This window comes from Talpa europaea, assembly GCF_964194135.1.
Source record: "Talpa europaea genome assembly, chromosome: 11".
NCBI classification, from domain to species: Eukaryota; Metazoa; Chordata; class Mammalia; order Eulipotyphla; family Talpidae; genus Talpa; species Talpa europaea.
Window position 1 is genome coordinate 71327579 of NC_140078.1, and position 246383 is coordinate 71573961.

Sequence of the window (246383 nt, forward strand, 5' to 3'; positions counted from 1 at the left end):
AGAAGATTTTAAAGGGATCGGTGTGAGTGAAATAGGGCACAGCCATTACCAAGGTGCCAGGAATCTGACATCATTCAATTCTCTCTGCAGCATGGAGAATAAAGTTGGCAGACAAAGTTTAGCTCAGAGCTGAGTTATTCACATTGTACCAGGCAAGCCCTGAATTGATAGTTGAGCTTCAGAAGAGTATATGTTGGGAAGAGATCTTTTTTTTAAATTTATATATATATATAGTTTGCTTCTTTGGTTTAGAGCTTCATACCCGCTTTTCCAGCTTGTTATTGATTTTGGATAGTGGAGAATATCCTGAGAGCCTTGAGATCCAACCTGCAGTATTATCTTTCATTTTGGCCCCTGGTTTATTACACCCACTCTCTTTTATTGGTTGTATTCTTTGAAGGAAGGGTTCATGTGCTCTGTTCTGTTAGTTGATAGTCTCATATAATTGCTATAGATTCTCAGAAATCAGGGTGGAGCTTTTTTTGAGTTATTATTTAGTGAGCAAATTTGGCAGCATAGTAGAAAGAAATGGTTCTCCAGCCAGGAGAAGTTATGTTTATCATTTTATTGCCCAGATTCTTTGCTTATATAAAGTAGTCAGTGAGAGGAGCCACTGGTGTACAGCAGCACCCTGGGTACACACCATTTCCGTGTCGTGTCACGTTGTACAAACAATCCTCTCTAGTTTAAAATAACTGAAAGAGCATTTTTTGCACAGAGAAAGGAAAAAGACCCATGAATGTCATCTTTTATCTTTTGTTTTTAGTTGGCTGATGTTGGAATTTTTGTTCTTGACATGCACTTGTAAACCAATCTTGCCAAGATACAAGTTGTTTTGGTTTTTCACTAAAATTACCTCTTGTTCCTCTTGTCTTGACTGCTGACGTCCTTTAATGATTCTAATGTCTATTTTATGAGAAGCAGCCTTCCTGTGGGTTTCCTTTTACACAATGCAGGGCTATCTTTATACTTAAAAAAAAAAAGAAAAAAAAAGAACACTGTCACTAACCTCATGTGGGATTTGCAGAAAACCATTTAGCCCACCTTGAGCAAAAGATAGATTCTTCATTGTTTTCTTAAGATCATTGTAATAAAATAAATCTAATTCAGCATTATTGTGCTACCTCAAGGGTAAAGATCTTAAGGTTTTTGGTTTTGTTTTCTTTCTTTCTTTTTTTGGGCAGGGGGTTTTGGTCTTGAGTTCTATACATGGTGTTTGAAATATCTTTCAATTGAAATTATTTTTTAAATCATTGGGGAGAATATTATTTTAATCCATTTTACACTTGTATTTTAATCTCAGAAGTGATTGGAAAGTGATCAATTCTTGCTCTGTAGTATTGAATATGTAATTAAATTGTTTGCTATAAATAAGGTTGGGGTTTTTTAAAAAGGAAACTCTAGGGCTCGGCTTTGCTCTTGGTTAATAAAGGCTGACAAATTATGTCTGACTTTCCAGTGCAACCTTGTGTCGTGTCCTCTCATTTTAGAACTCCCGACCATCATAGCATTCATCTGGCAGATAAATTGTTGGAATTATGGTGTGAGCTCTTGAAAATAACTGAAACTCCCAGAGCAATGGTTGACCAAATATCTGGACTTCCTTTGGCCCAGTAAAGTTGATATAAAATTAGCCATCACAGCATGGTATTTGAATTGTTGGGGATTACCAATGAAGCCTAGCAGAAAACATCTTCAGTCTGGCAATATTATTTACATTATTTCCTTTTCTGTAACACATCTATAACCAAAACTATGACTGTGATAGCCTAATGTACATACAGTGTCTTTCCAAGTAACGAACAAAATCCCATTTTACAGCAAAACCATGTTCTAGTTTGATCTCGCCTTCATCTAGGCAGGGACACCTGGCAATATAAGAGAGCCAAGTAGTCAGTGAGTATAAAAAATATCCACATGGGACTCAAAAAACAGGTAAAAAAATCCTCTCAAAACCAAACTGACGATATTTTAAGGCTTTAAAAATTAAATATGGTTTGATCTTTTGGGTTTGGTGGTGGTTTTGCTATGAAGAGTTAAGAGGTGGCAGGACACGCACAGCCTCTTTGGTATACCAACTGTGTCCCACATGTGCCCAAGGACAAGACTATTGAGAAGTTTGTCATTCAAAACTGGGGGCCACAGTCATCAGGGATGTAACCAAAACAAGCATCCTCATCCCTATGTGCTTCCATCATGTATATGAAATTACACTGTTGCTTGAGTTGTGCCATTCATGGCAAGGTATTCTCCTGAAGCCTGGAGAGATTGAATACCCCCACCCCGATTTAGACCTGTGGGTGCTGCCTCATCACCTCTGCCAAAGGAGCTGAGTCCTTAAGGACTGAAGAAAAATGGTCCTCTGGGAGAAAATAAAATGTAAATTACATACTTGTCCTGCCACTTCGTGTGTTTTTGTTTTTGTTTCCAATTTCAAGATGATATTTTCCAGTCTCAGTCACATAAGGACTGCTTTTGTGGTAGTCATTTCCAACAAGAAACTAAAAATTTGTCCCATCAGTTGCCTATATACATACTCAGCAATTTCAGCTTAACAACTTTATTTTTTTTTTTAAGATTTATTTTTATTTATTTATACAAGCACTGGGTAGAGTCAGAAGCACAGGAGGGTGAGAGAATTCACCAGAGCCAGAGGGGAGAGCAGAGCAGGCAGACTGACAAAATACACTGCTGAGGGGAGCAGTGGGCGGCAGGAGAGGTCTGCACGCCATGTGGGACCCTCGCCCGGCAGCCGGGGATCGAACCGATGCTGTAGAGGCTGCATGCAGCTTCGCAACCCAGCGCTCAACCGCTGCACCACCGGGGAGGCCCTATTTTTTTTTTTTTTTAAGATTTATTTAAGCATGCTAAAACTGTGGTGTAAGCCAGAGGTGCAGGGGGGTGGTAAGAGTATTCACCAGAGACAGAGTGGGGAACAGAACAGGCAGGGTCACTGAAATATACTGCTGAGGGGAGCAGCGGGTGAGACAGGAGAAGTCTGCTGTGCCATGTGGGTTTGCTCCCTGGCGGGGAATCGAACTCATGCTGCAGTGGCTGTGGAAAGCTTCATAGTGCTGACACAATCCCTTGCGCCACCAGGGAGGCCCTTTTGTGAGGTTTCTACTCCTCCCTTGCTTATTTCTTCCCAACTGGAATCCTTGATCCTGTGGATACTTCTTTCTGTTCTATAAAACCAGTTATCTTGCTTGTCTTTGTACAAAATCAAACAATGGGGGGCCTCCCCGGTGGCGCAGCGGTTGAGCGCTGGGTTGCGAAGCTGCCCGCGGCCTCTGTGGCGCTGGTTCGATCCCCGGCTGCTCCCCGGCCACCGGCGGCGGATCCCACATGGTGCGCAGACCTCTCCTGCCGCCCGCTGCTCCCCTCAGCAGTGTACTTCAGTCCCTCTGCCTGCTCTGCTCCCCACTCTGGCTCTGGTGAATTCTCTCACCCTCCCGCGCTTCTGACTGTACCCAGTGCTTGTATAAACAAAACAAACAAATAAAATAAATAAATAAAACATGCCTCTAAAAAAAAAAAAAAATCAAACAATGGGGCTGCTCCCCTCAGCAGTATATTTCAGTCAGTCTGCCTGTTCTGCTCTCCACTCTGTCTCTGGTGAATCCTCTCACCCCCCACACCAGAGCCTGTACCCCAGTTCTTGTATGCATAAATAAATAAATCTTTAAAAAAAAAATTGAACAATGACCAGCATATTTGTAGACAGGCTTTGAGACTGGCCAGGCCAAAGTATGAAACTAAAGGGGGACTGTTAGCTACCCCAGACACTGGAAAAGCCAACAGAACCTTGACTGTTAGGGGAAAAGGATGTCCTGAGCTAATTCCATGCAGGCTTTGTGGACTCCACCCCCACTCCAGATCAAAGCCATCAAGACATTGGGAAAGACAAATCCCATCACCACCAAAGGGAAGGTGGCTGGGATCTGAGGGTGGAGTTAAGCAGCCAGGTTTGGTAAAAAAACCAAACGTGGGCCTTGGGGGCTCTCGCGCTCTCGCTCGCCTCCTGGCTTCACAGCTCCTGGCTTGCGGCCAGCTCTCAGAGTGCCATTTGGGATTCCAGATCGGCAGATCGGGTAGGACACATTTAAAACTTTATCTCCCACTTTTCTCCCTGAGTTGTACATTTCCTCATTTGCCCTTCCCTTGTAAATAAACCTTTTATTAACTTTTTGTGTGTGCCTGCAGTAGAGTATTGGTAAGTCCTTTTCAGCACGCGGGTGAGGACCCACAGTCAGGCAACCCTTTTTGTATTGGGGCTGCCCTGTAACATGTTCACTGTGAGTCCATCTTGACAAGCAGAAAAATGGGCATTTGTCAATTAGCTCCTGGGGAAGGTAGTCAAAATATGGTACCAGCCAGTTTTCCTTGGCCTTTTTAGCCAGGGGTTCACTCCTTCCTCCTGCAGAATTGCACTGAACCAAGACTCAAAAGTCACTATATATACTGCTGGAAGCCAGGATCCAACAATATCCTTTCTAGCAAAATCTTCCAACTCCCAAAATGAAGAAGCTGGGATGTGCTGTTTCTTTCCTAGTAAATCGATAAAAAGAGTTGAAGTCCAGATCCACCAGGTAAGCAAATGAGTACTTTCCAAAATAATATCCAAGCAGAGTTAAACTGGACATTTTCATTCTGAAAATGGAAGACATGGACATGAAGGGAATCCTCCAATATACACTCCCATGCCAACCATGAGCCCAGCCTGGGCTGGAGGAGCCAAAATCCTGAAACTTAGCCTTAGACCTGCAAGATAGCAGAGGAGAGATTTTGGGACATGTGTGTCAGGCCTGGGCATGTCAGCACTGCAGATCAGCCACCCTGGACCCCTGGCGTCCTGTCCCAGAGTTGTGCAGCTGGCCCCATACTCGGTAAGAAATGAGGCTGCATTTAAACTTGCATCCCCCCACCCCAGAATTGGCTCAGCTGCTTTCCCTTGGCAGCTCTGGAAGCCAAAGAACTTTTCCTACCAGGATGGAGCTGGGGAATGAAAAGCCCATACTTGGGGTACTGCCCCTACAGTAAAATTTAATATGGTTCCACTAGGCTGACCAATGGAGGATGAGTTGGAACTCTTGTCCAGAGCCTCAACTGGCTCCTCTGTAAAGAAGGAAGCAGACTTATAGCAGGGTATCCACCCCACACTGTCTTGGTTTTGCCCACAGCCATTAATCCAGCAGGATCCAGCGTAGGCCCCTCACCTGTGTGGGCTGGGTCAAAGTCCAACAAAAGGACATGGGTCCAGCACTGGTGTGATCTCACTTTAAACCATCATCTCAGGCTGACAGCAGTAGCAGCATCCACTCCTTGGCAGCTGGCTCATAATTGATAAATGAATAAAGTTAGTTTTATAGTTTTATAACCTGGGAGGGCTGGCCTTGCACCCAGGAACTGTTTAAAGGACCAGGTTTACAACATGCAGGCAAGGTACTTTGAGTGTGGGAGTGGCGCCTGCTGAGAGTGGGCTAACTTCCAGCACAATAGAAATTTCTTGGAGTGCCCCTCTGAGCTGTTTGCTATCTGGATGCCCCAGGGACAGAGTGTGCATGTCCAAGTGTGCTGGGAGCTAATTCTACCTAGACCCTGCAGGATCCTTTTCTTGGGAATTTTCCTGTCTTTTGTTCTGCAGGGAAAAAAATTCAGAATGATTTGTAACCAGCCCCTCCCTGCATGGCCCACATCCCAGGGCTCCAGGGACCAGGGCTCTGGGTGTGGTTTGTAGGGAACCTGAGTCTTGCCCCCGCCTGGGTAAGAACATCTTGTTCCCTATTCTGAGTTTTATGTCCAACCCTGGGGCTAGATGTGGGTGGGGTGGACTGTTTAAGGAAGATGGAGGAAGGGGGGGGTTCTGTAGGATGTCTGATCCCAGCACAGCTGGACCCACTACAGCCCCACCTCCGCCCTTCCCCTGTCCTAGGCCCTAGAAAAGAGGAATAATTCCTCAATGCTAGGCCAGGGCTGCATGGAGAGAGAGTGTAGCAGGGAAACACCAGCTCCCACACACAGACCCTGGAACTTCCCAACACCGTCTTGGTACACATCGGCTGCCTCAACCCCTGGGTCCAACTCTTATCCCAGTGCCTCCATCTTTGGAGGCTCTCTTTTGCAGTGGTCCATTACTTCCTGGGACCTGGTTAGTTACATCCCTTTTTTTTTTTTAAGATTTATTTATTTATTTATATAAGCACTGGGTACAGTCAGAAGTGTGGGAGGGTGAGAGAATTCACCGGAGCCATAGCGGGGAACAGGACAGGCAGACTAACGAAATACAATGCTGAGAGGAGCAGCAGACGCAGCAGGAGAGGTCTGCATGCCATGTGGGGCCTTCACCATGGCCGGGGATCGAACCGGTGCTGCAGAGGCTGCTGGCCAGTTTGCAGCCCAGTGCTCAACCGCTGCGCCACCAGGGGAGGCCCTAGTTACATCCTTTTTTTTTTTTTTTTTTTTTAATAGAGGCATGCTTTATTTATTTATTTTACTTGTTTGTTTGTTTGTTTTGTTTATACATGCACTGGGTACAGTCAGAAGCGCAGGAGGGTGAGAGAATTCACCAGAGCCAGAGCAGGGAGCAGAGCAGGCAGAAGGACCGAAGTACACTGCTGAGGGGAGCAGCGGGCGGCAGGAGAGGTCTGCGCGCCATGTGGGACCCTCCTCCGGTGGCCGGGGAGCAGCCGGGGATCGAACCAGCGCCGCAGAGGTCACGGGCAGCTTCGCAACCCAGCGCTCAACCGCTGCGCCACCGGGGAGGCCCCCTAGTTACATCCTTGAGGCATGTCTCTACCCAGCCAACCCTGTGCTATCTTTCATCTCCAGGTCTCATAAGCTTGCTGCCTGGCCCTCGGCCCCATCCTCTAGCCTCCTACATCCCTGCTCTTCTCAATAATAACTTCACCTTGTTTTTAGGGAGAAAACAAGCTCAGGGCTCTTCCTCTAGTGCCTACCCTGTTGTTCTCCTTTCATGACAAAGTCCTTAAGACTGGCCTACTGTTGCCTGCTCACCTCCCACTCTAGCCACAGCCCACCCCAGTAGTTCCCGGCCACTTCCCCAGGCAGAGCCCATGCACTTGTGACTGTCTGCAGTCTCAGTCTAATTCACCATGGTGGATTCCTCTATTTTGCTTCAAGGACTACCAGAAACATCCAATTCTCAGAAACATCCAATTCTCCTGGTTTTCTTCCCACCTCATTTGCCAACATTAACCTGGACTATGGTTAAATGTTCTCAGAAACATCCAATTCTCCTGGTTTTCTTCCCACCTCATTTGCCAACATTAACCTGGACTATGGTTAAATGTTGGAATGGTCCAGGGCTCCAGGTGGATTCGCCTTTCTTCCTTACTATGAGATTTTTGTCAGGAACAGCATGGCTTTGGGTTTTATCTCCATGCTACTCACTCCAGATTTACACCTCCTTCTGAGACACTCTAATAAGCTGTGATAGGAGCTGGGGGTCCTCTCCCACCCCTTCACTCTACCAACTGGGAACCTTCTGTAAAGTGTGCTTTGCATTTTTTATTTTACATTGTTTTAAGTGTGGAATATATCAAATACAGAAAAGTGCCTAAAGCAGACATTCTGTTCAATGATTTCTCACAGGTCAACCCAGATGAAGAACATTGTCAGTGCCCTGAAGCCCCTCTTGGCCCACCAGTAACTCCTCCCTTCTCTTTCCTGAGCTTTATGGTAAGGTGGTCATTACTTCCTTAATTTCTTGATCAAAGCATACCTTTCTCAAACTCACTCTCTTCAAAAAAAAAAAAAAAAAAACTCTCTTCATACAGTTAAATATATACCTCCAATTAAATGCATAAGGGAAAACCCATCTTAACTGCTGGTTTTAGCAGCTTTTCATCTTTTTCTCGTTTGTTTACTCCTGCCTCTCTCTTCTATCACCTTCACTCTCTGAAATCCTTGGTTATAAGATATATGGTCCCTGTATTTCTCTTTGCATATATCATAATAAATGTGTGTATAATATATTAATATAGCATATATAATAAATGATGTATGTAATATACATATGTGCATACATTTATACAGAGTGGTTTATCTTTGTTGTACACATTGAAATAACTTTATACACACTTTTCTGCATCTTTTTTTCTTTTTTTTTAACATTTATTTATTTATGCATACAAGAACTGGAGTGTAGGCCAGAGGTGTGGGGGCTGAGAGGATTCACCAGAGACAGAGTGGGGAACAGAACAGGTAGATTGACTGAGAGGAGCTGAGAGGAGCAGCGGGCGAGACAGGAGAGGTCTGCTGCAGCATGTGCATTGCTCCCTGGCCGGCCAGCGATGGAACTTGTGTTGCAGAGGCTGCGGATAGCTTCAAAGTTTGCGTCTTAAGCCCTTGCGCCACCAGGGAGGCCCCTTTTCTGCATCTTTTTTAACTCATCCCAACTTTGTGGCAGACCCTCCAAATCAAATGATATTATGCCAGGTCATTCTTTTTGATGGTGACATAAAACCTGTCCACACAAAAGATCAGTGTAATTATCACCCTCCTTGGATATAACCATGGCCTAGTGACTCTGCTTCTAATGAATAGAATAAGGCAGAAAAGGGCCTCCCCGCGGTGGTGCAGCTGTTGAGCGCTGGGTTGCGAAGCTGCCCGCGGCTTGGGCAGCGCCGGTTCGATTTCCAGCTTCTCCCCAGCCACCGGAGGAGGGTCCCAAATGGCGCGCAGACCTCTCCTGCCGCCCGCTGCTCCCCTCAGCAGTGTACTTCGGTCCTTCTGCCTGCTCTGCTCCCCGCTCTGGCTCTGGTGAATTCTCTCACCCTCCCGCGCTTCTGACTGTACCCAGTGCATGTATAAACAAAACAAACAAACAAACAAACAAATAAATAAATAAAACATGCCTCTAATAAAGAAAGAAAGAAAGAAAGAAAGAAAGAAAGAAAGAAAGAAAGAAAGAAAGAAAGAAAGAAAGAAAGAAAGAAAGAAAGAAAGAAAGAAAGAAAGAAAGAAAGAAAGAAAGAAAGAAAGAAAGAAAGAAAGAAAGAAAGAATAAGGCAGAAAGAACACTGTGACTTTGGAATCTAGGTTGGAAGAGGTCATCCAGTTTCCATCTAGCCATCTCTCTCTTGGAACAATCCCTTCTTGGAATCTAGCCACCATGTTGTGAAGAAGCCCGGGACATATGGAGAGACCACATGTGAATGTTCCAGCCCCAACAAATGTCTTAGCTGACAGCCTGCATCAAATATTAGACTTCAAGTGAGGAGCCTTCAGGTGATTCCAGTTGCGGCTTTCAAGCTGCCCAGACTGATGCTGCAGAGAAAAACATTCCACTGAATCCTGCACAAATCCCAGATTTGGGAGCAAAATAAGTGTTACAATTTTACTAAAGGTGGGTAACTTGTTATGAAGCATAGTAACCAGAACAATGAGGAGTTACAAAATGCATGCAACCATGCCCTTGTGAAAGACACGTCACTTTGCAGGTATTTTTCCACTACACATGATGTAGCAAAATAAATATCCCTGACCTTCCCAGAGCTTTTATTTCTATAAATGAGAGTCCCGAGATTTTCGGTTTGTCTGCCTGTTCTACTCCTGGCTCTGTCTCTGGTGAATTTTCTCACCCTCCTGCCTCTGGCCTGTACCCCAGCTCTTGTATAAATAAATAAATCTTTAAAAAAAAAGATTTATTAAAAAAAAAAATCAGGTCCTCCCCTGGTGGCGCAGGCGGTTGAGTGCCGTGCTGTGAAGCTGTCCACAGCCTCTGCAGCGGCGGTTCGATCCCGGCCGGCGGGTGAAGGTCCCACATGGCGTGGTGGATCTCTCCTGTTGCGCCCGCTACTCCCCTCAGCAGTGTATTTCATCAGTCTGCCTGTTCTGGTGAATCTTCTGGTGAATCCTCTCACCCTCCCACGCATCTGGCCTGTACTCTGGTTCTTGTATAAAAATAAATAAATCTTTAAAAAAATAGAATGGATCAATAATTTGTGGTATAATCATTTAATGGAATACTATACAGAAATGAAAAACTGAAACTTTCCCAGTTGTTGGCCATGTAGGGTGGAGTGGCTTGAGCCTTCAGTCCTGGCCAAGATACTTCAAGGCTTTATTTAAAATGTTTGGATCCCCATGAAATCCTACTATTCTCAAGCTTACCCAGAGATTTGAGTAGGAATGAGGTTGATGGGTTTCATCATTTATAAAATCAGGAGTGCTGATGAAAGAAGCTTTGAAAGGTTTGAGTCCTATATGTGCCCAGGGCTCCCACTAACCAGCTGAATTTGGAGCACAAGGCAGATGGAGTGCTGACCTGACTAAATTTCAGCATGCTATGCTAGATGGCGACATGGAATGTCACTGGACACTTAAGGGTCATTTCCTGCATGGCATGTATAAATGTTCCTGTAAGATACACACACACACACACACACACACTCACACACACACTTTGGGACACTGAACAGTGGGGCTGGAGGCCAAACAGAAGAGATACTGTCAGAGAGGCAATGGGGAATCATGGGGCCACTCTAGCTTTTCCTCAGGGAGGTGCTTTGCCAGGGTTCTGAGCAGAGTATGCGGGCATCTGACATATTCACAGGCTAACTTGTGGAGAACAGACTGAAGGTGGCAAGGGTGGCAGCAGGAGATTGGAGGTGCTATGACATTTCCCTGGAGAGGAGTGGTGGTGACCTGGACTAGGTGTGGACTTGGCAAGAAGTGGTCTCATTCTGGGTAGATGATGTGATGGAAGCAACAAGACTCTGTGGTGCGCTGAAAGTAAGTGCGAGATAAAGTAGTCAAGAGGTACTCTGAGTCATTTGGCCTGAGGTGCTATCCCTTGAGCTCTTGAGCTAGGGGAGATGGGATGACGTGGGTTTGGGGCATAAACCAGACCTCAGGTGACACAAGTTGAGTTTAAGAAGTGAAATGGACGTCAGAGTGAGATGCCTAGTGGACAGCTAAATGTTGTGTCTAGCATGCAGGGAGGGTCTGATGGCGAGTGGTTGACATGTCAGTGGAATTTGAAGTAGACAGGATTATGAGGGAGACAGTATGGATAGAGTGAGACGAGGCAAGAGGAGGAATCAGTGAGATCAGAGGAAACCAGGAGTGCATGGAGTCTGGAAGCTACACAGGGAAGGTGTTTCCAAGAGAAGAGAGATCACTTGGTCACGGGAAGTCTTTTCTGCCCAACCCTAAGGGCAGACTTTTTTTTTTAAAGCATCTTTTTTTTTTTTTTTTAGATTTATTTATTATTTATTTTATACAAGCACTGGGTACAGTCAGAAGTGCAGGAGGGTGAGAGAATTCTCCAGAGCCAGAGCGGGGAACAGAACAGGCAGACCGATGAAATACACTGCTGAGGAGAGTAGCGGGCGCGGCAGAAGAGGTCTGCGTGCCATGTGGGACCCTCGCTGGCAGCCGGGGATCGAACCGACCCTGCAGAGGCTGTGGGCAGCTTCACAACCCAGCGCTCAACTGCTGCTCCACTGGGCAGGCCCCAAGGGCAGACATTATTAAACACACACACCTGTTTTTGTTCACTGCAGTATTTCCAGCACATAACATAGGTGCTCAGTAAAATACTTGCTGAGTGAGTATTGCTTGAATCTACAGCTGTGCAAATGCCCGACACACAGGGTTGCAAGAATACCACACTTAGAGAAAGAGTTAATGTCAGGTAAGGACATTTGCTACTTTCAGTAGCAGTTGTCTCCTCCCTGCCTTTCCCAGCTACACTGGCATTCATTCAGGTGGGAGCCCTTCTTGCCGATACAGGGCCCAGGACAAATGAGCCTCAGATGAACACTGCAGTTGGAGGGCCCTGGGAACTGGGTTGAACACTGGGTCATTCACAGTTCGCAGACGACTCTACAGCCATTATTCTGTCCATTCCTCTCTGTCTAGTCATTGTCTACCCCTTTACATCCAGTCATCTGTCCAGCTGTGCATATAACCACTCCTTTATCCACCATCTGCAGTCGCTCTTGTCCATCTGTCCATGTGTTCACATCCTGTCTTTGGTCTACCTGTCTGCTAGGCTGACCAACTGCTTGGTCTATCTTGATGTTAGCATTGAAAGTCCCGCATCCAGGTAAACCCCTTGCACCCAGGAAAAATGTAACGGTTGGTTGATTCATCAGCTCCCAGGCACCCCCGCATTTCACCCATCCGGCCACCCAATTATCCACCTCACCGCCGGGGTCACCCCTCCCCAGCGGAGACCGACCAGGCCCCGCCCCGCCCTCCAGCCCCGCCCTCTAGCCCCGCCCCGTATCCCGCCTCACCCGGAAGCCGCCGCTGGGACTCGCCGCACCCTAGCAACAGCGCTTTTCGGGCTGCCCAGTCGGGCAGTGGGTTCCCGCTACGAGCCAATAGCAGGAAGCGCCGGGAGCGAGGCGCGGGGGGCGGGGCTCGGCGCGGCCGCAGCCATCTTGGTGTGAGAGAAACAATAGGACGGAAGCGCCGCGGAACCGGGCCGAGGCCGCAGGTAACGCCCGCTTTCCCGGGCTTCTATGTCTGCCGCCCCGGTAGCTTGGGAGGACGGCTTCTCCGCGCTGTTGGGGAGCGAGGCCGCTGTTCATAAGCGACATGCCCAGCGTTTCTTGGGGAGGGGCTCCTCCAGTGGGAGGGGGGAGGTCTGCTAGGGTCTTTGTGGGACCGGATTTCCTCTTGTCATTTGAGAGGCTTTATTTCTTCATGTCGTTGGAGAGGGACGATCTCTCCTGGTTTTGAGGGTCAGAATCTTCCCTAGTCATTAGGGGGAGGGGTCTCGGGTATTTTGGGGGTGTCGGATATCCTACGGTTATTGAGGTTTTCCCGGGTCTTGAGGGGGAAGGTCTGTCGGGTTATGGGCGGGGGGATCTCCCCAGGATATTGGCATCCACAGTCTCCGAGTTAGTGAGGGAGAGCTCCCTGGGTGTGTGGGTGGGGGAGTGCGCCCAACGCCGCAGGTGCTGTTACCTGGGGCCCGCAGTTGTGCAGCCATTTTGAGTGTTGAGTGCCAGTTGGGTTTGTCAGCTGATGTCTGGTGGGGCAATCTGCACACCTAACCTTATTATCCAACCAAAGTCTTAAAATGGTTCAGAGGATGCCTTTTCGGTAGTGATAGCCTAATCATAGGTGGAGCTTTTATTTTTTTCACATTTGATTACAGACTGCTTTTGTCTCTTGCATCCTAATGATTGGTTTCATTTTAGGATTTTCTTTGGTCTCATATTAAGAATGCTGCTTTAGCAGAGAAACTAGATCCAATGTTGTGAAAATAGAAAAATAAAATAGAAGTCGCTGCTCGGAATAAAACATTTCCATGGCAGAACATACATAGAACAGGAATAAAAGTCTTACGAAAAATAGTTACAAGAGAAAGTACTGAAACTTTTGAAAAGTGGGTTGCAAGTAGCCAGTTGTATATTTTTTATAAACCACCATGATTACAGTAATTTTGATGAATTTAATTGCTGTATTTGCACTTCTAGCGGAGTAACATTTTAAGTGGTCTAAGATGATTATTTTCATAGGTTGCGCCTATGGAATTTGCATAATTGCATCCTATAACCTGGTGTTAAGTTTTCAAAGAGAAGCTTCAGGGTGGTGTGTTGTTTTACCTTTAGCCAGGATCAGAATTAAAAAGAACAAAATGAATATTTTATCGTAGTTAACATAATAGGCTAGCTGATTGCTTCGTACCTTTTTTTGCAGAAAAACTGTTGTTAGGCCTTGTTTTACCTGCTTTGTGACTTTATATTAGAATTCACAGAAATTGTTAGAAATCAAGTTGATGAGAACAAGGACTAGAGTTGATATAATTGTAAAAACCCATTTAGCACATAGAACAGACTTCTTTTGTGCCTGGAGGCCTTGCAGATAAGTACATTGTATTTCATCAGCCCTGTATCTGTATGGGCAGTGGAATGTGTGAGAAAGGAGCTACCACTTACAGAAGAACCTTAGCCAGTGTCCCTTGCAGAGGGGTGCCAGAGCCTTCCATAAGCATAGGAGAAGTCTCTGGTATCTAGGCAACAGATGAGCCTGAGCCTTCCTCAGGCCAGCTTGCTGAGGTGAAAATTTTCCATTGTTTGTCTCATAGAGGATGCACTGGGGAAGAATTTTCCCTTTCAGTGAAGTCATGTTACTTAATGGGATAATCACCTTAGACAAACTGAACATATTTTTAGTAGATAGAAAATAAGGAGATGATTACTCTTATACTCTCTTGTGATTGCATTTTAAAGCATTTTTTTTTAAAGATTTATTTATTTATGCATACAAGAGCTGGGGTACAGGCTAGATGCGCGGGAGGGTGAGAGGATTCACCAGAGACAGAGCAGGGAACAGAACAGGCAAACTGACTAAAATACACTGCTGAGGGGAGCAGCGGGTGAGACAGGAGAGATCTGTTGCGCCATGTGGTTTCTCCCTATCGGGCCGGGGATCGAACTTGTGCTGCAGAGGCTGTGGATCGAACTTGTGCTGCAGAGGCTGCGGATCGCTTCATAGTATGGTTCTTAACCCCTTGCGCCACCAGTGAGGCCATGTTTTTGTTTTTAAAATAAACTATATATTTCCCCATTTGCATCCGAGTAATAAAAGTAATAAGTAATACTAGCATTTTACAATATAGTCTAGTGGCAAGAAAAGGTCCTTTTCCACTCAAATTGAATGTAGAGGCCGCCTCAGTGTTTGAAGGAACTGATAGCCTCCTTAAGGTGCAGCACCTTGGATCTGTTAACACATGACCAGCTTCTACAATTACAATTCCTAGCAATTATTGTTTGGTTTATACTCTTCTTCCACCTTAAAAAAAAGCTGAGGGCCTCACGGGTGGCGCAAGGGGTTAAGAGGCAACCTGTGAAGCTCTACACAGCCACTGCAGAATGAGTTCGATCCCTGGCCAGGGAGCTACCCACATGGCGCAGCAGACCTCTCCTGACTTGCCTGTTGCTCCCCTCAGCAGTGTATTCAGTCTTCCTGTTCTTTATTTCACTGAGATGCCCCAGTTTTTGTATACATAAATATATCTTTTTTAAAAAAGCTGAAATTTTAAAAATCTTATCCCAAAAATGTATTTTATCCTCACGTATTTGATTGTATATATCTAAGAGACAAGGAGCTACCCATGCTATCTACAATACTATTATTCTGCTTGGAAAACAATAATTCTTCAGTTGTTTTTCAGCATCCACTTGTGTTCCATGTCCCTAGTTGTGTCTCCCTGCCCCCCTTCTCTCTTTTTGTAATAGTTGTTTTGTTCAAATCGGGATAAATAATAAGGTCTGTGCACTGCATTATCTGTTGAAGCAACTGGCATTTGTCCTGTAGGGTTTCCCACATGCTTTTTCTGATCACTCCCTGTGCTTGAGATATTTTTTGAGTCTGGTGACTGGGTTTAAAGGGGTCACTCTATATATCTTTTCAGTGATGAATTGAGAAGGAACTACTAGGACTCATTTTAAAAATGAGCTCCAAATTGAATTTTAAGGACTGTCAGGGACCTTAAGGCTACAGTGCTTTCCTCCTGATGTGTCCTATGGCCCAGAAGGTTATGAACCCTAGATTTTCCATGTGGAAAGTGGGGAGGAAAGTTTTATTCTTGGCCCCCAGGAAGGTATAGATGTTCTGCCTCCTTGTCTCTATAGACCTCTTCCTCTCACATTGATGTATCTCTGCTCACAGGCAGTTCACAGTTTTGGGGGCCTTGACCCAGTACTCTTCTTTATATGTTAGTTTTGGGGTACGTCTTTCTTTTGTCGGTAATTCCCAAATCTGTTTTCAAGTTAAGCTCATTCATGCACCAGTCCCATTGCTTCCACCTATCTTGAGTGCTTGACCATCCCCTTTTGTTTAAATGTATGCAGCTCAGTTCACTATCTTCTCTGCTCTGCCTGACTTGAACAAAACGTGTGAAGGTTCAGTATCTGACTTAGCCTTCTGATTTGTTCTCTGTATTAGGGATTCTGAGGAATAGGATCTACCGTTTCCCACTGTCCAGATTGTGTGGAGAATTGATTAAGGGTGTGCATGTTTTAGGAGAGAGGACAACAGATATCCCCCACCTCAAGAGTTAAAAAGTGTGCTGTACCTAATCATCCTCCAAGTCCTGTTTCTTTACCCTCCTTTCCTTCCTTAATTCTCCTTTGTGGACTTTGGCAGAACATCCAGCTGCCCTGGATGGAGAATGCAGGAGACCGTGTGTGCTCCTGAGTATGCCACTGAGTTGGGGGGCGATGACTTTACAGAGGTCATTCTAGCTGTGAGAAGTGTCTGGAAACAGCAACCCTCATGTGGCCTAGAACCTGAGGACTGTCAGGGGCTCTTTCCCACCTCCCTTTGGTGTTCTCCATAGGGTGCTGCCCACCAGCAGTGCACAGGGGTTTCCTTTTCTCTGCATCCGTGCCAATACTTGCCATTTTGGCAGTAGCCATTCTAACAGGTATGAGGTAATAGCTCCTTGTGATTTTGAGTTGCATTTTGGCTATCGGTAAATTCCTGTGCGCATCCTCTGTCCTTTACTTAAAAAAAAAAAAAAATTAATGAAGTACATTGTTTTACATCCTTGTTAGTATTTTGACAGTATAGGATTCCCCCCCTCCCCTTGTGTAGTCATGTAGCTCTTCCACCACCAAGATACTCATGGCCCTCCACTATAGTCCATTGTGCTTTCCCCTCCCCCTCTGTCCTTTTTTAGTCAGATTTTTTTCTTCGATTGAGTTGTATGAGTTTTTTATATACATATCGGATATTGCCCTCTGTCAGATATATGATTTACAGATGTTTTCTCCCATTTAGTAGGTTGCTTTTTCATTGTATTAATGGTTGTCTTTGATGTGCGGAGGGTTTTTAATTTGATGTAGTGTCACTTATTTATTTTTGCTTTTGTCACATCTGTTTTTGGTGTCAAATCCAAAAAGTCATTGCCAAAAACAGTGTCAAGGAGTTTATCACTGATACTTTCTTCTAGATATTTTATGGTCTTATGTTCAAGTCTCTAGTCCAGGTTTTAAATCTGTGCTTTCCTACCAAGTCTACTGGAAATTTTTGTTACAGAACTACTTCCACAGTGTTGAAACATGGATTCAAAGCATTATTACTATAATTAAAAAATTGGAAATACCATCAATATGGAAGTTAATAAATATGATTGTGGATATTATGCAGCCTTTTTTTTTTTTTAATTAAAAAATCTTTGGGGGAGCCTCCCAGGACAGGTTGGGATGCAGCCAGTCACCATAGGCACCTCTCAGCAACGGTGTGGCCATTAGGCTGGGACTGTCCGCAGCCTCTGCAGTGCGGGTTCGATCCCCGGCCGGCTGGAGAGCGGCCCGCATGGCGCAACAGGCCTTTCCTGGCTCGTTTGCTGCTCTTCTCAGCAGTTCACTTGGTTTGGTCTGCCTATTCTGTTCCCCGCTCTGTCTCTGGAGGGTCCTCTCCCCCCCCCCCCCCGGCCTATGCCCCAGCTCTTGTATGTATAAATAAATAAATCTTAAAAAATTTTTTTGAACTTTTTGAAAAAGATATATATTTATGCATACAAGAGACTGGGGTGTAGGCCAGAGGTGCAGGGGATGAGAAGATTTACCAGAGACCGAGGGGAACAGAAGAAGCGAATATACTGAAATACACTGCTGAGGGGAGCAGCAGGGGAGACAGGAGAGGTCTGCTGTGCTATGTGGGTCACTTCCCTGGCCAGTGCTGCAGTGGCTGTGGATAGCTCCATAGTGCTGAGACTTAACCCCTGTGCCACCAGGGATGTCTACCCTGGTGTGTTTTACCATGGGGATGGAGGGAGGAAGCAGGTCAGCCCTGCCCAGCTTGCACTACTGTCAGATGAGTTGGTATTCCCTAAAGGCCTGGTGACCAGGAAGACTGTAGCACAATGCCATTTTGGCATTTTCCGCATGGGCAGTTGGAGGGAAGATTAGCACTTAATACTTACTCAGTCCCTTTGTTGACCCTGATCATGGCCCCACATCCTGCTCAGGTGCACCTTGAATTCATTTTTCTATTTATAGATATTTTCTCCAGTCTTTTTTAGAGTTTGTTCTTAGTGTAAATTATCATTAACAGGACTCTTTTCTAATTAAAGTTATGCTAACTCAGTCTTACAAGTAAGGATTAAACTATGACAAATAAATAGATAACACCTCTGCCATTGAGGCAACGGATTGTATGTACATAGTGGTCAAAAGTTAATATTCTAGTAACTAGAAAGATTTTTTGTTCTTTATGTCACTGAGATGCCACGTAGTTAAGACTTAAATGGTTGGCAAATGGTGGTCTCCAGGTCAAAACAGATAGCAGAACAAGCATATGCCTTGATTTGATTCTAAATGTGAAATGAAGCTGTTGCTGAAGTGATGTGGTTGGCACCTATACCACTCTGTCCACAAAGAAGAAAAGTGCCAGCTATAGCTACTTTTCCTGGGACCCTAACTGTGTTTGGTCTTTTACCTGTATTCTTTTTGTTCCTGGCCACTGTGAGGTGATCAAAAGTCTCATCCCAATCTGAATGGAGGAATTTAGTCTTTGAATTTTCTTACAACCCTGTGACTTAGAGATGGAACTCCAGTAGGTGCTGTCACAAGACCCTCTGCTTCCTTTTTGTTGACATTATACCTATATATTTAAACTCTTCTCATGAATGTATTTAACTGAACGTCGTAATTGGTCAGAGTAGAAGTTCAGTTAGTATTTTTTTCTCCTATGCATTCATCCATGTATCTTATTGGAGACACTGCAGTAATCTTAGAAATTGTATTACCAATTCTAAGGAAGATGTCCATTACCATTTCCTTTTTTGTTTTGTTTTTTAAGATTTTATTTATGCATACAAGAGCTGGGGTATGTGGGCGGGGGTGAGAGGATTCACCGACACAAAGTGGGGAGCAAAAAAGGTGGCTTGACTGAAATACACTGCTGACGGGAGCAGCGGGCGAGACCAGAGAGGTCTGCTGTGCCATGTGGGTCTCCTCCATGGCTGCTGATGGCTTCATAGTGTTGAGGCTTAGCCCCTTGCGCTACCAGGGAGTTCCCCCAGATTATTCTTTCTAAGTCAGTCAGTTCTGTTGAATCTTTTCGGTTTCTCTGCTATTATGAATAGAGGTTTTACATGTAAGGCAGTGAAATGTGTGTGTCCTTCAAGGTATGTGCTTCTGGAGGAGAAAGCTGAGTTGGCCGCGGACCCCATGCTGAGTGTGAATTTTTTCTTTCTTTGTGTCGTTATCTGAGTATGAGAACATAGGTCCTTTGAGCAGGCCCTTGCCTACGTAGAACCTATCCTGGACATTATGGGATAGGCACAGTAACACCTTCCCAGGGCTGCAAGCTTGAGAACCCAGAGGGTTGATTGCGATGCCACACCTACTTTGGGACGTGATGAGAGGACTGTAAGCCCAGAATCCGGGGTTCTGGAGCATTGGGAAGAATGGACCTTGTAGAAGTGCCAACTAGCAGCTGCCAGGCTCTGGGCCCTACAAAATGATGGGTGTGGCCAGCAGGTGTGGAACAGGTGAGGGATGAGAAGGAAGGGACAGGCTACCCCTCTCCCAGGAATGATTTATCTTGCTCTCAAAATGTGTATTTACTTTGAAAGTACCTTAGGCTCTTAGTATAGAGCCAAAGAAAGGAAACAGAGTGGTAAGGTGACAAAAGTAGTAGTGTCTGGCCTTCCCTTCCAGTCCTCAAAGCTACTCTTGATTGAATTCATTGCCCTTCACATGAGCCAGGTGGTCCAAAAGGTCAGTGTGTGATTTACTTAAGAAATATGGATGTAGGGTCTCCCTAGTGGAGCAGGAGTTAAAGTCAGTGCTATTAAGCTATCGCCAACCACTCCAGCATGAATTCAATCCCCAGCCAAGGAGCTAACCTACATGGCGCAGCAGACCCCTTCTGTCTTGCCCGCTGCTCCCCTCAGCAGTGTATTTCAGTCAATTTGCCTGTTCTGCTCCCCACTCTGTCTCTGGTGAATCCTCTCCCCCCCACCCCTTGGCCTACACCCCAGTTCTTGTATGTATAAATAAATAAAAAGAAAAATAAATATGGATGTGGTTGAAATTGATTTCCCCAAAGAAATGTTTTAATATTTTTCTGTGCCTGTGCCTTATTTTGAAAGGAAATCTCAGGACTTATGGAGGATGACTGGCAAATGGCTCTGTTCAGTGTCGGGAATTTTCTCCCATATCTCATTCTTTCCCTGGCTGTTGGTAGAGTGCTGACTGTACTCAGACAGAGTGGTTGGGTGATAAAAGTTGCCAAATTTGGTGCTGTGAACCTGGGACATTTTTGCAGACTCTTGAGGCAGGGTCGGGGGGATATTTACCTGAGTGAGGTATTTTGAGGACCTGAGAAAATTGTGTCCCTTTGTCACAGGCACACCTTGACCCTTCACCAACAGGTATAATCTCAGGCTGCTGGCCTGGCCAGATCCAGACTGCTTGGGTTCTGTGGCTGCACAGGAGGACTGAATTATTTTTAGCATATTTGTTTGAGAGGATGCGTTCATGCGTCATCTGGTTTGGGAGCAGGCTTGAGAGCTAGGCAGGGGTAAACATTGACCACAGGCAGGGAGCATATAATCTTAGCGATAGCCAATGATCATCACTCACCAGCACATTAGTGAACTGTAAATCAAGGTAGCAAAGTCCCCCGTAGATCAAGACTTCAGAGCAACTTTGGTCATAGTCTGAGGGGGTCATGTCTGACCATCTCCATTGAGTATGTTTTCTCCTGAGTTGTGGGTGTCATAGTCTGCATTGAGGAGGAGGAGGAGGCTGGACACGAATTGCCCTCAAAAGGGGTAATGGACTTTTAGAGGAGGATTGAAAATTCATGGTGTGAAAGATTTGTGGAATACATTTAGCTATTTTTAAGAAAATTTGATAAAGAGGACATGGGACCTTAGAATCATTAACATTTATTTCCTTGAGGGCATTTTGCCACAGTTTCAGTTAAAAAAAGCTGTAGTTCTAAAAAAATTCTTTCAAATTTTTTTCTTTCAAAAACTAATTCTAGGGCCTCCCCAGTGGTGCAGCGGTTGAGCGCTGGGTTGCGAAGCTGCCCGCAGCCTCTGCAGCGTTGGTTCGATCCCCAGCTGCTCCCTGGCCACCGGAGGAGGGTCCCACATGGCGCGCAGACCTCTCTTGCCGCCCGCTGCTCCCCTCAGCAGTGTACTTCGGTCCTTCTGCCTGCTCTGCTCCCTGCTCTGGCTCTGGTGAATTCTCTCACCCTCCCACGCTTCTGACTGTACCCAGTGCTTATATAAATAATTAAATAAATCTTAAAAAAAAAAAAAACAAAACCCTAATTCTAGCAGTGTAGCTCTGAATATATTTCTTTATTTTTTTTTAAGATTTATTTATTTATACATACAAGAACTGGGGAACAGGTCAGAGTTGTGGGGGTGAGAGGGCTCACCAGAGACAGAGTAGGGAACAGAACAGGCAGATCGACTGAAACATACTGCTGAAGGGAGCAGCGGGCCAGTCAGGAGAGGTCTGGTGTGCCATGTGGGTAGCTCCCTGGCTGGGGATCGAACTCGTGCTGCAGCAGCTGCGGTGAGCTTCATAGGTTGCATCTTAATCCCTTGTGCCACCAGGGAGACTCTCTGATGAATATATTTCTCAATAGGTTGACTGCTTCTTCTCCCTGTCCTCCTCCATCTTGGCACCATCCGGCCTGTCATTCCAGACATCTCTCTGGTCTGATAGGCAAAGAGATGGGGCAGTATGGTCATGCTGGCAGTTCCAGGGGAGAGAAGCATTTGGGAGGCTATTAATTTCCTCTTATGGAAAAGCTTGTCCAAATTTTTGGAACAGAATCTACTGTTTTATTTTTCCCTTAGCATAGGTGGTGATGAGTTGTATATTGTTGTGACTTTCTTGAAATAATTTCCCTTGCACCTTATAGTGTTCTCCTTTATTACAACTAGAATAAAATGCTAATAAGGAAGAAAATTAACACCTAGTGTTAGACTGAGGGCATCTGTTCAAGCTGTTGTAGGACACTAGTGTTTGGTCTCTTGGTCTGTTGCTTTGGTGGAAGTAGATCCTGATGTAACATGGAGGTGACTCTCCCAGCCAGTCAGCTGCGGTCCTTTGAGATTAGGATGACAACAATTCTAGTGTTCTCAGCAGTGACTATTTCATTTTAGGTATATGTTGTTTTCTGTGATGAGACCTTGGGGATGTGGTAACCTCGAGGTACCTTAGTTGTACCCATTTGTACACCAGAGGGCTGTTAGAAGAGTGAAGGAGTACAGAACAGAGTTCAATAAAGGCAGCTCTTATCTCCAGCGTGGTTGTCACCCATTTTCGTTGAAGGCTGAGGAGTTGGTCACTTCTTCCTCTGATCCTCTGTTGTACACACCTTAGGGCATGTACAACACAGAGTGTGTTGAGGTTGTTAATCCACACTGGTTCCCATGTGATCCATCTCCCAGGGTCTCCATCATGGAATGGAGCTCTGAGTGTGCAGTATAGCTTGGGTCAGTGTGTTTTTATGGATGAGTTAAAAACCTTCAAGTGCTGAGAGCCATCTGAGTTTTCCTATTTTGGTCTCAGTGAAATCTTTTTCTTTTTTTGGGCCTCCCCGGTGGCGCAGCGGTTGAGCGCTGGGTTGCGAAGCTGCCCGCGGCCTCTGCGGCGCCGGTTCGATCCCCGGCTGCTCCCCGGCCACCGGAGGAGGGTCCCAAATGGCGCGCAGACCTCTCCTGCCGCCCGCTGCTCCCCTCAGCAGTGTACTTCGGTCCTTCTGCCTGCTCTGCTCCCCGCTCTGGCTCTGGTGAATTCTCTCACCCTCCCGCGCTTCTGACTGTACCCAGTGCATGTATAAACAAAAAGAAAGAAAGAAAGAAGGAAAGAAGGAAAGAAGGAAAGAAAGAAAACATGCCTCTATATAAAAAAAAAAAAAGAAAAAAAAATCTTTTTCTTTTTTTTTTTTCCCCCTAATACTTTCCTTTCCAATTGTAAATGTAGCATAATGCTCTGAGTTTGAGAATATTTCAAGACGTTTGGAACGTTCAGAAGACCAAAGAGAAGTGAGTGGCAATCTTACCACTTAGTACAGAGCATATTCAAGTTTTGTGGTATCTAAAATTTATATAATGTAATATATATACAATTTATAAATATAATTTATAATTAAGAAGTAGTTATAAGTGCCATCTTCATACAAAATAATTTAGTTATTCATACAAAATAATTTATAGTTATGAAAGCAGTTGGATAAGAAAGTGAATATTTAGATTGAAAAGAAATCTCTAGAAGTTACAAGTTTCAAAAAGTAGGCAAAACAATTACAATTCTTTCCACATTTTGGGGCAACTTTTTTTTATACACTTTTTTTTATAATTTTTTTTAAAGATTTATTTATTTATTTATACAAGCACTGGGTACAGTCAGAAGTGCCGGAGGGTGAGAGAATTCACCAGAGCCAGAGCAGGGAGCAGAGCAGGCAGAAGGACTGGAGTACACTGCTGAGGGGAGCAGCAGGCGGCCGGAGAGGTCTGCACGCCATGTGGGACCCTCCTCCAGTGGCCGGGGAGCAGCGGGGGATTGAACCGGCGCTGCAGAGGCTGCGGGCAGCTTCGCAACCCAGCGCTCAACCGCTGCACCACCAGGGAGGTCCTGGGGTAACATTTTTGATTGCCTCTTTTTATGATAGCATTGTCATAATTTTATTATTATTTTTTTAATAGAAAAGTCACACAGTCACTCCTAGGGAAAGATCTCCATTTCCTGACAAATTGGAAGTTGTTTTTTTTTTTAAAGATTTATTTATACAAGCACTGGGTATAGTCAAGCACAGGAGAGTGAGAGAATTCACCAGAGCCAGAGAGGGAAACAGAACAGGCAGACTGACGATACACTGCTGAGGGGAGCAGTGGGTGGCAGGAGAGATCTGCGCACCATGTGGGACCTTTGCCCGGGAGCCGGGGATTGAACCGGCGCTGCAGAGGTGGGCACCTTTGCAACCGAGCACTCAACCGCTGCGCCACCACTGGGGAGGCCCCTGGAAGTTCCTTTCCACTACATAATTCATCATTTGTTATGTAGATTTTTAAGATTGTTGTTAGATTTGAGAAACTATCACATTTCTTTCATACATGAGCTGTGAGACTTAAAGGCATTCAAGGCACTGCATTTTTCTATACAATGACTATACTATAGGCTGTGGAAGGGAGTAGATAACCATGAAAAGTAGTTGCTACTTGGGTTTTTAATTTTGTGTATGTAGTAAAATGCACATAATATAAAATTCACCATTATAACCATTTTTTAATTGTACAAAGTTCAGTGGCATGACTGATATTTTTGCCAGTCTTTTCCTCTCTAAGCCTTTAGACATAGTCCAGAAAATAGAAATTATATAATTTTGTATCTTGCTGACTTCACTTGAAGAGTATATCATAAGCATTTTCTCATATTGTTAAAAAATGAAATATTGGGGAGCCTCCCCTGGTGGCACAGCAGTTGAGCGCTGGGCTGTAAGGCTGTTCGATCCCTGGCCACCGGCAGGGGTCCCACATGGTGTGACAGACCTCTCCTGCCGTGCCTGCTGCTCCCCTCAGCAGTGTATTTCATCAGTCTGTCTGTTCTGTTCCCCGCTCTGGCTCTGGTGGGTTTCTCACCCTCCTGCACTTCTGGCTGTGCCCAGTGCTTGCATAGATAAATAAATAAATGTTTTTTAAAAAAATGAAATATTGGGGGGCTTCCCTGGTGGTTCAGTGGTTAAAGTCTCAGTGCTATCAAGCTGTTGCCAGCCACTGCAACAAGAGTTCCATCCCCTGCCAGGGAGCTAACCCACATGGTGGAGCAGACCTCTCCTATCTTGCCTGCTGCTCCCTTCAGCAGTGTATTTCAGTAGATCCGCCTGTTCCGTTCCTCACTTTCTGGTGAATCCTCTCACCCCTTGCACCTCTGGCCAACACCCCAGTTGTTGTAGGCATAAATAAAATAAATCTCTTTTAAAAAATGAAATACCAGTAAGCAAACTTTTACTAGTATCCTACTAGTATGTCCCCTGTATTGTTGGATGTGGAGTGACTGCATACATGATGGGGGATTAAACGTGACCTGCAGGTACTTGATTTTTTTTGTTTTTCAATTGAGCAGTGGTGATAATTTTCCTGAGATTGGCAGTAGTTTGATATCAGGTACCTAGACATGTCAGTCTGGTCAGTCACTGTCCTTAGTGCCTCCCTCAAGGTAAACACTGACAACTTTTCTTTTCCTTTCTGCTTTTATTTTGCTAAAACTCCTTTTTGTATATTCATTTTGTCTCCAGTGACTGTGCCTTATTTGTTGTACAACTTCACTGGAAGTCCAGGTCACGGAGGAAATGATTTTCCTTCCATGTCATCTTGCCTGAGACACCAGCATTGTTGAAGAGGCCTTCTGCATGTGCTCAGCACCAACCCTTGGCCTTTATTTGCTCTGCCTGCAAAAAGATGGCGGTAATTATCTGTCAGTGATGATTTAGCAACCTGAAAACCTTGGGTTTTTGGGATATGAACTCAGTATCTCAGTATAAATACAGAATTTCTGAATATGAGTTGTATATTTCTTTTTAGTTATGATAGTATTTTAATCTTGTTGTAACCATATTTTTAACATTTATTTTTATTTTTTTAAAGATTTATTTATTTAATTTTATTTATACAAGCACTGGATATAGTCAGAAGCGTGGGAGGATGAGAGAATTCATCAGAGCCAGAGCGGGGAGCAGAGCAGGCAGAAGGACCGAAGCACACTGCTGAGGGGAGCACAGGTGGCAGGAGAGGTCTGCGCACCATGTGGGACCTTCCTCCAGTGGCTGGGGAGCAGCCGGGGATCGAACTGGCGCTGCAGAGGCTGCGGGCAGCTTCGCAACCCAGCGCTCAACCGCTGCGCCACCAGGAGGCCCTAGAGTTTTTTTTTTTTAAAGATTTATTTATTTATGCATGCAAGAGCTGGGGTACAGGCCAGAGATGGGGGGAGTCCTGTGAGAGGATTCACCAGAGACAGAGTGGGGACCAGAACAGGCGGATCTGCTGAAATACACTGCTGAAAGGAGCAGCGGGTGAGTCAGGCGAGGTCTGCTATGCCACATGGTTGCTCCCTGTGTGGCTGGGGATCGAACTCATGCTGCAGAGGTTGTGGATAGTTTCATAGTGTTGTGCTTAACCCGCTGCGTCACCAGGGAGGCCCCTTTAAAGTTTCTTCTTTAGTGACCGTCCTTTCCTTGCCTGATTTTCTACACCAGAGAATTTTCCAAGAGGTTGTTTGTCCTTACATTAAGAGTCCATGCTTTGTTTACATTAATGTTTCCATACCAGCAGGCCCTAGTTGAGTGTTCAGCTGGAGCGTCATTCATTTATACTTCCTAGTTAAAGCAGACTTAGTAAGGTAGGAGATTATAAAAGCAAAATAAACACCAGTCAGTGCTCAGAATGCATTTTATAAAGTGTTTTAATCATTGTACTCACTGTATGGTCGGTGTGGGTTTAGATAATTGCAGTGGGTGCCTTGGAATCTCTTGTTGATCTGTATGCAGCAGGTATTTGTGATGCAGTAGTGATTTACGGCAATCTGTGGAGTGTCTACTCTGTGCTGGTGCTTTTCTACACTAGAGATTCAGCAGTGAACAGAACTGTCAAAAAATCTCTTGACTTTTTAAAGATTTTTGGTTTTCGGTGGTGGCAGGGTAGGGAAGACAAAAAATAAGACATAGGCAAACTGTTAGATGGTTACAAGTACCAAGGAGAAAAGAAAGCAGGATTGTGTAAGAGTTGTGATACTTTTAGATGGGTGGCTAAGGAAGACCTCATTAAAGACCTGACATTTGCAGGAAGAGGTAAGAGAATAATAAGTCGGGCCTCCCTGGTGGCGCAGCGGTTGAGCGCTGGGTTGCGAAGCTGCCCGCGGCCTCTGCGGCGCTGGTTCGATCCCCGGCTGCTCCCCGGCCACCAGAGGAGGGTCCCACATGGCACGCAGACCTCTCCTGCCGCCCGCTGCTCCCCTCAGCAGTGTACTTCGGTCCTTCTGCCTGCTCTGCTCCCCGCTCTGGCTCTGATGAATTCTCTCACCCTCCCACGCTTCTGACTGTACCCAGTGCATGTATTAACAAAAACAAATAAACAAACAAATAAATAAATAAAACATGCCTCTATTAAAAAAAAGAGAGAATAATAAGTCAAGTGGATATCTAGGGAAGAATGTACTAGCAGAAGGAATGGCAGGTGCAAAAGTCCTGAGGTGGGTATATGCCAAGCATGTTTGAGAAATAACAAGAAAGCCGTTGTAATTGGAACAAATTTGATAGTGATTTTTCTTTCTCTATGGGTGTTTTACAGAAAGTATTATTGAACTTTTATGCTTCTATTATATAAAAGGATGTATAAAGGATGTTTTTTATTTTGTTTGTAAAGGATGCTTTTGCTTTAACTTGACAAGAACTGGAAAGAATAACCATGCAACTAATAGAAGTCTGCTAACATTATGACCCTGATAATAATTAGACTTTCAGAATGAGATGGCTTGGTGTCATGGATATATGAGGGGGAAATGTCTTAAAAGTCTACCATGGGGGTTAGGGGTTGGGTGTCTTCACAGTAAAAGAGGAATCCTTTAACCAAGATAGCAGCCTGGCTAACCTTGGTATAAAGATTCAGAATGCTTAGTGTGAGGTGAATGAACCCAGTTAAAGTAGACAAGAAGTAAACTTCAGCCAGTGCATTTGCATGTAGAAGCTATTTAGCAGCTAGTGTGACCTTTTTAAGGATAGTCTTCTGGTTATGAAAGAAATACGTATTTATTATGAAAATTATGTTAATTTAAAAGTGTGTAAGAAATTTAATCCTTTTGGGGCCTCCCTGGTGGCACAGGGGGTTAAGCTATCCGCAGCCACTGCAGCATGAGTTCCATCTCCCACCAGGGAGGTGACCCACATGGTGCAGTAGAACTCTCCCGTCTCACCCGCTGCTCCCCTCAGCAGTGTATTTCAGTAGATCTGCCTATTCTGTTCCCTGCTCTGTCTCTGGTGAATCCTCTCACCCTACCCCCTACACCCCTCTCCCCCACACCTCTGGCCTGCACTCCACCTCTTATGTGTATAAATAAATAAATCTTTTTTAAAAAGGAAATGTAATCCTTTTAATTTATGACAATAAAATTCATCAATTTTAAGTCTGTAATTTGATGAGTGTTGACAAGTTTATATAATCACTCTTCCAGTCACAGTATAGAACATTTTCATTACTCTTTTTAAAAAAGATTTATTTATTTATGCATACAAGAACTGGGGTACAGGCCAGAGGTGGGGGGGGTGAGAGGATTCACCAGAGACAGAGTGGGGAACAGAACAGGCAGATTGGACGAAGTACGCTGCTGAGGGGAGCAGCAGGTGAGGGCGAGTCAGAAGAAGAGGTCTGCTGCACCATGTGGGTAGTTCCCTGGGGGGCCGGGGGATTGAACTCGTGTTGCAGTGGCTGCGGATAGCTTCATAGGTTGCGTCTTAACCCCTTGCGCCACCAGGGAGGCCCCATTTTCATTACTCTTAAAAGTCCTCTGGGCCCCTTTGCATAAAGTCAGCTCCCCTACTTACCCTACTTATTCCCGCCCAGCGGGCCCCCCCCCCCCCCCCCCCGTGCTTACCTGCTTCCTGCTACTGTAATTATGCTTTTTCTGGAATTTCATATCATGAAATCATAAAATACATAGAGTGATAGGCTTTTTTCATTTAACATGTTTTTGTGATCTGCTTTTGTTGTTGTGTGTATCAATACATTCCTTTTATTGATGAATAAATACCCAAAATATGTATATACCAGATTGTTTATTTCCTCACCCATTTGGGTTGTTTCCATCTTTTGCTATTGTGCATAGTACTGTTTTTTATTTATTTATTTATTTATTTATTTATTTTTTAATTTTTTCTAGAGGCATGTCTTATTTATTTATTTTATTATTTTGTTTGTTTGTTTGGTTTATACATGCACTGGGTACAGTCAGAAGCTCGGAGGGTGAGAGAATTCACCAGAGCCAGAGCGGGGAGCAGAACAGGCAGAAGGACCGAAGTACACTGCTGAGGGGAGCAGCGGGCGGCAGGAGAGGTCTGCACACCATGTGGGACCCTCCTCCGGTGGCCGGGGAGCAGCCGGGGATCGAACCGGCGCCGCAGAGGCCGCAGGTAGCTTCGCAACCCAGCGCTCAACCGCTGCGCCACCGGGGAGGCCCCTGTGCATAGTACTATTATTAAATATTCATGTAGAAGTCTTTGTGTGGATTTTTGTTTTAATTTCTCTTAGGCAAATACTTATGACTGGGATTGCTGGGTCATATAACAAGTATATGTTTAACTTGATAAGAAACTGCCAGACTGCTTTTCCAAGTGGTTGTACCTTTTTGTATTCCTACCAGCAATGTTTGAGAGTACTCATGACCTACTGTGGTGGTGTAGTTGTGGGTTGTGTACAGATGTGTGCAGATGCCAGGTGGTGGGTGGCTTTGGGGCTCACAGAGGAGGTGCTGGTGGTAAGGGTTGTTTTCCACTACCAGACTAGTGTGCTTCCCACCATCCCATGTGACTACTTGGCTCTGGGGCTTTAAAGCAGAATAAGTGGGCCCAGAAGATCCTGTTTGTAACATCATTAAATTCTGGCTATATGAGCTCAGGGCCCAGGGGTTTTCATGAGTCATAGTTGTTTTATATTTTTTTAAAAGATTTATTTATTTATGCAAACAAGAGCTGGGGTACAGACCAGAGGTGCGGGGGTGAGAAGATTCACCAGAGACAGAGTGGGGAACAGGACAGGCAGATTGACCAAAGGGGAGCAGCGGGCGAGTCAGGAGAGGTCTGCTGCGCCATGTGGGTTGCTCCCTGGCTGGCCAGGAATCGAATTCGTGCTGCAGACGTTGTGGGTAGCTTCATAGGTTGTGTCTTAACCCCTTGCACCACCAGGGAGGCACATGAGTCATAGTTGTTTTATTTGCAATACTTTAAAAGTCAAGAATATTAAGGTATTGTTTCCAGCAGATCCCTAAATCAATTTGGTTGGTTTAGGTGGCTTTACCCTAGCCTAGGATGAGTCATGTCCTGTTCTTTATTCATTGTTTCATGAGCAAATGTGAAGCAATGTTAGAAGTTAAAATCTAAAGCCAATATTTTAGTTATTCCTTGTGTCTCTAGGTAGAGGGTCCACACATCTCATGGACTTCACAGTTACTACTCCAGGATTCCTGGGAAACTGGGCCTTAGACCTCAGTTGTTTAAGAGCCATTAAGAGATCCCACTGCTCAAACTACATGGGGAACAGAGAAAGCAGATGAAACAGAGCGAGATCTTTGGATACTTCTTTCTTGCCAGGTTGAGGCTGCTAGTGAGGAAGGTGATGTCCTTGGAAACAGTTGATCCTTTATTTTCCCACAGGCTAGAGTCTATGAGAAATGGTAGAATAGAACCTCTACTTCTATGTCTGCAACCTCAAATGTGAGAAACATATTGTGCATTGAAACCATATGTATGTTCATATTGAGAGAATGAACATCATTTAAATAAAAGACAAAACAGGATTGACGATGTGTAGTGCACTTATATTTACTGTTTTCCTATTTTATCCAGACAAACTAACAAAATACTGATTACCACTCACTAATTTGATTACAGTCTACAGAGTAGAGATCTAAGCCTCTCCTCTCCATATTATAAACCAGAAAACTGGAACCTAAAGGGAGTCAGGGATTTGGAATCTCCCTAAATAATTGAACAGCAGAACTGGGATTTGAATATGGCTCCAGCTAACTGGATAATCCGTTGTCTCCCTAATTCTGACTCACATTTGGGAGTTTTCTCTGTCATCAGACTTGGGTCAGGTGAAAATGGGCCTTATTTTTCTTGCCTCTCTACCCAAGATGAAGCTTCTCCTGGGAGCAGTGTGCTGTGGACTGCCAGAGGTATTGGCAGGGACCAGGGAGGGTATGTGGCAGGGTGCCATGTCATACCCAGCAGCTAATGAACCCACTGGGGACCTCAGAGGAGGTGAGGTGGAGACCTTTACCTGGCCTTTCCACCTTTAGCCACACCCATGAACCATACTCTAGAGAGTTGCTATGAAAGACTGGTTTTTGTTTTAGATTTTTTCATTGGAGGTGGGGATGAGTAAGAAAGAAGTCAGAGACTTTTCACTTAATTGACTACATTTAAGAATTCCTGAACAAAGTTGGAGAGGGATTGGCATTAATAGGTAGCATGACTCTGATAACAAAAGCTGTTTTACACTTTTATGAACGGTTTGGATTGTGTTTCTGAATTCTGGGCCATAGGAAGTGTCTTGCTTTACAGTTTAATAAATACGGTATCTGGTTCTATCTTTGATGCAGACCAGTAGCTTTCCTTTGGTATTCCATTTTTAGTAGACTCGTGAACTGGTCTGTATAGACGCTTACAGTGAGGCCAGGTGCCCCAGAGTGCCACCTTCTGAGAGAGTAAGGAGTGGCTGGGATGTAAACATCCTTAGTACTAGTTGCCTGTGTTGTGTGCTGGAACTATTTCCACATGTCCTCTGAGGCATTCTGTGAATGAGAGGGTAGTAAAGGTGAGAATCAGAACCTCTGGGTTTCTGCTTTTTACATATAGGAAAACTTATTGATTCCTAACCCTTGAGCCCAGTTGGGGCCCACTCTTTAAAAGGAAGAGATCAACACCAGCTTCAACACTTTAAAGGAGGCTACTTTATAACTAGAAAATTAAATATATGATGAAAGCATTCTCATGGTACAAACTAAATGTCCCATGTACATAGGAGTACTATCTTGGGGCAGAAGTTCTGGAGACCACGGGCCCTTGAGGCAGCTACATGGGGGCATTCAGCTGGTTGCTTCACTTGGGAGCTGTGGGTTATTGTTCCTGGCCCTGCATGAGTCTCTTCACTTCCCCAAAATCAGCTTCATTGTTTGCACCAGGGAGGATAGTGTCTCTGTCATTAAAGTACCTTGTCCAAATGAGGTAAGTTCCTGTAAAGAACTTAGCATATGGTCGGTGTTTTACTCATACCAGAGGACACTGGGCACATCTTCTGCAGACCCATTGTCAGCACCACAGTTGGAGTCATGGGAACTGAAGGAGTTCCCAGTAATGACCCTGTAGAGATACTGAAGTATAGCTCAAGCCCTGTAAGTAATGCTTGTGGAGACTGCGTAGTCTGTAAATTATAGACAGAAAACAGAACTAGCTTGGAATGTTGTGAAGTGATTAACAGAGCACACAGGAGGTGTGTTTTGCTGAGAAGTGATGTGTAGCCTGAGATTCCAAGTCAGGTCTAAGGTCTGAGACAGCCCTTGATTGCCACAGGAGCACAGCTTTGGTTTAAAGGTGTGCCCCAGCATTTGGAGATCAGGATAGAACCGATTAAAATAGTCAGTGACCTAGAACATTGTGTATCTTTGTAAATGGGTTTGTCAGCCATGAACAGTTGTTTTTAGACACAGACGTTAATCATTAAAGCTAGGCCCCGCTCCACTGTTAATAAGGTTAATGGGGCACATCTTTGGCTGTGGGCAGGGTAGGTGCTTATGGGACTCTTGGGGAAGTAAATCTTACTAGAGGATGTGTAAGCAGGTTGTCTCTTTAAATACATTTTATAAAATGCAAGAGTGAATTCTAATGTAAACTGTGATGATAATGTCGGTGTTGGTTCATCATCAGTTGTAACCAGTATCGTGGGAGGTACTGAAAAAGGAGAGGCTGTTGTGGGTTGGGGAGTAGGCCTATATGGGAAATCTCTTCGTCTTCCTCACAATTTTCCTGGGAACCTGAAACTGCTCTAAAAAATAATCTATTAAAAATACGTAGCTAACTGAGAGACTGGGGCATTAATGACTTTAACAGTTTTATGAGAAAGTAAGATTTAATCCAAATACCAAATTGAAATTGAGATTTTACCTCATGGTGGTAAAAGGAGGTGTTTGACTGTTTTGACTGTGTAGCTTTCTAACGCCCATGTCTGGGAGCGCCAGCTATTTAGGGGCACCTATAGCCAGTCCCTGTGGGCATCTGTCCCCGCCCAGTGCCCCGCCCCGCGAGATCTGGGCTGTTTGCTGTTTTGTGTCTCCGAGGGAGTGGGCGGGGCTGGAGTGGGCGGCGTGGGCGGGGCCGCGCGTGAGCTGCTGCTGTTTGTCTTTCAGCTGGAGGGCTGGTGACTGACTCTAGGGTGGTTCCCAGGCTCCTTCCAACTCCCACCTCACTGTTTGCTTCCCGCAGAGCGTCCTGCCCCGCACAGCTGAGGAACTGAGGCCTGATAGAGGGACACACGCACGGATAGACAACAGACGGAGGACGCACTGGCCTCTGGACCCTGCCGCCTCCCCCTTCTCCCGGCCGCCTGCGCCTGGAGGATGAGCCCAGCCTTCAGGGCCATGGACGTGGAGCCCCGCACCAAGGGCGTCCTCCTGGAGCCCTTTGGCCACCAGGTCGGGGGTCACTCCTGCGTGCTCCGCTTCAACGAGACGACCTTGTGCAAGCCCCTGGTCCCAAGGGAGCACCAGTTCTACGAAACCCTCCCGGCTGAGATGCGCAAATTCACTCCCCAGTACAAAGGTGAGCCCCCAGCTGCCATAGGGTTAGCTAGCACCTGGCGAGATTGGAGAAGGCCTGGCCACGGAATCGTGGCCCAGGCAGCCATCCAGGGAACCCTCATCCCCTCCTGGCTCCCTGTTTTCCCGCCTCCTCCTCTTGGCCCTCAGCCCAGCACCTCACACCCTCAGTTTTCAAGCCCTGGTAAGATTGCTCAATTCTGTTTTGTTTTGTGGATGTGTTTGTTTTGAGTTTATTTTTGGTGGAAGTGTAGTTGTGTTTTATGTTCAGGTCTCTCTTGATCACAGTTACCCATAGTCCCCCATGAGGGGACAGCGGGGGAAGACTTTGAGAGAATTTTACACAGAATACTTGCCGCCTGCTTTTTGTCCTCCAGGAAACCAGAAGTCCGGGTGATTAGGTAGGCTGGGAGCAGGGTTGAGTCAGATGGAATGCAGGAGTGGGAGGCCTGTGCTGATTAGCTGAAGCCCTTTGCTATTATGGAATGTCCCCGAAATTGCTATATTAAGGCAACCATTTGATTCATACATGGTGATTTTTTTCCCTTTTATAATGCATTTGGGGGGGGGACATTAGCAGCCACCAGCATGGTGTGGACTTTCCTGGGGAGGGGGGATCCTTTGTAAATCGAAGAAGAACCCATTAAAGTAATTTTAAATTTGCATTGCTTGGTTATACAAAAGACTCTTGAACAACTTAGGTTTTTCTGGTATTGTTGAAACATGCTCTTTAAAGACAGAATGTACTGGGCGTCTCTCTCTGTACTCTGAATATGCATGTGTGTTGTGGTGGGGGTGGGGGAGTTGGGGGCCCTCACTTGGTCCTTCTCTGTTGTTTTTTTCCAGGACAAAGCCAAAGGCCCCTTGTTAGCTGGCTGCCCCTGTCCCCTTATTTCCCCTGGGCCTTTCCCCTGTGGCCACAGGGAAGTGTGGTCCCCTGAATTCTCAGAGCCGGGGACCAAATGAGAAGTGTCGTCTCTCTCTGAGCACGCATTCCCCTGCAGCGAGCGAGCGAGCGAGCGGGCAGGCAGCAAGGACTGAGCAAATTGAGTGAACCCGGGGCCAGAGAGGCCTGGGAGGAAAGGTGTTCAGCCAGTCGGTTGTAAGGCGCTCGTCGGCACCTGCTGAAACGCTCACGCCTAACAGCCCCTCCTCAAAGACTGTGTAAATTACACATGGCAGGTTCTAGAGACTCCAAGGGAGAGCTCCTTTGAAGGCCACCATGCATCTGTGCTCCAGGCCCAGCCCTGTTTGCCTTGTGTTCATTTTGTTCTTTTGTGACTTGAGACTGCAAAGACCAATAAAGTAACATTTGAGGACAGAAGGCTTGGAGTGTCCACCCATGTGGGGGCGCTGCAAGAAGCCTCTGCTAGGTGTCTGTTGTGCTGTGTGGTTTGTTTTGTTTGCTCCTTTATTTTGTTTTGCTTGCCCAGTCCTCCCTCACCCTGAATGCTCCGCACCCCTCAGGCAAACCTGTGTTCCCCCTGTGTTCAGGCTCTGCTTTAAAGCCAGTCTTTGGGCTGTCAAGAGTTTCTGTTTAGGCCATTAAAAATTCCTACAAGATAAAAACAGCAAATGTTTTTACGTTTTAGGATTAGAAGAGTTACATACAAATTAATAAACGTTTTCAATGATGGAAAAATGTGTCTTGTAATTCTTTGGCTCTTGCCTTGTTGAGTACACCAGAGAGGAAGACTCTCAGCCATGTTTGCTCCCTAATTGCTTGTCTTGTATGGTGTCATCTTTTCTAGCTGTTTTGATATTTGTTAGGTTTGCAGATGAGTTTGGGGCCTCTGGCAACCTAGAGACTAAGGAACAGGGTAAGAAAAAAACAAATGTTACAATCATGTTACTTATAACACATATGCTTGTAGAATTAAAAGTCCTTTCTGCTCCTCATCCCCTCCCAGGTGTAGTATCTGTGTGCTTTGAAGAAGATGAAGACAGAAACTTGTGTTTAATAGCATATCCATTAAAAGGGGACCATGGAACTGTGGACAATGTAGATAATTCAGACTGTGAACCAAAAAGTAAACTCCTAAGGTGGACAAACAAAAAACATCATGTCCTAGAAACGGAAAAGACCCCCAAGGACTGGGTGCGACAGCATCGAAAAGAGGAGAAGATGAAGAGGTGGGTATAGACTGAGAGGAAAACCCTGGATTCTATGGAATGGGAGTTGTTAGTTATTACAACCCAGCCCCTTGGAGTTAAGAATTCATACAACGAAGTTAGCAGGTTCCACTCGGAGGCCAATTCCCATATGACACACCCACCTTTTCTTATACTCTGGACTAGATCCTGCTTTTGCTTTTTTTTTTTAAACATTTTAAAAGGACAGGTTTATTAGGAAAAAGAAAAAGTGAGACACCTGCAAAGTCATAGGCGGACAGGAGACTTGCCTAGATCTTGCTGTTTTAACACCTGCAGTGGCAGCTATAAAAATATTGGTCACTCACTTCTGCAACTGCCTGTGCCAGGCTCTGCGCTGCATCCTAGGGGTGTGGCGATGACCAAGACAGGAGCCTTCCTGTCACTTTAGATTGCCTACTGATAATGAGAGACAAAATGATCACTTGGGCATCCTTGAAACTTGGGGCATCAGAGAGGAGGACTCTCAGCAGGGCCTTCCAAGTGCTACACCTTGGTAGAGCTTGTGAAAACATAGATAATTTATATAAATTGAATATAATGTTGCTGAGTAGGCTGACTTATTCCTATGGAATTTCAATTCAGATTTCCCTACTCTTCAGTATCTGGAATCAGGGAGCCTGGATGTACCAGAAGCCAGGGGTGGGTGGTATTATCTAGACGAAGGGGACAGTGAAGGCTGCCTTTGGACGTGTGGCTGGAGCCAGAAACTATGCTTGCATCTTGGGTTCTCTTCGCTATAAGAAACAGCAGCCCCTTTGTTTTTTCAGTCACCTTTTTGATGTAATGTACTCATTTGAAGCATTTAATGTGTGCGCTGAAATCACCACCACATCAAGATATTAAACTTCCCATCGCTCCTGAAAGTTCCTTCATGGCTCTTTTGTCCTGAATTTTGATAAGTAATAGTGATTAATTGGTTCCTTGTCTCTTTATAGCCATAAGCTAGAAGAAGAATTTGAGTGGCTGAAGAAATCCGAAGTCTTGTACTACAGTGTAGAGAAAAAGGGGAATGTAAGTTCCCAACTTAAACACTATAACCCATGGAGCATGAAGTGTCACCAACAACAGTTACAGAGAATGAAGGAGAATGCAAAACATCGGAACCAGTACAGTATCCTTTTTCACAGGGCATCTCTGTCTTGGAGAGAGAGGGGAGGAAGTGAAGAGACACTTGGAGTTCAAAGAGAAGGGTTGGATTTTTTGGTCATGGTTGTGCCAGGATACCCTATGTGAAAATTGTAGGCAAATAGCGCTTCCATCTGGCCAAGGAATTGGCGAAGTACAGGTGATCTACAAGTACAGATGGTGGGGAGAGGATGTGCCCCTGGGGGTAAAGAGCACTGGTGAAGGGACCAACCTCATCAGGGGGTCTTCAGAGTGCAAGATGCTGGTTTGCTTTCAGACTTCTGCAGAAGTCCCCACACAGTTAGTGGCGGGCCGATTTTTCAATCCCGATTCACCAAACTGGCACATGATGGAAACAGTGGGGTCCTTTCCCTCCCCCCTTAAGCTACCAAGCTGTTTTTTTAACCTTATGGAAGAAAATTGCTCAGAATTGAGCATGTTTTTAACTTTTTAGTAGGAAAAGTTTTAAACATTAAAAATAGAATGACAGGGGCCTTCCCGGTGGCGCAGCAGTTGAGCGCTGGGCTGTAAAACTGCCCGTAGCCTCTGCAGCGCTGGTTTGATCCCCAGCTGCTCCCCGGCCACCGGAGGAGGATCCCGCATGGCGCGCAGACCTCTCCTGCTGCCAGCTGCTCCCCTCAGCAGTGTACTTCGGTCCTTCTCTCCGCTCTGGCTCTGGTGAATTCTCTCACCCTCCCGCGCTTCTGACTGTACCCAGTGCTTGTATAAATAAATAAATTTTAAAAAAAAAATAGAATGACACATTGAACCTCCGAATGCCAGTTAACCTAGGTTCTGCAGGTTAGCCACTCCTATCAATCTTGGGTGATGACTATCTGTATACCCAAGTTCCCACAGTGGGACTCTTTGAAACAAGTCTCAGCCATACATTCCATCTGTCTACACCTCTGCATGTATCTTTAAAAGATAGGGTTAGTTAGGGCTACTTTTCAGCATGAATACCAGTGTTCTAAAAAGTAGATAGTAATTTTATACTATCAGATGTCTAGTTTGTGTCCACATTTTCCTGATTGCCTCATAAACGTTTTTATTGATGGTTTATTTGCATTTGGCTGAAATGTTTAAATCTTTTGAATGTTTAAATCCCCCACCCCTACCCCTGGGAAATTTCTTGTCAAAGAAACTGGGTCTTGTAGAGTTTCCCACTGTCTGGATTTTATTGATTATATCCCAGTGGTTTGTTGTTACTCTGTCCCCTCGGTTTCCATTAAGTTGATAATTTGATCTACAGGCTTGGTCACATTCAAGTACAATTTGGGGTGGAAGGAGGGGAAACAGGGCAAGAATCCTTCAGAAGGGGCACTATGCATTTCCATCAGGAAGCTGTTCAGTTAAGTTGTTCTCTTTTTTATTGTCCTTGCCTTAGATCCTTTTTTCCTTTATGTAATTCTCTCATTCTCTCGTTAATTAACTGGAATTCTATAAAGAGAAACTTTTTCATCAACTACATGCTTATTCTAAGGTATAGTTTATATAGGAAAGGCAAGTTAAATGTTCATTTTTCTTTAATTACCAGATATTTGGAATTAGGAATGGGGTTCTGAACATCTTCCAAAGGTGATCAGTGAATTTTTAGCAATGAGTCCATGAGTTCAAATTATTTGACAGTTTAGTCTGTTTCATTTATCTTTATTGATGCTCAATTAAATTGTTATATGTTTGGCAATTGGAGCCTTTTAAAAAGGCTCCCAAATCATTTTGACACTATCACAGTAGTGTATGATGGTTTTCTTTCTGGGATGAAAAGATGATCCAGGGCCATGTACTCTAGATGTGACTGTTTCCTACCCCAAATGTGAATCCATTTGGCAGGGGTTGCTAATCTTTTCAGTATAAAGCCAAATTGTAAATGTTTTAGGCTTTATAAGCCATATATTCTGTCACAACTCCACCATTGTAGCATGAAAGCCGCCATAGACAACATTGTGAATGAATGCATGTGACTGTATTCCAGTAAAACTGTGATCACAGATTTGAATTTTATTTTCACAAGTTATGAAGTATTATGTATATTTTGACCTTTTAAAGATACAAGAGGGGCCTCCCTAGTGGCCTAGGGGTTAAGTCTCAGTGCTGCCACCTCTGCGTCCTGAGCTCAATCACCGGGCAGGGAGCTAACCTACATGGTGCAGCAGACCTCTCCTGTCTCGCCTGCTGCTCCCCTCAGCAGTGTCTTTCAGTAGATTTTCCTGTTCTGTTCCCCATTCTGTCTCTGGTGAATCCTCTCACCCTCTGCACCTCGCCTACACCCCAGTTCTTCTATGCAAAAATAAATAAAATCTTATATATATATATATATATATATACACACACACACACACACACACACGTGTGTGTGTATATTTGTATATGTGTGTGAGTGTATAAATATATATGAATGAACCATTCCTAGCTTTTAGGTTGTACAACAAATAGTGGGCCATAGTTCACTGATCCCAGCAAAAGAAACTTTTCATGAGTTCATACTGGTATTTCTAGTTCATATTTAAGGCCACATAGGAGCTACTGAATTTATTCAATGTTCTGTTTCTAATTCAGGGACATTATGCTCTTGGACCCTGGTCCCATATCTTGCTGAGTTCAGAAATTTGAGACTCCAGGTCTCTGTTGATTCTGGACCCAGGCCGTTCTCAGGCCAGTTCCATTAAAGCTGTGTTCTAGCCCTCTAGCCTAAAAGAGGGCTGAGGCTCTCTAAAGGGACATAGCAGGACCGACAGGGCCTCTGGGGCACTGTATGCACTAGGAGTGCTAAGGCCCGTGCAATAGCACTTCCTCTTTAGAAGAATTGTCCTTGGGCCTCCCTGGTGGCGCAGGGGATTAAGCCTCAGCACTATGAAGCAGTCTGCAGCCACTGCAGCATAAGTCCAATCCCCGGCCAGGGAGCTGGCCCACGTGGCACAGCAGACCTGTCTCACCCACTGCTGCCCTTAGGAGTGTGTTTCAGTGGATCCACCTGTTCTGTTCTGCTCCCCACTCTGACTCTGGTGAATCCTCTCACCACCACCCCTGCACCTCTGGCCTACACCCCAGCTCTTATATGCATAAATAAATAAATAAATAAATAAATAAATAAATAAATAAATAAATAAATAATAAATAAATAAAAATTGTCCTTAACTATTCAGAATTTATCTTACTGGAGAACCTGACTTCCCGCTATGAGGTCCCTTGTGTCCTGGACCTCAAGATGGGTACACGCCAGCATGGTGACGATGCTTCAGAGGAGAAGGCAGCCAACCAGATCCGCAAATGCCAGCAGAGCACATCTGCAGTCATCGGTGTGCGTGTGTGTGGCATGCAGGTGAGGGGAGTGCTCTCCATGGTGAGGGCTGGCTGGTGCATCCATTAGCTACCACTCCCCCACATGGTCTTATTTTCTCAGAAGAGTCCAAATTTGACTTGAGTGACTCACTTTCTGGTTAGAAAACAGGATGCCTGGATGACCCCCTCAGGGGCTGGCCTGCCTGCCTGCCTGAATCCAGAGTTGATGGACAGGAGGGAGAGGAAAACAAAAGGGTTAGGCCCTCTCTATTGAGCAGGTGCTGGGGACAGTACCCAGAACAGAGGGCTGTATCCTGAGTGGGTGTTGCTCTGAGAGGTTGGTATCTGGTGTACTTAACAAGTAAAGGATCTGGGGCTGCCCCGGTGGCGCAACAATTGAGCGCCACGCTGCACAACTGTCCACAGCCTCTGCAGCACCGGTTGAATTTCCCGCTGGCCAGGGAGAACCCCACATGGCGCAGCAGACCTTTCCTGCCTCGCCCGCTGCTCCCCTCAGCAGTGTCTTCAGTCTGTATGCCTGTTCTGCACCCTGCTCTGTCTCTGGTGAATTCTCTCTCACCCTCCGCGCTTCTCACTTGTACCCCAGTTCTTGTATAAAATAAATAAATCTTTAAAAAAAAAAAGAAAAGGATCTGATACAGGCTGTCATATAGCTGTCACACCCCAGGGTCTAGGGTCTGGAATGGCTGTCAGCATCTAACCTGCTGGTCTTGCTCCCACAGGTGTACCAGGTGGGCAGTGGTCAGCTTATGTTTATGAACAAATACCACGGACGGAAGTTGTCGGTGCAAGGCTTCAAGGAGGCACTTTTCCAGTTCTTCCACAATGGGCGGTACCTGCGCCGTGAGCTCCTGGGCCCTGTGCTTAAGAAGCTTACTGAGCTTAAAGCAGTGTTGGAACGACAAGAGTCCTACCGCTTCTACTCAAGCTCCCTATTAGTCATCTATGATGGCAAGGAGTGGCCTGAGGTGGCCCTGGACTCAGATGCTGAGGACTTAGAGGACCTGTCAGAGGAGTCAGCTGACGAGTCTGCTGGTGCCTATGCCTACAAGCCTATTGGCACCAGCTCAGTGGACGTGCGCATGATCGACTTTGCGCATACCACCTGCAGGCTGTATGGCGAGGACAGTGTGGTACATGAGGGCCAGGATGCTGGCTATATCTTTGGGCTCCAAAGCCTGATAGACATTGTCACAGAGATAAGTGAGGAAAGTGGGGAGTGAGCTTGCTGGCTGCACCAGCACCTGAGAGACTCTGTGTCCCAGGCACAGCTGTGCTGCGTCGGGAAGGAGGCCAGTATGGCCAGGTGGTGGCCCCTGCAGCCTGGAGCTGATGTGCAGAGGCCTCTGTGAGTCCCAGCCTGAGCCAGCCCCAACCACGCTCGGAGTATATTTATTTTAACTATTTCTTCAACATTCCACATTTGATGATGCAGATACCTCTTTCTTCCCTGAGTGAAATGTTCTAATACAAATCTTTTTGTTAATTGTACATAGTGCTGCTGTCATTCTTGCCAGGGCATGTCCAGCTCTAGCAATTCACCCTGCATCTGAACTACCCAGCACCTCTTCTCCAAGGCTCAGTATTTACTGTGGACACAGTGTTTACAGTGTCCAAAACCAGGTCACCTTAGAACCCTCACTATACGTGCTGTGACCTCTGTTGTGAATTAGCAGCATTCTCCTTGCTACTGCTGTCACCCTGTGGACCCAGCTTCTTAGCATTGTCCTCATCCCCTAACCAACATTCCAAGGTTATACAAAAAGGACAACACACATAACCATGCCAGGCTCCTCTGAGATATAGATGCTGGTGTAGTGTCCCAGCACCGTCCATGCAAAGAACTACGCTAAACTTTCCAGCCTGGGCAGAAGGTATGCCAAACTTTGGCACCACTGGCAGTAGCTGATTGGCCAAACCTTGTGATGTTAGATGTCCTGGAACCAATACTGGGACCTCAGGCAATCAGATTCTTGCCTGGTGGCAACCATGAGCTCTGCAATAAAGGGTCCCAGGAAGTGGGGGCTCAACGAGAAGGGGATGTTTTGGCCAGGGTGGCCCTCTTGGCCATACCTTCCGTCTCTTCTTTTCCAGCCCGGGTCACCACTACAACCATGCCAGTTTTGTCCTTCACGCAACTCTAGCCAAAGAAGCCCTAAGAGAACTGTGCTAAGAGGGCTTCTGGGAGGAGTGGGAGGTGTGGCAGGAGGTCTTGAACTGCACTCTGTGGGGAGAAGAGCACAGACACTGTTCCAAGAAGACAGGATCTGATGTCCAGCTCTAGCAAATCCACCCTGCATCTTAACCACCCAGCTCCTCCTCTCTAAGGCTCAGTATTTACTGTGGGACAGTGTTTACTGTTTACAAAACCAAGTCACCTCTATGCACTGGCCTGGTGTGCTCACTCCCCCTGTTCCTTGAGCTCAGACTGCCAGTGGGAAATGTGACTAGACTAGTCCCTGGAAAGGAATGGGAAACTCCCAGTTTCCTTTTCCTCAGACCCTTTGCCTCTCCCCTGGGCTAATCACCCCATTTCCCAGCCCCATCCTGCAACCCCAGGCACTGTGAACTTCAGAGACCTGAGGTCAGGGCTGACTGAAAAGATGAATGGGTCCAACAAGCTGTTAAGGTCAAAAGGCACCAACCCCCTCACCCATTAGCAGCTCACCTTTCTGCTCTCAGAAGGGGGAAGACCATCTGGGGTGGTTCTATAAAGACAGCAATGTATAGTGACTGATGGGTCATGAGGACCTTATACTCTGATGGAGGGAGTGTCCTAAGCAGAGGAAATATGCAAAGACACACCTTAGAGAGGCTGAAGAAGCAGGTGGTTGAAGAGAGAAGGTAGGGTGGGGAGTGAGGATGGGTGAGGTTTTGAACAGGGAATGTGCCAGTCTGGTTCCTGTTTTCAAGGGCCCTTGCCTCACTCTTACTTCCTATCGGCTACTCAAGCGCGGTGTGCGGCCTGAACAGGGACTTGGAGACCAGACCCCCTCAGGTGCCTGTCAGATCAGCGAGATGCAGTGGGAGTACCCTCATGGGGTCGATTTCAGAGCGGACACTGGCTGTGTTGTTGGGCTGCGGGGGTAACCCTCCTACGGAAGGTACGACGGGCCGCAGCACTCCCTACTGGAGCAGGGAAAGCGAACGAAGGGCCAGAGAAGACGAGACTGGGGCTCTGAGGAGGCCTGCAGACGGAGATACCGCGGGCTGAAACAGCAGCGGCCTCCCGAGCCGCGCCGCCTGGGGGACCGCCAGGGGGCGCTGCGCTCCCGTGCGTGGGAAGACCCACTCCAGGGGCGGGGCTGCGGCGGGCGCGCGCGCGCACGCGCACTATGTTACGGGGCGGGGCGAGCGCGGCGACGCGCTCCCGGCCTGGCGTTCTGGTTCAGCAGATCCGGTCGTCCACCCTGCCCGGCACGGCCCGTCCTGTCCCCATGTACCGCGCGTTGTACGCGTTCCGCTCGGCGGAGCCCAATGCTCTGGCGTTCGCCGCGGGGGAGACCTTCCTGGTGCTGGAACGCAGCAGCGCGCACTGGTGGCTGGCGGCGCGGGCGCGCAGTGGCGAGACGGGCTACGTGCCTCCCGCCTACCTGCACCGCCTGCAGGTGAGTGAGCCCCTCCCCGGCCCGACCTCCGTGGCCACTAGTTCTGGACCCCATTATAGTACGTCGGCCCGAACGCGGAACCCTAAGCCCGTCGGGGCCTCCAACAGATAAGGAGTTGAAACCCCAGACCCATGCGGACTGGTACCCCAAGAACCAACACCCCCACAGACCAGGCCCTTGACAGCCAACTCTGACGACTCCAACCTCTCCAAACTGAGACTGGGATCCCGGATCCATTGGAACCCAATATAGGTATAGAATTCAAGAGTCAGCTGTGAGATTCCAGCCCCACCGAATTCTAACCAGCTCCCCGGATCCCTGAGACCCTTTCCCTGGATCCAGTTTCTGTCTTGCTACCTCCAGGAACTCGGGGCTCATTCTGTCCATTCTGCATGGCATGGGGTTGGGAAGTAGGGGGTGGCAACTGTAGGATCAGCCACCTCCAACCGTCTCCTGTCACTGGCACACATGGTCCATCAGAGCTAAGGTGACGTCACTGCACAGCAAGTCTGGTCTGTTGGCAAACATGGACTCTGTGGTAGAGGGTCCTAGGAGGTGGGACTCAGATCCTTATCTAAAGCCATTGCCTCCACCACCCAGACCCAGCCACCTTAGACACCACCTGTTTTCCTAACCATCCTCCATGTCCTCACCCCTCTCCAGCTTGGACTCTGGCTAGACACCTCTGTTTCCTAGGTGATCCCCCAAGCCCTGAAATCTGTGTTTCTTTCACCCTCCTGTACTTAGCCACACCATAGGCTCTTCTAGACCCCATTACCACCTACAACTCTCTTTGAATGTAGGATCCCAGTCCCTCCTGACACTCTTCTCCCCTCCTTCTCTCAAGCCTCAGACCCTGACTTTCAGTCTTCCTTTCTCTGAAAGTACGGGAACTGCATCTCTCCTCATCCCTAGCCTGGAGTGGGGCCTGCTCCACTGTGAGGAAGTGAGGTCTTTCCATGACTCCTCTGGTCTGACTACGGTCCATTTCCTTCCAGTGGAGGCAGCTCCAGTTCCTGTTTCCCCAAGAATAGCCCTGGTGTGGGGGCTGGGGTGCAGTGCTCCAGTTGTTCCAGTCTGACCATAGTGGGAAGGAGGGGTTGGAGCCTCTTGCCAGACACCTCCTCCCCATCCTTTAGGAAGCCTTTAGGAAACATCCCAAGTTCGGAACAGAGATAGCAGGGTAAAAGGATGTCATCTGGTTTTGCTGGAAGGTGTGCGGCCTAAGCAGGGACGTGGAGACCAGACCCCCTCAGGTGCCTGTCAGATCTGCGAGATACAATGGGAGTACCCTCATGGGGTCGATTTCAGAGGTGCTGGGCCCCCCACCTTCTGTCTGATCCTCTCATAGGAGTGCCTGGACTGAGTGTGTCAATTCCAATCTTTCTGGGGCTGGGGGCTTGTTGGAGTCCTCTGAGAGAAGTCCTGTCTGCCTCTCCCCAGGGACCTGTGAGGCCCCCTTCTCAGCCAAGGAGAGTGGGGCTGCATGTTTGGGAGGACAGAGAGGCTGCCATCCTCTCTCCCTCTTGGTTTCTCTCTGTGTATCTCTCTGTTTTCCTAACTATCTCTGTGTCAGCCCAGCTCTCCATATGTGTGTGTCTCCTTTTTTTCTGATTCTCTCCCTTCTGTCTTTGGCTCTCAATTTCTTTCTGCGTTGTTTCCCTCAGCCTGTCTTCCCCTCCCCCCGTGCCTATCTTTCTTAATTTCTGTGCTTGTCTGAATCTCCCTTTATCTCCCTTTTCTGTCCCCTGGTACTCTGGCATTCTCCATACTACCTGGGGGTTTTGCTGACCTCTGTGTCCTCTGTCAGCTTCTCAAACCCGCTCTGGAGTGATGTCATATCAGTTCCGAGGCTTCTGTGTAGCCTGACAGACCATGTGTGCCAGTGATGGGGAGGGATGGAGGAGGCTGGTCCCACAGCTGCCACCCCTACTCCTAACACTTTGCCAAAGAAACAGGGTAGATTGGACCCTAGAGTTGCTGGGGATGGCAAACCAGACACTGGGGACACTGGGGCAGAGACCGGGACCCTCTTTCATGTCCATCCTTTGCCACAAACCCAAAACTGCTGTTTCATAGGGTAGGGCTGGAAGAGTCCTAAAACAGCTTGGAGAGGATGAGGGCTGGCAACAGAGGAAATCCTTTCAGCCCATCCTCAACTTCCAAGGCCTGCGAAAGCTCTATGAGAACAGGGCTATTCTGGTGCATGACCTTGGTTTTGTGAAGGACCCACAAGATCCAGAGAGATTTATTAAGGTACCAGACACTAGAGGCTCCCTGCTTTGCATCTCAGCCTGGGCTCTGAGCCGTGCCTGGGAACAGATGAGGTGTGTATTCCTGGTCTTGGGCTAGGGATCTCTGGGCTATTTTTTGCTCTAGACCCCTGGTTTTCAGAGATGTCTTAGCTGAGGACCTCACTGACATATAGCATAGACCAGTGGAGCCCCTATATGTAAAGTGGCAGCATGGGCAACACTCATGCCCTGGCTCTGAGGTGCAGTTTGAGAGCCCCATTTCATGTTCCAGTTCAGCTTTCTGTGCTCACATGTAGTATTTCAGGCTTCATCTGTAGTCTTCTGTCTGCTGCAGGTTCCATCCTGCACTGAGTCTGGGCTGAGTGCCCCCACTTGGTCCCTAGGTCTAACTGGCCCCTTGCCATCTCCCCACCCAGGGCCTGGAGCAGGATGTCCTCCAAGCCATTGACCGGGCCATTGAGGCTGTGCACAATGCAGCCATGCGGGATGGTGGCAAGTACAGCTTGGAACAGCGCGGAGTCCTCCAGTGAGTGGGGGCGGGGAGGGGACTTCCCAGTGAGCCTGGGGTTGGCTGGGTCCTTCAGTGAGTACTAGGGGTGTGTGAAGGACAGGGCTGGGGGTGGTACAGAGTCGAATGGAGTTGTGGGAGGTAGGAGAGGCTGGGCTGTGAGGGCCAGCATCCCGCAGGGAACACATGAGGATTTTGGGAGTCGTGAGGTAACCCCCCACTAATCTTCCCCTCCATCAGGAAGCTGATCCACCACCGGAAGGAGACCCTGTCTCGCAGAGGCCCCTCAGCCTCCAACCCTGCAGCTATGACACCATCCACCAGTGACCACCATCTGGATGCCGCTGCTGCCAGGCAGCCCAATGGGGTGTGTCGAACTGGGTTCGAGCGGCAACACAGCCTGCCCAGTTCTGAGTATCTTGGGGCAGATGGAGGCCTCTACCAGGTACATGGTGAGAACATCCTGGAGAAGAGAGCTGGGTGGTGCATAAGACTTTATCCAGAGGCTCTAAGGGTCCACTTGGATCAGTAAAGCAACCCAGAGCTATAGCCCTGCCCATGCCAGGAGCTCAGGGCCTAGCCAGGCTCACAACCCAGGTGGCAGCCTGTTTCCCCAGATCCCATTTCTGTCCTCCCAGATCCCACCACAGCCTCGCCGAGCAGCACCAACAACACCACCCCCACCTGTGAAGCGTCGAGACCGTGAGGCCCTGGTGGTCTCAGGGAGCGGTGAGAAAGCAGGGTGGGGGGACTTGGGGTCACCCTGTGCTTGGAGTGGTTGCTCTCCTGTCAGGAACGTAGGGCTCCAGGCTTGGGGGGAAGACAGGGCACATGTTGGGGCAGTTGGGGGTTTTGGGCTTGGTGGGGAGGGTCTGTCAGTGGAACTGGGCCCTGTACTGGGGGACAGAGGCTCTGGGCTTGGAGGGGTAAGGGCTCTGGGGGGCTACCCCAGCACAGCATCCACTCTCTGCCCACAGGCGGCCGTAACACCACGCCCTCCGGGGGCAGTTCTATGTCCAGCGGCTCCTCAGTCAGCAGCACCTCTCTTGACACGCTCTATACTGGCTCCAGCTCATCTGAGCAGGGCCCCAGCTGCTCACCCACGCCCCCACCCGTGCCCCGCCGAGGCACCCATACCACTGTATCCCAAACTCAGCCTCCTCCCTCCAAGGCGCCAGCCCCCAAACCCCCTACAGAGGAGGTGGCAGTTGATGCAACCTCAGCCCCCGATGAGCTGGAGTCCCTGGGTGCGCTGAGCCTGGGGACCACAGAGGAGAAGGCGGTGGCTGAGACGGCCGTGCCCAAGACCATCGGGGCAGAGCTGATGGAGCTCGTGCGGAGAAACACCGGCCTGAGCCATGAGCTGTGCCGTGTGGCCATTGGCGTCGTGGTGGGTCACATCCAGGCCTCCGTGCCGGCCAGCTCACCTGTCATGGAGCAGGTCCTCCTCTCGCTGGTAGAGGGCAAGGTGAGGGTGGGCAGCAGGGCCAGGGGCGTCCCCATTCTCAGGCCGCCCTGCCACCCCTGCCCCATTCCCACCCTCACACTTGTGTCCAGCCTTTACCTGCAGGTATTTGTTAAGCTTGTGCTGGTTCTAGGAACCTTTGAGCTGATTTTTGAGAGAGAAAGGAAGAACATTCCAGGCACAGGCTCAGCCCGAACAAGGGCCATGAGGCAGACCGAGATTCGCTCACAGGAAGAAGGGGAACAAGGCCAGCAAGGCTGGAAGGGAGGGAACATGTAGTTTGGGGGAAGGTGAGACAAGTTGTGGGTGGCTGGGCTCTCTCCTGCTGCAGGGAAGGATTGCACATAGGACGTGAGTGAGGACAGTGCCTTGCTGGCCTTGACAGTGGACAGAAATAGGTGCTTTGAAAGCTATGGTGGATGCTTAAATGCTGACTCAGATGTGAATGAGGTGTGTTGGCATCATGGGGTGGGTGGAATTCTTTGCTAGGGTTGGGACATTTGTCGGTCAGGGAGCAGAGTTGGAGGGCTGTGAGCCCAGTCTATACATGGGGGCCAGATGCACCAGAGGTTCCTCCTTCAGGCTCTGCATCTCCCTCAGCTCTGGTTCAGGGTGGGCCAGCAGTGGGTCAGTTGGCTTGCCTGTCCTGGGTATGATGGGCCCTGCCAAGCTGGTAAGGTTTAAGGGGAACATGGGAGGTGGGTAGATGTCAGGCCTGCTGCTACTTTGTGGAATGGGAGGTTGGGCACACTCAGTCAGTGACAGAATGCATGAGTATCTTCATGGAAGATGTTTATCCAGGTCTGGGTGGAGAGGCAAGATGTTAGAAAGCCCCCACAGATGTGTTTCATGGCTCAGGAGGTTATCAAGATTGGGTGTCAGTGGAGTTACTTGGAGAGGGGAGTGTAGAACCTGGCCAGTGTCCCTGAGAGCCTTGAAGTTGAGGGATGGGCCATAGGAACAGGTCTTTTGTGAGAGCCTGAGGGGGAAGGGTGTAGAGAACCAGAGTCTGTTCTTACAGGTCCCAGGAGGACCATTGCTTGCCACTGGCCTGGAGCTCATCATGCCCATGGCCTTAGGCTCTGGGTTGGGCTGCAGGTCTTGGGGACTGTGTAGAGGTGGTGATGGACAGGGAGTGTGCTGAGCCATGCCTTGCCCTCTCCCCACAGGACCTGAGCACTGCCCTGCCCTCAGGGCAAGTCTGCCATGACCAGCAGCGACTAGAAGTAATCTTCGCAGACCTGGCTCGGCGGAAGGACGACGCCCAGCAGCGCAGCTGGGCCCTGTACGAGGATGAGACTGTCATCCGCTGCTACCTGGAGGAGCTGCTGCATATTCTGGTACAGGGTGGGGGTCCGTGTGTGTCCTCCGGTGTGTGGAGCAGCATCGCTCCTCCATCCCTTTCCAGCGCTTAGGACTCTGCCCTGTAAAGTACACAGAGCTCCCTCAGTGACTGCCATACTTCCTTCTCCCTGCAGACTGATGCAGACCCTGAAGTTTGCAAGAAAATGTGCAAGAGAAATGAATTCGAGTCTGTCCTGGCCTTGGTGGCCTATTACCAAATGGTGTGTGAAAGACAGGGAAGGTATTGAGGAGGGACTGCAGAGGCTGGGATTCTGGGCACTGAGCTCACAGCTTTCTCTGTCAGGAGCACCGGGTGTCGCTGCGGCTGCTGCTCCTCAAGTGCTTCGGTGCCATGTGCAGCCTGGATGCTGCCATCATCTCCACACTGGTGTCATCTGTTCTTCCTGTGGAGCTGGCCCGGGACATGCAGACAGACACACAGGGTGAGGCAAGGGGGAAAGGGGAGCTCCCTGCCATTTGGTGGGGTGAGGGAGATCCTGCCATCTGTAGGAGCTCTCACTGCCTGCCTTGCCCTCCTAGATCACCAGAAACTCTGTTACTCCGCCCTCATCCTGGCCATGGTGTTCTCCATGGGGGAGGCAGTGCCCTATGCACACTATGGTAAGAAGGCAGGTCACGACCAGCTGGCTGCAGGGAACCCCTTGAGCTGGGACCCATGGTCCGAGGACCTGGGGACCCACTGGCCATGGGTAGGGTAGGGTGTCCTAGGGCTCACAGAAACCCAGGGAGGATAGGTGGTGTGGGTGAACAAGGGACAGGGCTGCAGAGTTCCATGTGCCCCTCTCCCAGAGCACCTGGGCACACCCTTCGCCCAGTTCCTGCTGAGTATTGTCGAGGATGGGCTGCCCTTGGACACCACAGAGCAGCTGCCGGATCTCTGCATGAACCTGCTTCTGGCTCTCAACTTACATCTGCCAGGTAGGGGTGGGGCCCTGGCAGCGGGTAGCTAACCAGCCTGGGGGGCCCTCCAGGCCCAGCCTCTGCTGTTTTTTACACCCATGTCCTTCCTTAGCTCCTGACCAAAACGTCATCATGGCTGCCCTGAGCAAACATGCCAATGTCAAGATCTTCTCTGAGAAGCTGCTGCTGCTCCTGAACAGAGGAGGTGAGGATCCAGGAATCTGTGCTGTGCCACTTCAGTGTCCTGTGACTCCATGATTCCCATAAAACCCCTTGGGGTGACTCTGGGATGTCCAAGACAGCTCATACCCTGACCCTCCTCCCCTGCCTTTTAGATGATCCTGTGCGCATCTTCAAACATGAGCCACAGCCACCGCACTCCATCCTCAAGTTCCTGCAGGATGTGTTCGCCAGCTCTGCCACGGCCGCCATCTTCTACCACACAGACATGATGGCGCTCATTGACATCACTGTGCGGCACATCGCGGACCTGTCACCTGGAGACAAGGTGCCTGGAGGTGGCTGCGGCAGGGATGGTTGCTGTATGGAAAGTGAAACAAAATTGGAGGGCAGGGGAGAGATAGGAGGGATGGGGTTGCTGCTGGAGCCTGGTGAGTATGGGGCACTTCTCCCTGATGACCCAAAGGAGCCAACCTTGAAGTGATCTGGAGGTGAACTCTATGGAGAGTCAGAGTGGAGGGAGGTGAGGAAAGGGGAAGCTGAGTTTACACAAAGCCTTGGAAGCAGCCGCAGGAGGTTGTGCACTCTTCTCCAAGGAAAGGAAATGACATCCCAAATGGAATGTCATCCATGAGGAAGCAGAGGAACCAGCCGCAGCTGTGCAGGTGGCCAGGGGGGTTGGGGGAGGGCGGGGGAGAGGCATGGTCATGGGAGATGGATTCAAGTTAGGGCCATGTTGGAAGTGGCTCCAACAGGAAGCTGGAGCAACTATGTAGATGCGGAACCGATTGCTGAAGTGGGAAGAACATTTTTGGGGAAAGTACCATTGTGTTTTGCTGTGTCAGTATTAAGAAGGGAGATACCAGGTAACAGAGGACGCCAGGGAGACAGTGGGCTGAAAGTTCGAACTGGAGAGAGCAGAGTTGTCTGGACACAGCTGTGATGGGAAGCCTGCGACAATGCAGTCACCTAGGGAGTGAGACGTACAGGGCATGAGGAAGTGCGGGCCTCGACGAGGGACACAGTAGGGACACAGCCAGCATGAGGAACCCAGGAGGAAAACCACCAGAGCAGAAGCCCAGAGCCACATGTTTGGAGGAGGGAGATGAGGGGTCTCCGAAGTTAGGACCCTCAGTAAGATGAAGGCTGACACTCGGCCATTGGATTTGCCACACAGAGGTCAGCAGTGACTGACGAGCTACGACAGTGGAGGAGAGAGAATCTGAGTGGGAAGAAAGAGTTTTGAGTTGGAGAAGGGCAGGAATGAGGAAGAAGCTGAAAGCGGTCATGGAGATAATGCTTGTGAGTTTTTCTGTGAAGGGGGCCAGAGAAAAGGAATTGCTGGAGGGAGATGTGGTTCAGGGAGAGTGTGTAAAGGCTGAAGATGCCAATTCATGTGTCTGAGCCGGAAGAATGATCCAGTAAGTATAGAGAAATGGTCCATGTTTGGGAAGAATGGGCCACTGCGGGAGTCAAGAAGATGAGGCAGCGGGGGAGGGTCTGGGCCCATATGGAGGGATGGCCCGATGAGCCAGAGCAGCAGGCGGGGAACGGATGCTGAGAGGGGAAGAAGAGGAGTTTCTGAAGGATTGCTTCTTTTCTCAACAAAGCACAAGGCCAGCTAACCAGGCAGTTCAGGTTTAGACAACCTAGAAATCTAGAGCAGGTGGCAGTGGTCCTTTAAGGGAGTGAACACAGCAGAAAAAAGCAGTGGGAGGCCCAGGCAGTGCCACATGTCCCTTTGAGGTTGTGCAGGTGAATTTCTGTAGGTATCTACCGCGGACACTAGGATTGGATTAGCAGGTGCTTTGGTCTGACTGGGCTTGGGAGCTCGCAGGGAGATGCTGGCGGATAGAATTGGTGTTGACCCCTCTAGTGAAAGACAAGGAGAGCAATAAGGGGTGGTGAGGCAGACACAGACTGTAGTGTTTGACAGAGAAAAATGTGCTGGGTTCAGGTCCATGGACTGGGGGTCTCAGTGAGCCCAAGAAACTGATTGGTTATCAAACTGGAGAGGCTGCGGGAGCTTGTTTAAACCAAGGTGCTGAGGGGCTGAGTTGGGGGCGGGGTTGCCGGAAGTGATAAGGGCCTGGTCTTAGAGATGGGTTGGTTTTGGGGTGCAGGGAGGAAGGATCAAAGAGTGTCCTTCTGTCTTTGCCCTGTGCAGTTGAATGGACAGCAGAGCTCTTTATTAAGATAAAGAACATGAAAATCCTTCACCTTTGGGAACATGGGGACAACCATGAACTTGATGATAGATATATGAATTGGAGGTCTCTGAGATATGCAGGCGATAAAAATGGGCAGTTGGCTATTCGCACCTTGAGCTCACTGGAGAGGTCTAGGCGAGAGCTTTAAATAGTTGTGGGTCACTATTTGAAGCCGTGGGTGTGGATAAGATCTTCCAGGAGAGAGGATAAAGTGAGCAGCAGAGGGCCTCTGGCTCCCTGACAGTAGCCCCGTGACGATCTAGCATTAAAGGGTGGGCGCCCTTGGCTGCTTCTTGCCAAGTCTAAGTCTTGTGACGCATCCTGATGGAGGAGGAAGAAGCCTCACCACAGTGTCAGATGGACTGCATGATTGTCCAAGAGATGGGCACCCTGGGTCAGCCACATTCTGGAACTATCTGTGACTGGAATGATTCATTCATTCACTTATTCAACAACTATCAAAGGCCAGTTCTGTGTCAGGTACATTTTGGGTTCTGGGGGTACAACCCTGATCGTCACTGATGTGAGCTGGTAGAAAGTGCTGGCCCCCTCTGGTGGCAGTTGCAGTGCCTTTCTGAGGTCCCTGAGCTTGCCTGCTCTCCCCACAGCTGCGCATGGAGTACCTCTCCCTGATGCATGCAGTGGTCCGCTCCACACCCTACCTGCAGCACCGCCACCGGCTACCCGACCTGCAGGCCACGCTGCGACGCATCCTAATGGAGGAGGAAGCCTCACCACAGTGCCAGATGGACCGCATGATTGTCCGAGAGATGTGCAAAGAATTCCCACTGCTGGGCGAGGCCCCCAGCTAGCACTTTCCTTTCCTCCCTTCCCTGCAGCCCTGGGCAGGGTGCAGGGAATTGGAGGCTGGGCCCTAAGAATGTTTTGCACTGACAGTGTGAGGGGAGGTGGTAGTGGAAGGCACCTGAGCTGAACCCTCCCATCTGAAATAGAGCTAATTCAAGGGGCCAAGTGCAGGATTGGGGACCACGCTCCGGGAGCTGTGTTGGGGCAGGGAGACTATGTGAGCTGAAGCCCCTCTACCTCCCTGCAGGCTGCCTCTTCAGCATGCCCCCTCTCCCCCCCCCCCGCCATACACACATGCACATAGAGTCCTGCTGCTGCTCCAGGCTGGGCCAGAGGCCCCATCCCCACCCTTGTCTGGTCTGTGTCCTGGGTTTCAGCAAGCCGTGTCCCTGGGGTGAGGGGGGCACCTCCCACCAGCTCTGTTCTTTGCCTTAGCTTTGCAATGAGTGCTGCTCATGTGCTCCCCACCTGCACCCATGGTGGGGGGATTCGCTGCCCCTTGTTCCTGCCCCCAGGGGCCTTGGCCAAGCTGCTGCTTTGAAAGCAGGCTCTTGGAGATAGGCCATCTACCCTGGAGCCTCACAGAATGGGGTGATGGCACTCAGAAAGCCAATGACAGAATCTATTTTCTCTGTAAAAATGTAGACTGAAAAGCCATGTGTATTTTCCTATGTGCTGCAACTCACCTTTGGAAATAAATCACAGGCATCTGGAAACAGGCTTCCCTTATGATTGTAGGTGGTGGTGGGAGAGGATAGACAGAGGTGCTGAAGCCTCAGCTCATCAGTGGCTTGTCCTGACCTCTCAAGCAGCCTCAGCAGAAATTTGGTAATTATAGTAGGGCAAAAAAAAAAAAAAAGCGAGGGTTAGATTTTTGTATTCTTTGAGGGCAGCTGGGGGCCGATGTTCCCAAGTTAACCAAGGTTGCCACCATGAGTAGGGGAGGAGAGTCAGTAACTCATAGGCAGACACTGGTCAGAGTAGTTTTCATCAATTCCTTTCATTTTTTTTACCCAAGACGCTTCTTATCCAACTAGATTCCACACATCTAGTCAGATACTGTGACTTCCGGTCATGATTTTCCTCAGTGGACTGCAGAAGGCAGAGAACCATTCTCCAAAATGGTGAAAAGCACAGTGAAAATCACAGGTTCTCAGGAAGCTGAGGCAGGAACATTTGCTTCTGTGCTTTGCTCTGTCCACTGTTATTATGAATCCACTGACCTGGGAAGAGCAGGGCTGTGCTGTGTCGTTTATCCCAGTGCTGGGACCTATGAAAAACAAATGTGGCCTAATGGCAGGAGGATCAAAAGCACCTGCCTCTTCTTCAGGATTCTCCGAGGCCCCTGCACGTGTTTGTAAGGGATGCAGGAGGTCCGGCTGACAAAGTTAAATACTGGCCAGCACACAGACACTCCGAGAGACTCTCGGACTCTAGAACCCCTTCAACAAACACCTTGATGATGGTCTCTCAACCACCAGAGAAAATCATTAGCCAGAGAACTCAGGTAAGGAACTGTATTTGACGAAACACCTGTGTTCTTAGTGGCTGCTTGGAAGGATGGTAGACACAGGATGTGGCAAGGTAGGAGAAGGGGGAGGGTGGGAGCTAGAACAGTTACTCAAAGAAGGGAAAGTATTTAAGAGGAGAAAAACTCATTTCGAAGGCAATGAAGGATGGGGATTTGGGTTAACCTCTTGGGTACTTAAAGGTGCTGACCCCATGTCTGAGACGTGCGCTAGAGATCACAGGCTGCAAATGCATATGCAAGTCTGGGCTAAGGGGTCGGATGAAGAGCACCTGCCTGCTCAGTTATCAAGAGATGCATATGAAGGCTCCAACTAGGTAAGGGCAATTTTATTTACCTCTTTTTTTTTTTTAATTTATGAAAGAATAGCACTATGAAAAGTATGGTGTGCAGAGTACAGCTAAATGAGTAAAGACAGAGAAAGCTAATATAACCACCACTCAGGTCAACAAATAGACTGTCACTAGTTCCTAAAGCTCACTATGTGCCTGCTCTTAATCAGTGGCTTCTCCCTCAGACTTCCCTGTAGGTCATTACAGATAAGTTTTGCCTGTTTTTGAACTTCATATAATAGAATTGTACAGTATAAATTCTTTTTTAAAAAAGATTTATTTATACAAGAACTGGGGTACAGTCAGGCACGGGAGGGTGAGAGAATTCACCAGAGACAGAGCGGAGAGCAGAACAGGCAGAAGGACCGAAGATACTGCTGAGAGGAGCAGCGGGCGAGGCAGGAGAGGTCTTCCACGCCATGTGGGTTTCTCCCTGGCTGGCTGGGAATTGAACCCACACTGCAGAGGCTGCGGACAGCTTCATAGCACTGTGCTCCACCCGTTGTGCCACTGGGGAGGCCCAACAGTATAAATTCTTATTTGGCCACTTTGTTCACCATTAAGGTTTGTTTTTTTAAAAAGATTTATTTATTTATGTATACAGGAACTGGGGTGTAAGCCAGAGGTGCAGGGGGCGAGACCATTCACCAGATTATAGGGAGCAGGACAGGCAGATCTACTGAAATACACTGCTGCGGGGAGCAGTGTGCGAGGCAGGAGAGGTCTGCTGCGCCATGTGGGTAGCTCCCTGGCTGGCCTGGGATCAAACTCATGCTGCAGTGGCTGGCAATAGCTGGATAACACTGTCTTTAACCCCTGCGCCACCAGGGAGGCCCATCATCATTAAGTTTTTGAGAGTCATCTGCCATAATGTGGTTGTACTTTGTCCTTCCCACTATTGTATGGAACATGCTCCCATTTGTTTACTTGCTGTTGAGGACTTCTCAGTTGTTTCCCATTTCTGTCCATTACAAATAATGCTGTCAGGAACACTGTTGTATACAGGCATTAAGTTGAGACACATATTCTCAAGAGTGAAACTTCCAGGTCACAGAAAAGTACTGCCAGATAGTTTTCTGGGGCAGTTGTGCCAATGTGTGCTCCTCCAGTAGTGTCTGAATTCCAGTCCCTCATCTTCCCTGAAATTTGGTATTGTCTATCATTTTTGTTGTAGTCATTCTGATAGAGCAAGTAATATTTTAAAATTTACATTTCCGTGGGCCTCCCTGGTGGCGCAAGGGGTTAAGCACGGCACTATGAAGCTATCTGCAGCCTCTGCAGCATGAGTTCGATCCCCTGCCAGCCAGGGAGCTACCCACATGGCTCAGCAGACCTCTCCTGTCACGCCTGCTGCTCCCCTCAGCAGTGTATTTTCGCCAATCTGCCTGTTCTGTTCCCCACTGTCTCTGGTGAATCCTCTCACCTCCCGCACCTCTGGCCTGTACCCCAGTTCTTATATGCATAAATAAATAAATCTTTAAAAAAATTTACATTTCCCTGATGGCTGAAGAGCATAGATAGCAAAAAAGCATAGATCGGCTAGATCTGGGAGTGGTGTCCTGGGAAACAGGTTCTCAGGAATCTGAGACATCTCATTACTTTGTTATTTGGAGCCTTTGTGACATGCCAGTTCAGGTCTCTTGCCTATTGAACTACGGGGTTGTTTTATCTTTTATTGATTTGTAGTATGTATTGGAGATATGAGTCCTTGGGTTGTCTCATACAATATCTTCTTTTTTTTTTTTTAATTTTTTTTTTTATAGAGGCATGTTTTTTTTATAGAGGCATGTTTTTTTTATTTATTTATTTGTTTGTTTGTTTGTTTGGTTTATACATGCACTGGGTACAGTCAGAAGCGCGGGAGGGTGAGAGAATTCACCAGAGCCAGAGCAGGAAGCAGAGCAGGCAGAAGGACCCAAGTACACTGCTGAGGGGAGCAGCGGGCGGCAGGAGAGGTCTGCACGCCATGTGGGACCCTCCTCCGGTGGCCGGGGAGCAGCCGGGGATCGAACCAGTGCTGCAGAGACCGCGGGCAGCTTCGCAACCCAGCGCTCAACCACTGCGCCACCGGGGGAGGCCCGTATACAATATCTTCTTTCACTCAATGTGTCTTTTTTTTTTTTTTTTGTGGGACCCTCGCCAGAGGCCGGGGAACTAACCAGCGCTGCAGAGGCTGCGAGCAGCCTTGCAGCCCAGCGCTTAACCGCTGCGCCACCAGGGGAGGCCCCACTCAATGTCTTTTGATGAAAGGAAGTTCTTAATTGTAATATAACCTGATTTTTCAGTATTTTCTTCTATGATTAGTGCATTCATTGTCCCATCCAAGAATCTTTAGTCATGAAGATCTATATTGTCTTCTAAAAATCATATTGTATTTCCTTTCATAGTCAGGCATCAAATCTATCTGGAACTAATTATGCAGGTAGTATAAAGTAGGGATCTCATTTAATTTTTTATACTTGGATATCCAGCTGTGACCCATCACTATTGAAAAATTCACCCTTTTCTCATGCTGACTTTCAAGACCCTCCCTTATCAAAATTCAAGTCTCCACACGTACAGGCCCATCTGTATATTTTGTTCCATTGGTCTGTCTGTCCTAGCACAAGCACCGTACAGAATTAGTTTGTATAGCTTTTCAAACCTTGATATCAGGTATAGGAAGTTGCCCTTCTACTCTTGCATTTTTTTTTTTTAAAGATTTACTTATTTATGCATACAAGAGCTAGGGTGTTGGCCAGAGGTGCAGGGGGTGAGAGAATCCACCAAAGACAGACTGGGGAGCAGCACAGGCAGATTGACTGAAATATACTGTTGAGAGGAGCAGCAGACAAGACAAGTGAGGTCTGCAGCGCCATGTGGGTTAGCTCCCTGGCTGGGCATTGAACTCATGCTGCAGTGGCTGCAGATAGCCTCATAGTGCTGCTCCCCTCCTCTGTCTCTGGTAAATCCTCTCACCCCCACTCTTCTGGCCTGCACTCCAGCTCTTGTATGAATAAATAAAATAAATCTTAAAAAAAAAAGAAGAGTTGTTGGACAACTGAGCTGGGTGGGTGGCTTCTGGCCCACTCTTTCCCAACAAGTTTCCCTTGACAGAGAGGAAGGAGGAGGCAAACACAGCACAGGGAAGAAAAGGAAGGAGAGAGGCCAAGATGTCCTAGACAGTAGTTTCTGCCAAGACTTTGTCCTCTAGTCTTTTGGCCTACTCACTCTCTGCTCCACAGCAGCCTCAAATCCAAGTCTCTGGACTCTAGGTGGATCCTCTAGCTTGAAGGTGAAGAGGAGAGAGTAAGGATAAATCTTGTAGGGATCTAGCAATGTTCCTAGCACAGAGGCAAGAGTGGACTTGGAGGAAATATCACCAATACTTAGTTTTTATAGGAGCATTAGAAGTTGCCACCGGGGGTGGAGATTGCAGATGAATGCAGATGGGTTTGGGGAGGTCTCCACGGAACAGCAGCCACGAAGGGAGGACAACAGTGAACACAGAACAGCAGGGAGAGAAACGGAGAGCCATCATGGCAGTCACAACGTAGGTCCGGAATGTCCAGATCTTTAGGTCTTGCTCTACATGAAACACCAGTGGAAGCCAATGTCAGCCCTAATGAAGACAGGAGGACCCCTGTAATTGTTTGCATATTTGCCCATACAGCCTTAAAGATCAGAACGACTACTTCCCTTCCAGCTGCAGCCCTCCTCTTGGTTATTCAAGACTGCACAGGCATCTACGTGAAGTCTCCCCAGATGGCTAAATTGGCTCAGGAGCCTCCTGAGGTAACCCAGCACTCCTCTCCCTAGCGTTCCGCCTGTCTCCCTCCTTCACTGGTGTAGTTTTGTACCCTCCGTTCTCTAGATTGTGCATCCAGAAGAGCGGGTATATGGGCAACCACGTCCCTGGTCCTCCTCCTCCAGCCCCAGCTACGACTGCGCGCCCATCCAACAGAATTCCCCTTTCGCGCTTCTGGAGATGCTTACACTCATAGGAACCCAGACTTTGTATCAGGAGTGGAGTTCGCACCTTAGGGGGGGCCTCACAATGGGAAATGAGCCCTGGCACCTCAGAAACCCACCGAGGTAGACACGTGGGTCGCGAGGAGAGCTCCGCCTCCCGGAAGCGAAGAAGTCCAGAGGCCAAAGAACGCGCTGTATGATTGGGTGGTGGTGATGTCATAGTTACATATGGGGCGGGCCAGAGACCTTAGTCGGGAGTTCTCCCGGGTTTCAAGCAGGAGCCGCGCCCATTGGAGCATTTCCAATCCCGATCCTAGACTCCTCCTGGATTCTGGGACTCCCGCGCCCTCTGCACGTGACGCGTCAGCCCGTAGTCTCTGTTGCCTTGGCAAGCTGGTCTACTGAGCGGCTCCTGGATTATCTCTCCTGCTGTGCTGGAACCCCCAGAGCTCCCTCCCCTCCAGACAATGGGTCCGCCGTAGGGGGCGGAGCATTCCATTGTGCCAATAGAAACAGTGACTTTCTGATTGGAACGCTCCGCCTTCACCCCCCCACGCCCCTGCTCGTCTTCGGTTACGCCTATTCCGCCACTTCTGTCCATTGGCCAGCCTGGACTGACTTCTCCTGGAGTTGCACCGTGCAGGGCCAGCCGGAGAACTGAGCTTCCGTTGATCCCTTCAAGGGGTTAAGGGACGAGGTCGTGGAGAGATAGGGGCGGGGCTCCGGGCCTGCAGCCGTAGGGCAGCGCCGGCTCCACATGGCACCTCAGGGCACGAAACCCGCGACCTGGACAGTGGAGGAACCCCCAGCTTGGGAGAGTGCTGGGGAGGGCAAGTTAGGGAAGGGTTTGCCTCTGCTCCCGTCTCGGGCAGGTCACCTCTCGTCCCTACTCCACAGGCGCGTTCTCAACAAGCTAATGTTCGCAACATGTTTCATGAATTAAAAGCCGCTGATCAAACAGTTAAAGCTATTGTTCTGGCTGCTGGCGCCCCGGGTCCCCGTCCAGCCCCCAGGATTCTACATGCTACTTCCGCCCACGAGTCGTGTGGGAAAGATCTCTCTGCATAGCACATGCACCGAATTTTCAGACCAAAATCCGAGACAGGGTTTAGAAATAGTGCTTAGGGAGGTGCACAGAAACAGAGACACGAAACAGAGAAACGGCTGGAAAGCGGAGCCAGGAGAGCGCTCTAGGAGGGAGAAGGGTGAGGGCGGTGGCCGCAACGAATAGGGTGGATCTAGGGGCGGAGAACTTCCGTGCCCTGTTCAGCACCGTGGGCAGTACTTGTGACGTGCCCTCAACAAAGATGGTGGCAATAGCTACGGTAGTCAGAATTGCCATGCGCGATGGGCTATACCACCGGATTTGGGACTTCGGGGCGGAGGTGGAACGAACCATAGCGGCGGCCGGAAGCCATGTTGGAGCGGCGGGAGGCGGCAGCAGCGTCGGGGATGCTGTGGTGGGGGCGGCAAAAGCCGAGGCCGCACGCCAAAGGGGCTCTGGCCGCAGAGTAGATGGTGCCCAGAGGGCGGTGGCGGTGCGGAGCGACAGGCCGAGAGGCGGGGGACAGGGGCGGTGGCAGGGGCCCGGGAGGGGGCCCGAGCGGCGGGGCGGGCCCAAGACCCGGACCGGGGCGGGGGGTGGTGGAGGCCGTGTGGGAAGGTGGGGGGTGATGGCGAGGCGGCCGCCGTGGAAGGGTCTCAGGGGGCCGACGACCCCGGTACTCCTGCTTCTTCTCTCTTTGTTCCCTCTCAGTCGGGAGGAGCTGGGGGGCGGCGGGGGCCAAGACTGGGATCCTGGGGTACCTGCCGCTACGGGGCCAGAAGCGCGGATCGGCGGCGGAGCCTTAGTTCTTTGTCCCGAGCCGCCTGGGGTCAGAAAGGATGGAGAGCCTGGTCTTGGAGTCAGGGACCCTGTTTTCGTGGGGCTCCGAGGGAGAAGGCAAAGCGCCCAGAGTGATCGAGGGCTCCCTGAGCAGCCGGACGCAAGGCTGGGGGCGGAATATGGGGTCCAGGCATTAGGCAGTCGCGGGCGAGATGTTACAGGACAAGGACCAGGGTCTCTGTTGTGCTGGCGCCCAGAGGTCTCCTCTTGCGGGCGGACAGGACCCTTGCAAAGAGATAGTCTATCGCCAGAGGCTATGTCTCCAGGGGTGTTGGGTCCAGAAAACAGCTCGCCCTTCCCGTCGGACCTTCTGGTTCGGCCTCATGGTTCCAAACTGATGTCCTCCCCGAGGAATGCTGGGAGAGGCATCCCCAAAAAAGTAGGAACCACGCGCTGTTGCGGGGAATTGTGGGCACCGGGGCGCAGGGGTCAGGTGGAGAGAATTGCAACATCCCGAGCGGAGAGGACAGTTCCCCGACCGGGCTGTTCTCCGGGGTCTGAGGGATCCGGCCCCAGGTTTGATTCAGCACCGCGCCCGGCACGGATAGCGCCCGCCTCTGGTTCAGCACCACGCGGGTCGCGGACAGCTCCTGGGCCGACGCCCGAGCGCATGCGCTCCCGCCGCGTCTTCCGCCGCCGCTTCCTCCCGCTGCGCCCCGGGCCGCGCCCCCCGGGGGTCTGGGTACAGCCTGGAGCCTGGAGAATGCCCCCAGCGAGCCGGGTTCGCCCCCGCCGCGCCGCGAACCGCCACCCGCAGTTTCCACAGTACAACTACCAGGCGTTAGTGCCAGAGAACGAGGCGGCGGGCACCTCGGTGCTACGCGTGGTGGCGCAGGACCCGGACGCGGGCGAGGCCGGGCGCCTGGTCTACTCGCTGGCTGCGCTCATGAACAGTCGCTCGCTGGAGCTGTTCAGCATCGATCCGCAGAGCGGCCTCATCCGCACGGAGGCCGCTCTGGACCGCGAGAGTATGGAGCGCCACTACCTGCGCGTGACGGCGCAGGACCACGGCGTGCCGCGCCTCTCGGCCACCACCATGGTGGCCGTCACGGTAGCCGACCGCAACGACCACGCGCCAGTGTTTGAGCAGGCGCAATACCGAGAGACTCTTCGCGAGAACGTGGAGGAAGGCTACCCCATCCTTCAGTTGCGAGCGACGGACGGCGACGCGCCCCCCAACGCCAACCTGCGTTACCGCTTTGTGGGGCCGCCAGCTGCCCGCGCCACTGCTGCCTTCGAGATTGATCCTCGCTCGGGCCTGATCAGCACCAGTGGTCGCGTCGACCGCGAGCACATGGAAAGTTACGAGTTGGTGGTGGAAGCCAGTGACCAGGGGCAAGAGCCTGGGCCGCGCTCTGCTACCGTGCGTGTGCACATAACTGTGCTGGATGAAAATGACAACGCCCCCCAGTTCAGTGAGAAGCGCTATGTGGCGCAGGTGCGGGAGGATGTGCGCCCCCACACGGTGGTACTGCGTGTCACGGCCACCGACCGGGACAAGGATGCTAATGGACTGGTGCACTACAACATCATCAGCGGCAACAGCCGTGGCCACTTCGCCATCGACAGCCTCACGGGTGAGATCCAGGTGGTGGCACCCCTGGATTTTGAGGCAGAGCGAGAGTATGCCTTGCGAATCCGGGCTCAGGATGCAGGCCGGCCACCACTCTCTAACAACACAGGCTTGGCTAGTATCCAGGTAGTGGACATCAATGACCATACTCCTATCTTCGTGAGCACACCCTTCCAGGTCTCTGTCCTGGAAAACGCCCCCCTTGGCCACTCAGTCATCCACATTCAGGCAGTGGATGCAGACCATGGGGAAAATGCCAGATTGGAGTACTCCCTAACTGGTGTGGCATCTGATACACCCTTTGTGATAAACAGTGCCACCGGTTGGGTATCTGTGAGTGGTCCCCTGGACCGTGAGTCTGTGGAACATTACTTCTTTGGTGTAGAGGCTAGAGACCATGGCTCACCCCCACGCTCAGCCTCAGCCAGTGTCACAGTGACAGTGCTGGATGTTAATGACAATCGGCCAGAATTCACAATGAAGGAGTACCACCTACGATTGAATGAGGACGCGGCTGTGGGCACCAGTGTGGTCAGTGTGACTGCTGTAGACCGCGATGCCAACAGTGCCATCAGCTACCAGATCACAGGTGGCAACACTCGGAATCGCTTTGCCATCAGCACCCAGGGGGGTGTGGGTCTGGTGACACTGGCTCTGCCTCTGGACTACAAACAGGAACGCTACTTCAAGCTGGTGCTAACTGCATCTGACCGGGCTCTTCATGATCACTGCTATGTGCACATCAACATCACAGATGCCAACACTCACCGGCCTGTTTTTCAAAGTGCCCACTACTCCGTGAGTGTGAACGAGGATCGGCCAGTGGGTAGCACTGTGGTGGTGATCAGTGCCTCTGATGATGATGTGGGTGAAAATGCTCGTATCACCTATCTCCTGGAGGACAACCTGCCCCAGTTCCGCATTGATGCAGACTCAGGGGCTATTACACTACAGGCCCCACTGGACTATGAAGACCAGGTGACCTACACACTGGCTATTACAGCTCGGGACAATGGCATCCCACAGAAGGCAGATACCACTTATGTGGAGGTAATGGTCAATGACGTAAATGATAATGCTCCACAGTTTGTTGCCTCCCACTACACAGGACTGGTCTCTGAGGATGCCCCACCTTTCACCAGTGTCCTGCAGATCTCAGCCACTGACCGGGATGCTCACGCTAATGGCAGAGTCCAGTATACTTTCCAAAATGGGGAAGATGGGGATGGAGATTTCACCATTGAGCCCACCTCTGGCATTGTCCGAACAGTGAGGCGACTGGATCGGGAGGCAGTACCAGTGTATGAACTGACTGCCTATGCCGTGGACCGAGGCGTGCCCCCACTGCGCACTCCAGTGAGCATCCAGGTGACAGTGCAGGATGTAAACGACAATGCACCCATCTTCCCAGCTGAGGAGTTTGAGGTGCGAGTGAAGGAGAATAGCATTGTGGGCTCAGTGGTGGCTCAGATCACTGCCGTGGACCCTGATGAAGGCCCCAATGCTCATATAATGTACCAGATTGTGGAGGGGAACATCCCTGAGCTGTTCCAAATGGACATCTTCTCTGGAGAGTTGACAGCTCTCATCGACCTGGACTATGAGGCTCGCCAGGAATATGTGATTGTGGTACAAGCCACCTCTGCCACTCTGGTTAGTCGGGCCACTGTGCATGTCCGCCTGGTTGACCAGAATGACAATAGCCCTGTGCTCAACAACTTCCAGATCCTCTTCAACAACTATGTGTCCAATCGCTCAGACACCTTCCCATCAGGCATCATTGGGCGCATCCCGGCTTATGACCCTGATGTCTCCGACCATCTCTTCTACTCCTTTGAGAGGGGCAATGAATTGCAGCTGCTTGTCGTTAACCAGACCAGTGGGGAGCTTCGACTCAGCCGCAAGCTAGACAACAACCGCCCACTGGTGGCTTCCATGTTGGTGACTGTCACAGGTGAGGAGCAAGGGGCAGGCAAGTGACCTAGTAACTGAAACCTGTCAGGGCCTCAAGGATTCATTTCACAGGGCACCTCAAACCAAGAGGGGTTTCCAAGGCTTCCATGAATTAATTCCTTAATTGCTGGGGTTTTGCACCCCACAAGAGCTGCTCTGTACCTCACAACTTTAGGTTCACATAGATGCTTAGGTTTTTGGGCAGTCTCCACAGTACCTCAGAGATTTCAGGGCATCTAGAAGACCCTGTAAAGAAGTAAAGAACTGTTTGCTACCTGAGGAATAGCCCTTTTTTTTCTCTGAAAGGCTGGAGGTCCTGGGTTAGTGCTCTGGAGACTCCAGGAAAAGCTAGCTCCTAACATACCCTGTGCAGATGGTTACGTTGGGTTCACCCTGGCCTTCACCCCATCTGTGCAGGAAAGGGAGACCAATGGGAACATCAGCTTATTCTGGCAGCTGCAGATAGAGAGTGGGCGCATGTTTCCTGGCTACTATCCAAGGGGCTGGTCAAGACTCTCCCTTTGGAAAACTTTTCAGCAGTCTGCCTGTTTCTTTCCTGCCTCCAAAGCCCCAGCCTTTCAAAAACCCTTCCCTAACAGGGCACAGGCAAGACAGGCTCTTGCAGTCCTACCTAGTGGAGGCTGCAGAGGTCAGGAGACAGGCTTTACTGGTGCTCATCCCCCAATTTTAGAGCATGGATTCCCAAAATTGCCAGAGAAGGCACAGCCTTAATTATCTCTCAGTTAACAGCTAGCCTTTGTGGACCATCCAATGTGTGCTGGAGTCTGGGCACGTATATAGCAACTCATCCTCATTTTTTGGAATGGCCACTGAGGTCCCAGGATGGCCCAGGTCTGGGGTGGTAGGCAGATTGGTGACCCAAAATGTAGAGGGGATGGGGGGAAGGGTCTGAAACCCTCTTGCAGAGAGGGAGTTTACTGACCCAGGGTTCTGAGGGATGGGGTTGAGTGGCCATAGGGCCAAGGTTCATTCTAGTGCCATGGAAAAGGAGTTTGCTGATCAGAAAAATAGGTGATGCATGATTCCTGACCTGAAATCCTCTTTGTTCATGGGAATGTTTTGCTGGTTGTGCAATGCTGGGGGATGGGAAGCAAATGGCTGGTCAGGGGCCCAGCCTGCTCTTTTTACTCTGAGTGGAGGTGGCATGCTGACCATGATAATGAAGGGGAGGGCGGGTTACTGACCACTCAGGGACCTCCCTCCTTATGTGTTGTTGGGGGAATGATTTGCTGACCCATGGGGGCCTTGGTGGGGAATTGGTTAATCCCTGACCCAGGCCCCTCCTTGTGTTGGAGGGAGGTGCAGCAACTTTTTGACACCTGATGCTGGGGATCTTGGGCAGTCACTGGCCCCAGGCCTCTTGTGTCCTGGGGAAGGCAGCCACTGACCCCAGACTGACCAATGCCTTATTCCTGGCCTGCAGATGGGCTGCACAGTGTGACTGCACAGTGTGTGCTACGCGTGGTCATCATCACGGAGGAGTTGCTTGCCAACAGCCTGACGGTGCGCCTGGAGAACATGTGGCAGGAGCGCTTCCTGTCACCGCTGCTGGGCCACTTTCTGGAAGGCGTGGCCGCGGTGCTTGCCACACCCACCGAGGACGTCTTCATCTTCAACATCCAGAACGACACTGACGTAGGGGGCACGGTGCTCAACGTGAGCTTCTCAGCGCTGGCCCCACGCGGGGCCGGGGCGGGCGCTGCTGGTCCCTGGTTCAGCTCTGAGGAGCTGCAGGAGCAGCTGTACGTGCGCCGTGCCGCCCTCGCCGCGCGCTCACTTCTGGACGTGTTGCCCTTTGACGACAATGTGTGCCTGCGCGAACCCTGCGAGAACTACATGAAGTGCGTGTCGGTGCTGCGCTTTGACTCCTCTGCACCCTTCCTGGCCTCAGCCTCCACGCTTTTCCGACCCATCCAGCCCATCGCAGGCTTGCGCTGCCGCTGCCCGCCTGGTTTCACTGGAGACTTCTGCGAGACCGAGCTCGACCTCTGCTACTCCAACCCGTGCCGCAATGGTGGTGCCTGCGCGAGGCGCGAGGGTGGCTACACTTGCGTCTGCCGCCCACGCTTCACAGGTGAGCAGGGCACCCTCAGTGGGCGGGCAGAACTACAGCGCCAGTCACTTTTGGGTGACCGGAGTTAGGGCGGGCACAGTTAGAGCCCAGAACCTGACCCAGAGACAACCTAGGCCCTGGGAGAATTACAGGCCTTCGGGAGGCTGGGTTTATGCCGGAGACGTGGGCACGGCCGGGCGGGGAGGGATCGAGAGAGGGGGGGCGTCACTGGGAAGGGGAGGCAGGCCACACCCAATGGGGGCGTGCTCACAGGGAGCTTTCGGCGCTCAGGAACCCAGCCATACGGCCTCGGACGTGGCAGGGCCTGCTGGAACTGGGGTGGGTGTGGCGGTGACCACCTCTGATAGCAGCTTGACCCTCAGGAGAAGACTGCGAGCTGGATACGGAGGCCGGACGCTGCGTGCCTGGAGTCTGCCGCAACGGGGGCACCTGTGCCAATGGGCCGGATGGTGGCTTCCGCTGCCAGTGCCCGGCGGGTGGGGCCTTCGAGGGCCCACGCTGCGAGGTGGCCGCACGCTCCTTCCCGCCCAGTTCTTTCGTCATGTTCCGCGGCCTGCGGCAGCGCTTCCACCTCACCCTGTCCCTCTCGTAGGTGCCCACCCCATATCTCTACCTGCCTCCACTCACTCTGGCCCTACTTATTTGACCCTGACTCAGATTCCTGCTTGCCCCATCCTGTCTTCCCGTAGGACATGGCCCCCTTCCCTTGACACCATGCCTGGGGTCTCGGAGTGTCATTGCTCCTGAAGTCACTGCACCGGCCACACCTGTCCAGCCCACCCCCTCTCATCTCTTCCTCTCTCCAGCCTGGGTGGGCTTCTCTAGAACCTTCTTGTCGGTAGGGTGGGTGTGAGGAGGTATACAGCTGGGGACACACCTGCCCCCCCCAACCTGTCCCCAGGTTCGCAACAGTGCAAGCAAGTGGGCTCCTCTTCTACAACGGGCGCCTGAATGAGAAGCATGACTTCCTGGCCCTGGAGCTGGTTGCTGGGCAAGTGCGGCTCACATATTCCACAGGTGGGTGTGTGGAAGAGGTGATGCATGTGCACATGAGATGGTGAGGGGGCCGGGGTGCAAGCTCCCCGTTTGCTCAGGTTTGCCTCACGGCACATGCCTTATGCCAAAGAGACAACAGTAAGGCCCTGCCCCGTGTGGCCATTCCCTGGGGGAAAGTCTGTCTCTCCAAGAAATGTGTGTTCTTCTCTGTCTGTCCAAAGGCACTATGGTTCAGCCAATGTGGTCACCAGTGTGGGAGTGACCTGATGTACCCAGGGTTAGCCTGGGAGTAGCTATGCCTGCATGCTGGGGTTGAGAGAGGGATGGGGGAGCAATTTAGCAATTCCAGACAACCCTCCACGAACATCCTCCCCCACAGGTGAGTCTAACACAGTGGTCAGCCCCACAGTTCCAGGGGGCCTGAGTGACGGGCAGTGGCACACGGTGCATCTGAGATACTACAATAAGGTGGGCACCACCCTTACATGGGAATATGGGGGGAGCTGGGATGCCAGGTTCTGCCCCTCAAGGGGTTACCTTGAATGATGTGTCTGGGTCTTTAGCCCCGGACAGATGCCCTGGGGGGAGCGCAGGGCCCTTCCAAAGACAAGGTGGCTGTGCTGAGCGTGGATGACTGTGACGTGGCCGTGGCTCTGCAGTTTGGTGCTGAGATTGGCAACTACTCATGCGCAGCTGCTGGCATGCAAACAAGCTCCAAGAAGTGAGACCCCCAGCCCTTGATCCCCATGTCTTTACCTGCCAAAACCCACCCCAACCCTTCACATACCCCACTCCTCACCCCAGCCTACCAAGCTCCCTATCTTTCCTCAGACCACCATATTTCCCTCTCCCCACTTAGACATTGAAATCCCACTTCATCCTACCCCCTCCACCCCTGAATCTGTCCCAGACTTCCTACTCCCACACAGTCTCTAGGCACCCAGTTTCCTAGTCTCCACTAGGCACCCAGTCTCCACTCCCCTTGTCTCTCTAATGACGCATTTCCCTACTCTGCACCCTAGAGAAGTGAGCCTCCTCTTCACTTCTCCATCTCTTACCCCAGCTTCTCCACCTTACCCCAGACCATTTGCCCATCATGAGTTCTCCTTTGTACCCCACACTTAAAGTCCCAGCTCCTTCCCCATCCTGAGATTCCCCTCCCCCCTCAGTCACCTGCCTACTCCCATACTTCTATAGCTCCAGGAGCAACCCCACTCTGGCCCAGTCCCACCAATGACCCAGACCCCTGACTCCCAGGTCCCTGGACCTGACGGGCCCTCTCCTCCTGGGGGGTGTCCCCAACCTCCCGGAGAACTTCCCCGTGTCCCACAAGGACTTCGTTGGCTGTATGCGGGACCTGCACATCGATGGCCGCCGAGTGGACATGGCGGCTTTTGTTGCAAACAATGGCACCACGGCAGGTAAGCCATGTCCCCATTGTAGGGAGATAGGGGACTCACCCCATCTCCTCTGATGGCAAGAACCATGCCACAGCCTAGCCTTTAGGGCCTGATTTCTACCTACTCTACCTCTGAGAGAACATGGACCTGAGATTGTGGCTACATTCAGCCCCTCTGGACCCCTACATACTGTCTAGCACTCATGCCTCCTCCCCATCAAGTTCTCACCTCCTCCATGTGCCTTCTTCTCTCAGGCTGCCAGGCCAAACTGCACTTTTGTGACTCAGGCCCCTGCAAGAACAGTGGTTTCTGCTCAGAGCGCTGGGGTGGCTTCAGCTGCGATTGCCCTGTGGGCTTCGGTGGCAAAGATTGTCGGCTCAGTGAGTGGGCAGCACAGGGCAGGAGGGGCTTGCAGGGTAAGGTCTGTTCTAAGGTGGGGGCTGTGACCCTGCTCCTTTTATCCCCCAGCCATGGCCCATCCCCACCATTTCCGTGGCAATGGCACACTGATTTGGGACTTTGGAAATGACATGACAGTGTCTGTCCCATGGTACCTGGGGCTGGCCTTTCGGACTCGGGCGACACAGGGGGTCCTGATGCAAGTGCAGGCTGGGTCACACAGCACGCTTCTCTGCCAGGTATGTCTGACCCCTCCCTCGACCCTCAGCTCTCAATCTCTGATGCCACCAGCAACATTCCTATGGGCTCAGGCCATGTCATATAGCATATTCTGGACTGTGGCCCTTGGCCCTCTTCCTACCATGATATCCTTTGCTCAGTGGGGACCAGCAAAGCTCTCCTATGCTATCTGCACCAGTCTATCTGGTCTTGATCTCCACCCTTGAACCTCACTCTCAGCATACAGTATCCCTAGGCACTATGCCATATGCGCCAGATACAGCCTTCCCTCCACTCTGTGATCTCTTGACATTTTTGATCTCTGAATCCCTGATCTCACTTCCTAATACTTCCACCTCCATCCCAACAGAGCTCTGACCGCAGGGGACTCCCTTTCTACCTCTATTCACAGTTGGATCGGGGGTTGCTGTCCATCACGGTGACCAGGGGCTCAGGCCATGCTGCTCACCTCCTCCTCAACCAAGTTCCTGTCAGTGATGGCCGGTGGCATGATCTGCGGCTGGAGTTGCAGGAGGAGCCAGGTGGCCGGCAGGGCCACCATGTTCTCATGGTTTCACTGGACTTTAGCCTCTTCCAGGTCTGACCTCTGACCCTAGGGGCGTCCTTTCTCAATCCTCCAACCATTTTACCCCACCTCTAGTCCAGCTCCTCAACTCCCTCTACTGCACATAGTCTGGTGTTCTCCCTACAGCTCCCTCTTTATATCCTTGCTTTGAGCTCACCCTGTCAGCCAGGTCCTCCTCATGTCAGGGGGTACTCCTATTTCTGGTCTGGTATTGGGATACCTCTGCAACCAGCATATTGCCTAGCTCCTGGAAGCGCCTTCTGGTCTGTGTCTCAATCTTTCCAGGTCAAAATCATGAAATTTCAGGGTTTGTTCTGGAGACCCAGGAGAGAGGGTTCTCTCTGTCCCCAGCTCTAGACTGAAACCTTCCTCTCACCCACTCCCCATGCTCTAGCAGGTCCTCCATACTTGGTAGCAGCTCTTTCCCAGACCACTCCGCTAGTACAGAGGGGCAAAGCATGGCCATGCAGGGCTTGGCCAAGGCCAACACTGACTCTGGGGAAGAGGAGGGGTTCATCACCTCCCCTTGCTCCCAGTGCTGACTGTCTCCCACCCTCCAGGACACCATGGCAGTGGGGAATGAGCTTCCAGGCCTGAAGGTAAAGCGACTCCATGTGGGAGGCCTGCCCCTCAGCAGTGAAGAGGCTCCTCGGGGTCTGGTTGGTTGTATCCAGGTATGGGTCAGCATGGGAATCTGATATGGAGCATTGGGGTCAGAGATCAGGGGAGCCTTAGGAGCTTCAAAGCTGCCTTCAAGTGGAGATTGGTATGGGGTGGAGGTGTGACCCAGACCCATCAGACAGGTCAAGCCTTTCTGTGCTGTTGGAGGAGAGTCTGGCTTAGATTAGTGAGGGACATTAGAGGTCTGTGTCAGGGACAGCTTGATTAGGAGTCCCATGGGGACACTGAATTTGGAATAGCAGGCTCAGGATCTGAGGATTTTGGGGGAGACTGTGGGAGATTGCATGTCAGACTGAGTGGCTGGCTCTGTAGAACTTGGGACTGAGGTGCTTTGACTTGGGTCTCATCCCTTGCTGGCTGTGTCAATAGGGGGTATGGCTCGGCTCTACACCTTCGGGGTCTCCGGCCCTACTGCCCCCCAGCCACCGAGTGAATGTGGAACCCGGCTGTGTTGTGACTAATGCCTGTGCATCTGGGCCCTGCCCACCCCACGCTGACTGCCGAGACCTCTGGCACACCTTTTCCTGCACCTGCTGGCCAGGTGGGGCCTGGAGGAGGGTGGCAGGGTGATCTGGGCAGGAGCCAGGGCCTGGAGGAGGTGGGGACTGAGGACAGGTGCTTGCTTTCTCCCATGCTTTGTGCCCAGTATCCTGAGCTCCCTGACCCAACCTGCAGGTTACTATGGTCCAGGCTGCGTGGATGCCTGCCTCTTGAATCCCTGTCAGAATCAGGGGTCATGCCGACATCTTCCAGGAGCACCCCATGGCTACACTTGTGACTGTGTAGGTGGCTATTTTGGGCACCACTGTGAGCACAGGTAAGGGACAGTGGCTGAGATGATGGAAAGATGTCACAGAGGGTGTGGAGGGTCATTGAGAGTGGCATCTCACCTGGTTGTCTACCCTCAGGATGGACCAGCAATGCCCAAGGGGCTGGTGGGGAAGCCCAACCTGTGGCCCCTGCAACTGCGACATTCACAAGGGCTTCGACCCCAACTGCAACAAGACAAATGGGCAATGTCACTGCAAGGTGCACGCAGCATCTTACCCCTGACTTTTCACCTCTTCCCTAGACATGATTTGTGATCCTTACCCAGCTTGCTGACTCAGGCCCAGAACTCTGACCCCATCCTGTGACCTAGTTGCCATCACTTGTCCTTGACATGTAACCCATTCACATTTCATGGGAGACCCAATCTTTCTCTGGCCAGTGAGCACTGCTCTCTTGACCCTATGCCCTTGATTCCACTCATTCCCCAAACCCTGACCTCTGACCTCAGGCACCTGACCCATTCTTAAACAGGAGTTCCACTACCGACCTCGGGGCAGTGATTCATGCCTCCCTTGTGACTGCTACCCTGTGGGCTCTACCTCGCGTTCCTGTGCACCCCACAGTGGGCAGTGCCCCTGTCGCCCTGGAGCCCTTGGTCGCCAGTGCAACAGCTGTGACAGTCCTTTCGCAGAAGTGACAGCCAGCGGCTGCCGGGGTGAGCAGGTTTCCCCCCAGATCCATGTAGAGGGCTGGCTCTGTCATGCTGCCACCAAGTATCATGGCATGCTTGGCCCCTTGGGTAGAGACTTGGGAGGCTTCTCCAAAAGAGCACTTACACACAGGGACCCCCACATTTACGCCAAGTACTTTGATGGCCTGTTAAAGAATCTGACAAGCCAGCTTCTGTGAGACCAGCAGGAGAGTGATGGGGAGTGGGGCCTGGGGTGGGCTATGGGGGTGGGCAATAGATGTGGCTGTCAGTTGCCCCTGGGCACCTGGCTCAGTACCTGCTCTCCCTAGTGCTCTATGATGCCTGCCCCAAATCCCTGAGATCTGGCGTGTGGTGGCCCCAGACCAAGTTTGGCATCTTGGCCTCAGTGCCCTGTCCTCGTGGGGCCCTGGGTGAGTATATGGGGGACAGGGGCATTTCTGAGGGTGAGGGTGGGCCTTTCCTCTGACTGCTGGAGCTACCTCTTCCTCTGAGTTAGTGGATTTGTCCCTGCAAAGAAGTGGGCGTACAGTATGGATCCATGTGGGCCCCTCACTGCTACCTAGGGACTCTGGGTCCCTCCCCACACTCTCATTGAGCCTCCATCTATTTCTCTTGGCTTCTGGGCAGGATTGCGGGGTGCAGGTAAGGGGTACGTGTTTGCTCAGGTGCGCTGTCCCCTCCCACTGCCAGAGCTTTTGCAAATCCCTCCTGCTGCCTGAAGTCCCTGCAGACCCCTTCCTGCTGTGTGAGGTTTCTAAATGCTATTGCAATTGCTTGAAGCCCCTTTAGGCCCTTTCCTGCTATTTGAGGACCCCAAAGACCCTTCTCTGATGCCTCAGCGACTTCTCCCTACTGCCTGAGGTCCCTGCAGATCCTTCCCTACTTGCTAAGATCCTTGCAGACCCCTGCTCAGTTTCTAAGGTTGCTGAAGGCCTCTCACTACTGCTGAGGGCACAAGAGACTCCTTCTCTCTGTTTGAGGACCTACAGATTCCCCTCCCCCCACTTCCTGAGGTACCCACAGAGCCCTTCTTCCTGCTTGAGGTTGCTGCAGTGGCTGGACAGACACTGTGTATGCATGCTCGTGTGTCTTTACGTGCCCATGCATGCCTCTGTGAGTCTGTCCTGGGGGCAAGAGGTCTGCATTTAAACATGTTAGGGCCCTTATTGCTGGTGGCCACGAATTCCCTTAAGGCCCAGGCCATGTCCATTCAACTGCCATCCTAGTCCCACAGACAGGGATAGAGAGAGCAGCGAAGATACCACAGGTGCAGTCAAAACTTGTGTGAGAGCTACCACCCCTGACCTCCCTTTGGTCACAAAATACTTCTGAAGGCCTGGTCTGTGCTAGCGTGTCTGTGCGTCTTTGTGTGTATGAGAGGGAGTTCCATGTGTCTGTGTGCTTGTCCTGAGGCACTTGTCTATATTTTTGCAGATGTGAGCACTGGCATGTGGCTTGCCCTGGCCCAGGTCTGTGACCCTGTCCTGGCCCATGTGTGTGCGTGTGCGCACACACATGTGTGCACTTGCACCTGTGTGTGCACATGCATATGTGTGTGTGTTTGTATAGTCCTGACCTTGTGCTCCTCCTTTATGTAGTTGATGGTTCAAAATGGCCCACGGACCCCCTCAGAAATTGACTGACCAACATCTGGGGCCTGCCTGGGCTGGCGCTGCTCCGTCCAGGGCTCTAGGCACACTTGCATACTGGGATGGCCTCTGCTCCAGAGTTCCCCCTGGAAGGGAGAGGGTGCTGTGGCCACCTGGTGAGCAAAGGTGTGTAGGCTTCTGGCTTGACCATGATTTGTCTGCCCCCAGGGGCTGCTGTGCGGCTATGTGATGAGGACCAGGGTTGGCTGGAGCCCGACCTCTTCAACTGTACCTCCCCTGCCTTTCGAGAACTCAATTTGCTGGTGAGACTGTGCAGACCTTGCCCTGCACCCAAGCCCTCCCCTGCCCCTGACCTTAGCTTCCCCAGACTGGGTCTCAGACACACACACTGACCCTTGACCTCCAGGATTTTCCTGGTTGCCCTTTATTCTAGCCTAACCCTTCTTCCTATGAGGCTTTTGAAAAGGCCTAAGAGACCACAGAGTGACACGCCCTCATCTTTGTCCTGGCAGCTGGATGGTCTAGAGTTGAACAAGACAGCACTAGATACAATAGAGGCCAAGAAGCTGGCTCAGAGGCTGCGGGAGGTGACTGGCCACACTGACCACTACTTTAGCCAAGATATCCGAGTCACTGCCCGCCTCCTGGCTCACCTGTTGGCCTTTGAGAGTCATCAGCAGGGCTTTGGGTTGACAGCCACACAGGACGCCCACTTCAATGAGGTGGGGCTGCTCCCTGTGCTCCCGATCCCCAAGCCCTGGGTTTCCCGCTCTGGCCCCTCCTGTGCTGGAGGAAGTAAAGGTCCTGGGATCTCCCTCTTCCCTTGTCCTCCCTGCCCTCCCCCTTTGCCTGCTGGGACCTCTCTGAGCACCTGAACAGACCTCCAGACCTGCCTTGTCCCTTTATATATCCTTGCCTGGCTGAGCCCACTTTCATCTCCCTCCTCCCAGAATCTGCTGTGGGCTGGTTCTGCACTGCTTGCTCCAGAGACTGGGGACTTGTGGGCAGCACTGGGGCAGCGGGCCCCGGGGGCCTCCCCAGGCAGCGCAGGCTTAGTGCAGCATCTGGAGGAGTATGCAGCCACACTCGCCAAGAACATGGAACTCACGTACCTGAATCCCGTGGGACTGGTGACGCCCAATATCAGTGCGTGACAGGTGGGGTGGGTGGGACAGGGGTTGTGAAAAGGCATGGACCTGGAGGTCTGGGGGTAGGGGCTATTGGTGCCCACACTAGTGACAGGAGGCTGTGCCACCACTGTCTGTCCTTTGCAAGTTCATGCTCTGTGCTGGTGGCATGGGGGCCTATGGTTTGTGGTTTGTGGTTTGTGGGTACAGAATGGGAGTAGGAGGGAGGGAGACCCTCAGCATGGGGAGGAGAGCTTGATGGGTCTCCCTCTTCTTTCCCCTGGGCAGTGCTCAGCATCGACCGTATGGAGCACCCTAATCCAACCAGGGGGACCCGTCGCTACCCTCGTTACCACAGCAACCTTTTCCGGGGTCAGGATGCCTGGGATCCCCACACACACGTGCTGCTACCTTCCCAGTACCCACGGTCATTCCCACCTGAAGGTGACAGCCCCGGCTCCCTGTCCCTCCGCCCGAAGCCAGATGCCATGTGCTCTTCCTGCCAATGCTCTTGCCAGGCCTCCCCCCTGCTCTCCCCTGTGTGAGACCCTCCCATGTCAGCCTTTTACCCCACGCCCTGACACACCATCCTCACCTTGCCAGATCCTCGCCCTCACCACAGACGATCCTTCCCAGGCTCCAGCCCTGGGGTGCTCATGTCCCCCATGGGCTCTTCCTTCCCACCTCCCAGTTCTGAACCTATAGGGAAGAGTCCCAAACAGAGCTGGATCTGCGGGTGTTCAGGGTCGCACGTCACTGACAGAGGCTCCTCCCCTTCCCCTAGCAGTTCTGTCCACAAGCAGCAGCAGCACAGAAAACTCCACCTCCTCAAGCGTGGCCCCCCCACTGGAGCCCGAGCCCGAGCCCGGGATCTCCGTTGTCATCCTCCTTGTCTACCGCACCTTGGGAGGACTGCTCCCCGCCCAGTTCCAGGCTGAGCGCCGGGGCGCCAGGTACCATGGTTGGAACTGCTCCCTGTCCCCTCACTCCTGAGCTTCCTGTAAGCCTCCACCCAGCCTAGCACCCCCCCTTTTTTGATGGACAAGTGAGCAGGTTCACAGACATATCTATGCACTCCCAGGCTCCAGGGAGCCTTGTCCATGCTGGGTCCATGGAACCATCTCGGGAGTTGTGCGGAGTAGTAGACAGATGTGGAGCTACAGATGGGGGCCATCACATATAGGAGAGCCACAGAGCCACGTCCGGGCAAGCAAAGACAGGCCAACTGCTGGAGGTCAGATGGGGTTAGTGGGAATGGCAGTTTGAGGCAGTCTGGGGTTGCTTGGATTTCTGACTCAAGTGTGAGCAGTGGGTCTGAGTCCCTTAGCTGCAGAGACCCTGTCATGTCTGCAGAACCTTGACAACCCAGCTAGGCATGGACCCCTAGCCTTGAAGCAGCCCTTCAGGGGCTGAAAGGGTGCTCAAAAACAGCACCAACTCTGGGCCGTCCCAGACCCTTAGCCATGGCAGTAGCATGCAGATAGGAGGGAGCAGGTAGCTTGGCCAGCCGTGTTCAATCTCAGGTGGGGTGTCTCCTCAGGCTTCCCCAGAACCCTGTTATGAACTCCCCTGTGGTCAGCGTGGCTGTATTCCATGGACACAACTTCCTAAGCGGTGTCCTGGAGTCCCCGATCAGCCTCGAGTTCCGCCTGCTACAGACGGCCAATCGGAGCAAGGCGATCTGCGTGCAGTGGGACGCCCCTGGCCCGTGAGGACCTCTACTCTGGAAACCCTTGGTCCCCCACTAGCCCCTGGGGGGCCCAGTCTGTTCCTTGGACTCCTACCACCCCACTCCCTGAGGAATGCTGCTCCCCAATTCCAAGCACCCCCAGCCCTTCCCCCACTGTCTCTCACAGCCCTGTCTTAGCAATGGGCCCCCTGGGGCGGGGGTGTAGGTCTAACTGCCCTGTGGCCACAGGACGAACCAGCACGGCATATGGACGGCACGGGACTGCGAGCTGGTGCACAGGAATGGGTCCCATGCACGGTGTCGCTGCAGTAGAACAGGCACCTTTGGGGTCCTCATGGATGCCTCCCCCCGAGAGGTAGGGCTGTGTTGACAATCCTGAGGAAGTGGGAGGGTCAAAGGGCAGAAGGGCCAAACCTCGCAGTGACCACCCCTGTCCCACAGCGGCTGGAAGGCGACCTGGAGCTGCTGGCTGTGTTCACCCACGTGGTGGTGGCGGTGTCGGTGGCTGCACTGCTGCTGACCGCGGCTGTCCTGCTGAGCCTGCGCAGCCTCAAGTCCAACATGCGCGGGATACATGCCAATGTGGCAGCTGCCCTGGGTGTCGCAGAGCTCCTCTTCCTGCTGGGGATCCACAGGACCCACAACCAGGTGCAGGGTCAGGGCCAGGGGACCTGTGTCCTGATGGCCAAAGCTCAGCATCAGAGGTCAGGGATGTTCAGTTTGGGGCAGGATTCTGGGCTACGGTGCTCACGCACTTTAGGGGTCAGAGGTGGGCAGCTGATGTCTGGGGTGGGTGTCAGGGGCGGGTGTCAGAGGTGGGGCGGGGCAGGAGGGGTTCTGACGCCCCCTCCCCTGCCTTCAGCTGGTGTGCACTGCAGTCGCCATCCTCCTGCACTACTTCTTCCTCTGCACCTTCGCATGGCTCCTCGTGCAGGGGCTGCACCTCTACCGCATGCAAGTGGAGCCCCGCAATGTGGACCGCGGTGCCATGCGCTTCTACCATGCTCTGGGCTGGGGCGTCCCTGCTGTGCTGCTGGGTGAGGGCCCTGCCCACTGGCCCATTCAGGCCTGTGACCACCCCCCATCTCCATCCACCATATGATCTGACTCCTGCCCCTGCCCCCAGTCCTAATGATAACTCCCAGTCACAACCCTATGCCATCTGCTCAGGGAGCAAACTGCTCTGCCCTCAACCCCAGCTTCTCCCCCCATGTGAGAGAGTCAGCATCTCTATAGACACTCCTTCTCCCCCCAGGCCTTGCTGTCGGCCTGGATCCTGAGGGCTACGGGAACCCTGACTTCTGCTGGATCTCGGTCCATGAACCCCTCATCTGGAGTTTTGCAGGCCCTATAGTCCTTGTCATTGTGGTGAGTGTCCTGCACTCAGTGCCACTTGGGGACAGGGAGGGAGCCTGCAGTAAGGTGACGGGGTCAGCTGAGGGCTGCCAGGTTATAGCCTGCCAGCTTCCTCTGCTCAGCCTCCATTTATTTATTTATTTTTAAAATTTATTTTATTTATATAAGAACTGGGGTATAGGGCCGGGAGGGGAGGGATTGGGGTCAAAATAAGTGGGTTGCAATTGTATGGGGAATATAAAAATAAAATTTATTTAAAAATAAATAAATAAATAAAAATTAAAAATGCGCTATGTAAAAAAAATAAAATAAATAAAATAAAATATGATTAAAAAAAAAAAAAGAAGAACGGGGGTATAGGCCAGAGATGTAGGGGTGAGAGGATCCACCAGAGACAGAGTAGGGAACAGAACAGGCAGATTGACCGAAGTACACTGCTGAGGGGAGCAGTGGGCGAGGCAGGAGAGGTCTACTGTGCCATGAGGGTAGCTCCCTGGCTGGGGATCGAACTGATGCTGCAGTGGCTGCAGATAGCTTGATAATGTGGAGACTTAACCCCTGCACCACCAGGGAGGCCCACGGCCTCCGTTTCTGTTCTCTGGCCACTGAGTGACCACACTCTACTCAACTAGGATGGAGATGGGAGGCATGGGGTTAGAGACTCGGCTGCCAGTCTACCTCTGTCTTTCTTCACCTTCATCTCTCTCTGGTTCCCTTCCTTTTCCTATGGTTCTGTCTTTGTTTCTGATCTCTGCATCTGTGTGTGTGTGTGTGTGTATGTGTGTGTGGTGCATGCATATGTGTGCATGTGTGTTTCTCACCGGTGCTGCCTCTCTGTGGGTCTGTCTCTTACTATCTCTGTCTCTCTCTGCCCTGTCCCCGTTCCACATGTCCGGCTGTGGGTCCAGATGAATGGGACCATGTTTCTCCTTGCTGCCCGCATATCCTGCTCCACTGGGCAGAGGGAGGCGAAGAAGACCTCTGTGCTGTGAGTTGGCTGTCTCAGGGGGAAGAAGGATTCACAGGCTGGCAGCGCCCTCCTGAGTGGGGATAGGGTCCTGGGAGCATCCCTCGTGCAGGCTGGGTGAAGTGCCCCTGCACCTGGCTTGAGGTCCCTCTCTGGCACCTTTACCATACTCTGGTCCCACATATGCTTCCTCCCTGCTGTTTCTCATTGTTCCCTGGGTCTCCCCAGAGCCTCGTGTGGCTGGGTGGCTCACTTTGCCCCCTGCCTGTGTGTTCCCACCCATCTTTCATGTTTTCTCTAACACGCTGCCCCTGCCCCTCCTGTGTGTTCTCCCCATGTCTCCCTGAGCACTTTCCTGGTTCCTTCTGTGACCTCCCATCGCCCCAGTTCCATATTCCTATGAGCCCCTTCCCTTCATGTCCCCTGCATTCTCTGTGTCCCCTGTATGAGCCCGCATGACCCTTCCATGTTCCGCAGCAGGACCCTTCGCAGCTCCTTTCTGCTTCTGCTACTGGTCAGTGCCTCTTGGCTCTTTGGCCTCCTGGCGGTCAACCACAGCATCCTGGCCTTCCACTACCTCCACGCTGGACTCAGTGGGCTCCAGGTAACTCCAGCGCCCTCCCACACCTGGGCCCAGATGGCACTGCAGTGGAGTGGGTCCAACCCTAGGCAGGGCGTTGGCCCCGGACCTGATTCTGCCGGGTGACTGATGCTAAAGTGTGCTAAAACGGCATCGACCTCCACCAACTCTGAGGCTCCTGCCACGCAGCCCTGTGCTAACTCCACTGTTCACGCCACTGACCTCGCAGTGCCTATGCTGACTTTCCTTGTCACCCTTACTGGGGCCCCTGGGGCTTCTGGCTGATTCTAGCTAACCTGCGATGACTGACCAACCCCCACCCCCATGGTGGCCCCCATTGACTGACTCCTTGGTGACCGAACTTTGACTTTCTCTGACTCATTTCTAATCTCTCAATGACCTGCAGGGCCTGGCGGTGCTGCTGTTCTTCTGTGTCCTGAATGCAGATGCTCGGGCAGCCTGGACACCAACCTGTCTAGGCAGGAAAGCTGTGCCTGAGGAGACTAGGCCAGCACCTGGGACGGTGAGGGGCCCTTGGGGCTTGGCAGTCAGGTTGGGGGCCTCAGTGGCCAGAGTTTACATTCCCCAGGGTTCACATTCTGGCTCATACTCTGGTCTCTTCCCACCTCCCCCAGGGCCCTGGGGCTTACAACAACACGGCCCTCTTTGAGGAGAGTGGCCTCATCCGAATCACTCTTGGCGCCTCCACTGTATCCTCAGTGAGCAGTGCCCGCTCTGGCCGGACCCAGGACCAAGACAGCCAGCGGGGCCGCGGCTACCTCAGGTGAGTAGAGGGTCTTCCTGTGAGTGGGACACACAGCTCAGACCAGACCCTTTTGCCAGACGTTGGCATTACCAGGTTTTTAGACGGTGGCTCCACCGATCTTGGTCATCTGGGCCTCTGCTGCTGCCTTTGCCCCAGATGCCTCTTGCTCCACACCCAGGCATTCCTTCAGAGCCATTCCACATGCAGCTGGCTGTGCACTCCCAGAAGCCCCTGCCTCCAAAGCGCCCCATCTCATCCCATTTTGATTGGGGGGGGGGTTCCTGTATTTCCAGGGACAATGTCTTGGTTCGACATGGTTCGGCTGCCGACCACACTGACCACAGCCTCCAGGCTCACGCCGGCCCCACTGACCTGGATGTGGCCATGTTCCATCGAGATGCTGGTGGAGGTGGGGACCTGCAGCAGGGAAGAGGGAGGCAGAGGCTCTCTACTCTGTTCCCCTTCCTTCTGCCACAATCTTGGTTCTCCTGATCCATCCCTGACTTGTCCCAGCCCTTCTTTCATACCCTGAGTCCAAGCTTTCCTTTGGGCCTCAGCCCCAGTCCCCTTGCTGTAGCCACCCCAAGACTCAGCTCTGGGCTCTTTCCTTATCCCCTAAGTCCCGTGCCTCCCCAAGCCACTGCTATGTCTGCCTTTCCCGACTCCAGGTGCAGACTCCGACTCTGACAGTGACCTGTCCTTGGAGGAGGAGAGAAGTCTGTCCATCCCATCTTCAGAAAGCGAGGATAACGGCCGGACGCGGGGACGTTTCCAGCGTCCACTCCACCGGGCAGCCCAGAGTGAGAGGCTCCTCACCCACCCCAAAGGTGATGGGGACCTTTGAACCCAAGGACCATTCCATACTCCACTTGGGTGTGACCAGGGACCCTGCTATCCCCTGAGGATTCCCAGGACAACCTATTGGGACCTTGGGGTCATTACTGGGGCCCTGCATACCTCTCCCCATCCAGCCTCCCAGCAGTATTCTGCCAGCTAGGAATAGGCTGGGCCACAGAATAACAAAGTTAGGGATGCTATAGAATGACATGTTATCCCTCCTTCAAGTTCCCTGAGGACTGGAGTTCAACTGGTCTTCCTGACCCCTCAGTGATCAGGTTTCCCCACCCCCAGTCTCTGCCCACTTCTAATCAGGAGTGAGAGCTTATCAGCACCTCCCTGCATGGCTCATTGATCTCTAAAAGACATATCCCTGCCTTAGCTCAGTGAGAACAGAGATAGGTTTAGGAGTCATTATAGTTTGGATCACAGGGGTCCTAAGTCACTAGATCATCCAGAGACTCCTGTAACCTGCCCTGGCTCCACAGATGTGGATGGCAATGACCTCCTGTCCTACTGGCCAGCCCTAGGGGAATGCGAGGCAGCTCCCTGTGCTCTGCAGACCTGGGGCTCCGAAAGGCGCCTGGGGCTGGACACCAGCAAGGATGCAGCCAACAACAACCAGCCGGATCTGGCTTTGACCAGTGGAGATGAAACCTCCCTGGGTCGGGCCCAGCGCCAGAGGAAAGGTATAATCCCTGACCTTGGCCTGCACTTCGGGGACCCTGGAGAAGACCCATGCCCTGACCGAGGAGATTTTATACTCCTAATCCCAAGTCACTTCACAGAGACCCTAAGAAGTCCTCTTGCTTTGATCTTGGGGTTTCTGCTCCTCTACCCTGCTTTATTGCCCCCCAGGACTGCTCCACTCTGACCTGGGAATTTCCTGCCTCTCATACCCTGGCCTATACCTCAGAGACCCTAGGAGCCGTTACCGCCCCAACCTAGGGGATTCCTCCCCAACCCTGAACCCCAATCTCTTTTCCAAGGAACCTAGGCACTGCTGTGCCCCAGAACTCAGAATTCTTCTTCTAACCTAGATGGTTTTTGCCCTTCTACCCTGTTTTGCACCCCCCCCCAAAGTTGTCCCTGCCCCAACTCAAGGGGTTCTATCTTCAGTCTACCATCACAGGGTTCCTGGGGACTGTTACTACCCGCCCCCCACAACCCAGGGGCTTCCTAGTCCTTTGACAGTGGCCTTTGTGCCAAGATCTGGGGGTTTCCCCTCCCCTGACCTTAGGAAGAAGTTTGCCTCTAACACTCTACCATGAGGACTCCTGACCTGGGGAATTATTTGGAATTCCCAGGGGTTGCCTCTGTCCCTCCCCAAGGGGTTTCTGTCACAAGGATCCCAGGAGCTGCCATATCCCCAGGCCCAGGGAATTCCTGCCCTGTACCCCACATACATATATACCCTGTCTCCCATTTGTTCCTTCCACAGGCATTCTGAAGAACCGATTACAGTACCCACTGGTGCCACAGACCCGAGGCACCCCTGAGTTGTCCTGGTGCCGTGCGGCCACCTTAGGCCACCGTGCTGTGCCAGCTGCCTCCTATGGTCGCATCTATGCTGGAGGGGGCACAGGCAGCCTTTCTCAGCCTGCCAGCCGCTACTCTTCCCGTGAACAACTGGACCTGCTCCTCCGGCGGCAACTCAGTCGTGAGCGACTGGAGGAGGCCCCTGCCCCAATTCTGCGTCCCCTGAGTCGACCGGGTTCTCAGGAACGCCTGGATGCTGTGCCAGGCCACCTAGAGCCCAGGGATCGGGGCAGTACCCTACCAAGGAGGCAGCCACCCAGGGACTACCCTGGAGCCATGGCTGGCCGCTTCAGGTCCCGGGATGCTTTGGACTTAGGGGCACCCTGCGAGTGGTTGAGCACACTGCCCCCACCCCACAGTGCCCGGGACCTTGACCCACAGCCCCCACCTCTGCCCCCGTCTCCCCAGAGGCAACTTTCAAGGGACCCCCTATTGCCATCCCGGCCCCTGGACTCTCTGTCTAGGAGATGGAACTCAGGGGAGCGACTAGACCATGTGCCTAGCCGGCACCCTTCACGAGAAGGCCTCGGGCCATCCCCACAGCTGCTCAGAGTGAGGGAGGACCCAGCCAGTGGCCCTAGCCACGGCCCCTCCACAGAGCAACTGGACATTCTCTCCTCTATCCTCGCCTCCTTCAACTCCTCGGCTCTCTCCTCCTCCGTGCAGTCCTCAAGCACGCCCTCTGGCCCTCATACCACTGCCACGCCTTCTGCCACAGCCTCTGCGCTTGGGCCTTCCACACCACGCTCTGCCACATCCCATAGTATCTCGGAGCTGTCACCGGACTCAGAGTAAGCAGGGGCCCCGCCACCTGCTCACACCTTCATCAGTGTAGGGCAACCTCCTGTGCACCCTGCCTGGTGTTCTGCCAGGGCAAAGAGGTTGGCACATAAGTGTGGGCTCAGGCTCAGGCAGGGAGCCACAGGCTGGAAATAGAAATGATAGGAATGGGGGTGGGACTAGCTAGCAGGGACTTGCCAGCTATGTGATAGGGCCTACCGCCCTCCCTGCCCTTCTTGAGCAGAGGAAAGATGGGTGCTTTCTACAGGGCTTGAGCTCATACAGAGGGAGCAGTGAAGAGCCAAGGCCTAGATGTGGAAGCTCACCTGTATGTGCAAAGAGGCAGGGAGAAGAGGAGTCTGCTTGGGAGGCTTTATTTAGGGGGTAATATGGAATACGGATGGGACAGAAGTAGTTCCAGGGTATCAGTGCCTTATATGCCAGCCTAAAAAGCTAAGTTTGAGGGTAAACCATTTATTTATTCAGCCAGTATTAAGTTCCTACTGTCTGTGACACTGTGGGCGAGGGTGGGTCCTGGTATATGTCGTATTCCTGTTGGGCATCTGTGCTTAGGACATGCCAGATACTCCCTGGAAGTAGCTGGATACATAGGAGTCAGAGTGTGGGGAGGAACCAGGAGTTACTAGATGGGAAAACCAAAGGAAAGTTGAGTTTCAAGAAAGCGAAATAGCTAGGTCAGGCTCTTTGGAGGTCTGTAGAGTAAGAAAGGGCTTTGGGAGGAAGGGCACCCCGGGACTGGGGCAGGAGAGCAAAAGAACATGAGGAGAGTTGGGGGAGGACAAAGAAGGGAGAGAAGGGCAGGCGATTTGGGGACCTAGTGCCCAGGGTTCTGAAAGGATGATGGGGGTAGGAGTGAGAGGGAGTCGTAAGTACCCTCTGGGTCCTCCTACACACTACTACCCTTGGGGTCTGGCTGTTCTGGGGGACTGGGCAGGGGTTCAGACTCTGGAGTCACTTTTGATCTCTCTAAGCCTCAGTTTCCTCATCTGTAAAGTATGTCATAACAAATTCTGATAGGCAGATTTTTGAAAGAAAAATCTGTCAGGTGCTTAACCGCATCTATACCTAGTAGGTGCTCGCTAGGTGCTTAGAGAAAGCACTTAGGCCTTCTGATGAGTTGGGGGTGGGGGAGGGCGTTCGGAATGAGTAAAGGGCTCTGAGAACTCTGGAATGGGGATAAGGGGACTGAAGCAAAACTAAAGGGGGAGTATGCCAGCGCTGGTCCAGAGGGGAAATTCAGAGCCACCTGATTCAGAGGCCTTTTAGTAACCACCATCTTTGATCTCATATTCAACTCTACAGAGTTCCCAGAAGTGAGGGTCACTCCTGAGAGACAGACTTATGGACGGGGAGCAGCCGAGGCCAATGGAGGATTTGGACAAACGGAAGAGACTCCAGGAGTCAGGGGCTGATCCCTGGGCAGCCTCTTCAACCCCTAGCTCTCCCTGTTGCTGCAGCTCTGAGGTTCCATGCTTGTCTGTGAGCATGTGAGCATGCGTGTAGCAGATGCAGGGCAGGCAACTGAGGGGAGGACTTTTATACCTTTTGTACCTTTGTAACCAGAGAGATATGCTTATGTTATTTTTCAGCTTTTCTGTCTCCCGGGGTTCTGAGGCTGGGCTGGGAGGGGGAGGGGAACAGAGGGAGAAAGATGCAGTTTGGCCCCTTTGGGTCCCTGGCAAACCATATTTTTTGTCTCACATCACGCTGGGGTGGATCAGAAAGGAGGGGCAAATCCCTCCACCCCCCATCATTGACCTGAATATTGTCAGGATCCAAAGTGCAGAATTGATCTTTGCTTTTTCTTGGATGCCCCAAGGGCCAAACTTCTGGGGCTGGGCATTGGTCTTGGAAACAGGGGTCCTCTGACCGCCTCACAGGGGCTTGCTCATGCCACCCCTCCCCGTGGATGTGTGTGTTTATTATGTGGAGTCCCTGCCACTTACTGCCTTATAACCTAGGACTGATGCTGTGGGGTGCTGGTGGAGCAGCAGATGTCATGTTTACAGAGCAAGGCTTCCCTTTCTCCCATGGGGAGGGGTGCAGGCCTCTATTCAGACATTCCTGCGAGGGTATGTGTTGGGATCACTTGGCATCCCTGGCCCTGCTGTGAGCAGAAGTTGTCTGTGGTGCCATTTGATTCCTTGACACTGCCCCCTGCTAGAATTTATTCTGAAGGGTAGGATAGGAAGCTGAGCAAAGGAAGCAGAAAGAAGGGAATTAAAGACGCAGAATGTAGGTGCCACTGCCTCCCATGTTTACAGGAACCTCCTCCCTGGCTGTGGGCACCTGGGCTGTAGGAAGTGACTCACTCCCACCCCTACTTTATTCCCTCCTGAAGGGAAAAGTGACTGTTAGGACCCTATTCACAAAACTCTCACTTTTATTACTTTGTCTGATGTCCAGAATTGGGGACTTTTTGTGTTACTTTGTTTACAGGTCAATTTAAAGCATTTTAAAACTTGGTTTACAACTTAGAACTTTTATACTTTGTTTACAGTTAAGAATGTTTCCCCCCCTTTGTTTACTAGTGAAATATAAAGTGGGAGAGGGGCTTGGAAACCCACCTGTGAGAACTCTGGACCTGGTCATCTTGAGTGGGTTTTTAGCCCCTAGCTCTCCTAGGCCAAAGGTCAGCACTGAGTCCCCTGTTGAACAGCACACCCAGAAAGCCTTGAGAGCAGACATCCTCTTACTACTGGGAACAGTGGTTGAGCAGGGTTTTATGTGTGTGTTGGGGAAGGGAGGATGTTAATGTAGCCACTTCCTTTCCCATGCATACTCTTGGGAGGCAGTTTCCAAGGAGATTAAAAATTCTACTTTTCTGACTGGTGCCAAATCCCACCGGCCAGGACCCCAGCTCTACTTACCCATAATGATCCCAACCCTTGAAGGGTTAAGGATCTGTGTGGGAAGAGGGGATTGTCCTTGCTATGTCCTAGGTTCTATAGATGTTCTCTCTGGGGGTCCCCCCTCCTCCAGCCTAGTGGCCCCTTTTCCTGTCTGTGTAAATTGTTCCGTGAAGCCGCGCTCTGTTTTGGGAATAAACTTCTATAGAAAATGGTTATTGCTTATTTCTGTTTGGGGTGGGGGCTGGTATAGGTTGGTGGCTATGAGTGATTCAGGCCAGGCTGACCTTTGGGAGAAATCTGAGCTCTTCCCCCTAACCCCAAGAATATTCAGCTATTTTTAGCCTATTTCATCAGGATATTTGGGACAAGTTCCCATGTCTTTCACCCTGAATTCTGACCCTTTTCCTTGTGATTGGGAATTGCAATATGAGCACAGGTAGTGGGAGTCAGGTACCCAGGGAAACCCCCCTCCCTCGTTAAAGCAGCAGCATGCTGACTTCCTAAGTCCTCAGGGCCTGAACCCTGACCTGGCCTTTTCCCAGACCAGGGGTCAAATCGGTCCCAGGAACTGTCCCAGCTAACCCCTCAGAAGGGGTTAGCAGTGACTTCTCAGGCAAGGACACCTCTTACCTATCCAGCCTGGGGGAGAAATCTGGCGTGCTCCCTAGTATGGGGAAGGGGCACATCCGCTTAACTTCGGGTTTGGGTGTCCAGAGTTGAAGGCAGGCCTTGGGGACCTTCGGTTCAAAGACAAAGACATGCTTGCTCTCAGGGGAAAGCCTGTGGGTAGTGCCTCAGACGCACGAGCGGTTCTCGACTCGGATACCCCACCCACAGCTAAGTCCCAGATTACCACAAGACCCCAGGCACCCCGCCCGCTCGGGGGTTTCCTCCTCTCCTTTCCGGAGAAGCCGACGCGAGATCAGCTCCCTCCTACTCACAGGACTGGGGGCGCGGCTAAGGCCAGCCCCAAGCGGGTCCGTGCAGCCTGCGTTCCGTGCAGTTGCACCAGGCTCCAGGGGGATTAGCGGGAGGCGCCGGGCGCCGGGGGAGGAAAGAGTTTCGTCTTCCTCCCGGGGTTCGCTCCGCCCGGAGAGCACACTTGGGCCCCGCCCCGCCGTGCTGATTGGCCCGAGCCTTACCCGTCCTGACTGGGGATTGGCCCTTGAGAGCGCGCCTCAGGCCAGGTTCCTCTCCTAGCCCCGCCTTCCGGCACGCAGCAGCCGCCCCTGGGTCTCGGGCGCGGCCGCCGCCCCGGAGCAACGGGCCAGCCATGGGGCTCTCCGAAGCGTCGGGGTGAGTGCAGAGCTCGGCGCGGGTTCCCCATGTGCGCGTGCGTGCCGCGGCGTGTCGCGTGCGTGCCCGCGTGCGTGTCGCGTGCGTGTCCGCGTGCCCGTCCGCCTGCGTGTCCGCCTGCGTGTCCACGAGGCGCGGGCCGCCCGTGGCGTCGGCCCAGGGTTCGCTCTAGAGGGATGCCGCCAGCCCCGGGCAGGCTTTTCCCGCCCGTAACGTCTCGCTTTTTACCGCTTTGCCGATTTTCTGCAGGCGGCTGCTCCACTGCAGCAGGGATGGGGGAGGTCGCCGGCTCCCGGGGGCTGAGCGAAAAGCCGCTGGAGCGCTGCCGGAGGGTTAGCCGGGGTCGCAGGGAGGCGGACGTGCACGGAGGAGCCCTGGTCAAGGAGTGCACGGATGGGGCGCGCTGTGGCCGAGAGGTCGCTGCACCAGGATCCATAGCGAAGGCCTGAGTCTGCCCTGCGGTACAACTGATCCGGGAATAAGCGCGCCCGCCCTTCTGGTCCTTTTGCCTCCCCCAGAGGGAGGGGCCAAGAGTCTAGGCCCCGCCCCCAAGCGTGTGTTCTGCGAGGGGGAGCTGGGTAGGCGCCCTTTAAGAAGGTCCTGGGTGACTCAAGGAGGAGGGGCAAGGGGCCTCAAAGGTCTCGGTGAGACAGTGATGCCAAGAGTCTCTGAGGATCTTCCTCGCACCCAGTCCACTCCCTCTTCCAACCGGGACATCCAGGTTAGAGGCCCTTCTCAGGTGAGTTTCTACCTTCCAGGGGAGATCCCCCACCCTAGGTCAGAGAGTCTCATAGATCTGAATTGTCCGAGCGAGCCGAGCGGTGAAAGCTTCCCCAGCAGGGGAGCGCTTTCCCCAGGTAAGATCACTCTGCCTCTCTCAGACTCTCTCTCAGACTACCAGGTTCCCAGGTGAGAGGTTCTTCTATTCCAGGTGGAAACGACCCCCAGGTCAGAACTTTCTTAGGTGAGAGTACCCTGTAGCTTCTCACAGACCAGAACTTTCCTGGCTGGTGAAAACTTTCCCAGCAGGTGCAGCTTCCCTTTTAAGTAAGAGCTCCAACTCTGAGAGCTCCTATTCCCAGATGAGATTTATTTCCAGGACAGTTTCCCCCAAGGTAAGAACTCTGCCAGTAGATCGACTATTTCCAGAGGAGAACTTTCCCTTTCTTCAGGTGAGAGTCTCTGGGCAGTTGCGAGATACCCTCTAGGTCAGAACTTGGCTGGTGAAACTTTCCTGTCAGGTGGGAGTTCCCCCCTAAATGAGGTCCCTGCCCCCATCTATTCCTAGGTAAGAACTTCTCCCACTTCATTTGAAAGCTTCCATTTCTAGGGAGGAACCTCTCCCTCCAGATGATACCCATTTTCTCCTCCAAGTGGGAGCCAGTCCCTGGTGTTCCCAGATTAGTCCTGAGCTTGTCAACAGCCTGAACCCTGAGGGACATTCTTAGCACCAACATTTTACTTCCCATAGACAGGAGGGTCTCATCAGAAGAGGGGCTTGCCTGAAGAAATGAACCCCTGGTTTGCTCGATTCTCTCCTTGAGGGTGATCTCAGGGTTTATGGGTAGCTGAATAAGGACTCAGGGACAAGACAGAAAGTACTGAGAGCAAGAGACTGGAAGGAGGGGTCTGGGAGGGGCAGTCACCCTGAGATCTGGACTGATAGAACGTTCAGGGCTGGGCAGCCACACCTGGGCTGAAAGTGTTACTTGTGCTCATCCTGCTGTCTTGCTGGGACTTTGGCCCAACGAAAGACTTCTACCAGTCAAAGTTCAGGTAACAGCCCTTGCCTGAGTATGAGACCTACAGCAACAGACTGGGGCCTGGATCTACCTAGGCCTTGAGGCCTAGAAAAGTCAGGTGGGTGATTGGTCCCAGGTTGAGGTGTGTGGGGGAGCTTGGCCAGGGGTATCCTCACTGTGTCTTTGTGGTTTCCCCACCCCAGACCGAGGGACACACAAGCACTGCTGTCCACAACGCAGGCAATGGAACTGAGGAAGCGAGAATACCATGTAGAGCGGCCTCTGCTGAACCAGGAACAGCTGGAGGAGCTGGGGCACTGGGGCTCAGTGACTGGTACCCACCAGTGGCGAACCTGGTTCCAGTAAGGCTGAGGTGGCAGTGGGAGGGTAGGGGCACTGGAGGACTTTAGTAGGCCCTGGACCTGACACTTTTATGTCTCCAGGTGTTCTCGTGCTCGAGCCAAAGCCCTTCTGCTCCAGCACCTCCCAGTTTTGGCCTGGCTACCCCGGTATCCTGTGCGTGATTGGCTTCTGGGTGACATTTTGTCTGGCCTCAGTGTGGCAATTATGCAGTTACCACAGGGTGAGCTACCTCTGACCAAGAGACTATAGCCTCACCCCTAAGGTGAGGACCCTCGCCTTTCAAGTGAGTTACCACTGGCCTGGAAACCCTGTGGTCTGTGACATCCAATCCTGAAGCCATGCCCTCTGCTCCTAAGAACATGGCCTTAGGGCTGGGATTCCCTCATCCTTTCAAGGTTTTGCCTTCATAACTACAGCACTACATTTCTACCTTCAGGTCTGGCCTATGCCCTCCTGGCTGGACTGCCCCCTGTGTTCGGCCTCTACAGCTCCTTCTACCCTGTCTTTATCTATTTCCTGTTTGGTACTTCCCGGCACATCTCTGTGGGTGAGTGGAGTGAAGCCCAGCCTTGCAGGAAGATGCCTATATCCCCCATGGAGGACAGGGTGAGGGGGTGCTGTGCAAACCTCCTTCAGACAAATATCCTCAGGGTATGCTATGCTATGGATTGGTGGGAGACTGGTGCTTGGGACATCTCAGGTAGTACTAGGCCTCTGATTATTACAGATTCAGCGTCCATAGAGGCCCTGGCTCTGGCTCTAGGAGGATAAGGGTGGGTGAAGCAACTCTGGGCCCAGAGCTTGTAGAGACCTGACCAGCCTGAGGCAGACCACACCCTCTTTCTTGTTCTGCCTTTGCAAAGGACGTAATCCTAAGGCAATAGGCATAGGCAGGGGAGGGCACATGATGTGGGGCCAACATTTCTAGCCACCCTCCAGAGCCTTTGAACTCCAGGTTCAAACCTGACTGCCAGCACTGCCATTATTTGCATAGAATACCTTGAGGATATTTGTCTAGAACTGGCTATCTCGTGATCTCTCCCTTAAGGCTAGAGCTCCAGGACAGAGCAGTGTCCTCTCCCCTTCAGACTTGCTCTATCCATGCAGGGACCTTTGCTATCATGTCCGTGATGGTGGGTAGTGTGACCGAATCCCTGGCTCCTGATGAGGCCTTCCTGGAGCCTGTGAACTCCACAGTTAATGAGACAGCCAGAGATGCTGCGCGGGTGGAGCTGGCCTCCACACTCAGTGTCCTGGTTGGCCTCTTCCAGGTTTGTGCCCCCCACACCAACATTGCCCACCCTACCCTCACCCCATCTGCCAGTTCCACTGAGTGCCTGACCATCTTCTTCCTGCTAGTCACTCATCTCCCTCTGATCCCACCTGCCCTGGGCTCTACTCCAGCTACCCTGACTGCCCCCTGGTTACCCTACAGGTGGGACTGGGCCTGGTCCACTTTGGCTTTGTGGTCACCTATCTGTCAGAGCCCCTGGTCCGTGGCTATACCACAGCCGCGTCTGTGCAGGTCTTAGTCTCCCAGCTCAAGTACGTGTTTGGAGTTCATGTGAGCAGCCGCTCTGGGCCACTGTCCCTCATCTATGTGAGTGAGAAGCGGAGGATGGATGGGTGGGAGAAGGGCTGAGTGGGAGGAGGGACAAGTGGGTATGCCTGTGACCTTGAATGCTGGCTGTGATCCTGCCTCCCCTCAGACAGTGCTGGAGGTCTGCTGGAAGCTGCCCTACACCGTGCCCGGCACAGTGGTCACCTGTGTTGTGGCCGGGGTGGTGCTTGTGCTGGTGAAACTGTTGAATGACAAGCTGCAGCGGTATCTGCCCATGCCAATCCCTGGGGAACTGCTCACGGTTCGGATTCTGGGGGAGCAGGGGAAAAGGGCAAATGAGGATATATCCCTGCCATGTGGGCATCCCCCATATTTGAGGGCTAATGAGTGGGCACTGGAGTAGAGTTCCTGGGGGCTGGGAGGAGTGCAGCAGAATATCCCCGTGTTGGTATCTTCCTGCCCCTGAGAAAAACATTTCTCCTTTTCCAAAATGGTGGTGCCTGTCTCCTACCCTCCCAGAGAGCTCTACCCACCCTCCTGATGCTGTCCTCTTCCTGCAGCTCATCGGGGCCACAGGCATCTCCTACGGTGTGGGCCTGAAGCAAAGATTCGGGGTGGATGTCGTGGGCACCATCCCCGCGGGGTGAGCCTCAGCTCCTGTCACATCAGGGAGGGTTGGATGGCAAAGTCAGTGCTTCCCCTGGCCTCACAAATGCCCCTCACAGGCTGGTACCTCCAGTGGCTCCCAACCCCCAGCTGTTCGCAAAGCTCGTGGGCAATGCCTTCGCCATCGCCGTGGTCGGGTTCGCCATCGCCATCTCGCTGGGGAAGATCTTCGCTCTGAGGCATGGCTACCGGGTGGACAGCAACCAGGTCTGGGGGAATGGGATGTGGGACACAGAGATCCCAGGAACTGTGGGGGGCTGAGGGAGGACGAGCAGGGTATTTGGCGCAGCAGCCAAGTCTTTGGGAGTTATTGAGTGTGGATGAGGGTTGGAGATGCAAAAGCCTAGCTGAGCGGGGCGGTGGCCAGGCACTGCAAGTGAAGCCCGCTCATACCTGTACTCCCCTTTGCCAGGAGCTGGTGGCCCTTGGCCTCAGTAACTTCATCGGGGGCATCTTCCAGTGCTTCCCTATCAGTTGCTCTATGTCTCGGAGTCTGGTACAGGAGACCACCGGGGGCAACACACAGGTGGGCTCAGGGGTGGGCATGGGTGTGCAGCTGTGTGTACACATACTATTTTGGGTGGTCCCATCCCCCGTTCTCTTCCCTGATTCCTTTCACACCCCTGCTTACTCCCATCCCCTGCTCACTCTCATGCCATAGGTGGCTGGAGCCATCTCCTCCCTCGTCATCCTCATTATCATCCTCAAACTTGGAGAACTCTTCCAGGACCTACCCAAGGTGAGCCCCCACTCCCACCCAGCCAGGTTTCAGGGCCTTGGACAGGCTAGGGCCTTAGATCTGTCAGTCGGGTCCCAAGTGGGAGACAGGGATAGGAGGTCATGCCTTCTCTGAGCTCTCTGGGTGAGATCTAGAGCCAAGGGTCAGAAGTTACAACCTTTCGCGTTAGACCCAAGTTGTCAGCTTCAGGGATGGATGGTTTGCATTGGTTGGGGTTTTGTCCAGGTGCTTGGGTCACTCACACACAGGTGGTCAGGGTTGTCAGCATCCAGGCATCTTTTAGCCTGGTAACACACCCCCTCACCCCAGTCAGTCCTGGCAGCTGTCATCATTGTGAACCTGAAAGGCATGATGAAGCAGTTCAACGACATATGCACCCTCTGGAAGGCAAATCGAGTGGATCTGGTGAGAGACTGGGGAATCCAGGGGCCTTCATCCCCAGTGGTCCCTGTAAGCCCTGTTGACCTCTGCCCTTCTGTTTTCAGCTCATCTGGCTGGTAACCTTTGTGGCCACCGTCCTGCTCGACCTGGACTTCGGCCTGGGAGTTGCAGTGGGCTTCTCCCTGCTGCTCGTGGTGGTCCGCACACAGCTGTGAGTCGTCCTTTTTGGTTTGCCCATTGCTGCCACATCCCCAGCTTTCCCAGACTCCTTAGTGCCCCCTCATTGCTCCCTCTCCATATGGCCCTCTTTTCATACTCACTTCTTCACAGGCCTCGCTACTCTGTCCTGGGGCAGGTGCCAGACACAGATATTTACATAGACATGGCAGAGTACTCAGAGGTGAGTAGCTGAAGCTAAGCAGGAGGAAGACGTAGATGGGTGGGACAGAGGCATAATGGGCCTTTGTCAGTCACCTCCACCCCTGCCAAAGACACTGAGTGCTGAGGGTACTTTGGTTATTGGAATTTCAAGGCAGGAATTTGGGTCTCTGACCCACTCAGTGTTGAGGGGCTAGAAAGGGACAGAGGAAGAGTGGACAGAAATGGACCTGGGGTAGGGGAGAGGGTCAGTCTTAGAGCCACCTATAAAAGCCCCATCCTGTAGTACAGCCTGGGTCAGGAGTACCATGGGGCTAGGATCTGGGGGCACCAGGATATAGGGGAGGCTGTTCACAGATCCAATCAGAGGAGTTACTGATCCCTAATTGCTCATTTACCTCCTGAGAAGTGTCATGCTGAGTGCCAGGAACATCGGTGGGGGCTCTGGGATAAAACAAGCCCATTTTCCTTGACATTGAGGGCCTTGAAAGCTGAGCACAGTAGATTCAAGTGAGGGAAGGGCTTGAGGGGAACAGCTCAGCTGTATGGAAAGGGAGGGAGTCGGGGACACCTCATGCAGAGACTTAGGCTGTGTCCTGAGTGGAGTGGGAGCCGGGGAAGGCTCGGGTGGGATGGCAGCATAGGCGGTTTCTATCTGCATTCTGAAGACAGGCCACAGGGCAGGGGCTGGAGACCCAAGAAGAGGCCTAAGAGCCTGTAAACCCTGGCGTGGGAGGTGGCAGAGGGGCAGGAGAGATGGGGAAGGAAGAGTTCCATGTCCCTAGAAGAAGCCCTGACAGGCCTGATGGAGCCCCAGGCAGGGGTGAGGTTGCAGGACAAGTTGGGATGACACTGCCAGGTCTGTGGCCCAGCTGTTGGGAGGACCATGGGCTGGGACTGCTGTCTGGGAGCAGAGGGCCAGGCAGTGACAGGCACTGGGGTACACAGGAGGCAGGAAAGAGAGAGAACAGCCAGGATGTAGCCAGAAGAGAGGAGAGCTCAGTCAGCCCTAATCCTGTCCTATCCCCAGGCCAAAGAGGTCCCGGGAGTGAAGATCTTCCGCTCCTCAGCCACCTTGTACTTTGCCAATGCTGAGCTCTACAGTGATGCCCTGAAGCAGAGGGTGAGGCATGGTGTTCTCAGGGTGAGTGTCAGAGGGGCCCTCACCTACCCAGTGTCCACATCCCCTTCTTGACTTTTACTCCAGTGCGGTGTGGACGTTGACCACCTCATCTCCCGGAAGAAGAAGCTGCTCAAGAAGCAGGAGCTAAAACTGAAACGACAGAAGAAGAAAGTCCAGAAACAGGTAGGGGCTCCTTTGCCCGAGAGTCGCCTGCCCCTGTCCTACTGACCCCACTCGGCCTTCCTCCCAGCCCGACGGGCTCCCTCCTTCATCCATCTGCCTTTCTCCTGGATGCCTGCCGCAGCCCTGCTTTGTTCCCCAGCATGTCCGGGCTCTCTGCTAGGCGGTGCTGTTTTTCTCCCACCTCCTGAGCCAGTGACAGTGTGAACCTTCACAGCCCCCTTCCCTTTATGCTCTTCCTAGAACTGGTCAAACCCCCATAACCTTCAGCCTCGATGCCCTGGATCCCAAGCTTTGATTCCTGCGCAGAGCTCTGGGAGGGGGATGACACCAGGCCTGTTGGCGTGGCTGTCATGTGACAGCTGGGACAGCTCTTCCTGTTCCCCCTCTTTCCGGCCTAGGCTGCTTCCTCAACGGGCACTTCCGTTTCTACCAATGTCAACACGAGGGACAGAGACATTGAGAGCAACAGTGTGGAGGACTCCAATGTCAAGGTGAGGCTGGAGGTGGGAGAGAAACCAGCCATGAGCTGCAGAGATGTTGGTGCCCACACGTGTCCCATGAGGAAAACCATGGGTCTGCCAGTTGTGGGTTCAAAGTTGTTGTCCCAGTGGCAACAGGAATGGGGTGATGGTTCAGATGATCTGTGGGGAGATCTCTAGTGAAATGCCATAGAATTCTGCTGTGGCTCTCATTTCGTCTGAGGCCTAGATGAAGACCTTGAATGTGTAGATTCTGTCACAGCCCTCAGTGTGTGCTCAGATAGAGGGGAGGGATTAGCTGTATGGGGGGAAATGGGATTAAAGGGGTCAAGAGACGCAGGCTGGGTGCCAAGATGTATGTGTGGGCGCATTTGTGCATGTGTCTTCTGGCTGCGCCTGGGCCCCTGCCCACTCCACCCTGGCTGAAGAAGCATGGCTCCCAGGAGGTCACAGAGCAGCTTATGTGTCTGTGTGCTCCTGAGTCTGCGTATCCTCCCTGCATGTCCCATGTGTGCAGGAGGCTCCCTGTGCTGTGCCTTCATCTGTCCCCGGCCCCATACATATGGGTGTTTACATGCATGTTCCCATGCCTGACCTTTATGTCCTGTATGTCTGTGATTGTGCCCTGCCTTCATGCCTTTGCACTGTGTCTGGTTCCCTAGGATCTAAGTGTGGGGAATGAGCTAGAGGATACTAAAACAGCAGCCCTTGATCAAGAAGATGCCAAGGCCCCAGATAAGTCCACACTGAAGGCCCTGGGTCTGACTCAGCCAGATTTTCACAGCCTCATCCTGGACATGAGCACTCTCTCCTTCGTGGACACTGTGTGCCTCAAGAGCCTAAAGAATGTAAGGGACTGGAGTACCCCTAAGAAGAGGCCAGAACGAGGCCTCTCATGCCTCCGTCCTGACCCTGAGTCCTAGTCCCCCACAACCTTTGCGCTCCCCCTCTAAACTACTTCTAGCTTACCTGAGCTCCCCCTTGGAGCCTCTGAGCCTTCCTTTGAGTCAGGCCCCCTTTTCTGCTGCAGATTTTCCACGACTTCCGGGAGATAGAAGTGGAGGTGTACATGGCAGCCTGCAACGGTATCTGGGGTGGGGACAGCAGGAGGGGTCCGGGAAGAGGGTGAGGCTCTTACTGCCAAGGAGTCTGCTAGGCAGCACAACGAAGAGGTCTTTCTCTGGTGAAGAGGTGTCCTGGGAGGCCGGGGTCAAGGGTCAAGTGTGACTAGGGGGTTTTGGCTGCAGCCTTAGGGGTGGAGGTTAAGAGCGACACAGGTCAGGGCATTCTGCTGGTGGCTGAGGTTTGGGGTCCCTGGTGGTTCTGCAAATTAAGGGAGACCTACTTGCCAACAGGTCCTGTGGTTTCCCAGCTTGAGGCTGGGCACTTCTTCGATGCCTCCATCACTAAGCAACATCTCTTTGCCTCTGTCCATGACGCTGTCGTCTTTGCCCTCCAACACCCGAGGTCCAGCTCCATGGACCATGCTTTGGTGAGCTGCCCTCTGCCCCTCGGAGCTCTTTATTGATTGGCCCATCCTGACCCTAACTCCTGGAGGTCTACCCTTCCTGGATGGCTCTGCCCCCAGTGGCCCCATTGTTTTGTACCTCTACCTTTATTTTCTTTAATTATTATTTTTAAAGATTTATTTATTATTTATGCATACAAGAACTGGGGTACAGGCCAGAGGTGTGGGGGCGGGGGGAGGGGAGAGGATTCACCAGAGACAGAGCGGGGAACAGAACAGGCAGACTGACTGAAATACACTGCTGAGGGGATCAGTGGGCCAGACAGGCGAGGTCTGCTGCGCCGTGTGGGTAGCTCCCTGGCCGGGGATCAAACTCGTGCTGCAGTGACTGCCAATAGCTTCATAGTGCAGTGATTTAACCCCTTGTGCCACCAAGAAGGCCCTGTACCTCTACCTTTAGGTGAAACTGCTGGGGGTCAGGGTGTATATGTGCCATTTGGAAACTGACTAGAGCCTCTCCTCCTCTGCTCACTCAGGCTACCAAACTCTGACCATGCTGCCACTGTGCCTGAGACTGCGTGCCTCTGAAGGTTGAAAGGGATCATCATTGAGAACCTCCCACCCTTGGGCTGCCTCCATATGCCACTCAGGAGTCCCCTACACACACACACACCCCTCAGGGATGGAGGTCCTGGGACTCCAAGTTCAGTGCTCTAGCCGTGTTGGGGTAGTGGAGTCAGCCTAGCACTGACCAGGTTGGGGAAGGACACCTGTTTTCAGCCTCAGGAATAAAGATTTGTTTGTCAACACCAGGCTCTGCTATGGCTTGATGGGGACCCAGTAGGGCTGGGGTGGTCTATAACCCTGGCTCCTGACCCTTATTTATGCGTAATGGGGACTGGAGTCAGAAGTTGGGAGGAAGTTGGGGAGGGCAAAGTCAGGCAGAAAGAGCACAGTACAGGGGGGAGAGGCGGGGCACCAGGTTCAGAGCATGGGCATCTAGGTTCAAGTTTCTCCAAGTCACACAGCCCCTGGTATCTCTGTCCTCAACTGTATAGCAGGTAGAATCTGAGTGGCTTCTCAAGAATGATCCCCATAGGGTACAGGGCAGGGCAGGTGCCCCTGGGCAGCTCCTGGAAGGTTTAGATTCAATATTGAGTTAGCACAGGTGTTCACAGGTAAAGCTGGGCTGTGTTTAGATTTGGAATGTGCCTGATTGATTTACTTGGGAAAATGTCTGTCTGTGTAATTAGATCACTTGGACTTTGTAGTTCACTGGTGGCCAAGCACATGGTGTTTTCTGCCATAAAATGCCAGCATCTGGGCAGCAGTGATCCCCTCCAGCCCACTGATGCTCTGAGTAACTGGGGTGGGGGTTGGCTAGAATCTTTTGGAACCTCAGCTTGGTTCTCACCAGTAGAGCACGGTGGTAATTGTACCCACCTCATGGGTTAGTCAGTGAGTATAGAATGAGCACATGCCACAGAGTGTGCGAAAATGCTGGGTCCATGTCACCGGCTCAAAACTGGTGAGCTTCACTGCTCACCAGGCATGTACTGACCAGGCTGTGCAGAGCAAGGGGACAGAGTGGCGCCAGCTCTGTTTTTGTCATGGCCACTGTCCGCGCCCCACACTGTGCTTGTAAATCATCAGCTCCCCTTCACCCCCCAGAAGCTCAGCCCAGGAAGTTAGGGCTTTTGTCTACTCAGTCACTTCATGTTCTGGTACCAGGAGCGGTGTCTGGCTTGTGGTGGTGCTTGGTAAATATTGACTAAATCAAGCTTATCTGCTAGAGTGAAAGGAGACCTCGACCAAGAAATTAGATAGAAATGCTTTAGAGAAAGAAACAGGGTCACAGAAGGGGAGGTGGGTGGACTGTAATCCCAAGATGGCAGGAAGGCGCAGGTGCAGGTGACAAATTTGAAACTCCAGCCATGGAAGGCGTCTTTATTGTAGGAGTGGAGTCCACACCATGGCGGCCTGCGGGTGTAGGAGGGATGACAAAAACTCAGAACCTCACAGGCCAGGGTGAGTCTTCAGGTTGGGTTTGAGGGTCCCGATTTTGATGACTCACTCTGCTGCTATGTGGAATGTGGGGGTGAGACTGGTGTAGGAGGCCAGTGAGCAGATCTGCACTCTGCTTGGTCAGCCTGGAGTGGTGCGGCCATTGCCAGTGTGAGGACACAGTCCCAGGGTACGTGCGTGCGCGTGTGTGTGTGTGTGTGTGTTAGAATTTTAGGGATTGTTAGATAACGAGGAGGGAGGGGGGATGGTTAGGAGGATGATCCAGACCCCAAGGCTGCCATCTTTCCTGACCCTAGAAACCCAGCTCACTCCATGTTCTCTGGTCAGGCTAGCCCTCATGAAAGGTCATGAGCAGAGCTGGAACCTGCTGCCTCAGAGCTGACCTGGCCCTGGGGGAGGGGGGAGGGGCGTTTGCCTGTTGCCAAGCGCCCAGGTTCCGGTCCAGCTGGCACTTGCCGTAGCCATGCCGCAAGCACCGTCCTTCCTGCCATTGCTGCTCCTGCTGGGGATGGCTGCCCCCACCCATGGCTGGTCACGGCCCCTGTGGTACCAGGTGGGGCTGGACTTGCAGCCCTGGGGGTGTCAGCCAAATAGCCTGGATGGTTGCAGGGTCAGCCTGGGATGTCCTACCCACTGGATGGGCCTAGGGGGGAAGCACATCTACCCAGTGGCTGGGGTCACACTCACCACCACCATGATGCTGCTCATCAGCCGGGCAGTGCTGCAGCGGCGGCGGCGTGGACGTATGCAAGCCACTAAGGGTGAGGTGAGCACAGCACTGCTCTGTCCCCCCACAGTCTCTGTTGTCAGTCATCACCAGTGAACTCATCCTCCACCTGACCCTCCCCCATCAGTCTGTCCATCCTCCCACCCCTGCCCTGTGGGCCTCCTGCTGCCCACCCCTTCACCACTCATACCCCATACCAGGTAGCCCCTGCCATACCAGGTAGCCCCTGGCCATTTCCTATGGCCAGTACCCTGCCCCATCTACCCCTTTTAGTAACCTATTCCTCATCCAGAGCCCCATGACCACTTACGTCCTCAGAGATCCTCCACCAACCTAAACCTCCCTTCTCATCCGCTTCTCTAGTTTCATTATTGCCTGTCTCCACACCTCCATCCTCTTCTCTTACTCCTGCCTCTTGGTCCTATCCTCAGCATCCACAGGCGACCACTGACCCCTGTGCACCCTGGAAACGGCGGGCCCCGATCTCAGAACGTGCCCGACTCCTGGGGGTCCTGCACATGTTGGATTCCCTCCTGGTCCATATCGAGAGCCACCTGCAGCGCCTAGCCACCCAGCATCAAACCCAAATAAAGGGGACTCCTGCCCAGAACGGGTAACCCAATATATGCCTCTCTTTGCCTGGTGGCCAGCTGGGGTGGGGATGGCCTCAGGCTCAGGGCCAATTTCAGGCCTGTGTGTCTCTCCAGCACTGCCTGGACCCTATGTTTTCTTTCTGCTTTAAAACCATCATGGTTATTGAAGCCTTGGTGCCCGCAATGGGTAGGCAGGCAGGTGGGCCTCAAGCTGGCTCACACATCTCCATTGCCCCCACCAATTGACCACTCCTTCCTAAGGAACTCAGTCACAAATATAGCGCCTCGGGGTCAGTGTGGTGAAAGACTTGACCAGTGAGCAGAGTTGGATGACCCAGGGAGGGCTTCCCAGAGGAGGTGACGATGTGGCTGAGTTGGCTAGGGCTGTAGGTTGGGGCTGCCTGAACTGAGGGTGGAGGACAGATAATGACCTCACCTTTTTTTGACTTTTTGGGGTCTCACACGTGCTCTAGTGTCTAGCTTTTCGCTGGAAGTGAAATGAGGACTGAATGCTCCCAAAAGGGGCCCTCACTCCCTTTCTCCCTCCTACCACAGGCAATCCAGGTTGAGTGGGTACTGAGGCCTATGCATTTTTAGGGTCTTTTGTAGAAAAAGGGTACAACATTATGAATTAAAAATAGAAATGGAAGTGAATTTTAAAGAGAAGGGAAATCATGACAAATGACAAATTAAAAAGTTCACAAGTGCTACAGCACAAAATTCATAAAGTAACATTTGTGACTTTGACACATTTCTATAATACTTTTGCCCCTATATTTTTCTGGTTGCTCATTCTGATTATTTCTACACAGGATAAGGATTTTGTGATTTGAGAGGAAATACTTTCTGTACAGAGAATAGAAAGATAATTCAGTTTTATAATACAGTTGATTGAAATTGTGTTTTGAGCATTGATAGTTCAGAAAACTCTCCTAACTTGTTTTTAGTGGTATCACTGAGTGGTTTGGAATATTTTCAAATTGGGGAACCTGTTATCAACTTTCTTTTATAAAGGAGCTATGTGATTTGGGAAACTTTTCCATGATGAGTTTCTGGCTTTACATATTTCAAACCTTGTTTTCCTTCCATGGCTCACAATTTTTCTAATGCTGGGCACTTGCGGGACAGGTTCTTGATGCAATAGGACCTTTCACTTCTGAGCAGGCCTACTGTTTGGGGCCCTGGGAGCTCTGACTCGGCAGGAGTTTCCTGGAGGCACACCAGGAGAGGAACAATAAGCTACCCATACATAGCAGTGGAGCAAATCACAGAAACATGTCCCTGAACCCAAGCCAAGTATGATCCTGTAGTAGATTCAGAGATGTCCTACCTGGACGCCCCCTTCAAGGAAGGCCTGCTGCTGCCAGCCACAAAAACAGCAGAGGCAGATGGGTCTGCCTCAGCTGAAGAGACACCCATCACAGCTAGTTTCACCCTCAGCTCAACCCTGTACTTCCCTCCCTCCTTTAAGGTGACCTCTGATCTTAAAGGACACCCTGGTAAACACCTTGAGCTCCCTCTTCGAGTCTGCTTCCCAAGGAACCTGGACTGGGACCACCCCAAACCTACTTTCCTCTTGGGTGGACCCCCAGAATGTCATAACTTCTCCTACATGAGGGCAAGTGGGGTGAAGGGGAGTCTGAGTAGAAAAGGATAGAGTTCTAATTGAAAGCAATTAAACTAAATTGCAAGTTTTCAAAAAATACTCGATCCTATGGACAAACTACAGGGGTACTTCCCAAAGTCTGAACGAAAGGGCATTGAAGGTTGAAGTTCTTATGTCCACATCTACAGTCTACAAGGTCTAATGAACACCTGCTGTTTGCTAGCTCTGTGGCTAGCCAGGGCTGCCCTGGCGCCTTCCTGACACAGACAGGGAGGGTGGTGGTGGTTAAAACAATGGAAAAGGTGATTACCCTGCAGACAGGTGGGCTGGCCCACCTGTGTCCATCAACAGATGACCGACCGGGTGACTTAGTTAAGCCAAATATAAAAGCTCAACTATAAAGCTAAACTATAAATTCATTTGAATGAAAAACCTAAAATAGACAAATTCACAGAAAGTGAAATAGAGGTTATTAGAGACATGAGAAATGGGGAAACAAAGTTATTAATTAATGTGTACAGAATTTCTGTCTGAAATAATGAAAAAGGTCTGCAAATAGTGGTAAAGATTAAATATTTTATGAATATATTTAATGCCACTGAATTGTACAAATAATAAAGATAGTAAGTTTATATATATGTACCTATATATGTGAGTATATATACATATATATATGCTAGTACAATTAAAAAATAAAATAATGTTAAAGCAAAAGTTTAGAATAATTAACTGGTGAATATGTCATATGAATATTGAATGAGAAGAGTAAAATGAGTGTCAGGGCCCTTCCAGGAAGCCCTCATGGACCTGGTTACAGCTTTAAGAATCTGGGGGGGGCCTCCCATGGTGGCACAGGTGGTTGAGCGCAGCACTGTGAAGCTGTCCGCAGCCTCTGCAGCAGCAGTTCGATCCCGGCCGGCCGGCAAGGGTCTCACATGTCGCTGCAGACCGCTCATGTCTCGCCCGCTGCTCTCCACAGCAGTGTATTTCATCAGTCTGCCTGTTCTGCTCCCCACTCTGTCTCCAGTGAATCCTCTCACCCTCCTGCGCATCTGGCCTGTACCCTGGTTCTTGTATAAATAAATAAAAATCTTTAAAAAAAAAGAATCTGGGGGATGATAAAGAGAGGTGGATCAAGAAAGAGTCCTGCCTGACAAATGCTTTTTAATATTTAGTTGGCAGTTTAGGAGGAAAAGGATATTTTGACTTCCTCTCATTCCATATGGCAAGTAAATTCCCAAAGATCAATGAGTCACTGAAAACTCTTGCCAAAATTTGTTTCAATGGCTACTGTTTGACCTTTTAGTGACATTTCCTTTTTGATAAACTTCTTGAAACATATCCTTCCCTGTGTGTCTACAACATCACATTTCCTGGTTGTCTCACTGACCTTCCTTTCTCACCCAGGGTGGCAGTGGGGGTGGACAAGGAGGGGATAGGTGCCTGAATTTAGAGGTTATTTGGAACAGGATTTGCTAATGGTTTTGGCGAGAGAGGGGGCGGGAGGGCGTCCAGAAAGACATCCAGAAAGATACCTAGATTTTTAGCCTGAGCAACTGGTTTAATGGAGGCGTCATTTACCGAAATGAAGACAGTTATTCATTGTGTGTGGTTTCCTAAAAGGTCTCCTTTTCACAAATTAGTTTCCGAAGTTTCTTTTCTCTTAACAATACAGGCTTCCCCACCATTCAAAAATAGTGTGCCTATGAACCTTTCCTAAGTCAGAGTAATGAAGAATCAAGCAGCATTAATTCAATAGAAAAAATTTTAGTGTTCCTAGACACTCCTCCCCAATAACCTACCAACTCATACCAAGTAACGTAAAACCTAAAATCACTAACATAAAGTAAAATCAGGAATAATATGATATACAGGTTGTGTAAAGTAGTTTCCAGGGAAGGAGCTGGGCTGCCCACTAATTTATTATAGCTGCTGCAAAATAATCACTAAATGCTATTTTCACTTTTAGCACAAAGGGTGAAATGTCATTTTTCACTTTTGTTGTAACAGCAAATATCCTCTGGATTTCATTCCCTGAGTAAAAACAGGTACTGGTGTAGGCCTTTTGTAAAAGCAAGAGGCTGCAAGTGAACTTGAAGCCAGGTCACCTGTTTATTAAATTCTTTCCACGTAAACCATCTGAACCTACTCAAATTTTTTAAACGCGAAAACCATGATTTTTCATCAGTTGCCTCCTAGTCCAGATTCCAGGCTGATGCTTTAGCCCAGGAGGTCCATTACCCTTGTGGCTGTGTTCCCAAGACGTTCTGAGCACGTGGTGAACGGAGACGCCTGCTGTTTGCGAAAAACATCAGGCACTCTGATGAAGATGAACAGGACCTCGACGGCCCTCCGCGCGTGGACAGACAATCCAGAGGTCTGATGCGCCCTGGTACTGAAGAACCAGCCACAGCCGGGAGCGATTATCCCGGGCTTCCGCCAGGAGGCAAAAGAGAGCCAAGTATCCGGTACTGCGCCTGCGTCTCCGACGCCGCTGCGTCCACTTTACGCATGCGTGACCTGGCTTTGGGCTAGCTGAAGCTAGAAGATGGCGGCTTCCGCTGTTTGCCGGGCGGCCGGCGCCGGGGCCAGAGTGTTGCTAAGCACCCGTCGCTCGGTGAGATGGCTGCGGGAGCACAGCGTTGCTGGGCGCGGGGCTTCGGGGCATCCATAGGGAGTGCGCTGTTAGCGGCGGCGGGTCGAGTTTGGAGAGGTGGCGGGGTCAGGGCCGTGGGAAGGTCACGCCAGGGCACTAAAGGGAATCGAGACTGGTCTGTTGGCGGTGACGGGGATCCCACTGCAGATCTGGGAGCTGAAGAACCCCCGGACCTAGTCCTCAGTACTGGCTGCCCCTTTCCAGCAGCCGACCCTGCTGAGGTCTCCTGCCTTGAGGGGCGCCGCCACCTTCGCCCAGGCCCTCCAGAGCGTGCCAGAGACGCAGGTCAGCCTGCTGGACAATGGGCTGCGAGTGGCTTCGGAGCAGAGCTCCCAGCCTACCTGCACGGTGAGTGGGGACACCTGTCGGGAGGGCGCCTCCATGTTGGGCCTGGCGTTTTTTCCTTCTCGGGGTGTGACCTTGGGCTCAAGTCCTCTGTGGTTTGTCAGACTCCGCCTCACTCATCGCTGGATTGACCCTCCAGCCTCCAACTGACCCCAGCCACTCCTTGATTTCTTGGGGCAGCCCTTATTCCAGGCAATACTCATTTTACATATGATGCCTGCTCAGCAGGAGGCTAAGTTCTTCCCCAGCTTTTTCTTAAGCAGCTCATATGAGAGACATTAGGTGATTGCCAGCTTCACAGTCCAAAGACAACTGAGTAGACAGGAATGCACTTGTGGAAGAAATGCATTTGAGGATTCCAGTGAAAAGAATGGTTTTTCAAAAAAATATAAATCCTCAAAATTGACTCAAGGATAGAAAACAACTAAATACATGAATGGATGAGATTTTCAAGAAGTAATTCTTCCCTTTCCGCCCAACCCAAATTTCAGAGTCAAGTGTTTTATTGATAAACAAATAATGTCTTGTGATATAACATGTTACTGAACACAGCAAAAGGCAATGGGCAACTAACTTCCTTATATCATGGTATTTGTATGAACTGACCCAAGCCTGTTAAGAAAGCTTTGTAGAGAAAACTGTTTTTCATGAACTTTTAAGATGCTCTAGATTGTAAGACACCTCTCTGCTCCAGGGCAAAGAAAGAATGCTATCAATTATAATCAAGGGAGTCCATGAATTGTAAAAAAGCTCTTCCTTTGCAAGCTGTTAGATGGAAAATAGATGTCTATATAAGGATTTATGGTCATCATCTCTTAGAAAGTAGATGTGAAAATATTAAGTCAGTTGTGATTGCAAATAGTAAGTTAAAAGACTTGGGTCTCTGATCATCTTGATGAGACAACTCTCCCAACATGGGTTCCGGGGGCCCCTGCCTGAGACTTGTGCTGAGTCATCCAAGGTAGGTTGTAAGTGGGGACTAGGATGGTTCTTTTGTTACCTTTGTTGTTGGTTTCTTGTCCAGGTGGGAGTGTGGATTGATGTTGGCAGCCGTTATGAGACTGAGAAAGACAACGGAGCAGGCTACTTTGTAGAGCATCTGGCTTTCAAGGTGAGGCACCTCAAGTCCTACATCTCTGCTGAACTCAGGGCTGCCTCTTATCCTAACCTCAGAATTTGGCTCCTGAGTTATGGGGGGAAGTCTGACTGGAATTTCTGGATGAAGTCACATGGGCTTAGCCTCTCCTGAGTGAGCACCTATCTGGTGAACCCCCATAAAAGGCTGCTAGCGCCACCCAAGTGAGCCCTGGAGCCCTACTTTTTGTCAGGGAGGTCCCAGACTGTATTGTGTACATACCTTTTGTGTAATTGCGGAACACGCATAGATACACACAAGCATTGTAGGGAATCCACAGACTTTGCCATGTGTGTACTTATGAAATACTCTGCTCTGGAATACCTGAGCATCTCTTGGTGGTAGAAGTGACTACTGAGCTTTCTTAAGTGTGAGGACAGTCATCACTGTAATTCCTTGGTTAGCCCCTGTTGGCATAGAGACTTGAGTATTTTTTAAAGATTTATTTATTTATGTATACAAGAACTGGGGTACAGGCCAGAGGGGCAGAGGGTGAGAGGATTCACCAGAGACAGAGTGGGGAGCAGAACAGGTGGATCTACTGAAATACACTGCTGAAGGGAGCAGCGGGTGAGACAGGAGAGGTCTGTTGCACCATGTGGGTCACCTCCCTGGCTAGCGGCCAGGGAATCGAACTTGTGCTGCAGTGACTGGCAAACAGCTTGATAGCACTGTCTTTAACCCCCGTACCACCAGGGAGGCCCTTCGAGTATTTTTTTTTTTAAAGATTCATTTTTATTTATTTATACATATAAGAACTAGGGTTTAGGCCAGAGGTGGGAGTGGGGGTGGTAGTGTGAGAGAATTTACCAGAGACAGAGAGAGGAGCAGAATAGGCAAACTGACTGAAATACACTACAGAGGGGAGCAGTGGGTGAGACAAAACAGGAGTGGTCTGTTGCACCATGTGGGCTAGCTCCCTGGTAGGGGATTGAACTCATGCCACAGTGGCTGGCAATAGCTTGATAGCTGAGACTTTAACTCCTGTGCCACCAGAGAAGCCCCTGAGTATTTTTTAATGAATGAAAAATGGAGGAGATAGGGCCTCCCCGGTGGCGCAGCAGTTGAGCGCTGGGTTGCGAAGCTGCCCGCGGCCTCTGCGGCGCCGGTTCGATCCCCGGCTGCTCCCCGGCCACCGGAGGAGGATCCCACATGGTGCGCAGACCTCTCCTGCCACCCGCTGCTCCCCTCAGCAGTGTACTTCGGTCCTTCCGCCTGCTCTGCTCCCCGCTCTGGCTCTGGTGAATTCTCTCACCCTCCCGCGCTTCTGACTGTACCCAGTGCATGTATAAACAAAACAAACAAACAAATATAATAAATAAATAAATAAAAACATGCCTCTATAAAAAAAAAAAAATGGAGGAGATATAGGATAGACAGGGGAGTGGAGGCAAAATGGGCATTGTCACTAACTGCAGCATCACAAATGTATGTGTAAGTTTCAGTGTGTGTGTGTGTGTGTGTGTGTGTATGCCATGGGCAACCACACACACACATGCACACATGGGACTAGAGTTGGGTCCCAAAGAGGCTGCCACTAGCATACACATAGTCATGAATGGCACAGGAGAGTGCATAGTGGTGGCATCACTGAACACAGATATGGGCTTACCTGATCATGATGGTCAATAAGGGGAAGAGCAGTACTAGTAAGGTAGGATTGTTATGGGATCTCTTGATTTTGGCTCTGGATTTTCTGTGCCTCCTAGCCCTTGGCTGTCTCCATTCTGTTGGTCCATGATGCTCTGGTCCTTTTAATGTCTGGTTCTAGGGAACAAAGAATCGTCCTGGCAATGCCTTGGAGAAGGAGGTAGAAAGCATGGGGGCCCATCTTAATGCCTACAGCACCCGGGAGCACACAGCTTACTATATCAAAGCGCTATCCAAGGACTTGCCAAAAGGTAAGGTCTGGGGGAGGGACAGGAATGTGAGGTAGGACTCCAGGGGTGCAGATGACAGGCTCCCAAAAGTCCCTGGCTTAGCTCTGAATGGGATTACCCTTAGAATATGGCCTTTCAGCAGGACAACCAGGGGTGGACAGCAACAGGAGGGGTCAGGCCAGGGCATTTTGGTCTGTTTGTTACTGGTCTCCAGTGGCTCACCTGGTGCGCAAACCTGTCCTTGCATCTAGCTGTGGAACTCCTGGCTGACATTGTACAGAATTGCAGCCTGGAAGACTCACAGATTGAGAAGGAGCGTGATGTGATCCTGCGGGAGCTGCAGGAGAATGACACATCCATGAGGGATGTAGTCTTTGACTACCTTCATGCCACGGCGTTCCAGGGCACACCTCTAGCCCAGGCTGTGGAGGGGCCCAGTGACAATGTCAGGTGAGGTTGGTTGGGCCTGTCGTGGAATGCATTCAGGCCACGTCTGCACAGATTTGTTGCCAGCTGACTGCCTGCCTGTGCTGTTTATTTTCTTCATTCATACAGTGGGAGACATGTTCATGTTGCCATGTGGTTCCTTTCGAGTTTTTTTTTTTTTTTTTTTTAAGATTTATTTTTATTTATGCATACAAGAGTTGGAGTGTAGGCCAGAGGTGTGAGGGTGAGAGGATTCACCAGAGACAGTGGGGAACAGAACAGGCGGATTAACTGAAACATTGCTGAGGGGAGCAGGAGGCAAGACTGGAGAGGTCTGCTGCGCCATGTGTTTAGCTCTCTGGCCAGGTATCGAACTAGTGCTGCAGTGGCTGCAGATAGCTTCACAGTGCTGAGACTTAACCCCTTGCGCTAGCAAGGAGGGCTCCTCTAAGTATTTTTTTTAATGCCTATTTGGTGTTCACTTGAATTTTAGGTTTTGTTTTGGGATACGTTTCTATGCATGTCCTGACAGCCTGCGGGGGGAACATCTGGGCATGGCTTCTTGCTCTCTGGTGGGACAAGCTCTGATGTTGCCCTTTAAGAGCCCCACACAGTGTCAGCTCACACCTTCCTTAGAACTATGAGCTTGTTCTGAGGTCAGACATGTGGTGGAGCCAGCTGAGGGCTGTCCTCTGGGCCCCAGAGGGTGGTGGCAGTAATGGGGAAGGGGTCCTGGGCCGTGCCAGGGCTTCCTCTCCAGAGAAACCTTATCTTTTCCGTTTGTCTCTTCAGCCCTCTTTTGTGTTACCCAATCACTGGTTTGGGAGAGGCGTTGACCTGTTGGCTCTATGTCTTGCAGGAAGCTTTCGCGTGCAGACTTGACCGAGTACCTCAATAGGCATTACAAGGCCCCTCGTATGGTGCTGGCAGCGGCTGGAGGTGAGTAACTTGAAACTCTCATACTGGGTGGGTGGACACCAGCCTTAGTTACCAGGACCCAGATCTCCGGGTTCTGGCCATAGTGGGTTCTTCCCACCGGGGGCCCTTTTCCCGCCCTGTCTTTGAGGAGAGTGACCTCTCCCATGCTCTTAGAGGTGGAGTAGGAGTCTGCCCTGCTCCTCCACTAAAACTGACCACACAGGGATGCTGCTCCCCCATCTTTTTTTTTTAAAGATTTATTTATGCATACAAGAGCTGGGGTGATACAAGAGCTGGGGTGTAGGCCAGAGGTGCGGGGGCGGGGGGGCTGGTGAGAGGATTCAGGTTTGTGGAAGCTGTGAGTCCCCTGGCTTGTTACTCATGGCCTTGCCAGTGGGCAAACCAGATGTTGGATGTGTGATGAGGTACATTTGATTTGTCCACTGGCAAAGAAAGCCTAAAGCCTGGAAGGGCGAGTAGCCCAAAGGAAGCCTGTATTAAAGAGGGGGAACAGGGGGCCTCCCTGGTGGCGCAGGGCTTAAGTTAAAAACAGTGCTATCAAGCTGTTGCCAGCCACTGCAGCATAAATTCGATTCCCCAGCCCATGGCGCAGCAGACCTCTCTTGCCTCGCCTGCTGCTCCCCTCAGCGGTGTATTTCAGTAGATCTGCCTGTTCTGCTGCCCACTCTGTCTCAGGTGAATCCTGTCGCTGAGTTGATAGGAGATGGCCAACCCTGAGATGCCTGTCCTGCCTGAGGCAGAGTTTGGAGGATCCTTTTCCCTCACCCTGTCCGGATACCATGTCTTTCTGGTGTCTCCCACTAAGACAGGACATGGGGTTCCCTGGACCCTGTGCCTTGGACTCTGGGTGGCCTGTAACCCTGCGGTCTGTCTGCGCAGGGGTGGAGCACCGAGAGCTACTAGACCTCGCCCAGAAGCACTTCGGCAGCGTCTCTGGGACTTACGCAGAAGACGCGGTGCCCACTCCAGTTCCGTGCCGCTTCACTGGCAGCGAGGTGGGCTGCTTGGTGGAAGGGGTAATGTTCTCAACCAAGGCCTGTGGGAAATCCTCATGTCCATGGTTGTCTTCATGATTCCAGAGATGTCTCAGGAGTCGGGAAGGGGTCCTTGGCTGCTGCCTCACGCTTGCATGTACTGTTTCAGATCCGTCACCGTGATGACGGCCTGCCTTTAGCCCATGTGGCCATTGCGGTGGAGGGCCCTGGCTGGGCCAACCCTGACAATGTGGCCCTCCAAGTAGCAAATGCCATCATCGGCCACTACGACTGCACTTATGGTGGTGGCAAGGTGAGTGTCAGATGGGCGTGGGACCTTTTCTTTAGGAAAGAGAAAGTGCTGGGGCTGTGGTTTCCTATATTGTGGGATTCAGGGAGTAGAAGGCAGACAGGGTGGGTGCTCACCACCCTTGCCTCTGTCAGCACCTGTCCAGCCCATTGGCTTCAGTCTCTGTGGCCAACAAGCTGTGCCAGAGTTTCCAGACCTTCAACATCTGCTATGCAGAGACTGGGTTGCTGGGTGCTCACTTCGTCTGTGACAACATGAGCATCGATGACATGATGTTCTTCCTACAAGGCCAGTGGTGAGTGCCTTTGGGCATTTGTAGGGGTTTGGGGCAGGGTAGTGGGAGGCTGTAGAGGCAGCACTGTCTCAGTGATTACCACCATGCTCCCCACTACCACTCTGCTTTAGGATGCGCCTGTGTACCAGTGCCACGGAGAGTGAGGTGGTCCGGGGCAAAAACATCCTCAGAAATGCCCTGATATCTCATCTGGATGGTGAGTCCCGCACCCTGTGGGAAGGGGTGAGGATATCTGGTGGTGACAGCTCAGGGTCACCTCCATTTCTGACCGGCTTTGGAAAGGGAAGCTTTAAGGTCGTGCCATACCCCACTACTGTCCCACCTCACTACCGTCCCAAGTTCCAGGGTCTTGGAACTTCAGATACAGCTGTGTATGGGAGTCAGGTCAGCAGCCCGGGGTGACAGTAACAGGTTGTTGAAGAAGTTGCAACGTGGGGTCGGAGCTAGACGCGTGTCAACCCATAGCTGGAAGGTCTGCGTGTACCTGTGGTCAGGACTGATCTGGGTGGACCTGAAAACCTCCGCCCTGGCAGGCACTACTCCCGTGTGTGAGGACATCGGGCGGAGTCTCTTGACCTATGGCCGTCGCATCCCCCTGGCCGAGTGGGAAAGCCGGATTGCGGTAACATGGGCACTGGGGAAAAGTTCTTGAGTCTTGATCTGGTGGACTTCTAGAGGGTGGGGAGCTCGGGTCTGGCAGAGCGGAGACAGCTGCTGCAGGCATCGCTGGTGTCCTAGGCAGCCGTCACGCGCAGGGGTGACATAATTGGAGGGCAGGGCAGAGGCACTGATAGCTGTGGGCATGGGTGGGGCCTGTGGAAGCCTACAGCTGGAGGTGTCCTGCGGCTTTCCCCTTTTGGGTGAGGGGAGCTCCACGGCACATGTGGAGGATCTTAGCTGGCTAGAGACAGTGTTGACTGGCCAAGGTGGTCCTCAGGTACCTGTCAGTCAGTTACCCTCTGCCCTGCAGGAAGTGGATGCCAGTGTGGTGCGTGAGGTCTGCTCCAAGTACTTCTACGACCAGTGTCCAGCAGTGGCTGGATATGGTGAGTGACATAGCAGATCTGCTCTTTGTCTTCCTTGGGCCATTCTTTGGGCTCTTCTTTTACTTCTGCACCCCCACTCCCCCAACCTATACCAAGAGCAGCAAGTTAAGGCCCCCAAGAGGCTCTGCCTGTAGCTTGGCTGCCAGGGAGTTCTTGCTCAGAAAACCTGTCCCAGCAACTCCCTGACTCCCTGCCAAGGTGCCTCCATCAATACCCTACACCCGCCAGGTAACGGACACCTCCGCGTGTGGGTGGGGCTCTGAGAGCCAGAGCATGAAGGGACAGGCTCAGCAGCCCTGGGGGAATGTTCTCTCCCCTCTTCCTACTCAAAGCCTTGTCTTGTGCTGCTCTGGGCAGCTCCAAACCGGGTGCGGCGCGGGGCCAGGTGTCCCTGTAAGGGCCAGGTACCCCACCCTGACTCCCCACCCTATCCCCACAGGCCCCATTGAGCAGCTTCCAGACTATAACCGGATCCGCAGTGGCATGTTCTGGCTGCGCTTCTAGGCAAGAAGCCTGTACAGGCAAGAGGGCGGAGCCAGGTTCCTGGTCCCTCCATCTGCAAACATACCATTTTGGCTCTTCAAACCTGTGCTGCAGATTACCACCAATAAAATTTTGTGTTGAGAGTTGTGTTGTCCATCTCTTCGCACTGATGTGAAGTCCACTGGGCAGTGGATGGGGTGGCAGGGATTCTCCCCCTCCCCCTGCCATTCTGTACCCCCTGGATCTTTCTGTCTTCCCACAAGCTGATGTGTCTGACTCAGCAAGGGGCAAGTGTGGGGGCTGCAGCACGGAGGCAGGAAGCCTTTGATGCCTGCAGGGAGCTGACCAGATGTTTCTGTTTAGCCACATGGGGGATGCTCCTAGCCAGTCTGTCCTAACAGGGGTGTGGGACAAAGTCCCCTGGAGCCGCAGACCCAACCTTTGCCCTAGTAGAGGGCTTAGCCAGTGGCCTCAGGTGGGAAGCCCCTCACTGTGGGCCCTATGCAATCACTCTCCCACGGTCTCTGGTCCCCCAGATGGTCCAGTAGGGGCCACAGACCCTCCCTGAAGAGGCCTTTATGTTTACTCTGCATTCTGGGAGGAGGATAGCCTGGGGCACAGTGTTCCCATTTGGTTTCTAACTGCTGCCTGGACAGGCACAGCAAGAATCCTTTGCCTCCATTTGCCTCTGACTCAGACTCCAAGAATATCCTTGAGCTCAGTGGGGCCTGAGCCCCCTCCCTTGACTAGGTTTGTGCCAGGCAAGTCCTGAGCTGCTGGCCTGACAATCCCCTCCCCATCTCCCTGAGGCCAGGATCTGATAGAGCTCAGCTGTCTAGTCGGGACTCCTGCCACTTTTGAGTTCTGGTCCCCAAGGCAGGTGGGAGGTAGGCATTTCCTGTGCCCCTCACAGCCCTTTCATAACTTCCATGGGTGCTAAGAAAGGAAAATAGGTTTTCCTGTGTGGAAGGAGCTGCTGGTAATTATGATCAGAGTCCTAGCACAGGGGTTGATGAGGTCTATTCAGAAGTTCCCCAGGATGGCAGCCTTGCAATAGCCAAAACAACCCTCTAATCACACCCATCCTACCCCAGTGCCTTTCCCTCACCTCTATTTGTTGCCACTGGCAGTCAATGAGGAAATACCTGTCAAGCGCTTTCTAGAATCCAGTGTTAAGGGATTCAAATTGTCACCCTGTTCTGTGGCCAGCTGGAGAGAAGCTGCTGAACAGTACAAAACTGATAACTGCCCCCCACAACTCCTCCTGCACACCCGGTGCTTATAGATGCTGCATACCAGGCCAGGGGGACAGTCTTGCTTTTAAGTTTGAGCTCCTGGAGGATGGGGACTAAGCCTGGGCCTGATCTCAAAGATTACAAGTGTGCTGAACTTTGCTCTAGCTTCTGGTCCTGGTGGACCTGGTCCTGGTGGGCCTTGCATACCCACTCAAGGAACTCCATCTTTCCTCTGAAGACATGCTGCAGGGGGCATGTCTTGGTGGCACAAGGGGTTAAGTACAGCACTGTGAAGCTATCAGCAGCCTCTGCAGCAGGAGTTCAATCCCCCACCAGCCAGAGAGCAACCCACATGGACCAGCAGATCTGTCTCCCCAGCTGCTGCCCTCTGCAGTGTATTTCAGTCAGCTTGCCTGTTCTGTCTGTTCCCTGCTCTGTCTGGTGAATCCTCTCATCCCCTTCACCTCTGGCCTGCCCCCCAGTTCTTGTATGCATAAATAAATCCTAAAAAAAAAAGTAAAAATAAAAACATGCTGGGGAGGTACACTGGATGTGACTGGGAAGAGGAGTGACTGGGTGAGCCTGACATTCCACATGGAGACTCTCGGGTGGGATTTCTGTGGCATCCTGGTGAACAGCACTGTGGCCAAGCCAAGGTCATGGCTATAGGGGGCACTAGTAGGCAGCATCCCCAGGAGGACAAGTCACCTTGGAGAGGGGTAAGTTGACCTTACCAGCTTTGGCACAGTTCTGGGGAGAACTTTGGAGGACAGTGGGATGTGTGGAATCCTGACAGGGGGCCCCATCTGGCAGATACGGTGCCATATGGCAGAAGTGATGACTGAAGCCAGAGAAGAAAATGTCCAGGGGAGCGTGGGAGAGAGAAGACAAAGCTCTGGGCCCCACTGCCAGAGTTGATTGAAAGGAACTGGCCTCTGGGACTGTGCTGTAGGCTATGTGCCAGGAGCCTCAGAGGACCACATCCTGCCTCATGAGCCTCCAGGGAGCTCCATACACGCACTTAGCTCCAGTTCTACTTCTACCTCCCCTACAGCTCTCCCTGCACACTTTAAGTACTTACCCCCCCCCGACCCCCACCCATAAAGCAGAATAAGAGAATGTCTGGTTCTCTCCTACTCTCACCTGTAGGACAATTGTGAAAGGTGGGGGAGGGGGAGTCCTGGGACATAGCTGAGGACACTTTTTTTTTTAAAGATTTATTTATTTATACAAGCACTGGGTACTGTCAGAAGCGTGGGAGGGTGAGAGAATTCACCAGAGCCAGAGCAGGGAACAGAACAGACAGACTGATGAAGTACACTGCTGAGGGGAGCAGCGGGCGGCAGGAGAGGTCTGCGCGCCATGTGGGACCCTCGCTGGCGGCGGCCGAGGATCAAACTGGCACTGCAGAGGCTGAGGGCAGCTTCGCAGCCCAGCGCTCAACCGCTGTGCCACCAGGGGAGGCCCGACTGGAGATTCAGGGCTTCATGGTCCCAGCACTGTATCCCAGGATAATTAGCGAAGGGGTCAGTGACAAAAGGGGTTGTTCCTATAACTCCCGTCTTCTGGGCAGTAGCAAAACAGTTGCATGGATGCTCCTCATGGCCCTCAGCTCTGGCCATACCAGAGACCTCAACCCTGGAGGAGTCCAGGGGAAACCAGTTTAACAGAATTGCCATCCCCAACTCTCCCCACTCAGCCTGTGGATCCCCAGGGGAGATTGTAGGCCAGGAATATTGACAGGGGCCCAGCAGCAGGGGGGAGTATAGATATACATTCTGGGCTTCTCAGAATTATCCTGGACTGGCAGGAAAAATCCAGTGAAACTGCTCTTCTTGGGAGCATCTCTGTACCTGGATGTCATCCCCCTAATGAACAGATAAGCATATACAGATACCTCAGGACAACAGCCCTGACCTGGGGTGTTGGGAGGACTGTCCACAGGCACGAAGGTCAATTGAGGAGGGGGTGGGAAGCCAAGCTGCTTAGGGGGAGAGGAGTGGGATGTAGTTAGGAAGGTGCAAACTACTAATGAGCCAACCGTGAGGGCCGGGAGGAACTGAGGGAGGGGCCTAGAATGCCCTCTGGGCCTGCTGGGATTATGGTGAAAGGGGGTGTTCAAGAAGAGTGTTATGCTTGGTGCAGTAAGTCAGACAGAAAGACAAACACTGTGTGATTTCACACATATGCATACATAAAGAAACATAACAAACAAATGATTTAAAGAAAACAAAAACAAACTCAGACTGTAAGAATAAGATAGTGGTTACCAGAGGGGAGGAGAAGGAAGGTGGGAAATCAGGTAAAAGAGGTCCTCCGTATGGGGGTGCATGGAAATTAGAGTTCTGGTGTCAAACATAAGGTAGTCGATACAGACATTGATTTAATAGACTGTGCAGCTGAAACCTATATAATGCTATAAACTGATATTACTCAATTAAAAAATTCCACAAAGATGGCCTCCCTGGTGGTGTGGGGGGTTAAAGTCAGCACTATCGAGCTATCGCCAGCCATTGCAAGGAGTTGGATCCCCAGTCAGGGAGCAACCCACATGGTGCAGCAGACCTCTCCCGTCTTGCCCACTGCTCCCCTCAGCAGAGTATTTCAGTAGATCCACTCTGCTCCCCACTCTGTCTCTGGTGAATCCTCTCACCCCCACTCCTTGCACCTTTGGCCTACACCCCAACTCTTGTATGCATAAATAAATAAAAATAAATCTTTAAAAATAAAAAAATCCACAAAGAATAGATTGGAAGGGACTCTGGCAGGACAGATGAGGAAATGTGGATAAGGGGACCTGCCCTGGGGCAGGTCAGACCCAACAGAGGGGGTATAGGCAGGTGGGGGTGGATTGTAGAGAGCTGAGCTGCCACTATGGGTGGTCCCACCTCCACATATGGACAGCACCCTCCCCCCCTTGCAGGCACAACTGGATGGCATTCCTGGGACTAGTTCGGGGCTTGGTAGGGGTTACAGGTACAGGGATGGACAAGCATGCGGAAGCATGACAGGTTCTCTCCTGGCTTCCCCTCCCAAAAGGGGTGGGGGTGGGCATTACTTGGAAGCAGTCCCGCGATGCCTTGGTTGACTGAACCCCTCATTTGCTAGGGGGTGCTCTGTCTGTCAAGGGGATAGGGTGGGGCACAGGAGGCCCAACAGACAGAGGGATGGCTGAATCACAGGAGTAGCCGGCGGGACTCATGGCCTCAAGGCTTGTCTGGGCACCCCCATAGAGTGAGAGGTGAGTCATCTCCAGCTGTAGCTTCCCCATCCCGCACCCCACCATCTGCTGTCTCTTGCATCCCCAAGAACCTAAGAATTCCAGTCTCCAGTAGTTATTTCATTAATCACTGCATTTGACCTAAAGCAGCCAAGATCTCTGACCCCAGATGGGATTGAAGGGGGATCATTTAGCAGAACCTGGGGGGGGGGGTTACCAATCGCCATAGAAGGTAGGGGGCTTTATACTTGGGCAGAGACAAATCTTCCGTTAGGGGAGGTGTGGTGGGGCGGCGACCTCGGGGACGGTGGGTGGGGGCGGGCCGCCTGGGCTCCCGCCCGCTGCTCCGCCCCCGGGATCAGGGACTTTTCCCTGCCGTGGCGGTGGGACTGCGCTGGCGGCGGAGCAGGAGCCCGCGGACGCGCAGGCAAGACCCATCCTGGGGGCGGGGGAGCTCCGCGCTCGGCTCCTCTAGGAGGCGCGGGCCGAGGGACGGAGGCGGGGGTCCCGGCCGACCGTTTCCTCCACCCAGGATGAGGCTGCGGCTCCTGGTGGCTGCGCTCTGCGCGGGGATCCTGGCAGGGGCGCCCCGAGTGCGGGCCCAGCACAGGGAGAGAGGTGGGCACGGCAGGGAAGGACCTCGCCGGGGCGCTGCACCCCGTCACCCGCGGTTCCGCTCGGCCTTCATCCCGGGTCCCTGCCTCCCATCCTCACCACCAGGCGCGCGCCCCTCGGCTCTCCCCGAACTCCCCGAACCCCCGCGACCCGCGCTTGGTCTCTCAAGTCGCAACCTGTCCTTTCGGACCCAAGGCCGGGCTCCCCGGAGTCGCCAGCCCGGTGTCACTCCGCGCGCTCCCTCGGTCCCACACCCACACCGGCGCGGGCGACTCTCCCCGAGAGGGACTCCTGGGGCGGGAGAGCCTGCGCTGCACCCCCCCGCCCCCCCGCAACTCCAAGTCCCGGGCTCCGGGGCCCAGCCGGCCTGGGCCGGTTCGCGCCGCAGACGGGCCTTCTCTCCACGCCCCACTCCCTGGTCCCAGGTGCGAGGGAGGGGCAGGGTGATCTCGGAGGGGCAGCGGTGACCTCTCCTCTCCGCCCCAGTCACCTGCACACACCTTTACTCCGCCGACATCGTGTTCCTCCTCGACGGCTCCTCTTCCATTGGCCGAAGCAACTTCCGTGAAGTGCGCGGTTTCCTTGAGGGGCTGGTGCTGCCCTTTTCTGGGACAGCCAGTGCACAGGGCGTGCGCTTCGCTGCGGTGCAGTACAGCGATGACCCGCGGTGAGTGGTCGGCCCCTGGCGTCCATCTGGGAACCCAGAGATCCCACCAGGTCCTGTCCCTCCCGCACGGAATGGAGAGCACAGAAACTCCTAGGTCGGGACTTGGGGAACCCAGAGACCCCACTTCTACCTCTCAGCCCTTGGTCCTCGTGGGAGACAGGCAGGGAGCTCCTGGGCAGAGCCCTGGCATCTGAGACACCTCCAGGCTAGTGTCCTGCGGAAGACAGGGGCTTGTGTGCTCTGGTCTGGAGACGGACAGCTCAGGAGGGGGCCCAGCGGACTCAGATGCTCCAGGCCTGTTGGACTCGTCCTGCTCTGGCCTCCTGACCACTCACCCTGTCTGGCTAAGGTCCACCTCCTGACAACTGGGCCCTTCTTCCTACAATTATTTAATTAACCAAACGTTGCTGTGGGTGAGTACCACCCCAAGATTGTGAACCCCAAGTACTCCAGGCCTGCCACAGGCCCAGCCACAGGCAGAGCACGAAGGGACTCCTAAAGGGTTTGTTAGCTTGGGGCCTTTAGAGGTGGAGGGCAGGCATCACAGAACCAAAGGGGCCCTCAGGAGGCCAGATACTCACAACCATTACCCCACAAGCTTCCTAGAGGCCAAGGCTAGAAAAGTTCCCTGTCCCTAGCATGTTGCCACCCTTCTTCCCCACAGGACAGAGTTTGGCTTGGACGCGCTTGGTTCAGGGGGTGATGTGATCCGTGCCATCCGTGAGCTCAGCTACAAGGGGGGCAACACGCGCACAGGGGCTGCGATTCTCCACGTGGCCGACCATGTGTTTCTGCCCCAGCTGGCCAGACCTGGTGTCCCCAAGGTGATCTTTCACTTTACCGTGCCTCCCAAGGTGACCCCAAGTGAAATGTGTGAGGCCGCCCTGACTTGAACCCTGCACCTGCCCCAGGTCTGCATCCTGATCACAGATGGGAAGTCCCAGGACATGGTGGATACAGCTGCTCAGAAGTTGAAGGGGCAGGGGGTCAAGTTGTTTGCTGTGGGTGAGTACCAAGCCAGGGAACAGGTCAGCTGGGGCCGGGGCCAGACAGAGAACCCACGGGCAGCAGAGCCCTGACTGGACATCAACTCAGGGATCAAGAACGCTGACCCCGAGGAGCTGAAACGCATTGCCTCCCAGCCGACCAGCGATTTCTTCTTCTTCGTCAATGACTTCAGCATCTTGAGGACGCTACTGCCCCTCATTTCCCGGAGGGTGTGCACAACGGCTGGTGGTGTGCCTGTGACCCTGCCCCGTGAGTTCCCACCCACACCCTGTGCCCAGACCTGCATTCCCAATCCCCATCCCAACCTGATGCCAATCCGGGGGTGCTGTCCTCTGATCCTGCCCTGGACGTGCTGACCCTTCCCCTTGTGGTCCTGATCTTTGACCCCAACCCTACCCTGTAAGTTCTAAATCCCGATCCTCCTGCTGATTGCTTGATACCCCTTCCCCAGCGGATGACTCCACTTCTGGCCCACGAGACCTGGTGCTGTCTGAGGCAGGGAGTCAATCCTTGCGAGTACAGTGGACAGCGGCCAGTGGTCCTGTGACTGGCTACAAGGTCCAGTACACCCCTCTGACAGGGCTGGGACAGCCGCTGCCAAGTGAGCGGCGGGAGGTAAGGCTGTCAGGAGTGCTGGGTGAGGGCTGGGGATTTGGTTGGGCAAGATAAAGTGGCCTGTGATTTTGGGCAGGTGAGCGTCCCAGCTGGGGAGACCAGCATGTGGCTGCAGGATCTCCGGCCACTAACCGAGTACCAAGTGACTGTGGTCGCCCTCTATGCCAACAGCATCGGGGAGGCCGTGAGTGGGACAGCTCGGACCAGTGAGCATTTCTACTAACCTCTGACCCCCCTCACCTAACCACCCATCCCTCCCCACTCCTGACTCCACTAATCCCTGTTGGGACCTTCCCCCAGCTGCCCTGGAGGGGCTGGAGCTGAGCATCCAGAATACCACAGCCCACAGCCTCCTGGTGGCCTGGCGGAGTGTGCCAGGTGCCACTGGCTACCGTGTGACATGGCGGGCCCGCGGTGAGTGAGAATGTGGGCCAAGGGGTGGGGGGGTCCCTGTATCTCAGATAGGATTAAGGATCCTGAGCCTGCAAGGCCCACTGACCCCTCTGTGTGCCCATGCAGGTGGGGCCACACAACAGCAGGAGGTGGGTGCTGGGCAGAGGTCAGTGTTGCTGCATGACCTGGAGCCTGGCACAGACTATGAGGTGACTGTGAGCACCCTGTTTGGCCGTAGTGTGGGGCCTGCCAACTCCCTGACTGCTCGCACTGGTGAGAAGGATGGGTGCTTTCTTCAGGCGGGGTGTGCAGGCAGGACAAGGCCCAGAAGCTGATGTCCCTTGTGCCCTGGGCAGACACTTCTGTTGAGCAGACCCTGCGCGCAGTCATCCTGGGCCCCACATCCATCCTTCTTTCGTGGAACTTGGTACCTGAGGCCCGTGGCTATCGGCTGGAGTGGCGGCGGGAGAGCGGTCAGTGCAGGTGGAGGGGCGGGCTGGCAGGGTTAGGATTTGGCTTCAGCTGAACAGACCCTGTCGTCTTGCAGGCCTGGAGCCACCACAGAAGGTGGTGCTGTCCCCTGATGTGACCCATTATCAGTTGGATGGACTTCAGCCAGGCACTGAGTATCGCCTCACGCTCTATACCCTGCTTGAGGGGCGTGAGGTGGCCACACCTGCAACTGTGGTCCCCACTGGTAAGGGTTCTGTGGACTGGTCAAGTGAGAGCGGAAGGGCCAGGGGCCCAGGCTGCCTCTCATACAACCTTCCAACAGGGCCAGAGCTGCCTGTGGGCACTGTGACAGACCTACAGGCCACCGAACTGCCTGGGCAGCGTGTTCGAGTGTCCTGGAGCCCAGTTCCTGGTGCCACTGAGTACCGCATCACTGTGCGCAGCACCCAGGGTGAGGTGGACATAACCAGCACCCCGTCCTCCCCACAAAACACATAAAGTTTCAGCCCTTGGGCTCTGATTGCATCTTCTCCCCATCTCTTCCTATTCCTGGATCTCTACAGCCCCTGGTCTCCTTGTTCGTCCACCACTGGCACTGAGCCCAGCCCTGTCACAGGATCCATCTGCCCCATCTACCTTCACCTGAATCTCTTTTCACATCCTGACCCACATCCTTGGCCATGACTTTCACCCTCTCCACAGCCATAAGCTCACTCACCTGCCCTTCCATTGCCTTAGCAGTGACCGTGTCCACACTCTCCATCCTGTACCGAGCCTGTCCCCCACATCGCTGTCTATGACCTGTTGACTCACACTGCTGCCCACTGACTTCCATCATCCTCTGTCCCGCGCCCCTGTTACCCTACGTCCCTGTTCATCCCTGGTTTGTTACCCGCTGTCACTGTCTATTGCTGACTCCTTTAATCCCATGTCTGGTCTCTCACCCTTTTCATCCCTTGGTCTGTCCCTTCCTGACCCTTTATATCCTGTGCGCCTACCTGTCACCATCATCCACACCCCTGTCTCCCACTGACCCTGCCTTCTCCCTAGGGGTTGAGCGGACCCTGGTGCTTCCTGGGAGACAGACAGCCTTCGACTTGGATGATGTCCGGGCTGGGCTGAGCTACACTGTGCGGGTGTCTGCTCGAGTGGGCAACCGCGAGGGTAGCGCCAGCCTCCTCACCATCCGCCGAGGTGAGCTCTGCAGGAGAAGCATAAGCGACAGCGGTCTGACTCACTCCAAGCCAGGTCTTCATCCCTGATCTCTGCCTTTAACCCCCAGAACCAGAAACCCCACTTGCCATCTCAGGGCTGCGGGTCGTAGGATCAGACGCAACTCGACTGAGGGTGGCCTGGGGACCTGTTCCTGGAGCCAGTGGATTTCGAGTTACCTGGAGAGCAGATGATGGTCAGTGAGGGGTGTGGGGGGAGGGTGGCCGAGGGGAATGACCAGGGTATGGGACTGCATGGGCAGGCAGGAGCCATGCCAGCACTTCTGTCTGACCCTAGGTCCAGAGTCCAGCAGGACATTGCCCCCAGAATCTACTGCCACAGATATCTTGGAGCTGCGGCCTGGAACCTCCTACCAAGTGGCTGTGTCAGCACTACGAGGGAGAGAAGAGGGCCCTCGTGTGGTGATCGTGGCTCGAACCGGTCAGACCCCCAGGCTTCCCCTCTCAGAAACTGGCTTCTCCCCAGAACTCCTCTCCCCCTTCAGATTCCCACTGGCACCTCCCTCAGGCCCCTTACTTCCCCCTTTAGTCTCCCTTGCCTCCTTTCAATGCCCCACCTTCTGTAGGCTCCTCTGCCTCTCCTCTAAAACCCCACTATCTTCGCCCTAGATTTCCATCACCACTGTCAGGCCCACACTACCTTTTCTGTGGCACCCAACTCTCCTCTTAGACTTACATCTTGTCCTTTGTCAGAATCCCTGACCACTTCCTACTGCCTCCATCAGAACCCTACTATCTTCTCTGTCAGACCCTCTGTCTCTCAAATTCCTATCATCTGTCACTTTTGATTCCCACTACTGCCTCCATCAGAATCTCCACGCCCCCCCCCATCTGAGCTATTCACCACAGATCAGATCCCTGCCTGCTAGTAGACTCTCATAGCCTTCCCTTATTACATGGCCCTCCCCCACTAGACCTCCTCCATCAGGCTCCCCATTGCTTCTCTCCCCAGACCCACTGGGCTCCGTGAGGACAGTCCATGTGACTCAGACCAGCAGCTCATCTGTCACCATCGCCTGGAACAGGGTTCCTGGTGCCACGGGATATAGGATCTCCTGGCGCTCAGGCCACGGTGGGGCCAGGGTTTTGGAGGGTTGTGGGAGGTGGGTCTGGGTGCTGGGAGTATCTCAGGGGTCCAAATGGGGCAATGGGAGGCAGATTCTGGCTAGCCCTAGAGATGCCTCCATCCCCATTCCCAGGCCCAGAGAAATACCAGCTGGTCTCTGGGGAAGCCAATGTAGCTGAGCTGGATGGGCTGGAGCCAGACACTGAGTACACGGTGCATGTGTGGGCACATGTTGCTGGTGTGGATGGGACCCCTGCCTCTGTGGTTGTGAGGACTGGTGAGTGGACCTTGACTAGCTGCCAACCACGTCACGCTGGCTCCCCCGCCCTGCTGTGTAATGCTGACTGCTCCAGCTGCCCACTCCATTACTGCTCTGTGACTTCTTTTGCCACGCTGACCTTTTCCATGTTGACTAAGTGTCTGCTTGCGGGACCTCCTGGCTGTCCTCCATTGCCTATTCTAAGGCACTGGTCTTCTTCTGATTAGGGGTTGCCTACACTGACCTGTCCACACTAACCTCACCATTAGACCTCCCTGCGATAATCACGCGTGCACTGCCAGCCCATTCGCTGCCAGCCGTCCAGTGGCCCCTGACTCTGTACCCTGCCTCTACCCCCAGACCCTGTGCCGGTGGGCAGCGTGTCGAAGCTGCAGATCCTCAATGCTTCCAGTGATGTTCTGCGGATCACCTGGGTGGGGGTCCCTGGAGCCACCTCCTACAAGCTGGCCTGGGGCCAGAGCGAGGGTATAGTTCCATGACCCCATTCTTGTCCTTCGCGGTTGGGAGCGCCGCTAGGCTTAGCCATCCCCATCCCTCACTATTGCTCTGTGTTCACCTGGCCAGGTGGCCCTACGAGACACAAGATTCTCCCAGGAAACACGGATTCCGCAGAAATAAGGGGTCTGGAAGGAGGGGTCAGCTACTCAGTGCGAGTGACAGCATTTGTTGGGGACCGTGAGGGCGCGCCGGTCTCCATCGTCGTCACCACGCGTAGGTGGAGCTGGGGCTGGAACGAGCCTTGGATTGGTGGCCTGCACGGCTTGGGGGTGGGGGTTGTGCTTGGGACTGGAAAAGGTACCTGGGACTGGAAAAGGTACCTGAGATCGGTGGAGTCTTTTGTGGGCAGGGTCTGAGGGTTTGGGGGTGGTGCCTGTCCCAGTGTTGGCCTGGGATTGGCCAAGGACCAGTGGGGTGGAGCCTCTCTCAAACCCGCGCTTTCCCTCAAGCGCCTGAGGCTCCGCCAGCCTTGGAGACCCTACGTGTAGTGCAGCGAGGGGAACATTCGTTGAGGCTGCGCTGGCAGCCGGTGCCCGGGGCACACGGCTTCCGTCTGCGTTGGCGACCAGAAGGTGAGAAGTGCCCCCGGTAGGGGCTTAGGTACCAATGGGGCGGGGCCGTAGGTCAGGTCACTGAGAGTGGGTAGGGTCGGTCAGTAGGGGTCTGTGGGATTGTGATCACAGCAGGGATCAGTCAACGAGGTGGGTGGGACCAATGAGGGTCAGTGGGTCAGGGTCAACCAGAAAGGGGTAGATCAATTAGGAGGGTGAACCTGTTAGAAAGGTCAGTCAGTGAGTCCAGTGGGGGGTTCATCTTAAGCAAGATAGGGCCTCCCTTTTGGCCCAAGGGGTTAAGCACAGCACTGTAAAGCTATCCACAGCCTCTGCAGCAATCCCCCGTGTGGAGCTACCCACATGGCCCAGCAGACCTGTCTCCCCAGCTGCTCCCCTCAGCAGTGTATTTCAGTCAGTCTGCCTGTTCTGTTCCTGGCTCTGTCTCTGTGACTCCTCTCACCCCCTGCACCTCTGGCCTGTCCCCCAGTTCTTGTATGCATAAATAAATAAATCTTCAAAAAAAATAAGCAAGGTAGATGGCAGAGAGGTGGGTGGGTCCATTAATACCGGTCTGCAGCATCCTCCCACCCTCATGCCTGCCCCAGGTGGTCAGGAGCAGTCCCGGGTCCTGGGCGGCGAGCTCAGCAGCTATGAACTGGATGGGCTGGAGCCAGGGACCCCCTACCGCGTGTGGTTGAGTGTCTTAGGGCCAACTGGAGAAGGACCCCCCACAGAAGTTGTTGCATACACTGGTAAGTCCAGAAATCCCATATTCCCCTGGTGTGCTCTTCCCACCACTGATGACCCACCCTGATTTCCTGTACCCCATGACCCTGAATGACTCCATGTGTACACCTCCTATCATTCCTCACCCTGGGGTGATCCCAGAATGACCTCCTCTGATACTTCCTTCTGCCCCAGGATCTCCTCAGTTCTCTCCCCTTCTGGGTCTCAGAACACAGCCTTTGATCCCCGGTCTTTGATTTCTCCTTCAGATTCACCTCGTGTCCCAAGCACTGAACTGCGTGTGGTGGACACCTCAGTTAACTCGGTGACTTTGGCCTGGACCCCAGTGTCTGGGGCATCCAGCTACATCCTATCCTGGAGACCACTCAGAGGTCCTAGCCAAGGTGAAAAGGGGACCAGGTTTAGGGCGGGCTGGCAGTTGGGGCTCATGGAGGGCCTCCTGCTTAACTAATTTTGGGACCCTGTCTTTTGCAGAAATGCCTGGGGGTACACAGTCACTGCCAGGGGCCTCGAGCTCCCAGCAGGTGTCAAGGCTAGAGCCCGGCATCACCTATGTCTTTTCCCTGACACCCATCCGGGAGGGTGTGCAGGGTCCTGAGGCCTCTGTCACACATACCGTCGGTATGTTTGGCTCAGTGAGAGGGACCTAAGTGGGGTAGTTGGAGGGGCTGACACTTCAGAGCTCCACTCTCTTCCTGCAGCATGTTCCCGGGGCCTGATGGATGTGGTGTTCCTGCTGCACACCACTCGAGATAATGCTCACCGTGCAGAGGCAGTGAAGGGAGCCCTGGAACGTCTGGTGTCTGCACTTGGGCCTCTTGGGCCACATGCGGCCCAGGTTTGGCCCAGAAGCATCTAGACTCCTACTTATTCCTGCCCTTCCCCACCCCAGGGTCACATCCATCCAGGCTTTCTCCCAGCCCTTCCCCAGCTCCAGATCTCACCTCCTGGTTGGCTCCCTAGCCTGCCATCACTGCTGAACCCCTAATATGCAGGTGTAGTTTCACACCTCTGGGCTCTATGTCTTCTCTCGGTTTTATGTCCGCCCCCCCCACTTTTGCTGCTTTGTCATCCTCCCCAGGGTCTGTGTCTCCCCCACCCCAGGTTGGCCTCCTGTCCTACAGTCATCGGCCCTCCCCACTGTTCCCACTGAACAGCTCCCATGACCCTGGTGTCATCCTGCAGAAGATCCGTAACATTCCTTACGTGGACCCAAGTGGGAACAACCTGGGTGAGAACTGCAGTGGATGCGGGCTCTTGGTGTTGCCTTTTTGGGAGCTTGGTGCCCCAGGGTTCTGACATTTCCTTCCTTTCAGGCGCAGCCATAGTCACGGCTCACAGACACCTGTTGGCACCAGATGCTCCTGGACGCCGCCGGCATGTGCCAGGGGTGATGGTTCTGCTAGTGGATGAGCCCTTGAGAGGTGACATCTTCAATCCTATCCGTGAGGCCCAGGCTGCTGGTGAGGAGTAGGGCTGAGGGACTTGGGCTGGAGAAAGGGACTGGCCCCAGTGGGGTTGTCCTACAGTCTTCTGGACCCTTCCTTAGGGCTTAAAGTGGTGGTGTTGGGCCTGGCGGGAGCTGACCCAGAGCAGCTGCGTCAATTGGTGCCGGGCATGGACTCTGTCCAGACCTTCTTCGCTGTGGATGATGGTCCAAGCTTGGATCGGGCAGTTGGTGGACTGGCAACAGCCCTATGTCAGATAGCTTTGACTACCCAGGTTTGGAAGAGGTCTCCTGGGGACTAGGTGGTAGAGAAGAGGGTATGTGGGAGATCTTAGGAGAACTGCTTGACCTCAAGGAAACCCTATGTCCACAGCCACAACCAGAACCTTGCACGGTGCATTGTCCAAAGGTAAGTGTCTAGGGTTCAGAGTGTGTGAGGCCTTACCTGGGGCTGCTGCCCTGATTCTAATCCCACATGTCTTTCCTCAGGGCCAGAAGGGGGAGCCTGGAGAGATGGTGAGTGGCCCTGGTGGCAGGTAGAGAATTGGCTGGGGATCAAGGGGTCAGGGGAGGCTGTAACATAGGACTCACTGATTACCCTTCCTAGGGCCCCAAAGGACAAGGCGGACCTCCCGGGCCCCCTGGCCTCCCGGTGAGTACCGCCCTAGCCCTGACCTCTGTGCCCTGGCTGGCTTACTGCCTCCTTACCTGCTATCTCCTCCCAGGGCAGGGTTGGTGCTCCTGGCCCCCAAGGGCCCCCTGGAAGTGCCACTGCAAAGGGCGAGAGGGTAAGTGTGGGGACCTTTGAGGTTCCCCTAAGACGTTTCTTCCAAGTTTCCTTGGGATTTTTGGAAGAGACAGGAAGAGAAGAGAAGGAAAAGACCGAGTTAGAAACACAGGGTATTTCTTGAAGCCTAAGTGGATATTATAAGCCACACTAGAGACTTTGGGGAAGGGTGGGAAGAAGAGTGGGGTTCTGAGGTTCCCTGGAGGCCTGGGTGGGTGGAAGTTCTAAATCCTGGAGGCAGGGAAGGCCTCCTGCCTCAGCTCTGCCCCTGTGCCTGGATTAGGGCTCTGTTCAACTCAGAGGGGCTACTTTCTGTTCCGTGGCCCCAGCAACACTCAGGGCCCGGGTGGTGAGGAGTCCAAACCTGGGACCCCAAGGGAGAGCCCCTTTCTGGCCTGATTTCTTTGTCTTCTTAGGGCTTCCCTGGGGCAGATGGGCGACCAGGCAGCCCTGGCCGCCCTGGGACTCCCGGAACTCCTGGGCCAAAGGTGAGTGAGCCTTGTCCTTGCAAGTCACAGGGTGGAGTAGTTTGCTGAGGAGGCAGGGTGGTCTCACTCTCCTGACTTGGGCCTCCATCTACAGGGCTCCCCTGGGTGGCCCGGCCCTCCTGGAGAACCTGTAAGTTGCTTTCCTTCTTGCTCCCCCAGTGTCTTCAAAGTTCTTTCTGTTGGGTGGGGAGCCTGGGGTAGTGGGGGAATACTGTCCCAAGTCCCACCCTGAGACCCTCCCTAGCGCAGGCATCACTCTTTTCTCTGTTTTGTCCTCAGGGAGAAAGAGGGCCTCGAGGCCCAAAGGGGGAGCCGGTAGGTGAAGGGTGAAGGGAGGTCCCAGGGAGGAGCAGGGTTGCCCAGACCTGACACTGTGCAGGGTCTGAGCTGTGATAAGATATGGTTGGGTCACCTCTAGTACCTTCTCCCACCTCTTATCCTGCCTGCTGCAGGGAGAGCCTGGACAAGCTGGTGAAGGCCAGGGCCCTGCTCTTCCTGGGCGAAAAGGGGACACTGGACCCCCGGTAAGTTCTGGGATATGTGGGGACAAGTGGTGTGGGGTGGGGGGACCATTAGAAGGGAGGTGAGAGTAGGGATCTGTCGGGTTGTGCTTTATACTTGATCATCTCTATCAGGGCCCCCCAGGATCTCGTGGCCCACTGGGGGACCCAGGACCCCGTGGCCCCCCAGGACTTCCTGGAACAGCTGTGAAGGTAACAGTATGACACCCCCCCAACCTCCCCCTACAGTCTCATAGCCTTCATGTGATCTGTGACGTAGCAACCCCACTGGAGCCCACACAGCCCCTACTGGTCTCTCTGAGCCGTGGGACTCCTTGACCCCGCATGACGCCTCAGTTCCTCATGAGCCTTATAATCCATTTTAACGTCATGACCCTCATTCCTCCTGCCATCCTGAGGAGTGGTCTGGTCCAGGGTCATGATCATGATCTGTCTTCCAGGGTGACAAAGGAGATCGTGGGGAACGGGTAAGTGAGGGGCAAGGTACGCTGGTGGTGGCTTGAAGTCTGACCTCCCTCTAGCCATCCCCTGACCTGCTGTTCTCTCTCAGGGCCCCCCTGGACCTGGTGTTGGTGGCACCACTCCAGGCGAGCCTGGGCTGCCGGTAGGGAGACTCCATGCTCTTCTGGGGACTATGAGGGTTGTGAATGGAAGGGCTGGGGGTTCAGCTATGTCAGAGAGTGGGTACTGTGCCTCAGTTTGGGTTTCACATTTTTCTTACTTTCTCCTAGGGTCTTCCTGGAAGCCCTGGACCCCAAGGCCCAATTGGCCCCTCTGGAAAGAAAGGAGAAAAAGTAGGAGACCTGATATTTTGGTGTCCCAATGTGGGGTGGGGCTGAGTGCTGGGTGGCAGGGTGGAGCTCCCCCTAGGTCTTCTACTAATCTGAGTCTCCTTCAGGGTGACTGTGAGGATGGAGCCCCAGGCCTCCCGGGACAACCTGGGATTCCGGGTGAGCGGGTGAGTGTCGGGGCTAGGGGTTGAGTATGATGGGCATAATTCCAGCCCCAATGGTCACCTTCATCATCATGCCCAAACTCAAATCTCTGAACTCCCAAATTCATCCCTTCTAGGGTCTACGAGGACCTCCTGGAGATGTTGGCACCAAAGTAAGTGCCATTTGGGGAGTGGATATGGTGGAGTGGAGGTATTAGGTATTAGGAGGAGTCCTAATCCCCTATAGGACGAGGGGAGCTGGGAGGGTCAGGCTATGACAGAGGCTGTGGTTTCAGAGGAGGGATGATGAGATGTTGAAACACCTTGTCTGGAATTCAGTGGTCAAGGTTCCTCTCCTAACTCTCCCCTCAGGGTGAACGGGGACAGACAGGGGCTGCGGGTGAAACTGGAGAGAAGGTGAGTGTGGCCTGGGGGCCTCTCAGGGTCCTGGAGAGTCTGGAGCAAGACTCAGTTCTGACGCTCTTCCACCAGGGTGAACGTGGATCTCCTGGCCCGGTGGGACCCCAGGTAAGCCCCCGATGGTGGTAATGCCAGCTGACTGGGCTCATTGCCCCCTCCTGGTTTTGAGCTCTCACCCTTGACCCCCACTGCCCTGTCTCTCCACTCCTCTTCACTTGCAGGAGCTAACGCTTAACCCCAAAAGTGGGTAGGGCCGGGGCCTCCCCGGTGGCGCAGCGGTTGAGCGCTGGGTTGCGAAGCTGCCCGCGGTCTCTGCAGCGCCGGTTCGATCCCGGCTGCTCCCCGGCCACCGGAGGAGGGTCCCACATGGCACGCAGACCTCTCCTGCCGCCCGCTGCTCCCCTCAGCGGTGTACTTCGGTCCTTCTGCCTGCTCTGCTCCCCGCTCTGGCTCTGGTGAATTCTCTCACCCTCCCGCGCTTCTGACTGTACCCAGTGCTTGTATAAATAAAATAAATAAATAAATAAATAAATAAAATCTTTAAAAAAAAAAAAAAAAAGTGGGTAGGGCCCACTTTGAATTTCTGCTGAACTCACCTTAACTTCCTGTGGGGACTGACTGCTGCCTGGGGTGTTTGTCTCCTGCCTGATTTCCATGATGCCTCTCCAGCCCACATCCCCAACCTCCAGCCCTCGTTTGCCATAATCACCCTGCCCCCATCCACCCGGATCAACATTTCTTGCTCCTCTTCCCCAGGGGCTTCCAGGAGTTGCTGGACGTCCTGGAGCTGAGGGTCCTGAGGTGAGTCTGTGACTGTGGTGGGACCAGGAGTGGGGCTTTCATGTGCTCCTCCCCTCCTGGGCTCATGCTTTCTCCACATGCAGGGACCACCAGGATCCCCTGGTCGCCGAGGAGAGAAGGTGTGTCACGGATGGGGAGCCAGTTCCCTCTGGTAGCACAGGGGGACACTGGGGCCTTGGATCCCATTCCTGCCTCTGTCTTTTCTCCACAGGGGGAGCCTGGTCTCCCTGGGCACCCTGCAGTGGTGGTGAGTGAAGGAGGGCTCTGAACACAGCACAGACCTTGAGCAGTGACCCGCCTGTAAACCAGTGTCCCAGGCCGTGACCCTGTAACCTTGGGACCCTGGGCAGCCTTGGAACTCTGTAGCTCTCCGCCTCCTGACTCGGCTGTGAACCTGTGGCCCTATGACCCCCATTCTGGCTGTGAGCTCTGTGTCCTCTGCCCTGCTCAGTGGGGAGCCTGTGACCTCTGGGCAGAGACTGAGCTCTGCACCTTCTAGTTCTATATCCACTCCCCCTCCCCCACGAGATCCCAACTGAGCTGTGGTATTATGACCCCAGGTGGGGTCAAGCTGTGCCTGTCCTGTTTGTTTTCAGGGACCTAATGGTACGGGAGCCAAGGGAGAAAAGGTAAGTCTGGCATGAGTGAGAGGAGGCGGTTATAGGGGGAGGTCAAGGTCACAGGACCTGCCTTTGGCTCTACACTGAAGGTTGTGAGAGTTGTGGCTTGATAGCTGGGTCATGGGGGGTCATGGGAGTCATAGACCCTGGGGATGGTGCTGACAATCTTTTCTACATCCAGGGAGATGTAGGGCTCACTGGACCCAGAGGAGCTGCTGGAGTCAAAGGGGAGCGGGTGAGTGAAGGGGAAAGGTTTAGGGGGTAGAGCAGATGAAGGTCGTACCCCCCTGACTGCTGATACTTTCCCGAACCATAGGGCCTACCTGGGTTGACTCTTCCTGGAGACCCCGGCCCCAAAGGAGACCCTGGAGACCGGGTGAAGAAATGTGGGGATGGGGAATGTGACAGAGGGAGATGAGGTGGTGCCTGGGAGCTCCAGCTAAGTCTTATCCCCCTTCCCCAACCCCACAGGGTCCCCTTGGCCTCACCGGCAGAGCTGGACCTCCAGTGAGTACCTGGAACCTTAGGTAAATTCAGCATTTCCGGGGTCACTGGCTGCTATGTTCAACCTCACTCTTGCCTCCTCCACAGGGTGACTCGGGGCCTCCTGGAGAAAAGGGAGACCCTGGGCGGCCTGGCTCCCCAGGACCTGTTGGCCCTCGAGGACGAGATGTAAGGAGACTGAATTGGGGGAGTCCTGGGACACAAGGGAGCTGGTGCATTGTCAGCATCTCTGACAGGGCTTGGGATCAGGGCTGACTCTCATGTCTCACAGGGTGAAGCTGGGGAGAAAGGCGATGAGGGTCCCCCGGTAAGACTCCTACCCACTGTGATTTCTGCTTGAACTGTAATCCCCGGGGGCTGGGGGCTCTGCAGGTCACCAGACCAGCCCTGCCTGCCTTCCAGCTGGTGCTCCGCTCTTCTCTCTCCCCATTCCCTGAGTTGGCTTGAGCCTAACTCGCCTGTGCGTGTGGCTTTCTCTCCATCACCAGGGTGACCCAGGTTTGCCTGGAAAAGCTGGCGAGCGTGGCCTTCGGGTGAGGCTTGGGAGAAGCCAGGGGCGGGGAGAACTGTTCGGAGGTGGGCACGAAGGGACAAGAAGCTCTGAGGGGGATAATGGGCAATGAGTCTGGAGAAAGGCATGGGGTGATAGGCAAGTCTAGTGTGGTTTTCATGGTGATGGGGAGCCTGGGAAGTATGGGGGGTTGTGGAGGAAACTGCAAAATGTTGGGAGGGTCTGTCTCAGACTTGCTGCTCTTCTCAGGGGCTACCTGGAGCTCGGGGACCTGTGGGTGAGAAGGGAGACCAGGGAGATCCTGGAGAGGATGGACGAAATGTAAGCCCTAACCTCTGGCCTTTGACTGCAACCCCACTGCAGCCCCCCACCCCCAGCCATTCAATTCCTAACACTCAATCCTGCCACCCATTGCTACAATCTAAACCCTCAGAATCCTCATTTCCTATGGCCCCCTTCATCACAGCCCCCAAAAATTCACCAGGAGCCCTATGAGTCCTTAGGATGTTTCTAAAACCCCTCAAAGCATCTACTTATCCTGAGTAACCCGACTCCCTGACTTTCTGCAGGGCAGCCCTGGACCATCTGGACCCAAGGGTGACCGTGGGGAACCAGTGAGTATTGCTGGTGTTCTGGGCTCGGGGACTTGGAGGTGCTCGTTCTGGTCAGTGCCCACATAAGGGGCCTAGAGGTCAGGTGGTGGCCACTTCCAGGCCTGCCCTGCCCCCTGGGGATTGGCGTTGGTGAACTGCAGGGAACTCGGGGTCAGAGTTGAGCCTGGGCAAACCTGAGCTGTGCTCTGGGACCTCAGGGCTCCTGGTGACTATAACGATTTCCATTCCCAGGGTCCCCCAGGAGCCCCTGGAAGGCTGGTAAGGGCTGAGCTGGACCTGGTCCTCTGTCCTCTCCCTCACCTGCTTGTTGACTCCACCCTGTGTCCCCTCATCCCATCCATAGACTCCTTTCCCCCACCCCTTGATAACTTCACTGATCCCACAGCCCTTCACAAGCCCCCTCACCACCTCTACCTGCCCTGTTGAACCATTCTCTTCATCAGTCATTCCTCCCACAGGTGGACACGGGGCCTGGAGCTGGAGAGAAGGTATCAGGGTCTGTGGGTGGGGTGACACTGTGAGCCTATGAAAGCATCCCAGTGGCCCCATGACAGGTCTGTCTGTGGCCCTAGCGCTGTTCCCTTAACATGCCTGTCTCTGCCACAGGGAGAGCCTGGGGACCGTGGACAAGAGGGTCCTCGAGGACCCAAGGGCGACCCCGGCCCCCCTGGAGCCTCTGGGGAGAGGGTGAGTGTGGTTGGTCCCATGGGGAGGTCTGGGGCTGGAGGGCCTGCTCTGATTTCTTCCTCCCTCTGTCCTTAGGGTATTGATGGACTTCGGGGGCCCTCAGGCCCCCAGGTGAGTTCTACACAATGCCCCATCAGTCTAAGGCCCCATCTTGTTCTGATCTCTCATCTGACCTTTGTCCTGCTCTCCAGGGAGACCCAGGGGTCCGAGGCCCTGCAGGAGAGAAGGTGAGTGAGCACGGAGGTTTTTCACTGTGAACTTGGATTCTTAGCTCTCCATCTCATCCGTTGAGGCCCCTTACCACTCTGTTTTCCTCAGGGTGATCGGGGCCCCCCTGGGCTGGATGGCCGGAGTGGATTGGATGGGAAACCTGGAGCCCCTGGCCCCCCAGGGCTGCACGTGAGTCATGGTGGTCACTGCTTAGTGGCACTCTTCCCTGGCCCCTAAACATGCCGCAGCCTCACCTGGGTCATCTTGGTTATGATGAGCTGTAGGGCCAGATGGGTACGCTGAATCTAGAGCCCTGCTGGGGTGGAGGATGTTACAGCCAAGCAGGCCTTTAGTTCGTAAGAACTCGTCGCTCTGACCCCATGACCACTACGGACTCCCTGACTTTGAGTTTTTCCTTAGGGTGCTACAGGCAAAGCCGGGGACCCGGGGAGAGATGTAAGTGAGGGGAAATGTTAGGGCGGAGGGGGTGGCTGAGGGGTCCTATATAAATTTGCAGCCAGCTTGTTATTATTATAGCATTAGCCAAAATGGGTGTTGGTCTGACCTTGTCCTTGGGTGGGGCCCCAGTTCCTGGTAGGCAAATTTTAGCAGAGTCCCACTTTCTGAACTTCTCTACCTTGGGGCCTGAGGCCCCTCAATGTCCTGTTTTTTTTTTACCTTGAATTTCAGTAGGGACCCCCCAACTCATGGGGTCTTTGCCTCAGGCATAGATCTCAATGGGACATCAAATTCTGGGTGTCACTGGAAGAGGATCTTAGTGGGGTCCTCCCTGTCTGGAGTGTGCCCCAGAGAATATCTCAGGGGCCCTCTCAATGCTAGCAAAGACTTTTTCCAGGGGCTTCCAGGCCTCCGAGGAGAACATGGCCCCCCTGGACCCCCTGGAGCACCGGTGAGTTCAGGTTTTCATGCTACCACTTTGTCCCCTTTCTACCCTCACCCCAGCCCTGACTTCTGCCTAATGATCTTTTTCTCCAGGGAAAGTCAGGCGAGGATGGCAAACCTGGCCTGAACGGGAAAAATGTGAGTATCCAGGGTACACACAGCGATACCCAGAGATACCCAGGCACATGGGAACATCCTAAAACACGCATCCATGTACACACAGAGGCAGCCTTGCAGACACAGCGAGTTAACCAACTAGGTGGACATGATGACTTGTGCCTGGACAGACCGATACCTGCCGAGATTGCTCAAAGTCCCGGGCACAAGCAAAGAGCCAGACACAGGTGGAGCAGTGCAGACACATTGGTCTGAAATCACATTCAGGGACACTTGGAGACATGTTGACACTGACGCAAATAGATGCTAAGACACAGGCCCAGGCACACAAGCAGATCTGTGTTGAGATGTAGTAAGACGCACATCTGTGACTCCCACAGGTGACATGTGCATTCATAGCCACTCACTCACATCTGATCACACGAGTTGAGATACTCGCAAGACTTGCAGACAGATCCCAAGATATATAGACAATTCCCAAGATACCAGGGATAGGCACACGCATGTTCCTCCTGCGTACACACAGATAAGCTCAGCCCATGTGCATACATGGGCTAAGATAATGCAAGCAGCCTGAGACACCTACTCGGTGTTACCTCCCAGGGCACAGAGATCCACAGGGCCATGCAGATACACACCTGGGACATGTGGACAATCACCCACCCAGAGATAGATGCAATTGTGTGGGGTTCTATCTAGAAAGTTAAAAGAAATAGGACATGGACAGTCAGTTATGAAGGTGAGCAGACCACACAGGCAGGCCCTCCCATGCGCAACGGCTCACTCAGATAGTCACAGGCCGCACTCTGAGACAGCAGAGGCTTGGGACTACAGGCACAGACACCGTCCCCTGAGATCTGCCAAGACAGTGTCTTGCAGCCAGGTACTGGGCTGATATGAGTCCTCTGCCCGCAGGGAGAACCTGGGGACCCTGGAGAAGTCGGGAGAAAGGTAAAGTTCCTCTCTTGGAATCTGCTCTGGCCTCAGACTGGAGCCCTGTCTGAAGCAACTGTCTTCCTCAGGGAGAGAAGGGAGATTCCGGCCCCCCTGGGAGAGAAGTGAGTGCTAGAGTCTTATGCAATCTCTGCCCCCCACCCCCACCCTGACCCTCACCCTGTGCTGTATGACTCCACCCTTCTGGGGTCTCATGGTCCTGATGCTGGATGCTTCCTCCTCAGGGTCACGATGGACCTAAGGGTGAGCGTGGAACTCCTGGTAGCCCTGGACTTCAAGGTCCGCCAGGCCTCCCAGGGCAGGTTGGCCCTCCTGGCCAGGTGAGTGTCCGGGCAGTTCTGGGAGCAACAGGGCCCTGTCTGCTACCACCAGACACTCTTGGGACTCCATGATCTTGTGTGACCCCTTTGTATTCTGCCATATCTTAGGGTTTTCCTGGTGTTCCAGGAAGCACAGGCCCCAAGGTGAGTGTGCATATGTTGTGTGTATGGTGAAGGGGGGTATGGTGAAGGGCCGACCAGGGTTGGGAGCATTTACCCCACCTGGTCATTCTTTATCACAGGGTGACCGTGGGGAGAGTGGACTCAAAGGAGAACAGGTGAGACTCCCACATTTTTCGCATGCCCGGTAGCCATAGCAACCGCATACACACACACACATATACACCACCCCACCCCACAAATGGGGTCCAGCAGCTTGTTTCTTGTGTTTCTAGGGCCTCCCCGGAGAGCGTGGCCTGAGGGGAGAACCTGGGACTGTGGGGGTGAGTGAGGCTGGGACCTGACTCTGATCCCCTTCCTCTTGCCATGAGGCCCCACCATTCTGCCCTGGGTGCTCCATTCCCTGCCCTTTGGGATTGTTGGAACCTACACTCAGGGCAAACTGGGCACTGGGACATGCCAGGGAGGGGCTCCAGAGGCCTCCAGCAACCTCACCCGAGGGTCCTCTGGGCAAGAGTCCTGGGGAAGAGGGCATGGAGGCTGTTTCTGGGCAGAGGCAGGGGATTTTCCTCCTTGGGCAGCCCCTTACTGAGCTTGTGTTCTCAGAATGTGGAGCGGTTGCTGGAAAACATTGGCATCAAGGTAAGCTGTTTGGGAACTGGGTTTGGAGGCTGGTGGGGGCCCCTGCAGCAACTATTGCCCATAGGGCAGAGCCAGGGCATGAGGGGGCTGCTGTAACAGGCCCTGCTACTCCCACCCCTCAGGCCTCTGCCCTGCGTGAGATCGTGGAGACCTGGGATGAGAGCTCTGGCGTCTTCCTGCCTGTGCCCGAACGGCGGCGTGGCCCCAAGGGGGACCCGGGAGAGCGGGGCCCCCCAGGCAAAGAGGTGCGTATTGGCTGCGCGCTGGGGGTGTCTGTGGGGAATGCAGTTATACAGCCACCAGCATTCACTCTTCTGCTCCTCCAGGGTCCCCTTGGCTTTTCCGGAGAACGTGGGCCGAAGGGAGAACGCGGAGATCCTGGCCCTCAGGGGCCACCGGGACTGGCTCTTGGGGAGAGGGGCCCTCCTGGACCACCCGGCCTTGCCGGGGAGCCTGGAAAGCCTGGTATTCCTGGGCTCCCAGGCCGGGCTGGCGGTGTGGGGGAGGCAGGAAGGCCAGGAGAGAGGGTGAGCTTGGGGGCTGGCTGGGAGGGCCGCCGGGAAGTGGGGCCAGGAAAAGCTGGACGCCCCCTGCACATAGACCTCATCTTGCTATTTGCACTTCAGGGAGAACGGGGTGAGAAAGGAGACCGAGGAGAACAGGTGAGCTAGGCTGGGCTTCATAGGGTGGGACTGCCTGGAGGCTGCACTGGGGCAGCCACCCCATGGCCTTCTTTTCTGCAGGGCAGAGACGGCTCTCCTGGCCTGCCTGGACCTCCTGGCCCCCCTGGCCCCAAGGTGATCACCCCAGCTTTGTCCTAGGCTGTGGCTGCTGTCACCAGGCGGCCAATATTAGCTTGGGTCCCAGAAACTCCTTCTGGTGTCTCTGAGTGTATAACCCTCTGGGATCTTATGGTCTGTGATGACCCCCTGCCTCTGTGACAGACACATCTGTCCCCCGGGACCTTGTGCTTGTAGGTGACTGTGGATGAGCCAGGTGTTGGATTCCCTAGAGAGCAAGGACCCCCTGGACTCAAGGGTGCTAAGGTCAGTGTGTGGGATCAACTTGGGGGTTGCTCCCTGCATGGCACCAGAACCTGACTTGACATGTCATCTCCACAGGGGGAGCCAGGCAGTGAAGGTGATCAAGGCCCCAAAGGAGACAGGGTGAGGACTCCCATGCCATGTCTGCCCCCCTCTATGGGGGCATACTGGGGGTGTATGTATGTGGGTGCAGGGCAATGATTGGGGATTCAAGGCACAACATTTGCTTGCAGGGTGTGCCAGGCCTCAAAGGAGACCAGGGAGAGCCTGGAAAGAGGGGGCATGATGGCAGCCCGGTGAGTCTTTGTCCCATGCATGCCATGCTGTGCACACGCCAGCACACGCCTCGCCCTTGTGTTGTCCTGCATGCGGGACTGCAGTCTGCACTGCCTGGGCTGTCTAGGGGGAGCTGGGATGGGGCAACAAGGGCAGTGTGGCCTTAAACCTGCTCTCTTCAGGGTCTACCAGGAGAGCGCGGTGTGGCTGGGCCTGAAGGAAAGCCGGTGAGTGGCGGTAGAAACATCCCGGCTCAGGCTCTTCTGGAACATGCAAGCCCCCCACCCCTGCTGTGTGCTGACTGCCATCTGCGTGTGTCACCAGAGATGAGGTGCTGTGCCTGCGTGCAGGTGTGAGTGCAGATGTGTGACATCTGTGAAAGGTGGTGTGTGTGTGTGAGCACGCACGCACGTGTGAGTGTACCTATCTGAATTCATGAGGGACAGCCCTGGGTATGGATTAATCTGTGCTTGAGATGGGCGGCCCCCCCAGGGAAAGGCTCCAGAGGGTGGGAACAGGCTCAAGTGAGGAGGCCCAGACTGAGGCTCAGCAGTTTCTTTCTTCATTCAGGGTCAACAAGGTCCTAGGGGGGCTCCTGGCCCAGCGGTGAGTACCCCATTCCTCCTGCCTCCATCATGTGCCCAATCTCCACAATGGGTGCTACTGCCTCAGTTTCCCCATCGTACTGGCTCTCCAGCCTCAGATTTTCTCTCTTTAATAGGGTGGCCATGGAGACCCAGGACCATCTGGTGCCCCGGTGAGTGATGGGAGGCACTGTCTGGTGGGGGTGGAACAGGCATTGGTCCCTACTGATGAACCAGGCCATATGTGTGTTAATTCCTGAGCAGGTGGATAATTCTCACCCTTTGACAATTTTCTCTAGGGCCTTGCTGGCCCTGCAGGACCCCAGGGACCTTCTGGCCTGAAGGTGAGTATGGCTGTGCCCAGGTATGTGGCTGGAAGGAGGCTCCTTCAAGCCGCATCTGCATCAGGTTAACACTTGTCAGTTTTCTGGGGTGTCACTGCCCTGCAGTGAGGCTGAGCACCAAGGCACCTGGTCCATGGGGGCTCTGCTTGTGGACTGGGGCTGAGGAGCTTCTCATCCACCTGTGGAGTCACACGATCTCGGTTTTTGGCAGGGAGAGCCTGGAGAGACAGGACCACCAGGCCGGGTGAGTGGCCCAGCTCATGGGTTAGACTCCAAGGGAGTGGGGTGGGCTTGGCATCTCCTTGAACTTTTTCTTCCCTCAGGGTCTCCCTGGACCCACTGGAGCTGTGGGGCTTCCTGGCCCCCCTGGCTCTTCAGGCCTTGTGGTGAGTGAGCCCTGCCATGCACCTGCCTTCTGGGTCCCATGTTCTCCCAAGTCCTAGTCTCATGTCTTATGTCCCTCCTTACATCTGACTTGTCTTCCTCAGGGTCCTCAGGGGCCACCGGGCTTGCCTGGACAAGTGGTGAGTCTTGGGGATCAGGGCTGGGCTCCAGGGACCAGGGGCTGAGTGGACAGGTCCCTGACAGCTCCTCCCTCTCAGGGGGAGACAGGGAAGCCGGGAGTCCCAGGTCGTGATGGTGCCAGTGGTAAAGATGGAGACAGAGGAGCCCCTGGTGTGCCGGTATGTGCTGGGGGGAGCTTGCTGCAGGCCTGCATGGGCCCCTGTGCCCAGTTGTGTGCCTGGAGGGTGAAGGGTGGGCAGGAGGGCAGGGTAGGAGAGAAGCAGCTTCTCATGCTGCTCTGCCTTAGGGGTCACCAGGTCTGCCCGGCCCTGTCGGACCTAAAGGAGAGCCTGGACCCATGGGGGCCCCTGGACAGGTGATCTTTAACCTTGACACCCATCCTTTCTACCAGCTTCCCTGTCCCCTCTCCCCAAGTTTTGGGTGGGGGTGGGGCAAAGGGAGGAAACAAGGTAACTCAGCAGGCATTCCCTGCAGGCTGCAGTCGGCCCCCCTGGAGCAAAAGGAGAGAAGGTGAGTGTGGGAGGCCTGGGGGGAGGAGCTAAGTGGGGAGAACCAAGGAATCCCACTCATCCTTCTCTCTTATCAGGGAGCCCCTGGAGGCTTTGCTGGAGACCTGGTGGGAGAGCCGGTGAGTATGGCGCCCCAGACAGCATAGCTTACCCACCCTCGTGACCCTCAGCTTCCACAGTATGCCCCCCACTGGGCCTCATGCCTCCCTCCTTGAGTCTCCTCTGCTTGTGACGCTGACACCCATATTACCTCCTGCCCCGTCTCTACAGGGAGCCAAAGGTGACCGAGGACTGCCGGGGCCACGCGGTGAGAAGGTGAGGTGGACCCGCCACTAGGACCTGAGCATGGGGCAGGGAGGGGTAAGGCTGGGGTCCAGCCCCTTCACCACCCTTTCTGTGTAGGGTGAAGCTGGCCGTGCAGGGGAGTCTGGAGATCCTGGGGAAGATGTGAGTCTGGGGCCTGGGCAAGGTCTGAGCCTGGGCTGGGGCGTGCAGTTGTGGACACGGACCGTGCCTGGGCCTGTGCAGAGACCTGAGCCCTAGCCCGAGCCCGAGCCCAGCCCCACCACAGGCTAGCATTCAGGTCCTGCTCTGGGGAACAGGCAGGGGTCATGAGCTCTTCGCTTCCATACTCGCAGGCCTCTGGCTCCCCGTCTTTGCTCCCACGTGCCGCTCCCAGGTCACGTGTTCCTCACCATGTCTCACCTCCCGGCCTCAGTGCCCTTTGGAGTTCTGTGGGCCTCTCCTGGGTCATGTGTCCATACTGCCCCTTTCCTCCTCCGGCCTGCGCCCCATGTGTCTAGGTCATGTCTGGGTGCGCATCTCAGCAACCTGGAATGGGATGTGTCAGGGTTCCTGCTCCTGCCTGAGCTCCCATGCATCTGTGCTCACATCTGTCGTGCCTTGAGTCTGTGCTCATGTGTGAGTCCCACGTGTCTGTGGTCACCTCCTCTGTGCTCTCGGGAGTGTGTGGTCGCCTCTGCGCTCCCGTGAGCCTTGGCTTGCTCACATGCCTGAGTTCCCATGTGTCTGTGATCACATCTGAGCTCCCCTGGGAATATTTTTGGGCTGTCCCTATGTTCTGAGTTTGTGTTCCCACCCTCGTAAGTTCTGCTTACTTTATTTTTTAGGGTCAGAAAGGGGCTCCAGGACTCAAGGGTAACAAGGTACGTGTACTCCAAAATGTTCTGCTGGGAGTCATGGTCCTGAGACTCCCTGAGCCTCATATGACCCCTCTCTCCTTGAAGGGTGACCCAGGAGCTGGGATCCAGGGTCCCCCTGGTCCAACTGGTCCTCCAGGTCTGAAGGTGAGTTGATGCCCATCACAGTGGTGGGGGCAGCGGGGGGGGGGGAGGGGGCTTGGCAGCGGGAAGAAGAGGGTATTGTGGACCAGTCCTGAGAAGGAGTTGTGTTGGGGTCGTGCCTCCCTTTGCTGTCTCTGCACCAGGGAGACTTGGGCCCCCCTGGACAACCTGGTGCTCCTGGTGTTGTTGGATTTCCTGGTCAGACAGGCCCTCGAGGAGAGACGGGTCAGCCAGGCCCCACTGGAGAGCGGGTAAGGGTGCTGGGAACAGCCTGAGGGGACTTGGTGACTTCAGCACCTTGAATCTGGTAGTGGGTGAGGAAGAGATGGGGCCTGGGTCCAACCTTGGGGCATCCCAATCTTGGGGAGGGCAGAGGGGAGGAAGTTTCTCAAGTTATGCTCTGCTTTTTTTGTCTTAATTTTTGGTAGGGTCTGGCAGGCCTCCCAGGGAGAGAAGGAGCCCCAGGCCCCTTGGGGCCGCCTGGACCACCAGGGTCAGTGGTGAGTAGAAGTGCCCTAGCACCCACACGGTCCCTGTGCCTGGGGTCTGTCCACGGGGAGACTTACTCTGGGGACTCTGCCACACTGCATGACTGGAGGGGGGTGCCTTTTTGAGTCACAGGACCCTCATTTCACTCTGTCCACAGGGAGCCCCTGGGACCTCTGGACTCAAAGGAGACAAGGTAGATGGGATAATACTGCTGACTCTTTCCTGTACCCCTGTTACCCCTTCCAGCCCCCACTGGCCCCTGTCACCCTTCCTATCTTCACTAGCCTCCTGTGATCCTCTGACCCCCTCTGATTACCCTCGCTTATCTTCGGTGTCCTTTTGATCTCCAGGGGGACCCCGGAGCAGGGCTGCCGGGGGCCCGAGGCGAGCGTGGGGAGCCAGGTGCCCGGGTATGTACGTCCTGTTCTGCAGCCACAGCCCGTGACCGGCGTGACCACTTCATCACATCTCTGATTTCCAACTTCTGAGTCAATGATCTTAATGTCACCATCCAGGGTGAAGATGGTCGCCCAGGACAGGAGGGACCCCGAGGACTCATGGTGAGTCCCCTTGGGAAAAGCACCCGTGGTGGGACTTTAGTCCGTTGCCCGTGAGTTCTGTGCTCCCAGGACACTCTCTGCAGCCCTCTGGTCCTCTGCTTCTCCTGGTTTACTCTTGGTCCCTTGTCTCCCCTATACTCTGGAAGCCCTCTAGTCCTCCCCTACCCCCTAAGCTGCCCCACGAACCCCCCAGTTCCCTTAGCTGATAGTCTTCTTCTCCTCCAGGGGCCTCCAGGCAGCCGTGGGGAGCATGGGGAAAAGGTAAGGACGTGGGGGAAATTGGGGTTGAGTTGGGGTGGGGATGGATCTTGTAATTCAGAATTTGGGTCTCCTCTGCAGGGTTGCACCCCTATTCCAGGCTGCTGGCCCTGCTCAGCCTCCCTTATTAAAGTTCTCTGCACAAACCAAGCTGGCTGGAAGTTGGAGTGACCTTGGGCACCTCCGTTTTCTTGTGGCTCTGTCTTATCAAACACCACAATGAAGATGTTTTGGAGTATAAAGGGAGAGTGGGCTGGAATAAACTTCTGGAATACTAATATACTATGCTCTGTAGGGAGTTAGAGCAGTTCTCTGAATTCCCCAATCTGCTGGTTGCCAAGTGAGAGGAAAGATTATATGTGATTATATGCCAAGACAACATTTATGTTTTACATCATTACATGAAAAAATAAAAAGACTTTCGTAGTCTTCAAAAAAAAAAAAAAAAAAAAACTTCATCTGGGTGAGACTCACACTCTTCTACCCAACAGGGTGATGCTGGAACTGCGGGGCAAAAGGGTGACAAGGTGAGTGTGGGCATGGGGGGAGGGCAGAGGTGGAGGAGTGAAGGTGCTCCTGATTCCTCTGACTGCCCCTTATCCACTTAGGGTGACTCAGCCGTGATTTTGGGGCCTCCGGGGCCACAGGGTGCCAAGGGGGACATGGTGAGTGGGTCTGATCCATGTGTAGACCGGGTCCCCCTTGGGTACATGAGGGGCTTCTGAGGGACTGGGTCAGAAGATCTGAGAGCTCAAATCTCAGAGAGTGAGGGGCTGGCAGCCCCTGACCCTGACTTCTGACGCTGATCCAGGGTGAACGAGGGCCTCGGGGCACAGATGGAGACAAAGGACCCCGGGGAGAGAGCGGTGACCCTGGAGAAAAGGTATGGGGAAGAGCGGGATCCTCTATGTGGGGTCAGGAGGGAGGTCCTGTAGACTATGGCGCTCTCTGGAGGGTTTGTGAGGACAGCAGAGGAGGAAGGGAGGGGGACTTTCTCGGGGTCAAAGGGAGAGGGCACTCAGCAGGCTGTGGAGCTCTACAGGGTGGCTGAGAGGATGAGGCTCTGCGGAGAGCTCAAGGGCCTTAATTTGCAGTCAGGAGGGGAGCCCTGTGGACTGTGCGTCTATGAGAGGCCCTGTGTAAATAAAAAGGGGGCTCCATGGATATTAGGGGTACTCCAGGTAGGGTTAGGAGCACAACGGTGGGAGGGAGGGGCACGAATCTGGGGGTGTCTTGGGGTGAGAAATGAACCACTCCACAGAACAAGTCCCAGCTTCGCCCTGCCACGGCACAGCCTGGAAGGCAGGAGTCACTGGGGTGGGCCGGGGGTAGGGTGTGAACTCTGCCTGGCTAGCAGGATCCAGTCAGACTCCAGTCTCCCAATCTGGTCTGGTCCTGATTGTGTCCCTCTCCTGGTCACTCCCCCAGGGTGCCAAGGGAGATCCTGGTGACAAGGGCTCAGCAGGCGCTCTGGGAGCACGTGGACTCATTGGGCCTAAGGCAAGTCCCACCCCAGCATAGCCGGTGGACACACATGCCCCACGATTGTCCTCTGAGTGTTGGAGAGTGTCCAGTCTCCCTCACTGTTGGCCATATGGGGTCTGTGTGCAGCCAAAGCTGCAGAGTCACTGGGTGGCTGTCATTGGGGGACAATCACGTTGAGGGGCCGCCCTCCCTCATCTCCACTCTCTATAGGGTGAACCTGGTGCTATAGGGATCCCTGGTGACCCGGTAAGATGTCCTTGCTCCCACGGGCCCCCATCCTCATGTTGTAGCCTTTGATCTTATAGTGACTGAGTGCTCTCATGTTTCCCAGGGGCCCCACCTTCACAGTAACCCCTGTGATGGTCCCACTCCACTTGCTGATCCCCTTGGTGACCCTTGTCCCCATGGAAAACCCTGTCCTTCCACCGGCCCTGGCGTCCAGTGGTGACTCACCTCCTTAGAGTTCCCTGCGCATTAATCCTGAGCGATTCCCTTTGATCCCTCACTGACCTCCCCTGACCTTGCATTGACTCCTCTCTGGCCCAGGGATCCCCAGGACAGGATGGAGCCCCTGGTATCCGAGGAGAAAAAGGAGATGTTGGCTTCATGGGTCCCCGGGGCCTTAAGGTAGGAAAAGGGACTGGGTTTTTTTCCTGATCAGGAAGGCCTGATGTTGGAGGGTGAGGTATCTGGAGTCAGAGTTCAGGTATCTGGGGTTGGATGTTGGGATTGACATGGTTGAATGTGGGGTGTTACATCAGAGGTAGGAAGGTCAGAGGTTAGCATGTTTGTGGCCAGTTTGGAGAGTTGATTTCAGGATCAGAGTAATAGGCTGAGGTATCTGGAGGTCACTTTTCCACTTGTTTTTTTTCCCCCTCAGGGTGAACGGGGGGTCAAGGGAGCCTGTGGCCTGGACGGAGAAAAGGGAGACAAGGTACAATGGTGACAGTTGACAGGGATGTGGGTGCTCTGGGGCCTGGAGTCTGGGCTGACCCCTCCACCTGGTGCCTGCAGGGAGAAGCTGGCTTCCCAGGCCGCCCCGGGCTGGCAGGACGCAAAGGAGATATGGTGAGTGTGAGGCATACCCCAAATAGGGAGAGGATGGGTGGGCAGGGCCCAGCTCATGTCTTTTCTTTTCCAGGGGGAACCGGGTATACCGGGTCAGTCGGGAGCCCCTGGGAAAGAAGGCCTGATCGGTCCCAAGGTATGGGGTCTCTGGGCAGTGACTCTGGGGGGTCAGGATGGGGCAGGGAAGGGCACAGAAGGGTCATGGGGAGTTTAGATCAAGGAAGGTTGGGTCATTGGGGGTGAAGTGGGGTGGGTCTCGAGGTTTCAGGGTGGGCAGTGTTGTGAGATGAGTGGTGGAGCAGCAGGGATATGCACATCAGGACTGAGGGGTTGCAGTGTTGCAGTGGGTGGGGATTGGTGGGGAGGTCAGTGTGCCGGTATAAGGGAAATAGGTGGAGTAGGGCAAGGAGTGCTACAGTGGGGGTGACATTATGGGGATCATAGCGGTTTGACGGTCCTGAACGGGTAGAGTCACATGTGCTTGGGTCATGGAAGGTCATGGTCGTGGGGCCAGGAGGATCATGGGGATTGCGCTGAGGGAAGCCAAGGCATGCTTCTTCTGTTGCCAGGGTGACCGAGGCTTTGATGGGCAACTTGGACCCAAGGGTGACCAGGGTGAGAAAGGGGAGCGGGTAAGTTGTGGTCAAGGTTATGATCAATTGAGGAGATTATACTATCTGGAAGTGAGCCCATTTTGGGGAGCCCTGACCACTGACTCTCACCAATCTCTCCCTAGGGGCTCCCAGGAACTGGGGGCCCCCCAGGTCCCAGGGGCAATGATGGTTCTATTGGTCTCCCTGGGCCACCTGGGAGTGTTGGTCCCAAAGGTCCTGAGGGACTTCAGGGCCAGAAGGTAAGGGGCCCTGACTCTGCTTCCTGACCCTAAACCTCCCTGACCTTTCCAACCTTGACCCTCCCCCAATATCCCTGCCTCAACTCCTGAACCTATGATCTTATTTTGCTTTGCTGTTGACCACCTTGGCCTCTGACCCTGCTCACTTGGTCATGCCTGATAGGGTGAGCGAGGTCCCCCCGGAGAAAGTGTGGTGGGTGCCCCTGGGGCCCCGGGAGCCCCTGGAGAGAGAGGGGAGCAGGTGAGTGGGAATTCCTGGTCTTGGGGTGAGAGATTGGGGTGACCATTGGTGTCCATGAGATCAGAAGTCACAGTCTGGTCCCACCTTTTGCACACAGGGGCGGCCAGGACCTGTTGGCCCCCGTGGTGAGAAGGGAGAAGCTGCTCTGACAGTGAGTGTGGGCTTGGGTGGGCTGGAGCCCTGCTTCCTGCACCCGATACCCTAATCCCCTGGGTCTGGGCCCCTGATGGATGCTGTCTCTCTATGGTCCCTCTGTCGTGTGCCCTGTGTCCCTCCTATGATCCATGGGTTCTTATTGATCTTTGTCTTGTGCCCCCAGGAGGGTGACATTCGGGGCTTTGTGCGTCAGGAATTGAGTCAGCATTGCGGTAAGTGGGGTCCAACCCAGAGAATCCCCATTCCCATTACACCCCAGCACCCCTAGACAGGGACAGTCAGGGTCCTCAGAACTTTGGGGGACCAGCAGCCAAGAAGATGGGCAGAGGTGGATGGCTTACGCAGAAGGGCACAAGTACTTCAGGAGTGACATCTGACAGGCCCTCCCCAGATGGAAGCACACAGGCAGATGTTGATAGATGAGTAGAACCCGATGGAGCCAGAGGAGGCGGGGTGCTGTGGGCTCCATCGGGACATCAGAGTGAAGTTCTGTCTCCTTCCTCCCATGTCTGTCTTCATGCCTACCTGTTTCTTTGTGTCTCTTGCCCTTTGCTTCTCTGCTTCTCTCTCTCTCTCTCTCTCTCTCTCTCTCTCTCTCTCTCTCTCTCTCTCTCCCTGCTCCCCACCCTGTGTCCTCTTTTTTCCTGTCATCTCTCTGTCACTCTGTCTGTCTCTACCCCCGTGTGTGTGTCTCCTCTCTCTCCCTGCTTCTTTCCATCTCTGTGTCTTGCTCTCCCTGTCATCGCCTCTCTCTCTGCCCCTCTCTGCCCCTTCCAGCCTGCCAGGGCCAGTTTGTTGCATCTGGATCACGTGAGTAGTTTTCTGGTATTTTCTGCTCCTGGAATTTCCTCACCCAAGGTCCTGCTGTGCCCGTTACTAGTCCTCTTGGCTGGGGTGAAGCCCCAGTGACCCCAGGGCCCTGTGCTCCAGGACCCCTCCCTAGTTATGCTGCAGACACCGCCGGCTCCCCGCTCCATCCTGTGCCAGTGCTCCGGGTCTCGCATGCAGAAGAGGAAGGTGAGGACACTGCACCCGTGTGTGGGTGGGGCACAGACTCGAGCAGGGGCTCACGCTTGCCTGGCACAGGCCACGTGCATAAAGTCTGCACGCAGGGCACCTGCACGAACACCCTGTGCACACATGGGACACCTGTGCTGCCTGCCCACCCTGAGACCAGGACTGGGCAGCACGAACCTGACCCAGCAGTGCCTCGGTGACAGCACACCCCACCCTTATGCAGGCCGAGTGCCCCCTGAGGACGACGAGTACGAATACTCTGAGTATTCTGTGGAGGAATACCAGGACCCTGAGGCTCCTTGGGATGGTGATGGTGAGAATGGGGACTGGCCCAGGGGGGGTGGGGTATGATGGGATAGGGGCAGAAAGAGCTGATTCCCGCTGACCTCTCCTGACCCCCCTCTGTGATTCCCACACCCCTGCTGACCTCCTGACGCCATCAGCTCCAGACCCCTGCTTGCTTCCACTGGATGAGGGCTCCTGTACTGCTTACACCCTGCGCTGGTACCATCGGGCTGTGGCAGGTGGCAGGGAGGCCTGTCACCCCTTCGTCTACGGTGGCTGCGGAGGGAATGCCAACCGTTTTGGGACCCGCGAGGCCTGTGAGCGCCGCTGCCAGCCCCAGGTGGCCCAGAGCCAGGGGACAGGTATGAGCCCACCTAGATTAGGTTGTGGGTCAGAAGCCTCCTGAGGTTGGGGGACCTAGGACAGACCTCCAGGCAAAAGAACTAAATAGAGGGCTCTAGCTGTGGAGTTGCCCGTATGGTCCCCTTCACATTCCCTCCTTTCAAGACCCCGTGTAGACCAGAGCCCCCACTCCCACTTGCTCTCAGCTCCCTTCCCAGTGAGGCCTGTCCCCGATGTTTCTCTGTGGCTGACATGCTGGGTAGACCAGATGGCTAAAGACACCTCCCAACCTGCCCTGCCAGGTGCTGCCCAGAGCTGAGGCGCCAATGAGGAGCTGAAGTTCTGTGTCCCCTGGAGGAACTGGTGTCTCAGCAGGACCCTGCTGTCCCTCCCCTTGGTGCTAGTGACCTGTGTGCACGTGAGCGTGCATGTGCGTGTCCGTTATTTCAGTGACTTGGTCCTGTGGGTCTAGCCTTCCCCCCTGTGGACAAACCCCCATTGTGGCTTCTGCCTCCCTGGCAGATGACTCAGTGTGGGTGGCTGTGGGCAGTGAGCGGATGTGACTGCGTCTGACCCGCCCTTTGACCCAAGCCTGTGATGACATGGTGCTGATTCTGGGGGGCATTAAAGCTGCTGTTTTAACAGGGTTCTGTTGTGATTATTTGCAGACAAGGGTGTGTGTGGTGGGGGAGGCAGGTTTTCTCTGGGAGGTCAGTAGTATCTTACATGGGTGCAGAGTCCTGGTCACTGTCCTGTGACACTCATCCCACTACTTGTCCCCAAAACGGAGTAGATGGGGTCAGGGCTGAGAATGTGTCCACGCTGCCCCCCAGGAGGTGTTGAGTCATAGGTGGGGGACTGTTTCATGCCAGGAAGCATGCTTTAGCTCCAATCCCAGGGCGCTGAGGGAGATAAAGGGCCCTTAAGGAGGGAAGAGGGTGAGACCACAGCGCAGCACTGCCTGGCCCCAGCCCCAGGCAGCCTCAGCAGCCCGACTCACCCCCAGCGGAGCCTGGAGGCTGGTACTGGTAGGAATGGGGTCCGGATGGGCAGGGTCCTGGGGGTTGAGTGGATCTGGGATTTGGGTTAGTGGAGGTGTCTGGACCTGAGAGGGTTCAGGGGTCTCTGACTGCTTTCTACCTCGAGCACCACCATTTCTACCCCTCTTTGTCCTAGACCTGCTGTTTCTCTTGCTTAGACCTCGGACTTTCCTTTTGTCAGTCTCTCTCCATCCTTTTTTTTTTTTTAAATGAACTCACTCTTTTTTTATTTAAGATTTATTTATGCACACAAGAACTGGGGTACAGGCCAGAGGTGTGGGGGGTGAGAGGATTCGCCAGAGACAGAGTGGGGAGCAGAACAGAGTGGGGTCAGACAGACTGAAATACACTGCTGAGGGGAGCAGCGGGCGAGTCAGGAGAGGTCTGCCGCACGATGTGGATCACCTCCCTGGCTGGCCAGGGGATCGAACTCATGCTGCAGAGGCTGTGGATAGCTTCATAGGTTGTGTCTTTTTTTTTTTTTAAGATTTATTTTTATTTATTTATTTATTTATACAAGCACTGGGTACAGTCAGAAGCGCGGGAGGGTGAGAGAATTCACCAGAGCCAGAGCGGGGAGCAGAGCAGGCAGAAGGACCGAAGTACACTGCTGAGGGGAGCAGCGGGCGGCAGGAGAGGTCTGCGCGCCATGTGGGACCCTCCTCCGGTGGCCGGGGAGCAGCCGGGGAATGAACCAGCGCTGCAGAGGCTGCGGGCAGCTTCGCGAACCAGCGCTCAACCGCTGCGCCATCAGGGAGGCCCCCCTCTCTCTGCATCCTTATCTCCATCAAGCTCTCTGTCTCTGTAATGGTTTTGATCTCTTCCGTCTGCTTCTATTTCACTCAGCCTCATCTCATTCATCTCTCTTTCTACTCCCTCTCCTCTTCTGTATCTAGCTCTCATTCTGCCTCTCTGACCCCTCTCTGTACAACTCTGTCTTGGTTTTCTGTGTCTCACTCTGGCTTTCTTCTTGATGTTCTCCTCTCTGTCTCTGTCTCTCTGTGTCCCTGACCTGACGTCCCTAATCTCTACCCCTCAATCTCTGTCTCTGCTTTTCCTGTCTCTCTCTGTCCATGAGCCATAGCTGACCAGTACCCCTGCCCTGAACCTGTTTTTCCCTCGCAGCTGGACCACACGATGACCAGGTGGCCTCTGCTGATGCTGATGGTCCTGATCCTGAGCAGGGCCCTGCTTGTCCCAGCAACTCCTGTCCCGGCCTTCCAGCTCCTCCCTCAGAACTTTACCCTGGCCACTCCCTACCCTGCGGCCTCGGACAGCCCCAGCTCTGGCCCCCGCCCTGGCCCCCGCATCACACTCTCACTGGACGTCCCTGTCGGCCTTCTGCAGATCTTACTGGAGCAGGCCCGGGCTAGGGCTGTGAGGGAACAGGCGGCCATCAATTCTCATATCCTAGCCCATGTTGGCCGCCGCTGAGCCTGAGGGAGGCGGTCACCATGATGGGGCCCCCTGAACAGGGAGACCTGGAGGGCAGCGACAGAGCTGGATGGTGCTATATCTGGGCATAGTGCCTCTGGACACACCATGCGGGGTTACTGTCACATGGTATCCCATCCCAACTGAGTGTCTCACAGAGTTACAGTTGGATAGTGCCATGTTGGGTTGCTGCCAAGTGGAGTCTCGCCACACCTGGGAGCCCCGCAGATGGACAGTCTGTCTGGACACTTGGACACTACCATGGAAGGTCACTACCATGTGGAGTCTTGCCACACAATCACAGAGCATCCAGACGCCGCTGCACGTGGTCCCTCATGCCACTTATAGGAACCTCAGCTCAGGAACTCAACACTACACCTGAGACCAGTCCACCTAAGACCAGGCCTGTTTCCCATAGGTCACCACCCAGGGAGGCGCTGGGGTGGAAGTAGGGAGTCGCATGCACCTAGCACCCACCTCAGATGGATGGGGCCATGCAGGTCATCTCCAGGCATGAATGTTCAGATGTGGGAAGTTTGTGGCTGTGGTTGTGGCAGCCTCGCCTTGGGGGTGTGTGTGCGTGTGTGGCTGTGTCTCCATGGATCTGACAGCTGTGAGCGTGTGAGAGCAAGGTGCGGCTATGTGACGAGGCTGGGAGGAACAGGTGCTTGTCCCCAAACTTGCATAAAGCAAGCATAACACACAGTAGGGCAGTGTTCTTACCCACACCCTTGACTCACAGCCTCAGCCCCAGGGGAGAGGGGTTCAGGCTGCTGGGGCTCCAGTACAGCCCTGCCCCTCCTTATTGAATTGTCCTGAGCAGGTGAGCGCACCTTTCCGAGCCTCAGTTTTGTCATCTGTAAAACAAAGTGATGCCACCAAATTTCTTGTGAACACTGACAAGATGTATTTGAGGTTCTGGCACATGGGAAGTGCTCAATAAAGATAGTGACTGGAGAATGAGACCCGAGAATCAGAGTGAGACCCAGGGGCACCTGGCCGCGCTGCCCTCCTCCCTACCTCCCCAGCCCCCATTCCACTAGCCTGGTTCCTTGGTGTGCAGGGAGTGTTACCTGATTTCACACTCCCAACTCCACTGTTGGGCTGGAGATGGGACTGGCTCTCCCGGCAGCGTGGCCATGCTTGCCTGCACATGGGCAGGCACTCTGGGCAGTAGAGCCAACTCCAGCCAGAGACAAGGGCAGACACTGGGCAGTGTGGACAACTCTGGCGGGAGAGAAAGGCATACTGGCTGAAGCGTGGTTGCCTGGGGTGGGGGCACTGGCGCTGATCTCTCAACTGGAAGCGGCCCTGGGGGGGCGGGCCTAAGGCGGGGCTGGAGAGGCAGGGCTGAAGGGCTGGCTGGGGCTTTCTCCAGAACCCGGGAGGGCGGAGGGCGGAGGGCGGGGTTGCCCGACTCCAAGCTGCGGGGGGGTGGCGGCCAAGGCCAGTTCTGTTGCAGGATGGACAGAGGCACGGAAGGAGGCAGCTCCCTGACAGACCCCGGGTCAGGGAGCAGCAGGCAGGGTAGGCATGGGCTGCTTGGTGAGGGTGGGGGATTGGGAAAAGACCTGGGCTTTGTGGGGTTAGTGTTGGAAGGTGTGTGAAGGTGTGAGGGGTCTCTCCATGTATAGGGGTTTTCTGAGGGGGCATCAATCTGTCAGTGGCCTGGAGGAGGGGGGTCACTGTTGCCTCGCAGGGTAGAGGGGGCTGGGCCAAGGGGGAACTATAAATAGCTTCTTCCTTCAGCCGGGGGAGGGACAGCCAGCTGGAGCTGCCTGAGGCCGTCCCACTCTGCCCTTTGCTGTCCTCCAAGGGGTCACATTTGTCCATTTCCTTCTGGGGGGTCATGCCAGTTTGGGGAGCTCATTTAGGAAGTTTTTCTTAAGCCAGTATTTTTAGGATACTTACTGTGTGCCTCTTGCTGGTCCTGAGCTGCTCTAAGCACCTACTGTGTGCTCTGTCCTGGTCATGATCCTCTCTGAGCCCTTACTGTGTACACTGGATGGTCCTGAGTCACCGTAAGCACCTACTGTATACCGTGTACCAGGCTGGGATCTGCAGGTACTGACCAGGGCTCACAGTCAGCTTGGTCACATGGCTCCCTATTACTGGGTTGGAACCTCACACTCCCTGAGTTCTGGGCCCAGGGACACTCTTGGCTAAGAATGGCCAGAGGAAGCTGGAACTCCTGGGAACTCCCCACACCTCCCAGTGGTGGCAGAGGGAAGTGGAAAGGGAGGCAGCAGAGAGCAGCAGGCCCCACTGCAGCCCGCCTGTCTCTGCACATGCCTGGGCACAGGGCTTTTGAGTGTGTACGCATGCAGCTATGTGTATACATGCACTTTCGTGCATCACATGTGGGTCTGTGTAGAGTGCACTGAGGCTGCTGGGTCTTTATGCTGCAAAGGGTGGTGTGGCGGTTTGGCCAGGACTAGCCAGCAGATACAGGGACTGGAAAGAGTCTGAACACTGAGAACTGAGGATTGAAGACTCTGGCCACGCCATATCTTGTGGCCAGGGACACTGGGAGGAGGTCTACTGGTCAGTGCAGAGGACACCACAGAAGCCCACCAGTGCCAGGCAGGATGATGGTGGGGAGAAGCTGAGCAGGACATGTCCACGTAGGCGTGCACTCTGATATCCCAGCATACCCTCTACCCCTGGCCAAGTTAGCTACCTCACTTTGGGATGACTCCAAGGAGAGGAAAGCATGAGTTAATCTATTGGGCATTACTGATCCTGAGGGCACAGAAAGCCAGAAGAGCATTTCAGTGGAGGGAACAAACAAGTGCACAGGTGTCAAGGTAGGAAGTTTGGCGATAGTGCCAGGTGTGGATGGTGAGGTTTCAGAGGGCAGAGTTGAACTGAGTCCCTCCTGCACTGTTGGCTGGGTTTTGATGCTAGGTCCTTCTCTTCCTCAGTTTCTTCCAAAGGGATAGAGCCACAGGAAAAGCGATGGGGAGTGTCTTCAGAGCAGATGTAGACTTTGGCCTTGGGGAGGAGTCCAGGCTCCTCTGCTGTTGATTTGTGGCTGTTCTGGATATAGGGACTGAGGAGGGTGTGTCTGAGTCAGTCCAGGGTCAGACTGGGGAAGAGTGGGAGGTGTAAAACCATTGCATTTCCTGGGAAGTCAGGCCCAGACTGTCTGGTCATGATGGCTTCCTAGAAATGGCCCTGGCCACCTGAACTACTCTGCTGCCTCTTTTTTTTTTTTTTTTTTAAGATTTATTTATTTATATATACAAGAACCGGGGTATAGGCCAGAGTTGCGGGGGGTGAGAGGATTCAGCAGAGACAGAGTGGGGAACAGAACAGGCAGGTTGACTGAAATACACTGCTGAAGGGAGCAGCGGGTGCCACAGGAGAGGTCTGCCTTGCAGGCTGGCTGGATCAAACCTAATTTTCACAGCGCTGTGCTCAATCACCTGCACCACCCAGGGGAGGCCCCCTGCTGCCTCTTGATCCTTTGCCTAACATCCCAGGAAGTCTGGGAAGAGAGCAGGCAGGCCTAAGGAGGTGCTGTGTGTCTGAATGCTGGAGGAGGTCGTTTCTGCAGAGAGTGCTGGGGTTAGATGGGGTGTAGGAGTGCACTAACAGTTCTCTGAGGCTGGGACAGCCCCGGGATGGCTTTGGCTGTGACCAGGACACAGATAGGAGGGCTGTCTGTCTCAGGAACAGAACGAGCGGCTTTGAAGAAGTGGAAGCAGATGATAGGGGCAATGTGCCCATAAGGAGCTGCTTGTGGATGTACTCAGAACTCCTAGGCATGAGGTGGAGAGGTGGGTGGTAGACACTGCGGAGAGAACATGAAGGAGGAAGTGGTGAACACTGTCTAGGACAGGGCTGGCATCTAGAGACGGTTTCAGGGAAGTCTGGTTGGGTTTCAATATATGAACTTCCTGAACTTTCATTTCCTGTGAAATGGGCAAGATATCTATATCAGAATCATTGAAAAGTTCCTTGCCAAGTTCTGCAGGGCTGTGGAGGACTAACCCAACGCAGGGGCAAGGAGGCCAGAGGAAGGGGGCGTTGTCCCCATGGTGTACTGGGTTAAGACTTGTTCTCCATGCCCCTGGCACCTGGCTCCTGGCCGGGCACACATTGGGCACTGAGAGCTTAAGGATGCAATGATCCTGCCAGGGGATTTGGTGGACAAGGATAGAAGGCAGTGTGACCCAGGTTCCACCAGTGTGGGTGGGGGCTAGAGCACAAAGTGTATGAAACTTGGAGAGGCTGGGCTGAGAAAGCAGAATGGAAAGACACTGAACCAGGCGTTCCTGAACTTCTGGATCTTTCCCTTGGCCCTTACTACCTCCACTGTGGATTTAGAGATAAGAGAGAGATAGCAATATAAGTGATAACATTAATGTGTGTTAGAATGAGTTTTCCATTCTATACCAGATTCTTATCTATACCAGAACCTTGTAAGATTGATGATGTGTGCATTCCATTTTCCTGATGAAGATACAAAAGCTCATTTGAAAATATATGTAGGGCCTCCCTGGTGGCGCAGGCGGTTGAGCACAGCGCTGTGAAGCTGTCCACAGTCTCTGCAGTGCGGGTTCGATCCCAGCCGGCCGGGGAGCTACCCACATGGTGCGTCAGACCTCTCTGGTCTCTCCCGCTGCTCCCTTCAGCAGTGTATTTCAGTCAGTCTGCCTGTTCTGCTCCCCACTCTGTCTCTGGTGAATCCTGTCACCCCTGGCACCTCTGGCCTGTACCCCAGTTCTTGTATGCATAAATAAATAAATCTTAAAAGAAACTATAATTAAAAAATATATGTAAACTTATGATTTAAAATTTAATTTATAAAAATGAAATCCTGGAAGAAGAAATAAGCCCCACTGCCAGGACTCAGTGAGCCCCCCCAGAAAGCATGGTTAAAAGGTCCTGCTCTTGTGTGCCAGGTGGGCTGGGGTTTAGCTGGCCAAGGCAGAGAGAGAAACATGATCAAATTTGTACTGTGTCCCTTTCCATAAAATAAAGGGGCTTTTTCAGCATGGTTGAGCCATGTGCGCAGGGGGAGTCCCAGGGCTGGCAAGAGAAGGTCAGGGGCACTGACTGGCGGGTTGCTATGGAGTTGACAGCCTGACAGCTGGGTCTACTGGACACTTACTAGCGTTATCAAGTCCTGTGGTTCAGGCTCTATCGCATGCAAACCCCTCCCTTCTGGGGCCCCTGAGGTCATGCGTGGCAAGGAGCGGAACCCGGGGTTCCCTGGTGGTGAGACTGTGGTGCCCCAGTGCAAGGCCATGGGAGAGGCCTGCGCCTAGCGCGCGTTCGGGCGGGTGTGCCCGGCTCGGCGCGCATCCGGGGCGGAGCCTGCACAATCCGAGCCTGGGGCGCGTTGAGAACTGGGCATGCGCACTCTCGATCCCGGCCGGCGCCTCGGGCCGGCTGGGCCGCGAGCGGCGCGCGGGCTGGGTGGACATGCGTACTCGAAGGCCCGGCCCTCTTCAGTCGGGGTGGAGCCCGCTCGCTCCGGGGCGGGGCCTACAGGGAGTTGGGTCGGCGTCACCGCTGTTGGATGAGGGGCGGGGCCGAGGGGCGGGACCTCAAGTGGCCCGAGGTGGCCCCGCTACTGGGTCCGAAGTCGCGCAGTCGACTCATCCTGGACCGGGATGGCGTCCCCACGGGAACTGACCCAGAACCCTTTGAAGAAAATCTGGATGCCGTATAGCAATGGGCGACCCGTTCTGCACGCCTGCCAGCGCCGTGGTGAGGCGGGGTCCGCGCGCAGGGGCGGGAGGTAGAGCGCCTGGGCAGTGGTCCCACGGCAGCCTACCCGGAACAGGTGGGGAGCCGGGACTAGCGACGCCGCCAGGATTCGTGGGAGGAGAGCAGGAACAGGTGGGGGACGGAACAGGTGTGGCAGAGCAGGGGGTGGGGACTGGTACGTGGTGGCGTCTCAGCTCAGAGGGGGCTAGGTTTGGCCGGCACCACCTCGGAGAGGACCCGCCCCCTTCTCAGCGCTCTGTCCCCACCACCTCAAATCCCGAGCGGACTCTGAACGTGGGGCTGTCCTCTCTGCGGGCCAGAAGGGGTAGACCGGTGGTCTGACTGGGCTCTGAGCTGTGTTGGACCTAGGGAATCGCTTGATCTCTCTGAGCCCAGAATTTTCAAAGGCCCAAGGGTGCCTAGTCATCCGGTGGGAGGAGGGGTCCCCTTGGCCTTCACCCCTTTGGGCCTGAAACCCAGCTTTGGGAGGTTTTTCAGGCACCTGCAGTGAGAACACTGTGCCATAGGAGCCCATCCTTGTGCTCATGGGTGTATAAGCATGTGCAAGTGGTCACGGGTGACTGGCAAAATTAGAGGGCTAAACAGCTAGGACACATGCAGAAATTCACAGGCTTGTTAAGGGGCTCATCTTTCCTGGAGTCCTGGGTGTTTAATCTATTTCCTTGACTTTCTGTTTCTGCTTGTCCTTAAATGAGTCTGCAGCCTTTTTATTATCAGGAAAAACAAAGATTCGTTTTTGGAGTAACTGAAGCATTGTAATGAATTTGCAAGTTGGCAGTGATCTCAGAACATTTAGTCCAACTGAGGGTAGAAGTAGTAAAAACAGAGATCAGGAGATTGTGTTATGTGCTAGGGTCTCCCTGCACTTCTGAGCTCTGCTTGGGCATGATAAGGGAGGGGAGAGTGCTCAGTGTTTGTGGTGCTTCAAGGCCGCCGGGGGCTTGACTTTGACCGGGATATTAAAAAAAGTCTTGAAGTGTGTGTATCTTTTGCTGCACTGTGGATCCTGGTAGGGAGTGGCCATGACTTTGACCAGATATTATGGTGGGTCATGACTGTGACTGTGATGTAGGTAGGTTCTGGTGGGGAGCCAAGGCTGTGATCACACTGTCAACCTGGGGCCATGGCTTTCCAGTTAGTGCTCTGAGTCCTGGGGATAGGCTATGGTCATGCCCTAGCCAGCCCTCCTTCCAGACTTTTCTGAAAATGTGGAGGCCAAGGTTCCTTCCTCTTGTGCTTCTAGCCAGTCTGTTGTTAGGGCTGTGTGGTCCTAGCTAGGGGTGACTGCTGTTATTTCATAAAGGGGAAGGAGTGAGAACATACACTTTGGAGGCAGCAACACTCAGGTCTCATCATGTGACCTTGGGCAAGGAGCTGACGAGCTCAGGTTCCTCCTCTGTGGAACAGAGACCGTTGTCATGCCTGCTCCACGAGGCTCCGTGAGCCTCTTAAGGAGTGGTAAGTGCTCCATAAGTGGTAGCATGTGATTCTGTAATTTCATCACCACCATTCTTCTTTGTTTCATGATACCTCACAGTGGGGACCTGAAGTGTCAGCTCTGAACCAAAACCTATTATAGGGAACTGAGGCCTAATGGGGAGGGGATTTGCCTAGTTCTCACAGTCCCTGGGGCAGGGCCTGTGTTTCTCCAGCTTCAAGAAATGTGATTAAAATGTGCCTCTGGTCTGAGCAGAGGGGCTGTTACAATCAGTAGGACTCTGAGTTATCTCAGTACAGGAAGGCTTCCTGGAGAAGGGGGTGGCACTCATGGGACCAGAGATGAGACCTTCAGATTATGTAGGAGTTTGGGCCCCACGCTAGAGCCCTGAGTTCCCAGTAGGGGATCAGTAAACAGTGAGCTGGAGTGTGGAACCTTCCTGGCAATCGTAGTTCGCAGAGCCTGTATCCGGGCAGCATTTTACCCTCTGCCTGGTGGTCTTATGATTAAGTTGGAGGACCTCAAAGATAGTGAAGACTGGAGGGTGGAGGGGTCAGTAGAAGTTCTCTTGATCTCAGGTCTGGCCAGTGCTATGTGGGACTGGCCGAGGGATGTCCCAATCTCCATTAGCAATTTTAATCCTTTTGATATAATTCAGAGCCACACAGAAGGACCTGGAAGCTGTTTCCTTCCTCATCACTGACCCTTCAGCTCAGATCTGAGGTGCTTTGGGACAGGTAGGGCAGGGAGTGAAGAGGTAACTCAGGGAGCAGACAGAAAGGACAGTGTTTGTGGTGGCTTATCTTAGCCAACGGGTGGAAAGACTCTTCTTAGGTAATGTGACTGGTGTGTACACAGGATGACAGGACAGATGGCCTTCTGTCCCTTCTGAACAGACAGTGATGCCAGATTGCTTCATTTCAAAGAACTTTTCCTTCCCCAGCCTGGCCCAAGAAGTAGGAAGATGCAGCACAGGAATCAGTTTTGGAACTCACTCCAGGGACTTGTGGCTGCCCCTGAGGTGGCACTGCCAGAAAGCAGTCACCATCCATCACTAGTAGTCCCTGTCTCAGGCGTCTTGGTGTTGCGTTGGGCAACACGACACTGACAAAGACACGGGAGTCGTGGAGCAGGCGACATAATGCAGGATGCTGCTTGAGAGCAAGATCCTGGCCATTTTTATTGATAGAATAATCATAGAGCATCAGCTATGTGGGTTAGGAGGACAAGGAAAAAAGGATGGGGGAAACTCAGGAATGTTATCTAGGGCTTGGGGGGACATGAGTCTGCTGACCATGTTATCAGCTTGATGACCAAGTGTTGTAGTTGAAACTGGACCCCAGGGCCCCAGCCATGGTCCTAATCTTATCAACAAGGCATTCCACTAGTCAGCTTCTGGGGTCCCTTGTCATATATCGGTCCTCGGCACCCCGGCATTCCTGGTCATACCTCATGATAGTATGAGTTGGGAGTAAGTTTATACATCCATCATCAGCCCCCCAGGCGTTCCTGGTCATACCTCTTGATTCATACCCTTCCCAGAGTGATCAAGCTTTCTGCTCTTGATTGATATGGAAGGCACCTTGTAAGGTTTGGTTCATGTGGCTGATTGACCGGTTCTGAAGGCCAGCTCTGACCTTGTATAGGAATGCAGAACTGCAGGTAACTATAATGGCAGCCGAACAGGCCGCTTCAGTTTAGCAAACCTGCGTCTTGGCTCTTAGGGCTCCTGTAGCCTTGAGCAAATTTACAGGAAAAGGAACTAGAAGGGAAGCTGAGTTGACATGTCTTCAGATTTCCTTCCGTATAGGTTGAGCCTTCTCAACAGCTGTGTTCTGCTATCCCCCTGCTCAGTGTCGGGATCCTCGAGACCCAGAGCTGTAGTTCTAGCTGCATATCAGCTCACCTGGTGCACACACCCTCTCTTAGGTGCGATGGCACCTACCCTCTGCGTGGGCCTCAGTTTGCGATTTCTCTACTGCTGGGACTTTCCCAGTGTTTTGTTGTTGTAAGCAGAGCTGTTGCGAAGGCAATTGTACTTTGACTTTTGTTTTGGGTCATTTCCTTGGACTTTCATCTTAAGGAACAGAGGTAATAGGTAATTTATTGCTCTTGTTTTGTGTCCAGCCCTGATCTGCTGCCCACTGTGACGGCCCTTGGAGAGGAGGAGGGGTGCTGTCACCAAGCACTGTGAGAGGAGGCCAGAGGTGTCTCTGGGAGGGTTAAAAATGTGAAGAGGGGATCCAGGACCTCACACTTGAGTTCATGGGAGGGCCCTTCAGGGAGCAATGGGAAGGAGTCACCTCCTCACAGGCTGAGTATAGGTTTCCCCACACAGTTAGCAGATGTTCTGCCCTTTTGAGTGCCCTGCCAGTCAGCCAGGAATTGTGCAAACAACTCTGGCCCTCAAGATGCAGGGCCTTACCTAACTTGTTTTTCTCTTGCCTTAGTCAATGCTGAGGTTTTTCTGCAAGTTTCCTCCCACTTGCTCACTGTGTTCCTTAGAATCCCTTCCCTTCCTCCCCTGGGGCTCACAGTTGCCCAAAGGCCATGCATAGGAGCTATGGAAACCCTAGTGGCAAGGAGGGCCCTTGTTGCAGGGTCTCCCTGGAGACAGACAGTGCCTCTGCACCCCTAGTTCCCCAGAGCATCAGAGCAGAGGTATACCTATGTCCATAGCCGGACATGCTGGCAGAGAACACGGCCTCCTGGAAATGCTGTGGCTTTTCCATGGGGAGAGTGCTGGACCTCACTGAGGGATTATTCTATCATACAGGTGAGGACACTGAGGCTTAGAGTTGCCAGTAAGTGCCAAGCTAGGAACCCAACCCCAGGCAGGGCTGCCCCTGGGGTCTCTGTGCTCCAGCTCCTGCCAGGAAGACAACTTGTGGGGCAGGGCCAAGCATTCTGTCTACTAGGTGAAGGTACTTGGAAAACCACGTGGGCGAAGAAGGGGCAATGACAGATTCCCACATCTGTCCACCTGTTAGTCTGCTGTTGTTTCACCTGGCCCACGTCCTGAGGATGATGAAAGGAAAGCTTCCCGAGGCTTCTGAAGTGATACCAAACTGAAAGCTGAACCAGGTCACATGACTTTGACAGTAACGCAGCCGTGGTGTCCTAGAAGTCCAGGGACTGAGGGCTAAGCCAGACCCTTCTCTGCCTCTAGCCTTGACAACTTCATGTAGGCACACCAGTGGCACATGGAATGTTGTTGGGTTGGCTACCAGAGGGACAGCCCTAGTAAGCATCGGCCTGGATCTCTTGTCCCAGCACCTGGTGGCCCTCACCCTGGTGGCCCTCGCCCTGGTGGGTTTCAAGATGTTTTCTTCCTCTCTCCTGCCCATAATTTTTGATCACCAACTCTGCCAGAACCCCCAGTGGCCCAAAGCTGTGTTCAGGAGAGACAGACTCTGTGAGATGGCCAGAATCGTGGGAGAGAGGGCACCATGTGGGCATGGAGGTGCCTTGGAGAAAGGATGCATTGGGGAGACAGCTTTTGAGCTGGTATCGTGAAGAGGGTAAACCGTGAACTGCACACTGAAAATGCTGAATGATTATTGGAGGAGGGGTATAGACCCCTGGATGGCAGGGCATTGAATATGCCCCTGGGATTGGGCTCCGTCCTGTATGTGATGGGAACTCCCCAACAGTGTCTGGCCGGGGGCGTGGCAGTATATCAGGACAAGGGCTGGTGAGATTCCTTGTACTGCTGGAGTCCAAACAGCAAGGGGAGTATGACGGTGGTGACTTAAGACTAGGTTCTGGGGGCACTCAGGGAGCTGTGGATGTGAGGAGACAGGAAGGTACATCTGATACCAGTCCTGTGCCCTGAGGTTAAGGAACCATAACAGAGAGAGAGAATGACATCCTGGAAGGGGTCCCAGCCCTGTCTGATGCCACGCTCTTGCCTTTCAGTTTGCATGACCAACTGCCCCACGCTCATTGTCATGGTGGGCCTGCCTGCCAGGGGCAAGACCTACATCTCTAAAAAGCTGACTCGCTACCTGAATTGGATTGGTGTGCCCACGAAGGGTGAGTCTTGACCTCAGTTTTCCAAGAGGGCATTTGGGGTTTTGTGGGGCAGAGGGAGGAGAGAGGATGCTGGATTTTAGGCAGGGCCTGAGGGTGGGTCAAGGTCAGAAGTTGGGGAGGGTTATGCTGTTATGTGAAAGCTGAGCCTCTCCTTTCCCCAGAATTCAACGTTGGCCAGTATCGCCGGGACATGGTCAAGACCTACACATCTTTTGAGTTTTTCCTTCCAGACAATGAAGAAGGCCTGAAAATCAGGAAGTAAGGCTGTATGTATGTCTGTGTGTTTATAGACAAGGCCTGGAGCCCTGCTGGTGACAGTGAGGTGACCACTCCTGAGCCCTGTCCTTGTTCTCTGGTGGTCTAAGGAGCGCTGCTCTGCTCCCCTTGGTGCATGTCAGCTGCGGCATCAGGAAGCTTCCTTGTCAGCTCAGGATGGCAGTGGCTAGCTTTGGGCCTAGCCGTTGTGGGAGGCATTGAGCAGAGATTGGTCCATCACTTGTGACCCCCCCCAAATCAAGTTCTGCCCCAGACCAGAAGACCCCCTCCCAACTTCTGCTGCAGGGGTCTGAATACTGCTTCCTGCTCTTTCATCTCACCAGAGGGCTAGAGCCCCCCACTGTGGGGTTTGACTCCTCAACAGGCCTTTGCTTTTGCTCTATGTGACTAGGCCAGGCTACCCTAAGAAGGAAAGGATTGTCTGACATTCAGGCCTCTGTCCAGATTGAGCAAAAAGCTTGAGGCTGAAAATGCTGAATGATTATTGGAGGAGGGGTATAGACCCCTGGATGGCAAGGCATTGAATATGCCCCTGGGATTGGGCTCCGTCCTTTTGTGATATTAAGTCAGACAAGAGAGGGGATGGATATTGAACTCTTGCATGCTAGGTGCTTGATGCCCATTGTTCCTCCCTCCCCATTCAACAGATAAGGAAACTGACTCCCCAGGAGTCTCACACAAGTTACTTCACAGAGCCCTGACTTGAATCTAAGTCCATCTGCCACTAAAAACTGTCCTATCCATCATCCCAGTAATACCCAATTTGGAGATCAATGCCAGTTCTGCAACAGCCTCAAACTGTGGGAACTGATTAGCTTGTTTGACCTTCCCATCAGTAGGTGGGGACACCTTGCTCTCAGATGCTGAGACTGAGGTCAGAAAGTGATGATATTTCTGGGATCACTCAGAGTTTGAATTTGAAGACTAGCCTGTCTGAATGCAAAGTATTTGTGGGATAAGGGAGCTGGCATCCCCAGAGCCCATGTGCCATTCCACTCAGGCCACTCATTAAGATTGGAGTGTTGTATTTCATTCAAATGGGGAAACCCAGAGTCAAAAAGGTGAGGGAGCTAGTCCAAGGTCACCCAAAAGGAACAGGGGTGCTGCCCTAGAAGCTGGGGACAGGTTCACATGTGCCTCTCTGCAGCCATACCTAGGGACTCCCCGTCCCTGTTCTTATATCCAAAACCTGAATATGGCCACTCAGACACTGGGTCATTTCCCATTAATCAGCCCCAAATGTCCCACAAATAATTGGCAAAATAGAAGGAGCAGACTTTTAAAAAATGGGCTACCTGGGAAGAAAAGACTGCATTTCCCAGAGACGCAGGGACTCACACATTGTTGAGATCCTTAGAGCACAACGGCGTTGAGATCTGTCTCTGACGTGAGCACACTGGAAGATTAGGCAAGGGCAGGCAGAGTCGCATGCACATACAGATCACGTGCGCACCACCAGGCACACTCATGCTCGTGCTCACAAGCTCCATATGCACCCTGCGGTCGCCTACACAAGGAACCCCCTCGACCTTGCTCCAGCACATGCAATCACACAGCGCCACACGGAGGCAAGTACACACACTTGCATACCTCATATGCACACAGGGGCGTACTCATGCTCACCCTCTGCTCACTCTAGCACATTCAAACATAGTTCCCAAGACCACCCCCAGGTTCAGCAATTTTCTAGGATGAATCCTAGAGCTCAGCAGTGGTTATTCTGCTAAGGCTTATTACAGAAAACTGCCACCAAGCAGGATCAACGAAGGGAGATGTACATGGGGTACAGCCCAGGGAAAACCAGAGGCAAGCATCCAGGAGTGCTCTCCCCAGTCCCCACGTGATGCACTGAATTCCTCCAGCATCACGTTGTGACAACACATGTGAAGTGTCTACCAGGGAAGCTCATTAGAGACTCAGTGTGTAGTGCTCAGGGTTTCAACCGGGGGCACCTGTACCATGCATGTTCCAAATTCCAGAATCTCCAAATTCCAGAATCCTCCCTGGAATTTGGTGGGTGTGACTGGAACCTTTAAACTCTTGATCTTTCTGGTGACCAACCTTATCTTGTGGAGATATAGAGCCCGACCCTGTGATGGAAAGGGGGTTCTTTTAAAAAAAAAGATTTATTTATTTATGCATACAAGAACTGGGGGTACAGGCCAGAGGTGCAGGGGGGTGAGAGGATTCACCAGAGACAGAGTGGGGAACAGAATAGGCCGACCCCTGACCCCAGTCTTCCCACGAAGGAGAGGGCCGGTTTTCAAAGTGTGTATTTTGATACTCAGGGAAAATGCATGACAGAGATCGTGAATAAGGCAGAATGGCAGCCTGGGTTTGTACACGATGAGATGAGAAGGGGAAAGTCCAAAAAAGTGGTCTTTCCAAAAATAATGATCTAGAATGTACAGCCTCCCACCTGCAGAAGCAGAGTTAGCAAAAAACACTGAAAATCACCCCCCAAAAAGAGAAGAGAAACCTTGAAAAGAGAGAAGGAAGCCCCGGGGGCTGCCCCCATCCTGTCTGAGAGAGGGTCCCTGTGCTGCCTCCTGCCTTGGCCTTGCTAGGCTGACTGTGTCCTCTCTCCCCCAGGCAGTGTGCCCTGGCAGCCCTGCACGATGTCCGGCGCTTCCTCAGCGAGGAGGGGGGGCATGTGGCGGTGAGTGTGACCTTGGTAACATCGAGGAGTGATTCTCGTAGCCCACATGCACCTACCCCTTTGCTGTGGGAGGTGGGGGCGGGTGTGTATTGTCACGGGGGCCCCTGGGTGCCAGCCCCCTGGGAGGAAGTCTGCAGCAGCTCTGCAGGGGGAGCTGGCTCCGGCTTGTGAGCCAGGCACTTCCTTCTGGGTTTGTGGTTGCACTGACCCTGAAGACTTCCCTGTGAATACGTTTTTGGCCCCCCCTCAAGTGGAGATATCATTTGTCTCTAATTCCTTTGCAAATATGATCTCTCCTGGCACTGGGAGAATCCTACCCAGTGTGTGGTGCTGGGTCCAGGAATCGCGTGAACCTTGGGCAAGGGACTTACTTGCACCTGTGCCTGGCCCCTCTGGTCAGACGAGGGTGGGACAGAGTTGAGTGAGGGGCCTTTGTTGCGCTGTCGGCCACTCCTCCTCTTTCCCCTGCACCCTTGTTCCCTGCTTCAGAGATGCCTGTGCCTGGGTCCCGACCCTCTTCTGGTTGGCAAAGGCTTATGTTTGGTTTTCTCCATTTCCCCTTTCCCATGTGTCGGTCTGACAATATTTTGTTGCTATCTTCCATCTCTTTTCTTCTCTGCTGTTCTCTTTATCTTTCTATCCCCATTTTACTGGGGTCTCAGGACAGAATGGAAATAAATGTGAGTTTAGTTCTCCAGGTTGAACTGGTTTCACTGGAAGTTCTTTGAGTCAGACATAAACTGAGCACCTGCTGTGTGCAGAGCTGTGCTGAGTACGTGCCTCCAGCCAGGGGTGTGCGCCCTACTGGGAGCATCCACTCCTTCCACTTACTTGACACATCCTTCCCAAGGAAGGGGGCCCAGCCCAGAGCTTGCAGGTCTCAAGGAGAAGAGCCAGGCAGGTGGCCTTGGCAGTATGGGTCCTGGGGAGAAGCCTGGTCCCTGCACTGTAGCTGCTGGGTGATCTACCTTCTCTTGGGCCAGAGGTCAAGTTAACCCCAGTTTGGTCCTAGGTTTTTGATGCAACAAATACTACCCGAGAACGGAGAGCAACCATCTTTAATTTTGGGGAACAGAACGGCTACAAGGTGAGGCCTCCTTGACTCCCCTCCTTGGTTGAGCTGTGACATATTTGGGTGCTCCAGGGGCCCCTTTCTCAGCCTCTTGATGGGTGCAAGGCATTGGGCAGGCCTGATTGGCTTTGGGATGAGGGGGATGAGGTTTTCTTCCTGACGAGGTGGGGTGCTTGGTGGGAGACTTCTGGACAGAGAACAGCACTTGCTTGAGTTTTGTGCTCCTTGAACTTGCCCCAGAAAAAGTGCTTTGGGGAGTCAGGCCCAGGACCCTAAATATGTCTATGGTTCCTTCCCTCCTGCCTGCCCTGGGCTTGCTGCAGACCTTTTTTGTTGAGTCCATCTGTGTGGATCCTGAGGTCATAGCTGCCAACATCGTGGTGAGTGCTCCCCCTGACATTGTGGGGGTGGTGATACAACTGAGGTGGCATGTGGCAGTGAGGTCCATCTCCAGGTTTGGGCTGCTGCCTGCGCTTACCCTAAGTCAGTTGTCTTGAACCTTAGGGGAGGGAGGAGGGAGTGGAATGCTGGGGATCCTTGAGGACCACTTGAGTGGAGGATTGTGTGACTGCGGACATTCCTTCTTATCTCTCCTCTTACCTTCCCCCTCACAGTCCCTAGGTCAATGGGAGAGGAATTTCAATGCCCAGTGGTGGGGGTTTTGGGCATTATATTTTGAAAGAGAGATCCATCCCCCTTCAGGAGGGAAGTGGCTTTTGCCCCTCTGGCCTTACCTCCCCCTGTGCCATAAGGATGACAGACTCTAATCTTAGGGTGTCCAGCTCTTCTCTCTTTAGCCAGGAAGCTGCTAGACTATGGGACCAGGTCCCCTGGGGTTGGCCTCTAGTCTCTTGCCCCCAGACTTGGCTTGGTCTCCTGTCCCCCAAACCCCCGGCTCCAGCATTCTCCTTGGTCATCTGCCCTGCCTGGCCTACAGCCCTGATGTGTCCTTGCTCTGACAGCAAGTGAAACTGGGCAGCCCCGACTATGTCAACCGGGATAGCGATGAGGCCACGGAGGATTTCATGAGGCGCATCGAGTGCTATGAGAACTCCTATGAGTCGCTGGATGAGGACCTGGACAGGTGAGTGAGGAGAGCACGGGCTCTGCGGTGAGTGCTGGGGTCCCATTTGACTGCCTCCCCTTGGTGGTAGTTGAGAGACCACTCCAACAGGCAGAGATCGTCTGGCCTTTTTTGTTTCTTTCAATGGAGTAGAAGTCATGGGCCAGAGTGACCTATACAGTCCCTGTTGCCTTATCTAGCGCTCTGTGAGTCAGAATTTTCTACTGTTTCACCATAAAATCAGACCAAACTTTAGGCAGAGAATTTTCCCACCTTACATGTTCTTTGTTTTTTATTCAAGTAAAACTGACATGCAACATCATGTTAGCTCCAGGTGCACACCATGATGATTTGTACAAGTCTGATTTTTTTTTTTTAAATAGAGGCATGTTTTTATTTATTTATTTGTTTGTTTTGTTCATACATGCACTGGGTACAGTCAGAAGCGCGGGAGGGTGAGAGAATTCACCAGAGCCAGAGCGGGGAGCAGAGCAGGCAGAAGGACTGAAGTACACTGCTGAGGGGAGCAGCGGGCGGCAGGAGAGGTCTGCGCGCCATGTGGGACCCTCCTCCTGTGGCCGGGGAGCAGCCGGGGATCGAACCGGCGTCGCAGAGGCTGCAGGCAGCTTCGCAACCCAGCGCTCAACCACTGCGCCACCGGGGAGGCCCCATGATGATTTGTATACAGTGTGAAATGATCATTACAATAAGCTCATTTCCCATCTGTTTTTTTAAAGATTTATTTTCATTCATTCATTCATTCATTTATATAAGCACTGGGTATAGTCAGAAGCGCGGGAGGGCGAGAGAATTCACCAGAGCCAGAGCGGGGAGCAGAGCAGGCAGAAAGACCGAAGTACACTGCTGAGGGGAGCAGCGGGCGGCAGGAGAGGTCTGCGCACCATGTGGGACCCTCCTCCGGTGGCCGGGGAGCAGCCGGAGATTGAACCAGTGCTGCAGAGGCTGCAGGCAGCTTCTCAACCCAGCGCTCAACCAGGGAGGCCCTGTTTTTAAAATTATATTATCTTTTATTGAGGTAATATGTTTTCCATCAATTCTTAGAAATTTTTCTAATTTGCAATAAAATATTATTGCCTGTGAATCCCATCCTGTACACCACATCCCTGTGACCTGTTTATTTTTTTTTACCTCTCAACCCCCTTCACCCATTTTGCCCACCTGCCAACCCCCTACCCTTCAGTAACTACCAGTCTGTCCTCTGTATCTATGAGTTTTGTTTTGTTTATTTATTTTGCTTTTTACATTTCCCCTATATGTGAGATTATATGGTATTTGTCTTTCTCTGTCTGACTGGCTTCACTTACCAGAACACCCTCGAAGTCCATGCGTGTTGTCACAAACAGCAAGTTTTCCATGCTCTTTTGTAATACTCAGTCTGATTTGAGAAGGGAGGTAAAGGGGCCCAGACCCTGCCAGGAACCTCAACAGTGGCCAGTGCCTGTCAGCTCCCCCTGCTTCCCTGGGGGTCAGAAGATGCAGCAGAGGGGGCATGGGGTGAGAGGGGTCTCCGTGTCCACAAGGGACATTTAGTTGAGGGTCTTACGGCAGCTGTCAGCAAGCTTTTTTTTTTTTTAATTAATTTATTTATTTATTAATTTATTAGTTTGTTTGTTTATACAAGCACTGGGTACAGTCAGAAGCGCGGGAGGGTGAGAGAACTCACCAGAGCCAGAGCGGGGAGCAGAGCAGGCAGAAGGACCGAAGTACACTGCTGAGGGGAGCAGTGGGTGGCAGGAGAGGTCTGCGCGCCATGTGGGACCCTCCTCCGGTGGCCGGGGAGCAGCCGGGGATTGAACCGGCGCTGCAGAGGCCGCGGGCTGTTCGCAACCCAGCGCTCAACTGCTGCGCCACCGGGGAGGCCCTGTCAGCAAGCTTTTTCTGTAAAGGGTCAGATAGTAAATATTTTTGGTTTGGGACGGGTATGTATTTGGCTTGCCACTACGGTGCGCAAGAAACAGACAATATGTAAATAAATGGGCACAACTGTGCTAAAAATGAAACCACTTACAAAAGCAGAAGTGGGGAAGTACATTGTACAGCAATAAGTGAGAAGGCTGTACTTGTACTTGGGTCGTTTATTATTGCATAAAAATACATAGTACATATGAGCCCAGGTTGAAACAAGCAGCTGTTAGAGGGATGGCTTCTGGGGGTGTCTGCAGAACGGTGCCTGACCTGGCTGAGCTTCCTTGCCTGGGGGCTTCTGTGTAGTTTCGTGTTTCCGGGTTTCCCCAGGACTGCGTTTCTCCTCATTGTTCTCTGATATGACCACATCAGAGGGAGTATTTTGAAACAGCTCCCCTTGGATTTGGCAGTAAATGTTCCTAATTTTACTGGTGGTGTCAATCTAACAACCCAGAACCTAAGCCACGGTCCCATGGTGCAAACAGTGAGAACCCCAGTGGGCACATCCAGAGGACTGCGGGCTGGACCTGTGATTGAGACCGGAGAAACCCTGCCTTTTCTGCCTGCTGCCCACCTGCTCCCCAATACATAAGTAAATAAGTGTGTTCTCTAAACTGACCCCTGGGCTTTGGTGGCACCTTCTGGTTGAGCACCTCTTCCAGGGTTTGGGTGCTCTGTGTTGCCCCCACCTCCAACCCCCATCTTGAACACCAGCTAACAGTCCTGTGTGTTGCGATGTCAAGCCTGGTGGTCAGAGATGTGAAGCCTTGCGGCCATCTCCTGCAGCTGGCAAGATGTGCCCTTGAGGGCCCTGCTCATACTCACAGTCCTCTCCCTATCTTCTCTTTGGAAAGGGATCTGTCCTACATCAAGATCATGGACGTGGGGCAGAGCTACGTGGTAAACCGTGTGGCTGATCACATCCAGAGCCGCATCGTGTATTACCTCATGAACATCCATGTGACCCCCCGCTCCATCTACCTCTGCCGTCACGGGGAGAGCGAGCTCAACCTCAAGGGTCGGATTGGTGGGGACCCAGGACTATCCCCCCGGGGTAGGGAGGTCAGTGTGTGTGTGTGTGTCTATGCATTGATGTCTCTGGGTGACTGGGTATGTGTATGTGTGAGTACCCTGAGACTGGGCTCCAGCTCTCATAGCTAACATGCAGTTGAGGTAGATGACCTTCATTTAGTCTCAGATGTTCCCATCACATTGGGAAGGTCACTGAGTACCAATCAGATACCTGGCATCTGTGATCTTCATGTGAGCTGTCAGTAGCCATCCTGGGAGTGACCTGAGTCCCTACAGTGCAGCTGATGTCTAGCCACAGTTGGGAGAGCTCTTGCCTCAGTGGAGAGGTCATACAGTCTAGGACCCATGTGGAGGTAGTGGATGGTAGCAGGGGGCTGGATGAGTCACTGTTGGACAGCACCCAGGGTCTGGTAAGGATACACAAGAATAGCACTTGTGGGTGTGGGTGTCCTTGAGAGGTTGGTTCGTTTCTTATCAGACATGTGTTCTCTGAGGCTGAGCATGTCCTCACAGGTAACTGTGGGGCCTCTGAGGACAGCCCAGCACCCGCGGATGTGAATTTTCTTGCTGTGTATTTCAGTTTGCCAAGAGTCTGGCCCAGTTTATCAGTGATCAGAACATCAAGGACCTGAAGGTCTGGACAAGTCAGATGAAGAGGACGATCCAGACAGCCGAGGCCCTGGGTGTGCCTTATGAGCAGTGGAAGGTTCTCAATGAGATCGACGCGGTAATCATGATTCTCTTCCTTCATTTCTGCCCCAGGTTTCCCGGGCACAGCTGTACTCATTGTACATGCGTGTTGGGGGTCAGAGAGATCTTTCTCCTTAACCTTTCTTCATGTTTTAGGGTTTTGATTTCACCCTACCTCCCCTTCTTCCCTGACCAAACAAAATTTATTTTGCTGTTCTGTCATAGACCTTAAATCTGGTTTTTCCCTATTTAACTCATTTACCATCTATCCCTCCTTTTCCTGTTGATTTGTGTTGCCTACCTTTATATTAGGTTCTTACAAATAATTTCTGCCTGTTCATGTACCAGTTTACTGTTTTTCGTTACAGCAGTTCTTTATTACTTTTTTTTTTTTTTTTATAGAGGCATGCTTTATTTATTTATTTATTTGTTTGTTCGTTCGTTTTTGTTTATACATGCACTGGGTACAGTCAGAAGCGCGGGAGGGTGAGAGAGCTCACCAGAGCCAGAGCGGGGAGCAGAGCAGGCAGAAGGACCAAGGTACACTGCTGAGGGGAGCAGCGGGCAGCAGGAGAGGTCTGCGCGCCATGTGGGACCCTCCTCCGGTGGCCGGGGAGCAGCCGGGGATCGAACCGGCGCTGCAGAGGCCGCGGGCAGCTTCACAACCCAGCGCTCAACCGCTGCGCCACCGGGGAGGCCCTCTTTATTACTTTTACTGGCTATCTTCTGTGAGTTCTTTTGCTCTTCCCCTCCTCCCCCCATATTGGTTGTCTGCCATTTTCATACTGATTTTTAGGTCTTCTTTATGTATTCTGGATAAATATACATGCATGGTAATTTTTAATTTGTACGAACAACTGTGGAGATAATTCACGATCCTGGTTAATGCTGCCTTTCTCTGAGGGCTTGTTTTTTTTCTTTTTTTAAAAATTTTTATATTCCCCATACAATTGCGACCCCCTTATTTTGACCCCAATTCCTCCCCTCCCCACCCCCCACCCCCCATAGAGTGTCTCTGGTTCATAGTTGTTTGTTGATTTTGATTTTTACTTTCTTATAGTTATTCTTTTTCCTGGTCCCTTACTTAAGTTTTCTGGATTCCTGCTATGAGTGAGACCATCCGGTATTTTTCTTTTTCTTTCTGGCTTATTTCACTGAGCATGTCCGAGGGCTTGTTTTTGCTTCTGGCAGACAGTGGAATGGATTACCTCAGTGTCATCAGACTAGAGCTACTTCAGAGCGGCATTTTGATCTTTGTGGAGGCTGCTTCATTTTCTGGTCCTCCTCCTCTTAGGGCACAGTCTTTAAGTTTCTGATGGAAAACCCTGTGGCCCCCAAGTGTCTGTTTTTTGTCTCCTCTACCCAGCACTGCTAGCAGCTCTGCCAAGCATCTGCCCACTCAGTCCTCGCTTCCTGCTTCCTGACTTCCTCCTCCCCCTACCACCAGGTTTATTAAGCTATAACTGACATACAGCATTCTATTAGTGTTAGGTGTATGACATAATGATTTAGGTATATATGACAAAATAGCACCACAATACAATTGAGTTAACACCCAACAGCTACAGCTCGCGTAGTTACATTGTTTTCTTTTTTTTTTTTTACATTGTTTTCTTGTGATGAAAACTTTTAAGATTTATTCTCAGCAATTTTTGAATATATGCTACAAAGTTATTACCTGTAGTCACCATTCTGGAATTACATCTCCAGGGCTTACCTATCTTGTAAGTGAAGTTTTTGACTCCCTCACCTACTTCATCATCACCACCACCTGCCAGCCCCCTCCACCCCCACTTCTTTCAAATCAGCAAAACTTCAAAGGGGGAAATGGTGCTATATATCAGGTTCATGGCTTTAGATTTCCCTTCACTCCAAGATCTTGATCCCTCAAGTCTTCTTTGTTTTGATAGATCTCTGATTTAATCAAAATATTTCTAAAAATTTCCCTTTTTTAAAAGATTTTATGCACACAAGAGCTGGGGTACAGGCTAGAGGTGTGGGGGGTGAGAGGATTCACAAGAGACAGAGTGGGGAACAGAACAGGCAGACTGACTGAAATACACTGCTGAGGGGAGCAGTGGGTGAGTCAGGAGAGGTCTGCCTTGCCATGTGGGTTGCTCCCCAGCTGGCTGGGGATCGAACTAGCACTGCAGAGGCTGCGGATAGCTTCATAGGTTGCGCCTTAACCCCCTGCACCACCAGGGAGGCCCCTAAAAATTTTCTTTCTGGCTTTTCTGGTTGCTCTCGTTGGAGGGAAAAAATGTAGTCCACCATTGGCTGATGTGGAAATCTCTACTGAGATCAGATTTGAATCTTAGAGAAGTCACCCCAACTGGGGTGGAGAATGGTTTTGTTAGGATGAGGAGGAGTACAAGTTGAAGAGGGGAGACCATTTAGAGGTGCTCATGGTGGCCTGGGATGATGATAACACCTGGACCCGGGTGGTGGCAGTGAAAGAGGAGTGGATGGACCTGGGCTTTTTATTCATGTATTCGACACATATTTATGTGAGCCCACCCTGTGTTAGGACCTGGGCCAGGTCCTGGGGGCCAAGATCCTGGTGAAGTGCTAGAACCTGATGCCTGACGATGGGGCTAAGAAGGAGAAAGACATCCAGGTGACTCCAGGTTTCAGTCCCTGGGATGGGTTCTGGGGTAAGGAAGGCGATGGACTCACCGGAGGGCAGGAATTATGTCTCCTTTGTTCACCACATGGTAGGTGCTCAATAAATACGGGGTTCATGGAAGTCAAAGTAGGGAGGAGGCAGTAGTCAGTGGGGTAAGATACCACAGGTGGGGAATGAGGCCAGACTCCAAACTGACCACTGGGACATGGTAAGGAGAGCACTGGGGTTCCTGGCATGAACGTGGTGGGGCTGGTGCCCAATAAGAATAGAGGGCAGAGTTGAAGGAAACTTGGCTGTGATTCAAATGACGAAGAGGGGCTGGTAGAAAGGAAGAGAATGAGAGTATGGGGAGGAAGGTATAGGAGGCCCTGAGAGGGGGCAGAGAGCCAGATTCCAAGGTAGCAGGAGGAGAGAGAGGTGCAGATGGCCACAGAGAACTATGTCCAGTGTCTTCCTGCAGAATCTTATGGAGGGTCCCCTCAGAGTGACAGGGAGGAGAAATTTTAAATGGGAGTTAGCTGGCCTGGAGTCCAGGAGTTTTCTGGGGCACTTTTTTCGGTGTCCTGAAGGCAAACCTCCAGCCCCCAACAGATGAATATAGAAAAGGCAAGCCACTTACTCAGCTTGTCAGCTTGTTCACTTTTGTATGTGATGGAAGTACAGCGGGGCAGAGATGATGAGGCGTTAGGAGGAAGGTGGTGAAGTCACATGCCATGGAGTTCATCTAGGCTGGAAAAGAGGGGGAGTCCTTAAGGTGAGTCCCTAGCATTGGGAGATGGGAGGGACCCCAAGGACACCATTCATGGGGACAGCCAGTCCCGGGAGCGTGACAGCAGGGCTGTTAACATGGGACACAGCTGTAGAGTCTCCTGTGGCAGCTTGGGCCACATGGCCTCAAGGAAGGAGACTCCTTGTCGCTTCTTGTAACTAAGATCTCGTCCCCACTCTGTCTGGTTATTGCTGGTTCTCAGAAAATATGTGACCAAATTCTTTTATTGGCTCTAGTCACTTTTCAGATGCTTTTCTTAAGTTTTCTTAAAGAGCCAGTATATTGAAACTGTATGAAACAAGGATAATTCTGTTTTTGCCTTCCCAATTTATACACCTTATATTTCTGTTTTGTTTTATTGCATTGCCTCTTGGCAATAAGTGATAAACAAACTGGATTTCCTTGTTTTGGCCTTAATTGAGTGGGGTGATATTATAAAATGAATTTCGTAAGTTCCCAGCTTTTTCTGAGCCCTGGATACTTATTCTTCCTTCAGCAAACCTCTTTGACCTAAGGCTTTGTATTCTTAGAAATAATTCTTTGGAGACATTAGAATTATCTATGACCTATTCTTTTTTTTTTTTTTTTTAAATAGAGGCATGCTTTTATTTATTTATTTGTTTGTTTGTTTTGTTTTGTTTATACATGCACTGGGCACAGTCAGAAGCGCGGGAGGGTGAGAGAATTCACCAGAGCCAGAGCGGGGAGCAGAGCAGGCAGAAGGACCGAAGTACACTGCTGAGGGGAGCAGCGGGCGGCAGGAGGGGTCTGCGCGCCATGTGGGACCCCCCTCCAGTGGCCGGGGAGCAGCCGGGGATCGAACCGGCGCTGCAGAGGCTGCGGGCAGCTTCGCAACCCAGCGCTCAACCGCTGCGCCACCGGGGAGGCCCCCTATTCTTAAAACATATTACTGAGTCATCTTTTTTGTCCCTGACGTTTTATTGTGGAAAGTTTTAAGGGAACAGAGCATCAGTGATTTGTGAGATGATAAAAAACAATTTAATACATGTAGCTCTTGGAGTCCTAGAAAAAGTTAGGTGGAGAGGATGCATGAAATATTTGCAGAATATTGGGTAAAAGAGAGTTGACCATTTCCAAATTAGTCACAATCACAAATCACAATCATGATTGTGGTAGGGAGTTATACAAGTTTGTGTAGGGGTTATACAACATTATACATATGTTAAAACTCATTGAATTATACTTAAAAGTGGTATGCTTCATTGTATGTACATTCTACTTCCATAAAAATTATGATTTCCTTCTCCATATGTTTTAACCATTTATAGCAGTGTAGAAACACTTTTATCGGAACACCTGTATGCTCACTGGATTCATTTTACACTCTGTATAAATTACCGCAAACTTGGTGGCTTCAACAACAGCCTTTCATTATCTCACCATTTCTGTGGGCCAGGGATTTGGCAAGGCGTCCCTGGCTTCTCTGCTCAGGGTCTTATCAGACTCCAGTTCAGATGTTGACCAGACCTTTGGCGTGTGTCCTACTCTGACTTACTTTACCTAGCATAATGTTCTCAAGGTCCATCCAGTTGTTGCCAATAGCTAGATTTCATTGTTTTTTTATTTTTAACCACCATTTTTTTTATAGAGGCATTTTTTTAAATTATTATTTATTTATTTGTTTGTTTTGTTTGTTTATACATGCACTGGGTAGAGTCAGAAGCGCGGGAGGGCGAGAGAATTCACCAGAGCCAGAGCGGGGAGCAGAGCAGGCAGAAGGACCGAAGTACAGTGCTGAGGGGAGCAGCGGGCAGCAGGAGAGGTCTGCGCACCATGTGGGACCCTCCTCCTGTGGCCGGGGAGCAGCCGGAGATCGAACCGGCGCTGCAGAGGCTGCGGGCAGCTTCGCAACCCAGCGCTCAACCGCTGCGCCACTGGGGAGGCCCTTAACCACCATTTTTAAGTGCATAGCTCAGTGATACGAAACACATTAATAATAATGTTTTGCAGCCATCACCACCATCCATCTTTTGAACCCTTTTCAATTTATAAAATGGAAATTCGACCCATTAAGCAATAATTCCCCATTCGCCTCACTGCCCCCCTGCAATCACTATTTTACTTTCTCTCTCTATGAATCTGACTACTCTAGGTCCTCAAGAAAATGGAATCATAGGCTTAGTGTCTTTTGTGACCCACCTACTTCCTTTAGCGTAATGCCCTCAAGGCTCATCCCCTTAACAGCGTATATACTACATGTGCTTATCCATTCATCTGTCATGGACCTTTTAGCTCTTGTGAATAATGCTGCCAGTGAACATGGGTGTACAAATGTCTCTTAGACTTTTTGCTACATCCTCACCAACAATTGTTATTCTGATTTTTTCTTTGGTGAGGGGTGGGATAGTATCCATCCTAAGGGGTAAGAGATGGTATCTCATTGTGGTTTTGATTTGCCTTCCCTGCTTTTTCATCTGTTTTTTTTTTGTTGTTATACTTATTCCCTTTTATTTTTACTTTTTAGTGCCATTTTCTTTAGATGAAAGGAGCACATCTTTGACTTATTTTTCAACCTAATCTGAGAACTTTTAGGTCAAGGATCTAAACAGTCCATTTACATTTATTATTATAATTGTGTGTTTGATCTTGTAATTCCTTGTAATTTTCATTCTAATTGTTCTGTATAAATACTATCTTTTTCACAATTTGGAAAGTAAGCAGTAATTTTTATTTCATTAGTCATTAAGATGTTTCAAAAACATTCTTAAGCAGGATGCACATAAATAAAGGAACAATTCAAATATCCTTATCAAAGTTAATAACAGGAAAATAATCCTTGAATCTATTGGGAAAGACAAGGAAGTATGTGTTATTTCCATTTGTCTGCTTTCTGCTTTCTGTGTGTGTGTGTGTGTGTTTTCATTAATGGAATTGGACTGAGTACTATTTCTTGGTTTTATTTTCTATCTTCTTGTTTCTCTTCTTCAGAACTGATCTCTTTCGAAAGAGGAAACACCATTTTGTAGCTCATTTAACTCATCCTATAGGCTTCCATCAGGAGGCAGGGCAAGTCTCCAACCACTGGTCCCTTCTCACTCGTGAGGTAGCTCCCTGAGATGGTTAGGGGCCCTGAGTCCACCCTCCAGGGACTTGGATGTGCTCACATTTGGTTTTGTAGAGAAGTCTGTAACTGCCCCAGTTTTCTCTCTTTGAAGTTAATCTGGTTATTTTTCTAGATGTCTGTGAATTCCCTTCCTTATCTTTCAAGTTTGGAAACTATTCTAATATCTGTAATCTATTAATCATCTTTCCATGTTTATCCTTATTCTTCTATTCTGGTAAACAAACTTGAGCTAGTCTTCTATTTCAAGATTGTGATTTTTTTTTCTTAGTCTAATCCATAATTTACTGCTTTTTTTTTCTTTTTTAAAAATAACATCTTTTATTAACAACAGCTTTCATTAATAACAACAGTCCTGGTGGAATAGATGGAACATACAAGGACCATGTAGTGGGAAAGAGATAATTTATGAACTGAGTAAAATTTTAAGAAAATAATATAGGCTTATATTATAGGAATCCTAAATAAATACAAAAGCTAGAAAAATCAGATAAGGAAATCTAATGATCAGAAAACAACAATCGATACATTTCTAAGAAGCACTCAGCAAATGATTATTGGGCATTTCCTATGTGATAGACTCTTCTAGACCCTGAGAACACAGACAAGATCTTTCTGAAAATATAAAATAGGAGGAGGACTGTGGGTGCTTTGGTGGTGGGAAAACTATGGTGACCTGAGGAGAGAAATCCTATATTGCGAAAAAACAAACAGAGATGTAAAATAATGATGAGTTATTAAAAATTAAAAAATAAAAGATAAAAAGTAACAGCCTTATTGAGATATAATTCACATACCATACAGCTTAGCTATTTAAAGTGTCTTTGCCTTGGTCTTTAGTACATTCGGATCTGTGCAACCAGCACCACAGTCAATTTTAGAGCCTTTTAGATTTTAGAGCCTCTCTTTATCCTGCAAGGCAGCCCTGTAGCCATCAGCAGTCACTCTGCATTTCCTTCCAGCCCTCCCCCAGCCCTGGGCCGCTGCTAATCTATTTTGTGTCTATAGATCTGCCTTTTCTGGACATTTCATGTAAATGGAATCAAATGATATGTCTTTTGTGACTGGCTTCTTTCACTTAGCATGTTTTCAAGGTTCATTCTGTGGTAGCTAATCTCACGCCCTTTTTCTATTGCCAAATAGTATTTTATTGTATGGACATGCCACATATCATAAATCCCACTTGTCAGTTGATGTGCATTTGGATACCTTCTGTTTTTTTGGCCTTGGGAGTAATGCTGCTGTGAACATTTGAGTATAGGTTTTGTGTAGACGGGTTTTCATTTTCCTTGGGTATGTACCTAAGAACATGAACCTGGGTCACTTGACACTTTGTGTTTCACCTTGTGAGAATCTGCTCAACTGGTTACCAAAGCGGCTGCACCATTTTACATTCCCACCAGCAATGTGTCAGAGTTCTGGTTTCTCTACATCCTGAGCAGCACTTGATACCATCTTTCTGCTATTGTCTTTTTGATTGTAGCCACCCAACACCAGTACAAAATTCAGCCAACTTCTCCGCCACTTTGTAACAAAGATCACCTTTCCTCTACCTAGTGTCCAGGAACGCACACCTCATTTTCTTCTAAGGCCTCACCAGAAACACTTTTAACACACATACTTCTAGGACATTCCACTCATGACATGTATTCTCTCTCTACCCTGCCCTTTACTTCCCTTGAGCCTTCACCAGAACTGCTTTAGTATCCATGTTTTTACAGGTTTCTGGTGTTGTCAGCTCTCCTTGGCACCTCTCGGCTTTCTGCTGCATCGACTCCATCCCTGTCTCTGCTGTAGGTTGGCCTTCTTTCTTGTGCATATCTCTGTGTCTTCACATGGCCTTCTTACAAAGACAGTTACTGGACTGAGACCTACTCTAGTGACCTCATCTACTTGACTGTATCTTCTTTCCAAATAAGGTCACTGTCACAAGTACATGGGTTAGGACTTAGCTGGGGAGACACATTTGGCTTACAACAGGTGTGTGTATTTGCAGGAATTTTCCTATTTCACTGAAGGTATCTAATATGTTCACATACAGTTATTCATAGTAGTCCCTTTTAATCTTTCTTATTTCTGTAAATTGTATTAAATGTCCCTCTTTAATTCCTGATTTTAATAATTTAGAGGTGTTTTTTTTGTCTTGTCAGTCTAGCTAAAGGTCTATGGTTTCAGTAATGTAAACCACCAAATTCTTTTATTTATTTTTTAATATTTTATTTTATATAATTCTTACATCATTTTTCATTTTTGCACAATGTATGCATTTTCATTTTGGTTATATTCCATACAATTGCACCCCCCTTATTTTGACCCTAATCCTTCCTCTCCCGCCCCCCACCCCTGTAGTGTGTCTCTGGTTTATAGTTGCTTGTTGATTTTCATTTTTACTTTGTATTAATTAGTCTTTTTCCTGGTCCCTTATTTAGGTTTTTTAAATTCCTGCTGTGAGTGAAACCATCCAGTATTTTTCTTTTTCTTTCTGACTTATTTTGCTGAGCATGATCCCTTCCAGCTCCATCCGTGTTGCTGCAAACTACATGTGTTTATCTTTCTTGATTGCTGAGTAATATTCCATTGTGTATATGTACCACAATGTCTTGATCCAGTCATTTATTTTTGGGCATTTGGGTTGTTTCCAAAGCTTAGTTACTGTAAATAGTGCTGCTATAAACACAGGGGTGCAGATGCCCTTTGGAATTAATGTTTCTGTGTCCTTTGGGTAAATACCTAGGAGTGGAATTGCTGGATCATATGGAAGCTCTGTCTTTAGTAGGTCAAGAAATCTCCACACAGCTCTCCATAGTTAAACCACCAAATTCTTTTTTTTTTAATAATAAATTTTATTTTTATATTCCCCATACAATTGCAACCCCCCCATTCTGACCCCAATCCCTCCCCTCCCGCCCCCACCCCCCAAAAAATTATCTCTGGTTCATAGTTGTTTGTTGATTTTGATTTTCACTTTCTTATAGTTATTCATTTTCCTGGTCCCTTATTTAAGTTTTCTAGATTCCTGCTATGAGTGAGACCATCCGGTATTTTTCTTTTTCTTTTTGGCTTATTTCGCTGAGCATGATCCCTTCCAGCGCCATCCATGTTGCTGCAAATTGCATGTGTTTATCTTTTTTGAATGCTGAGTAATATTCCATGGTGTATATGTACCACATCTTCTTGATCCAGTCATCTATTTTTGGGCATTTGGGCTTAAACCACCAAATTCTTAGGGTTCTTTTTCAAAGAGCCAACTTTTCATTTTGTTGCTTTTCTCTATTTCCTGTTTTCTAGTTCATTAATTTCCACCATAATCTTTATGCTTTCCTTATTTCTGCTTGCTGTGGGTTTTCTTTCTTCCTCTTTTTCCAGTATCTCAAAGTAGAAATTAGATTATTGATTTAAGATCTTCTTTTTAATGTAAGTAATTACAGCTATAAGTTTTCCTCTTTACCTTTCCTTTTTAGTAGACAACTTTGTCCCCAAAACTTTGTCTAGAAGAAAAACTTAGAACAAAGGCAAAGACCAGCAGCATTTTTATTTAGGGCTTTTATTGCCTCTTCCTCTCTGGGTATGTCCTGTCTGCTGGCTCTTGGCTCGAGCCATGGAAAGACAGACACTGATCCTTTCACACATCTTTCTGGACTCCTCGGCAGAGTAGTGGATTGGGGAGAGGTGGTGGCTCATCAAAGGGTCCCAGGGAAGTGGCCTATAATGTTGCTCATAATGTGGGCTCAGTCAGGGGCAGTCATGGCTGATGAGTGAAGACTGGACCATGTGCCCTGGACCTTTCCAGGCCCTTGAACAGCAGTGGTTTGTTGTCTGAACAAGTGTTCTTCTCTGCTGGTCTTTTGTTTTTATTATTTAGAATTTTCTTATGGCATTTGTATAAAGTAATCTATGCGTGGGGTGTGTGTGTGTGTGCGTATGTGCGTGTGGTAGGTTCTGTGTGACACAATCTCACTTCATGGTTTGCATAATAATTCCTACTCAGAAGTAGCATTTCCACAGCATGGAAAACAAAAGACACATTAGGAAAGAATACTTAATATTTCTGTGTTTTTTTTAATTGCATAAATTGGCTGGATAGATGATGGATGGATGGAAAATATTGTCCTGATAACTGTTTACAAATGAGTGGATGTCCCCCTGCTCAGTGTTCCCAGAGGGCCTGTTCTTTCCTGACAGGTTGTAAGTTCCAGGCTAGGAAGGGTCCCCAGGGCCCAGGAAATGCCTGGTAAGGCTGCTCCTCTCAGCCTATCCTGCCCTGACACAGGGCTGACCCCCTGGCCTGGCAGGCAAGGTGTGATGACCGTAGTGTCTCCCTAGGGTGTCTGTGAGGAAATGACATATGAAGAAATTCAGGACCATTATCCATTGGAGTTTGCCCTGAGGGACCAGGACAAGTACCGGTACCGGTACCCCAAAGGAGAGGTAAGTGGGCCTTGGGGGCTTAGTCCCAACCACCTGCTGCTTGCTTGGGAGGACCACCTATGACTGAGCCCTATGGGGCTCCTTGGAGTCGGCCAGGGCAGCAGGATAGGCCTGGCCTCCCACGCCAGTCTGTGTATGTGTGTCATCTCCACCACTTCCCAGCGACGTGGCCCTGGCCACAGTCCTCCTTGGGTAGCAGATGAACAGTGCTGCACGGGGCTCCCAACCCCGAGGTCGGGTGGCCCCCCATGTTTGCCATCTCCCTTCCCGGGCATGTCACAAGGTGATCCCATCCTCCCTGCATCTCCAGGTACTGAATCGCCAGCCCTGAATCCAGACCCAGGGAGACCTTCCCCAGAGAGTCATGGTTACCACAAGCCACCTGCATTTGTCACCTTCCTTCAGACTGGTTCCCTTCTTAGCCCAGGGTCCAGGTCAGAAACAGGGTCACCTTTGACTGCTATATCGCCTACTTCCAGGAGGTGGCCAGGGGCCTTGGCCACAGACTTACACATACACATGTACACACAGATGCCTCCCAACTCGATGCCAGGCCCCTAGGCAGCACTGTCCTCAGGAACAGACACAGTGATTATTCCCTACATCATGCCGGAAGTGGAGCTCAGTTCTGGAGCCAACCCAGATAAAGTAAAAAGAAAGTTGACTGTTCCAACTTGGGAATACAGGAAAGAACTGGTGGGAAATTATGCTTACCTAAAGAATGAATCCAGGATTTCCCCAGAACTACCAGAGGCCAGCCCAAATCCATATTGGTTTGGCTCCCAGTCACAGCCTGAGGCCAATCGGCTCCCGAAGCACTAGATATGTAAAAAGAGAGATGAAACAATTCCACCGCCCCCACCCCAGCCCCCACCCCCCAGCTTGGCTTCCTGGTGGAAATCTAGAAATTTGTCAGAGGGACAGGGCAGGCAGACTGTAAGTCTCTTTCCTGGGACTGCTGGTGTGGCTGACAGATCACACGTGACAAAGTTTCCAGGGCCCCTTCTTCCTCTCCCGCTGTGGCTCGCTCTGTGGGCTGGAAGGAAGCAGTGTCTTTTCCTCCAGTCATCAGCATGTGATTCCAGCAACTGAGGGTTCAGCAAAGAGCCCCATGGGTGAGCACAGAAGTAGCCCCTTGGGATGAGAGCCTAAGGCCCAGCCCTGCCCAATCAGTCCCACCAGGACCTGACCCTGGGCTGGGGGAGGTGACTTCTTCCAGGCCACCAATCCTCACCCCTCCCAGCTTCCTTCTGAAGGAAAGAAATCCTGTCGCAGTCCTATGGGCTGCCCTCCGCACTGCCTGCCATGGGGGGTATGATGACCACAGCACTGAGCTACCCCCTTGCCCTCAGAAGCCAGGCTGGAGGAGGCCTAGCTATCTCCCCCAAAATGGTGAGGAGTCTAGAAGTGAGCAGGTAGCCCATTACCTGTGTGTCTCTACCCTGAGGAACCCTCCCCACTTACCCTTGCAGTCCTATGAAGACCTGGTCCAGCGACTCGAACCTGTCATCATGGAGCTGGAGAGACAAGAGAACGTACTGGTCATCTGCCACCAGGCTGTGATGCGCTGCCTCCTGGCCTATTTCCTTGACAAGGCAGCAGGTAGGGGTCCTCCACCCCAGGAGTGTGTGTGTGTGTGTGTGTGTGTGAGAGAGAGAGAGAGAGAGAGAGAGAGAGAGAAAGAGAGAGAGAGAGAGAGAGAGAGAGAAAGACTGTCACCCAGGCATCCCTGGATGTCAGCCCTCCCGCTCTGTGTCCACAGAACAGCTGCCTTACCTCAAGTGTCCGCTGCACACAGTCATGAAGCTAACCCCTGTGGCCTACGGTAAGGAGGCTTCCTGCAAGCACCTAGGCTGGCAGACTCTGCCTCTGTAGGCTTCCATGCTTTCCTGCGCAACAGCAATTCCATTAGAAGCTTACTCCTCCCTCCACCTGCTACCTTTCCCAGTTTGCCCTTTAATTATTTTACATTTTAATTTCTGTGGCCAAAGGATACCTTCCCAGCTATCCTTCCTTAGCCATTACCCACCCACAAGAAGGACCTTACCCCTAGCTTTTCCAAACCCCCACAAATCTTCAGGGCCCCTAGGGGACCTGACCTGGACCTTAAAGTATTCTGGGTGCAGGGTTGTTTTAGTTCTACCTCTGCTTTGCCTAGGTCAGGTGGCAGAGCCTGGCACCTTGCCTTCAACCCAGGCTGTGAGGCACCCCTTGAGCGCTTACACTTTGAGACTCATTCCCATTTGTGCTCATCCTCTTGGCCCCCACACTGCTGAATGCCTGACCTTATTGTATGGCAGGGATTGGGTGTTGGTGGTTTGGGGAACCTGAAGACTGAGCATGGTGACTCTGTGCTCTGCTTAGGCCTCAGGCTGCCCTCTGCCCTAACAGTAGGCAATTTGGTTCTCAGTGTGGTCCTGTCTGGTGTCTGGACTCCTCACTGAAGCAGCACTGGGCAGTGGCACCTGATACGCACAAGCCTGACAGAGCACCTTGTCCTTCCTCACAGGGTAGTAGCACTAGGGTAGGGCTGAGAGCCTGCTCTATTCCACAGTACCCCAAGGCTCCCCCTGAAAGAAATCTCTAATTTCTATGGCTCCAGCTGCTTTTCAGGAGAGCGAATGGATTTGCATCTTCCTTTTGGCAGGTTGTAAAGTGGAGTCCATATTCCTGAATGTGGTGGCTGTGAACACACACCGGGACAGGCCTCAGGTAGCAACAGGGGCACTGCTGGGGTGGTAGGCATGTTCCCAGGGGTGTCCAGACACACAATCTTCCAGGGCCAGGCCCAGCTGGGGCACCTGCCAGAGTGAAGCAGGAGTTCTCTGTCCAGATGGCTCTCCTGTCAGGGTGAGGCCATGGCCTGGGGATGGCCTAGATCAGGCCTTCCTAGAGGGGGAGACACCAGAAGCCGGGAAGCACGTGACATTGTGTGGGTTGCCCTCAAGACCTGACAACCTACAGCTCTGACAATGGGGGCCTTGTCTCCCTCTCAGCAGGTGTGGTCATGTCATGTTCTCAGCAGCCCGGGTTATTGGTGACCTGCTTTTGTGGGTGATGGTTATGAAAAACCCATAAAAAGATGGGCCACCAGCACTGGGGATCACACAGGACAGTCTCATAGAGCTGGAGGAAATCCTAGAGTCCTTATTTCTTAGAACTGAGATACCCTGGGCTCAGCAGGCTGTGGATGGAACTGGACTCTGCAGCTTGGCAGGCGCTGAGGACTTCAGGAGGTCCGTGGGCCTGTGGCCCAGCACCGAGGGGACAGACCAGGCTATACACTAGATGTCCACAGGCCCCTGGGGCCCCTTCTGACACCTGTCTACTGAAACTTAGAGCCAGGAGAGCGCCTTTTCTGCCCCCATTGATGAGGATGCAAGCCCCCAGCCTGGGGTTTTTCCCCATTTGACCCAGACCTGAGGCAGAAGGTGGGGACAGCGCACTCTGGGTAACCCTTGACCTGCCTGCAAGGAGCGAGGGGAACCAAGAGCCTCCTCCACCCCTGTCTCTGTTCTGTGTTCATCCACCCACCATGTGTTGAGTCTTAATTCCATGTTCTTAAGGAAGGTAGAGACTGGAGTCCTGCGCCGGGGCTCCTGGGGTGAGAATATAGGTCCAGATGGCCACAGCAGTGAGGAATGCAATAGTGCATTTCCGCTAGTTCTTGCCACAGGGTGAATGTTCTGTGTGTTTATTTTTGTGCAGAATGTAGACATCTCGAGGCCTCCGGAGGAAGCCCTTGTCACGGTCCCTGCTCACCAGTGACTGTGTCTCCTCCACTCCACCCCGAGGCAGGCGTTGATCTCCATGGACAGGGTCAGCCCAGAACCCTCAATCCGTGGGACAGCCACCACGAAGGAACACCCTCAGAGCTCCGCGGCGTGGCTGGTGGTGCCCAGGACCCCCGCCAGAGCCCGCCCGCTTCCCTGGCCGTGACGGGGCTGTATGAAGGACACGACAACGTGCTGCTAGTTAATAATCAGCTGCATTGTGTTGGCCCTGGGCTGCTGGGAGGTGTCCCAGCTCAGCTTTTGGGCACTCTGTCTCAGCAGTTGGTTGGCTTTGTGAAGTGAGAAACCCTAAAATGTGAAATGGAAAGCGTGGCTGAGTGGCCCAAGGTGGACCTGGGGGCCTTTGCTGTCCTCTGCAGCCACTTCCTGAGCCAGAGGCCATGTGTTCACAGGACCCTGAGCTGCTGCTGCTTCAGGGGAGAGGGAGAGCCCTTTCCATCCTGCCCTGCCCGGAACCGAAGTGCTTCCACCAAGGCGGTGCCTCCACGGGTCAGCACGGCGTCCACACCACTGGCATTCGTGGACGCTCGGGAAAGCAGCTCGCTGGCTTCCCGCTGTGCTGCGGAGGACCGCACTGGGATGAGCGTTCTCGGTCACCCTTCCCAGCCTTGTGCACACCATGACTCCGTGGCTGTCCATTCTGGCTGCCCTCACAGTGAAGCCGAAGGAAGTGACCGCAGGGCGGTTGCATGAGTTCCCTTCCCTGGAGCCACTCTCCCGAGCGCTCAACGGAGGCTGCTGTCTCGTGGCCCTGACCCTGCTGTGCCAGCCTGCTACCTCTCCCGTCGCTGCCTGTGTCCACACAGAATGTGCACCGGCGGCAGGGACATGTGTTTGCTGTGAAAGATGTGGAAAAGCTGGTTGTGGTCCTACAAAGCCTGGTGCTTGTTGGCCTCACCTGTGGGACTGGCAGGTGAAAGGTAGAACCTGAGGCAGCTCTCATGTGTTGGGAGTGGGGTTGCTGGTGGGGGTGGGGGGTGGCTATTCCCAGTCACATCACAGCTTTGATTCACATGCACCGGAACCTGCTGAAAACAGCCTCAGGGAGGCCACTGTCTGTCAGGCCACTGTCAGGCCACTGTCTGTCATGAGTTCTTCTGAGCCCAGAGAGGCAGGCTGGGCAGTGGGTTCCAGCTCCCTTTTCTAGCTGGGCATACTGGCCAGCAGATTGTGGGGCTGTGTGAGAAAGGGCCTGGATTTGTCGTCGGACACCCTGCTGTCCACACATACTCCTTGGTGAAACTGGCCTCAGGTTCCCAAACCTGTTTTGTGCCCAGAACCTTTCCCAGGCTGTGCCTGTTGAGCATCCCACTTTTCTCAGCCCCCCAGGGCTTTACAGCCTGTAGATGCCACCTGCCCTTGGGAAAAGTCCATGTCCTGGACCCTGGCTGGCATTCTCTCAGCATCTCTTGCAGCCGTTGGGGAGCGCTGTCCAGAGCAGGAATGGGGCAGGATCCTCTCTGGGACGCACCTCCTGTCAGAGCCCCAGGGCCTGAGGCTCAGGGTCAGAGGACATGCTCACTTCTTAGCCATAGCAACTCCCTTCACCCTTCAGGTGGCACCACCTCTCCCAGGAACTCTGAGTCAAGACCACTGAGGCCTTCTCTCTCTGCATCCAGAGGGCAGTCAGGAGCTGCTGGACCATAGGTTACAAGCACTGGGATAGGGGAGAGGGAAATCTTGGGGTGACAGCATTGGCAGGGACAGCCCCTTCAGGTTCTGCCTGCAGTTGTCCCTGCAGCAACCCACCTGGTTGGCTGCCAGGTCTGAGCTGTGATGATGGGTAAGCTGGCATTGCAGGCAGTTACCTGCTCTCCCCAAATGGGTGGCATTGAATCTCAGCCACACATCACACTGTGTCCAGCATTCTTTGCAATAAATCCTTTTAAAAATTACTGTTATTGTCGTATCTTATGGTTGTTATCTTGTGGCCAGTTTGCCATTTGTGAGATGTTCTTTCCAGTTAACTCTGCAGATCCCCATGTTATAGGCTCTCTTAGGTCTGTGCTCGAACCCAGTGCAGCTCCCACCCCTCTGCGTACCCCTCTGTGGAAAGGGAAATCTCTCTGAAGTGAGCCCTGGGCCTGGCACACACGGGCAGATCAGGGCCTCAGTTTTCTGCAGGTCAACCTAGGGTGCTGACTCTTGCTCCTGAGCAAGAGACAGGTGTTAGGAGGGCATCTGGCATAGAGCACCATTAAGGGGAGGGGTTTGGGGGTCTTTGGAAAAGTGGGTCCAAATGTGGCATCCTTGAGGAGGGGAGCCAGGGGTAGCATGTGTCCATGGGTGGGATCACGTCTAGTTCTCTGGTGTTCTTTGTCATCTGCTTCTGGGGTGGGGAGGGTGGTGGCAAGTGGCAGGGTTTCCCTTTCCAAGCTTATACCCCTGCCCTGGGCCTGACTGTTGGGAAGGTGGGTTGCAGGAACAGCCCGCAGGGATGCGATGGCGCAAGGCATGGCCAAGGGCCTCCCTGGGCTGCTCCCAGTGTGTCAGAAGAGAGCATGGCTGTGGTTGGGATGCTTCTGGGTAGTCAGGGTTGCCAATAGTTATGGCTCTGCCTCTCCAGGCTGTGTCACAGTGGATGACAACCCCTGTGCTTCATCCTACGGCTCACAAGGAGAGACAGCCCTGCGGGTTCAGCTATGACCGCTGCTGATGGGAGACGGTGCAATGATTCTCACCCACCTCTGGCCACTGAGTTCCTGGGGCTTTCATGGAGGCTTCCCAGCACTTTTTTAAGATGTTGAGGATTTTTAGCAGCAAAGCAAGAGTAGAAGTAAAATATAACATCAGATTTTTTTTAAAGATTTATTTATTTATGCATACAAGAACTGTGGTATAGGCCAGAGGTACAGGGGGTGAGAGGATTCACCAGAGACAGAGTAGGAACAAAACAGGCAAATCTACTGAAATACACTGCTGCGGGAAGCAGTGGGTAAGACAGGAGAGGTCTGCTGCGGCATGTGGGTCACCTCCCTGGCTGGGGAACAAACTCCTGCTGCAGTGGCTGTGAATAGCTTCATAGTCCTGACACTTAAACCCTTGCGCCACCAGGGAGGCCCAATGTCAGATTTTTTCTTCAGGTATAATGTTCTGTCACAAGCTATGCAGAGCAATTATATTATGGATATGCTGAAAACTTTCATGGCATTTTGGGTTCTTAAGAAACAGGAATCATCTGATAAGAACATACATGGATGGAATGAAATATTGTTGCAAAGACATAGGTTTCAGCAACATTTGGATGATACATGATGTGCTATATATAAACCATATGACTACTGTACATAATTATTGCCCACAAAAGGGTGTGCTGCCGTATTTGGTTTAGACCAGTCATTATTCACCCCCTGGATCTGGGCTCATTGTTAGTTGAACAAAAGTATTTTTTTAAAGATTTGTTTATTTATGCATACAAGAACTGGAGTATAGGCCAGAGGTGCAGGGGGTGGGAGGTGGGTGAGAGGATTCACCAGAGACAGAGTGGGGAGCAGAACAGGAGGATTGACTGAAATGCACTGCTGAGGGGAGCAGTGGAGTCAAAATCACGCTGCAGTGGCTGGCCATAGCTTGATAGCACTGTGTCTTTAGCCCCTGTGCCACCAAGGAGGCCCTGAACAAAACTATTTAATTAGAAGTTAAAAATGATTCTGTGGTAGAGCAGAAATAGTTAAGGGGCACGGGATTCTTGGAGAAGGCTCCTGAGGCTAGGGCACCTTCACAGTGGCCCCTTTAAAGGGCACTGCCCTTGGGGACCCCTGGATTTGCAGGTGAAAGGTCTTTCTGTGATCAGGTCTCTGGGCTCCTGTTGTGCACATCAAGGAGGTTTCTGCTGGCCTCCTCACCTGTGTTGGTCCTTGGGGCCTGGTCATCCTTGCCAGTCTGACCATTCAGATTACCTGCAAGTCCCATGGCCTATCATTGTCTCTCTGCAATTCAGTGCTGACACTTGGCTGTCACCCAGTCACAGTGTCTGTAGTCAATCGAGGAGCCATTTCAGCTCTCATGCTCCAAGGAATACCTAAGCCATGGAGAGTAGCAACTATGGCGCTTATTGCCAGTGGAATCGGCCCCATCTCAAATTCATACATTGAAGACCTAATCCTTAGCACCTCATAATGTGACCTTTTAGAGAACTAGCGTTATTGCAGATGTAATGAGGCCTGGCTGGAGTAGGTTGGGCCCCAAATCAAATTACCTTGCACCTTTGGAGTGAGCACAGGCCAGCTGACGCTGCTTTCAAACTTCCCGCCTCCAGAACTATGAGACAATGCATTTTGTTGTTTAAGCCCTTGGGTTTGTGGTACCTGGTCCAGCAGCCCTAGCAAACTGAAGCTTTTCAAAGACACTTCCCTGAGCAATGGACTTCCCAAGACCTTGTGATAGGAGTATCTTGTAGGTCCCCTCCAGAGAGGTAATTAGAGAAAAGGTAAGTTGTCCGTGGTAAATTCAATCCAACATTTATTTTGAAAAAATGTGTGGATCTTCCTGAGACTTTTGGACCCTTCTGGATTCTCTCCTCTACCTTGTACCAGACTTTGGACTCTCTCCTCTACAGTAGGCCAGGGATCATTTGGCATTTAGTGAGACTCAACTCTTGTTTCAGCCAACCCAACAGATAGGTAGAACATAAGTAACATAATTCAGCATGTTGAATCCATGTTGAGCCCCCATCCCCAAGCTGAGAGACCCCAGCAGGAGCAACTGATGATGATGAAGACAGAGGTGGGGGGTTGGGGGGTCCCCTGTTATTTCTATTTTTAAAAAGATCTATTTTTTATTTATTTATGCATACAAGAACTGGGGTGTAGGCCAGAGGTGCAGGGGGTGAGGGGTGTGTGTGTGAGAGGATTCACCAGGGACAGAGTGGGGAGCAAACAGGCGGATCCACTGAAATACACTGCCGAGGGGAGCAGCGGGTGAGACAGGAGAGGTCTGCTGCGCCATGTGGGTCTGCGCCATGTGGGTCTGCGCCATGGGGGTCAGCTCCCTGGCCGGGGATCGAAGTCATGCCACAGGGGCTGGCGATAGCTTGATAGTATTGATACTTGTGCCACCAAGGAAATAACCTGTTATTTCTATTTTTAAAGAGAAAGGGCACTAACTTTGCCCCACTTAAACCTTGAATTGAAGGGGGTGGAGAGAAAGGTGGCTGAGTCCCTCTCCCACCCTCCGGCGCTGAGCCCTTGAGAGGAGGATTGCTCCTGAGGGAGAAGGACTGAAAACCCCCGTCCTCATCCTTACCTGGAAGGAGGCTTTCCCAAGGCGAGGCTTATCCATCGCACTCCAGATGTGCTGGCCCCTGCGATGGCCCCCAGCGTGGGAAACCTGACTGTGCAGTTTGTGGTAGTGGGGGACTGCCTTCGCACTAAGAAGGGAAAAAGGAAGAAAACCCCCATTCTCCACTCCTACTCCCTCACCGCACCACTAGACCCCTGCCCAAGTCCCCTCCCCCTTCTCCTATTCTGCTGTGAGAGGAGGAGAGTAAAAGACCAGAAGCCTCTTAACACAGATCCTCTGCTGCTGCTCTTTGGCCCTGGCTCAGGACACCTCACCACGCCCAGGAGCAGCCCCTTCCCCAGCTCTCCTCCTCCTCCTTTGCATCCTCTCTCCAGTCTCAGCCCAGTTCCCTGTTGCCCCCTCCTTCCAGGTTCAGTTTCTATAACCTGCACGCCAGAGGGGTGTCTCAAGGCAGCCATGCTCCTTGACCCTCACGTTAAAGTCCCAATTTCTCAGCATTTTGATCCTGAATGGCAGCGGGTGAGAGGTGCAGCTAGGGGGTGCAGCTAAAGGATGTGGGGTCAGGCAGAGTGGCGGGGGAGGTGTGACTGCCTGCAAGAACTTTAGGGAAGGAACAGCTCTGCCCATGTGCTCTCCTTCCACCCTCTGACCAGTCCATGCCTTCTGTTGGCTAAGCCCACCAGAAGGAAGCGGGAGCTCAGGGCAGGGGAGGTTGGGGGGTGGGGCCCGGAGGGGAGAGTAGACCACTCTAGGGTCTGGCCCCTGGGACTGGCCCTACTGTGGGCACTGGGAAAGATTGGTGGTTGCTAGGGAGGGGGATGCACTGTTACAGTCCAGCATGGTGAGTACTGGAGGCAGGGGTGATACCCACAGAGGATTGGGGGCACTGATACACTGTTTTGGGGGGCTGGTGCTCTAGTGAAATTGGTCAGTGGGCTGAAGGGGATCCTTTCTTTCCTGTTCTAATTGGTATTGTTGACTGAAATAAAATCTCAATGATAGTTAAGGGGTTTATTAGATATTCAAGGTGAGGACTTGATCCCAAGCAACAGTTGTTATACAGTAACCCCAATATGAAATGAGCTGCCTGACTGTGGGTCCTCACCTGCACACTTAAAAGGGACTTATAATGAGACTCAACTGCAGGCACACACATAAAGGTTCATAAAGGGTTTATTTACAAAAGAAGGGGAAATGAAGAAATGAATAACCCAGAGAGAAAGAGAGGGAGATAAGTTGGTGAATGCATCCTACCAGTTTCACTGAGCTGGGGCCCCAATAGCACACTGAGAGCCAGCAAAAAGCCAAAAGAACCCCCAAGGCCCACATGTCTGGTTACATACCAAGCCTGGCTGCTTAACTCCACCCTCAGTTCCTAGCAACCCTCCCTTCGATGTGATGACATGATGGGATTTGTAGGCCTTGGCATCTTGGATCTCTTTGGTCTGGGGTGGGGGCTGGAGTCCATAAAACCTGTCGTTGTGGAGTTTGTTCAGGGCATCCTTTCCCCCCAAAAGTCAGATAGAATTTTGCTCTGTGAGAACAATTCCAACAGTCACAAGTTCAGTTCAATTTATAAACCTCGTTACAGAGGGAGCAGCTCTCGTGCTTAGAAGTGGAACAGTGAGTCATTGATTGTAAATATAGAGTTATTCTTGCCAGGGGCTTCTGGGTCTCATCTATAGGTTTTCATTTTTCGATTTCCTAAGGTCTATCATTTCTATCTCGGCACAGAGAAGCCAAATGCTGGGACTTAATCATGTTCTGTTGTCCCTGGCCACTGGTGGAGACTGAAGTGTTGATTTACCTGCTGGCACCAGGTTCATGCACAGCTGTTTCAACAGGCTCTGTCCTGTTGTGACTTTATGCAGATGGTTTTGCTCTCTGGCCTGCTATACCAGGGTCCCAAATGTTCACAATACATTCGCAGCATGAAAAACCCAACTTATGTGCATGGTGTAGGTGGGGAAGAATAATTTTCCCTCTATCCTTCTAGGTTTTTGGCTGAAACACCCCCTGTAATTAAAAAAAAACAAACAAACAAACAAACACAGATCAACAGGGGAAAACAAACAGAAGTTTAATAACATGTATACCTCTGTGAGCATACTATAAAATGTGCTGGGAAAACGGCCCCTCCCTGCTCTGGCAGACAAAGGACAAACATGAAACAGCTATGCAAAATCTGATGCCCGTGGGTAAAGCCAGTCTTTTTGAAAGCACAAAACAATGCCAGAACCAGCCATTGTTGTAACCTGCAGAACACATAGTTAGGTTTCTCCAATTGCTAACCTATTAACTCTCCTAAAATGGCCTCCAAGAAAACTGCCAGCACGATCCTTACTCCTGTGGAGTTGCTGTTGACAGATGAATTGACAATATGTGGAACATCATGATACCATGATGACTTTGGCCACCCCTTCCATCTCCCACCTAAACAGCACCAACACAATGGCCACGTGGGAAAAACAACTTCCCCTGGCAAAAGAACAACTGAGTCACCTGACCAGTAGAAAACAAGTCTTCTTATACCCTGCACTTGCCCCCTATTGGTCATGTGGACTATGGCCAGGAGCCTGTGGCAATTCGGTCAGTTTCCCTTTCTTTCTTTCTTTCTTTTTTTTTAAGATTTATTTATTTATGCATACAAGAACTGGGGTATAGGCCAGAGGTGTAGGGGGTGAGAGGATTCACCAGAGACAGTGGGGAACAGAACAGGCAGACTGGCTGAAATACACTGTTGAGGGGAGCAGCGGGTGAGAAAGGAGAGGGCTGCGGTGCAGTGTGGATATCTCCTGGCCAAATCAAACTTGTGCTGCAGTGACTGTGGATTGCTTCATAGTGCTGAGACTTAACCCCTTGCAGCACCAGGAAGGAAGGCCCTGGAAAGGAACTTTACTACAATTATTGAGCAACAAAGAAAAGACAAAGAATATAGTTTGCCTATGAACCAGAGACACTCTTTGGGGGGTGGGGGGCAGGAGGGGAGGGATTGGGGTCAGAAAGGGGGGGTTGCAATTGTATGGGGAATATAAAAATAAAATTTATTATTAAAAACAAGATGACGTAGAAGAAAATAAAAAAACATCACAGCAAAAGCAGGCAATAAAACTAAATATATAGGGTGATTTTACTTTTGAAAAATAAATAAATGTGTATCACATAACATATACATATACACAGATGCATATTCATATATTGGGAAAAACATACTCTAAAATACTAATAGCAGTGATTTGAGAGAGTTTAACTCGGGGATTTTAGCTGGTTTTTGATTGTGCCTTGAATTTTACTGACTTTATCAAATTATTTTTGGAACAAACATGAATTCACTTGATACTCAGGGGGGAAATTATTAAAGGAGAGGGGAAAAAAAACCTGCATTCCTTTTCACTAAGGGATTTGCTGGGTAAATCGCTAGTTCATCTATTAACCACATTTGTGATACAGCTGAATGATTTACTCATCTTAGGTAACATACTTGAATTTTTAGCAGTGTCTTCTGCAAACATAGAGCTTAACCTGAAAGAAAGAAAAAAAAAAAGAATATAGTTTGCAAATCCAGTACCCAAAGTTACCCATCTCCTTGTGGGTAAATGCCCAGCCAAACAGGGTTGATCCAAAACAGGACCACTAAGTCCTGAAAACATGCCACAAGTCTAAGGTACCTTCCAGTGGGGACCTACATAGGAAAGGGGCAGAAGAGACCCAGCACATACGGGACAAAAGGAGCAAAGTCAAGATAAACGCTGCCATTGTTAACCTCTCCAACGGTCTCTCACCCATATGTATCTTCTTTTTTTTTAAGATTTATTTATTTATGCATACAAGAGCTGGGGTACAGGCCAGAGGTGCTGGGGGTGAGAGGATTTGCCAGAGACAGAGTGGGGAAACAGAACAGGCAGACTGAATGAAATACACTTCTGAGGGGAGCAGCGGGCGAGACAGGAGAGGTCTGCTGCACCATGTGGGTTAGGTCCCTGGCTGGCCAGGGATCAAATTTGTGCTGTAGAGGCTGCAGACAGCTTCACAGTGCTATGCTTAACCCTTGCGCCACCAGAGAGGCCCTCACCCACATGTTTCAACCAGTACAGGACCAAGAAGCAAGAGTGGCTTCTTCACATGTCCCTGTGCTCCACGTGCCTCCTCCAGGAGTCCTCTGACTCTCCATCCTCTTTCTTTCTTCTCAGTCTCCTCTCCAGCTATTTCTCCCTGTTCAGCTTCACCATTCCTTGAATGGGCCTGGGAACCTGGAATTTCCTCTTTCCCTAGGGACCACCCTGTTATAGGGAAGGACCTTGAGGTGACAAAGGACTCAGATAGGGGACAGGAAGTGCAGGGGGCTGTGCCCTAAGATGAGGCTTGAGCCATCTCAGGAAGGACAGATGGGGAAGGGACAGAATTTATGCCTCTAAGCAGGAGGCCTGGCATCTGCAGGAATGGAAGTGGGTGGAGAGAAGACTGAGGATAAGCTGTCTGAGGAGGCTGGGTTCCTTATAACAACAGTACATGGTTGCCTGGCCCCTCCATCCTACCCCGATGGCCTGACATTTTATTTCTGAGCTAGTCCAGATGGTTTGGGTCCTCACATTGAAATGGGCAACCACTTGTCACTTCACCCACGAGTTCTTGGCTGCGGTCTGGGAAGCCAGCTGCCGCTTTGAAAGCAGGAAGGAGTATGCACAGCAAAAGTTTATTTAAAGCAAAGCAAAGCAAATCTTGATCTGAAGCAAAAGCAGCCAAGCAAAGCTCTTGTTGCTAATGAGAGAATTCGAATGATTGCCACCAGTGGAATTTAGGGGGCTGCTTTTTTTGGCATAGAAGAACTGGGGTGTAGGCCAGAGGTGTGGGGGTGGGAGGATTCACCAGAGACAGAGTGGGGAGCAGAACAGGCAGACTGACTGAAGTACACTGCTGAGGGGAGCAGCAGGCGAGGCAGGAGAGGTCCCCCTGGCCGGGGATTGAACTTGTGCTGTAGTGGCCGAGATAGCTTCATAGTGCTGAGACTGAACCCCTTGCGGCACCAGGGAGGTCCACATTTTTGTTTCTTTGGACTTGCTGTTTACTGGCCTTGGTCTGTCGCTGCACTCCGGATGGCACCACCATCTCCCTTGGGTCCCTGCTTCTCTATCTCCCTGTAGCTGTCTCCTGATCTTGGTCTTTCCCTTCAGTATTGTGTATCTTTCTTTAAAAAAAAAAAAAAGATTTATTTATTTACTTATACATACAAGCACTGGGTACAGTCAGAAGCATGGGAGGGTGAAGGAATTCACCAGAGCCAGAGCGGGGAACAGAACAAGGCAGAATGACAAAGTACACTGCTGAGGGGAGCAGCGGGCGGCAGGAGAGGTCTGCGCGCCATGTGGGACCCTTGCCTGGTGGCCGGGGATCGAACCGGCGCTGCAGAGGCTGTGGGCAGCTACCAGGCCAATACTCAACCGCTGCGCCACTGGAGAGGCCCCAGTATTCTGTATCTTTACAAGGTTTGAGCGCCCTCAGTCTCGCTGAGACTCCCATATTTGGCATACGGTATTTGGTTTCTGCCTGGGAGGGGCCGATTTCCCCAGATAATTAGCAGAAGTGGCTGTTTCCTGCTTCACAGACCTGGTCTACAAGGAAAGCCCCCATCTCCCACCCCACATACACCTGTCAGTGGCACAGCTGCAATTTCCAAGCCTTTGGGTGTTCCTGGCCTTCCTCCCCTCCTGCCTGAGCACAGGTCCACCATGAAGGTTTCACCCAGTTTTCTGTGAGATATGGGCAGGTGAGGGGAGGTTGGGCTGTGTCGGGGGGGGTCCCTCACCCTGCCAAGGGACAGTCACACCTCTGCCCACCCCACCTGTGTACCACATTCTGAGTCTTACTCACTTCCCAGTCACATTGGTGATAGGGGATTGAGGGGGTGCCGAGGCCCTCCTCTCCCTATTCGCACACCTTAACCTGGGAATTGCACTTGTTCACAGCTATGAGCCTGCTCAGGTGATAAATATGTGGTGGTACATGTGTGCACACTGGCACAGGTGACTGGTTAGTGACATTTCATGTTTTCTGCCTTCAGTATTGTACTGAACGTGCCAAAGCATGGTGGGTGGCAGGTTAGAAACCTGTACAAAAAAAGTTCCACAGACTAACTGTAGGTGATGGTATCAGGAGGTGGTGCCTTTGGGAGGGGGTTAGATCATGAGGATGGAGCCCTCATGAATGGGATCAGTGCCCTTATAAAAGAGAACCAGAGAGCTACCTGTCCCTTCCAACACAGGAAAGAAATGGTTGTCATTTATGAACTAGGAAGTGGGCTCTCATCAGGCCCAGATGTTGGTACCATAATCTTGGACCTCCCAGTCTATAAAATGGTGAGGAATAAATGTCTATTGTTTACAAAGCACCCCATCTCTGATGTCTTGTTGTCATAGCCACTACTCCAGCTCCCTTTCTCTGGCTCTGCTGGAGACCCCTGGCCACAGTGAGGGGGCAGTGGGGGCCTGTTAGAGTTGCCCATCTCAGGGGACCTTGTCAGAGCACCTGTCCCTGCAGCAGACAAAGATGGCCATCAGTCTGCGCTCCCCTGAGCCGGAAGGTGGCTTGGTGCATGCCAGGTGCGCTCTGTCCCCACCCTCACACCAGGCAAGATAACCGTGGGGAGAGGAGTGTACCCTAGCTGGTGGGGCCAAGGAGTGTCCTCAGAGCCGGAGTCCCAGGAAGCCTCCAGAGCAAGCTTCCAGTGGGGAATCAGCATGTGTTGGGCACCACACTGTGCTGCTCTGGGCACCACGCGGGGCCACCAGGTCAGGTCCTCGGGTGGTTCTCAGGGAGAGAGGCCCGACGGCGGGGAGGGGCCGGCTGGGGCGCTCAGGTGTTAGGACGAGGGTACCCGCGGAGACCCCCTCCCGCGTGGGCGCTGGGGGCTGGAGGCGGGAGCAAAAGCTATGCCCAAAGCAGAAGGCCACTCGGCGCGTCCCGGGCGCCGGGGAAAGGGAGCTTTCGCGGGCACCGGACGTGAGCCCCACCGGGAGGTTGGGAGGGGCGTCCGCCTCCCCGCCCCCGCGGGCCTCGCCCTCCGCCCCTCTCCCCCCGCGGGGTTCCGGGAACCGCCGGGGCGGGGCGTGGACGCGCCGGGCCGCGCGGGTCGGAGACTGCAGCTGCCCCGACCCTGGGACCCGGGTGCCTCGGTCCGTCTGTCTGTTGTCCCAGCCATGGCTGCGCCGGCCCCCGTGCCACGGATCCTCTTGCTGCTGCTGCTGCTGCTACCGCCGCCCCCGGGTGGTGAGCCTTGGCGGGTGGGGGCGCTTGGCTGCGCCGGAGACGAGGGGCAGCCACGTCCGCGCCGTCCCTGGAAGGAGCTGAGGCAGCGCCGCTCGCTCGCGTTCCCACAGTGCCTCCTCCCCCCAGACGCCCTAACCCCCCAGATCCCCGCGAATTCGGGAGTGCTGACCTCTTCTCACCCCAGAACCCTTCCCGTCTAAACTGACACTGCGCAGTCCCCTGGCAGCTGCCACCATTGTTCTTCCGTGGATGGGGGGGTTTGGGAGGGAGGAAGTCTGCGCGCTGGTGAACCGAGGGATTGTGTCCCCAGAGGGTAGGATTCCCTTCCTGACCTTCCCTCTGAGTGGTGGCAGCAGGGAGGCCTGGCCCTTCCAGAAGATCCCTTCCCTTGACCCTTGTTTATTGCCTGGGAGCCTCCACCCGCAGCCCCCAGCTTTTGTGTTCTGGAGAGGGCTGAGGCTGGCCTCCCGGTTTGGGGGAGGCACCAGTGTGTGTTGACTGTAGATATTTCACCGAAGGAGCAGGCCAGGCTGGGGTCCTTTTTAGGGTAGGAATTGGAACAGCCCCCCACTCCAGCATGGGAAGCCAAATACCCCCCCAGGAATGGGTGGCTCCTCAAAGGGGAAGGGCTTTATTTCCTGGGGGCTGGTCTGAATTTGGAAGACCTGGGGTACAGAAGCAGGAAGTTGAACCCTGGAAGTTCAGTGCAGCCTGGTCTGGAGTTTGCAGGACTCAGAAGTTTAGTCACCTGAACTCTTGACCCAAACATTCACAGGTGTGTGTCTTCAGCTCAGCTTAGAGGCTCCAGTCAGGTGATGGAGGCTGTAAAGATCCTGCTGGAAGTGGGGTCACTTGAGCTACTCAGTAGCGTGGTTCATACTGACCCTACCTGCTCTCAGGAGGGCTATCTGGGCTGGGCCTGTTGGTCTGATCCTCTGCCCCACCGTTTTGCCCAGACCAGGTTGCCAAAACAAAGCAATACCCACCCCCTCCCTAATTAACTCTTCTTAAGGAGGCCACTGAATACCTGTCTTTGGGCCTGTTCTTTTGATGGCCCCAGGGTGCATGATATACTGACTAGGCTGGGTCTCCAGATATTGCACACTCCCCAGGGGCCTGGCCAGGCTGGGTCTCCTCATGCTGTGCCAGGCCTGTTTCCAGGTGATGAAGCCTCACTCAGGGAAAAACACCAGACTGTGCCCAGTCTAATTCTTCCTCTGGGTCTTGATGGACTGTGCATTTCCATTTGGAGTCAGCCCATGCGGAATCTGGAACTACCCTTCTGCCGGTGGGCATTTGATTTGCTCAAGTTGCCTGAGGATGTAGGTTTGTAAACCTGTGGCCACCCAAAGCCCTGGGTCATAACCTTCAACAGAACCTTGAAGGTACATACTGCAACTCTGTCCTCCTCTCAGTCTCCAGGGATGTCCTTGGATTCCAAATCTGACTGAGAGCCTTGTGATGGCTTTAGGGCTTCAAATGGTGCCATTCCCTCAGGGCCCAGAAGCCAAACATTCCCTAGGCACCTGCGGCAGGTCCGTCTGAGGGCTGGTGCTCATCCACATACCCTAGATGAGATTGTGGTCAGTGGGCAACTGGTCAGGGAACAGCGTACTGAAGTTGTGGTGTCCAGGGGGATGAGGCTGAGGGGTAGGGAGATAGAATGACGACAGAGAACTGCCCAGTCGGTTTCTGGTGTGGAGTGTTACTATTCAGCTGTGTGACTGCTGGGCTCACATGGCTACTGGAGGAAAGGCCTGACATAAGGTCTTGAAGGGTGAGTAGATTTGAGAATGGAGGATGGGGAACAGGTGAGAATATGGGCAAAGTGTGGATAGGGCTGGGAACTTGGGGTGTCCTTCATGGTCCTTTGCAGTCTGGATCCTGCTTTGTAGCCTCTGGACTTAATTAATCCTGAGGCAGTGAGCACCAGTGATGGCCTGGGCATGGATGGCCTAGTCATACACCTGCTCAGAAAGTTCACTCTCCCGTCAGACACGCTCTCCCATGCAGACCTGTGGGCAGAGAGGGAGCCCTGCTGTGGCCCACGGAGAGGGCAGGGCTGGTTGGGGTGGTGGTCCGAGGGGGCCACTGATGAGGATGGCTCAGAGCCAGCCCAGTGTTCTCATCCCTGTTGGCTGTGCTGGGGAAGGGACATGGCTGAAACCTAGTGTGAGGCTTCACCTGTGGTCACAGGTGAATACATGTGTTTTTCCGCTGCAGCCCATGGTGAGGTGTGTGTGGCTTCCCGTGGACAAAACCTCTTCCCTCAGTCCTGTCCTGATTTCTGCTGTGGCAGCTGTTCTGACCAGTACTGCTGCTCTGACGTGCTGAAGAAGTTTGTGTGGAACGAGGAAAGTTGTGCTGTGTCTGAGGCCAGGTGAGTGCACTGTGGTCAGAGGGTGGGTGGTGTCAGCCTGCCCCCGGCAGGAGCATGTGTGAAAGAGAAGGAGCCCTGGAGTCCTGGCCTCCTGAAGCTGGCGGCTGGATCATGGACCAGGGAGCACCGGGGAGCCCTGTTCTGGGCTGTATTCCCCAAACCTTGTTCATCTTAGCCCTCAACCCTCCCTCCCCCACCCTCAGGGGCTCCAGCTCACCCGGCCTTGGACTGAGCAGGTTTTTCAGGGGTCAGTAGCTTCAGCTCGCCCTGTGGTTCACTTCTGGCTACACACTGGTACCAGCATGTTCTCTGGGTGGGCACCTTGGTGTGAGAGTATGTGCCTTCATCTAGGGTGGGGGGAAAGTTGATCTGATTTGTGCAGGTACCACCTTGGGGACCCTGGAGGACACAGCATGTGGGCATGTGCCTCACTGTGTGCCATGCCTGTGTCCTGCATTTTGTGACTATTTCATAGGCTGGAACCCTGGAACTTCTGTGTTTCCTTTGCATTTGGCTGCAGGTATAGAGAGTTGAGGTGATCGCACTCCTGAGCTCTGGCAGTGATTAGCACTGGTCTGGATCAGGGCAGCCCCCAGCATTGCTAATGAATGTTTCATAAGCACTTGAAAACAATTACTACTCTGCAGTTGTTGAGTGGAGTGTTTTATAAGTGTGAGTGAGGCCAAGTGAGTTGATAACAGTGTTTAGATCTTTTCTCTGCTTACCGTTTTTTGTCTGCTTGTCCTGTTGATTACTGAGAGATTACATATGTTTATTCTTTTACTTCCGTCAGTTTTTACTTCATGGACTCGGATGCTTTGTTATTAGGTGTCTACATGTTTAAGACTGTCTTGACTTTCTGATGTGTTGTTCATTTTATTATATGTAAATAACATTATAAACTACAAAGACAATATTTTGATTGTTTTTGACTGAATATTTATTTATATTAATCTGTTTATTTTTCTTTTTCTGTTACCTGTTATTGCTTCCTATATCTTCAATCTTCACCTGAGATTATGTTCCTTCTACCTTTAGTGCAGGACTGCTGGTGTCATATTTTCTTGGCTTCATTTGTCTGAAAATGTCTTTACTTCCCCCTTCCTTCTTAAAGGATATTTTCCCGGGTGATAGATTTCTAGGTTGAGAGTTCTCAACTTCTTTTAACACTTTGATAGTTTCATTCCATTTTACTTCTGATGTCTAGTATTTCAGTTGAGCAATAAACTGACAGTTTTATTGCTCATTGCATGTAACATGTCTTTTCTCTGACTGCTTTTAAGATTTTAATCTCTGTATTTGGTTTTCAGCAGTTTTACTACGGTATGTCTAGGTGTGATTTTCTCTAAATTTTTACTGCTTGGGATTCAAAGCACTTCTTGAATCCATGGCTTACTCTTATTCATCAGTCTTGGAATATGTTTTAGCCATTTTCTCTTTGAAGGTTGTTTCTGCCCCCATTCTTTCCCTCCTATCGTTTTAGAACTGTAATTATACACATAGGACCTTTTGTAAACTCTATTCCATATTTCACCTACTGTCTTCTGTTTTCATATTTGCTATCTTTTTGTGTCTCTGAGCTTCAGTCTATTTTATTTGTTTGAGAAGCTATTCTACAGTTCATCGATTATGTCTTTAGCTGTAGCTAATCTTCTGTTAAATTAGTGTAAGAATTTACTAGTTTATTATTTTTTTTTAGTTCTAGGTGTTTTATTTATTTTTTCTTTATATTTCAAGTTTTGAATTGCTTAATCTTTTCTTTAATCTCCTTGAACATTATATATGTTGTTCTGTTAATGTCAGTATCAGATATTTCAATATCTAAACCTATGGATAATTCAGTGTTAATTTTTCTTTCATTTTCTATTTTTTAAAAAGATTTATTTATTTATGCATACAAGAGCTGGAGTACAGGTCAGAGTTGTGGGGAGTGAGAGGATTCACCAGAGACAGAGAGGGGAACAGAACAGGCAGATTGACTGAAACACACTGCTGAGGGGAGTGGGGGCGAGACAGGAGAGGTCTGGGCCATGTGTCACCTCCCTGCCCAGGGATTGAACTCATGCTGCGGATAACTTCATAGTGTTGATGCCTAACCCCTTGCACCACCAGGGAGGCCCCTTGTTTTCTATTTATATTGTCTAGTATCCTAGTGTTCCTGAAAGCTTTCAGTTGTGTGCAGACCATTGCATTTACAGCATTGATTGTAGAAATTTGGAGCTCAGGACTTCCTCCATGGAGGGTTTATATAGTTTTTCCCCTGGAACTTGTGTTCTAAGCATTCTAAGATCACTTTGGCCTAATTGCTGAGATTGATATGAGTAGATGCTTGGCTGTCCCTTTAATTCCCTTCTCTTGAACTGCAGCCTTTCAGATCCCAGCCCAAGTGAGTGGGAGTCATCAGTGTCTCCTCACCCCATAGGCTCTGCATCTAATCTCTGTCCATCTTTCAGAAGAGCTGCTCAGCCTCTCTGGTTCACTCCTCCCCCCAAATTAGATAATGCCCCAGGAGAAAAAGGGCCTTGGATGCCAGTTTTACCTCTGCCTCTTTCTTCCCAGCCACTCCACCGCTGTGTCCCAACTTGGTATTCACTGTGTCGTTGTCAATACTAGTCTAGTTTTAGTTGTCTCCACTTATCTCAAAAATGCATTTTCAGAGGCAAGTTTGTTCAAATCAGAATACAAATAAGGTTATTATTTTTAGAATCTCTGTTGTTCTTAGTTATTTTTCCCTTTTTGTCCTGTATTTTTTCTTTATATCTTTTCTCCTTTTCTTGATTAATCTTGCTAGAGGTATACCAGTTTTGGTTTGGATAATGTCTCCATTTTCTGTGGTGGGGTCTCTTTTATTTTTGTACTTGCATTTATTAATCCCTTATTTTTTGTTCTATTCATTTCCCCATCTTCTTGATTTTAATACCATCTTATTATTAAAGACAGAAGTTTCTAGGAACTGTTTTAGCTGTGTTTCATGAATTTTGACCTATAGTATTTTCATTATCAGTTTTATATATTTCTTAATATCCTTTATGATTTCTTATTTAACACACAGGTTTTGTGTGTGTGCGTCTGCGCGCACACATGCACCATGTTAGTTTCCAAACTGTGAGGTTATGTTAGCTTTCTTTCTTGTTAACTTGGTGGTATTGTAGTCTTCTGATTGTAGAACTTCCTGATTTCTAACTTCTCCTCATTGTGGTCAGAGATGATTTGTATGATAGCTGTCTTTTCAAATCTGTTGAGGCTTGTCTTCTGGCTTCACTTGTGGTCTATACTGGAGAAGGTCCCATGTGCCTTGAGAAGAAAGTGTGGCATCATATCCAGAATCCCTGGTGTGTGTGGTACACTTTCTCAGGAGGTCATCGGGGCTGGCTCCGTGGCTCAGTACAGGGCTGGCTTTGTGCACGTTCTTTGTATACACTAAGGTAATGCTTATTCCTGGTGTGCTGGGTTGGGTTTGGGTGTGTTAACTGTGAGGTTTCCTTTTTGCAGAGTGGCTGCTGACATGGAGTCACAGGAGCAGCTAGAACAGCTGGGCCCAGCGCTGAGGTTTGGCATGGATAGCGATCCCATGTCAGGGTAAGTAAAACTGCATGTTTGATGCATCTTCCCAGCAGAGGTGACAGTGGGGTGCAGGTGGGCTAGGGTGAGGGAACTGGGATGGTGCAGAGTCATTGAGGTGGGGCCCCAGAGAAGCTCTCACCGTGTCTGACCACCTTGATCCTTTTTTCAAAAGTTGTGTCCATATCATTGTGCTTGGAATGAGAGTGGCTGTGGTAGAGGGTTTGGGGTAAGAAATCAGTTTTTGGTGTCCAGAGGCCAATTTCCAACAGGGATATGTGTAGAGTTTCCCTATACCAGCCAGCAATTCTCAGACACCAGCAGGGTTTGCGAAAATCCAACTCAGGCCTGACCCTGTCTACCCAGAGCAAGCTTCGGATTCCACAGGTCAAGGCCTCAGTCTCCCAAGACCTTCTTCCACTCGATACATCAGCCGCAGCCTCCAGGCTGTTACCTATGCATCTGCTGAATCAGAGATTCCCATAACCCCCTTCTTGGGTTTGGTGAATTTGCTAGAACTACTCACAGAACTCAGGAAAGACATTTATTCACTGCATCACCCATTTATTGCAAACTCAAAAAGAGCCAGATAGAAGAGATGCATAGGGTGGGGCTTGGGGGAAAGGCCCAGTGCCACCATGCCCTCTGCAGGCGCACCGTCTCCCCAGATCTCCATGTAGTCACCAATCCAGAAGCTCTCTGAAGGCCCTCCAGTTGGGTTTTTTTTTTTTTTGAGACTCATTACACAAGCATAATTGATTAAATCATCGATTTAAGGTGATCAAACTCAAATGACCAGTCCCTTTGCCCTCGCCTGAGGTCTGATCATGGAACTGGACATTCCAACCCTCTAGTCACTTCGTTGGTTCCAGTGGCAGTCACCCCATTCTTACTTATTTCCCAAAGGCCACTTCCTTACCATAGCAAAAGATGCTGTTATCACTCTCAAAGTTTAGGAAATTCCAAGGCTTTTGGGGGCTGTGAGCCAGGGACTGTGGATAAGGACCAAATATGTGTGAGAAATATTTTGGTCATCTGAATGATCAAATATCTATTTTTATTATAAATCACAGTGTCAGAGAGTCCATACTGGTCTAGGTGATGGGGAGGGACTGCGGTGGCAGCAAAGGGCAGCAGTGTCAGGAATGAGGTGATGGGGGGCCTCCGGTGCTAAGTGTATGGTGATTGGGCCATGGTGGTGGGGACTGGGTGATGATGATGGATGGGTAGATGGTAGTGGACAACAGTACATGGTGATGACAGGCTGATGGTGGTGGGGGTGATGGTGCCACATATGGTGTCAAGATGCCCATTTTACGTGACTGGAATGTTGTAAAGCCACTTGTGTGTGTTTTCCTAGTGGAGTTTATTCCACATACTAGCTGTCTCCCCATGGATCTGAAACTTCCTCTCTGGAGAAGATCCACCAGGCCTGGTTGCCCCTTTGAAGGGAGAGACTTTAGGCCCCAGGCCTGTGTGTGGGGTCTAGATTCTTGTCCCACCCATTTCTGCCTGTTGGCCTGAGTGAGTGTGGGGCCTTACTGGCCACAGTGAAATTGGGGCAGGGCGAGGAGGGGAAGAAGAACAACCCAAGCCCATTCCTCAGCAGCCAGGTCTGGGCTTCCTCACCCTCCTCTGCTGGCTGATCATGCACTCCTGGGATTGGTCAGAGACAAACACCTTGAAGGAATCCCCCCTGTACATCCAGGGAGACTGGGCTTAGTGAGGCAAGGTAAGGCTGGTGACTGGGCATTAAGCAGCTGTCTGCTAAGAAAGGAACTGGGGGAGAGGCATAGGGTAGGGGGTCTCCTGGTCTCTGTGTCAGTGACAGGGCCAGAAGTCCAGTCCTGTGCTGGTGCAGGGCGAGGAATGGGTTTGGGATGAACAGCTCAGGCTTGGGTGGGATGAGTGGGCTGAGGACAGAATCTGAGGTCATCAATGTTTGAGGAATATCCCCTGGAGGAGCTGTGAGGGAAGGAGGAGACAGCAGGTGGAGGAGTTCAGAGAGGTGGGAGGAGACAGAAAGGCAGCAGAGCATTGAGAAATATGGATTCCACAGTGGGGAGCCATGGTGCCTTTGCAGGAGCAGGTTAGTGAAGTATTTTAAGAGTGAGTTGGCAGCGTGTACAGTGAGGTGAGCTTGGACAGCTCCATAGAGAGATTTGGCTATGAAGAGAGGAGGAGTAAGACAGGAGCTGGAGGAGGAACCAGGGTGAAAGGCTCCTTTTGCAATGGTGGAGACTTGAGCTGGGGTAGTAGAGCTGGGACAATGCAGAACAAGGTCCCCAGGGGCAGAGGAGGAGGATTGGCTTCTGGGGACTTGTGGCAGCAGGGAGGTGACTGGAGCCAGCTCAGGAGCACATCTCCCTCCCAGAGGTGTGCACCCAGAACACAGTCTGGGTGATCATAGCCATAATTGTGCATAGTGGGTGTGCTGCTTTGGCCCTGCCCCCCAGATCCCCCACCGCTTCCTGCCCCATCTCTCCCCCTGCTTCCTGGGAAAAGCCTCAGAATCTCACATAGCACCTGTCTTAGAAAAGTTTGGGGCTCAAGAAGCAGGTGCTGGGAGGATAGCAGGACCCAAATGTCAGTGACACTTCATTGAATGCCCTGGGGTTCAGGACCTGCCCAGGCCCTGAGAAGATGTCCTCTTGGGTGGGCATCCATGTGCTGCCCCCTTGGCCAAGAGTACAGTGATTTGTTCACTGCAAAGTTGGCTCTTTGGTGGGGTGAGCGCTCTGAGGGATCCCCAACAGGGGACTCCATGTGCTGGTATGGTGGCCTGTGCCAGCTCTGCCCCTCTCCCCCACTACCAACTCCCTCTTCCTTGTTTTTCATTCTCGGACTCTTGCCCTTGACTTCTCCTCTGGGAAACGCTTTGGGTTTCCTAAGAACGAGGTACCAGGTCAGAGCCCAGGGATCTGGAAAAGCCCACATCTGCCCATCACAGCCTGGATGGGTGGTATCCCCCTCTGTGTGGGCACAGTGTGGCCCTGTTAGCTCCTGGGGGAGCTGGCCCGGGTCTGCTTCCCCACCCTCACTCTTCCCTGATTTTGACAGGTGAGTCCCCTCCTGTGCTGTTGAATGGTCTCTGCCTGGCCTAGTGTCCATTCTTGGCTTAGTCTCTTCTTTGGGATCCTTGTCTCTTCCTAGCTCCTGGCCACTCAAAGGATGATTGGGCATAACTGGTGTGATTTTAAGCACCTGAGTAGAGGAACCTCTGGTTCTGGCCTCAGGCAGGCCTCTGCTGACCCTGTGTCCTGATTCTGCCATGACAGTACAGGGAAAAGGCAAGGAGGTTCTGGCAAACCTCTGCTGTGACCCACTGTGTCATGGCCAGTCCGCTGCTTTGCCGCATGATGTGAGAGACAGTCCTCCAGATGCAGCCCTTTCACGGTCTCAACTTGGAGTCTTTGGCCTGCTGGGGGCCGACCAGTTGGGCTCTGCCACAAGTTCCCTGTCTGCGCTTTTGCTCCCCTGGCCTTCTGTCTCCTCCTGCCTGTGCTGACCTTGCCTTCTGAACTTAGGCTTTGCATTTCTTGATTTGGGAGGTAGCCCCAACCTTGAGAATCCCATTCCAACCCCCAGCAGTATGGTTCCTTTAATACCAAGCCCTACCACCCTATAACCATCTCTCAAATAGTGCACTTCCTTAGAGCATCCTGCTTGGCTGCGCTGCTAGGTGCTGACCAGGGGGCCCCGAATGAACATATTCACCCATCGGATATTTATTGAACATCCGCCGGGTGCTGGAGATACAATGGTGGCCTGTATCTTTAGCAAGTGCAGCCTGTGCCTCCCTGAATCTACAGACTGGAGGCAAGATGCACATTTATCATATGCTCATACAAAGGAGTTTGTGTTTGTAAACTAAGGAAGACAGGAATTTGATTCTGGAAGAGCTTTTCTCAAGGAACCTAACCTCATCTGCATGGTCAGGGAAGGTGTCCCTGAGGAAATGATGTTTAGAGCTGAGGCCTGAGGGTGAATAGGAATGAATTATGTGGGGATGGGGCTGGGAGGAAATGGAGGGCAGATCAGACAGTGGAAACTGCAAGTGCAAAGGCCCTGAGGTAGGACACAGCACGGTGCTTTCAAAAGCTGGAAGGGAGGGTGATGTGACTGGAGCAAAGGAAAAAAGAATGAGTGTCCTCAGACCACACAGGGAATTTTCGTTCATTTATACTTTTAATTAAAGATTAAAGTTTGCTTTATTGTACATTCACTATTTGGTGCAATCAATCCTTGCCTCTCTTTTCGTTAACTATAACATCGAGGATGGTGGGGTGTACTGGCCGTGATGAGAGGCCAGGCCTGGGCAGCTGAGGCTAGGAGGCAGCTCTGGAAGACAGGCCTGGGTCTCCCCTCTATACCTCGTGACTCCCTCTGGGCTGTGAGTGCAGCTGGGGCCCCTGGGCCGCACTGTGTCTTTAAGAGGGCCTCATGTGTCTGCTCTTCCTGCCACTGACGTCAGAGATGGGGAGGGCTAGAGAAGGGCCTGGGAAGGGCCGATGAGATTTGCTTTCCTTTTCCCTGAAAGGGGAGAAGATTGAAACTAAAAAAGGGGAAGTTGGGGTTGCAGGAGGCATCTGAGTGAAGGCAGAGGCTAATATGGGGTGAGCTTGGGTGCCACACCATGATGTTGGATGTGTGTGTGTGTGTGTGTGCACGCGTGTGTGAGAGAGAGAGGGAGAGAGAATATGATGATGGCCCTGCAATCTCCAGTTTTGTGTGTGTGTATGTGTATGTGTGTGTGTGTGTGTGTTCCATTCCCTGGGTCAGCAGAGGGTCTGGGAGGAGCTGTGGTTTAAGGTCTGGGGGGGGGGGGGCTATTTTGCAAATGAGGTTGTGTGCTTTGAGTCTGGAGTGTGAAGGGCCTGACCTTAATTTGTTCTATGCTGTGACAGTAAGCTCCCCTGAGGTGGTGCTGCTGTCCTTCCTCTGGGCTTTGAGGTAGAAGTCCCTTGCCCCAAGGCAGGGAAGAGTGGGCCCCACAGCCTCCCCTGAGTTTCAGGGGAGTGGATGCCTTACAGCTAAGCAAGCGCATGTGCTTGGTGTAGTTTACCGAGCATTTCCTTACTTGACTAGAACTTGGCCTCTGGAAGAGGGTAGGTTAGCAAAGGGCTCTGTCTTTGAAAGTCAGTTCTGGTGAACTTCCCATCCCAGGGCCTGCCTTCTCAAAGCGTAGGCTCTCCCCTCTTTCGTGGGGCTTGGGTCTGGCAGGAAGTTCCCCTTTTCCAGGAAGCAGAACCACCTCCAGCCCCTCCATGTCATCTCTGTGGCTCTTAGCTTGCCCAAGGATGGTTGTGAACACCTTGTATAGTGCTTGGGGTCTGGAAGGCTCACGGTCACCCCAAGGGGCCAGCAGCCCTGTGCTGGGACTATGAGCCAGCCAGAGCCAGCATGGAGGCTGTGCTCACCTGGTGCCTCTCCTCTCGCCTTGCTGTTCTGGCCACACCTGCCTCCACTTTCCTGGAAATTTTCCCAGGAAAATTTCTGAGTCACCTTACCTTCAACACTGGTCTGTGTCTGTCTCCCTCACCACGGAGTTTGGCTCACACCAGTGTCTGGCTTGTGGTATGTGCTTAATGGCCATCTGCTGATCTGTTACGGGTGGGCAAGACATATATATGGAGTTAGGGGGAGGTTCTGAAGAACCCTCTCCCTGGCTCCTGATGTTGGGGCAAATAAGGCAGAACCCAGGTGAGGTGCTTTGAATCATCTCACTAGCTCTCCCTCCCCCTACCCTTTTACAGTCAGAAAAACTGAGGCAGAAACAGCCAAACAACCCGGAAATTGCTCTATCTGTATTGTCCACAGTCTCCTTTATCAAGAGGGTGGCCCCCTGCGAATGGGCCAGATGTGGAATGAGAGGGGTGAGAGGCCCTAGGTCATAACTGGCTCTTTGGCAGGTTTGGGGCAACTGTAGCCATCGGCCTGACCATCTTTGTGCTCTTTGTTGTCACCATCATCATCTGCTTCACCTGCTCCTGCTGCTGTTTGTACAAGATGTGCCGCAGACCACGTCGTAAGCATGCCACCCCACCCCCTGGATGGGAGGGGGAGCTGCCCTGGGCCCTGATTTCTCCCTGGCGGGAGGGGCAGCAAGCCTAAAGGTCCTGACTGGAATTCCTTTTACAGCGGTTGTGAACACCACTACGACCACCACCGTGGTGCATACCCCTTACCCGCAGCCTCCAAATGTGCCACCCAGCTATCCTGGGCCTACATACCAGGGCTACCATCCCATGCCCCCCCAGCCAGGGATGCCAGCAGCACCTTATCCAACGCAGTACCCACCACCCTACCCTGCTCAGCCCATGGGCCCACCGGCTTACCATGAGACATTGGCTGGTAAGTACCACTGCTGACTGACCACCCTACGCCCCGAAGCTCCCACCTCTGCCCTGCACAGTGCAACCTGTGGCTATTGCCAACCAGTGTCCTCTATATTTTCAGGAGGTGCGGCCATGCCCTACCCTGTCAGCCAGCCTCCTTACAACCCTGCCTACATGGACCCGCCGAAGGCAGTCCCCTGAACAAACTCCTGCATCTCTAACTTCCACGTGATGTGTGCGTGAATGGGTATGCTGGCACGGTTATTTTCTCCCCGTGCATGGTGTGTGTCTTGTGTGTACAGAGGCTTTTTGTGATGCTGATGAGGTGAACAATCCTTGCTGGAGTTGCTAGAACCATTCTTTGTTCTCTTCCTCCCTTGAAATTATGCTTCCTGAAATCTCTTGCAAAATTCAAGTTGCATGGGAGCTCTCTTCCAGACCACCCCAGGAAGACCAGGTGGGACTTTGTCACACTAGACTAGCATAACTTTTTGTGTCAAGATGCACCTGTTCTGGTTTCAGCCATTGCTCTAGGCCATGGCTTGTTCCCAGGGGTACCCTTCAAAGAACCAGGGCCATGATGCAGCCAAATGGGTGAGGCTTGGATTCTGGTTAAGTCGAGTTTCCATCCTTCAGCAGATGACCCCATAGCTCCTGGGGCTTGTGCCATGCCCTGCGGAGGATGGGGCCTCCTGGTATCAGAACACCTTAGGCAGAGTCCTGTCTACCCCTGATAGCTGTCTGCTTGGACTGTCCTGCATCCTCCATGGGACCCCCTGGAGGGCCACATTCACTCATGGTTCTGGCTGCCCTGGCTGGCCCCAGTTCCATCACAGGGCGGGCAGGGGCTCCTGTCCACCTACACTCAGGTGTCCTCCCTGCAGTATTGTGTTTCACTCTTAGCCAAACATTTTTATTGTCTTCTGTTTCAAAATATGTGTGATATGCTGAGGGACTGAAATCCCTAGGTCCTGGATGGAGACTGGCCCACAGAAGAGGGACTGTCTGACTTCTGATAGTCCGTTTTCCACCAACACCAGCCTCACACTGTATCCAGCTCCTGTCCCCCAGTCTCGTTCATCCTAGCAGCAGGACACTGGGCCAAGGGATCGTCGTGACCAAAGGTGGAGGGGCCTCTAGGTGGCTGCTCTGGCCCAGACTCGAATACCTCGGTGTTCCCTGCCCCTCGGTTCTCACTAGATCGGTCTTAGCTTTGTATCTGTTGATATGTTCCGAGAGTCTAGTGTTTATAAACACCCTTGTTTATAATAAATGCAAACATTTGCAATTGCTGCTCCTCCTCTTTATAACCTTGACTGCTGGGGCTGAGTGTTAAGCTAGGTACCACTTCCACCCATTGGATGCCTGTGTTTTTCCTACTTTTATTGGGGCCAGAAGTCTGAACAACCTGCCAGGAAGGATGAGGGACAAACACTGTACCACCCTCCCCTCCCCAGGTCCCTGAGTGTGGGTAGAGGACCAGGAAGCTCCAAGGTTGCCGAAAAAAGTAGGAAGCAAGTAAGCTGTGATAACAATGCTATGAGGGGTCTTTATTAGTCAGACTTTCCTTCTTGACCTGCTACTCAGGTGTGGCCAGGAACAATCCATACAGCGTAGCTAGTGCCAAGGTCAGAAAGGCCAGCAGGCTCAGTGGGGCCAGCAGACTCTCCCTAGGTGGGGGTCCAGGGCCCTCCTTTGGAGGAAAGGTGTTGGGCCTCCTGCTGTTGCCAGAACTGGGACTGGAGTCCCTGGCTGTGGTCAGGGGTGCAGAGGTTACAGCAGCATATTGCCTTGGGATGGTTTTGGCTGAGGCTAGCACCCCATACATGGGCTGCACGGTGCTGAAGGGCTTGGCATGAGCATCCACCCACTTCAGCAGGGCCTGTGGCCTCCACTGACAGATGCTGAGCAGAGCTAGGACATCACCCTCGGCCGTGTGTGAATCTGGTGGGGCCTGCCCATACAGGCGTGTATAGATGCTGCTTAGGCTGTAGCTCTTCCTTTCGCCGTGCTCTGAGCGGCTGCCAGCCTTCTCCAGGGCCTTCAGGGCGGCAATGCTGTCCACACAGAAGGCACCATCCAGAGCGCTGGTAAGGCCCAGAAAAGCCAGCTCCGCTTGGAGTAGGGGGAAGTCATAGCGGTTACCATTGTGTGCCACCAGGCACCAGGGCTGTGGTTGGCGCTGCAGGAAGGCTTGGAGCATGTTGGCCAGGTCAGCATTGAAGTGTTGACGCCCATGTGCTGCTAGCATAGCTGTGCTCAGTCCTGTGATCTCGCTGGCCGAAGGGCTACAGGCCTTCCCTGGAGCCACACACAGGGAGAGCTTGTCCACCACACGGGGTGGCAAGGGCACAGTGGGAGGTGGCCCCTGACGGGTAGGAGGGCTCTCCAAGGCACATCTGTGAATAGCCAGCAGGCACAGCTCCGTGACTCTTGGCTGGGAAAAGGGTAGGCCAGTGGCCTCCAGGTCCAGGAAGATGAGGGTCTGCATGGGACCTGAGGGTAGGGTCTGGGAGCCCATGGTGAGGCAGGTACCTGCCGCTGAACCTGGGGAGGAGCATGGGGTGCAGAGTAGGTGTGAGTGTCTGAATGGAAAGATCTAAGGCAGGTGGGGTGGGCAAGAGCATCTCTCTGACCGTCCCTGTGTAAGCAGACACGGTGAGCGCCAGGACCCAGATTCAGTGCAGAAAGCCAGAGAGAGTGGGGTGGTTTTCTTAATGGGACCAGTACACTCAACTAAGGGAGAGTTTGGCTCCTTCCCCAGCACCACCTAGTCTGGGGGTGGGGGGAGACTATCCATGCCATCCAGTCTTGTCCCATCCTCTTGGGGGTCCTTACTTACCAATTAGCAGGCAGCAGCAGACTCTGGGCCCACGTTCTGGCTGGTTCCAGCTGCTGGCAGCAGTGGCGGGAAGTGAAACTCAGCTTGAGCCCGCCCACAGATGGCGTCATCAAGGCCCGCCCTGCTAGTCAGCCGGCCCGGTCTGTTCCTCTAGCCAACACCCTTCCCTCCCCAGCACACTACCCCTATCCCTGGAGTCTTCTCAGATCCACAGCTGTGGGCCTGCTGGCTGAAACAATGTACCCAGGGCCCTCAAACCAGTGAGAGAGCAAGTGTGGAGGACAGGAGCAGCAGTGCCTAAACTATCGGGGAAGGACAGCATTCCAGTCCTTGCCAGGCCCACTGTGTGCCCAAATCTTCCCAGGCCTCTGGGTTTTAGGCCTAGACTTAGGGCCACCTCCTTTCTTGCCTCACATGGTTTCTTCCCATGGCCTCAGCCCAAAGGGATGACTCAGGACAATTCCAGGCAGGGCAGGGCTCCTTCCTGGAGGCAGATTTGTTACCATGGGGATTAGGTCTCTGGTCTACTCAGGAACAGGAAGGAGTCCAGCCTTCCCCTGGGTTCTGGTCCTGCTCCATCCCTCCCACTCAGCCAAGGCAGATCAGACTCAGGAAACACAAGCCCCACGGCTTTTAATCAGTTGATAAGGTGAGGAAAGTAGTGGTGCTGGTGCCACCATGTGGCTCAGCCACAGTCCATCTCGGAGTCATCCACATCCGTCTCAGCAGCACAGAGGTCATCCAGAGCTGCCTCTGAGCAAACAGAAGAGGGTTCTTTGGTGAAGACCCTAAGGTGCTGGGAACTGGGGGAGGTCCCACCTCTCCTCCCACAGGAACTAACCAGTCCCATCCAGCCCAGGCTTTGCTCCCTCAGCTACTTGCAAGCAAAGTGATACAAAGGCAATCAGACAGGCAGGTTTCTGAAAAAACCATGACTCTACCAGGCAGACTCAACAGAGTGAAAGGCAGCCTGATATGTTCAAAGAACCAGGGCAGGCAAAGGCTGTGGTGGATGGGAGACTGCTGGCATAAGGCCAAGAAGTTCAAGAAGTTTGACTTGTCTATGAAGTTCATGGATAAAACCCCCCATGTGGGCCGGGGACATGCTTACCTTCACAGTCTGTCACGTCAGGAAGCCCTCGAATCAGCATGCTGACCCCTGGCATCACCTGGTCATACTGATGTAGGACCTCCACGCAGTGCACAGTGAAGAGCTTGTCCTTCTGGGACAGGCTGTGCAGCAATAGCACTGTGTCCCGCAGACACCGCACTGTCCGCTTCTGCTGGTCAGTCCTGGGGGGTCCCCCTGCCCTCCGCACTGTCAGCCACTGTCTGTGCAGCATCACTGTGAGTGCTCTGACCACCTGCAGGGAGGGTGCAGACTGAGGTCAGGTCTCTGCTTTCTGTTCCCTAACAACTTGGCCAGTTGGGCAGCACCTCTGCTAGTCACTCAGGTGAGGAGAGTGCTGCATGGTAGCCCCACAGTTAGAATGAGCATGGGATCCTTGCACAGAGCTGCCACACTGTTGGCCCTGCCCACCCTTGGACACTCACCTCCACATTGCACTGACAGTCGGAGCCAGTGACTGGTGAGGAGGAGCTCTGTACACTGAGCTTAGCCAGGAGCCACACAGCCTAGAACAAGAAGAGACTCTGCTCGCCTCTAGAAGAATGAGATGTGATCACAGAGAATGTGTTATCAGGCTTCTGTAAGAGCATCAGTTGCCTCAGCAACTGTCTGCACAATTGGGGTTCAAGAAATGGTGCTGTGGGACTTTCCCAGGCCAGCCTTGGGACCCACCTGCCTCTAGGCCCTGAAGCCAGGGCAGGATCGGCTCTTGGGTAACTGCCAAGTCCAGGAAGCCTGGGGTCCTCCTATATTGTATCTGTAATGTGGAGCCCTAAATTGAGCTTATTTTACAAGCTGCTAAGTGCTTGTTACCAAAATGAATTAAAGCTTCTTTTCTTCCCAGAGAAAGGAGGAAAAGACGTTCTTTGGGCTTATGGAGGGGTGGCGAGCAGTCCCCAGAGGGTCTCTGGAGTGTTTACCTCTTGTTCCAGCTGAAGCCACTGTGCTTCCAAAGCAGCTTTGTCAGGCCTTGATGTAATGTACATGTACAGCAGCAGGAGGAGGCAGCCTTCTGAAAAGGATATGCCACCTCTCATTCAGACACCTGCTTCTAAACCAGAGCCCGCATACAAGCTGCAGAAACCTTTAGAGGACATCTCCCTGACCCGTCTCTGCCACCACCCTTCCCTCCCCCATGCAGGGATGCCGTCTACCCCGCCTTACCAGAGTGGGAACAGAGCTGTGGCACAAGCTTCTCATGGTCTGCCAGGAGGGACAGCAGCTCAACAGCCAGCAGCACACTAGGCAGGGGGGTCTCTGGGCTGAGACACTGTGGCAGCACCCGGAACATGCACTGGAACCTAAAACATGAGGGGCCCAGAGACATGACACTCCCAACCCAATTCAATAATTCATCCTTACTTTTCACTAGTGTTAATGAAAACTTTGAGCAGGTCACTACAGATGTGGTTCAGACAGATCTGGGTTCAATTGCTGGCTGACCAACACCTTGCTGTGACACTCCCTTCATATGCACGAGTGGATCCTGTTCTTCACTGCGGGACTGCTGTGGCTTTGAGATGATAGGCCCTTACCCGGTATGATGCCATCCAGTGAATGAGGGATGCTTTACTGCCTCTGCTTCCAAATAGGGAGGTGAGTTTTAACTTGCATGTGAGAGTAATATCCTGGCCCTTCACTAAAGGATAAACATGGATGTGGCTTTGGCTGGGTCTTCAGACCACTTGCAAAGCAAGGCTTTTCTCTACTTGCTAATAAACACCAGCTCCTCTGCTGCCGAGTGTAAGTACACACTGTGTGCATGGGTGAGGGGCTCTGGTCCTAAGGAACCAAATCCCAAGACAACCAGAAACCGCACTATCTGCTTCTGCGGGTCAGTCCTGGTCAGGGGTGTGGGGGGGCAGTGGGTGTCCCCCTGTCCTCCAGTCAACCACCGTGTGCAGCATCACTGTGATTGCTCTGACCACCTGCCAGGGCGCGTGCAGACTGAGATCAGGTGTCGGGCTCTTGGTCCCTAACAACTTGCTCAGTTGGGCAGCACCTTTCCTAATCTGCACTGTCAGCTCCTGCTGGGCTGTGCGGGGAGAGGGGCAATCCAACATGTGTACTCCGTCATGCATCTGCAGCATCTAAGCACATTGCATCAAGGGTTAAGAATGTTTCTCAGTATATCATTATGAAGCGAGGGCTCATTATTTGGGGTAAACTCATTTTAGAGCTAATCCTATACAGCAGACAAGCTGAATATTCTTCAGTCACTAGGGAATTTGGAACTTTGTGGGAAACTGTAATTTAACCTGGGTGTTACCCATGTGGCCCCTAAGTGGTCCATTAAAGCTCCTGAAACTATCTGTAAGAAAATTCCATCAGTAATATACAAGACAGTGGTTTCCAGATTATTTGATAGCATCAGAACCTTCTTTTTGCAGGGTTCCCAAATGCACTGCAGACTGCTTTAGAGCTTTGGTAACACCCATTCCTAGCTTTCACCCCAAGGTGATCTGGAAGCTGTGTGGTAGCAGTTCAACTGCAAGCAGGAAGGGATTCTAAAGAGAGCATTGAGTGGATTGAGTAGGAGATGGTTTTAAACAGTGGTCGAGAACAATGGCTTAGGAGACTAAGGGCCTTGAAACCCACCCAGCATGCTCCGGGATTCCAATAAATTTCCTTACCTCAACACAGAGTTCATTTGCTCCACAAACACTGAGTGCTTCCAGTGAGCCAGGCTCTGTGCTAAGTGTGAAGATATAGGGCTCAGAGGGTGACACATGACTAGTGAACAGAAGGCATGTGTCTGGCCTATAGCAAGTGTCCATAAAATGGCTGTTTATTGATGTCCTTGTGGACAACTCAATAGTATTGGAACAGTGGTGTATCTAGCAAAAGATCTAAAAAATATGTCTTTAGAAATTAATAGAACAAACATGAAATAAGGAGCCAGCAACTATGAGCTGGGACACTTCCAGCCACCTGGGTGGTGGTTCTGTGTTCATGTTGCCTCACACTATGGTATATACCCTGGCCAGCTCTAGGCACCACCTTTAGGATGGATCTCACCAGCCAATATATATTCAGATGGAAACCAAGATCCAAAGGTGTTTTTGGAAAACAGGTATGCTGAGCCCAGAGACAAGAATACTTAAGATATGTGCAATCACAGAAGTCATTCCAACATAGACACTGGACTCGGGTGAGTGCTGAGAAGATCGAATCACTACATGAGGGGATAGGTTTGAGGGTAACTGACAGTTCTAGTTTTGAGGTCTGGAATTTCAAATCAGAAATTTATAATAGTGTTTAGTATACTATGCCCTCAAAGAAACCTACCATTTCTAATAAACCTTAAGAGAATCAAGCAAGTTGTGGTTCATGCCAGAGATGGGCACAATGATAATGGGTAGACTCCCAGCAGGGTCACCTTGTGGGCTGCAGTCCCGCCCCACACTCATTGCTTCCTGGGGGAACCCTGCCAAATTTGTGGCTGTCTTATGTGGTCTTCAACAGACCCATGTACCAGATTCAAAGGCCTCTTGGTTCCAGCCTTTGTCCTGAGGGCAGGTAGTGGCTAACAGCCTTCTTTTATCATGGACATCTTTTACTTACCTGTTGTTCAGAGGCAGAATTAAATGAAATAAACCATTTCCTTCGTTCTCCCAGTACCTGGTCCCACTTCCTATCACTTCAGAATTTGCTGTACAAAGTCTTTGAACCTCAACCAAAGCTTAGAACTGAGCAGTGCAGGTGAGGTTAAGATATAAGCAAAGCACAAAGCTCACGGGATAGAACTCAGGAGGTCAGAGAATATTCACAAAGAATCATGACTCCCATGCAGCATTATACCTGGGCAAGAAATCAAAGGAAGCGTTTTCAGCTAGTTTCACCAAAACCTTAAGGCACTGGCTGAGGACACTGGCTTGAAGGTGACCTGTTGCCGCAGAAGAGAAAGTCAACAGGTGAAGAAGCATCTTCAATAGTGGATGCTGGTCTTGGTCATTGGCAAGCCCCATTGGGGCTGAAGTGACATCCCCATGACCATGTCTGTGAACCAGACTTTGGCTTCCTTCTCTGGCAACAGAATCTTCCCCCATTTCAGACAGTAACAGGCAAACAACTGCTCCGCTGTGGCACACCAGGTGCTGAAGAACACTAAGTGAAGCCACAGAGAAGCCTTCTAGGTTGCAAAGTGAGTCCTCCGGGCTGGCCTCTACCCCAGAGCTCATGCAGGAGGAATGTGTCGGTGAGTCCCCAGGTGCTCCGCTTCTCTTGACTGCTGCCAAATCCTGTAGAGCCTGGCAGTATAAGCCGATAAAGAACTGTACCAAGGGGAGGAGATGCACAGCTCCAGGAAGGTGGCAGAGTGGGAAGGCCCTTTTGCCTCCCTTTGCTAGGTCTTCATCACATGAGCCTTCATTCCTGGCAACCAAATTCAGTCCAGTGAGTGCTAGGTTCTGTGCTTCTCTCAGGGCTGAGAGGGAAAATGATCCATCTCGAGAACCTGTGGTCCTCACTCCTGAAATCCCAGACAAGATACTAGCAAATGAGAAAGAAAACACACAAGTATGAGATGGAGATAAAGTGACAAACCCCAAACAACTTGCCTGCCAAATTCTCTAGTTTCCCTGCCCAGCCAACAGACCCCCACCCCCCTCCTCACCCCAGGCTGACCAGGGCCAGGAAGAGACTTGCTTCCTGGAAACATATTAAACACACTTTTTAAGGAGTCTTATGCTTACGTGCCAAATCCCTGTGGCTGCAAGAGGGTGCTGGGAGGAGCCTCAGAACAACTGCTCAGGAGGTGGCACAGACCTAAGGATGATCCTGAGATCAAAGGCTGCTTCAAGAGAAGGTTTATCAAAATGGAACCTGTAGAAGACAAGGTGATTCTAGAAGGTTCTGACATGAGAGGCCTTTTCTATGGCTCCACAAAAAAAAAGGGGGGGGGTTCTTGGATGCATTAAGATGTTTGTGAGTGTTGAATGCTCTGAGACATACCTGCTCTTGGCCCCTTCCATTTTTTTTTTTAAATTTTTTTTTTTATCTTTATATTCCCCATACAATTGCAACCCCCTGATTATGACCCCAACCCCTCCCCCACCCCCAAAGTGTGTCTCTGGTTCATAGTTGTTTGTTGATTTTGATTTTTTTCTTTCTTATAGTTATTCTTTTTCCTGGTCCCTTATTTAGGTTTTCTAAATTCCTGTAATGAGTGAGACCATCCAGTATTTTTCTTTTTCTTTCTGGCTTATTTCGCTGAGCATGATCCTTCCAGCGCCATCCATGTTGCTACAAATTGCATGTGTTTATCTTTTTTGAATGCTGAGTAATATTCCATTGTGTATATGTACCACATCTTCTTGATCCAGTCATCTATTTTTGGGCATTTGGGTTGTTTCCAAAGCTTAGCTATTGTAAACAGTGCTGCTATAAACATAGGGGTGCATGTGGTCTTTGGAATTAATGTTTCTGTGTCCTTTGGGTAAATACCTAGGAGTGGAATTGCTGGATCATATAGAAGCTCTATCTTTAGTAGGTTGAGGAATCTCCACACAGCTCTCCATAGTGGTCGGACCAGTTTGCACTCCTACCAGCAATGCAGGAAAGTTCCTTTCTCTCCACATCCTCGCCAACATTTGTTGTTGCTAGTTTTTTTAATATGTGCCATTTTCACTGGTATGAGATGGTATCTCATTGTAGTTTTGATTTGCGTTTCCCTGATTGCAAGTGACGCTGAACATTTTTTCATATGCCTGTTGTTGGCCCCTTCCATTTTAAAGTCTTTTGCTTAAGTCACAGAGTACTACTCTCCTGGACTCTACAGGACTGCCTTGGGGGCTGCTTCTCAGACAGTTCCCCAACCTGCAAACTGCAGATTCCAAGAAGACATAGTTATGTAAGTCTCCTGCAGGAGGTGGGATTGTGATACCTTGAGTGTTTGATCTCTGCATCCAGCTGTCAACAAGCCTTTTCTGTGATTCTTCTTGCTTTATGGTGTCAACTCCTAAACTGTGGGTCTTGTTCTCTGAAACTAGATACAACATGAATCAAAATGTGAGCACAAAAGCATGGCATATTAGAAACTCTTAAATGTGTCAAGTTTAAATACAGATTGTTCTACTTCATCAACCTTTGATCAAAACAAAAGCCATAGCAACTCAAGAACCCTAATATCTTTTTCTTATTTAGTTTTATATACAAGAACTCACACAAGGAAAGAAAGGGAAGGAAAAGAAAATTTAACTGTTTGCCCCACTTCAAAATGCATAAAAGCATAAAAGTAGTAACCACTAATGTTTATATGATGCTTATTAGGTGCCAGATTTACTTCCTTTTTTTTTAAAGATTTATGCTTATTTATTTATGCATAAAAGAATTAGGGTAGAGCCAGAGATGTGGAGGGTGAGAGGATTCACCAGAGACAGAATGGGGAGCAGAACAGGCAGACTGACTGAAATACACTGCTGAGGGGAGCAGCAGGCAAGACAGGAGAGGTCTGCTGTGCCATGTGGGTCAGCTCCCTGGCAGGAATTGAACTCATGCTGTAGGGGCTGGTGATAGCTTGATAGTGCTGAGACTTAACCCCCTGCACCACCAGGTAAGGCCCCGGAGATGTTCTTATTGGCTGTTTTACAAAAAGGAAAACTGAGGTACAGTGCTTAAAGGATTTGCCCAACTCAAACATGCCAGTAAGAAGTGTGTGTGGGATTCACTGCCAGATTGCTGGGCTCTACCACCTGCTTTAACACTATCCTATACTGTTCTTTAGCTACTAGATACCAAAATGTGAGTGGCTGTAGTTCATGGAGGTGGTGTGACAGCCAACAATTTGAAAGAGTTGATGATGGTAGGAGAGATATGGTAATCATTCTGAATGATTAAATTGATACCACACAGTCTCAGAGTGAAAAACCCACTAATGATAGGTTGTCTCTCCCTAGAAAACAGCAGTATTCCCTCAGTCTAGACTAAGTTGTACAAACTCTAGGCTGGGCTATGAAAAGAACATGTCTCTGTAGACTAGCCGTATTTCTGACATGTCAAATGGATGCTGAATATGGAGGTTTTAAAATATGCCTGCAAGTTCTCTGACACACCTCCCTTCCCAAGAAGCCTAGTTTTCTTCCCCTTGAACATGGCCCAGATTCATTCACTTGCTTCTAAGAGAATGTGGCAGAAGTGATGCCATGTGACTTCTGAGTCTAGGCCATAAAAAGGACAGTTTCCAAGCCATCTACCAGGTTATAAGGTCACCTGAGTAGTGGGGAGAGGAATTCCACTGCCAGTCATGTCAGTGAGCCTCCAGCCCCAGATAAGCCACTGGTGATTCCAGTGCCAACAGAGACAAGCTGTCCCCACTGTACCCTGCCAGAATTGCTGACCCACCAAAACCAGGAGAAAATACTCATTGATGTTTTAAAATCCCAAATTTGGGTCTCCCCTGGTGGTACAGTGGGTGAGCGCTAGGCTGCGAGCCACCGGGTGAGGGTCCCACATGACGTGACAGACCTTTCCCGCTGCGCCTCCTGCTCCCCTCAGCAGTGTATTTCATCAGTCTGCCTGTTCTGTTCCCTGCTCTGGCTCTGGTGAATCTCTCACCCTCCCGAGCTTCTGACTGTACCCAGTGCTTGTATAAATCAATAAATCAATAAATCAATAAATCAATAAATAAATCTTTAATAATAAATAAATAAAAATAAAATCCCACAATTTTGGGTGATTTTTTATGTAGTTAACAAATGCTGTAGAGAATGACTTACCCTCTCTTCCCACCATGGATTTATATCCTGGCTCTGTCTGGCAGGGATGGAGAAGGGACATGTTAGCAGTAAATGACTCCTTTGTAGGGAAAGATGGTTTTCCAAATTCTGGAGAACATACTTCTGGCTTTATAACCACAGCAGGGCTTTTCCTAGGACTGGAAAAAAGTTAATGGTTAAGTTAAAACTACTTAAAATATCTGGTTATACGAGCTTCTAACAAACTAACTTTTTATGTCTATGTGTGATATATTTGTCATTCTTTGTCAGGGTAGTGGTACAAAATTCAAGGCATTTTGATCTAAATTGTGAGTCCATTTCTATATTCTAATCACCTAAAAATATTGGCCATAATTCCTACATTATTTTTGATTCCACCAAAACATCTTTTCAATGTTTCAGAATATACCTGGGCAGTCAAGGACTAAATTAAATAGTCAAGGACTAAATTAAAGGTCCTCATTAGAAAAAAGGTCTCATGAAATGTGTTATGTTTTACAACTTGAAAGCTGAGTCAGCTCCTCAGTGACAGGTTCTTTATGTTAAAGAAGCAGCCTTAACCCTCTGACCAGCTCATAAAATGCCGAGGCCCTTCTGTCAGTGATGTGTGAGGAGGTGAGCCCTCAGCTCTCATCTGACTACTCACGGCAAAAGGAAAGCAATTTCACACCCTGCTCATAATGAGCAAAGGAAGCAGAATGTTCGTTCAATACCAGAAAAACACACCCTGACCCACATAGTTGAAATTTCAAGGCTGATAATGACAGTATGTCAGACCTCTCTGGCAGGTAGTGGACAGGACACAGGCAGCATCTGCAGCAAACTGGGGGCTTTTGAACAAAAATCTCAGGGTGGCAAATGATAAAAATTATTCAAAGCAGTTGGGACTGAAATATGCTTGGGGGAAAAATCAGTTATTTTTTAAAAATTTTAATAAAAATGAAGACTGGCCTATCCTAAAAGAGATCATCTTTCCAGTCTTTTCTAGTCCCCAGGAGCTGAGTTTATAGTCTTGTATCTCTAGAGAAGGCACTTCTAGAGGGCAGGGCCTTTAATGCTGTAAAGCCCCAACCACTGAAACCTCATTCAAGCCATCTTTGGGGCTTTCAGGAAAGAGGATGTAAGTCCAAGTGGCAGAATCTAAAAGTCTTTCATTCTGGCCTAACTTGACATTGCTGGGTTTCTTACTAAACAAAACTAAACTTTCCCTCTAGCAGCATCCTTACCTGACATGGGAAATGGAGGGAGCAGCTAGTTTATTTGTTCGTTCACTGCTTTGAAGTTTTGTCCTTAATTCATTCATTTCTGCATCTTTAAACTGGAGTTCAGACTGCAATGATTGAAGCTGGAAGGCAAAACAAAGGTACTTGTGGTGGTTCCATTATATGTATAAAAATATCTCTGTGCTTCACAATCTCAAATTAGTAAGGGAAAAACAAATAATGAAAAATAAGTATGAAAATCTGCTGTGGCATAAGTGTTCTAACATTTCAAACTTTAGCCTTCTCTCTTAAAAAAAAAAAATCATGTAATCTAGAAAGATATTTTTGACCTAAACTATTGTGAAGTGGCTTATATGTAATATAAATACCTGTCTTCATGGTTGAGGGCATTACAAGAATGATGAATATAAAATGCCTAGTACAGAGCTTGGCAAGGTGGCTTAACTCACAGTAACATGTTGACTTTTTAATTAACAATTTCAGGTTTTTTTAAAAAAGATTTTATTTATTTTTATGTAGAAGAGTTGAGGTGTAGGCCAGAGGTACGGCAGGTGAGAGGATTCACCAGAGACAGAGTGGGAAGCAGAGCAGGCTGATTTACTGAAATACACTGCTAAGGGGAGTACCAGGCCAGATGGGATAGGTCTGCTGTGCTATATGTGGGATAGCTCCCTGGCCGGGAATTGAACTCAGGCCATAGTGGTGACAACACTGGACTTAACCCCCAGGTTACCAAGGAGGCCCCCAATTTCAGGTCTTTTTGAAAGTCTGGGCAGAGTTTTAGAATATGTTACCAAAACCCAGTGGAGTAAGGGGAAACCTACTTCACTGGTCCACATGGCCCCACAGCCCTGCTGTCATTCTCCAAGCATATTCAGCATCAGACACAGTACCAGATGCAATAAATGCAGGACATTTTAAGTCTCACAGTAACCCTGTTGGTTATTTTTTGGATAAGGAAAGTGAGTCAAAGAACTTTCGTCATTACCCTGAGACCACTACCTTTATATGATAAAATGTAGATTAAAATTCAGTTTCTTTAGAAAAGAAAGGGATTTGCCTGAAAATCCCTTGCTCTTTATCATATATATGGAAAGACCCTGTGCTCGAGATTGAAGCCTTAAGGGATGTGCTGAAGGAAAGTGGTGGTGTGTACTGGATACCTACTATTGCTCCCCACCTCCAAATAGCACCTCCCTCCCCTGAGACACAATTGTTTCTCTACCTCTACGTGATCCAAATAGGAACTGTCATCTCTGTGGTTATAGTGGTTGGTTCAGGGATATACATCTAACTCAAGTTAGTCCAATTAGAGCCTCCCCCTAAATTTTAAAACTTGACATGAGAGAGCCCAAGTCTCCAATCTTTTCTGGAGGTACAAAATATGAATCCAGGAGTTTCTGGAGAAGACATTCTCTACCAGAAGGATGGAGTCTGTCTATAACAAAGAGAATAAAGATGAGTCCTGGCTAAGCTGAGTCCTTTAAAGCCCCTATTATACCCATTTCCCCCAGACTTAGTTATGGAAGCTAATATATTTCCCTTTGGTCTAAGGTATATCGGTTGAGTTTCTGATCGGCCAAAAAAGCCCTAATGTTTTGATTTCTGTCTGTTTGGAAAGTCTAAACTACTGATTTATTCCTGCTGAGACCAAGTTCTGCAGGAAAAGTCCTTTTCCAAACCACACACAGAGCCTAGAAGAAAAGTACATGCAATTAACTAACAGCAGAAAGTATTTAAGAGACAACTGTTGAAATCTTCCTGGAAGATTAATAGGCAACTTTGGTGATTGTTTCTAAAGGAACTGAGTGAGCATACAAAGTTGGTAACCATAAGAAACAACAAAAAAATGTTTTGGATCACCTTTTTGGAGAATTCCTTTTCTTTATGACTAAGTGCTTGAGTTTTCTCTTGCTCAAGAAGGAAATGTGATCTTCTCTGTTCCTCCAAAATGGATTCTGTCTGATGCAGTGAGTCCCGCAAAATTTTAATTTCTCCGTTTTTAATGAGAACTTCTTCTTCCATTGCCTTCATCTATAAATTCCAAATGAATTTTATGAGAAGTTTGTAAGGGACAATTATGTATGTACTTGTTTCAAACATGTAGCTGTGGAGATGGAGAAGACACATGTAAAACATGTCCTACAGATCAATGAGCGCTCAAAATAAATCTGTACCAATCAGATAACACCATGGTTTGATAAGCCCGTCTGTGGGACAGTTGATACTCAGCAAGATAGCTTTAAGACACACAAGCAGATTTTGTAGGTACTAATAGGTATTCACCAATCTGGGTCATACATTTTACAGAACTAAAATTTCACATTATGTACCTGGTTTTATTAGGAACCTACAGTTGATTGTATGAAAGATGCTTTGGGCAAAACTATTTAATGAAAACAGCAACCATTATTATGTTGTTCTTAATTTCAGATACATGCTATAAATTTGTCTCAGTGCTACAACTGAAAGTCTGTATCTCTTTTTGGATTTGTATACAATGTTTCCTTTCTTACTTGGCTGTTAGAAATCTCAGGATTTAGTTTCTTTCAACCTAGATTTTCTGATCTGCCTTTCTCCAGTATTCCCCCATTTCAAAAAAATAGTTCTGGATGCTTGTTTTAAAACTTTTACATATTTTAATATGCTATCCTTTATAACATATGCACATGTGAATGAATTAGCTACAAAACCACAAGTATAGTCACTTACCTTTTCTTTAAGTTCTTTGTATTGTGCTTGAAGTACCTCTAATTCAAAATTGTCTTTAACTGGAACACCTTCTCTGTTTTTGCCTGAAGAATGTTTTGACATCCCATCTAATCTGGGGACCTTATGAACATCTGTAAAAAACAGTTTCCATATACCTTTCAGTTAATGTTGAAAAGAATCACTCTTGAAGCAAATTAGAGAAAGAGCTAATAAGCATATATAGATATATACTTTCCAACCTCAGAACAGGAGTGAAACTCATAAATAATCCTTACAAAATAACACATGCTGCCACCCTCTCCCTATCCTCCACCCAGATTTAAAATCTTACCCAAAGGCTGAAAGGTGCTATGGGGATCTCATTGATAGAACTCAGTCATCTACTACTTAACAGTATTTACTGAGCATGTACAATATTCCAGGCACAACTCAGTCTCTTAAGATACATTGGTGAGGGCCTCCCCGGTGGCGCAGCGGTTGAGCGCTGGGTTGTGAAGCTGCCCACAGCCTCTGCACTGCCGGTTCAATCCCCGGCTGCTCCCCGGCCACCAGAGGAGGGTCCCACATGGCGCGCAGACCTCTCCTGCCGCCCACTGCTCCCCTCAGCAGTGTACTTCAGTCCTTCTGCCTGCTCTGCTCCCCGCTCTGGCTCTGGTAAATTCTCTCACCCTCCCGCGCATCTGACTGTACCCAGTGCTTGTATGTATAAATAAATAAATAAATAAATAAATAAATAAATAAATCTTAAAAAAAAAAAAAAAAGATACATTGGTGAGCAAACTAGATCCAGTCCTTACGTTCTTCAAATTCACAGGATAATTTTTTTTAAAAAATCATACAAATAAATATAAAATTAGAACTATGATTAGAGTCACAGAGAACAAATATAGGAAAGCCTACACAAATAGAATTTGATCCAACTGGAATGATGAGAAGGCTTCCCAAAGGAAATGATGACAGAGTTAAGAGCTGAAGAACAACAGAAATTAACCACTTGAGAGGGATAGAGAATGGATGGAAAGAAACATTTACTGAATAAGAAGCAGCAATGTGGGCCTCCCTGGTGGTACAGGGGTTAAGTCTCAGTGCTATCTCCCCCACAGCCTGAGTTCCATCCCAATCCCCAGCCAGGGAGATAACCCACATTGGCGCAGCAGCCCTCTCCTGTCATGTCCGCTGCTCCCCTCAGCAGTGTATTTCAGTAAATCTGCCTGTTCTGTTTCCCACTCTGTCTCGGGTGAATCCTCTCATCCCCTGCACCTCAGGCCTACCCCCAGTTCTTCTATGCATAAAGAAACATTCTTAAAAAAAAAAAAAAAAGAAATAGCAATGTACAAAGTTTCTGTATTGTAAGGAAGCAGGCAGAATACCAGGAATAAAGGAAGGCCAATGTGGCAGGCCAGAGAGAGACCATGTTAAGCCTTATAGGCCATGTTAAGGACTTTTTTTTTTTTTTAATAGAGGCATGTTTTATTTATTTATCTGTTTGTTTTGTTTATACATGCACTGGGTACAGTCAGAAGCGCGGGAGGCTGAGAGAATTCACCAGAGTCAGAGCGGGGAGCAGAGCAGGCAGAAGGACAGAAGCACACTGCTGAGAGGAGCAGCGGGCGGCAGGAGAGGTCTGCACGCCATGTGGGACCCTCCTCTGGTGGCCGGGGAGCAGCCGGGGATTGAACCGGCGCCGCAGAGGCCGCGGGCAGCTTCACAACCCAGCGCTCAACTGCTGCGCCACCGGGGAGGCCCCATGTTAAGGACATTTTACTAGAAGATGTTGCAAGTCATTCATTCAAGAATTGTCAGTAAGGATGTTTACATGTGTCTGTGAGACTCAGGTGGATTTAAGGTTTGAAAAGATCACTATGGCTGTGGTGTGAACTCTGACTTGTCAGGAGTCAAGAGTGGAAATGGGGAAACAATATAGCAAACAATTTGTCCAGGGGAGGAACGATGGTAATACAGATCAGAAAGATGGTAGAGAAGACACAAAAAGGATGGATTCCAGGAGTGGATTAGGGAGGTAATGTTACAGGATTTGGGGCCTCCCTGGTGGCGCAGGGGTTAAAGTCAGCCCTATCAAGCTATCATCAGCCACTGCTGCATGAGTTCAATTCCCAGGCAGGGAGCAACCCACATGACACAGCAGACCTCTCCTGTTTCACCTGCTGTTCCCCTCAGCAGTGTATTTCAGCAGATCTGCTCTTTCTGCTCCCCACTCTGTCTCTGGTGAATCCTCTCACGCCCCACACTACTGGCCTACACCCCAATTCTTGTGTGCATAAATAAAATTAAATCTTTTTTTAAAAAAGTTACAGGATCTGGAAAGGAATCAGATAGATGTATGCTCCAGAAGAGGGAGGGAAACTGTTGCCTATGCCACCTAATGGATAGTGGTGATAATCACTGTTGTATGGAACACTTGGTCACCAGTAAATGTCATCTGAGTGTCTGCCAGGCACCATGCTGTAGATGCAGGGTGACTGGGTTTCCAGAAAATGATTGTGTGGAATTTAAGGTGCCTATCATACATTCATTGGCTTTGTGTCTCTACTTTGTGCCAGGCTCACAAGACTTCACTCATTCCCCAACAGAATGTAAACTCTACCCTGGAAGGAGTTTTTTTTTCTTTTGTTCATTGCTAAATGCGCTGCAGTTTCTAAGGTTCAGGCACCTAATGAAATTTATTGTCTCTTTCATCTGTTGCTTCTTTTAGCTCCTTCTATGTGCCTGTGACCCAAGGGGACAGTGGACTTGGGAAGATCTAAAACCTCCCAAACCTGTCATAAGAATGGGTCCCCCCACTCCATGTGCAGATAATGAAAGATCACTGCTAGATCCAAGCCCCTAGTCACCTAAACTTTAGAAACTAACATAAAATGTCAAGCTAGCTTTCTATTTGAAATCGCCTATTTGGCATTCCTAACACGTTTCTCCCTAAAATCAAAGGAACTTTTGGGACACAACCGCTGCTTAAATCCAGGTGTTCCTAAATTTTAAAAGGTGAAGGGTTGGTGTGGGTGCAGACTCCGGGGCACCCACTTCGCCGTGGGGTTCCTAATCCAAAGGCATCAAGGGCAGGTGGGGAGAGGGATCTGGCGAATTCTGCACCACCCTCGGAGGGGGAAGCAGGGAAGGCCCCAAAGGGCACTCACTGGACACGTCCCGAGGCTCGGCCGCGCATTGGCTCAGGGCCTGTGACGCGAGGGTGTCGAGTTCCTCCAGGTCGTCGGCAGTGAAATCCCCATGCGCGCCGAAAGGGTCTTCGAGGTCCGGGGCGGGGGCCGCCGGTAAGCCTCGGGCTCGCTTGTTGGGTGGGTGCCCGGTGCTGGGAAGCGGACCAAAGCTAGGCGCCGGGGGCCCGCTGCGCCTCCTGCTGCCCGGCGCGGGGGTCCCAGCCATGCCTGCCGCCGCCCAGTTTCTGAAGGCACCAGGCCCGACCTAGTCAGCTGGAAGGCCCAGAGCGCACCAACCGCCCGCGCGCCGCCGCGCGCCTCAGCCGCTAGAGCCACGCCCCCAAGTCCAGGAGCCAATCAGACGCCAGGCGGCGGGCGCGGAAAAATGACCTACAGCCGAGCGCGCCGCGGTGCTCGACAGCGTCTCTACTCTTTTTGGTCCCGCCCCGCCCGGCCAGTGGCTGAGATCCTGGCGGATGGCGGTCAGGTCTGAGGCGGGGGTCTCTGCCGCGCGATCTGTTACCAGAGGTACGGGGCCGGGGCTCATCGCCTCACTGCGCGGATGGCTCTGCGCCACTTGTGTTAATTCATGGGGTGCACAACCGCGCGAGAGGAGTTCGGCCGGTCATTCACGCTTGTGTATTTGAATGGAAGCAGGCAACCTTTGGGGGTTTGGGCCCCGCAACACTGATGTCCTCTTCCCGTGGACCCATCCCTTCACATATTCCCAGGCTCTCTTGGGGAGGAGTATGGGAGAGAAGGATTGAACGAGAAGTATGAATACAGCTGTTGTGAGCAGGCATGTTTGAGAACAGCAAATGTTTTGAATATGTGCCTTTGAGGTAGGTCAGGAAAAACTCAGAAGAAGCGGTGATCCTTGGGAAGGGAGGAGGATGGGAACTGCTCAGGCTCTCAGCTCACATTCATTCCTTTCTCTGAGAGCACTTGAGTGTTTTTGTCCCGAGTGCAGCTCATACAAAAATGAGTGAGGCTCAGGAAATGAAGGTGTCCCTGGTAGTGGGCACCTTCACGTTGAGTGGGAGCCATCGAGTCAGCAAGGAGACTAGCAAGCATGATTACTCAGACAAGAATACAACTCCAAAATGGAGGTCACAACACCTGCCTGGAGGCCAGGTAGAGATTATGACAGAGAGAAAGTAAGGCTTCAGATCGGAGCAGAGATTCAAACTAGCCGTGAGCTGCTGTCAGAATTTTATTGGGCAGCGGTTTCATCTTGTATGTTCATGGGCAAACTCAGCCTGTGAGTGTCTTCTGAATGTTTGTGAAAGCAGTAGATGAAGGGCAAATGGTTATCAGGGCCTAGACAGTTGTAAATACCCGAGTTTAGTTTTTTGAAGGAACTGGTAGGTTGCCTTCCATAGCTGCACAAGTGTTGAATGCTTAAGTCTTAATAGCTGCAGCTCTCTGTTCATGTAGAGACAAGATTGTACTTCACTTGTCAGGAGGGATTAGGTTCCACCAAATAAAAGAGCAGTAGCTTGCTCTCAGGGGCAGTGTGTTGGCACTGGTTCTCAGCAGCAGAGGGCTGGGTGCCAGCTGGCAAGGCCAGACAGGGAATGCCTAAAGTCCAAAGAAGATGCTGCTGGCTGTGCAACTTTCCAGAAGACCGAAGCAGGCTGGGTTGTTTGTTTGGTTTTCAATGTGAAGTACCTTAATGAAAAACAGGTTTTGACTTAGCAAAATCTAGAGCCGTTTTTTGAAAATGTTCTTAGAGAAAGCTTAGCATTATCCCCATATTTCTATCAAGGGCCTGGAAGGGAATTTCTCATGTGCCTCTGAATTGTTTCAATACATACACATTTAGTACATGGATAGTCCCTGCCCTCCAGTTTACTCCACCTGGAGTCAACGGTGGTATATGATCAACAGATACCAGGAAGGAAAAGAATGAAACCAGGTTAAGAGACACCGGAACTGCCACTTTATATTGTAGTCAGAGAAAAGCTCATTACTGTGATAGTTCAGTTTCTGAAGTGAGTCTCCAGTATCCAGAATAACAGGCAGAAGAAGGAGTTTGTGTAAACACAGCCAAGGGAGGAACTTGCTTGAAATATAGGCTACTGTGGCTCAAGATACATCAGAGGGATGTAAATGTCAGAGGGCAGGGAGTGTCATTCAAATCCCTTAGGGCCTTGCTGGTCATTATACATGCTGGCTTTCACTGCTCCAGACACCCCAGCAGAATTCTGAGCCAAGGGAAAAATATGATTTTAATATCCTATGAAGTACACCAATCTTTAGCAAGATCACTTTGAGTCCTGAGTAAAAATTGGATTGTGGGCCTCCCTGGTGGTGCAAGGGGTTGTAGTGGCTCTATAAAGCTATCCGCAGCCACTGCAGCATAAGTTCAATCCCTGGCCAGGGAGGTGACCCATGTGGCTTAGCAGACCTCTTCTTTCTCGCCTGCTCCTCCCCTCAGCAGTGTATTTCAGATCTGCCTGTTCTGTTCCCACTCTGTCCCTGGTGAATCCTCTCACCCCCCACACCTCTGGTCTGTACCCCAGTTCTTGTATGCATCGACAGATCAATCTTTAAAAAAAAAAAAAAAGCTTCAAAATAAAAAAATAAGATTGTAAGGGAACACAACACAGGTAGAGGTGGGAAGACAGATCTGGATGTGATTGCAATGATCCAGATAATAGATTTTAGGGTTACAATGTGGGGTTGTGATATCAGAGGAAGTATAAAGGGGACATTTAATTTTGCTGAGGGGTTGATTGTGGGGTGTAAGGTATGCAAACCTAGAAAGGAGCTTTCTAAAGCCCTGCTGGAAATGCAGACCTGTGGCCTCCGGCATCACCTTGGTTCTTAGATATGGTTCCTATATACTTTCAGGAATCTTTCTCCTTTTCCTAGTTTTCTTCCCTTCAAGAAGCGTAACACGTTATCTTGGCCCACTAGGTAAGTTCCCTGACAACAGGAATTATTCTCTAGTACATGCCCAGCCTGCACAAAGCAGAATCCTTACATGAACAGATGAATCCCATTAAAACAAATACCAACATGGATGTCCTAACAAAAAAATGGGTTTTCTTTCCAAAGTACAAATTCTTCCACTAACCTCACGTAATGTATACACTTGAGTATATAACCACGCAAAACTGACAGTCATTTCAAATGAGTTGGTTTAATTCCAGGTAGTACAGAATTCAAGATAGAACAATGATGAAGATGAGCACACTTTGGCAGGATTCTACACTGGGTTTTCTCTGACCTCACAGGTAAGGTAGAAATGGCTAAGTGAGAAGAACTAAAGATGAGCCAGTGTATGACTTCTTATTTTATTATTATTTTTTTTTTACAAAAGTTTATTCTTAAATGTACAACAGGCTCCAAGACACTTCATTCTAGCTATTGGCGTCGAAAGATACTATGGCAGAGAATCCACATGTTGAAATACGAATGGAATTAAGGACCACCATTGCCTCAGGCACAAGGAACATCTTACTTTTTGCCAGATTTCTTAATTCCACCTGTGGCTGCAAAAGGAGAAAAAAAAGTCTTCAGTCAGAAAAAAATAGTTTTTTTGGTGGAAGTCCCAGGAGGCTGACAAGGATCCTAGTAAGGCATGGCTTTCATACTGGACATTCTTGATGCCAGCATGCACAGGGCTTTACTAATGTCTATAATGGGCAAAAGTAGGATAAGGCAGGGGTACAAGTAACGGCCATCACTGGTCCGGATCTACACTGTTGTGCACATACCTTCACTTTACCCAATATAAACAACTATATGGCACACGGGATAATTTAAGATATAGATGTAAAATTGGGGCCTCCCTGGTGTTGCAAGGACTTAAGTCTCAGCACTATGAAGCTACTGCCAGCCACTGCAGCACAAGTTTGATCTCCTGCCAGGGATGTGACCCATATGGCACAGCAGACCTCTCCTACCTCACTCACTGCTCCTCTCAGCAGTGTATTTCATTCAATCCACCTGTTCTGCTCCCTACTCTGTCTCTGGTGAATCCTCCCACTCCCCACACCTCTGGCCTGCACCCCAGCTCTTGTATGCTAAGTAAATAAAATAAATCTTTAAAAAAAGTTGTAAAATTAAGTATGCCTAATACAGAAAAAAAAGAGCCAAAAGAACTGTGACAAAATAAGGTTTAAAAAATTTAGGTGGTGCTCAATGGGAAACAAATATTATAGGACTTCGTAAATTAAAGTAAGGTTCAAGATACCTCACCTCATTCTCAAAAGGAACCTCAACAGCTAGAATCTCAGTGCTATGTGGTAAACAATAATGAATCAAACCCAGTGGGTTGGAGGTCTTGGGAAGTCCTGGAAGACTCTATTACCCCAGTCTCCATAGTTCCTAGTGTGCTTCACAGTACTCGAATATGAAAGACAACCTTGGAAGAAATAGTTTGGTGAATGTAAACAACATTTAAACAGCACACTAACAGCACCAGGCTTTTGGATTTGAAGTCTTTTTATATGAAAGCAAATTCTATTACCTAAAGAAAAGAAAGAGAAAAGTGGTGAGGACTGGGTTAAAAAAAAAAAAAACAACATATGGCAATTACCACGCCAAGGAGACTGGACTTTATCCTTTAGTCTACATGTACTCAAAAGTAAAAAGACTGTGGACACAAAAGTATTTAACATCTAGGAATATTAAGTCAAAAAATTGTGGGGGCTATCTGGAAACTCAACTTCTATAAATTTGTGCGTGTTAAATGAATTTTCTGTGTTTAAATTTCTGCAACCCAGACTGCAGGACACTTCATTTCCAAGCCTTGAATGGCTCCTGCTCCTTCCCGCTGTTGCTAATCTAAGACTGACTAGGGTCATCCACCACATCGGCCACAAGGAACCCGAGACCCTCAACTCCCAACGAGGCAGGAAACGGATCTGCCCGGACCAGCGTCTGATGCTCAGACGTTGGTCGGGGCTGAGCTGTGCCCAGTCTTTACTTACCCAGGGGGCCTTTCCCCGCAGCCTTCGCTTTTAGCTCCTCGAGTTTCTTCTGCTCCTCTTTCTGCTTCTGCTTGAATGCCTTATCTTCCTAGGGAGAGGCAGAGAGGGTTAACTCCAGGAGGTTCCCCAGCCCCTCCGCACACGCCCACGCCCTCACCTCGTCCATCTCCTTGGCCTGCTTCTTAGGCTGCTTCAAGGGCTTCTTCTTGCCACCTGTAGATGACAGGAGCACGCTCAGCCCTGCGTCCCTGGCTTCCCACCCACTCCACCCCGCGCCACGGTCCCTGGCACACTCACCTTCGCGGCCGGACATGGCGCCACCGCCCCTCACCCGAGACCCTGCCACCGGAAGCCGGGCCCCGGCCCTCTCTCTGCGCCGACACCTCCACGCGGCCCCGCTGATTGGCTTCTAGTCAGGAAGTGGCGCTCCTACTGCCGGAAGCGGCTCTCCGGAGGCGGGCACTAAAGGGCCGGAGACCAAGTGAGTGGCAGGTGCTCGATTGGGGTTTTCGGCTCCCGCGCTTGGCACGCCAGGTACACGGTGGGAGGGTCGTCCTGCCAGGGGAGGGTCCGGAAGCCCGAGGGTGCTTAAGCGGAAGGCGCTAGACTGTGAAAGGGAAAAGCATTGCAGATAGAGGAAAGGCTGCGTGCAAAGACCTTGAAGCCTGCGGCGTTCCTGGAACGGAAGAAGGCACAGTTCGGCTGGGGGGGAAATGCGATCAAGGTGGCAGAAGTAGAAGGGGGTTAGACGACTTGGAGGCCACTAGAAGGATTTTGGGTGTGCTACTTTTTGCAAAGACTTTATTCATTCGATACATTTATGTTGAGTGTGTGCTATATGTAAATAGTATTCTAGGCGTTAAGCATACAGCAATGAGCAAAAAGTGCCTGTCCTGGCAAAATTGAAACTCTAGTGGATGAGAGAGACTATAAGTAAAGGAAGTAAGTGCAGTCCCTATCACTGGTCATGTGATACATGCCTGAAGCAAAATAAAGCTGAGATAATGGGTAAGGCTGCTGTTGTGGGCGTAGATGGTAATGACATTGCTGTCTCTGAGGTGGGGTTAGCTTAGTGTGTCACAGCAACGTCAAGAAGGTCCATGTATGCTAATAATGTGAGGTGAAGGATGTGTTTACTAACGTCATTGTGGTAAACATTTAGCAATATATATATGTGTATCAGATGATCATGTTGTACATCTTAAATTCATGCAACCTTATAGGTCAATTATATCTCAATAAAGGGGGGGCGGTGTAGGTATGTGTGATTGGAGTAGAGTGAGGAAAGGGGTACTAGCAGGACATGAGGTCAGATAAGAAAGAGCTAAGGGGTGGATCTGTAAGCCATAGAAAGGATTTTGTCTTTTATCTTGACAGAACTGGGGAGCCATTGCAGGGTTTGAGCGGAGAGAGACCTGTTCTGATCTCTGTTTTAAAAGAATTGCCAACTTCTTGTTGGCAATAGACTGTAGGGACTAGAATGGAAACAGGGAGACCTGTCAGGAGGCTCTTAGGATAATCCAGGCAAAAGATGTGGAATCATTAGGGCCAACTGGAGGCAGTGGTAGGAATAAGAGAAAGGGGGGTTCTGGATTTAGAAGGGAAGTGACCCTTGCTGATGGATTGGATATAAGGTGGGAGAGGAAACAGAGTCGAGTGATGTGAGTTTTTGACCTGATTTGGACTCTTTTAAGTTCCATCAACCAAGATGAAGAGGGCTGTGGAAAAAGTGAGTTTGGGAGGGTAAGAAAAGATCCCCATTAGCCTTCCAAGCAGAGAAGTGGGTTGGACAGTTGGATAGGTGAGCCTAGAATCCCAAGGAGAGACCACAGACGAAATCAGAAAGAAAGAATTTCTTTCCTTTTTTTTTTTTAAGTAATAGCATTGAGATATAATTTACATGCTATACAATTCACCTGTTTAACTGTACAACTGGTGACTTTAGTATATTTACAATGTTGCACAACCATCTGTGCATCCATTTTGAACATATTTTCTTACAATTTATTTATTCATACAATAACCGGGGTACTGGCTGGAGGTGTGGGGGGTGAGAGGATTCACCAGAGACAGAGTGGGGAATAGAACAGGAGGAATGACTGAAATACACTGCTGAGGGGAGCAGCAGGAATCAGGAGAGGTCTGCTGTGCCATGTGGGTAGCTCCCTGGCCAGCTGGGGATCAAACTCGTGCTGCAGAGGTTGCAGATAGCTTCATAGGTTGCATCTTAACCCCTAGGGCCACCAAGGAGGGCCCGAAGGTAGAAATCTTTATTGAGCTTTGCTGACAAGAGTAGGGGCTGTAGTTGTGGGGCTGCAAGACTTGTGCTTTGATAAGGGGCACACCTGCAGGATTGCTGTGTGCACTGGTGCTGGTATTAAGGTCAAGGAGGTTTGCCTGATCACTGAGGAATGGATGGTATGGCCCATCCCTTAGGACTTACGAATAGGACCTGGGTTCAGGTGCATACCTGCTTGAATATCTCCTTCTGTGTCTCTCAGCTGGGGCCCACTTTGGCCAGGAGACACATCCCAACCCATCCCACTTTGTTTTGTTTTGTTTTGTTTTGTTGGTATTTTTTTTCAAAGATTTATTTTTTTATTTATATAAGAACTGGGGTACAGGCCAGATGCACGGAAGGGTAAGAGAATTCACCAGAGACAGAGCGGGGGGCAGAACTGACGAAATACACTGCTGAGGGGAGCAGTGGGCGAGACAGGAGAGGTCTGCTCACCATGTAGGTTGCTCTGAGGCCGGGCGGGGATCAAACTGGCACTGCAGAGGCTGCGGACAGCTTCACAATGCTGTGCTCAAATGCCTGAGCCACCAGGGAGGCCCCCCACTTTGGTTTTTTTTTTTTCTTTCTTTCTTTCTTTCTTTCTTTCTTCTTTTTTCTCTAAAGATTTATTTATTTATTTATACAAGCACTGGGTACAGTCAGAAGCGCAGGAGGGTGAGAGAATTCACCAGAGCCAAAGCGGGGAACAGAACAGGCAGAGTGATGAAGTACACTGTGGCAGGAGGGGTCTGCGCACCATATGGGACCCTCGCCCTGTGGCCAGGGATTGAACCAGCGCTGCAGAGGCTGCAGAGGCTGCGGGCAGCTTCGCAACCCAGCGCTCAACCACTGTGCCACCCGGGAGGCCCCCCCAACTTTTTTTTAAGAGAGCCTGAGCTTCTCTCAGTACAGGAGGATGGGAAGGAGGCTTTGCCGCGGTCGCTGTTACACATCACCACATCAGGAAACCCCTTTCTTTGTAATTGGTGCTCTAGTGAGCATTCCTGTTGTGTTTTCTCTCTGTGATCTGGTCTTTTGGCCACTAGGTGTCACTCTGACAGCCAGAGTCAGAGCTTGGGGATTGGTTGGGGTGGGGAAATGGAGGGTTGGTTTGACCAGAGGAGGGTGCTGCTGACCCAGGTTTGCATAGGTCACCTGGCCCTCTCTATAGGGTCCTCAGAGTCACGGCTGCTCTTAGGCTTGGGCAAGGCCTGACTGGATAATGGGAGATTCCCTGTGTGTTCAGGTAATGAGAAGTAGGCGTTGTTGGGACCCAAACATCAAAGTGAGGTTGAAAAGGAAAGATTAAAGAAACCTAACCTGTTGAGCATGACTAAGGTTGGAGAGAAGGGACAAAGCTTTTTGGAAGATGAGAAATGTGAGCCTGGGAGTTGGTAAAGTCTTGGGTTGGAGGCAGGAGGATTGGTGTGAACCCAAGAAAAGTTATTTTCTAAAGAGATCTGTGTTCTTTTGTATTTGTTCCCCGGGAATAATCTTCCCAGAAAAGAGCTAAGGAGGGAATTTTCTTCCTTGGGACCTGAACAACCTGTATTCCCTGGTAACATAAGTGAAACTCTTCCTCCTCAGTGCTGAGGCAGCCCTCAGGGTGACTGAGGAGTTGTTTTTGATGGTCTTCTTTAAATTAAAAAAAAAAAAGATTAATATTTATTTATATATACAGGAGCGGGAGTGTAGGCCAGAGGTGGGGTGGGCTGGGGGGTGAGAGGATTCACCAGAGACAGTGGGGAGCAGAAAGGGTGGATTGACTGAAATACACTGCTGAGGGGAGCAGTGCACGAGACAGCAGAGGTCTGCTGCGCCCTTGGCTGGCGATAGCTTCATAGTGCTGAGACTTAACCCCTTATGCCACCAGGGAGGCCCAGTTTTGATTTCTTTTACAGAAATCATTCCTGAAATCCTCTCAGTTCCACAGTATCCCTGGGAGACTTAATGAATCTTTGTGGACTTTGTTAGCATTGATACAACTCAGGTGTAGAACTTTGACATTATCAAAAAACTAGTACCAGGATTCTCATCCAAGTCACAACAGAGTCCTGGGGATGCCAGAAACAGGTGGATGGACTAGTTTGTTGGCATCATGGATGAGGTGGAAGGCATGATGTCCTAAATGTGTCCCCTAAACATTCCATTTTCCGAGACCACCTGGGGGGAACCTACCCTCAGTGGCTGCTGTCTGTAGGCCCAACAGAGTGATTCTTCAGAATTAGTCTGTTACGGTCTGTCTCTAGGTCTTGAAAACTGACTTAATGCTAGTTTTGTTCAGTTGTGAGCTGATCTGTCTGACATTTTCCCCACAGATTTCCTGATGACAGGGAGCAGCCCCGTGTTTGCCATGCAGCACGTTGTAGGTGTGCCCCCTGTGATGGTACGGAGAGGCCTCCTTAGAAGTGACTTATGTATGAGCAGGACTTTCTGCAGCCCAGGCCCCAGCCAGCCCAAAGAGAAAAGACCTGAGGAGGTGGCCTTGGGGCTATACAACCGCCTCACAGTGCTGGGAAGAGCCCTGGGACACAGCATTCAGCAACGAGTCTCTTCCACAGCCAAGACATGGTGGGACAGATATGAAGAGTTTGTTGGACTCAGTGAGGTTCGAGAGGCCCAGGGAAATGTGACTGAGGTGAGGAGGGGAACCAGGGTGGTGGACCCTGCCCTCTGACTCAGGAAATATGACCTGGTAGGTCCTGCCAAACAAATCACCAGCCACGTGGTGTTGGGAAGCCACATCCAGAATGACCTTTTCTTGAACAGATACCCCTGGTAGATTGACTTCTTTTTCACAGCCTAGGTTTGATACTACTGGGGTGTAGATCGCTGTATAACTGTAACCAACGATGGTCATTCACCTCAATTCTGTTAGGCCAACATGCTCTTCCTTCAATTGACTATTTGAGGGTGGGTGGTAAGAGCTGCTTGGAGCTGCTGCCCTGCAGTGTCCTCAAAGCCCCATGTGTAGTTAGAATACTCCTTGTGAAAGTTGGGCAAGGAAAAACACCATCCTGTGAGGTGGAAAGGCTGTGGTTGGCAGCGGAAACACATACTGTCATTTCTGCTCCTACTCCTGCTAAAGTGTAGGCCAGTGTAGTAAAGTGGAAGGACCTAGAATTCTGTTTGTCTCCTCTCAAAACTTGGGACCTTGGCTGAGGTGGGGTTTCTGGGTCTGTAAAATGGAGCAATGCCTCTCTTGGCATTTTTGCAAGGCACGCATAGCTAACATGCCTGAGCTAGCTTAAGAACATAGCTCCTTTCTGTAGTTTGTGTCACATCACAAACTATTTTGTTAGCTATTTTCATTGTTAGCTATTGTTAGCTATTTTCAGGTTTCTCAGAGACATATTATTTCTACTTGAGTGGATTAATCTGGTGGTTCTGATAGGCGTGGCTGGGGGCTGCACTTTGAGAACCACTGGGTGAGCCTGGATTATGTGTCTGAAGGACTCTGTTTCTAACCTCGGTACTGACACCCAGTGACCTCTTCTCAACCACAACCTTGGGAAGAGCTGAGCCTCTGGCTCTGGGTGTGGAAAGAAGGGGCTGATAGCTCTGTGGTTCTTTCTGCAGGCAGAGAAAGTGTTCATGGTGGCTCGAGGGCTTGTCCGAGAGGCTCGGGAACACTTGGAGGTACAGCAGGCCAAGCTGAAGGAGGTGAGGGACCGCTTGGACCGCATCTCCAGGGAGGATAACCAGTACTTGGAACTAGCCACTCTGGAACACAGGATGCTGCAGGTAAGCACCTCAAGAAGCAGCGCTTCCTCTCCTGGACAGGAACCCTGACTGGCCTGGTGGTTAGAGACCTGGTAAGGAGGTGGAGAAACTCTTACTGGGGGGACTGGGCTCCAAATTTCTTTTTTTCTTTTTTTTTTTAGATTTATTTATTTATACAAGCACTGGGTACAGTCAGAAGCGCGGGAGGGTGAGAGAATTCACCAGAGCCAGAGTGGGGAGCAGAGCAGGCAGAAGGACCGAAGTACACTGCTGAGGGGAGCAGCGGGCGGCAGGAGAGGTCTGCGCGCCATGTAGGACCCTCCTCTGGTGGCCGGGGAGCAGCCGGGGATCGAACCGGTGTTGCAGAGGCTGCGGGCAGCTTCGCAACCCAGCACTCAATCGCTGCGCCACTGGGGAGGCCCTGAGCTCCAAATTTCTGAGAAGGGAGTTCCATGGAGGGGTCTGGCTCAGAGAGCACCAGACATTTTTGATGGACATTCTGTAGGCATCAGTCTATCTGGTCAAACAAAGGAATATTCAGGTAGGAAGATGGAGCGACAACCTTGGCCATCCCCTATTCCTTTGTTACTCCCTGCTTCCATGACCTAGTTTATGCTCCATCATTCATTCAGCATGTTTCTGGAGCACGTTCTATGTGCCAGGCACAAGACTGAGGCTTCAGGGACATAGTGGGACATTTGCTGTGGCTACAGCTGCAGGGCCACATTGCAGCTGTGTAATACAGATTTGCTTCTGCAGGAGGAGAAGAGGCTTCGCACAGCCTATATGCATGCTGAAGACTCTGAGCGAGAGAAGTTCTCCCTCTTTTCTGCAGCTGTGCGGGAAAGTCATGAGAAGGAGCGAACCCGAGCTGAAAGGACCAAGAACTGGTCCCTCATTGGATCTGTCCTGGGGGCCCTGATTGGTGTGGCAGGCTCTACCTATGTGAACCGCGTGCGGCTGCAGGAGCTAAAGGCCTTACTCCTGGAGGCACAGAAGGGGCCTGTGAGTCTCCAGGAGGCCATCCGAGAACAGGCATCCAGCTACTCCCTCCAGCAGAGGAACCTCCAGGACCTTATGGCAGATTTAAGGGGCCTGATACAAACTGGGCCAGGGCAGAGCTCTGGATCCCAGGCAGGTACTTCCCCCACCCGAGACAGAGACACAGCTATCCTTTCAGCTGCTTTGAAAGAGCAACTCAGCCATTCCAGGCAGGTCCATTCATGTCTAGAGGGTTTACAAGAGCAGCTTGATGGCCTGGAAAAGACTTTCAGCCAAATGGCTGGGGTGGTTCAGCTTGCAAAGGCTACAGCACACCCAGGCCTGGTAGAGCCCACAGAGGGGGCCCTACCCAGCTCCTTACTGGAGCACAGAAGTTTGGTCTTGGCGCTATCAGACACAGAGCAGAGGCTCGAAGCCCAGGTCAACAGGAACACCATCTACAGCACCCTGGTCACCTGTGTGACATTTCTAGCCACGCTACCAGTGCTCTACATGCTGTTCAGGGCGAGTTAACTCCTGGACCATTCTCCAGAGGTCTGTCTGAAAGGATAGGTGTGGATGTGGATTTAATAAGAGAATCCCAGCAGTGAAGTGAGCCTTTGGAGGTAGAGTCTGAGCACCATCTGTATGGCTCACCAGCTGATGCACTTTACTTTTTAGGCAACACTTACTTACATGAATTATCAAAACTTTGTGCTAATATCCAATTAAAATGTCGTTGAGTTTGTACTATTTAAAATAATTTGTATGAGACTGAGTTTTGTTCAATGAAAAATGACATTTGGGACTTGGGGGTTAGACCTGGCGTTAGGCTAATCGCCTCTTCTAGTTTCTCATCTCCTCTTGGTCTTGTCCTCATTCAGGACTGTTTTGGATATACTTATGCTTGGGGCCTGGTTTTCAGGCCTGCCCTCTTGCCCAACCCTCCTGAGTCAGTGATGTGGGGGTTCCAGCAAGTGGAACCTAACCATTGATGGCCATGGCTACTGCTGTCCACCCATTGATGGCCGTGGCTACTACCCCTCCTGGATCACTCTTTCTGTGGTGGGGAGAACCTCCTGGTTCTAGTGCTGGAAGAGTGAGCATGGCAGAGCAGGGAAAAGGCGTTGAGGAATGGTTGATAATCATATTGCTGGGGACATAATTATAAGAATTGGTGTAGAGAATGCTTTGGGCAGCTCCAGCATGGGACGCGGGCTGGTGTCCTCCCCAACATAGCCTAGGTATGGCCTTGAAAGGCATGGGCAGAGCTCAGCCCACCAGTGTGAACAGAGAGGCAATGAAGGAGAGGGGTCTTCTCAGAGGTGGGGGTACAGTAGGGCATGGAGGTATACTGCTGAGGACCCTGATCTCCATTTTTTTCTTTTAAAAAATCTTAGGTGAGCAGCATCCTTCATCCCCTAGGGTTAAATGGACATGGGTGGCCTTGTTGCCCTTGAGTAAACAGGAGCAGTGGGAGGCACTCAACTCATGCTAGAGTATTGGAGGGCTTGCTAGTTTGGCACATGGAGCACCCAACCTCCTTTCAGACACTCAGTCGAGGCCTATGGAAGTGTTTCTCATAAAGTGCCCTCCCTTCTTGGTATCTGGTTGGATATTCAGTCACTCCCTCCTTGCCACTGTTTTCTTTGTATGGCTCTCTGTGGTGGCATGGGATAAAAATAACACTTGGGTGCTCACACTTCTGAAGAATAGAAGTTGATATATCTGTATCAATGAGGGGTGCTACAGTACTGAGAAGTCCCAGGTCCCTCTCGGGTGAGGAAGGTCCTGAAGGGTGTGTACCTGCGGAGATGGAGAGGGGAGGCTTCCAGGCATGTGGAAGGGGCCCCCACATGCAGCACAGGTAGGAAAGTCAAGGTAGGTGAGGGGCTTGAGGCAGATTGACCTGGCTGAGGTGATGATGGGTGTGGGGGAGTTGTGGAGCATAAGGTTGGAGTGCCAGACTCATAGGCACCTGGGTACTCTGATGTCTGAGGGGGGTGGGGAGAGAACTGAGGGGGGGGGTGCCACGCTGTTGCAGATGAGGTACTGAACAGGTGGTCCCAGGTGCTGGAAGTGTTAGGGGGAAAAGGATGTCCCAAAGCAAATTCCATATAGGCTTTGTGGACTCCACCCCCACCCCAGGTCAAAGCCAAAGACACTGGGAACTCCAAATCCCATCACCACCAAAGGGAAGGTGGCTGGGAACTGAGGGTGGGGTTAAGCAGCCAGGTGGATATAAAAGGCAGACACGTGGGCTTTGGGGCCCCCATTTTTGACTCTCCGCCAGCTCACAGCTTCCAGCCATCTCTGAGAGTGACTTTGGGTTTCCAGGTCGTCAGATCGGGTAGGACGCATTAAAGACTTTATTTCCCTATTTTCTCCCTGAGTTGTACATTTTTCTTATTTCCTTTCCTCTTGTAAATAAACCTTTTATTAACCTTTTTGTGTGTGTCTGTAGTAGAGTATTCACAAGTCCCTTTAAAGCGCGCGGGTGAGGACCCACAGCCAGGAACCTGTTTAATATCGGGGTTGCTCTATAACAGAAGAATTTTAGAGGAATAAGAGTGAGCAGAGGAGTTGGGAAGGGAAGAATTTGGAAGGCAGAGTTTGGTGGATGAGATGGAAGGGAGACCCTTGTGGGGTGGGAGGTGGAAGAAGGTGCCTGTGGTGCTAGTTCTTCAGCTAGTAATGTGGATAACCTGACTGAGGCTTCCCCTAGACCGTGGAGGCTTTGGAGACTTCCAAGGTAAAGTATGTGTGACAAACTTTGCCTTCTAGGAGGCTGTCTTAATTGCCTTGAGCTAAAGTTCTCCAAAAGTCCTAATGGGACGGGCCTGGTCCTGCCTCTTGAATTTGCAATGTGCTGAGGGCACAACTGGGCCGCAGGGAAAGCACTTCTGCCTAGTGGTTCTTCCTTGGGAAGACCCAGGTATTTGTCTGAGAGGGAGTCCAGACATGCCCAAGGCTTCTCAGCTTGGGGTGGGTCCTGGGAAGAAGGGAAGGAAATGATGTGCGCTTGCTGGTGCACCGTTGCAGCCGGTGAGTCCTCCTTTAACAGCGGGCTAAGTATGGTATCACCCCCACTGCCGGTGAGCAAACAGACTTGTGTGTGTTTGTTTGAGGGGGGAGGGATGGTCAGGTTACTTGGCTTAGTGATGGCGCAAACCCAGGCCCAACCCCAAAGCCTGTGCTCTTCCCGAACAGCCAGAGGTGGGGGCCGGAAGGAGGGGCTGGCTCTTGGGGAGTCCCGGGAGTAGGGGCGGTGGGCAGACCCGGTACTCTGGGGAGAAACAAGGCTCCTAGTTCAGGTAAAGAAAGTTGGAGGACGACCACAGGAGGCGGCACCGGGAGGGACAGCGCGCGGCCGGGGCGGCCGGGGCGGCGCGCGGCGGGGGTGGTGTCTAGCTAACCGGCCGGCCAGGTGAGCGATGTGGGTCCGAATCTGCGCTGACGAGGCAATAAGGGACGCGGCAGCAGCACCACCACAGCTGGGGGTGCGCGGCGTGACCCCCGCAACCAGCCCTGAACGTCCCGTCCCGGGAGGGTTCCCAATTCCGGTTCCAGCTCGGCTCGCAGGTGAGGCCCGGCGGGGCGGGGCGGGGCCGCCCGCGCCCGCGGCTCCACTCGCCCCCCCGACCCCGCGGCGCTCGGGTCGCCCTGGCTACCGCCGGGTGGTGCCCGTCCCCCGCGAGGGTGGGTCGAGCCCCCGCCCCCGGCGAGCTCTGAGCCCGCCGGGCTGGAATGCGGGGTCCGGGCGGCCGGGCCGCGCGCCGGCTCTCGCGGCAGCTTCCGGCCTGGCGGGGCTGGGCGGGGGGGGCGGCCGGCGGGCGCGGGGGAAGGCGCGGAGCCCGGCCGGCCGGCGCGGCTTTGTCTCCTTTGTTCCCGGCGTGGCAGTGCCGCGGCGGGAGGGGCGGGCGGCGGGCGCAGTTTTCCGCCCCTCGGTCTCCGGGTAACAGCTGCGGCTCCGCCAGACCCACCTCCCGGGGCGCGGGGCGGGGGAGCGAGGCCGCCGCGCGCAGATCCCGAGTCCCTGGGCCGGCGCCCGCCGCGGCGCGCTCTTCCCGCGGGCCCGGCCGGCGGTGAGTGCGGGGCCCGCGAGCGGGGCGGGGGCGGGGGCGGGCGGCGCGCCCCGCGGGGGAAGGGCCTGCTGCGGTGCGGATCCCGCCCGGCAGGGGCCGGCCGGGGAGTGGTGGGCGGCCTCGGTGCCGAGAGTTGGGACCACACTTCTCCGCGCGAAGGGAAACTCTGGCGGCGCCGCCTGTAACGCGATTGGGAGACGGAGGAGGTGGAGCTGCTCCTCCGCGCCCCCTCCTCGCCGCCGCCCGCCGCCTCAGCCCGGGACCGGCCGGCCCCTTCCCCGCCCTCCCAGGACCACTGGTAGGGTGCTTGTCCCTCGCCTCTGGGAGGAGGGGGCGGTCTGGGGCGAGCCCGATGGGGAGGATTAGCCTTACCGTGGAACCCACAGCCCTTAAGGCTGCGCTCCGCAATGCTGACAAAGGCGGACGGTGAACCTTTTGCTTCACACCCCCCGAGGGGGCCTCCCTCGGCACCCAGGCGCAGGTGGTGGGTGATTGATGAGCGCCCCGTGAGTCCTCGCAGGTGCCCTGTAAAAGGGTGGATTCCCGCACCCCACCTCAACGCACAGGGCAGCAAAGTGCAATACTGCACTGTCAATGAGTAACTCGCCTCCCTCCTGGACCCTGGGAGTCAGGCAGGAGGGCGGGAAGGAAATCCCCTTTCTGCCCCCCCCCCCCACCTCTGGACTCCATCAATGAGGATTAGGGTGTGACCCCTATGCAGGCTTGGAAGGGCAGATTTTGTGAGCCCCTTTGATTGGTGAGGACAGCCCCCAGGAGGGCCCTGGAGGGATTTGCTCTTTGCAGACAAAAGTTAGGCAACCAGGGATCTTGCTCAGAGGTCCAGAGAAGAGTGGGCTCAGAAGGCATCTCAAGGCAGACCTGATCAGAGACAGGGTTAGACTTTGCCTGTGAGCCTGGACAAGACCTGCGATCTGGGGAGTAGGCAGGATATCCTGGCTGTGCAAGTTGGGGACCCGAGGCCTGATTCCTAACTAGCCTTTTCAGTCTGCTATGGCCTGGTCATTAACAAAAGTGGGGCAGGTACCTTGATGTTTGAGTGACCAAGTGGTTTCTGAGGGGTGTAGACCCTATATCTTCCCTGCTGGCTGTGTTTCCTTGGCTGTGAATTAGGAGTCCTTTCAACATGCTTGGAGCACCTGCTCTGTGCTAACATCTGTCCTAGTTAGCACAGAGCCTCTGAAACAAAAGCCACAGGCCCTGCCTTCGAGGAACTTCATGTCCAGAAGTTGGAGGGTAACACAGGGAGACAAGTGGCCTTGGTTGTTGCCACTATAATGCCAGGCACATACCCTATCATGGATCACATTTACTGGTTGGAGCAGTCCTGCCTCCTGTACTACAAATGGGAGACCAAAGGCTCTTAGAACCTGGGGCTGAGCTGCACTTTGCACTATACAACAGAAGGGCTGGGTATGCCCCCGCCCACTCCATCCCAGTAGGAGCCTGGGGGCAGGGAAGGCTCTTGGGGAGAGTTTGGTTGGCTGTCTAGAGTTAATGGGATGGAGAGGGAGTGGGCTTTCCTGGCTGTGCAGCCTGTGTGACAGCAGGGAGGAGTGTGGAAAGCCCACAGTTCAGGCCAGCAGGAACGAGAGCATGTGTGGGGGAGCAGGGGCAGAATGGGAAAGAGTGAGGACTGGAGGGATTTGACCTTTATCCTTCAGCCCCCAGGCTGCCCCTAACACTCTGAGGGGAGGAATGTG

General features: G+C 51.7%; 14 protein-coding genes across 28 annotated transcripts; 11 read left to right on the top strand and 3 right to left on the bottom strand.

Moving 5' to 3' along the window:
* Window positions 1–33210: 33210 nt before the first annotated feature.
* On the top strand, window positions 33211–41347 carry IP6K2 (inositol hexakisphosphate kinase 2; the record flags this gene model as incomplete). 3 transcript variants are annotated; one of them, XM_084247491.1, is made up of 6 exons in its annotated part: window positions 33211–33546; window positions 35294–35362; window positions 35453–35675; window positions 36632–36807; window positions 39968–40143; window positions 40847–41347. In XM_084247491.1, exons 1-6 carry the CDS (start codon window positions 33345–33347, stop codon window positions 41345–41347), a joined length of 1347 nt encoding a protein of 448 aa, XP_084103617.1. In that variant the 5' UTR covers window positions 33211–33344. The 3 variants fall into 3 exon arrangements, with proteins under 3 accessions (XP_084103617.1, XP_084103618.1, XP_084103616.1); XM_084247492.1 differs by lacking the exon at window positions 35294–35362 and having other exon boundaries at window positions 35522–35675; XM_084247490.1 differs by lacking the exon at window positions 35294–35362 and having other exon boundaries at window positions 33243–33546.
* Window positions 41348–43561: 2214 nt separating this feature from the next.
* Window positions 43562–53482, top strand: NCKIPSD (NCK interacting protein with SH3 domain; the record flags this gene model as incomplete). 2 transcript variants are annotated; one of them, XM_084247986.1, is made up of 13 exons in its annotated part: window positions 43562–43732; window positions 46404–46513; window positions 46736–46940; window positions 47113–47224; window positions 47473–47963; window positions 49130–49300; window positions 49439–49525; window positions 49609–49747; window positions 49845–49925; window positions 50115–50243; window positions 50338–50430; window positions 50561–50733; window positions 53224–53482. In XM_084247986.1, 13 exons carry the CDS (start codon window positions 43562–43564, stop codon window positions 53425–53427), a joined length of 2166 nt encoding a protein of 721 aa, XP_084104112.1. In that variant the 3' UTR covers window positions 53428–53482. The 2 variants fall into 2 exon arrangements, with proteins under 2 accessions (XP_084104112.1, XP_084104113.1); XM_084247987.1 differs by having other exon boundaries at window positions 47134–47224.
* Window positions 53483–60906: 7424 nt separating this feature from the next.
* CELSR3 (cadherin EGF LAG seven-pass G-type receptor 3) lies at window positions 60907–85106 on the top strand (the record flags this gene model as incomplete). 4 transcript variants are annotated; one of them, XM_084246537.1, is made up of 35 exons in its annotated part: window positions 60907–64645; window positions 66089–66739; window positions 67102–67327; window positions 67641–67756; window positions 68115–68203; window positions 68299–68456; window positions 68993–69156; window positions 69390–69515; window positions 69604–69773; window positions 70166–70351; window positions 70900–71013; window positions 71390–71561; window positions 71696–71837; window positions 71929–72049; window positions 72323–72506; window positions 72812–72952; window positions 74321–74415; window positions 74626–74835; window positions 75064–75259; window positions 75529–75684; window positions 76028–76193; window positions 76781–76948; window positions 77159–77285; window positions 77372–77578; window positions 77793–77967; window positions 78186–78298; window positions 79195–79274; window positions 79731–79857; window positions 80240–80356; window positions 80469–80617; window positions 80893–81002; window positions 81268–81426; window positions 81925–82125; window positions 82878–83766; window positions 85079–85106. In XM_084246537.1, 35 exons carry the CDS (start codon window positions 60907–60909, stop codon window positions 85104–85106), a joined length of 9972 nt encoding a protein of 3323 aa, XP_084102663.1. The 4 variants fall into 4 exon arrangements, with proteins under 4 accessions (XP_084102663.1, XP_084102664.1, XP_084102665.1 ...); XM_084246538.1 differs by having other exon boundaries at window positions 79734–79857; XM_084246539.1 differs by having other exon boundaries at window positions 72812–72913; window positions 79734–79857.
* Window positions 85107–87901: 2795 nt separating this feature from the next.
* SLC26A6 (solute carrier family 26 member 6) lies at window positions 87902–97784 on the top strand (the record flags this gene model as incomplete). 2 transcript variants are annotated; one of them, XM_084247202.1, is made up of 21 exons in its annotated part: window positions 87902–87924; window positions 89870–90028; window positions 90110–90249; window positions 90466–90576; window positions 91137–91300; window positions 91465–91629; window positions 91739–91891; window positions 92151–92233; window positions 92316–92463; window positions 92669–92782; window positions 92918–92995; window positions 93305–93400; window positions 93481–93587; window positions 93707–93776; window positions 94785–94877; window positions 94962–95060; window positions 95459–95551; window positions 96202–96387; window positions 96570–96624; window positions 96895–97031; window positions 97544–97784. In XM_084247202.1, 21 exons carry the CDS (start codon window positions 87902–87904, stop codon window positions 97556–97558), a joined length of 2289 nt encoding a protein of 762 aa, XP_084103328.1. In that variant the 3' UTR covers window positions 97559–97784. The 2 variants fall into 2 exon arrangements, with proteins under 2 accessions (XP_084103328.1, XP_084103327.1); XM_084247201.1 differs by lacking the exon at window positions 97544–97784 and having other exon boundaries at window positions 96895–97139.
* A 1638-nt stretch (window positions 97785–99422) lies between these two features.
* On the top strand, window positions 99423–100376 carry TMEM89 (transmembrane protein 89; the record flags this gene model as incomplete). Its single annotated transcript, XM_084247283.1, has 2 exons — window positions 99423–99798; window positions 100191–100376. Exons 1-2 carry the CDS (start codon window positions 99496–99498, stop codon window positions 100374–100376), a joined length of 489 nt encoding a protein of 162 aa, XP_084103409.1. The 5' UTR covers window positions 99423–99495.
* Window positions 100377–104506: 4130 nt separating this feature from the next.
* On the top strand, window positions 104507–112588 carry UQCRC1 (ubiquinol-cytochrome c reductase core protein 1; the record flags this gene model as incomplete). The annotated part of the gene is made up of 13 exons (XM_084247690.1): window positions 104507–104575; window positions 104822–104962; window positions 105984–106070; window positions 107866–107995; window positions 108226–108424; window positions 109260–109339; window positions 110219–110334; window positions 110483–110626; window positions 110758–110918; window positions 111029–111114; window positions 111452–111540; window positions 111889–111964; window positions 112404–112588. The coding sequence occupies 13 exons, from the start codon at window positions 104507–104509 to the stop codon at window positions 112466–112468; spliced, it is 1443 nt and encodes a 480-aa protein (XP_084103816.1). The 3' UTR covers window positions 112469–112588.
* A 4847-nt stretch (window positions 112589–117435) lies between these two features.
* On the top strand, window positions 117436–148459 carry COL7A1 (collagen type VII alpha 1 chain; the record flags this gene model as incomplete). Its single annotated transcript, XM_084247763.1, has 117 exons — window positions 117436–117520; window positions 118004–118184; window positions 118849–119008; window positions 119096–119189; window positions 119280–119441; window positions 119644–119807; window positions 119884–120013; window positions 120108–120221; window positions 120327–120473; window positions 120557–120673; window positions 120748–120897; window positions 120976–121104; window positions 121704–121847; window positions 121936–122061; window positions 122163–122306; window positions 122838–122957; window positions 123085–123228; window positions 123571–123696; window positions 123796–123942; window positions 124179–124301; window positions 124889–125035; window positions 125279–125413; window positions 125505–125651; window positions 125732–125868; window positions 126135–126261; window positions 126347–126493; window positions 126580–126752; window positions 126851–126886; window positions 126967–126993; window positions 127085–127129; window positions 127203–127265; window positions 127681–127752; window positions 127847–127882; window positions 128032–128067; window positions 128205–128276; window positions 128388–128465; window positions 128714–128740; window positions 128824–128877; window positions 129005–129067; window positions 129172–129231; window positions 129345–129380; window positions 129580–129624; window positions 129700–129735; window positions 130384–130428; window positions 130512–130547; window positions 130640–130672; window positions 131025–131057; window positions 131230–131283; window positions 131365–131424; window positions 131520–131555; window positions 131640–131720; window positions 131824–131859; window positions 132041–132085; window positions 132313–132384; window positions 132633–132677; window positions 132909–132956; window positions 133284–133364; window positions 133440–133475; window positions 133556–133591; window positions 133683–133763; window positions 133995–134030; window positions 134431–134484; window positions 134571–134615; window positions 135510–135545; window positions 135617–135652; window positions 135773–135868; window positions 135977–136012; window positions 136111–136146; window positions 136264–136311; window positions 136595–136630; window positions 136753–136875; window positions 136957–137157; window positions 137257–137292; window positions 137374–137427; window positions 137608–137676; window positions 137752–137796; window positions 137907–137969; window positions 138132–138176; window positions 138520–138555; window positions 138671–138706; window positions 138833–138877; window positions 139089–139121; window positions 139201–139263; window positions 139366–139401; window positions 139480–139560; window positions 139689–139757; window positions 139877–139912; window positions 139989–140030; window positions 140182–140226; window positions 140314–140358; window positions 141042–141077; window positions 141159–141218; window positions 141359–141466; window positions 141644–141715; window positions 141862–141897; window positions 142055–142114; window positions 142220–142264; window positions 142490–142525; window positions 143014–143049; window positions 143131–143187; window positions 143334–143405; window positions 143951–144022; window positions 144218–144253; window positions 144554–144634; window positions 144888–144941; window positions 145022–145075; window positions 145149–145211; window positions 145645–145707; window positions 145812–145928; window positions 146092–146169; window positions 146267–146320; window positions 146489–146537; window positions 147103–147135; window positions 147256–147342; window positions 147566–147682; window positions 147786–147989; window positions 148272–148459. The coding sequence occupies 117 exons, from the start codon at window positions 117436–117438 to the stop codon at window positions 148286–148288; spliced, it is 8823 nt and encodes a 2940-aa protein (XP_084103889.1). The 3' UTR covers window positions 148289–148459.
* Window positions 148460–150146: 1687 nt separating this feature from the next.
* Window positions 150147–150443, top strand: UCN2 (urocortin 2; the record flags this gene model as incomplete). Its single annotated transcript, XM_084246989.1, has 1 exon — window positions 150147–150443. The coding sequence occupies one exon, from the start codon at window positions 150147–150149 to the stop codon at window positions 150441–150443; it is 297 nt and encodes a 98-aa protein (XP_084103115.1).
* Window positions 150444–151906: 1463 nt separating this feature from the next.
* On the top strand, window positions 151907–185049 carry PFKFB4 (6-phosphofructo-2-kinase/fructose-2,6-biphosphatase 4; the record flags this gene model as incomplete). Of its 5 annotated transcripts, none has more annotated exons than XM_084246754.1 (14): window positions 151907–151970; window positions 161542–161658; window positions 161820–161916; window positions 164527–164593; window positions 165606–165680; window positions 165989–166045; window positions 166628–166749; window positions 169509–169716; window positions 170267–170413; window positions 181177–181281; window positions 182754–182883; window positions 183044–183106; window positions 183929–183993; window positions 184990–185049. In XM_084246754.1, the coding sequence occupies 14 exons, from the start codon at window positions 151907–151909 to the stop codon at window positions 185047–185049; spliced, it is 1377 nt and encodes a 458-aa protein (XP_084102880.1). The 5 variants fall into 5 exon arrangements, with proteins under 5 accessions (XP_084102880.1, XP_084102878.1, XP_084102879.1 ...); XM_084246752.1 differs by lacking the exon at window positions 151907–151970 and adding an exon at window positions 156068–156164; XM_084246753.1 differs by lacking the exon at window positions 151907–151970 and adding an exon at window positions 156068–156164 and having other exon boundaries at window positions 170267–170392.
* Window positions 185050–197509: 12460 nt separating this feature from the next.
* SHISA5 (shisa family member 5) lies at window positions 197510–210059 on the top strand (the record flags this gene model as incomplete). 2 transcript variants are annotated; one of them, XM_084246841.1, is made up of 6 exons in its annotated part: window positions 197510–197579; window positions 199803–199959; window positions 203452–203538; window positions 209433–209548; window positions 209662–209874; window positions 209980–210059. In XM_084246841.1, 6 exons carry the CDS (start codon window positions 197510–197512, stop codon window positions 210057–210059), a joined length of 723 nt encoding a protein of 240 aa, XP_084102967.1. The 2 variants fall into 2 exon arrangements, with proteins under 2 accessions (XP_084102967.1, XP_084102968.1); XM_084246842.1 differs by having other exon boundaries at window positions 199803–199945; window positions 203471–203538.
* A 1378-nt stretch (window positions 210060–211437) lies between these two features.
* On the bottom strand, window positions 211438–212472 carry TREX1 (three prime repair exonuclease 1; the record flags this gene model as incomplete). Its single annotated transcript, XM_084247764.1, has 1 exon — window positions 211438–212472. The coding sequence occupies exon 1, from the start codon at window positions 212377–212379 to the stop codon at window positions 211438–211440; it is 942 nt and encodes a 313-aa protein (XP_084103890.1). The 5' UTR covers window positions 212380–212472.
* A 913-nt stretch (window positions 212473–213385) lies between these two features.
* On the bottom strand, window positions 213386–228878 carry ATRIP (ATR interacting protein; the record flags this gene model as incomplete). Of its 3 annotated transcripts, none has more annotated exons than XM_084246542.1 (13): window positions 213386–213453; window positions 213812–214064; window positions 214255–214335; window positions 214750–214841; window positions 214994–215130; window positions 217631–218320; window positions 218524–218653; window positions 219714–219809; window positions 221545–221702; window positions 222771–222889; window positions 224631–224801; window positions 225480–225610; window positions 228632–228878. In XM_084246542.1, the coding sequence occupies 13 exons, from the start codon at window positions 228876–228878 to the stop codon at window positions 213386–213388; spliced, it is 2373 nt and encodes a 790-aa protein (XP_084102668.1). The 3 variants fall into 3 exon arrangements, with proteins under 3 accessions (XP_084102668.1, XP_084102667.1, XP_084102669.1); XM_084246541.1 differs by having other exon boundaries at window positions 219714–219815; XM_084246543.1 differs by lacking the exon at window positions 214255–214335.
* Window positions 228879–231998: 3120 nt separating this feature from the next.
* On the bottom strand, window positions 231999–233908 carry TMA7 (translation machinery associated 7 homolog; the record flags this gene model as incomplete). The annotated part of the gene is made up of 4 exons (XM_084247765.1): window positions 231999–232152; window positions 233596–233683; window positions 233753–233808; window positions 233893–233908. 4 exons carry the CDS (start codon window positions 233906–233908, stop codon window positions 232118–232120), a joined length of 195 nt encoding a protein of 64 aa, XP_084103891.1. The 3' UTR covers window positions 231999–232117.
* A 4291-nt stretch (window positions 233909–238199) lies between these two features.
* CCDC51 (coiled-coil domain containing 51) lies at window positions 238200–241111 on the top strand (the record flags this gene model as incomplete). The annotated part of the gene is made up of 3 exons (XM_084247494.1): window positions 238200–238511; window positions 239453–239617; window positions 240356–241111. 3 exons carry the CDS (start codon window positions 238200–238202, stop codon window positions 241109–241111), a joined length of 1233 nt encoding a protein of 410 aa, XP_084103620.1.
* Between the last annotated feature and the right edge of the window lie 5272 nt (window positions 241112–246383).